This window comes from Aotus nancymaae, unplaced genomic scaffold (assembly GCF_030222135.1).
Source record: "Aotus nancymaae isolate 86718 unplaced genomic scaffold, 86718_ANA_hifiasm-v0.15.2.pri h1tg000041l, whole genome shotgun sequence".
NCBI classification, from domain to species: domain Eukaryota; kingdom Metazoa; phylum Chordata; class Mammalia; order Primates; family Aotidae; genus Aotus; species Aotus nancymaae.
In genome coordinates, this window is record NW_026988455.1 from 33,543,808 (window position 1) to 33,832,165 (window position 288,358).

General features: G+C 40.4%; 2 protein-coding genes and 1 pseudogene across 6 annotated transcripts; 2 read left to right on the forward strand and 1 right to left on the reverse strand.

Moving 5' to 3' along the window:
* Window positions 1-70,583: 70,583 nt before the first annotated feature.
* TLE4 (TLE family member 4, transcriptional corepressor) lies at window positions 70,584-219,319 on the reverse strand. 5 transcript variants are annotated; one of them, XM_012464245.3, is made up of 21 exons: window positions 219,226-219,319; window positions 218,258-218,355; window positions 217,112-217,175; window positions 215,901-215,945; window positions 183,190-183,252; window positions 168,685-168,759; window positions 142,985-143,186; window positions 141,374-141,390; window positions 91,992-92,111; window positions 90,957-91,010; window positions 90,073-90,225; window positions 89,754-89,849; window positions 88,706-88,838; window positions 88,167-88,360; window positions 87,282-87,358; window positions 78,107-78,356; window positions 76,809-77,056; window positions 75,183-75,330; window positions 74,738-74,888; window positions 74,307-74,383; window positions 70,584-72,315 (listed from the first exon to the last, which is right to left on the reverse strand). In XM_012464245.3, the coding sequence occupies exons 1-21, from the start codon at window positions 219,268-219,270 to the stop codon at window positions 72,208-72,210; spliced, it is 2,418 nt and encodes an 805-aa protein (XP_012319668.1). In that variant the 5' UTR covers window positions 219,271-219,319; the 3' UTR covers window positions 70,584-72,207. The 5 variants fall into 5 exon arrangements, with proteins under 5 accessions (XP_012319668.1, XP_012319665.1, XP_012319664.1 ...); XM_012464242.3 differs by lacking the exon at window positions 89,754-89,849; XM_012464241.3 differs by lacking the exon at window positions 89,754-89,849 and having other exon boundaries at window positions 142,985-143,189.
* Window positions 111,160-111,957, forward strand: LOC105725259 (small ribosomal subunit protein uS5-like; annotated as a pseudogene).
* A 53,674-nt stretch (window positions 219,320-272,993) lies between the features above and the next one.
* LOC105725256 (endothelin-converting enzyme 1) lies at window positions 272,994-275,800 on the forward strand. The gene has a single exon (XM_012464240.3). The coding sequence runs from the start codon at window positions 273,120-273,122 to the stop codon at window positions 275,382-275,384; it is 2,265 nt and encodes a 754-aa protein (XP_012319663.3). The 5' UTR covers window positions 272,994-273,119; the 3' UTR covers window positions 275,385-275,800.
* The last annotated feature ends 12,558 nt before the right edge of the window (window positions 275,801-288,358 follow it).

Below are 288,358 nucleotides of genomic sequence, written 5' to 3' on the forward strand. Positions count from 1 at the left end.
AAGTGAATTGCCCAAGTTACAGGGATCTCTGAGACATTCCTGAAGACAGCCAAAATTAGCCTTGTTCAAGGAAACTCCTAATCACGAACCAGGCGAGATGGAAAGCCTCTCCTACCCCCAGATATAACCAAAGACAGTGAGCTTGTTCAAATATAACTACAGTTAGTGATATTTCATTTCACTAAAGTCCTTTTCTTTCCAGCCTGCTATATTTCTTTTAATTATCCCTTAGTTCTCTTTTGTTGTTGATTTATTCCTTCATTGTGTTGTGGTTAAAGTATGTGGTCTGTAGAATAGCAGCTCTTTGAAATTTGTTGAGTTTTGTTTTCTGGTCCAGTACGTGGACAATTTTTGTAAATCTTGTATGCATGTTTAAAAAGATACCTTGGATTGCAGGAGTCTATATATTTCCATTAAATAAAACTTCTTAATGGCACTGCTTAAATCTTTTTTTTTTTTTTTTTTTTTTTTTTTGAGACAGAGTCTCGCTCTGTCACCCAGGTTGGAGTGCAGTGTGTGCAATCTTGACTCACTGCAACCTCTGCCTCCCGGGTTCAAGTGATTCTTATGCCTTAGTCTCCCAAGTAGCTGGGACTACAGGCACACACCACCCCACCCAGCTGATTTTCTTGGTATTATTAGTAGAGATGGGGTTTTACTATGTTGGCCAGGCTGGTCTCGAACTCCTGACCTCATGATCTGCCTGCCTCAGCTTCCCAAAGAGCTGGGATTACAGATGTGAGCCACCAAGTCCGGCCTGTTTAAATCTTTTGTACTTGAAATTTTGTCGACTTGATCAATCCATTAAAGGGAAATATATTACAATCCACACTATGACTGTTAAATTATCCCCTGCTCCTTGAAATTATATAATTTTCTTTATTAGGTATTCATTTCAAACTTTTAATTTTCTCACCCTCCTGCTATTTCTCTGCTGTTCCCCTTCTCAGTAACTGACAACTCTTGTTTTTCCGGTTCTCAAACTAGAATGCAAGAAGTTATTATCTGCATTCCTCTTTTTCTCTCACACCAAATCCCATGGACTCTGTTTTGAAATTTACCCAGAACTTGATTGATTCCTTCTCCTCGCCTCCAGTGGTCCAAGCCACAGTCGTCTCTCATCTGGACTACTGCAGTAGCACTCAGACGGGTCTTTCTGCTTATTTTCTTGCCCTCCTAACAGTCCAAACTCTGTAATGCAGCCCAAGTTAAGTCTTTTAAAACAAAACATACCTTTGCTCAAAAACTTTTCATCTCACTCCGAAACAAAATCCAAAATTGCTGCAATGGCCATCAAGATCTCCTTAATCCAACCACCTATGACCTTTCGGACGTTATTTCTTGCCACTTTCTGCATGATACACTCCACTCCTATCACACAGGCTTCCTCACTGCCCCATGAACACATTAGGCATACTCTTACCTCAAGGCCATTGCACTTGCTAATCCCTGTGCTGTGAAGATCTTCCCTCATAAGTTTACATTGCTTATTTCTCCCCTTCTTTTGGGCCTTAGCACAAATGTCATCATAATTTTAAAAGCTTTCTTTCACCACTCTATGAAAAGTAGTACACCTGTATTGTTTTTCTTTCTCTCCTCACACTATTTCATTATTTTTCATAGCACATATTACCTCCTGAAATTGTTTTCTTTGAGATGGGATCTTGATGTGTTAACCAAGTTAGAGTACAGCAACAAGATCATAGCTCACTGTAACCTTGAATTCCTGGGCTCAAGTGATCTTCCCACCTCTGCCTCCTAAGCAGCTAGGACCCCAGGTATGTGCCACAGCACCCAGCTAATTTATTATTATTATTATTGGAGATGGTGTCTCTTTGTGTTGCCCAGGCTGATCTCCAACTCCTGGCCTCAAGCAATCCTCTTGCCTCAGCTTCCCAAAGTGTTGGAATTATAGGCATGAGCCATTGCACCAGGCCTAGTAATCCTTTTATCCCTAAAGATGTTCTTGGCCTGAATTAAATATAGCTATATCGGCTTACTCAGGGTTAATGTTTCTGTTGTATATCTTATCCTCTTCCTTTCCATTCAGGCTTCCTCAATCCTACATTCCCCTACAAATCTTTTGTGTTTGCCTCTATCAGACCACCAACAGATCTTATCAGACACAGACTGATGTTGACCATAAATTCTTGACTTGCAGATTACAAAATTATCAAAGTAGTGTAACAAACTCATGTGCACGTAGAACCATGATTATGAAATCACACTTCTTCCCCCACCAAGAACACAAGTCAAAAAGACAAGATTTCTCCCCGCTCTCCTTGGTCTGGTAGGTAGTTTATAGTTTGGTATTCATTTCTTTATATTTGCTTGGTTGGCTTCCCCTACACCATTGTCATTTGGGTAATTCTTGTTAGCCTCCTATATGTAGAGAATTAAGATAAAGTTCATTTCTCTTCTAATTCCACTCCTATCATAGACCAGAGATTCAGCTCCTCATGTCATTCTGGTGGTCATTAAAATATATGCCCATAGCTTTCAGAACCAGCACTCTACCTCCATCTCAAGGCAGACAAAATTAACTCCCACATGCAACTCAGTTCCTCAGGCTCCTCTTCATCTTTGGTCCCTAGGACTCCTTTGACTTTCTTCAATGGTCAGATCTTCATTTAGAAATGCCTTTGTTATATTTTATCAAACAATTTCAGCTGTTTTATAACCCAAGAGTTTCTTGTCTTTGTTATTTTTATGCCACCTACTCTGCCATATATTGGCAGAAATTGAAATCCCAATCATCTGTCTTTAAAATATAATATTTTCTTTCCCTTTGTAATCTTTGCTACTGCAAACTCAAGCACACTTTCATGTGTAATTTATTTTTTATCTTATTTAAAATGTCTTCATTCTTTATGGTTGGAGTTGGCAGTCAGCCTCTGCCTCGATTTGGCTCTATGCCTGGTTGAGATTTTCTCCAACGCCATGTGTCCTGCAGTCTGAGGCTCTTTCAAAGTGATGTTCTTTTCCTCCCTTTCTCCTTTCATAGGTGTCAAACCATTATTATGGTCTGAAGGCTTTCTCCACCTATATCTGTTCCCTATCCTTATTATCATTCCAGACACTTTCCCCAATGTTTCTTAGTATATCTGTCTTGGCATCTGACCCATTCAACCCATTACACTCAGTGAAAATGAAGTTTGCTCCTTCTGCTTGTTCATCTTTGTCATATAAATTTCATGGTACTTCTGCTTAAATTGCAATAACCTCTCTCAGATTTCTATATTTCCCTGAAGATAGTCTTTGTTATTGTTACATTGTTATTACTCACTCACCAGAACTCATGTGCTCCAAACTGATTTGGAGAAACTGTAGATCATGAAATACTTATGGTCAGTGTTGTATTTGCAGGATAACCTTCCTAAATAGTTTTGAAAGCCCCTTACACAATTGCCATCCTATAGCTTGATAAACCAACAGTGATTTGGGTGGGACATGCTTCATAGTTTGTGCACGTAGGAAAGCTTTGTTCTAACGTACTTTCCATGGATTCTCCATGTAGCCACTGATGAGGGAGGTTTTGATAGAATAAAAATCCTTTGTCTCTCTCCCTGACACACTCCCTAGCTCCCTCACAAAACAGGCTGTTTATCAAATTATACTTCATCACAAAAGTTTGATTACAATTTTGGTATTTATATAGTATTACTTGTAACACTCAGATGGTCCAATTCTCCAATTAAATTGTGTTTTAAATAAATTAACATTTTATAAGTCCAGGTTTTGCCTCTTTCATTTTGATTATCCTTTGAATGCAGTGAGTTTACCTCGTATTTCTTTTTATTCTGCTCAACACAGATGATCATTACATATTTGATTAGATCTCAAATTAAAACCTAAATGTGGGCCGGGTGTGGTGGCTCATGCCTGTAATTCCAGCACTTTGGGAGACTGAGGTGGGTGGATCACGAGGTCAAGAGATTGAGACCATCCTGGTCAACATGGTGAAATCCCGTCTCTACTAAAAATGCAAAAAATTAGCTGGGCATGGTGGTGCGTGCCTGTAATCCCAGCTACTCAGGAGGTTGAGGCAGGAGAATTGCCTGAACCCAGGAGGCAGAGGTTGCGGTGAGCCGAGATCGCGCCATTGCACTCCAGCCTGGGTAACAAGAGCGAAACTCTGTCTCAAAAAAAACAAAAACAGAAAAACCTAAATGTGATTTACTTTTCTACTCTCTATATTTATTGACCAGGTTTCTCAAAAATCAAACTAAGTTTTATAAAGAAATATGCAGAGATTAAGCACTTTTACTAGAAGCATTAACGGGTATAAAAATTTTGAAGTAATAATTCCTTGTTATTTTATAGATGATTCAAAAGAGAATCTTAATTTATTTCTATTTTTACATAAATTGGTTCAGATTTTGAAATTACCCATCGGTGTAATCCTTTGGAGAAAAATTTAATATAATATCTTCCAGTTTGTAAGCAGTTCAGAAAATATATTCAAGAAAATAATCACATAATTAAGTTTATTTCTTCAAATTAACATTTCGCTACTAAACTGCCACATTAATGGACTAATTTTCAATTAGAAGAGCATATTTTTAATTTAATAAATAAGAAATTAAGTTTCACTAACATGTTCTATTTAATACTAACACAATACACAAATAGACAAGATGGAGGGGATAAGTATTCATTGACCTTTGGTATTATAATGAAACATATATTAATTGGATTATTTTTAATAACACAATACTGAAAATGCATTATATAGATTTTTAAATATCAATAATAAGAAAAAGATAAAAGAACTATGTGTTTGCAGAGCCTCTGTTTATTAGAAAACTTTTTTTTTGTTCTGTGATGGTATTCTAATCTAAAATTCAGAAAAACTACGTGCCAAGATGTTCAGAGCAGTCTTACATATAATAATTTAATTGACCAAAACCTAAATGTTAGCTATGATATGAAATGTTTAGCAAATTATTTAACATGGATGGAATGGTATATAATCTGAAACAAAAGATGTTAATAATATTCTAACATTGAAAATACTTATGATTACCATTATACTAGTAGGATAATCTTTCTGAATTTTCATGGAAACTCTTTTCAGAATTATCAGACTAGAGCAGCATTCCAGAAACTCCTATGGATTAATAAAATGAGAAATGATTTGGGCAGGTGCCCTTCATATGCTGTCATTGTAGGAAAGCTTTGTTCTATACATTCCTAGAGTAAGCAAGAAGAATGCAAAATGATCTCTCATTATATGATCAAAGTCAAGATTATTAGTTCCCATTGTATAAGGTAAAAATATTGAGAAAGAGAAAAGAAAAATTATCAAACAGACCATAAGGAAAGTAACAAAAATTAGATAAATTCTAACTACAGTTCAGAGTCAAAAGTTTGACTCCCCTTTTATCCTCTCACCCCTCCAGACCTCTGCGAGGCAGCAGAAATCAGGAGGTGGAGAAGCTTTGGCATTCATTGAGCAGATAGAGTGTAAAATTGGCAAAATGCAAAAGAGTTCTCTAAATATCGTTACTTCTGCATTGAGGAGTAGCCTATTCTGTAAAATGCAAGAGATGGGAAGGAAAGAGAATTGAGGTTGGGGAGAGGGTTCCTATAAAGGAGATAGCTATGGGTTTTGGAAAATGAAGGAGAGAAAGGACGAATGTCAGAGAAGAAAGGTAGTACAGAGAACAGTGGAATGCTTCTTCAGTTGTTGCCTTAATTTGACACTTTTGCTTTTTGGTGTTAGGACTGATGGCCAAGACCAGAGACCAGATGTTTATTGACTCTGGGTGACAAACGTAACTTGGAAGTTTCTTTTGAAGAAAGATCAAAATTTCCATGAAATTTACTTCTACAATGTTTAGAATCCCATCTCCTCACTGAATGCTTTGGTATGAGGTCTCCTGTGTTATACCAGGTAACCAGATTAGAATATAATACTTGATCCACCAACCCACCCTCATCCTACCCCACCCTATCTCCAACGGGCATTAACAATCACTACTTAAATCCCTTCATTCAGACAAATGCTGGTGAGGAATTATCTGGTCCGTGGAGAAGAATCGTTCCCTTTCTCCACAATTGTTGATAGATATTGACCACCTCCTTAGAGATGGTTAAGGATATCCATCTGTGAAAAGCTGTGGACCCCCAAGTGTTGAGAAGTCAGGACAAACTCACAGCAACTACAGTAAATTCAACATTTCTAAATGTCTTTTTACCACTCCTCCATATCCCAGAGTAGCGAAAAATAACCCTCAGGGACAAAAGAGGTGAGGGAACACATGCACTGAAAATACCAACAAAAACAAAATTCATGCTATGTTGAACAACATCATGCTATAATTAAATAGCAAAATGTTTACTTATAAGCATATTATTGTTTGTTAGTTTGTTTTTTATGAGAGAGTGTTTCATTCTGTTGCCCATGCTGGAGCGCAGTGGTGTGATCTTGGCTCACTGCAACCTCCACCTCCCAAGTTAAAGCAATTTTCCTGCCTCAGCCTCCTGAGTAGCTGGAACTACAGGCAAGCACCAACATGCCCGGCTAATTTTTATATTTTCAGTAGAGACAGGATTTCATCATGTTAGCCAGGCTGGTCTCAAACTTCTGACATCAAGTGATCCGCCTGCCTTGGCCTCCCAAAGTGCTGGGATGACAGGCATGAGCCACTGCACTCAGCCTACTCATAAGCATATTATGTCTTCCCATATAATACAGGTATTTTCACACCCTTTTTGAATCAATGTACAATTCCCTCTTTCCTTTCGTGTAGTGTCAGACATGTCAGTCTCAGGGTCCATGCCGCTATGCAAACAATAGGAGAGGGGCTAGAACAGGGAAGTCTTAATAGAATATGCATGTATCTTTGCTGGCTTATATAGAAAAGTGGTTAATCATGTCATGCCCCCTTAATTCCTCCTGAGTCTACAGGTTGGAGAATAGAAACACAATGACACAATTCAATGTGGTTTTCTAGCTAGTGAACTGCTACGTTGTCCTCTTAATTTCTCACTTAAGCCAGCAAGTGAACTGCTACCTTCTCCTCTTATTTTTTCAAGCCAGATAAGCAGCATAAGGTGAATGGCGCAGAATTACAGGGAATGCTTTGTAGAACTTTTTTGTAAGCATGGAATGCTATGTTGAAGTGAGCAAGAAGACGAAAAAAATTTTGAAAAAAAATGGCTCTATGTACATATTATTTCTTAATTCTTTACCTAGGACAAAAAAGACTAGAAGGAAATATTTTCAAATAACACTGAATTCCTTTGGGTTTCATAACTCTTTTTATCTTCTTTTCACTGTTCTGTTTGTTCCAAATTTCCCTTTCATGACAAGTATTGGTAAAACTTTTAATATATTAAATAACATTTTAAAAATACTTGTTTAAGAACCAATGTTCATGGTGATTTCAACAGATTTTAAAATCGTTATTTTAAAAATGTTCTCTTTTCTTAAAAAGTAATATAATTTTTATCTCAATTTTATACATTTTTCCTAAGCAAATGAGAAGAATTTTGCCTCTTGGAATAAATGTCTTTCTAGTTGAAGCTGGGCACCTGTGAGTGGAATATACTGCATTTCTTTTAGCATACTTGTTCTACTTACGCCCAACATTAGAAAGACCCCAGAGACCCTCTGGAACAGAGTTTTTTCAATGCTGTAGATCTACTTCCCCAAAGGCTAGAAAGAACTAACACGCACCCAGCAGTATCCAGAACAGTGATTTCAGCACTATGTCTTCATTGTGCAACATTCAGGAGGTGGAAATTACTTTAAATCATTTTGTATAATTTTTAGAAAACTGTCAAAACAGAAAGTATTAATGCAAAATCCAGGAAGGCATTTTTAAGCAGAGTCATAGAGGGAGCATCCTAAAACTAAACAGTCACTGAGAGATAAATATACAAATGGACAATGGCTAGACCACATGTAAAAGTAGAATGCTGACCCACAGCCTGAAGCAACCTGCCCAGGAAATCAACTCTTTATCTGTGATAAGCAGCCCAGGAAGCCAGCCTAATATAAATCAGACGTGTAGAAAGTCAGACTCCTATCTCTGGTAATAATCCAAGAAGCTTAATAATAACTTCTATAACAATCAGCACAAAATGGTGAGGACTTGGTTAACCTGACAGCTTCCCTCATTTTTGCCCCCATTTCTAACTTAAGACCAACCAGACAAAGTCAAATATACACCCCTAACCAATCACATAGGATGTCCCACTTCTAGTAGCCTGCCTACAGCTTCCCCATGCCAACAACCTTCAGTCAGAAAATACCTGAAACCTTCCCTTTTTTCCTCTATGGAGCTTTCCCACCCTTCTGCTTGCCTTTGAGTCTTTGCTAAAATGCAAGCAATGGTAGCTGACTCCCTTGCTATAACAACCTCTGAATAAACAGTCTCTGCTTTTGGTTTGTCTTCATATATTTCCACACCACGGAAGAAGAGAGAAAATCCCATGACCAACTTGTAGAAGAATTCATTGAAAGGCACAGGAATTTAGTAACTGCAAACTGTGTACATGAAATTTACACCTAAATATGACATATAAAGTAATAAACACAGGTACACCTTATAGAGCACTCCTGGAGGAATCACTACAGCATCTCTTTTTAAAACGCATTCTCACATACAGTGATCTTCAAGCATTTTTAATCCAGTATGCCATCAATAAATGTTTAGCAAGCATTCCAGAAATATGCTTATTTATACATCTTATATATGTAGCAAATTTAGAAAATTTAAAAGATGAAATAAAATGTGTGTTAGTTCACTTGTGTGTTGCTATAAATACCTGAGGCTGTGTAATTCATAAAGAAGAGAGATTTATTTGGCTCACCATTCCGCAGGCGGTACAAGAAGCATGGCACCTGCATCTGCTTCTCGTGAGGGTTTCAGGCTGCTTCCCTTCATGACAGAAAGCAAACAGGAGCAGGCCTGTGCAGAGATCACACAGCGAGAAAGAGGAAGCAAGAGAAGGGGGAGGTGTGGGGCTCTTTTTAACAACCAGCTCTCTGGGGAATTAATAGAGCAAGAACTTACTCATCAATCTCAAGGACAGCACCAAGCCATCAGTGAAAGATCCACCCTTTTGACCCAAACACATCACATTAGGCCCCACCTACAACACTGGGGATCAAATTTCAACATCAGATTTGCAGGACTGAAACAGAGCAAACTATAGCAAAGTTAAATGAAACTACTTATAAACATTCTGCAAATCACAATTACTTCATACTATCAGAAGCTAATAATTTTCTTATGGGTACAAATTCACAGGTCAGAAGGTCTTCTTGATAATTTTCAAGCTTTATGTCCAAGAATTAGATAATTAGATTGTCATTGCTTTTACTTCTGAGGTGACTAACTATGAACTCATATTGTAGGGAGTGGTAAAAATGTCAGCTCTGCCTTTTTTTTTTTTCCTGAAGCTTGCTTGTTGCTTACATCATTGTTATTAATATATTTTATCTTTGGTATCTCTGCAAGAATCTTTTAATCCACTTATCATCTAAAGGTTGAGATGGACACAAGATAACATTTTCTATAAAACCACATAAGGCCAGGAGAAGTGGCTCATACCTGTAATCCCAGAATTTTGGAAGTCCAAAGTAGGAGGATGGCTTGAGCCTAGGAGTTCAAGACCAGCCTGGACAAGATGGCAAGACCCCATCTCTACAAAATTAAAAAAAGAAAAAATTAGCCAAGCATGGTGGCACAAGCTGAAGCAAGAGGATCACTTGAGCCCAGGAGTTTGAGACTGCAGTAAGCTATGATTGCACCACTGCTGCCTAGCCTGGGCAACTGAGTGAGACCCTCCATTTCTAAAAATTAATTACTTACTTTTAAAAAATAGAACCACTTCACAGATTGGCTATAAAAGGTTGCAAGGTGCTGAAAGCAAGCAAATTATCAACTGTCCATCAACATTCCCTCTTTTGTGGAACACTGAAATAAATATATCCAAGCCAACCAATAAACTAAATTTCAATAAATTTAGTTTATTTCTCATTTTGGATAATATATTAATAGAAGATTAAGAGCTAAAGAGAAGCACTACTGTTTTTCCTCCCATATCTCAGTCGATCCCTCTGTGGAGACATGCTTTGAAGACTAGACAATCTTCCATATTATTTCCCTGAGTTTGATAAACTAACACAGTTTTATTTTTTTCCTTTTTTTGCAAATAAGAGTGAGAAGGGGCCGGGCATGGTGGTTCACGCCTGTAATCCCAGCACTTTGGGAGGTCAAGGTGGGCCGATAATGAGGTCAGGAGATCAAGACCATCCTGGCCAACATGGTGAAACCTCATCTCTACTAAAATACAAAAAATTAGCTGGGTGTGGTGGCAAGCATCTGTAGTCCTAGCTACTCAGGAGGCTGAGGCAGGAGAATCACTTGAACCTGAGAGGCCAATGTTGCAGGGAGCCAAGATCGCACACTGCACTCCAGCCAGGCCACAGAGCAAGACTCCTTCTCAAAAAGAAACAAAAAAGAGTGAGAAGGAAATGAGATGAAGAATGTGCCTACATTTTCTTAGCTTAAATTCACATCAGTTAAGGAATTATGCATAACCCTTTTCGACTACTGGCCTTCTGAACTAAAGTGGGGAGGGGTCGATTTAAGGAATAAAACCACAGAGCTGGTGCCCTGAAATATTTGTTACTTGAATTTCCCTCCTTTCTTTCTTTGAAAATTGGCAGCTCCAGAGTTCAATGCATTTAGATATTTAGTTCATGTTAAATCAGCACAATTATCTTATAAAAATTATGCATCACAAGTAGTTTGGTAAACACATTAGCTAATTCTTGTATTACCCAAGAGGTGGCATATCAACCAGATGTGCTGATATATCTGAGTTCCAAGTGCAGACTGTCACTTACCTGCATTTTTAGTAGCCATGTTTGCAATTTTCTTCAGTATTCATTAGTGCTCTAAACTCTCCTTCTTTATTTCTTTTCATAGTTACAGAATTTAAACCCTAGAAGCTCCAACATTTTCGAGTCATTCATGTTATGCCCATCTCTACTAATTATCGAACTTTTAAAAAATTTTTATCTATTTCTTCCTTGATATATTTACAAAAGTCCCATTATTATCTCCCTCTGCTAACAAACTCCATTTGCGTTTTGGCTATTATCTTTCCCTTGTCAGTCATAACTAATGGGGCAGAATCTTGTTTAATTTTTTTCCATCTATTCTATTCCTGTCATGCATTTATTTCCCCCTACATATAGATCTTAAAATAAGTCAAAGGAACCAGTTCATTTAAAAATTATTTGAATGCTTCCTACAGCACACAGACTTTCATTTTGGTGTCAGTTCAGATTTTTATCTCATTCTTATTTTCCCAATTGGATCTTTCTCTTACTGTAGAATACAAGGAAACTCTTTAAAATAATCTTTCTTAAAACCTGATAATGATATAATCGGTGAAACCAATCTGTGTGGTAGTCAGCTTTGAGTTAGCCATGGTAACTGGGAAACACTGGTCTGTCCTAATTAATGGAAAACTCTCAAAAGAAGCTGAAATTCAGGTACAGCATAGTTGTTTTTTTTTTAGATGGTGTCTCGCACTGTCACCCGGGCTGGACTGCAATGGTGCAATCTCAGCTCACTGCAACCTCTGCCTCTTGGGTTCAAGCAATTCTCCAGCCTCGGGCTCCTGAGTAGCTGGGATTACAAGGCGTCTGCCACCACATCCAGCTAATTTTTTTGTATTTTTAGTAGAGACAGGGTTTCACCATGTTGTCCAGGCTGGTCTTGAACTCCTGACCCTGTGATCCGCCTGCCTTGGCCTCTCAAAGTGCTGGGATTACAGGCATGAGGCACCATGCCCGGCCCAGTATAGCTCTTTATCCTCCACTGAATTTGCGCTAATATTCACATAAATATCTGCATTCAAGAGATATCATTCTAAATGTGTTCACCTATTTTCCGGTGGGCATGCTAATAAACATTCAATTAAGTAAAAAAAAAAAAAAAGGTCAAAAACAATAGCTGAAAAGGAAGTATGGACTACTGACACCAATTCTTAAAAGCAGTTACTTCCGGGAAAGAGTGTGTGACTGATGAGTGAAAGAGAAGATAAAAGGGGATGTTTAATTTCTAGTGTATCCCCTTCTACATCAATGTAACATTTTACAATAAGCATGTGTTTTCTATAATTTAAAATAATATAAAGAGAAAGAAGGGGGTATATGAAAAATAATTACCTGATTAAGTTAATTGCCTGTATAAACAATAACATTAGAATACATTATCAGTAATTTCCAAGTATATACGATTGTGTGGCCAGCCACCATCCTCTTTAAGGTAGTAGGACCGAGAAGACAGCAAGGCACCATGAACAGTTTGAAACACTTGGAACTGAGGTTGAGATTGGGTTTAGAAAAAAGCAAGCTAAAATAATCACCAAAATGTACCTGTGCCAAATGTTTGCAACTTGGATATTTTGCTAAAGGCCAACTCTATTGGAGACTTGCTGCTATATATGCTTCCACACAGTCGCCAGTCACCCAAATAGACATGTCATTTCCTAGACTTCCTCTCTGCCTCAAAGGAGACAGGCACATATTTGGATCAAGCCTGGTGGGAGATGTGCTATTGCTGGTGTCAGCGAGACTCTGCACATTCCAGGAATTAAGACAGGATGTGCATAGCTCCTCTGTAAGTGCTTCATGGGCAATCGGTATAATCACCAGTATCACAGAAGGAATTTTTTTCTTATTATTCCCCAAATGTGACTATTCTCTCTTCTGGAAAAAAAATTTACAAAGTAAATTCAGGTGGAAGAAACAATGGCAGAGGTGAGGGTGAGGAGAGACTCCCCTGCTGATGGTCGAGTTTTTGGAAAATGTTCTCAAGTCATACTTGGTCACAGTCCCCAGACAAAATCCTTTGTCGTACCCATCTCTCAGCAAGGTAAAAACACGAGAACAAAGCCTAAGTCAGAAGCACAGTGGAGCAAAGAGGGAGGCATCTCCTGCTTCACTCAGAAAAATTAAGTTCTGGCAATTCCTTAAATTCATCCTAAAAATGACATCTTCATTTTGATTGAGTGACAATTAACATCTTATGATTTTAAGCAGAAATTTATGTATATGCTCCCAGCAGTCAATTCCTCAGGGTAAAGCATTTGAGAATAAAAAATGTGCATTGCAGCCCCTTGCTCCTCATTAATACTGTTGCTAAGCTTGGCAGAAATGTGCCTTAATGTTCTTAGGTAACAAGGGGGAAATTACACAGAGGAGCATCAGGAGAAAATGATGGGGGAAGTGTTGGGCTACCCTGATGGAACAATACAGAAACAGAAACAATGTCATCCAAGCCACAATCAAAATATCCTATCCATTGAGTTACCTGAGAAAGGGACACTCATGAATAAGACAGTATTTAAAGCAAGAGAGTCTCTAAAGTTGGAAGGTGGCAACATTTGATGATGATCATTTGAGCTGCGATCACTCGAAGAGTAAAACTATCTGCCCAATGGAGTCTAATCATGAAGTTAAAAACAGCCACAGCCTGGGCGAGTACGTGCTTTCGTTCTCTCTTTTAGTGAATCAGTCAGGCAACCTCCACCACACCAAGCATCTGAATTCTGACAAATAAACTATAAGATAGGTTTGGTATTCCCACCTAAAAGACAAGAAAAATAAAACCAGAGACGTTAAAGAATTGCTGTAACTCGTTTCTCAAGTGGGACAAACTCAAGAAAGACCTCCTTAAATACCATCAGCTTCTCGTTCCTTATTCCTTGACAATACCTAAGGTAGATTCTACAGATTTTCAGTCATTTTTAGGAATTGAAAGAATTTCATTTTCAGGTACTGAAAAGTCCAGTCCAGTCCAAATCAAAACTTCAATCTCTTTAGCAATTAAGAACTTCTCCCGTCCTCTACCCCTAGTCTGAAGCCACAGTTTCTCAGACTGTGAGTGAACAGTAGAGGAGGCAGGGTCTCTTCTCTGCCTGTCCTTGATCCAACTCCTCACCTACTCATTCTGTTGGCTGTAGCTACTCCACGGTCAAGAGCAATAAGTGGAATGAGTAGTAAAGGAGCAAATGCTTTTTTTTCTTGGCTGATGCTTTTTATAGTTCTTTTTTACGTGACTAATAGCTCTTGCAAAGCAGTCATTCAAACTCTGCCTCTTCTGTGGGGTTCATTATAGATGTTTTCAACTCCTCTTCGGCGATCTCCCCACGACACCATTTCCCCAGGGTGAGGGGTGCAATTTCAAGCTCGTCTTTTTCACTCCACCTCAATCCCTACCCTCTATTTGTACACCATATTCATCTCTTTCTGTGGGAACCCCATCGTCACAGCAAACATTCTTTCTGGACAGCGTTTTCCAACAGAGTTCACTCTTGGCTGTCCTGCTTAGGGTCAGTTAGCCTCCAGGAAACACTATGAATCTTTGTTCCAACAAACAATTCAAGTGCAGGCCCCTTCGCCTGAGTTCCCTAAAAGTAGGGTCTGAACAGAGGCTTGCATGCAGGTATTTTACTTAGGATTATGATCCTAGGAAGAAGAGAGCAGGTGAGCTAGAAAAAAACAAAAGGAGGCAGAGCCACAGGAGGTATGCTTTATGAAGTTGACCCAGTGAAGGACAGGTCATCACAGTGAAGGCTGGTCATCCTGCCGTAGCCAAAAATGGACCTTTATGAAATGCACCTCAGAGCTGGGTGGATGGTGGCCGGGGGTAGGGGTGGGGGGTGGTAAGCTGAGGGAAGTGGAAAAAATGTATCTATTGTCTCTCATTCCTTGTTGACCAAGTGTGGCCCCACTGGTATTAACTCCCCACAATTCCAAGTTGGATATGAATGAGTTCAGGGTCACTATATCAGAGAAACCGAAGGCCAGGATGGGAAAGCTCTGCAGTGTGGGCCGGAGGCAAGGACCTGTCTCACTGCACCTGTAGGAAATGGCAGCAGTGACTGGAGTGAGAGGTAGGTGGCCAGGAAACCATTGAAGTGATGAACAAGAGATGCCCAATGCACTTAGTTTAATGTCCTCTCTCCTTTCCTGGCTGTTAAAGAATAATTGCTTTAAAAAGGAGGAAATTGTCAGGCACAGCGGCTTACACTTGATATCCCAGCACTTTGGGAGGCTGAGGTGGATGGATTGTTTGAGCCCAGGAGTTCAAGACCGGCATAGGTAACGTAGAGAGACCCCACTTCTACAAAAACTATTTAAAAAGTTAGCTGGGTGTGATGGTGTGCACCTGTTGGCCCAGCTACTTGGGAGACTGAGGTGAGAGGATAGCTTAAGCATGGAATGCAGAGGTTGCAGTGAGTCAAGATCATGCATTGCACTCCAGCCTGGGTGACAGAGTAAGACCCTGTCTCAAAAAAATTAAATGATAAATAAAATGATAAAATCATGACTCTCACATAAATATAAAATGAACATGCATAGGTTGGGCATGGTGGCTCACGCCTGTAATCCCAGCACTTTGGGAAGCTGAGGTGGGCGGATCACCTGAGGTCAGGAGTTCAAGACCAGCCTGGTTAATATGGTGAAACTCTGTCTCTACAAAAATACAAAACTTAGCCAGACATGATGGTGGGTTCCTGTAATCCCAGCTACTGAGGAGGCTGAGGTGGGAGAATCCCTTGAACCCGGGAGGTGGATGTTGCAGTGAACTGAGATTGCACCATTGCACTCCAGCCTGGGCAACAGAGCAAGACTCCATCTCAAAAAAAAAAAGAACAAGGATAAAGATTATCTGCAAGTCATTAATTAATGAGGGAACCAGTAAGATGTTAGAATCAGTTGAAAAAAGACTCTAAAATACAGACATACACTTAAGCCCTTAAGAATGTTGAAGTAAAAAGAATTTCCTTAAGAGATATAAAACTGGCTTCTTTGGAGAAGGGAGGGAAGTCAAGCACTCTCCATTAGGCAAAGTTCACTTGCATGTCTACGGACAGGAATAATTTGCATTACTCAGTTTTCTTTAAGTGATAGCATTGTAAAGTGACTCAAAGAAGGTGAAAGATAGAAACCCCAGGAAATCATACAACTGTGGAGAATGTTCTAGGAATGTCTAGCTTTCCATTCAAAGAGACCCAGTTATCTTTTTTGCTCCTTTCAGAGTCTTTTTATAATTTTTCCTGACAAGGTCATCGTAAGATACCCTAGTCTTTATTTTCTCATATGTCCTTCAGACATTTTTCCAGGAATTCATTTGTGATTCAACAAAAAGAACTAAAGGATAAATCTGTAAGGCAGGGGTCGGCAAACTATGACCCACAGGCCAAATCTGACCAGTTTATTTTTGAAGATAAAATTTTACTGGAATACAGCCATATTTATGTATTATCTATGACACCTTTCACTCTACAACAGCACAGATGAATAGTTGCAGTAAGGACCTAAGGCCCACAATACCTGAAATATTTACTATTTGGCTCTTTGAAAAAAAAAAAAAGTTTGCTGATCTCTGCTGTAGGCCATAAAGTAAACAACAGGATTGTGAAATGTCCATATTTCTTTCCATCAGACGGCCCTTGTCTCTAATGATGGTTTTCCAGAGATTGAAGCCAAGAAGGGAGTACAGGAGAAAAACTCCGGTATTTTCTAATCCTGTTATACCTTCAATGAATCCTCCTCTTCTCTACTGTATCACCTAACTTTTTCTTATGTTGAATGAAGCTGGGCAACTGGGGCAAATTGTGAAAAGATGAGTCTGATCGCTTCCCAAGGAAGTCTACATAGAAATGTCAGCACCTCTTCCTGAAAAGTACAAGCACCTACCACCCATTGTTTCGGTTTATGAGACTTAATTGAAATTCCTAGATCTCAGGAAGGGACTTACACTACATTGTGTTCCACAACTATGCAAAGGCAAAGCTGCTTAATTAAGGTATTAGAACTGAGATTCAAATCCAGGTCTGACCTAATTCAAAGCTTGCCCTGCTCTCAGTATAGGCGTGATTCACAAATAGAGAGCTGGTAGGGACCGACCTCAGGCTGACGTCATAGACTTTCAGAGCCATTTTGCTGCTATTTTAAAAGACATTGGATGTGGCAAGAGCACTGGGGTGAGAAAAAATGTTTTGGGTGGAAAGCTTGATATCTCCTCTCTGCTTCCTCCGATATTCAGAAGGGGGAGGAGACATGGGTCGGCTTCCACACCAGCCTGGCAGAGGAAACAGACATCTGTCTCAGGACGGTATTTCTTACTATCGATAGCAGCCAGGAGTGCTTTCTGATCCAAAAGAAAAAATGTGCCTCAGCTAAGAAATGTGAGATTAAAATTCAAGCATATTGAAACTAAACTTTGAATTAAGTTTCTTTCTTTCCTTTTTTTTTTTTAAGAACTGCTTAACAACAACAACAGAAAAAGAATCTTCACATTTCTAAAGCACCAGGTAGAGTGTTTCTAATTAAGACTTAGAGAAAAAGCATCCGGAAGCCAATTACTGTATGGTGAGGGGAGACCCACGCCATCAAAGTACAGCATTTTCACCATTCCTCTTATCTCTTTCTTTCAACACAGAAAAACCAACATAGTGATTCCCTTCTTAAATTATTCTTATTGTTAATAGTGTTGTTATTGTTATTATGGTTATAATAGGAGAATGAAAGACACAGGTTTTGAGGTGATTATTTTATGGTGCGGATAGGGACTCTCAATCTGAGTGTCAAGACTGTATCTTGAGCTGACATTCGGAGACCTTAATTTGCTTTCCTGGTTTTCTATGAGGGTGTTTCCTCTGTTTATTTTCACTTAGGGAGATCAAATGTCACATTTAAAGCACTTGTGGGGATGTCTTGACCTACTCTTTCTTGAGTCATCATGAAATAATCAGTAGATACCATATAAAGTATGGTGTTTATAGTGTAGGGGCAGAAAGGTATGGTGCCTTTCCTTACCCATGAAAAGGGTCGTAGCTGACTCACTCCTATAACGAAAAATAGATTAACACAAGAAAAGCATAACAAATGTATTTAATCCAAATATTATGTAGCATGGGAGCCTTTAGAAATGAAGATCCAAAGATCAAAGGAGGTGGTGGCAGAAGGTGAAGAATCTATCTGTTTTTAAGCTTAAATTGGATGAAGAATGTACAGCATGTAGAAATGTGATTGGACAGAGAGTATAAACTAATGAAAACAGACTGAGGATGGAAGTCTGGCCAGGCCTGTCTGTTCAGAGCCTTCTCGGCATTTCTGTGTAGCATTCCTTCCCCCAGGTATGGGGCAGATCCCCTCTGGAATGAGAGTCTTTAGGGGAGAGGAGAGAGAGTGACCTTTTAGGTTTTATGGCTTGCTTTGTGGGAGAGAGGTTCTATCCTCTATCACCTCCTTGGGGAAGAAGAATTTTGGTTTCTACGTCTTGTTTGCAGGGAGAAAGACAGAGGAAGACAGGAAGGCAAGAGAAGGTCCAAGAGAACTTTTCTTCTCACGCTGCTTCTGAGGCCTTACAATCTGCTTTCAAAGTACCTAGGATGCCAAAGCACCATACTATGGGGTATTGTATGCTGGAAAACAGTAAATAAACTGGAAAAAAGTTAAGCTTTTAGATTTGAATTTGGGGTCAGATCCTGGCTCTGCCATTGAATTGCTGTGTGATTTGACAGATTGTTTTACATTTTGAACTTGAGTTTTCTCATCCATGAGTTAGGGATAATAATAACTTCTTGGTTTTATTGTGAGATATAAACGAGACAAATTAGGAAAAACTTACCACAGAGACTGATACATGGTAGGTATTTCTTTTGTTTGTTTGTTTCTTTGTTTGTTTCTTTGTTTGTTGAGACAGGGTCTTACTCTGACACCCAGGCTAAAGTGCAGTGGTGTGATTACAGCTCACTGCAGCCTCAACCTCCCTGGGCTCAGGTAATCCTCCAACCTCAGTCTCCAAAGTAGCTGGGACTATAGGTGCACACCACCATGCCTGGCCAATTTTTGTATTTATTGTAGACACAGGGTTTTACCATGTTGGCCAGCTGGTCTCAAACTCCCAAGCTCAAGCTATCTACCTGCCTTGGCCTCCCAAAGTGCATGGTAGGTATTTCAATAAGAGTTTGCTCCCTCTCTCTCTTGCTACTCTGCTATACTCAGCAGTTATTATGCTTCAGAGAAATTTCATAAGTTTGCATATTGCCATTACCCAAAAATGCACTCCACTACATTATTAGTTTCTCCGACTTTCTGTACCATTTCTGATACAGATGCATCTATATTTCTTCTCAGTTTAGCTGGCAACTTCTTGACCAAGGAAGACAAAAGGGAACTCAAACTAATTGCCTATGACAAAACCCATCACTGGGGTCGGATCTAATTGAGAAATTTTTCTGTAGGTTTTTTTTTTTTTTTTTTGAGACGGAGTTTCGCTCTTGTTACACAGGCTGGAGTGCAATGGCGCGATCTCAGCTCACCGCAACCTCCACCTCCTGGGTTCAGGCAATTCTCCTGCCTCAGCCTCCTGAGTAGCTGGAATTACAGGCATGTGCCACCGTGCCAAGCTAATTTTTTGTATTTTTAGTAGAGACGGGGTTTCACCATGTTGACCAGGATGGTCTCGATCTCTTGACCTCATGATCCACCCGCCTTGGCCTCCCAAAGTGCTGGGATTACAGGTGTGAGCCACCACGCCTGGCCCTTTTCTGTAGGCTTTAATGCCAAAGGGTCCTCAAGAGACAGTGACACAGTTGAAGACAATGGGTAATGACTAGCATTTGAGATAGTGGAGAACATGGACTTAAGAAGAGGACGCTGAGCTTTGCAAAGTTAATGGCTCTTTGTGTGTGCAACAGACCACCAGCTGCTTTCATGGAGGGTAGTTTCAGAACAAAGTTTTTGGGTGTCTTGAATTCAAAAGGAAAAAGAGTCCCAAACAGCATGATAACAAAAAATATAAAATATGCAGAAAGTCTAGAAACAAACAGTCTATGAAAAGATGTTCGCTGTTTATTTTGGTTTAGATGGACTTTTCCAAAAGGATAAGTCACATAGTCAAAATAATAAATACATAGTACTTGTGGGGTATAGCTTTATGTTGATTTTTAAGTTCTTTGATGGATTGGAAATAAAAGCTACATAGCAATTTAAAATGTGACTTCCTGCATTTTTCCAAACCAAATAATTTTACAAATTACATTAGGGTTAGAATTTGCTAGAGGCCAAAAATGTCCTGGTACATAACCCAAAATAAGACATAGTATCTACTCAATATAAATAACACCAAAGATGTCTGCTTTCAAGTATGTGAATGGCTTCACGGTATTTTTTCTAGTTATTCCTCTAGAAATTCTCTATTAACATTACCAAATAACCCCAGACCAAGAAAGAAGTCTATCAAAATTAATCTAAAGTCCAGGAAACTGGCTCACAGTGATGCAGTTTAGTCAGCAATGCAGGTATGAGGGCCAAGTAGTCCCACCAAAGTAAGGTGATACTTCCTGGTTATTTGCTCTTGGCATCTGCTTCAAGCAGATTTTCTGCCATTCATAGCTGTCGTCATAGAGGACTTCCCAATTGCATCCTACTCAGTGCAATATGTGTCAAAAGGGAAAATTATTTTCTCACCAATCATGCTACCTTAATTCCAAGAACAATGAGCTATTCTCTCCAAGTCCAGAGAGGTGGGAAATGTCTGTGGCTCAAGCTGCTAATAGTTACTCGCTCTTTCCTAAACACTCGTCTTCAGAACACATATTTGATGTTAATATGAATTTATACAATAATACTTGAATTTCTCTAGTGCTACTGCCAGTTGAAAATAAAATTCACAAGCATAAAACCACTAAATAATTTAAGCTATAACTCTATCCCTAGCTCTTAGAAGAATGCCTGGAACACAGAAGGCATTCAATAAATGTTTGCAGAGTTAATGGCTGCCAGCAATAAATAGTAATTAAGCCAAAGGAAGGAATAAGCTCACCCTTGGAGAGTGTAGAAAAAGAGAAAGGAAGGGAAATATGGGAATAAAAAGGAAGACAAAGAAAGAGAAAGAGGGCCTTCAAAGTAACCATGGAAACCACCATAAAGTACGTTAGAACAAAAAGAGACTACCAAAAAAACTGAGTAAGGGAAGCCTAAGAGAGGGAGAAAACTCCGAAAATAACAAGAGGCTGTGGAAGAGTAACATTAGACTCTTCTAGGGCAGTGTACAGTATTTCCTCCCTTTTAACTAGCCTTTTCCTTTCTGTATCGTCTTCTAAATAAACAAATATACTTATTTTCAACTTCAACTTTTATTCTGATCCTTTGTAATAAAAAATTTTACATATCTATAATTTTACTGACAGTAAAACAAAAAATAGTAAAATAGAATTAATTGTGATAGAAACACTTTTCTCTCACATGAGAGAGAGATAGATGGATATGTAAACAAAATTAAAATTCTCAGTCCCCTCAGCTGGCTGAATGGACCTTTCTCTCAGCCAAAGGGATTCTAAAGACACCTGAAAAACTAGCTCAGCCATGACAGGACGGAGGGGTCAGACATGCCTCATTATACCCTCTCCCCTTTGGAGTCAGACACAACTGACCAGCATTAACATTAAAATAGAGACCCTAAGACTAACAGAACAGACTCTTGGTAGCAATAAGATACCAGCCCCAACCTTACTCTGGTACAACATCACATGACAAATAATAGTCCCTAAAGGAAATCAAAGTATTTTACCCCTAAAATCTATTTCTTTGACATATTTTGAAATGGCCTTGCAAAGCTATCTCTTGTCAGGGAAATCTACATTCTGTAGAGAATTTCCATCTTTTTCTTAGTCTTTTTTTCACCCAGGAGAGAATTAACTAAGAGTCTAACACCTTTTAAAGTTCAATAAGAGACATTCACCATCTATTCTCTCTGAAGCCTGCTACCTGGAGGCTTCATCTACCTGACAAGAACCTTGGTTTCCACAACCAATCCCACCCCTTACCTTAACTCAAGCTGACTTCAACTCTTCAGGCAGATCTCTTTCAACCAATTGCCAATTAGGAAAGCTTTGAATCCACTTATGACCTGAAAGTCCCATTTTGAGATGTCCCACCATTCTAGGCTTAACCAGTGTATTACATGTATTGATTTATGTCTTTGCGTGTAACTTCTGTCTCCCTAAAATGTATAAAATCAAACTGTAACCCAACCACTTTGGGCACATGTTCTCAGGATCTCCTGAGGCTGTGTCGTGGGCCATTGTCCTTAACCTTGGCAAAATCAAGCTCTAAATTGAGACTTGCCTCAGGAAATGTTGGTAAATAGATACATAGGCCCATAGATTATACTGATAGATGTGACATGTAAACGGTTTAGCTCATCCTTGATGGTATCCATTTAATTTTCATAGAAAGTACCCTGAACAAAACAAGAGTGTTCCAGCAACAGTGCAGAAGCTTCCTCACCTTTTATAACCAGCCTTTTGAAATCACACAGCATCCCTTCTGCATACTCCATCGGTTGAAGCAGTTACAAGTCCCCCCAGATTCAAGGAGAGGAGAATCAGTCTCAACCTCTTGGTAAGGGAGGAGAAGGTCACATGTAGAAGAGCATGTGAGGCAAAGGAGAGACAAAGAGATTGTAGTAGCTGTCTTTGGAAAAAACAATAGTGTTCCGAAACTCCAGGTGGGGTCAAAGATCTGGGTCCATCTTTTACTACAGGACTTAACCCTGCTGCCTTCTCTGGGAATGCCTAGTACTCTCAGACTAAGAATTCTTTAATTGCCACAGACTTTCTTGCTCAGCTGGAATTGTATTCAACACCATCAACTTAATTCCTCAATCACTCAGTCTCCTAACCACAGAAAGAAAAATTACTCTTACCAATTTTCTCATTATTAACATGGGGATATAAAAACTTGACCTGCGTGTATCACACAAGGTTATTTTGAGAATCAACTGAGATGATAAACTATGAAATTACAAAACAGTGTTTTCTAACATTAGTTTCTAAATGAATACAGATCTTTACCCTTTATTGCCAAAGCTTGTAAAATTTCACTACTTTGCAGTACATATTTTCTCTGCCCCATCAACCATACCAGACTTCATACACTGTTGACTTTAAGTATTTAGGGTCATAAATCTAAGCTGCACAGACTATAACTCTTAAATATGCATTTTAATTAACTAAATAGGGGTTTAAAACAGATATAGAAAGTAATTTCTCCATAGAGTATTTCATTTCAAAGCAGAAAAAAATCTCAAGTATATAAAGAAAGGATTCCTAAGAAGCACAGAGGAAATGGGAAGGGCATAATAGATGGCAATGAACTTACTAAAGCGATATGCGGATTGCTCTTCTAGGGATTTTGCTTGGCATTTTGCATTTAGAAACAGAGTTCTTGAAACCGTTTTTCCAAAAAAATACATCATCATCCTCAATCATTGTAAAGTATATTTTTTAGAGAAATAAAACACAATTCACTCTCAAGACAATGAATATTTGTTACCTCGATAGCAATAAAAATTAAGTCATGCTAATAGCTGCCCTCTCTTCTTCCAAATCTCAAATTTTATTTTCATAAAACAAATACTTATATATCATAAAACTTTTAAGGTTATTGCATTTAACAAAAGCAGAAACCAAATTCTGAATATCCATAGTAATACAGAATTGGCTTGATTTCTCTCTGTGGGAATTTGCAACTCAAAAATGTAAGAGAATATACGATGAATCAAATACAATGTTTTTATTCACTTTCTCTAATGTCAAGAAATGTTGGTTATAAAATTAAAATGCAATTGAGAAAAACAGATTAACTAATATTTATGTGCAATTAGTTCTCACACAGGAAAGTTTTCTAACCAATTTTCAGTGTATCAAGGGGAGCTATCCCACTCATACTAACATGCATCTAAACCTGCAAGGAACAAGCTAAGGAACTGGATTCTGTCTCTAAAGTTGATATGGACCAGAAGCTTCCCAATCCTCACCAGGAACTAAGGAACTTACAATATCACCAGGTGACAATCAAGCAGCCTTGGAAACCTTGGCCTGAGCTGCATTCCATTTCCCACCTCCTTCCTGACATTTCTTCTGTCTTCCCAACTCTCTAACACCCATTTCACAACCTGCCTCGTTATTCTAGCTCACCTTGTCACTCTCTCTCGTGTGAAATTTAGGTACCATAACATGCTGATGTTCTCAGAGTTAACATTTACAGTTTTGACTCTTCAGAATCATGAAGAGGTGGCCAAAAGGCAAAGAAATTGGTCATGTTGCCAAAGCAGGAATTTGAATCCCATGTATTGCAAAGCCACAGTGAGGGTAGAAGCCCATTTAACAGGGGATTGTGTTCACTTAGCTTCTCTGCATGGCTCTCAATGCATCCCGTAGGCAACAACTCTGGTCCTCAAAAGAAATCTAATGATTACTGCCAGTAACACAAGTGAAAAGAACATGACGAAGGTTCCTATGTATTGTGTAGGTCCTTAGCCAGAAAACAGATGCTCACAAAACAGTCCATGTAGTAGATTGGTCACATTACTATGTCTCTAGATCTTTGGCCTTTGTCATGTAACTTTGCATGGCCTCTCATGGTGAATAAGGTGATCTCCCTCACCCCTTCACTCTGAGCTCAGCCATGTGACTTCTTTCAGCCAGTAAAATGAAGTGTAGAGTTGCCAGATTTAGCAAATAAGAAAATACAGGACATCCAGGTAGAAATGAGGTATGTGTGTTCCAAGCCTAGACCTCAAGAGTCCTTGAGTATTTTCACTTACTTTTATGTCTCTATCTGCCTGAGCTACACTGTTATAAAAGACGTATATGAGACTGGGCACTGTGTCTCAAGCCTATCATCCAGCACTTTGGGAGGCTGAGGTGGGTGGATCACTTGAAACCAGGAGTTTGAAACCTGCCTGACCAACACAATGAAACTCCATCTCTACTAAAAATACAAAAATTAGCTGAGCATGATGGTGCATGCTCATAATGCCAGCTACTTGGGAGGCTGGGGCAGGAAATGGCTTGAACTCAGACAGCAGAGGTTGCAGCAAGCCAAGATCACACCACTGCACTCCAGACTGGGCAACATGGTGAGACTTGGTCTCAAATAACAATAATAAATAAATAAACAAATACAAGAAATCTATGGAACAGAGCCAAATCTCTACTGTCACTCCAGCTGAGGTCAGCCTCAATCAACCAACACCCATCTCATCTTCATTCAAATGAGTGAGCCCAGCCAGATCAGCAGAACCATCTGCTTGACCCCCAGTCGACCCCCTGAATCATGAGCAATACATATTGCTTGTTATGTGCCACCAAGCCTGTGGTCATTTGTATTGTAGGATGATTATATTAAGAGATCGCCAAATAGCCCATAGGGGAAATATGCAACAGTGGAAATTGTGAACTTATTTATTAGAGAAGGAATCTAATGATTTCACCCTAAATGCCAATGAATATGCTCTTCTCCCTTCCTACCGCATCCCATACATTGAAACACTTGGGGGGAAACATCCTCAAGTTTTCTGTCTCTCCCCTCACAACAATGAGCTGAAACCCTTCCTAAGTGCTCATTACCATCCCCACCTCTACCTCCAAGAATTGAGTGGAAATACTGGCATTGCCTTGTGCTCTTAATGAAAAGGATTGGTCACCTTAGGTGTATTCTTCTGTGGCATCTGAAATTGGCAGACCCAAATGGCTTGCCCAATATTGCTGGACAGGAGCAGAATAAAAGGTCTATCACTTTCTAGTCTGAGTTACTTTAGGTAACATGTGCAGCCGTATACAAGAAATGAATTCTTCCAGCCTCAGCTTTGACTGGGATAAAACAACAGATATTGTATATTAAAGTGAATAAAACAAGATCGTCACCTCTATATACAAATGGGAAAAGAACATGGCCTCAAAACCTTGTCCCATGAATCTTGAACCTTCAAGCCGGATCGAAATTATAAAAGGACATCAGAGACGGTGGAAGGAGAAAACTGGTAAGGGCTTTTTCATTGGTTTGCTGGAGGTTTTGCTATACTGTGAACCCCCATTCTTTCCTTTTTGGGAAATGATGAGGGGACAAACGTATAGGATGACAGGCTGGCGAAGGAGATTTCTAAAACCCCACAGTACATTTTGAAATACGTTCCCTGCAGTTGGTAGAGGACCGGTTCCTGACTCATGATGAGAAAGCCAAAGTGAAGCATTGTCTAAGGCCTGTCCCCCGGTGGGGAGCAAGGCACCGTGCCTGGAGAAAGGAGCTGTCTCACTCTTTCATGACGAAGCCAGGAGAGTGCTCCGTGTGGGGTCAGCCTGCATGCCCAGGACTTGTTTGGCAAAGGATCCTGGGGACTGGGGTGAGTCATGCCCCTGGAGAGAGACCCAGCTCATCTTGTCTTGGTTCCTGCCCAAAAGAGGGTGGGAAGACCTCAACGGGAGTTGGAAGGATACGGCTGGATCCTACAGGCTGAGGGGGAAGTTGCAAATGGCCACCTGAAAGAGAGAAATCTACACAGGCAAAGGAAGCCGCAGGAGGAGGAGCTCAGCGGGTACCTCAAAGACCCCAAAAAAGCACCCGTGGAGAAAGGGTCTGTTTTTTTGTTTTGTTTTGTTTTTTGAGACGGAGTTTCGCTCTTGTTACCCAGGCTGGAGTGCAATGGCGCGATCTCGGCTCACCGCAACCTCTGCCTCCCGGGTTCAGGCAATTCTCCTGCCTCAGCCTCCTGAGTAGCTGGGATTACAGGCACGCGCCAACGTGCCCAGCTAATTTTTTGTATTTTTAGTAGAGACAGAGTTTCACCATGTTGACCAGGATGGTCTCGATCTCTTGACCTCGTGATCCACTCGCTTCAGCCTCCCAAAGTGCTGGGATTACAGGCATGAGCCACCGCGCCCGGCCCGAAAGGGTCTGTTTTAATCATCTTCTTATCTACAACCTGCCTAGGGACAGCAGCCTTAGCTACCCAGACAGAGATACCCAGCCTTGTAAAAACCACAACGCGCCCTTGTCTCGCCTTCTCCCACCTTTGACCCTGGCAAGGAACCCAGAAGGAAGAAAAAATGTGCAGGAAGAAGAGGTGAGCAGGGAGAGGCAGTTGAGAAAGAGTCAACCAGAGGATGAAGCCTGATGCAGGTCAGCGCTGAAGAAACGGAAATGATTCAGTGCTATCACGTTCAAAGTCTTGATGAGCGTCTTTACCGTGACATTCTAATTACTGAATTGAGATTGTGTTTGCAACCTACAGTGACCTTGGAGTACCTTTTATATAGGAATGGAGGCAAAAGCGGTACGATCCACCAGAGCTGACATCCCAAACCAGGGGAAAATTAATCCCACTTAACTGAGCTTCGAGATGTGTGAAAGACCGTTATTCTGTGTTTTGCTTATGACCCACGTGATGCTTGTAAAACCCACTGGTTACATATGCGTGAAGCTGTCTTTTCTACTCCTGCTTTACACTCCTTGTTTTCCAGTGTCTTGCCAGAACTTAGGGACAGGTGAAATTCTTGTGCTTTCAGTCACTGAGTCCTGGTTGTGACCAGAAAGAGACTAAAGAGGATGAAAATTCTTAAAGATCAAAGAACACTGGGGCCTGAAATATCCAAGATGGATCAGAAGGACTAAGGGACAGTTCATATCTCCTTTATTGCCCCTATGGCCTGATTGAGCTGTGTCAGATCACTCCAGCCACCTGCTCCCAAACCCACGTCTTCCACAACCCAGACAGCCCAGCTGAGTCACCAGGAGCTGAGGAGAACTCCTGCCCTGAGCCCTCAGACTTCTTCGTGCGCGCTCTCTCTCTCTCTCTTTCCCTCTCTTCCCCTTCCCCAAATCCAGGCTCCACTTGAGAACGTAGAGATGGGAATTAGTAAGAAAGAAACTGTCTAATATTTCAGCTAGGGGGCCACTGCAGATTTAGAACATCCCCTGTTTTCAAACAAATGGCCCAAAACAAAATGAAAACATTAGCGTGGGAAGAGAAGAATTTCTGTATTAGCTTTTTGTTTGTGAACTGTTGGGCCCAGTCCTTAAGATATACAAAAGCAAGCATAGATTATTATTTTAAACAGCAACAGCCAGCTTTGCCTTGGGGCTGGTGAGGCTGATCCCCAACCAGCTGGTATTAAAGGAAACTTGTTGCTTACATTGTCTTATCTTCCCTGGCGCCACACAAGTCCAAGCCTGGTGGCCAGATGAGATTCTCCCTCACAGGGAAAGGAGGTCAGCGCTGCACTCCAGACTAAGAGAGAGGAGAGGGAGGAGAGCAGCCCTCCAGGAGCCCAGAGCCCTCCCCTCCACTGACAAAAGAAGCTCTGCTATAACACAAAGAGAATGCCAGAAAAAGGAATGCTGTTCAGTTAAACTCTGAAATAGCAAGAAGGACAAACAGACCATACAGGAGAAAACAATGAAAATGACAGATTGCTTAGAGAGGAAACAGATCTACACTGGGTTGGTGTAGAAATCAAACTTGCAAATTTGTCTACTTCCTGGGGGCCTCATCTATTTCTGCCTCAATCCACCACTCAAATCTACACATTTTCAAAAATATTTGATGTTCTCAGTTCAACCTGAACTATGGCAGATTTTTAACCTACTTCATTTCAACAAGAAGTCCTTAGCCATTCACTTTGTACAAGGCACTGTGAAGGGTGATACGGAGACAGTAAAGATAAGGAAAATATGAATCCTACCCTCAGGGAGCTTTCAGTCAAGGTAAGATGTCAGCACAAGTAATAAAGATAAATACAAGACAGCCTTTGGTGTGTGCTATAATACAGGAAGCACAAAGGAGAGAAAGATTAAATCCAGCTCCAGAGAGGAGGAAACAGAATGTTGGAGAAGCCTTGTAGACTAGCAGCCTCTGACACGCACCTTGAAGGCTATAAAGTGGTTCAAGGGTTAAGAGAAATTTTTCCTTTTTTTTTTTTTTTTTTTTTTTGAGATGAAGTCTTGCTCCATTGCCCAGGCTACAGTGCAGTGGCGCAATCTTGGCTCACTACAACCTCCACCTCCCAGCTTCAAGCAATTCTCCTGCCTCAGCCTCCCCAGTAGCTGGGATTACAGGTGCCTGCCACCGTGCCCCGCTAATTATTATTATTATTATTTGTATTTTTAGTAGAGACGAGCTTTCACCATTTGGCCAGGCTGGTCTCGAACCCCTAACCTCAAGATTCACCCGCCTTGGCCTCCCAAAGTGCTGGGATTACAGGCATGAGCCACCACACCTGGCCTACTCCAATTTTTCAATATTGTCTGCCAGCATCCTGACAAGAATTCTGGTTTACGATTCCACTACAGCAGATCACCTGCTTTGATCATGCCATCTCAGTTCAACCAGACTGCAGCTCTAAGCATCCTACCCTGGTCATGTTGGCAGTCAAATTCGAATCAGGTTTGCTGGGTTGGAAGACCAGGAGTGGATTCCAAATGCAGTGCAGGCGCTGTTACCAGGCTGCCCTAATTATTCCTGATTGCCTATGAAGTAAGTCGATGTTTAATTTCACTTTTTAAAATCTTCCTTTATTTTACAGTAATGGTGTGTCTTAGCCTGCTTCGTGTTGCTATAAAAGAATACCTGAGACTGAGTAATTCATAAAGAAAAGAGGTTTATGGGCCGGGCGCGGTGGCTCAAGCCTGTAATCCCAGCACTTTGGGAGGCCGAGGCAGGTGGATCACGAGGTCAAGAGATCGAGACCATCCTGGTCAACATGGTGAAACCCCGTCTCTACTATAAATACAAAAAATTAGCTGGGCACGGTGGCGCATGCCTGTAATCCCAGCTACTCAGGAGGCTGAGGCAGGAGAATTGCCTGAACCCAGGAGGCGGAGGTTGCGGTGAGTCGAGATCGCGCCATTGCACTCCAGCCTGGGTAACAAGAGCGAAACTCCGTCTCAAAAAAAAAAAAAGAAAAGAGGTTTATTTAGCTCACAGTTTTGTAAGCTGTACAAAAAGCATGACTCCTACATCTGCTTGGCTTGTGGTGAGGACTTTTGTGATGAGTCAAAACATGTCAGAGAAGGTCAAAGGAGAAGCAGATATGTGTGAAGACGGGACAAACTGGGGGCCCCAACCCTTCGTGAGGGATCCATTCTCATGATCCAAACACTCCCCACCGGGCTGCACCTCCAATATAGCCACTGCAGGGATCAAATTTCAGCATGAGATTTGCTGGGGACAAACAAACCATATCCAAACCATAGCATCATTCCAGAAGATGTAATATGCAGTTTTGGAATTTGCTTCACAAATGTATTCAAACTGAACAGACTATCAAGAGTGCTTTAAAAAGTCATTTGAGAAGAGATGCATGTTGGTGCCTTTGCTTTGGAAGGAAATGTGAGATGTTTTACAGAACCACAGGAATGAGGTCAGAGACTGAGAAAAGATCTTAAAATTACAGGTGTCCTCTATAAACACGACCATCCAGGCCATCTGCTCTATGACATACAGGATCTAATATCAGCGATGCCTCCCGGTGGTACTCTCCCCCACTGTTCAGATTGTCTGTCATTGTGTGAAACAAACATACTAATTGCTTAGTGAGCAAATGGTGCAGGCTAGATCATTTAGGAAAAATTTACTGGAAACTGAGACCTTCAAGTCAATAGCTGTTAAACATAAAGGATCCCTAGCAATAGAAGGGCGCTAAGAAAGCTTCGCCTCTCTCTGCCTCAGTTTCTTCCTTTGTGCAGTGGGGATAAAAATGGTGCCCACTTCATGGAGATCCTGTGAGGAATAAATGAGCTAAGACCTTCAGGGCCCTTGAAAAACAAAATGTGTCACATAATAAGTACTCAGTAAATGTGCACACAGGGCAAATGAATAAAAGGTCAGCCATCAATCTCTCCAAGGCAGCCGTATTATCGGAATTAATACCAAAGGCATTAATTTCAATAGTAAAAGTGCCCCATCTGAGTGACGTGGGAATGATGAAGGCTGAGCAGAATTCGATTCCCACCTCTTTTCTGCCCGAAAACCACACACGAAGAGAAATGAGAAGGCTTTCTAAAGAAAGAATTCCTCTTTATAATAGCCTCAGCTCTCCCCTTCACATCCAAACCGACGCCCTGCACTGTGACTGCCTCATCCACAAATGTGGTTTTTTAAATGACAGCACACCCCAGGAATCTCTTCCTTGGCTGGCCAGGCACCTTGGGCAAGCTCAGACTCTGCCACCGCCCATCACAATCAATAAAGACATGAGAAGTTTAGAGAAGCCTCACCTCGAGGCACTTACAAACCTTCGGCAATCACTCCTGGACAGAATCAGATAAATGCTACTGAACTTTACATTTCTGCTTTAAGAGAACACACACCAACAAGCTTGCACTGTGGAAGAAAACCTAACAATGCTGAATGTCTTGCAGTGAGGATATAATACTTTTTACCTCTGTAAGGTTTCTTCCTGGGTTCTTGCCGCTTTTAAAATGAAGAAACTGAGGCCAGCACGAAAATCATCCAATGCGAAGGAATTTATTCAGGCTCCCGGGTGAGGTCCTGCGCTCCGGACAGGAGGGGCCGGAGAAGTCGCGTGGACTCCGCTTAGACGTGGGGTTTTATAGGGAGTGGAGGCGTCTGATTGGTTGTGCCCAAGGTAAGTGGGACAAAATGGAGGGGAGTAGGGCCCGGATGGAACAAAATGGCAGGGAGTGGGGCCCAGATAGGACAAAATAGTAGACAGGGAATGGGGCCAGATGGGACAAAATAATATCAGGTAGGTCCTGGCAGGGCTTTTTTTTACCAGGCTCCCGGAGCGGGGTGGAGGGGTGGGTGTCCGAGCTCCCGGAGAGGGAAGCGGGTGTGTCCGAGCTCCCGGAGAGGGAAGGGGGTGTGTCTGAGCTCCCTGCGAGGGAGGGGGTGTGTCTGAGACCCTGCGATACAACCTCTTCTTCCTTGATTTCCTAGGGATTTCTGCCTGGCATCTAGAGTGAAAGCATATCCATCAGGTGCTGCAGGGTACTGCTGTAAAGGCAAAGAGAGCTAACCCTGTATATCAGACTCTGCTGAGCTTAATTTCTATCAATTAATAGTCTCTAGATTTGGATATTGGTTTCTATTTGTACTTTCTCAAGTGAGTCTGGCTTTTGGCTATTAAACTAAGCACGTGTGGTAAATCTTTAATCCTATGGAGATTAAGTCTGAGGGCGTGAGGAAGGTGCTTCAGGAATGAACCCCAGGGGATTCTCTCTGCTTTCTTTCTCCGAGTGGAGTGCACTAGAGTTCAGCAACCAACGTGGGGAACGTAGAAACAAGAAAAGCAAAACTCCAGATGCGGACACACCATTGGAGTCTTGGAAAAGTCCCAGGGGACTCCAGCCAGGTCAGAGCTCACTGCCCTCGTCACAGAGGGAACCCCTACACAAGGCAGGCTTGGATGAGGAGCCCTGGAAAGGGAGCATCCTGCTTTCCAGAGACAGAGAGTAAAGGTGGACCATAGAGCAGATATTCTGGGTGGAAACCATATGTTTGTAAAATCATGTATGGTCTGTATCTGTGCGTGCCTTTCCCTCTGCTAATTGAATTTTGTTCCACAAACTTGTACTTAGAATGCCAATAAAAGATTGGCCAATCACTGCCTATTGGAGCAGGCATTCCCGGGGAATGGAAGAGGAGATAATCAACCTAACCCAGGGCCCGGACGGCGGTTTACGGTAGCACGCTTGTGGCGGCATGATCCTGTAGAGATGGTCTTCAACGCTTCCCAAACTTTGGTTTTCTAGCCTGGTGTGTGGACTTGGCTGCCTGCCAGTGCCTCTCCTCCTGATCAAGTGGCAGTGTGAGCTGCAAATGGAACCAGGGCCGCAGAGCTGATGAGTGATTTAATCGACTGCTCATGAAAAGTGGACTTCTTCCTAGACTCATGGGTAAAGAAAGACGCTACCTCTAAACCCCGAAAATTTTCTGCCTGCCAAGAAAAGCAACAGAATAGATAATTAAAGCAGTCCTTTTTAAGAACTCAGAAGCAAAAGGCAGCCCAGATGAAAGGCTGGCTTCTCATCCCAGGCTCTTTTTCTACCCCTCTGTGTTATTAGAGGTTAAAGCTGTTAGGCATGAAGTCTGGCCCACTTCAAAAGCTGGAGGTCTTGCCTGAAGGAATCATGATTATTTTACTTCCAACCTTCTGTAGTATCAGCCATGGCATAAGAAGTGAAAATGCCTAGACTTGAGGTTTTTTTAATGACATTAAAAATATACAAGGTATAAAACTATAAAGTACACAAGACATGAACTCCAAAATGTGAAGGGAAAAAAAGGTGTGACGGAACTATGATAAAATGTAATGGAGAAGAAACATAGAAAGCTTGATCTTCTGTAAACACCTGAACATCATTTCAATTCCTTTTCTACTTCTCTAGAAAATATGTATTTACTATTCCTTCAGGTTATTCATACTGCCTACTTAATGTCCAAGCAGCAACACTGAAAAAAGTATTACATTGATAAAATTCCATCTATTTTATCCAGACCAAGGATGGGTGTTTGAGCTGGTCTATATGTAACAACAGATGGAGTAAGGGAACATTTTAAGTGAACGAAATTTGGGCACAGTACCATAAATTGCTAAGGAAATGCCCCTATTTAACAGTATTTAGGTTTTCAGCAAATCATTAGGTTTTCAGTAATTATTTTGTAATGGGATCCATACTTATGTAGAGGCATAATCATTCTAAATATATAAATTTTCACATACTGAGATTTCCTACAGTGAGGTAGGGCTGAGTTTTATCATCTTATTACTTCTGATTGGCTTGATTTTTGTGAGTCTTGCACAATTTGTACTGCTGGTATAAAATACGGGGCCTGACCCCATAAGTGAGAAGAGAATAAACTGGAGGCCACTGGGGTACAATTCGGTATATTAACTCACCCCTGATTTAAATTCCAGCCTAATGGAATGAAGTCACAGCTGGGTGGAGAGAAGAACAGTTTCCTGCCAGTACATGGGGCTGCCCGGGCAGGACGAAGAGGGATCAAGGCGTCCTGGGCAAAGGCTAAGGCTGAGCATGAGTGGAAGGGTTAAAGCACTCCAGGCTCACATAGAGCCACACAGGCACACATGTGCACCAGCCAGATTGCAGTGCTTAGGGCGGAAATTTAGCCGTGGGCAACTAAGATCCAAAAAGAATCGGAGTTTTCAGAAAGGAATTTATTTCTGACAATAAACGGGCAGTTCAAGACTGTCAGTGGCTCCTCAGTTATCTGGAACTCAGGCTGCTGCTTCTGTCCTCTCTGTGCTCCGTCACTGGGATGTGATTAACACCCTCATGGTCCAGAATGGGATGCCAGCAATCTTTCCCCTTTTGAAGCAGTGTTACAGAAGAAGGTCTATGGGTGGAAGTTTAGACCGTTACATCTGTTCTCCTTTCCCAAACTAATGGAAACTACGTGGCCACCTGGACTAAAAATCACATTCCTGATGCTGCAACTAGAACTTCTGGCCAAGAGGACACGCGGGAAGGATGTGAGCGCAGTTTCCTGGCTGTTTCATTAAAGGCAGTGTCTGCGGGTGGCTCTTTCTTCCCTTTCCTCCATCTTGCACAATGAGGTCAAAGACCCGTGGGACCTCCACTGGAGCCAGGACGCCAGCCCTGCTCTGCCTATAGTAAGGCTTTTACATGAGCATGAAATGAACTTCTATCTTTTTAGCCACTGTCCTTTGAGTCTCTGTTGAATGCTGGGGAACTAAATCTTATCCTACACACACATCTTAAGGGGAATTTCATGAGAGGAGAAAAATCAATATTTTAATTTACTAGAGTCCAGTGGTTAGCCCCATAATCTGACCACTGGCCCTTTTCATTTGTGGATTTAATATACATTTATCTAGTATCTGCAATATGCCAGGCCCTTAATGTGATGCAGAATGAGTGTCCCCTGATCCCTTCCCTCAAGGAACTTCGTATCAAATGGAAGACAGAAAGAAGGAATTAATGGATTGAATGCTAGTGATATGCCAGGTACTGCTGTCGTGGTTTTCACATGTTTGTTTGTTTGTTTGCTTTTGTCATTTGGATCTCACAAAACATCCCTGTGATTTTCGTCTGTTAGAAGTGGACATTGAAGCTCAAGGCATTATAGAATTTGTCCAGAGTTACACCTAGACTAAGGGACAGAGTCAAAATTTAAGTTTAGATTTCTGACTCATGAGTCGACAATTGTACCAGGCTGCTTCATAGAGATGCACACAAAAGGCAAGAATGCACGGCTCAATGGGACAAGTGCCCAACACATCAAACGCCTTAGCCAATGTGTAACTAGCTCCTCTGAGAGGCTACTCAGATATGATAGGCTTTCACTATGTGTCTTACATTAAGCAATTATAATCTTAATTCTACCCACTCTGTAGAGAAGAATAAACTCATGTAGGATTGCCACGCCTACATCATGGGCACAAAAGTGTCACATTACAGGTTCCATTACTATGACTACAATCTGCAATTTTATATACTTTTTAATGTCTGCCAAAAAAAATCATTGGAAACCTCCCTTCCTGACCATCATTTTTGCCTGCTCATTCACTCTGGTTTCTAGGCTTTTTCCCTTGGCGCATTTCTCGCCCCACATTCCACATACATAAAATAGCATGTGTGGCCTGTATTTCCCCTCAACCAATGGGTTTATTATGTGTAATCTACCCTGAAGCATAAAAAGTAGCCTGTCCAGACTTTTGCAGAATTATTATGCCATCTCCTAAATCATATCACACCTTCTGCTAAAAATACCCAGCAATTATTATACTGTTTGCAAAGGTAAACCAATGTTCAAAATTCCAGACACTCAAAAAAGTCTAAATGGGATCCATTATTTTAATGAAAGCATTTATGTGTGCCAAGTTATAATACAAATTCTGAATGATCACTCAACATGTAGGCAGAGCCTGGCTTGCCTAGCCACTTTAAAGGTAGTGAGAAAAGATGATAAGCCTCTTTTTTATACCAATCAGAAGGACTTGCCCTAGAGCATTATTTGAATTCAACCTACCAGAGTTCCTTGTCCGAAGTGTCTTTGAAGAAAGAAATTATGATCTTCCATATTTTCTGATGGTTACTAACACCAGCTCATGAAATAACCTACAAATCTCACTGGCTTCACAAAATAAAGCTTATTTCTTGCTCACATCATCATCCATTTGGGTTTTCAGTGGCCAGCCTTCAATGTGGTGATTTGGGAACACAGGCTCCTGATATCTGGTGGTTCCTCTGCATTTGGCTATAAGAAAGTTGAAATAGTGTGCTGCTGTTCTGTCATCAGGCTTGGACATCACATCTTGTGTAACATGGTCCATTATCCAGAACTTAGATCCCACAGCCCTAACCTAAGTAGTCTTGCAGTGTGCACTGGACAAGGAAATGGGGCTGGAGAGCAAAGAGCCAGTTTCTGCCCCAGCTTTGAGGACAAGACTGTAGAGGTTGGCTTCACCACCCTGGTCAGATGGCTGGCCTGTGTTTTCTCCCTCCTTCAATTGCCTGGATGCAGGCGTGTCCAACAAAGATGATTGGCCAGCATCCTCTGTGAGACACAAAGAGAGAGGGAGGTCCTGGTCATGAATCTGAAACCCGCAGTGGCGGTGTTTTCTAGTAAGCTTGGATTTCTGTTTCTATCCTTGCCAGTCATCCCCTACTCATCTTTAGTGCCACCCCAACATGACTTTCTACAGTTCTGGGAAGTACAACAGTGAGCCTTTCACTTCTGCAGATAACAGATAAAATCCATGAACCTCTATCCAGATAAGAGGCTTTTACTCCATGAGGATGACTTTTGTTTGGATTAAGAGTATCCTATCTTCAGAAGGAATTCTCTCCTAAGACCATCAAGATCATCAAGAAAGAAGCCTTTTTAATTCAGCACTTTGTATCTTTATTAGAGTTGCAATGGACTTGTCCTAGAGCATTATTTGAATTCAACCCACCAGAGTTGCACAAAGGTGTGTTCTAGAGCTTGGGATAGAAGCAGCAGCAATGAACTCAAAATTTGGCTATGGTTATATGGTAGTCATTATGGCCTTTAAGTCTGTCCACAAATACTCAGTTCCTCTTTCTACAGACATAGTACTTTTCAGACATCTTTGAAGTTAGCAGGGCCTTAGGCCAATGCAATGCAAGTGGAAGTGACATGTCATTTCCAGATAGAAACCTGAAGAGCCAGTACTTGACTCATCACATTTCTGTCCTCCATCTCCACCCCAACCCTGTCATGATCTGGAGATAACTTTTCCCACAGGCAGTAATCACAGAATCTCTTTGGCATAGAAAACCTTGAGTCTGGGTCCCAGAGTTACCACAATAATCAGAGGCCCCTGATGACTCTCATTGGACATGTAGCATGAGAGGAAAACATACTTTACTTCATTAAGCCACTGACAATTTGGAGAATAAGTCAATGAAACATATAGGTCCCAAGTGATATCTTTAGTCATACTCTTTTTTTCCATGTACTCTTTTTTTTTTTTAATTGCATTTTAGGTTTTGGGGTACATGTGAAGGACACACAAGATTGTTGCATAGGTACACACATGGCAGTGTGATTTGCTGCCTTCCTCCCCATCACCTATATCTGGCATTTCTCCCCATGCTATCTCTCCCCAACTCCCCACCCTCTGCTGTCCCTCCCTTATTTCCCCCACACAGACCCCACTGTGTGATGCTCCCCTCACTGTGTCCATGTGTTCTCATTGTTTAACACCCACCTATGAGTGAGAACATGCAGTGTTTGATTTTCTGTTCTTGTGTCAGTTTGCTGAGAATGATGATTTCCAGGTTCATCCATGTCCCTACAAAGGACACGAACTCATCGTTTTTGATGGCTTCATAATATTCCACAGTATATATGTGCCACATTTTCCCTGTCCAGTCTATCATTGATGGGCATTTCAGTTGGTTCCAGGTCTTTGCTATTATAAACTGTGCTGCAATGAACATTCGTGTGCATGTGTCCTTATAGTAGAATGATTCATAATCCTTTGGATATATACCCAGTAATGGGATTGCTAGGTCAAATGGAATTTCTATTTCTAGGTCCTTGAGGAATCACCACACTATCTTCCACAATGGTTGAACTAATTTACACTCCCACCAACAGTGTAAAAGTGTTCCTATTTCTCCACATCCTCTCCAGCATCTGTTGTCTCCAGATTTTTTAATGATCGCCATTCTAACTGGCGTGAGATGGTATCTCAATGTAGTTTTGATTTGCATTTCTCTAATGACCAGTGATGATGAGCATTTTTTCATATGTTTGTTGGCCTCATGTATGTCTTCTTTTGTAAAGTTTCTGTTCATATCCTTTGCCCACTTTTGAATGGGCTTGTTTGTTTTTTTCTTGTAAATCTGTTTTAGTTCTTTGTAGATTCTGGATATCAGCCCTTTGTCAGATGGGTAGACTGCAAAAATTTTTTCCCATTCTATTGATTGCCAATTCACTCTAATGACTGTTTCTTTTGCTGTGCAGAAGCTGTGGAGTTTGAGTAGGTCTCATTTGTCTATTTTGGCTTTTGTTGCCAATGCTTTTGGTGTTTTGGTCATGAAGTCCTTGCCTACGCCTATGTCCTGAATGGTTTTGCCTAGATTTTTCTGCTATGGTTTTTATGGTGTTAGGTTTTATGTTTAAGTCTTTAATCCATCTGGAGTTAATTTTAGTGTAAGGTGTCAGGAAGGGGTCTAGTTTCTGCTTTCTGCACATGGCTAGGCAGTTTCCCCAACACCATTTATTAAACAGGGGCTCCTTTCCCCATTGCTTGTTTCTGTCAGGTTTATCAAAGATCGGATAGTTGTAGATGTGTTGTATTGCCTCCGAGGCCTCTGTTCTGTTCCATTGGTCTATATCTCTGTATTGGTACCAGTACCATGCTGTTTTGATTACTGTAGCCTTGTAGTATAATTTGAAGTCTGGTAGTGTGATGCCTCCCGCTTTGTTCTTTTTGCTTAGAATTGACTTGGCTATGCAGGCTCTCTTTTGGTTCCATATGAAGTTTAAGTTGGTTTTTTCCAGTTCTGTGAAGAAGGTCATTGATAGCTTGATGGGGATAGCATTGAATCTATAAATTACTTTGGGCAGTATGGCCATTTTCACGATATTGATTCTTCCTAACCATGAACATAGAATGTTTCTCCATCTGTTCATGTCCTCTCTTATTTCGTTGAGCAGTGGTTTGTAGTTCTCCTTGAAGAGGTCCTTTAGGTTCCTTGTTAGTTGTATTCCTAGGTACTTTATTCTCTTTGTTGCAATTGTGAATAGCAGTTCGTTCTTGATTTGGCTCTCTTTAGGTCTGTTATTGGTGTACAGGAATGGTTGTGATTTTTGCACATTGATTTTGTATCCTGAGACATGGCTGAAGTTGCTTATCAGTTTCAGGAGAATTTGGGCTGAGACAATGGGGTCTTCTAGATATACAATCATGTCATCTGCAAATAGAGACAATTTGACTTCCTCCTTTCCTAAGAGCATCAACACAATGAAGAAACTGCGTGAACTAATGGGCAAAATAGCCAGCTAGCATCAAAATGGCAGGATCAAATTCACACACAACAATATTAACCCTAAATGTAAGTGGGCTAAATGCCCCAATCAAAAGACACAGACTGGCAAATTGGATAAAAAGCCAAAACCCATCAGTGTGCTGTATCCAGGAAACCCATCTCACATGCAAGGATACACAAAGGCTCAAAATAAAGGGATAGAGGAAGATCTATCAAGCAAATGGAGAGCAAAAAAAAGCAGGAGTTGCAATTCTCATCTCTGATAAAATAGACTTTAAAGCAACAAAGATCAAAAGAGACAAAGAAGGACATTACATAATGGTAAAAGGATCAATGCAACAAGAAGAGTTAACAATCCTAAATATATACGCACCCAATACAGGAGCACCCAGATACATAAGGCAAGTTCTTAATGACTTACAAAGAGACTTAGACTCCCACACAAAATAGTGGGAGACTTTAACACCCCATTGTCAATATTAGACAGATCAACAAGACAGAAAATTAACAATGATATCCAGGACTTGAACTCAGACCCGGACCAAGCAAATCTAATAGACATTTACAGAACTCTCCACCCCAAATCCACAGAATATACATTCTTCTCAGCACCACATCACACCTACTCTAAAATTGATTACATAATTGGAAGTAAATCACTCCTCAGCAAATGCAAAAGAATGGAAATCATAACAAACAGTCTCTCAGACCACAGTGCAATCAAGTTAGAACTCAGACTTCAGAAACTAACTCAGAACCACACAGCTTCATGGAAACTGAACAACTGGCTCTTGAATGTTGACTGGATAAACAAGGAAATGAAGGCAGAAATAAAGATGTTCTTCAAAACCAACGAGAATGAAGACAAAACATACCAGAATCTCTGGGACACATTTAAAGCAGTCTCTAGAGGAAAATATATAGCAATAAATGCCCACATGAGAAGAAAGGAGAGATCTAAAATTGACACCCTATCGTCAAAATTGGAAGAGCTAGAGGAGCAAGATGAAAAGTACTCTTATTTTATTATAAGAAGTTTCACACTTTCAAATTACATATAACATACCTGCCTAATTTTTAAAATGCACCCATGAACCTACCACCCACTTTCAGAAATAGAACATGATCAGTTCCTTGAAGCTCCACTGGTGATTCACCTCCATTGACTTCCCCCTTTTCCTCCCAAACGATGACCACTATCTCATTTCATATTAATAATTCACTTATATTTCTTAATCATTTTATCTCACATTTAGAATCTCTTTGTTTGATGCACTGTTTAACTTTATGCAAATGGAATCTTCTTGTATGCATTCTTCTCAAACTTGCTTTTTAATCTAATACTATGTTTTTAAGATTCATTCATGCGAATGCATGTAGCAGAATACTATATTGTATGAGCATAACAAAATGAATTTACTCTTTCTCTTATTAGATGGTCATTTGGACATTTGGATTTACTGTTTGGAATTTTTGCTATTAGAAACTACACTGATAAAAATATTCTTGCATACATTCTCGTGCACATATGCAATAATCTCCTTAAGGTGTATGCCCAGGAGGGGAATTGCTGAATTGTATAGTATTCAGATGCTGTACTTTATGAGATAAGATAAAATTGTTTTCCAAAGTGGCTGGTCCAATTCATGCTTTCATCAGCTTGTATTAGTGTCTTGGCAACACGTCCTCACCAACACTTGATTTTGTTGGCCTTTTTCTTTTTTTGCCACTGTGGTGGCTACAGAATGTTATCTCATTGTGGTTTTAATTTGTATTTTCTTTAGGGCATACTTTCATCATATATGAATTCAAGAAACCAAAATGAGAAACATTTGAAAAATTTTGCCATCTATACTTAAAAACTAGAAAAACTTCACAAATTAGGTTCCTTCTTAGAGGAGAGGCTGAATAATTGGAAAAAGCACAATTATTCATTTTTTGGACGTTAGAAAATTCCAAAAGGCTTATGCTACTGTTTGTGTTATAGGTTAAACTGCTGTTTCTTAAATGGCTCCTCATAGGGGTATTATCAAAAGCCATGGGAAAGCAAATACATTTCAGGGAAATTATAAACATTCCTTTTATCTTACCAAATAAAGAGATTTAGTATAAATCTTAATGCACCCACTTGGCTGTAGACAATTTATAGCAGAGGAAGAGTTTGAAACATTTTCATGTAAACAATCATAGATTTTTTCTCCCGAAGGTTGCTAAAAGGCTGTTTGACACTCTTTGTAAGTGGGGAACATCTCAGAATAAGAGCCAGTTCTGGTTAATATCAGAACTCATTTCCCACTAGCAAAGCAGCTCCATTAAGCACTGTTTTCATCTTCCCAGTCTTTACTTTTATGTAATGTTTACATCATTGACACCTTCTCTTAGTGAATCCCTAATATAAACAAGGGGTATATTTTAACAAGATTTAAATACATTAAGCCCTAATGTATTTTAACAAGATTTAAAAGCATGTGGCCTTGGGATAAGAATAGCCAAATGGAGTACAGATTAAAGTAAAAGTTGTATAACACTTTCATCTCCTATGACAAAGACAGCTCTATAATTTAAGTCTGGAAGAAAAATAATCTCCTGTGTTTATTCATCAATTAAAATTTGATGGCCTCCAAATGTCATCTGACCAGCCAAATTTTGCAACACAACCTTTTAGCAGAAAGTTATAAACTCTGCCCTATTTGGAAGAGAGACATGAAAATAAATTTTCTTTGCTCCATAATATCTACGTACTCATGGGAACTGTGAGTTTCATGAACCACAGCAGTAATACATGAAGAGCAAATCTTTGTAATTCATCATCCTAATTCAATAAGAGACAAACCATCCACCTGATCTATTTTGGCTGAAAAGGGTCATTTGAAAGTTTGTTTAGTAACTGCCTGACCAATCTAGATAGAAGAGGTAGCTTCTGATTAACTTGCATGTCCGTGTCTTTATTCTCTGAAAGGCTTGCGGTGTTCCCTGGCAAAGATCCATGAGTTCTGGGCAGCAACAGCGGCTACTCTGGATCACAAAGGCCAGCGAATTGGAGAAGTACGGTCTGGGTGTTCCATAGCCTGCTACCAGCCCAGGGACTCTTGTTACCAGTGTCCAATAAGAAAGGTACACATCTTTTAGAGTATGTTTTTTTAAAAAAAAATTGTAGCAGGCCAGTGAGTGATCACTGGATTTGTCTTGCTGAATAAGAAGTTTTCTAAAAGAATGGCTCAGTGACAAACTTAAAACAAAAACAAGAAATTTAGCTCTTTATCCACAGAGTTTGAGAAGCTCTGGTCTGACTCATCTAGGGAATCTTGTCAAAATGCAGATTCTTTACTTGACAAATAATAATTTTATATATTTATGGGGTTTTATGGGGTACAACGTGATGTTTTGATAAATGTTTACATTGTGGAATGATTAAATCAAGCTAGTTAGCATATCCATCACTTCACACACTTACTCGTTGTGATTTGAACATTTAAAATCTACTCTTTTAGCAATTTTGAAATATGCATTATTATAACTAAAGTCATCATGCTGTGATGACTCTAAAGTCATGACTCTAAGTTTAGATCTCTAAAACGTATTCCTCCTGTCTAACTGAATCACTTCTTTCCCTCTCTGCCCCCTTCCCTAGCCCACAAGTCTGGTAACTATCACTCTACTCTCTACTTTTACCAGCTTGACTTTTTTTGAATTCTGCATATAAGTAAGATCATGCAGTATTTGTCTTTCTGTGCCTGGTTCATTTCACTTAAATAATGTCTTCTAGGCTAATCCGCGTTGTTGCAAATGGCAGAAAAGAATTTCTTTCTTTTTTAGAGCTTAATAGTGTTCCATTGTGTATATAAACCACATACACATTTTCTTTACCCATTTATCTGTTGATGCACACTTAGCTTGATTTTGTATCTTGGCTATTGTGAAAAATGCTTAACATATATATCTCTTCAAACAGCAGATTTTTTGTGTGTCAACTCACTAACCCCAGTAATTCTGATTCAGTAGATTTGGAGGGGGCTCGTGAATTTGAATTTCTTTCTTTTTTTTTTTTTGAGACAAGAGTTTTGCTCTTGTTGCCCAGGCTGTAGTGCAATGGCGCAATCTCAGCTCACTGCAACCTCTGCCACCCGGGTTCAAGTAAGTCTCCTGCCTCAGCCTCCCAAATCACTGGGATTACAGGCATGCACCACTATGCCTGGCTAATTTTGTATTTTTTGTAGAGATGGGGCTTCACCATATTGGTCAGGTTGGTCGCAAACTCCTGACCCTCAGGTGATCCACTCACCTTGGCCTCCCAAAGTGCTGGGATTACCGGCATGAGCCATCATGCCAGGTTGTGAACTTGCATTTCTAGCAAGATCCCAGGGTATGCTTCTAGTCAGGACCGTGCTCTGAGCAGCACTGGTCTAGAGCAAACAAAATGCAAGGCGCTCTACATCATTTGTCACTGATGATTAACAAGCCTGGACGTTTTCATTTTGTGGTTTCAGAACTTAACACCTTTTAGATATTTATATTTGCCACCTTCTGTGCTTTTAGGAGAATGCACAGAATTAACATTTGTTACCCTCAGAGTGTTCTGCTCAGTAAGATTTTTCCATGTTATCACCTTCTACCCTCACAGAATTGACACTATGGTGGCACTTTCCTGCATTTATAAAGCTCCCTGTTTTATTATTAATATTTGAAAGATTTGCCAATGTGTTAGAAGCATAGAGCATACTGGGTCTAATGACCATGGTAGGCATTGCCTTCAGGAAATAGACATAGATTACAACTGGCATCAGCACTGACCTAAACTTTTAAGACATACTCATAAAAGATGGGCAGGGCTTGAGATCTCACAAAGAAAATCAACTGTGCTTTCCTATCCAGGATGCTCAGTAATTTTTTTTTTTTTTTGAGACAGAGTTTCACTCTGTCACCCAGGCTGGAGTGCAGTGCTGCAATCTTGGCTCACTGCAATCTCCTCCTCCCCAGCTCAAGTGATTTTCATGCCTCAGCCTCCCAAATAGCTGGGATTACAGGCATACACCACCAGGCCCAGCTAATTTGTGTATTTTTAGTAGATATGGGGTTTTGCTATATTGGCCAGGCTAGTCTCAAACTCCTGACCTCAAATAATCTGTCCACTTCGGCCTCCCAAAGTACTGGGATTACAAGTGAGAGCTGCCGTGCACAAACTTTTTTTAAAATTGAGAGGAAGTCTCACTCTGTTGCCCAGCCTGGAGTGCAGTGGCATGATCTCAGCTTACTGCAACCTCTGCCTCTTAGTTTCAAGCAATTCTCCTGCCTCAGCCTTCTGAGTAGCTGGGACTACAGGCATGTGCCACCATGCCCAGCTAATTATTGTGGTTTTTTTTTGGTAGAAATGGATTTCACCCATCTTGGCTAGGCTGGTCTTGAACTCCTGACCTCAAGAAATTGGCAGAAGAAATTTCTAAGTGGCAAAATGTTCAAGAGAAAGCAGAGCATAAAAGTTTGGAAAATTTGCAGGCTGACAATGCCATAGAAAAGAAAAACCCATTTTCTGGGGAGAAATTCAAGCCACCTGCAGAAATTTGCGTAAGCAATGGGGAACCAAAGTTAATCACCAAGACAATGGAGAAAATGTCTCCAGGACATGACAAAGACCTTCTCAGCAGCTCCTACCATCACAGGCCTGGAGGCCTAGAAAGGAAAAATAGTTTTGTGGGCCACACCCAGGGCCACCCTGTTCTATGTAGCCTCGGGACATGGTGTCCTGTGTCCCACCTGCTTCAAGTCCAGCCTTGGCTAAAAGGGGCCAACATACAGCCCAGGCCATTGCTGCAAAGGGTGTAAGCCCCAAGCCTCAGCAGCTACATGTGGTGTTGGGCCTATGAGTGCACAGAAATGAAGAACTGAGGTTTGGGGAACTTCTGCCTAGATTTCAGAGGATGTATAAAAATGCCTGGATGTCTAGGCAGAAGTTTGCTTCAAAGGCATGGCACTCATGGAGAACTTCTACAAGGGCAGTGCGAAGGGAAATGGGGGGTTGGAGACCCCACACAGAGTCCCTACTGGGGCACTGCCTAGTGGAGTTGTGAGAAGAGGTCCACTGTCCTCCAGACCCCAGAATGGCAGATCCACTGACGGCCTGCACCGTGCATCTGGAAAAGCCACAGACACTCAATGCCAGCCTGTGAAAGCAGCCAGGAGGGTGGCTGTATGCTGCAAAGCCATAGGGACAGAGCTGCACAAGGCCATGGGAGCTCACCTCCTGCATCAACACACCCTGGATGTGAGATGTGGTGTCAAAAGAGATCATTTGGGCCTTTAAGCTTTAATGACTGCCCTATTGGATATCAGACTTTCATGGGGCCTGTAGCCCCTTTGTTTGGGCCAATTTCTTCCATTTCGAGCAGGTATGTTTACCCAATTCCTGTACCCCCATTTTATATGGGAAGTAACTAACTTGAACTTGCTTTGATTTTACAGGCTCCTAGGCAGAAGGGACCTGCCTTGTCTCAGACCAGACTTTGGACTGTGGACTTCTGAATTAATGCTAAAATGATTTAAGACTTTGGGGGACTGTTGGGAAGGCATGATTGGTTTTGAAATGTGAGGACATGAGATTTGAGAGGGGTCAGAGACAGAATGATACGGTTTGGCTCTGTGTCCCCACCCAGATCTCACCTTGAATTGTAATAATCCCCAAGTGTTGAGGGTGGGGCCAGGTGGAGATAACTGAATCATGGGAGTGTTTCCCCAGTACTGTTCTCATGGTAGTGAATAAGTCTCACAAGATCTGATGGGAGCGCCTCTGAACACGCTCTCTTGCCTGCCACCATGTAAGACGTGGCTCTGGTCCTCATTTGCCTTCCACCATGATTGTGAAGTTTCCCCAACCATGTGAAACTGTGAGTCAATTAAACCTCTTTCTTTTATAAATTACGCAGTCTCTGGTATGTCTTTTATCAGCAGTGTGAGAACAGACTAATACAGTCACATATATAATGTTAAATTTTTTTATTTTTATTTTCTGAGATAGAGTCTCACTTTGTCACCCAGACTGGAGTGCACTGATGTGATCTAGGTTCACTGCAACCTCCGTCTCTCAGGTTCAAGCAATTCTCCTGCCTCAGCCACCCAAGTAGCTGGTATTACAGGTGCATGCCACCATGTCTGGCTAATTTTTTTGTATTTTTAATAGTGACAGTTTCACCATTTTGTCCAGTATGGTCTTGATCTTCTGACCACATGATCCACCTGTCTCAGCCTCCCAAAGTGCTAGGATTATAGGCATGATTTTTTTTTAAGTAAAAAGAGGTGAAACTAATTTCAATATTTAAAATTTTAACCCAATATACCCAAAATATATTATTTCAACATATCATCAATGTGAACATTATTAATTATATATTTTACTTTCTTTTTTTCACAATAAGTCTTCAAAATGTGTTTACGTTACATGTAAGACACATGATTTAGATACTAAGTTTTCATTAGAAATACTTGATGAGAGGCTGGATGCAGAGGACTCATGCCTGTAACTCAGCATTTTGGCTAAGGTAGGAGGATCCCTTGAACTCAGGAGTTCAAGATCATCTTGAACAATGTAGTGAGACTTCATCTCTATTTAAAAAAAAAATTAGCTGGGTGTGGTCGCATGTACCTAGAGTCCCAGCTACTTGGGAGGCTGAAGCAAGAGAATTGCTTGAGCCTGGGCAGTCAAGACTGCAGTGAGCTATGATCACACCTCTGCACTCCAGCTCGGGCAACAGAGTGAGACCATGTGTCAAAAAAAATTTTTTAAAGAAATACTTGATGAGGCCAGGTGCAGCAGTTCACACCTGTAATCCCAGCACTTTGGGAGGCCGAGGCTGGACGATGGCTAGAGCTCAGGAGTTTGGGACCAGCCTGGCCAACAAAGTGAGAACTTGTCTGACAAAAAAAGTTTGAAAATTAGCCAGGCTTGGTGGCATATACCTGTGGTCTCAGCTACACAGGAGGCTGAGGCAGGAGAATTGCTTGAACCCAAGAGGTGGAGGCTGCAGTGAGCCAAGATCATGCCATTGCACTCCAGCCTGGGCAACAGAGCAAGGCCTTGTATAAAAAAAAAAAAAAATTTGATCAGTACTTAGATTTCATAAAATTTAGCAATGAAAATGTAGATTCACTTATCCAAGTTGTTGCAAACATACTTGAAATTTTGCGGTAACTAAATTGAGTTTTCCAGTTACTGAATTAAATATTGGTTTTCTAATTAAAATTAAATCATAAATTCAGTTCCTCAGTCAAACAAGCCAGATTTAAGTGCTCAAGGACAACATGTGGCTGTGGGTACCATATTAGACAGCACAAGTGCAAACTCTGCAAACAGGCCTGCCATTTAGTCATATGGTCTTGAACATGTTCGTTGAATTGTCTTAGTCAAAATTTCCTAATTTACAATTTACAAATTTACTAATCCACAGAAAATATATATCCACCATGAATTATTCTCTTTAGTATGAGAGGTAATATATCAAGACTGCATAGCACAACAACTAACAGATTTTAGTAAGTCCTCAATAAGTAGAGACTACTTTTTACTTACTATTTTAAGAACAAAACAGAAACACCACTAAAGCTAAAGAATTATACAATGAATCCCCATACACTCATTTCCTAGATTCTACAATTGTTAATATTTGGTTATATTTGCCTTATTATTTATGTAGCTAAATATCCATTCATCAGTTCATCTTACTTTTTCATGTATTTCAGAGTAAATTGCAGGCATCAGTACACTTCACCCCTAAAACTCCAGGATGCATCTCATTAACTTATTGTTTGGTTTTGGTTTTTTCTCTTCATTTCTTCTTTCCTTCCTTACTTGTGTTTATCCTTTCTTTTCTTTTTTCTTCCTTCCTTCTCTCCCTTTGCTTCCTTCCTTCCTTCCCTCCTCATTTTTTCCTTATTTACTTTTAGATAAAATGTGTGTCTAGTGAAATGCAAGCATATTAAATGAACAACTGGCTATGTACTGCCAATGGGCATATCTGTGTGAGCCAAATCTCTATCAAGGTATAGAACATGCCCATTATCTAGAAAGTTCCCTCACTCACCTTCCTTGTTAATTCCAGCCCCACTGCACTGCCCCTCCCCATGCAATGATTGTCCCAGTTATCTCCCATTGATTAATTAAGCCTAATCTAGAGTTTCAAGTAAATGGAATCATACAATATGTAGCCTTTTGTATAAGGCATCTTTCACTCAGCGCTATGCTTTTGAGACTCATTCATGTTGCATATTTACTTTTTTTTTTTTTACTATTGAGCAGTAATTATGTCTGTTTTTAATCAAGAGAACTGATGATGACCTGACCCTCCCCGAACAACTCATCCCATTCTTTCACAGCACAAAAAGTTCTTCATGGGGTCAATCCAATGTGGATCTCCCTAAAACTTGCAGGTTTTAATGCTAGCTCCACTCCTTAGTATTAGTGAAGAATAAAAAGCACTTTTTTCATACAACATCCCTCGAAGTTTACACATAGGTAAGAACTTCTTCTGATACTTCTATGAAAAAGACAACAATCCTCCTAATTCCTTTAGTCTTTCTGTACACAATTGTGTTTTAGGTTCTTTCAGTTTCCTTCTCATTCTCTGTGTTCACTCCCTTAGCACAATTTGTAATTTATATTGTTTTCTTGTTTATTGGATATCTTTACCCACCAGACTGTAAGTTCCAAAGGAAAACCCCACGTCTATTTTAGGCACCAGTGTACACCCAGCACCCAGTACAGTGCCTGGCACTCAACAAATAATTTGTTGAATGAATAAGTGAATATATGAAGGAAGGAAGAAGCTCACCTGCGAACATGTTTAATTTTGTCAATATGTTAAGTGTGTCTGGAGCAGCAAGCAGGTCTTCCAGGGGCCTGAGGCTGGAGTTTGTAGGAAACACTAATTCCCAAGAGATGCACCTTAGGGATGCACCAACCCAATGCACCGACTTCATTCTTGGCCAGAAGAAGAACCTTGAGTCGCTATCTCTGTTGCTTTTTTACTGAGCTGAATGGATAGACTGGACCAAAACCTGAAACTTCACTTAAAATCTAAAATCAATCATAATTATCTGGGCCCCTGATTTCATGTTCCAACCCCCTCAGATCTCCAGAATTAAGCAGACACTGTTTAGGAGGGTTTCGCCCACATGCCCAAAGTCCAAATATATGAGATAATTTTCTAAAACATCTATTTGTTTTGCCCTTCTTGGAGTTTTCTTTCTCCTCTTCAAGAACATAGCCAGACCTTTGTGTTCACTTTCTTGTTTGTGATCCATAAAAGCAGAAATTACATTTAGACAATTTGACTCTCTGGTCTGTTTTTCCAGAATCACAGGACTCCTGAAGGAATTATCCTAGGGATAGGGAGGAAGGAAGGATTTTAAGGTAGCTAAAGGAAGCAGAGATATTTTTCCCAGACTGGGAAGGGGTTGGGGTTGTCAGATTCTTCAAACAGTGTGACCCACACCCACCTCCCCCTGCACTGTGGAGGGAGGGTAGCAGGACCTCAGGATGTTATGAATGTGGGGTCTGGGAGCATCTGGACTCCCACCACCAGGCTCCCAATACCAACAATGACAGATCAAGTCCCAGCTTCACAAAAAGGCTGCAGAACTGCTCACCTTCAGCTTGGGACCCAGGATTTCAGCGCTCAGCCTGATGTCCTGAGTGAAAGAGCCTTCTCCTGAATTTAGTGTAAGCTTTCTGATTTCTTATATGGCGCTAGAGAAAGAGAAAGAGGAAGAGAATCCCATCCTCATGCCCTCCTCCATGATGACTAAAGTTGACATATTTTTGCCACTTGAGAGAGATTGAAATTCTGAGATTAATTTAATTTGATTTTTAAAAATAAATAAATATTGCATTAATTAAGCACTTGAGATTATGGAGTAAGATTTATAAGGACAAAGAGGAGAGAAGAGGGGTATGCAAGGGAGAAATAGAGCCACATCTGAGGCAAGAGAAAAGAAAAGAAGGGAAAATGAGGGAAGAAAGAAGGCGGAATGTGGTGAGGGTACAAATGGATGCCATGTACTACAGAGCTAAATAATTATGAGCTGACAAACTGCCAAATAATGGCCATTCTATCCTTTTCTTGGCCAAACACGTATTCATAATGATAAAATGAAGAAAGAATTTTAAAGCTATGGTTTTTGCATGACTGAAAGTCAACAAACTCTCAAATACGACTGGATTTAATTACATTGTGTGTGTCTGGGCATTTTCTTGATAGGCCAGTAGTGTTTGATAAGTAATAAAATAGGTGTCATTAATTCACAAATACAATCCACAAAGTTTGGGTTTATTTTTTGCCTTTGTTTCAGCAAAACACTATGTTGTAATCGGCACTTTCACTTATTTTATATTCTATTGACAGTAATGCCAAAATAGATGCTTTTCTTAAAATATTATTGTCCTAAGGTAGTTTTTTTATTACTAATTTCTGTTTGGGGGAAATTTACTCTGCTAACACAGTAGCAACTGGACTTGTCAATAAAATTCCTTTATAGATCATGTCCAAACATCGTATTCGGATTGTCGGTCATAGATTATTTTTACCACAGACAATATTACCAAATATTTTCATTTTAATATATAGTCATATCACAATTTTCACCATCTCTTAAAGCAGCCTCTAGAGCCATATACGAAAAACAACTACTCACAAAATGTCTAGATGCGTAGTTATAACGATGTAAGAGTAATTCGGATGATTTCATTTCAGAATATGCTCCTCAGACTCCATGTGCTAGTGTTCTGAATGCTGTGCTAATTTGTAAATACCTGTGGAAACACAAAGAGAAGTAAGGAAGTAGATGCTCAGCACAACTGGGAAATGATACTTGATCACACAAGGCTCTATTGCCTTCATGCTATCAGAGAAAAATGATTTGACAAGCTAATTAATTTGTCTTTTCTCTTACCTAAGTGCTTCTGCCACTCAAAATCTTTTCACAGACTCTAAGGTAGTGTTCATCATTGGTGTGAGTAGCAGCCGGACAGCTCATAAGTCTTTAAGGCATTTGGATACAGGACAAGGATAGAGAAGTATTTGCCTGGGGCCTGAATGATGTGAGTCATGAGGGTGGGTATTTAGGGTCACACTGTCTCAGCACTGAAAACTGGATCCCAAGTGGCAGAGGTTCCCACATGTTCTTTAATCTGTGTCTCTATGTGATGTGTAGGGCTCTCTAAAGTATGGGGTTAGGGCTGAGCCCCTCTTGCCTGGCCTAGCTGAGTACTCAGAAGGAGAAGAGAGAATGAAGAGAGGGAAGGAGGAGAGAGAAAAAAGGAAAGTAGGTAAGAAAGGACCTGAAGGTACCTCCCACACCTCCAAAAAATTAAAACCTCTAACATTAATGATCTCATTAAAAAAAAAAAAAAAAACCCTCAGCACTGGTGCATCCATGAAACAGATTCAGCTCACCTGCATTCAGAGTGTCTACAAATGTACTTAAATATGGAAATATGATATATTTATTTCCTAAAATTCTTTAATACAATATATTGCTTAAATATATATATATATATATATATATATCCTCTTCTGCTTTTTTCTATTGCAAATGAGATCATTTTTTTTCTTCCCGATTCCTTTCCCTTCACTCTTCTTAGACTCTCTCCACGGATTAGTTGGGGTACAGGGGTAGGATGATAGGGACGATAAACATCATGTCTCACATTACTGGGTAACACATTCAGAATTTCAAGGAACAGTAGACATTTTTTATGATTTTGAGAATCCATGTGGAATTGACCATTTGCAGAAGGGAGAGGGCAAAATAGGTCATTGAAAACAAACATCAGCCATCTGAAATCTCCATCAATTCTTGAAAATGACATTTCTAATGCACATACAATCATGAAAATATATACTTAGACTAAAGACTATTTGAATGGACAGTTTTTTTTAAGAAAACTTACTTATTGTACTTATTTATTCATTTGTTTGTTTGTTCATCCATTTGTTGCCACAATCTGTTGAAAGTTTCATGAAAAACATGACCCTGTCTTTGGTTTATCTTTTGGAATCCAGTGCACAGTTGTGTCCACCCAAGCAGAGCCAATGAAGCTCTTACAAGTTCTCCACTGAACAACATGGCAAGGGCTTTGATACTGCAGAACACATTGTGTGTGTGTGCATGCGTGTGTGTGTGTGTGTGTGCAGTTGGTGAAGACTTTATTTCCGAAACTGATAGAAGTCTAGAAATCATTGAATATCACTCATCGTGTTGACTTTTAAAACATCCCCAAGATGGTGGCCCTGAACACATCAAGCCATCAAGATATTTTTTGTTTATTTAGACATTAAGCATAAGGAAAACAGTAATCTATACCTCTAAATTGAACCAGAGACTAGGAAAGAAGAGAGGGAGAAACACAGATGTCACTGTGAGAAATATGGTCGGATGAACAGCACAAACTCTTGCACTCTAAATGGCCAAATGACAGCTAGATGACGACAATCCTCGGAGGAATGAAGAAGGACTTTTTGCTCACCCAGAAAATTGAAGGGCTTACAGAGTGCTGACAAATGGCTGCTAATCCCCGCTGTAAAGCAGCCTGGTCCTGAACTATCACATGTCTCTCAACAGAACCGCCCGAGGGTGGTGGCTGCTGTTGCTCCCACCACTCCTCAGTAGAAGTGCAAAGACGTAAGTGACACCCAGGCTGCAGGTCAAGGACTCATTTTCCCCCTTGGATAATCAGGATCTTGGTACAATTCACAGGTGGGCTTTTCCCCCTTGGGAGGAAAAGGTGGAGCAGCTGATTATGGGTGATGAAGCTCCAGTTGAGTAAACTGATCACACCACTTACTGGTTATGGACTCTGGGGCCATCACTTTGCTTCCCAGAGCCTCCACTTCCATGCATTTAAGCAGGGCTAGGCCCACCTAATAATTGTGTTACTGTGGGGCTTTGATAAAATGTTGTAAATGGGTAACCTACTCAGCAAATAATCATCCCTTTTCTTTTTTTCTTTTCATAAAATTTATTTTTCAAATTGACAAATTTTTTTTCTATTTATGGTGTATAACATGTATTGCAGAATGGCTAAATTGACTTTATAATGTATGTATTGCCTCATACACATCGTTTTTTGTGGTGAGAACACTTAAAATCTGTTCTCTTAGCAATTTTCAAGTATACGATACTATTATTAATTATAGTCAGAATGTTGCATAATCAGTCTCTTGAACCTCTCCTTTCTAATTGAAATATTGTACCCTTTGGCCAATATCTCTCAATCCTAGCATCACCCCCAGTGCCTGGTAACCATCATTCTACTCTCTGCTTCTATGAGTTCAACTGTTTTAGATTCCCTGTAAGTGAGATCATGTATTTGCCTTTCTGTGTCTCGCTTATTTCATTTAGCAGAATATCTTCCAGGTTAATCCATGTTGTTGCAAATGACAGGATTTCCTTCTTTTTAGAGCTGAATGGTATTTTACATCTATCTATCTATATATATGAATAAATAAAATGTGGTATATATATATAAATTGTATATATATATTTCATTTTAAATTATATATAATTTATATATATATAAATATATATATAATTTATTATATATACCACATTTTCTTTATTCATTCATTGTTCATGGGCACATAGATTGGTACCATTTCCTGGCTATCATGACTTATGTTGCAATGAACATAGGAGTGCTGACATGTCTTTGACATAATGATTTCATTTCCTTTGGATATATACCCAGCAGTGGGGTTGCTGAATCCTATGGTAGTTGTATTTTTTTTTTAAGGATTTCTTTTAGAGACAAGATTTGGCTATGTTGTCCAGGCTGGACTCAAACTTCCTAAGCTCAAGTGATCTTGCCACTTCAGCCTCCTCAGTTGCTGAGACTACAGGAATACACTACCACATGGTATTTTAAAAGTTTTAAGGAAACTTTACATTGTTTTCCATAGTGATTGTACTGTTATCTCTTTTCAAATATTATTTTTCTATCTCAATATAAATATCCCATGAGCCTTTCAAAATTTCCATAGGCCTATCATCTTATAAAATGACTACCGCCATCAAATAGGGAGGAAGAGGAAGAGAATGCTTGTCACTGGGGAGGATGAGTCATTGCTGAATAGCTATGGGCATTACAGAATTCCCTAGGCCTCCCTGATAGAACCCTGAGCCACTTGCCAGTCCCCAAGTCCTTACCCAGGCATGAGGATTTCTGCTACAGGAAATATCCCAAATCCTCAAGGAGCACATTCAGAGAATGGCTATTTGCTGGGCCCCTTTCTTCTGTCACTACTTGCTGGCTCATGAGAGCTGAGCTGTCCTGTCAAATACACACTAGCTTCCTTCACACACATGCAAAATCTCCAATGGAAGCTCCCCCTCTACGGCATGAACCAGATTCCTTCTATTTATAAGCAGCAGCCCAACAGGCAGGTTTCGTTCTGTAACTTGCAGTTCTCAGCAAGCTGCACCAGAATAGAGATGTGTTCATACTTTCCAGTCACCCAGATTGCCACTTCAAAAAGAGAGTGATAGACAAATACGCTGCAACCCGTTTATAACATTTTCCCATGTTTAACTTCCAAATTGGAGAGTCTTAAGCACAGTTGCCAAAAGCAATTTTTTTTTTTTTTTGAAATGCAATACTTTTTTTTTCTTGGTTTCTTAGTAAATGGTAACTGAATTTTTTCCCCCTACTGTTTCTTTTCAGAGGCCAAGAGTTTTTCACTCTTGGTCTGCAATACCCTGCCTGGGCTATCACCCAAATGGCTTTCACACTTAAAGTGAGAAAGAATTAAGTGCTTCTGCAATTGAAAAATGGTTCTGTCTGCCTTGGAGCCACAAAGCTCTCTTTACTGAACTATTGCTTTTAAGACTCCAAAGCTAAGTGTACCAATGAGCCTACGATGGTGCCAAGAAAGAAACTAGAGAATGAAGAAAATCCCATCACTTTTCTGGAGCACATCTGGGTGTATTCACCTAGTTTTTACTCCCAGATGTTTTGGAGGAGGGAATTTCACAGCTGTTCTCCGGTTTTCATACAGCGAGCCTAGTACAACCTCAAAGGTTGCCGTCTTGATATAATTTCCACGCAATAACAGTCTAAATTGGTTGTGGACTACATTTTCAAATTCAGTTGCTCAGAAGGAGATTCTTCACCTGTGCTTCGAGTAGAATGCAATATTGAACTTACTCTAATGGCAGGAAAAAGCAGGTAAGCTCATCTCCATTGATGATTTATCCTCTTCAGAGGACTAAACAAATCTCTTTACATCCCGAAAGTATATATTATCCTGTAATCTGTGTATGTCTTTTACAAAGCAGGCTTGCTAAGGGGAAGACATATTTGAATCAATTTGCCCTAAACACTTTCAAGCATTTTGCTAAACATGTACTTACCGTTATGCCCCTAAACAGAATGGCAATCTTCCACCTTCTAGCTAGCATTTAAGTACAGCCTTAGCTCTGTGAATGGTGGCCTAGCAAATCCTCCGGGAGTTTACCAATTTGCAAGAAGCTCTATTACGATGCTTTATTATCACGTTTTCTTTTCTAAAATGAACTGTAGATGTTCCAGTCATCATTTCCTTTAAGTGTTTTTTCTTACCGAACTTTGAAGCAAGGCTAACAGTGTTTTTCAAAAGCAATTTAAAAAATTCGACAGGGATCAGCAAGGAGACTAAAAACCAGTAAAAAGTAGAGAGATCTATATTTGAAACAGAGAAAGGGACAGCCCTGAAAATCATAGAGCAGTCAGTTTAGTTTTCATACCTGGAAAACACTAGAACAAATTATCAAAAAATCAATTTGCAAACACCCATAAGATCACAGAATACTAGGTAATAATCAACATTGCTTTGTGAAGAACAGTCTTGTCAGAACCATCTAATTTCCTTCTAAAACAGAGTGACAGGCCTAGTAGATCAGAGGGATTAAATAGATGTAACAGAGCTTGAATTTTACAAAGCTCTTGATTCTCTCTTCCATGACATGCTCATCAACAGATGACTTCAGACCAGAAGAAATTTGCTGTAAAGGTTTACTAAAAAGCAGAGCTCTCAGTGTTTCAGCAATTAATTGGCAGGTGGGGATTTGGATAGGAGGATATTTGGTGCGATACTACTTGGCACAGCAATGAGTGGTTCCTGGACACTTTGACATGCCCATCAGCCCCAAACATAGTCCTGGCACATGCTATGTCCTCAATTAACACTTGTTCAATGAAAGAATGATTAATCAGATAGCAACTGTTTGCTGAACTATCATGACTCTAAAATGAATGGATAGGCCAGGTGTGATGACTCACGCCTGTAATGCCAGCACTTTGGGAGGCCAATGTAGGTGGATCACCCAAGGTCAAGAGTTCAAGACCAGCCTGGCCAACATAGTGAAACCCTGTCTTTACTAAAAATACAAAAATTAGCCAGGCATGGTGGCAGATGTCTGTAATCACAGCTACTCAGAAGGCTGAGACAGAAGAATTGCTTGAACCTGGGAGGCAGAGGTGGCAATGAACCGAGATTGCACCACTGCGCTCCAGCCTGGGCAACAGAGGGAGACTTCATCTCCAAAAAAATAATAATAAAATAAAATAAAATAAGTGTATAGACCAGCATTTTGTGGAGGAGTATTTGTCCTTCCTCTATTGAAGAGCCAGCTCGCTACAGGCACTGGAGACTCTATTGGGTAAGGGATTTACATTGTTTGGGAAAGATTTAATTACAGATTACTTTGATGGGTTTTACAAATATGCAGAAATAATGGTGTGAAATTTATATTGGAGAAAACCAAATGACATAAACTCAAGCTTTGTAAAATGAAAATGAATGGTATATGAAATGTTGGTTAATTGAAAGGTATGCCATATCTTTAAGACATCTTGGAGTGAAAATTTTGAGAAAGGTCAGAGGATACGAGGAGCCAGCACATCAAAGTCAGAATCTCAAAGGCTTGGACACTTACCAGTTGTGTGACTTTGGAAAAGTTATTTAACTTTTCTCAAGCTTCTGTGTCCTTGCATGTATAATGGGCCTCCAAAATCCCATAGAGTTGAAGTCAGAAATGAGAGAGAATTCAGAAATATATGAAATATATGTATTTAGGTAACTAGACAGGTACCTCCCCCAGAGTCAGACATATTCACGTAATAAATACCAGATTCTCCACTTCCATTCACACCCGCATGTGAATTGGGTGATATTTATTACATGCCTACCATATGCCAACTGAATTTGGCTAAATCTTCCTCAAGAAAGTGACTTATCAGTAGATTCAGTGACACAGCTACCAAGTTCCTGTCTTCTGCCATCATTCTAAAGTCACGGATGGCTGTCTGCTTCTCATCCCCCATCCCAGTTTCCATAATTTAAACACCATATTGCATCTAGTATATGGCTTACCATGTGAAACAGCTAATTTTTCCTGTGAGTATCCAGGGGGTTGCCTGCCCAGTTGCTAGACCCTTCCCCTCCTCCCAGATGCATGGCTAGGCAATTTCTGGTATCTTCGACATCTGGGTCGCAGTCAAGTCATCTGAAGAGGACACCTGAGACAATCTAGGCCAATCACCAGCATCACAATCGACTATTCCATGGGTGGCCATCTGATCCTCCACACTTGGCCTTCAGAGTCTCTTCATAGAATTGTTTTTGAACTTGAACTCAGAGAATTTAAGAGGAATCAGCCTTTCCTTTGTTGATACAGTCTGTTGAACCAGTGGTGATATTTCCCACCATGAGAAAAAGGCATTCTGTAGTAAATACAAAAGACTGCTCAAAGAGCAGCAGATGAGTGTAAAGAGCACAACCTGGAAACCTTGGAACCCTGATTCCAATTGTTCCCAAGGCCCACCTGCATTCTTGCTCTTCTGTAACTTGTCTCTTCAAACATTTCAATTTCCCTAGCCAATCAACTATTTGTTTTTGCTTAAGTCTTTTCACGTTTGGTTTCTGTTATTTGTAACTAGATTAAAAAAAAAAAAATTCAATTAAAACCCCTTTTTTAAAAAAATCTTTGAACATACCCTGAAATATTTAGAGTAAAATGATAGAAACTGCATTGAGTCAAAGCTTATGCACATTAGGATGATTGAAACACATCCTGGTCTTTCAGGCCAGGCATGGTGGCTCACTTCTGTAATCCCAGCACTTTGGGAGGTTGAGGTGGGTGGATCACTTGAGGCCAGGAGTTAGAGACCAGCCTGGCCAACATAGCGAAACCCCATCTGCACTGGAAAAAATAATGCAAAAATTAGCCGGGTGTGGTGGTGCACATTTGCAATCCCAACTATTGGGAGGCTTAGGCACACACAAGAATCACTTGACCAGGAGGCGGAGGGTGCAGATCGTGCTACTGCACATCAGCCTAGGCAATAAAGTGTGACTCTGTCTTAAAAAAAAAAGCCTTTCAGGAAAGTTTTACCAATTTCAACTCTCATCTACAATATATGAGAACTGAGAATGTCTGTTATCCACTCTTCTCTAACACTGGATTAAAAATAATTGATGTGGCCAGTTTGATAGGTGAAAAATGCTATCTTGAATTTGTACTCATTCAATTATAAATTCTAATAACAGGCTGGGCGCAGTGGCTCACACCTGCAATCTCAGCACTTTGGGAGGCCCAGGCAAGTAGATCACTTGAGGTCAGAAGTTTGAGACCAGCTTGACCTACATAGTGAAAACCTGTCTCTACTAAAACACAAAAATTAGCTGGGCATGGTGGCAGGTGCCTGTAATCCCAGCTACTTGGGAGGCTGAGGCTGGAAGATCACTTGAACCCGGGAGGTGGAGGTTGCAGTGACCTGAGATTGCACCACTGCACTCCAGCCTGGGTGACAGAGCAAGACTCCCTCTCAAAAATAAATAAATAGGCCGGGCGCGGTGGCTCAAGCCTGTAATCCTAGCACTTTGGGAGGCCGAGGCGGGTGGATCACGAGGTCAAGAGATCGAGACCATCCTGGTCAACATGGTGAAACCCCGTCTCTACTAAAAATACAAAAAATTAGCTGGGCATGGTGGCGCGTGCCTGTAATCCCAGCTACTCAGGAGGCTGAGGCAGGAGAATTGCCTGAATCCGGGAGGCGGAGGTTGCGGTGAGTCGAGATCGTGCCATTGCACTCCAGCCTGGGTAACGAGCGAAACTCCGTCTCAAAAAAAAATAAATAAATAAATAAATAAATAAATAAATAATAATAAACAAATAAATTATAAGAACAGAAGTATTCATTTTTAATCTTTGATGAATAGTCCATTTGTGTTATTTGGTACATTTTACTATTAGTTTGTAAAAGCCACTTATACATAAAAATATTAAAACTTTGGTTGTCATATATGTTGCAAATATTTCATGCAGTTTTGTTATCTGCATGGTTGCTGTGCTCTTCCACATAACAGTCAGTTGAAGGTCAAATAAAGAACTATAATTCCCATACCTTTTTTCAGAAATAGTACTACAATTATTCTTTTAGTGAATTCTCCAAACCAATAACACCCACTGATTCTTAAGTATCATTGAATTATTTGAATATAATCAGAACATAATCAACACCTTAAAGTTTTCTTAACTATTTAAAACCTTAGATTCATTTAACCTTCCAGGGAAAAATGTTGCCGTTGTCCTAATAGAGTTGACCATTTTCGCATGGAGGGAAAGCTCAGGTACTATTAGCAGCTCTGCTCAATCTTGACATCTCTCCATCTGTCAATTTTTCTTCCTTCCTTCTGGCAGGTCAATTTCCTTGGTCCTTTCTTTTCTCCACTATAACTTAAGAGAGTCTTTTTCGTATAATTTACTTCTTAGATGTTAAAAAATCTGGCTGGGCACAGTGGCCCAGCACATTGGGAGGTCAGAGTGGGAGGATCAGTTGAGCCCATGAGTTCAAGACTAGCCTGGGCAACATGGCAAAATCCTGTCCCTACAAAAAATAGAAAAATTAGCCGGGTGTAATCATGAACACCTACAGTCCTAACTGCTTGGGAGGCTGAGGTGAGAAGCTTGATTGAGCCCAGGAGGTTAAGGCTGCAGTGAGCTGAGATTGCACCACTGCACTCCACCTTGGGCAACAGAGCGAGACCCTGTCTCAAAAAAAACCCAAAAAGAAAATAACTATTTAATCAGTCCCAAGAAGTTATAGTTACAAGACTACTAAAGTAACAGAAAAAAAATCTAAAATCCCTGCATATGGCTAGAAATGATTATAAGTGACCCTGAAATTCATTGTTGGCTTAGTAACAACTTGGAGGGAGATCAGAACCAAACGTGACAAAAAGAGACCTAGATGATGGATTTCTCTTTTACTGTTAGGGAAAAACATGTCAATGCGACCTGAATTACAGGTAACCTGTGTATTAGTTATCTATTGCCATGAAACAAATTACTTCAACACTTAGTATCTTAAAACAGCAAAAATTATCTCATAGTTTCTGTGAGTGAGAAATCCAGAAGCAGTTTAGCCAGGTGGTTGTGGTTCAGTGTTTCCAGTGAACTTGCAGTGCGTGAGCTGAGGCTGGAGGCTCCACTTCCAAGCTCGCTCACAGGGCAGTTGGCCAAGCTGAAGTTCCTCATCACAAGAGACTCTCCCCAGGATGCTCACAACAGGGCAGGTGGCTTCCCCAGAGTGAGTGGTGGCGGGGGGAAAGAAAGAGACAGCAAAGCCGAAACCGCAGTGTCTTTTATAATCTGGTATAACCTAATATACCATCACTTTTGCCACATCCCACTGGTGAACCAGCTCAGTCCTGGTACAATGGAGGAGGGCTGCACACAGAGGGGAGTCCCGAGGCGGGTTCGTTGGCAGCCACCGTTTTTTTTTTTTGAGATGGAGGAGTCTCACTCTGTCGCCCAGGCTAAAGTACAGTAGCATGATCTCGGTTCACTGCAACCTCTGCCTCCTGGGTTCAAGTGATTCTTCTGCCTCAGCATCCCAAGTAGCTGGGATTAAGGTGCCACCATGCCCAGCTAATTTTTGCATTTTTAGTAGAGATGGGGTTTCACCATGTTGGCCAGGCTGGTCTAGAATTCCTGACCTCAGGTAATCTGCCCACCCACCTCGGCCTCCCAAAGTGCTGGAATTATAGGCATGAGCCACCACACCTGGCCTGGCAGCCATTTTATAGGCTGGCAATTTATTTTAGCCCTGTTTTCTTTTCTCTTGGATGTGCCTATCTTAATTCTCAGGATTCTGTCCAAGCCTCTCCTCCCTTCACTACTTGTGTGTGGCCATCTCCTCCATCCCCATGGCAGTGTTTCTATGGAAATACAACTATCACCTCGGCATAGACGTTCTTCTCATGCCTCTAGACTTATATTTTCACTTTCATCTGAGACCTCTTCATGTCTATTCTCATGGTAAATGCCATACCCAATCCCTCTCTTATCTCAGAGGATGACACTGCCGGCCACTCAGCTGCCCAAGCCAGACACCTGGACCTAATGCTTGACTTTAATACAGGTGGCCATACACACCTGATGGTTTCTGTATTTACTTAGACATTGAAATACGGTCTTTCTTAGAAAGCATTACAGTAAAAACAGAATTTGCCTTTTTAAAAAGTTTACCCACCCCCAATCTGCATTGTAAAAGCTGTGCAACTTTTCTAACCAATCTGCTTGATCATTGCCACGTTTTATATGACAACTTTTATTCATATTAGTCAAGTTAATAGTTCCAGGAACAAATAGTCACTAAGGATGCTGTCTTAGCTTAGGAGGAATGAATCGGGGGAAGACCTCACATTTATTACCACCTCTGTGCCTGCCACTAGCATCGCATGGGTTTGTTATGTCCAAAGCAAGGGTGGAGGGAGCGAGGGGTCAGCTTTCCATTCTGACATCCGTCATATCTCCCTGGATTGTGGAGGTCTCAGGAAAGATTTTTCAGGAACTACAGATGAGTGGGATTATAGTTTTGCAACATCCTGAAAAGATGATCCCACTTAAAAATACCCACAGCTGCCCAATTCTCCTCTAGGGAGCCAATTATGCACTCGTCTAAATAGCTATGAATCCTGCAGTAGCTCTGGCAGCCCTTGTTTTTCACAGAAAAGCAATTCAGACAGTAACTTAACTGGTCCAAGTTCTATGATGAGATCTTAATTAAAACTCTACAGTCATCTCTCTGAATTCCCTGAGTTCTTGGCAATGCGGGGAGAGTCAGCCTTCCTTCTTTAATGCAGGTGTGTGACACTGAGCCCTCAGGCCACATAATCAGACTGTCCTCAAACTTGGCCAACAGATTAAAATGGCTTTGTGTACCCAGAATTGTGGCAATCAGGATTTCAAGCAACCTGTGTCCTTTGCCTTGAAGCCCATCAATCTATCCTGTGAAGAGGGCCTCCTGTTATCTTAGTGTAATTTTAACAGGACTGTAAACAATTATTTAACCACCATGGTTGGGCCTTTATGAGCTCATGAATCAAAACACACAAAAGTAATCAAGGAAAAGCTTCCCTTGTGTCCCATCTATCATACAAGAATGTTGGACATATTACAAAGAACTTTTTAAAAAAAGAAATAAAAAAAGGAAAAAAACAAGGCCAGAACAAAATGCACCATTTTCTCAAAAAAAAATTAACACAAAGTTGTGTGTGTTTTAAAAAGCTAACTACATTTTGAAGCTGTAGGAGAAAAAATAAAACTTGATTGGGACATCACCAATCAAAACATTTTAAAGATATTTTTGACAATACGTTTTTTGTTGATGTTTTCATTACCATTAAAATATACAGCGGCTGGGTGCAGTGGCTCACACCTGTAATCCCAGCGCTTTGGAAGGCCGAGGTGGGCAGATCGCCTGAGGTCAGGAGTTTGAGACCAGCCAGGCCAACGTGGCAAAACCCCCTCTCTACTAAAAATACAAAAATTAGCCAGGCATGGTAGTACCTGCCTGCAGTCCCAGCTACTTGGGAGGCTGAGGCAGGAGAATCGCTTGAAACTGGGAGTTGGAGGTTGCGTGAACCAAGATGGTGTCACTGCACTCCAGCCTGAGTAACAGAGTGAGACTCCATCTCAAAAAACAAATAATTAAATAATTAAATGAATATATATATACACACACACACACATACACAGCTTTTTGTTTTCTTGAGACAGATTCTTGCTCTTATTGCCCAGGCTGGAGTGCAATGGCATGATCTCGGCTCACTGCAACCTCTGCCTCCTGGGTTCAAGCGATTCTCCTGCCTCAGCCTCCTGAGCAGCTGAGATTACAGGTACTCGCCAACCACGCCTGGCTAATTTTGTGTATGTTTAGTAGCAATAAGGTGTCACCATATTGGCCAGGCTGGTCTTGAACTCCTGACTTCAGGTGATCCACCCAACTTGGCCTCCCAAAGTGTTGAGATTACAGGCATGAGCCACCACGCCTGGCCACACCCAGCTTTTAACGATGTCTCTCATCTAAAGATTAGATGAGTCACATATAAAATAGCATCAAATTAAAAACCAAGCTTCTCAGGGCCAAGGACACACTGTAACAAAGCCCATGCCTTACTTTTTTTTAGCCGAGGTGGGCTGATCACGAGGTCAAGAGATCGAGACCATCCTCGCCAACATGGTGAAACCCTGTCTCTACTAAAAAAATACAAAAGTTAGCTGGGCATGGTGGCACGTGCCTGTAATCCCAGCTACTCAAGAGGCTGAGGCAGGAGAATTGCTTGAACCCGGGAGGCAGAGGTTGCAGTGAGCCAAGATCACGCCACTGCACTCCAGCCTGGTGCCTGGCAACAGAGCAAGACTCTGTCTCAAAAAAAAAAAAAAAAAAGAAGTATGGATTATTTTCTTGGGCATAGTGAAAAAGTAATTTTTAGTGACTGATTAGAAGAGATGCAGAGAACATATGGAAGTACTACGTGGGAGTGAGACAATACAAAACAGGGAACCAAAAGAACATTCTAGATAGCATCCTCCCAGTCCCTGAGGACAAGAACACGTGCTGACGGTGGGCAGATGCTGAGACACCAGCTCTGGCATCAGAGCAAGCTTCTGTTATTGCCCCTTGATCAAGTCACTTAACCTCTGTGAATCTGATTCCTTATCTGCAGAATGAGTTCAAAAACATCAGTCCACTAACCCTTTCAATTCCAAAATAAAAAATTTAGAGAAATCAAGAAGTTTTTTCTTGATGCATCTGGGGACAAAACCAACCTAAACGGAGCTGTAGATGTTTATGGCCATTACTTGTAATACTCGACTGAACATGAACATTCAGATGCTTTGTCCCAGAAATACGAATGTGCTTCATTATGGGGTGCTGCTAAATGGGACATAGTTGGTGCACACACAGTCTGCATTCTTTGGCTGAGCGAGGTGGCTCAGGCCTCTAATCCCAGATTTTCGGAGGCCAAGGTGGGCGATCACTTGGGGCTAGGAGTTTGAGACCAGTCTGGTCAACACAGTGAAGCCTTGTCTCTACTAAAAATAGAAAAAAATAGCTGGGCGTGGTGGCAGGTGCCTGTAATCCCAGCTACTTGGGAGGCTGAGGAAAGAGAATCCCTTGAGTCTGGGAGGTGGAGGTTGCAGTGAGCCGAAATTTGCCACTGCACTCCAGCCTGAGCGACAGAGTGAGACTCTGTCTTAAAAAAATAAACAATAAAAACAATCTGCCTTCCTAAATACATATGGGCTCAAATATTTCCAGTGAGTTTTGAGAACCCACACCTTTATTTCACAGGGTAGTTGTGAGGGCAAAAATGAGGTTATGTGAATAAAGCATTTAGCATTGCAGCTGGCATGTGGAAAGTGATGAATCCATTTGTTTTATTAATAATGAAAATACTAATGAAAGCATAGCTGTTACAGAGCACAACCAAAAAATTGTTACCTTGACTTTCTACCATCAGGAAAGTTTATGGCACCTTTTGAAGGGGATTAAAAGTAGAAGAGAGTTCAATACGTTTCAGCATTTTTCAGTCAAAAAGTTTGTTTCAGTTTTTCAAGGAGTAAATGTCAGTTATCTAAAAAATTAAATAACATGGAATTTTTCACTTCCTGAAAACGTCGGATGATGGAGGTAAATTATGATGCGACAAACCCTCCCCACGAAAATAAGAACATTTTTAAAAATTTAAATGAAGAAACTTTGCAAGCTTGGACAACACCAGATTGCCTTATCTTATTCTCTCCTGCAGGTCTGTGGTCAGATTATAAATTTAATGAGTTCTGGAAACCTACTGGTATGAAATATGAAAAAGACACCACAACGCTGTGCTCTGTCATTTGTGCACAAGCAAATCTTTGGCAAGAAAAGTGCACATTCAGACACACAGACACACACACTGTGCAAATGCCGTGTGCTGAAGCTGGAAGAGCTGAGCTGGAAGTCTTGTTGCGAAGTCTCCTGCTCAAAGTCTATGCTGCATACAAAGCAGGATGTCTGCAAAGCACAAGCCAATCACCTCACCCGGAGCCTCTCAAGGTAAAAGCAAAGGTGACTAAAAAATGTGTAAGTCTACCCCTCAGGGATTGCAGTTAAATCCTTTCACTTTTAGTCAGCTTGAGTCACCACTAACCTTCTCATTAGGGGCACTTAATGCTTTGTTTTAAAGACCATCACTCAGGAACAAGTGTCTGCAAACAAGGCCTTTGTTCTCAAAGTAACCTTTACAACCTTCTTGTGCCCAGGGGGCTGTTCTTGCCTACACTAAAACCTGGATGCCTAAAGCTGCACAGGTGGTGGTGGGATTACCTTCAGCGTGGAAACCATAACTTTGAATTTCCTGGCTCAGCCATAAAACCTGAAATCACGTATCATTAACACTGATTGCCTACTCACAGGAAACATGAAAGGGGCTATGAATCTCTGGCGGAGATTTAAGAACAAGGTTTCAGTTGACTTCTTCAATTACTCCAGAAACAAAGCGTTGTTTTCACTTATCTGGGAAGGACTGACTGACTTCTGAGAGGGATGTGTTATTCTTGGTAACAGGCTTCCCTGCACTTGGTACATTACTCAGAGTTGACCATAACAGGTGTTTAAGTGAACAGGTATTTGTTTAAACTCAATTCTTCTAGGGCAAGGGTGCCCAACTGAAGATCTTCAAGTAATGGGAAGGCTCACTGCTTCCTTGTGGTGCATCCTGCTAGTATGTCTTCCAGCCCCTGTACTGCTCACCCCTCGAGGAGGAAGGGCACAAGCTCGATCTGACAGTCTTCTTTCTTGGAGCCCTCATGATCACAATGCCTGCATTTCACCCTTGACTCAGTTTCCACCACTCACTCATTCTCCTGCAACTTCCTAGCAGCCTGGGAATAAAAATTTCCCTAGCTCAACTCATACTTTCTGCCACATAAGATAGAGCCAGGGTACCAAGTATGGTAATTCCTCTTAGAAGAGGCAGTGGAGGTGTCTAGTAAAGAATGGGCAATGGCCAACTGCTCCTTAGGTCTAGGAAGAAATACAGGGCCATCCAGAAACACTAGGACCTGAGTTTCGTTAGATCTGACCTAAACAGAGTCCCAGAATTTTGCTGCCTAAATTCTCAAAACTCAACTACTTCACAAGTACCTTCATGTGTTTATTTGGCTAGACCCAAGCCAAATAAAATGTGACATTTATGAGAGTTTAAATCTTCTTCCAAAATAACCTTCCCAAAGTTCTCATCACCCCACAGGGTGAAGTTAATGGGCTCCCTGCCTAAGGCAGTCAGATGCCAAGGGTCACACACACAGGGGACATCTATTCACACACGAGTGGGTATCTGCATTGTACGTACCACATTGAGTCCACAGTGGGCACACACAGCACAGGAACGAAGAACACAATTTGTGATTGATTTCAGGAGTTTCAAGAGGCTCTGTGATGCTGAAACCAGAAGCCAGTTAATTTGTGTGAAACTGAGGAACAGAGAGCAATGAAATGGAAGTGTCTTGAACCCTTCATTTCCATTTCTGTTCCAACCTGCCACGCTAGACATAGTATAGAATTCTGGACCACAAGCCAGAAGCCTTGAGCTTGTACCCCCAGGAGATACGGATTTGGGTAAACACCTTTCTCCTCTGATCCTTGGTGCTCTTGTGTGGAAATTCAGGATTCTAGTGTCCACCCTGGCCAGGCCTGCAGTGAGATCAAATGGGACAACTTTCATGAAAACACTTGTGCTCATCATTTTACTCTGGACTAAAGGCAACCCTGTGGGGAACTCTCTGCAGGCCAAATACCTGAAGTCTTAGCTGAGAATTTTCTTTCCCTGAAGACTGGTAAACTAGAGCCTCTCCTGTGAATTCCTATATGGGACCCACAAGATTCTGTCACCGGCTGCCAGATATTCAAACTCAACTAAAATGGAAATAGCTTATCAGGCAAGAGTTCTACCTTATGATAGCATCGCTCTTAAAATGCTCTAATACATGAGAGGTTTTCTAATGTGCTCGGGTCATCAAAAATAAGCAATTTCCATTGTTAGTTCTGAATGAAGTTGGAACCAAAAGACAAATAAATGCAGTTAGCTCAAAAGAATGGGGTGGTTACAAGCTGCTGCCCCAGTGAGAAATTGCTGGGCGCAGAACCCTAGAGCTTGTTGAATGCCTCTCTGCAATTTGCAGCAGCTAGGTAGCTTTGGATAGAACATGAGCGTCGAAGAATATCAAAGAGGTACTGACATCTTCATAATTTCATAATTGCTTACTCAATGCTAGTCACAAAATCTCAGAACAAATTTCCATGAAACTGTCAAAAATATCAATTGAAAAATACCTTAACTTGGACACTTTGCTTCTGGGACAGCACAACTGCAAAACTGTCCAGATTGAGGCACGTCCAGAAGTGGATGAGGTGACAGTTGAGGATATGTTCACGAGGCTATAGCATGCGCACAGCACCTCTATCCAGAATGCTACCTCTGGCTGAAGAACGTCAATTTCCCCTGCTTTTGGCTGCAGGAACCCAGAATTTCATGGCTGTGTGTGATGGTTTGAAACCAAGTTTCTGGATATCCCAAGGCTGTGTAATTCCAACCACCTGCAGGTATTCTGAGGCTGCAGCTAAGGTTCCAACATACACTGTTTAGGACAAGGCTGGATCATGTGCAGCTCAGTCTATGAAGCCATATTGCTGAAAAGTGGCCCAAAGTGTGGTGTGTATCCATAAGTACTCTAAGGTCTTAGAATCTGTCACTCTCCGTTTGATCCGCCAGTCTTAGGAAGGTCATGGTGGCTTCTTTACTCTGGGTTTCCCTGGAGTGTCTTTAGAGTTCTGCTCTCTTCTCTCATTGAGAATAGGCTTTCCCTGGTGCAGGGTGATTTCTATCTTTGTTGTTCTTCAGATTCTGCAAGACCACATTTGAAGCAAAACTATGGTAAACCTAAGAACCAAGTTTAAGCAAAAAACATTATAATTACGATATCAAGAACATCAAGACTCTGTGCACATCAAGCCAGGACTGAGATTTACATATAGACATAAATATTTAATCTGATATGTTAGCAATGACAGGAAATAGATGCCCACTTATTTCAAAAAGTTACATCTATGCTTTCATCTCAGTTTTTTATTCCATCCAACAGCCAACGTTTTGGATTTCTCTAAAGATAACTAAAGGCAACACAGACTTGACCCATCAGATACCCAACAGGAATTCCAACCCCTTGAGGCAGGCACTTGCTCCTTCTAGAGGTGTAAACACACTGTCCATACGTCACACTTTTTGTGCCAAAGTTATCTTACTCCAAAGCTCTCTCATCTTTTAAACATTTTAAATAAGGATACACATGACTTAGTGGAGGAATAGTTTAGGAAGAACTTCTATGCTCACTACCCTCCTAATCTGCCCAATTCAGCAAACATTACTACTATATAAATCTGGTACTAAGCTGGGCACTAGAGGAGAAAGCTGACACAACCCCTGCTGTGGGGAAGGGGATGCAGTGTTTCATGTGAGGAGGGGAATCCAAGCTCTCGGTGAAGGCCAGGTGATGCTGCTGTCCACACCCTGGGATTGCCACTCTATGAGGGATCGCCAGCTTCCCTCCAAGGCCACCCATAGCTCAGATGTTATTAGGACAATGTGTGGTCCACTGTGTCAGTCCACACGGCCAACTCTGCTCTGTGCCTTACCTGGTAACTACCTCCCTCTTTCTCCAGATGCTACGTCTTCCAGTGTGCACAGGCATACTCGATGCATTAGTACCTTCCTCAGACTCGCTTTTCCCTTAGGCTTTCTAAATCTTTGGACCATACAGGCACACAAGCTGTAAAAAACCTGAGATAACGTGTAGGTGGCTAATATTGTATGTATATATTATATATACATTATACATATGCCAGTACAGTGCTCTGTACATAGCAGATATTGAATATTATTCCTTCCCAGTCCAACATAAACTTCATCTTACCTAGGAACACACCTTTGAAGATGATCACTTACCCTGATTTTCTATGGTTTTAAAATTTTCAGCCAGCCTTGACTGACTTCTGCGTCATCGTTTGATGTTAACAACACATATAGCATCACACTGGCAGTGCGGCTTCCAGACTAATTGATGAATACTGATCTGTACTTAACTCAGTAACTGAAGAGTCAGTATCTTTTACAGATGACCCCTCCAGACTACTGTGGGGCTTCTAACCCTCCCACTTAATAGAACCTTAGAATATAGGATTTTTAAAGTCCCAGGACTTTAGAATTCTTAAACTCCTCCTTATACTGAATCTTCATACACCCAACCAGTAGCAGCCAAGAAGCCTGGTGTAAAGACATTAGTGTGTTATGCTAGAAATGCTTCCCAAACTCAAATGGCTGGCAATGGTCTATATGGGCTAACTTAAAGGTGGTGTTGATGTGTGCATTCCAATATGGTATAGCCATTAGCCACATGTGGCTACTTGACACTTGAAATTTAGTTTGTGTGGTAAATTGGATTTCTAGTTTTATTTAATTTTAATGAAGTTAAAAGAGCCACAAATGGCTAGGGTAACTGTATTGAACGGCATAGCTCTAAAGCATCAGGGGTTTGAGGGACATGATAACCTTTTGACAGGCAGTATTTTTATAAATCAAAGTAGTACTCAATTGGCACCAACTGGTCACTGTTAACTTCCATCACCTATCCTTTTTAGCTCCTCTCAAGAAAAAACCAAAACAAAAATAGCAACAATGAAAAAAACCCACATTACTTTAACAACAGTCTCCCTTGAAAAAAACTAGGCATTTTTAATATACAGGAGTGGCACAGCCAAATATAAAAAATAAACTAATGTCATCAAGACAAAGAATTAGAAAAATAAGCATACTAGAAGTTATTTATGTTTAATGCTTAAAAGTCTGAATGCACAAACAATCTACCATTATAGAAGTACTGTTGGTCAATACAATGCATTAGAACTATGTACAATGCACAGTTTAGTATCAAAATCTTTCTACACTGTAGAGTTTTACGAAACTGTTAATGACATCAAACACTAAGCACTTAAGACACCATTTTTTTTTCTGCTACCACATTAGGAACGTCAATGGACAGTCCATTTCAACTTGCAGCATCCATCCATTTCTAGTATGAAATTAAGTAATTTTCTACTTATACAATAAAGTATATCTACACGGTTCTTTTGATTTTGATCCATAGCAGCAAAGGCACTGTACATCAGCAGATCCACAGACTTAAAAGATTTTTAAAGCATTCAAACAAAAAATAATAATAAAAAAAGAAGTCACATATTATAGTTTAACAGCAACAACAACAACATAAAAGATAACACAATGTTTCTGGCACAATGGCACAGCCTGTGTCCATTTCAGGGACATCCAACTAAGACATGGAAAGAACCGGAGGTAAAGAAAGCAAGTCCTCATCCCAGGAGAGTCCGTTCTTTGTGTTTTTCAGAGGGAGGTCTCTGCAAACCCTCCTCTGCTGTCCTTGTTTTGTAAAAGACTTGACTTGCACAGCAGTGGGAGTCCTCCCCATAACTGTGCAGCTCCCAAAGAGCATGCCACAAAATAACCCATAATTTCTCATAACAAAACTGACTAAAGATATATATATATATGTATATATGTACATATATACATATATATATATATATATCCTTTTGCAAAGAAACGTGGCAAAAATATCCAGAAGGGATTAAGTTCTCTCTTTGAGGCCAAATTTAATTTGTTCATCTGTCTATAATACAATAAAAAAGGGAACTAAAAACATATTACAAAGATACTTGTCAACAAGTCAAAAAAAGAGTCCAATAACTTTGATTGAATATAATCTAAAGCTATAGATATATTGGTTAACGTTGTCTAAATAGACCCAAATGAGTATGAGTTGGCCTGTTGGGTTCTAATTGTTCAGCCAAATTTCCAAAGGTCTTTAAAAGATGTAGAAAACAAAAACAAAAAACCTAGTAACAACACAGCAACATATTGCTTCCATGTGTAATTATACATTTCACATCTCTATACAGTCATTAGTCTACACTTAGTGACATTTTAAATCAATTATTTTAAACCTTCCTTTCCCCCACTTTGCCAAAAAAAGCGGGGGAGGGGTATCAAATACAACGCACCTTCATTATCAATGCAGGAGCAGACAGCTTTATTTAGTCAGTCATTGTTAGAAAGCCTTCTTTAAACAAAATAAATATATTACAGATATAATACATAATTAAAGATTCTGTTCACTGTTAGGTATGCTTATTCCATGTTCTTCCAAGTAGACAGCTGAAGATTTGGTATCACAGGTTTTCAATGACTATTCACAATTCAATAGCAAGTGGGAAGTGAGGTTAAGAAAGGGGTTTAAACTCCACAACTGCAATGAGTATCTGAAATCCTTGGTTTTAGATGCGGGGATAGGGGGTGAACAAAAAGGATGACAGAGCAAAGTGCTACAAGGAGGAGGAGTCCAGTCTGCGTGAAGATTTGTCCTCAATAAATAACTTCATAAACTGTGGCCTTCTTATCCCCAGAGCCAGTGACAATGTATTTGTCATCCACAGAGATGTCACAGCTAAGCACCGATGAGGATTCTTTGGACTAGGAAAGAAACATATCATCAGAAATGTTAAATACTGAAAGAAAACCCCATGAGTATGGAGGACTTGGAATAAATGCAAATGCTTAATGTGCTCCTTGACCAAACAGGAGCCCCAGTCAAGGAAAGGTGGTCATGGACAGAGCTGCTTTTTTTTCTTTTTAAAATGAGATAGAGTCTCCCTCAGTCGCCCAGGCCAGAATGCAGTGGTGTGATCATGGCTCACTGCATGCAGCCTCAACCTTCTGAGCTTGAGCGATCCTCCCACCTTAGGACTACAACATTGGTGTGTCCCATCATACCTAATTTTTTTAACTTTTTTTGTAGAGACAGGGTCTCACTAAGTCGCCCAGGCTGGTCTTGAACTCCTGGGCTCAAGCGATCCTCCTGCCTTGGCCTCCCAAATTATGCCTCAGATTACAGGCATGAGCCACCATGGCACTTTCTCAAAATGGCAGAGCTGGATTGGATCCACCCTTGCTAACACCTCACCAGGTCAGTCAGGAGGCTTCTGCCCTGGGGACATCAGGTAAACAGGCAAGCCAATGGTATGAGCACCTCTGCAGGCAAAGCAAGACCTTATTTCAAATCCTATTCTACAGTTAAGAAGGAGGGTGTTACTGACATGAAAAACCCTCAACTTTAAACACATGGCTTGGAGGAGTTAGGTTGAGCTGTGGAACACTGTGCGGGTCACTTAACCGGTCGGTACCTCAGCTTCCTTAAAACAGCAAAACAGGTAGACGTTTTACCTGTCTACCACCTCAGAGGGATGCAGCAGAGTTCAGTGAGATCAGATAAGAGAAATGGCACTGAAAACACTACATTAAAAAAAAAAAACAAAGAATGTAAAAATATTCCTAGTAAAAAGCCTAATGTTCCCACTGTAAAAATGTATTTGCAAGAAGGGAGAGGTTCAACAGTTGCAAAAGAAAAAAACGTACCATAGAGTTTTGTATACCATATTCAACTATGGTATGAAGGATTCAATGTTAACTTTTAACTAAATTGTGCTCATTTAAAATGAAAACAACACAGGATTTTAACCAGGAGTCTGAATACTTGAAATACTTAAAGACATAGTACTAATGCTTACTATAAAAGATGTACTCTAATTTTTAAAAAATTTTTAAAAAAGTACAGTTGAGACTATCTAACAATTGGTAATCCATGATATGAAAAATGCTGTATTAAAGTATAAGCTTCTTGACTGTAGCAATGGGCTTTTTGTGTCCTACTGATTATCTTGCATAGTATTTTGGATTTGATGGAATTAATCTACTTTATGATGACTTAGTATCACTTGGTCAAGAAAACTGCAAGTCTATTATATTACTTCTAAAAAAGAATACTAGAAAATAACATCCTAAATATAGAAGGTTAATAAAGGCAAGTCTTTCAACTTGCCTATGAAATTCTCACATACCAGTAGGAGAGGAGGAGAGAGTGTGTGTGCACATGTGCATGTGTGTGTACTATGTCTATAATTTGGTCCTTCTACAAATAATTTCACAAGCTATACAAAGTTCCACTGAGTCAATAGGAAGAATAAAAGTTTATAAAACTGATCTTTTATCAAACTGTTCCATAACACTCCTCTTTGGAAAAAATAAAATCAAAAAACTAATACTACTTAACAAGAGTATATTTAAAAGCAAAATGTTTGACTTTAAAATTAAAAATTAAAAAAGACATACATGTACAAAATTCTCAGAATACATAAAACCTCTACTCCAAAAAGGGATTGAGGATGAAGAAACAGTGAGCAGTGAATCAGGCACAGTGCTGGCTCTGAGCTCAGAACACGGGGGACTATCCCCAGCTCCATGGCTTGTGCTGTGACACCCTCCCCTTGGACAGTTTCCTTCTCTGTACGATGTGAATAATACTAGCTCTGCCCTCCCAGGATACTTCTGCACATTATTAATCTGAGAGAATGTGCAGAGAGTTTGAGTAAACAAACATAAGTGGTAGTTAACAAGTTCCACGTTACCTGGAATATACTGGCCCCATAAGGTGTTCTCCAGGCATTCAGAAGGTTGTCCTTTCCAGTGCTTACAAACCATTTGCCTACAGGTAAAGGGTTTTGAAAAAGGCATGTTTGTGTTACTTTTTCAGACACCAAGATCTGCTTTACAGAACATCAAACTATTCACAGAAAACTCACCCATTTGTAAAAAAATAACTTTCTTTCATGTCAAAAATAAAGCCTGTCTTTTTGGATTTAATGAGTCATTAATCCTTAAGGCTAAAGTGGATTAATGCCAGAAAATTACACGATGTTGGAGAAGCAGGCATGTAACAAGAAGTAATAGAATTCTGAAGAGGGGCATAGTAATGAACTCAAGGGTCCAATTTGGAAATAAAAACATAGGAAGGGGGCAGAAGCAATTCTTGCTGAATGGACAAAAGGTGCTTGCTTACCACAGTGGGCAAACTTGAGCGACAGCACACAGCTCTCGTGAAGATGTAGTTGGTATTTGTCTGGCTTGGTTACATGCAAAACTTCCACATTGCTGTTCTCCATCCCCACTGCCAGCCACTCTCCAGTTGGGCAGTAGCCCAGAGAAAAGATCTAGAATTAAAACAGGTGATGGTGACAGTGGCCACAGCGGACATGCTTTTTCTTATCTGGAAGGTACTATCCCTTCTGCAGATACTACTTAAATTATGAAGAGAATCAAGATAATTTGAATTGTACAGGGGAAAACCAAAGTCAAATGGGTAATTTCAAAGTAATGAGTCCCCAAAGTGATTAATCCAGAGTCAAAAGTGACATCATCACATGCCAAGTGAACTGCCTCTTCTTTCAGCAGGTAATATGTTCCATAAAACCATACCTTTAAAATGCCTCAGCCACAGATTATACCTGGGAGGTGAAGTCGTGCTGCTGCAGCTGCCGCCCCTCGCGCAGGTCCCAGGACCTGACCGTGTTGTCCAAACCGCCCGTCCAGAGCTTGGTGCCATCATTAGAAATGTCAATACAGCTGGCTCCGTCTGTGTGGCCCTGGAATTGCCTGAAAATGTCAAAATGGAGGAAAAGGGCTTGAAAAGAGTTCAACTCAATTTAGAATTCCTTGATGATTTAATTTCAATGCAGGCCTTATTTATAGATTTCATTTTGTTTTATTATGGTTTCTAATTATTCAAAGTAATGACAAAACATATACAAAGAGATGAAAGTTTAACTAAAATGCCAAATCTCCTGTACTTTTTGCTCGGTTTTGAATACTTAGGAATTCGTCAAATTACTTTTACATGAAAACATGATTGATATTACCAATGGAAAAAAAAAATCTCTAACTGAAATTAACAAAAGAAAACATGCCTACACATCTATGAACTAATCAAAGATATATTCTGAGACCTACTCTATCACTATGATATGAAGGAAAGAGAGAATTTAATTTTCCCTTTTAGAAAGGACTGGAGATGGCACAGGGAGCCACAGAACTAGTCCTGCCAGTGAGCAGCAATGTGCCTGTGGGCAGCTGTGCAAGACAGAAAGCAAGGCTCTCCAGTCAGGCACCTGGCAAGACACTCAGTGTGAATGACTGGCCCCGGAGTCACTCATTGCAAAAACGTACCAAGGTCACTGGGAGAAAAAAGGGTTAGAAGCTGCTTCTCATAAGAGCCTGTCTGATAAGCAACAAAAGTGATGATTTACTTTGTTTTGGAATCTATAGGTTTCAGTCCTTTGAAGTAACAGATAGTAAAGCCCTGTTCTTTTTACACACCTGACTTGTAGTTACGTCTGATCACAACCTTTTCATACCCTTTAGCTGATCATTCTGCTTCCTTGCTAATATCTTAGGTATTGACATCTAGAGACTCGTTTCGGAGCTTTTCACATCTACTAACACCAAATCCCTCCCATCTCATTTGTAAAGTTATGTCTATCCAACCTCAAAGGTGGGACAATGGATCAACTAGACCGTTTCAGAGTGAGTTGCACCCAATATAGTGCATACGCCCATGGGAGTTGCTAAATAGCTGCTGAAGGAATGAACCTGTTAGATGTCTATGGCACTCAAGACAGTACCATACACTGTGAATCTTCTCAATGAGGCTCTATCAGCAACAATGGTTTGTTAGCAAGCACAGATGGCAAATTACAGATGTCTAATGAGCTCATGAGGTCATGGAAACCTTATGTACATTAATTATGTCAAACTGACCTTATTTTGTTAAAACAAATTGGTGATGCTTTAGTATAATGTCAAACAAAAAAACCTCATTTTATGAAGCTCAAGTAGTACAGAAAACAAGATTTTTACACTGATACTTTGTTTTAATATCTTAAAATGGACCTGTTCTGAACAATTTTTGGTAAGATAACTGTATCTCATCTCTTCTCTCTCTCTCTCTCTCACACACACACATACACATACACGCGCGCACACACACACACACACACACACCCATACCTACATACACAGCACATTGGCACAATCGGCTCCTTCTCACAGCCTGGTAATGGATCCTGCTAACCTACCTCACCAAGGTCTGGTTGTGCAGATCCCACACAGCAATGTTGCCGTCGCTGCAGCATGAGAAGCAGACCTTGGAATCAGGGCTGATGGCCAGAGCGTAGCAGGCAGGGGCCGAGGACGTCAGCTCCGCCTTGATGCGTGGGGTTGGAGCTGCCAGGTCCCAAATGGACAAAGTACTGGCTTCTCCTCCAACAATTAGGGTGCGACCATCAGGGAGCAATCTGCAGGAACGGATGTAGTTATCCCTGTTCTGTAGAGACAAAAACCATCAAGAGATTACTCATGAGGAAAGGAAAACAGCATTAACATGAGAGCAGAAATCCATAAAAGTATTGTGTTCCCTCCTGGTTTAATGAGCCATTTATACTTATGACAATGATAAAGTGTATTAATGCTAGAAAATTACATGAAATTAGGGAAGTACTTAAACTTGATCTACAAAATTTAGTATTGAGATATTTAATCTTAATTAGCATCAAAATGCAAAGCTCTAGACCCACTCCCACCACCACCAAATTAACCAACTGCTTCTATCATTTGCAATACAGATACACAGATACACACATACACTAATGCAGGAGCTCTCACAGTCTTGGAGTATGCAAACTTGGAACCTTGGTAGACTTAGGCTCAGTTTTGCTGTTGAAAGGTCCTGCTACTGAAGCCAAGAAAGTTTTAGGGGTAGATCCCTGGCGGTGTATTCCTTTTGCCTGGCCCTGAATTACATGACTGAAGGGCATCACGCATTTGATGATGCTGCACCAGAGGCAAGACTTGATCAAGTACTATTAAGTAACAGGAAAAAAAGTTCCTCCCAACTCATGAGGTTACGGGAATCTTATATTATGTTCAATTGATTAAGGCTCATGCTATAGCAAAAATTCTACTAAACTGATGTTTCCTAAGTAACTCAAGGGCAGAGGCCAGTGAAGCAGCTGAGGGACTATCTAGTATTTGCCACATGAGGTGGTAAGTTACTCTTTACATGTGACAGAGGATGATATTTAGGTGCATGCTCATATCACTGTATAGGCTCTTAGTTTGCTTAACCATCAGAGAGGAAAACAAGTGGTTTGCCTTTTCCCATGGGAGGCAGAGTTAATGATCAGTGTGGTGCACGTGCCACACGGTGCCTCTAGGAAGCAAAAGACACACCTTCAAGTGAGACTGCAGTCCACTGAAGAGCAACCATCCACCTGGGATCAACACCGTGTGGTGCTGCTCACACATGCAGTTCTCTCATCATCTCCTCCTGTTTTCTGAATGAAAGTCTAAGTCTTGTTCATCCATGTTCACTCACCAGACAGTCGAGCTGGGAGACAGGACTCTTATTGCCAGGGTGGCTGATGTCCCAGACCTTGACGCAGCCCTTCCCGCCCGTGTACACGTGTCTCGTGGGGTTGCTGATGGTCACTGCGCACACCACCTCCCCGTGGTTGAGGGTGTTGATCTGGCGGGCGTGCCGGGGGATTCCGGGTCCGATGAGGGCGTCGGGGGGAAAAGGGACAGGCTGCATCTGACCGTCTGCGCTAACATGGAAGGAGTATGCCCTAATGCAATGAAGAGGAACAAACAAAGAGGGGAATGTAAAAAAGTCACTTAACTGTTTAGTGTAATGAGATGAGAAATAAAACACCTTCAGTGCCACCGTGATTTACAAACAAATCAAATTTATGCATACGGTGTAAAGAACATAATTTCAGAATCATACAGCTAGGCTGCTACAGGGCCAGATCTCAGGCTGACTCTGTACAAGCTGCTGTGGGACATAGGTAGTCACTCAGAATCACTCAACTGCAGTTCTAATCTCTAAAATAAAGAGAACGCTACCTATACCTCACAGAATTAAATGAGATAACCAACATCAAGTGCAGTATCCACCTTTCAGGCATGCTCTATAAACCTGCACTGCCTTTTCTTGTGGATAAATCAGAGGCCTGTGATGAGACCTTGCCTATAGATCAATTCATTCCAGGCAAGGGACTTACTAAGGGAGATGAGCAGGTCAAAGTCATGAAGCTTTAAGGAGTTAAGAGCCTCTAGGCTTAGATGTTGAAATGACAGATGTGGCAAAAAAAAAAAAAAAAAAGGGAGATAAAGCCCTATTTTAAAACCTTGATCAGACTTGACAATCACAAATCCTAGTAAATCCAAATGGAATGAGAACCTAAAAATGCGTCCTGACAGACCTGAAGGCCCACCTGTGAGTATCTCTGGGCAGTTCCATCTCTAGCTCATTTCCAGGGAAAGCTCTCGGGTGGTGAAAGCATCTGGTTCTAAAATGCAACTTAAGTTACAGCAACAACAGACTCATTTTTATTTTTAGGGCAGTGAAGTCAGGAAGGGACAAGTGAGGCTGCTGTGATGCATGTTAGGTTTCTGAAGCAGAAGACGCCAGGGGCAGGCAGGAGGCAGCTAGGCCTATCATGATAGGCAACAGCCCGTTTTGGAAAAGATGCTATTCTATTTGAGCACAGAGCTTGGGAATCTGCTCTGCTTATGGAAAGTAGTTTACCAAAGACACAAGGGAAAGCACTTGTGGGTAGGATAGGGAGCTGGACCAAACTGTGGGGAGTTGTAGAATTACTACAGTTTATCATTCCTTAATGCAAAAATTTATAGGCCGGCCACATTCATCACAATTCAGTCCATTATCGAAGAGGCCTCAACTACCTGAATGTTCCAAGAAAAAATGAAGCATGCATTATGGCTGTGGAAGATAAGAGCACCAGACAGTGACCGGCTTTTACTTTCTCTGCATACTAGGGAGTGTTGTAGAACATAGTATGTGAGACTTGCTGGAGTGGAAGGAGGTGGGAAGCTAGGAAGCCAATCTTGCATCGAATCAACAGGACTTGGAGATACACTGGATGTGTGACCTGAGAGAGAGATGCTGAAGAAAACTCTAGGGCTTAGAACCTGGGTGACTAGGTAGACCGCACTACCTTATGAAGATGACAGGGAAGCATAACTCAAGGGTACACCTCTAGGGAGGTAAAGGATTTGGTTTTCTTGAACTTCAGGGCAGAAATCCAAGCAGCTGTGATTCAGGAGAGAGGTCAGGTTAGAATCATCCATGAAGAAGTGATGGCTGAAGGTAAGGGGGCAGAAAGAATCCCAGAGCAGATTCTGTAGTGAGAAGCAGACTAAATACAGAATCCCAAAGAATGTGGACATTTAAGGAATCTCCAGCCAGAGCAGTCAGGGAAGTAAATTGTTAGCAGAGATAATAAAGTAGAAAGGGAGAGAAGATGTTCAGTCACAGGACAATTTACTAAGATTCATTCACTTAACACATATTTCTTCAGTATCCCACTATGCCAAGCATTATGGTAAGAATGAAGTAAGAAAGAAACCCACATACCTTCTTCCCCTGAAATTATAGCCTAAGGGTCACATTCACTAGTGAGATATGCACATAAATAACTATCAAAATGTCAGATGGTCAGTGTGATGGTCAATGCAAGTCCCATGGTAGTCTAGGAACTTGACGGAGTGAAAAGGAGAGGGAAAATGGCAATGGGGCTGCAATATAAAGAATGGGTACGAATTGTCTGAAGACGTATGATGATTAGGAGTATGGCAAATATGAAGGCCAGAGCAAGAGAACATGCTAATTATTCATTTATTCAGCAAATGTTTCCTAAATGCCTCGTATGTTCTAGGTACTCTCAGGTGCAGGGGAATCAGACGTGAATGATACTGACAAAGTACCTATCCTTACACTCGTCTACATCCTAGAGGGGAAAACAGGTAACAGATAAATAAGTAACCTCAAACAGTGGAAAACCATTAAATATACAGACACAGTTTCAGATAAAAGAGAGTCTGATGGTGCAGACTCGGTGGCCCTCTCTGAAGAGGCAGTTGGTGGCCCTCAGCATATGGGCTGAGAGCTAGAAGGAAGGACATAGGCCTTGCAAATAAGTAATGGGGAATGTGCCAAGCAAAGGGAACAGCAAATGCAAAGGCCTTGACCAGAACTGAGCAAAGAGACCAGAATGCATTCAGTGGAGAGCATATAGGATGTCAGGGTGAAGGGCCAGGCATGGCCAAACTAAAAAGGGCCATGTAGACTGTGAGGAGTACAGATATGACTGAGTAGATCAGGAAGCCGCTGGAGACTTGTGCAAGAACACTGACATGACTCCGTTAACGTTTGCAAATGATCTGGTTGCTGGGTGAAAAATGAACTGTAGGGGGCAAAATGAAAGACAGCTAGTCAGGGGACTACGTCGGAATCTAGGGAAGAAGCAGTGGCTCGAGCCTGAGAGACAGTGGCAAGTTGGAAACAGGATGTGGAGCACTCGGGCTGAGTGGAGGCACAGAGGGTGGTACTGGATGGGATGCTTAGAATCTGGAAGTGACACAGGGGTAATGACAAGCTCTTGTGAACCTGTAAATACAGGTGAAGAGGGCAGATGTTCACTAGAGATGAGGGGGTCCAAGAATCACCATGAAGATACTGGGGGGCCGTCTTTGTAGATACCAGAGTCAGCCAGGATTATGGCAGCCTCCAGGTGGTGGAAGACTCTTGGCCATGTGTCAAGTCTTTAATATACTGGGAAATATTCCCAACAAGGTGGTGGAGCGGGCAGTCCAAAGGCACAAGCCTGAAAGGAGTAAGGTTTTCACAATCAGGTAGAGAAGTTCCGTTCTTGGAGAGGCTGGGGAAGTGGTGGCAACCATAGCCGTTATTAACCCCATCGCTGGTGCTGAGGTCAGTGAATAAAATGGAAAGGTCACCCCTTAGAGGGCTGCGAGTGAAGGGATGACCTCAGGAGATGACCAGATTTCAGTTCAGATAAGGAGAACGAAGCAGTAATGCTCACGAAAGGCAGAGGTTCTGAGGGATGACGACCAAGAAAAAGGCTAATTGATTTAGCGATTAAGAGGTCATAAAGACTAAATCTTAAAGGAAGATTATTCCAAGTTTAGACAATGTTATACATTCTTAATAATAATTTATTAGAAAAGTCATCCCATTCTCTAGAATCACTATACGGTTTCTAAAGAGCACTGAGATTTTAAATAGTTAAGAAATCAGGCACACAATTTCCTTCAAAGTCTTCAACAGGACAGTCTTCACCTCAACCACAACCACTCTGTGAGCACCTACTATGTTCCTGGAAAGAGTCCTTTCAAAGAGTCCAAATGAATTTCAACAGCCTGCTTTCACTAAGGACATTAATGTGGCCCTCTCTTTGCTATTAGTATACATAGAAGGCACTCAGAACTGGAAAAAATAAAGCTGTAGTACATGCTTATTATCAGATTTCAGTAAACTCTTTGACTGTAACTAACAAAGAGTCCTGGAATGTATGAGGGAAGTCAACATTGCCAGGAATCAGAGAAACTCAGGCCAAAGGACTATTCTTTTTTATCTAATTTAACTCACTAATGTGTTAAGTGCCTCCTATCCCTATACTCTGATGTGAACGTCATGCTCAGGATACAAAATTAGGTAATGCACCTGGTGTTGCCTGCAAGTGACTAACAATCTAGTTAGCCGAATGACAGAAAAGTACAGAAGTGAATACAGTATCAGGTCGCATTCTAACGGAAAGTATTCTGAAATGTTTTGAAAAGGAAGAATAAAACTTATGTTTTATTAGAGGGAGACGTGGTACTAGAGATGAGTTTTTAAAGAATGAAAAGATAACCTCAAGTAAAGAGAAAGATGGAAAAAAATTTTCTGCAAGAATAGCAGAGAACAAGGGGTCCAAAAGGATGAGCTGAAATGATCTGGGAAATCCTTGAATTGGTTTTAATCCAGGAATTCATTCATTCAACAATAACCCCACAGTAGGTAGAGAGAGAAACTGGCCAAGCACAGTCTGATAAAACATACCAGATCTATATCTCTATATAACTGAATCAATGTAATGCTGTAAAAGGGAAGGACCAGAATGCCAGCCTGAGACCTTCCCAGAATTGACTGAAGGGTTTTTTGAGGGATAGAGGATGTGTGCCATTATTGGGCAAAGCCATTCATAAAATAAACTTGGTAGTAAGGAGTAGGATGGACAGGAGGAATTAAAATCAATTATTCCTGCTGGGTATGGTAGCTCAGGCTTATAATCCCAGCACTTTGGGAGGTGGAGGGTGATGGAGCACTTGAGGCCAGGAGTTCAAGACCAGTCTGGCCAATATGGTGAAACCTTGTGTCTACTAAAAATAAAAAAAAATTAGCCAGGTGTGGTGGCACATGTGCCTGTAAGCCCAGCTACTCAGGAGGCTGAGGCATGTGAATTGTTTGAACCCAGGGGGTGGAGGTCGCAGTGAGCCAAGATCGTGCCACTGCACTCCAGACTGAGACTCTGTCTCAAACAAACAAACAACAATAACAACAACTACAACAATTATTCCAACAATTTCAGAAAGAGGTACTGCGGGGCCTGAACTAGGAAAGGGCAAGGATGACAAGTTAGAAGGTACAGTGGATATAAAATCCCGTAGGACTGAATTGATGAGATGTGAGGAGGGAGCTAGAGTAACTGAGTTTTTAGCTCAGAAAAAAAGAAACACTGTATTTGTAGTTACCAAGGAGGACCTAATTTACAGAAGTACTTTCTGAATATAATGAATTTATGATGCAAGTAACATACACTCAAGATCCCTAGCTAAGATGCCTAACAAATAACTAGAAACGCAGGGCTGGAGGAGCAGGTGCAGAGAGTCAGAGAAACAGAGTGAGCTGAACTCCCCTCAACATGTACACACACACACACACACACACACACACACACGCACACACCCCACAGGTCAAGCTGCTACGTGCAAAGAGTGGCTCTCCAACAAACATGGCGATGAGAACAAGAGACAGTTGAAGAAAATGCTAGGCCTGGACTTTCTGACATAACTACACTTTAAACAATCCAAATACTTGCAATTTGCTTTGTTAAAAACGTGTGTCAAAGTTGTTATATATGGATTATCATCTTGATAAAGACCCAGCATATTTAAAGAAGGCTTTCCCACCTTGTGCTCATTTCCTCTCTGAGGCCCAGTTCTGCTATTCTCATCTCTCACGCGCATAATACCCTCTCCACATTTCCAATGTGTCACAAGATGGCATTTGAACTTGAGGTCACAATTAGAGGTCTGGCTATTGTATTTTACATTGACGTATGACAGAAAGCTCGGTTCTAAGTAGCATACAAACAGACCAGTGAGTTCGCCGACAAATACTCATTGAAGGTTTCTACTATGCATCAGGTATTATTCTCATTTGAAAATCTTGCTTTATAAAAATAAGCCAATGTAAGAGTCAGTTTTCTGAATTGTGAGCAGCCTTTAATCCACTAACCTGAGATCTTCTATTTTTGCTGTGTTCACATGTCATATCCCATACAATCAGTACTATGATTTTAATCAAATAGTTATACACTAGCCACAGAAGTCTCCATTTGAGTAGCAGGTGGAGAAGAAAGTATATTTTGGCTTATGTTGAAATTAAACTATGCTGTCATTCCAACTACATATGGAGTGCAACCTCTGCTAATTCACCTGAACAGACAAGAGGACTCAATGTGAATTATCCAATAAATACTACTTTATTCATTAACTTGGAACATGCATTTAATTATAATTTCTGATAATATCTAGCAATTCATTTTGTGAAATAATTAGAAGAGAGACTCACGTCTTGTATAAGTCTTTATGGAGAAAGGTAGTTACATTGTGGGTATGTGTGGTGGAGGAGGACTTGAGGTGATTTTTTTATTTTCTAGCACACTTAAAAATGTCTTGTCTTGAAAAATATGCACAAGACAACGTTGCACAGTATCTTATGACCTGGACAACCACATAACTGTTATATTCATTTCTGCTGTAAAAATCTAGAATAAAAGTATATTATCTCTATATGCATATAGTGAATGTATATGCTCTGTTACATAAAGACACACTAATGACCCATCTTCTTGGGTCACTTCTGCCCCTAAAACACACTGTACCTCCTACTATGTAAGTAGCTGAGAAATGGATAATATGCTGCAACAAAGCTAAAAGGGAAATAATGCTGGGGTTGACCAAAGAGCCACCATGTAACAAACGTGGCCCTGAATGAATGCACAACGTATTATCTTACTTCGTATCTTCACATCCTTCTTGCTGAGGAGGTGCCATTCCTGATTCATGGATGAACTGACTGAAGCTCACAAAGCAATTATGCATAAAGTCACTCTTCCCAGTGGTCAACTGGCAGAGTCTAAACTCAAACTTGGATCTGTCGCACTCCCAAACCCATACTCTGTTGACAGCACCACATGCTTCCTGGTAAAGTGTCATTTGTCAACTGCAGTAGATGTGACTCCGTCACTCACATAAACAAAAATTCTCAAGACTCCTCCAATCCATTAACCCGCTCAAAAGGATTTTAAACATTTAAACATTTTATAAAATCAAAAGTCAAGATTGGAGGAAGGGAAGTCAGCTCAAGACTCAGAAGCACCACCTGAGTCACAGCAGCTGTGATTCCACAGTGGTTTAACTGGTCCAAATCCCCTAGCCAAGGTGTTTCCTTAAATACACCCACCAACACACTTACTTATATCCCTTCTGCCTCAAAGCAGCAGCTGAGGCAAGAAGCATCGTCTCATTCGCTCTAGTGGTTAAGCTACAGCTCTGGGTACAGCTGTTGGTTACCTAAGAAGTAACTATAAAACAAGGAATAGTACTTCTTCCCTAAAGGAACCCTTCCACTTCCTCCACAAGTTATATGGAACTTGTAGGTATCTGGGTCGTTACTTGATTAATCACATAACCTTGTTATTTAGCATTGCTTGAAATAGACCCAACTTTCACCTTCAAATATATCATAGTTCTTGGTCAATAAGACTTGTCAATCAGTCAACAACTATTTGCAACACACACACAGGTACATAGAATGTTATGGTAATTGGTATTTATACCTTCAACTCTCAAGGAACTCTAATTTGTCTTTTCTCTCCTATTAATAAATCAAGTATTTATCAAGCAACTAGGCTATGGAGCCAGCACTATGTTCGATGCAACAAGGATGGTTAAGGTAGCATCTGTAGAAAAGTATTAATACGTTACAAAAAGAAGAACCAAGATTCAGATTCCTCGGATGAAAAGTAAAGAAAGGGTCTAGGTTAGGCAACGTCAAATTTTGACGGGGGAGAAGAGAGCACACAATTAACACCAGGGTGAAAACGAAGTGCCTGAGTGTGTGGGAGTGAATAAACAAGCAATGGGAAGTCAGAAGAAACAGACCAGCACATACTAATTCCCTGAACAAACCTATGTTGTGAGCACCACTATGAACCAGGTCCATTCTAGGCAGTGAGGCTACAACTCAGCAGCAAAAAGTTCTGCTCTGTTTTCATGGAACTTACAGTCAAGTCAGGGAGAGGCAGATAATGGCTATACATAAGCATTCAAAAGGTAGTAGAACAGGACAGAACAATAGGGAGGAAGGGAGAGAAGGATAATAGGGTTGTCAGGGCAGAATGCTCTGACATAACTAAATGAGACAGTAAGCCACAGAAAGTTTTGCAGGAAGGACAGTAAGCGCAAAATGCCTCAAGGCAGGCAAGCTACTAGGGAAGCCTCTGGGAAAATGGGCCTTGAGCTGCTACTGAGGGTCAGATCTGGATAGCCCTGGAGACTGGGAAGACAGCACGTATATGGCATGTGTAGTGACAGAGGGGATGCTCAGGGAGTGACAAGAATAAATGCACACACACAGGTGATTAACAAGGCAAGGAGGATCTGCAGGGGAGGCTTCCCAAAGGAGAGGAGAGAGAAAGCCAGCTGGGATTTTAAAGGAAGAGCCACTGCTACTTTATAGTAAAGTCTTTGCTTCTGGGAAGATGAAGCCAATTAGCAGAGAGAACTGTGATTAGGTAGTACTAAAAAGGTGCATTAGATTAAAATAAAGTATTTGGAATGAGATACCATGAGAGATCAGAATGCACAAAGGGAGGCTAGAACAACTGGTGTGTTGTGTTTTGTCTTTCATAACTCAAGGAATCTGAATACAGAGGCTCCAGATGCCCAGAGCACGGTATAAGAAGTCAACTGAGCAAATCACCTTTTCTGAAAACAGAATTTAGCATAAGAGCGCCCTTATTTCCTTTCAGCCTTTGATGTTTGACATGTCCTTTCCCAACATAGTCAAATTTTGAACATCCAGGTTTGTACATAATAATCAGACTTTTTGAACAAAGAATTTCCTTGAAATCTGTAACAGATGTAGAGACGACCTGACTACTGGAGATGTCTCTGCAATTTGCATTTACATATTAAAGCACAAAATGTTAAAGTACAAAACCTCACTTCATTACTTCTTTTCTTGTTCTAAGAGAAAATGAAAAATATCTTGCAAGGTAAAAAAATACAAGTCATGGGAACCCCCCTAACACTGTCTTGTGGTACTTAAAGTCTAAGGGGCCAGCAAGGGACCCAAGTTTGACACACAATGCGTACAGAGGCAAAAAGGTACTCACGGTTTTCCTCCTGGAATGCCTGTCAGGTTTGGAGGTATTGCTGGCACACGCATGTGATGGTGTGGATCAAATCCCACCTATAATTTTTCCCAAGCAAACAATAAAAACAGCACAGTTAATTTGGCTTGTTTTTATACTTCTCAAAATCTATTCTAAAACCTGGGAGAATAGACCCTTTAAAAATAAGGTTTTAGAGATGAAATGATAAAATGTTTAGGATTTAATGATAACCTACTTGGAGGTGGAACATAGATTAAAAAACTATACTAATTATTGAAGCTCACAGTAGAACCAAAGTGTTCATTACATTCATTATACTATGTAATCTAATTCTGTAGGTTTGAAATTTCCAAAATTAGTATTATTTTGGAAAATTTAAAATTAGTATTTTTTTAAAAAGACACACAAATTAAAAAGAAACTTCCTCACTTTACAAAAGAAAATGGATCTCAGATACAATTACATGTAGCTTAATGTATAAATACCCACAGATCTCCAAATACCTCAGGTTATAGAAATTACACTAAAAAATACATAGACCAGGCACCGTGGCTTATGCCTGTAATCCTAGCAATTTGGGAGGCTGAGGTGGGCAGGTCACATGAGGCCAGAAGTTTGAGACCAGACTGGGAAACATGGTGAAACCCTGTCTCTACATAAAATTAAAAAATTAGCTGGGCATGGTTGCATATGCTGTAGTCTACTTGGGAGGCTGAGGTGAGAGGATCACTTAAGCATGGGAGGTAGAGGCTGCAGTGAGCTGAGATTGTGCCACTGCACTCCAGCCTGGGTGACAAAGTGAGACCCTGTCTCAATCAATCAATCAATCAAGCAAGACAATCCTCTGTGTGCTAGAATATTACTTTGTGAAGCTCACAAACGCACCACTGGTGATCTCCCGTAGGCAGCAGCAGCGGCAGCGGCAGCGGCGGCTGCGCTCATCTGAGGGGAGATGTTGTGGAGCCCAGCATAGGCAGCTCCGGGGCTGGTCAGCTCTCCATTCATCCCAGCATGGGGCACGATCCCAAATGGAGTTGGATATGGACAAGGGACTGCCATTGGGGTCCTTAGGCTTGAGGCTGCAAACCAAAATGGAAGGAAGAAAAATGAAGAATGCAGGCAACAATATTGAAGACATTGGTAAACATGCCAAAAAACAGAATTTATGGTTCAAATGAGCTTACTTTAATATTCTCAAAAGTCATTCAAGCCTCAGAGAAGTTCACTCATTCATTTTACTCTATTAAACTTTTACCATGTGCCAGACAAGGTTGGTCCCAGGTGTTTGGTTCAGGTTAAATAATTTTGTCTAGTAGCCATTCGATGCTGGTCATTAGCACTTTTAATGTACTATACTCTTTAAATTGCTTTAAATTCTTTAAAAACAAGCATAAAAATATAGAAAAGACTTTTTTCTTACTAACCCAAGGGGTCAACTCCTGGTGGTTTTCCAGGTACTGGCCTCAATCCGGGAGTGGAGTTGCTGCCCGGGGTGGGCGCATCGGTTCGTGGAGTAGGGGTATTGGACTTTGAAACTGGAGTTGTAGATTTTTCATTCTAACAAGATGAAACGACACGTACCAGCAATTAGAACATGGTTTTAACAATGACGTTAAACATTAAAAAGGTAAAGAAAAGGAAAGGAGGAAAAGAAATGGAAGAGGTTCTTCAGCTTGGGCCTTGACTTTCATCATTTAAAAAGGTAACAAAGAAATAAGAGAGTTCCTTGAGACCACAGAACTAGTATTTGGAAAGACATAAACTGAAGCTGAATTTACAGGAGAGAAGCTCATTTCTAGGAAATTGGTCTGAGTCGGATGAGGCTCACAAACCAGGATGTCCTAACTGTGACTGACCATTTGCTGGTGGCTTTGGTAAAGACTGGGGTAACTCTGAGCCCCTGGTAGATTGTTCGTGTCACAAGAAGCTTCCTGGTGCACTGAACAGGTCACATTAGAAAACAGATTCAAGTTTGAACCGTCATAGAGACAGACTAAACAGAGAGTAGGTGCCATTAAAAGAAGGCCAGAAGGCCAAGAGAAAACAAAAGAAAAAAAAAAAGCCCCAACAATCTAGGCCTCTGTCGGACATATACTCCCTAATTTGCAGACCAACTAAGGAATCTCCTTTCCTTTAGCTGTGAATTCCAAAGGTTATTTGAAAACTAAATTTGTCTTTTTATTCTTTTTAAAAATGTTATGTTACAAGGAAATAACTGGTGAGGAAAAAAGACACACCGCACAAAATTGCAATTAACTACACAGCCACATAAGAATAGGGTACAGAGAGATTATCCTGATGGGTGAGTAGTTCATTTTTGCATTTGTGATTTGTGATGTGAGTCAAGGTACATTTTTGCAAATGACAGATTACTTTTTAGATAGAAAGGGAAAATTATTGCAGTCATATGTAGCTTGGTAATTCAAACAAAGCTAGCAACAAAATCACATTCAAGCCCCAAACTAAATTTACCATAAACCACAGGCAACAAAACCATCTCTGTAACCCCAGTGTGCATTTTTCATCTTTGCTAAGACGTGTTTCACTCAATTTCCCCATATCCCTCTTCTATCCTTGCAAAGAGAATCACAAAATAAACACTCATCACCAACAAGTCAGTAAACTTTTTCTGCTCCACATACTTTTGTCAATTAAACTTAAACACTGAACATACATATGGACTTGGAAATAAAAGTCCTATAAAAAAATGTGAGAAACATAAAGATAAAAAAATCAAATTGAAACATATAACACAGGGCCACAGTCAGAGAGATGGTAAGGAGCTGCTTACAAGGCTAAGTTCTTTGGATTTGGAGGAAGGAGTACTGCTGGAAGATGCAATAGAAGCTGGACTAATCGGAGCATCTTTCTTGAGCAGGCGTGTCTTGTCCAGGCCATTCTCTCTCGGGGAATGTGCTGGGCTCCCTCGAGGGGAAGATGGATCCTACAAAGGAACATCATGGATAGTAACACAAGCACAGCACATTTACAATGCTGGAGGTGTTGGGTGTGGACATTTCTAGCCAAAAGCATTTAATGAATGTTTAGAAGCACAAATGTTCTAGAACAGATAACAATACTCACTGAAACAACTAACGAAAATATTCAGTATTGAGGCCAAAAAAAGATAGTATTTATAGTACTTATTTCTGGTGTGTCTTTACTGCAGTAGAGAAAGACACTTTACTCTCAATAGAAAAGAACAGTGACAAAAAAGGATCAATAATATATAGAAAATCAGTAGTATATAATTTTTATGTAAATAAAATGTGGGTCCCTTTAGAAATCAAGAACATGTTTTGGGCCAGGTGCAGTGGCGCACACCTGTAATCCTAGCCCAGGAGTTTGAGACCAGCCTAGGTAACATAATGAGACCCTATCTCCACAAAAAAATTAAAAAATTAGCCAGGCGTGGTGGTGCATGCCTGTAGTTCCAGCTACTCCGGAAGCTGAGCAGGGTGGATCACTTGAGTGTAGTTCAAGGCTACAGTGAACTGTGGTCACAATACTGTACTCTAGCCTGGGTTACAGAACAAGACTTTGCCTCAAAAAACAACAACGGTAACAACAAAAAAACTGACAAACCTCAAAATACTTTGGATACTAATTGTTTGGACAATTAAGTCTTTGATATGGCTGGGCAAGAACAGAAAATTAAAGTAGCCACAAACATACCTCATTGGAAACGTCAACCACCAAGTTATCGTCACTTTTCTCACCATCACTGTCCTGCATTGACAAGTGAGAATGAGAAGCGTTATCTTCTCCCCCCGGAAAAAATACCACATTTACCCTATAGAAGTCCAGACTAATTCCTCCTATCTTATAACAATGAGCTGTACCAAACCATGTTAAACACTTGACAATGTCCTATTTTCTTTAATCCTCGTGATGATGCTATGGAGGTGGGTAATATGATTATATTTTTCAGATTATGAGACTGATGCACTGCCCACTGCACCATGAGGGCGACCTGATTATATTTTTCAGTTTACACAATTGAAGCTGATGGTTTGTTTATTACTCTAGAGTAGAGGTTGCAAACTGACATGCCCAGGCTAAATCCAGCCTATAGACAGGTGTGGTCTGGTTTGTCAGTATTTTAAAAAACTGCGTATTGGGAGGTAAAAATCCAGATTTTCAGCTTTTGTGTAGCCCTGTAGGACACCACCAGCGAAGCCGAGCAGGGGCCGCCTGCCTCCACACTGCCCCATTAGCTTGCTCCCTTCCAACTCCTGTGACCTGCCCAGCCACTAGAGGAAAACGAGCTTCCATCCAGGCTAGGGATGTCTCTGTATGTTTTATTCTATAACACTGGGTATATCTTTCAGCACATGAATCCATCTAGGCGTTTAAACACATTTTTTTTATTTTATATATTTTTGTCCTTAAAAATTCTAGCTAACCACAGAAAATCCAACCACTCTGAAATAAATGGGGGAAGCAAATACGCCCATAGAAACAATCATATGGATCACCCAGGTCTTCTGTTAGCTGTCCAGTGAAGCATTCTATCCTCACCTGCACCTATACACACACAGGACTTCAGCTAGCCAATTACCACAGAGCTGTAAATGCAATAAATGTTTTTTTGTCTCTTAAAGGGTGTTATCCTGTGTTCCTGTGTTGGCTGGTAATAGTCAAAGGGTAAAACGGCTGCAGATAAAAAGGCAAGCTGGCCTCCCCTAAAGCAAAGGTGAATGAACTTACATAACGAGCTGCAATTTCCTTTTCTTCCGTTTTCTGTTTTTTGCTCTCAGAGGAGTAGTCTGTGGAGTTTCTGTGCTTCTCAGCACCTCGGAAACTGGCTGATGGAGATACCGAAGAGCTCTGGAATTAAAAGGAGAGGAAGCATAGTTGAGAAATTATCACCTATTTAGCAGAGTGATTTTTTGAGTCATTTGAGACTTTTCTTTTCTTTTTGTTCTTTATTAGTACATACTTGCAAAGCTGTTAAGAGGAGACAGGAGACAGTGGAGGAGAGGAAAGAAGAAAACAGGGATATAGGAAAGACAAGTAGCAAAAAAGACAAAGGGGAAAGGAATGGGAAAGAAAGAACAAGCGAGAAGAAGCAGAGAGATGGGACAGACGAAGGAGAGGAATTAAAAAGGATGACAGGAGTTAGTGTAAACTCAAAACAGAATGGGTTTGGTTTGAAGGATATATTGTACTGCTAAAGTGCCTTTAGAAAGTTGGGAAAGGAAGCAGACATGAGAGAAAAGGGAAGGAAAAAAAGCTAGGCTTTTTTTTTTTTAATTTGCTGGATAAGGGGAAGCCAGCATTTCAAGCTTCTAGAGAAACTATAAAGTAGAGCTTAAGAGATAATTAGTAATTCAATTTTAAAGAAAGGGGATGGGAGAAGTAATTTTTGGGGATTTGAGCAACCAAAGACAGCAGTCATGTGACACATAGGTCATATTTATAAAATTTTGCTCAGCACCATATATTAAGGGCCTGGAAGATGCAGAGTGGCAGGAAAAACACCACCTGCAAAAATGCCAGTATTCCTTTCTCACTCCTACAGTTTCCATGAACCTGCTCCTTTTAATCTATGGAAACCTAGGAATGCCGCTGGGGCCAGGGAATGGAGAAAGATGCTCCATTCCTCTTGGGATCACATTTAGGCTCAGTCTGTATGCTTCACCTCAGCTTTCCAGGAGCTCTCAACTGGAGCAGTCTCCCATACACACAAGAGACATGGGTGACAAGGCCTGAAGCACAGATAGACCTGACTCTATCTGCCAAAAAGGTCAGGTGGTTATTGGGCAAGAGCTTAAAATCATGGATGAAGAAGTGAAAAAAGTGCCAATGAAAACTGGGACTAATCTTTACAATTGCCTAGTGACTATGCTTCAGACAGACCAGAGAAAATATCTAAATGCAGGCAAGGTGGGAGAGCGGGAGCTGGGTTGGGGGCCATGCTATCCTGCTGAGCGGTGAATGGCAAAAACCTGAGTAGCACAGTCCCTTGGCAGGGTACCAGGGCAGGGCTCCCAAGTGTGAATTAGCCTAGCCCAGGGTAAGAACGGGCTGATCTTGGAGGGTAGTAGAAAGAATATCTGAAAATCCCTATGGAAAAAAGTTATAGGACGAACAAAGCATCACCACTGGAACATCTCTGTCTGGAATGCAAATCAATTCAGAAAACTGGTCAGTAAAGCTCTTCCTCATTCATAAATTTATCTTTTGAATTTTTTTTTTGCTCTATCTTAGTCTGTTGGTAATAAATGACATTTATAAAAATGTACAACATTTACAAGGGCCTATTAATTAACTATGGGAGAAAGTGTGTTATGCAGAACTTTTGGGTCTGTGTTTCATTTTATTTCTACTGAACCATAATGTCACAATCTCTTTTGTGGCATTTCTAAACTTCCAAAGCACCTTGTTAGAAGATTGATAGGATTTCTTCACATCTGTGATGATGGCAACTCTACCACGAGCTCCAAAGGTATACAGGTAGGAGTTCGGTAGGGGAAGAGAGATGGGCCCAGTGAGTGGGTGCCCAGTGCGAGGGGCTGGGGATCTCTAAACCCTTCCCTGCTGTGCTAGCCCCTCTTGAGGTTTTATATGAATACTCCATCCCTTTCAAACATTCAACTTTAAGCTTAGTGGCTGAAAAGACTGCAGGCATTATTCAGTAAGGCTGAAGACTGATGCAAAACATTACAAGCCAAACGATTTTTTTAAGTGGACTACTTCTTGACTTTCGTTTATCTCCGCTGAGTTCCAAACATTATTCCCAAGTCATGAGACTTGGGTCAACGCTTCTGCTTTGCTTTCACACAACCCAATGCACTCAGCAGGTTTTCACGACCACTGAAAACATGCATGCAGTCATCATCTGCGGATTACTATCTACCACACTTCATGCCTCAATCCCATTTCTGGTTTTCACCCTCTCCAGTCTAACCACCTCACTTTTGGAATTCATATTTCCCAAAGAAAGGTTGAGTTTATTCTTACTCCTCTTTTGAAAGGACAGTTTCCTCCTGTTCACAGGGGGAAAAAATTCCAAATTTATGAGTATGGCTATTTTCCAAAGTCTTCACTCCACGCTCCAATCCAGAGTCCTGGCCTTGTAGCCTACATCAGCACTATGAGCCAGTGTTCCCCTGGGTTCTGTACTTTCATTGCATCTGTAGCCTTTTTTCCCCTGGCTTAAGGCAATGCCTATTTTCTCAAGATCTTTTGAAATCCCCCACTATCCTTAAGAATCAGCTCTAATGTCACCTTTCAAAGCTTCCTCAGAGGCTGTCAGGTGAAATTAATCATTCATTCCTCTTTGTTCCCTTAACATTTTGCTCCTCCAATGAGTAAAGCACTCACAGTAAATTTATTGCTGTGTTTACGAGGCCACTTCCCACTTGAGGCTGTGGGCTCCCTGAGGGTGGGGGCACCTCACATCATGAGCAGAAGAGAACTGTCCAGAAATATTCCTGAACACAAATGGCTGAACATCCCCTCTGTACTCCTCAATCTCACTCCAAATCTCTCATGAAATATTTCTCTTCAGAGTGTAACTAGGATGAACAATTCCATGAGATACCAGTCACTAGAGTAAGATTTATGTGGTAGTATCCTTGGAATCGGTTATATGGCAGTTCAGCCCTTTCTCACCTTTGCTCCAGTTACCTACCCTTAGATGCCCTCATCCGGCTAATCTGACACTTCACGCACACACAAAAATAACAATGGAGTGCATGTATCTTTTATTAACAATTTTCTGAGCATTCCAACCCTGATATATTCTATTGAAAGTTATTTCCACATTGCTTAAGAGGAAAAATTTCTAAACAAAACAACTTCTTAAAAATACTAAAAGGCAATGCCTAGTCAGATTTTTATGTTTATTTATTGGCTCTTAGGTACAACCAAATACTCTATTTTTCTTAACCTAGCTGTTTCTGGGTGTGCAGGCAGCATTATATTTTTGAATTTGACTGTAGAACAGAGTTACATGTTGGAGCTTCCTGGTAGAATGATAAAGTAGTTAATTATCACTAGCATTTAAAGGTTAAGCTGCACAATGGGCACTGGGGCAATCAGCAATGTTCTAATAACATAATTACTCTAGAATCAAATTGGACTTGGCACAGACTCTCATCGTGAATCTTGTAAGTCCATCATTCTGCCACAGGAATGCCACTTGGATCTTTGCTGGGCACATGAATAAGAGGAATTAAATAAATACTGATAAAGTCATGCGTTTACTAGAAAAGCTTTTTTATTTCTCTATTATGATTTTAAAAGCTCAATTTAGAGTAAATATTTCTCAAGCTTACTTCATAAGAGACTTACTGAAGCTGTATTGTGACCCTACAAATCTACAAATTTGGAAGGATTAAACACAAATCTTTCTCACTACAGTTTGATTTTGTGTGTGTGTGTGTGTGTGTGTGTGTGTGTGTGTGTATCTCAGCACATCTGTTAAGATTGGAGAGTCACAGTCAGAAGCAATGGCTGATCCAGAGAAAGCAGAATACCCTGAATGTGAATGTTTAGTAAAGCTCTAGATTTTAAAAGTAAACATTTATACTGGGATATTTAAAAAGAACAGGCTAGATTTGTTTAAGAAAAAGAGAGGAAAACAAGAAGAAAACAATAAAAAATAATAATAAAAGTTTAAGTCTTATTACATGGAAACCTCAATTGCTTTGGTAGCAAAAGGTAAGTTTTAAAAAGTAATTTCCAACATCATAAATCAGGTTCTAATTTCACTATGAGAAGATTCTAGTTTCTAGTTTAAAGTCCACCCCAAACTTTACTAAGGCTGTTGACCAAGTCAGATGGAAAACTGATATCTCCAGCAACTTGAAAGGGATGGCCCCACCCCTCCACCTTTACTCCTCTGCCACTTCAAGATCAAAGATGGTAATGTATGTGAAAGACTTCTATAAAGTAGCTCCCCGCTAAAAGAAGATGCCATTGTTATAATTAGCTAATTTTAATAACAGGGAGCACAGATTTTAATAGCAGGCAAGAGCATCTCTCTGGAGTCAGACTGCCTGGTGTGAGTCTAGAGTCTTCACTTAATAGCTGTGTAGCCGTAAGGGATGTGCTTAAGTCTCAACCTCTCTTTAGTCTGGGGTAACAACACACTATCCTGAGCTCCACAGGGGTGCTTTGAGGACCAAGAAAAATAATCCACATAATGTTAAATGGACAATTACAGGCACATAGCCTAGCCCCTCGACAGTGCAACTTAGTCCTATCACTGTACCCTGCACTCTAGTTGATTCTACTTACTTTGGAGATTGGGATGGTGAGCTACTGTGGATCTTCTATTTTAAATCTTATCTAGGTCTTTTCTAGCCCCTAGCACAGATCTTCTGATGGCCCATAATTACAGGGTTTTAATATGCTGCTATTTACCAAAACTCTTCTTTCAACAATCACAATAAAGTTTTAGTTCCATACTGCACCAAGGCAAGAGGGCAAATACCATCTCCACAATGGATTTTCTAATTTGATTTCAAATGTACACCATGTTAATTTTGGTTTCCATTCATGTAGGTGCAGCACTTAGACTTTCCTGCCCAGAGAAGATAACAACCAGAAAGAACATGCTAAAGGTCGCATGGACAACCACGATCGAGAAGCCTAAAACTCATTTGTAATGGCTTGTTTGCTCATCAGCTATGGCCCTCAAAAATCCTATCTACATGGTACCAAAGGGTAGATCAGCTTTCAAACAGATAAACGGAATAATGAGGAGTCAGAAGGCGCCATTAAGATCTGCCAAGGGTAATTGCAAGTCCTCGTTTGCCCTTTCTACACCTGTTGTCCAGGCTTCCCTTCACTCTCAAAAACAGCCGCGTTTAGATGATAAATTATAGTTACTCTAACTATAGTTCAGTCACTATGGAATTCTCAAACATTAATCAGGGCCAGGGACAATTCAGGTTGAGTTTGTTTTTGGGGATGGGAATGGGGGGGACACCGAGACAGAAAGCTGAAGAAGGTCCCTGTAGATCCTTTACTGATGCCATACCAAAGTCCTCAATCATAATTTCCACTGCAACCCCTTAGAAAAGCAAAAGACCCATGTAAAAATAGAAATAAACACTGCTGACTCTACAGTCGTGAATCATCCAAAGAGTTGATCATGTTCACTAGACCTCAAAGCACTGTATTTCTATATTTTAGAAATACTTTAAGTTTGGAAAATATCCTGAATAAATCTATGTACATCAAACTACATAGTACCATAACCCATCTAGTTTCTAATTGGATTTTATTGTACGGAATTATACAAAATGTTTATTTTCCCATTCATTGAGCTTTTTATAACTGATAAAACATTTTAACACATTATTAGCTCATTTACAGGGAAACAACCAGGATATATAGAGAAAATAATCTTTACTTGGGAAAAAATATAAAACCTTTAAAATGAAAATTATTTGGTCAAAATGCACAAGTCTCACATACTGACACATAACACATGTAAAGTTATGTAAATGAACTTAAAATTTATAGCATGCTGGTGGTAAAAAAAACCTTGAATATAGTAGAGCTCTGACTGAGCAAGTCACTGGTGTCAGTTTACTGCTCATTACAGTAAGAGGTTTTTTTTTTTTTTTAAATAACCTGCTTGATTAAGGAAGTCATTAAAAGCACAATCTCTATAAAACTCCCACAGAACTTGCTTTTTTCAAATTAACATAAATCAAAACTCACCTTCAAAAATGACTGGGACTTTCTGAAGACCTGCCTTTGTTAAAAGAAGATTTAATATAATCTCCATATAAAGTAATGAGTCTATTCTTTTTTTTTTTTTTTTTTTGGAGACGGAGTTTCGCTCTTGTTACCCAGGCTGGAGTGCAATGGCGCGATCTCCGCTCACCGCAACCTCCGCCTCCCAGGTTCAGGCAATTCTCCTGCCTCAGCGTCCTGAGTAGCTGGGATTACAGGCACGCGCCACCATGCCCAGCTAATTTTTTGTATATTTAGTAGAGACGGGGTTTCACCATGTTGACCAGGATGGTCTCGATCTCTTGACCTCGTGATCCGCCCGCCTCGGCCTCCCAAAGTGCTGGGATTACAGGCGATGAGTCTATTCTTAACAAATGTTTCACCTTCTATAACATTTCACGAACAATATACTCTTTAAAATGTTCTATTATTGTTTTTGTCTCTGCTTCTCTCCTGGTAAGAGAAACTTGGGGATCAAGATAAATTTCTTTTGCAAGTAATCAAAATATTATCAAACCAGAGGAATCAACTGTCAGAATAATAACTGAGTAGAGAGGCAGTGTCTACGTTATGCTAGAGGTATAAAAGTCAGACAGCCTTGGGTTCAAGACCAGGCTGTATAACACTTGCTATGTGACCCTGAAAAAACTAACGAACCTCTTTAAGCTTCCATTTTTCCAGTGGGTAAGATGATGGTGATATCGCAGCACTTCCCTGCAAGTTGCCATAAGGATAAAGAAGAGTTCACAACGTGAAGTATGTACCTAGCATCTAGTAAGCCCTCACAGAGAGCGCTATACCTTTTCAGAAAATGTGAAAACAACTGCATAATTTTTGTCTACTTAAGGACTCATTCAACAAGTATTCAACCCATTAAGTACAGAAACACATGAAATGTCTTGAATAAAATATTAATATATACCCTGAAGAATGAAATATACACCTTGTTTTTCAGTAGGGCTCCTCAAGTCAAAATACTTAGGATACAAAAGTTTTATGTATTTTTTTCTTCACGTGTGGTAGAAAACACAGCACTTCAATATTCAGTCATTCATGTTCTGTTTTCATGGTTCAGCATTATGTATTACTTGGTCAGTATAAAATGCCCTAATAATTTATAAGGTATCAATAAAATTGATTTTAAATTAGAACATTATCTTAATGTCCTCTTGGGGTTTCTTGACTGTTGCTTCCTTTTCCTGGAATAAAGCTGTTGGCTCCACCCCAGAAATTTCATTAAACAGTTACTTTAGCTGGCAAAAGTACTTTAAAACAGTTACTTTAGCTGAGCTGCTGGGACATGATACTTTGACACCGAAGACATAGGGTTGATTCTGATGTAGGGAGCTTAGCTTAGCTGCCCTCTATTGAAAGCTAGTCTGCATATGGTGCAAGCATTGGGCCACACAAGGAAGCAAGTGGATGAATGAGATGGAACAAGTGTAAGCACAAGCTGAATTAATCAAGCAATCCCATTCCTGATCATTATAGACGGCACAGTATTGTCTACCAGAAATTGTAATAAAAATTGCCAAGTGCACACAACTTTGTATTGCCTTCATTGTTTAAACTACCTATCGCCCCAAAGTCATTTCACGCTTTTCAATCCAATGGACCTCCTCAAAGTCTGCAAAGCCTAACATTCCTGTGTGCGTTTGTTCTCCAGCAAGAATTATCTGCTCTCCTTGATACAGATTCTATAACCCTTGTATGCCAACTCCATGTAAATTACAGTCACATGCACTGGCCACTTTCTTCTGGGATTTTTTTTTCAGTATATGACCTATAAAACATATCCTAAACCACTTATTCACCTATTGCCTTAAAACCAACCTTATTAAGTCTCACTGGCAAACCTCATGTGGTACATGAGTTTGACTGCCATAAAAACAAAAGTGGGGAAGGGTTGGCAAAAATTTCTTTCCTGAATTTTCAGGGAAGGTACACTGGCTGTATACCTATTCCTGCACTGAGCTCTGTTTTTGAATGAAAATATCAACACAATCACAACAGCTGCTTTGAAAGAAGCTGAAGTAGGGTAGCAGCTCAGAGAAATAAGGACTAAACTTTATTTATTTATTTTGACTAAACTTTAGGACTTGGCAAGCTATATCTCAAGGGACCAGAATCTTCATTTTAATAACTATTAAAATGTATTAGAAAAGAATGCCTTTGTGTGTTGCCGTTTTTTTCCAGTAAACTGTTTCAATCTATTTGAAAGGCGAAACATTTTTTTTTCCAAAGATTATTAATTCGACAGTGTCTCATATGTATTATTCTTATGTATTATGCATGCAAATATACTCTATACAATGTCTGAGAGTAATATGACAGGAAGAAAGAAAGAAATGACACTATATCAATTTAAAGGGATGTTGTCTAATAGTTTTAACGTCGCTAATCAAGAACTCCTGGTCTTCTTCATATCACCACAAAATGGCTAAACAGTTTTCAATGATCGCTTAACTGACTGGTCTTAAGGGCTTTCATTAAAATATTTAAGTTATTCTTTAGAATGGCACTGCCAGAGATATAATGTGAGCCACCTACGTATTTTACATTTTTCTGATAGTCAGAGTTTTAAAAATGTATAACAGTAAAATTAATTTTGATATATTTAATCCAATACTTCAAAAATCCAACACACACAATAATATCAAAATTATTTGTGAGGCATTTTACATTCTTTTTTTAGTACTAAGTCTTCAAAATCTGATATGCATGTTATACTGACAGTACATCTCAATTTGGACCAGCCACATTGCTGGTGCTGAAAAGCCACATGTGGCTTGTGGTTACCATGTCAGACAACACAGGTCTAAAAGTTTTCAAAGTCAAAACAGAAATCAATACTCATTAAGACAAACATCTCGCACTTGATATAAGTAACAGGTGTGATCTAGCCCCTGCCCACCTTCTCCAATCTGATCTGAAAATTTCCTTCCTAGAGCACCGGAAAACCCCAATTTTTTTCATCCTTCAGAGCCTTTGTGCAGACTTCTGCCAAGAACTCTCTTTCCCAGCCTGAGTGGCTAGCATCTTTTTATCTTTTATGTCTCAGCTTAAACGTCACATCCTCAGAAAGGTCTTATCTGTAATGCTATCCCAGAAGCTCCCTCCAGTCAATCTCTAGCACAGCCCGTGGTGTGCTTTCTTGCTAGCACTGTGGCTGTGGCTATTCTTTTGATTATTTATCTCATCTACCTGACTAGAAGTTCAATGAAGGTGAGGACCATGCCCATTTTGATCACTACGAAAATCCAGGACTTCGGTGTTTTAACTGACAGCTACTGGACAAATGAATGGGCACAAACTTGGGTCTGCTCATGTAGGCTTCATGTTATCATGTTATTTTCATTATATTAAGATAGGAGATTATGCATTTCTAAAGGTCATGCACTGTTGTGTCTTATTTCTTTGTATCCTTAGTGCTTAATGCCTGTAATAGAAGAACAGCGGCTGTGTGTGTGTGTGCGCACACACACGTGAGTGTGTTATATGCATGTATGTGCAGGCACACCAAAAGAGGGAGGCAGCCTCAAAAATAGTAATTTTGAAAGTAACAAGGTGACAAGGCAATTCTCAGAACTATGCTGAAAAGACAGTCCAAGCTGGTGCCTTTTCACTGTTGCTGTCCTCACCAATCAAGGATGCAGGCCCTTCCCTCAAGGTCAGTGCCAGGCTTGGCCTCTGGGTGGGTATGCAATGAATATCCACTGTTGGATGAATGTATGAAGGCCACCTTTTTAAAAATTCTAATATAAATAAATCTTTCCCATTATCCCCTTCCTTGTCTCTCATCACACACTCCTCAGCTGTCTGTGACCACAGGGAAACAAATCTTACTGAAGTCTGACCATTGAAAAGACAGGATTTAAAGGAATCCTGCCTGAGAGACCCAGGGAAGAATGCAGGCATCAGCACTTTTTCTGTGCTGCTCATTTAGAGAATAGTGACCCTGGGGATCTCCTTGAAATGTTTATTCCCAAGGAGGTATGTGGTAAAAGGAAAAACATCCTTAGTACACCCCCTACTATTTTTTCTGGGTAGTAAGTCACTACACACAGATGATGAAAGAAAATGGCCAATATAAGGCAGACAGATATAATACTTGTTTTTTAAGGAAGAGGTTTACATTGGTTGACTTTTAAGTCACAGATGACTACCTGCCGCTTTATGTAAATTTTTACTATGTAAAGCAACATAAAGCATTATTATTATCAGTTGTGACTGATAGTGACTTCAGTATGCTGAGGAATGAAAACAAATGAGATACAGATATTAAGAGATACAATTTCAGTTCATTCTACAGAAATAATTTCAAGCTTTCATATGACAACAAGATCTAAAGACACAGGAGACTTTGAAATAACATATAAAACACTGAAAGAACAGGTTGATTCATCAAGCATGGGCCAAAATTACTCTGGTCTACCCAGGCAAGAGCACTCCACTAACCAGTGCTGAAATGTTGAAAGACAAGTCAAGATGTGATCTAATCTCTTATCCCTCCCACCCTGCCCCCCCACCAGCAAAAGATCATAGGTCAGAGAGCTAAATTATAAGGGACTGATGAAAAACAGCTTAGCCCCATTCTACTTGCTGTCTCAAACAACTGTGAGTCCCGGTCTATCACTCCTGCTTCTCTGACCTTTCCCTCTCCCTTTTCCTCCTTCCATTTGCTTCTCTCTTTTCCATTCTCCACACCCACCTCCCCCTCCACCCTTGCCCTGCCAGCAATACCTCTGTCAATACTCTGTCATGCTGGTGGCACTGTGGGCTAAAGAGGTTGTTGACCTTTATTCTAACATGTCCTTTTAGGTTAATTACTTTTGTATACTCGGTGTACCCAGTGACATTTAATCACTACAGCGCTATTCAGTAAACAGAAATGAATGGAGCCAACTGCAATTTGGCATCAAGCTAAATGGTGCAGTAATAGCAGCATGCTGTAAATGGACTGCAAGAAAATAGTCTCACTCACCACACAGAGAAATGAGGTGAATGCCAATCAATCAATCACTATTTTATTAAAAACAAAGAATGCTAGCTCAGTGGTGTGCTTTCGTTATTTAATACTAAGTATGGCTCAAAGGACACGATAAACTTTAACGCAAGGACAATTCACAAATGTGTGCTAAACCAATGAAGGAAGATTAAAAGAACTCAAAGCAGAGGTACAACTTTCGTGGTCCAGTCCATGTCTCTCTCTCTTTACATGCATGCACATGTGTGCACGTAAGTCCCACCAGAGGACAGCTCTCTGCCAACACAGCCAACAGTCTGTTATCTTATGGTTTGTAAGCTTCCAGGGTACACTAATCGAAATGCAGAAGATCCCACAACCTAATGTGTACAAGAAAGTATCTAGGAGCATGGGATTAATCAAATGTCATGTCACAAACATGTGAGCCACTGACATCGTTTCTCAAACAGACACCCACTGACCCTCCTCCACTGAGCAGAGAGAGTAGATTGGAGAGGTTATTAGCAGCCTTGGCAGGGCCAGCTAGACCACAGAGGTTGGGTGGGGGAGATTCTGCCTAAGGGTTTTCAACGCTAGCTGGTAGATGGAAAAATGAATCTTTATTCTTCTATCTGAAGAATAACAAGTTCGCAAGCAGAGATTCATGTTGTAATACCAGACGAACCCTGTAACATAAGTTGAATAGCTATTCTGTGTTGGTAATGTTCTAGACATTAGAAACACAACGGTGTAAAAGGCACCAGTTTTACAGCCAGCATTGAGAGTAGAATCTAAGGAGAAGGGAAGGGAATACACATGTGCTCATGAGGTTTCAATCCTGAGCTCCAGCATTTATCAGCTATGTGACTTGTAGCAAGTTAACCCCTTGGGACCTTAATTTTCTTACCTGTAAAATGGAGATAAGGATATTTTGCCTATAGGATTGTCACTGCTGTAGTCAGTCTGTGTCCCATCAAAAGTCATATGATGAAACAACCCCCGAGGTGATGGCATCTGGAGGTTGTGCCTTTAAGTGATTGGGTCAGGAGAGCAGAGTCTCAAGAATAGGATTAGGACCCTTATAAAAGAGGCCCAGAGAAACTCCTCTGCCCTTTTCGCCATATAAGGACAGCGAGAAGGCATCATCTATGAATCAGGTACTCATCAAGCATCTAATGGAGGCTCCTTGTTTTTAGACTTCTCAGCCCCCAGACCTATGAGAAATAAATTTCTATTTAAGCCACCCAGTTCATGGTAGTTTAACACAGCAACCCGAACAAACTAAGACAGTCATGACAATTAAATGAGGTAACTACCTGAAGTAGAGGCATACCACCCTTCCTTTCATGTTTGTTTCTGGAAACTAGAGCTACTATGACTGTCTCCTCTAAGCCTTTGAAAGAGGGTAATGAACACTTTTTCAAGCCTCAAGACTCTGGGGAAAAGCCAGTCCACTTCTTCACAGTCAAAAGTTCAGACAGCACATTCTCAAGTCTGGGCATCTTCCTGCCCTCTTGGGTTGGTGTTCCCTTCCTCCACCTTGCAGAATTCATGTCAAATGTGACTTCTAGGGCAACCCTGAGTTATGGTGGCATGTGAAGGTTAGGTTTGCATCCTTGACTTCACTGGAATTTGACAAGTAACTCTAAAGTGCTCTTGAGTGGGGCCTCAAGACTAATATGGGGGAGGGGGACATGCAGACACATAATCTCTTATTAATAACAAAGCACGAGGGTTATTATATTGAGTCCCCACTAGTTGCCAGGCATTCTGCTGGGCCCTAAGGCACTAGAAATACAATTAAAAGGGTGAATGGGGACCTGTTCTCACAGAGCACTGGTTCTAGTTAAGGGACACGAAAATAAAGTAAAACAAGCTGCTAATGACATTAATAAGAATAAAACAAATGTGAGTGCAATGTGTTGCAAAGGACATAAGATGCTGAGACTGAGAATAACTAGCAGCCAGGTGGCCAGGAAAGGCTTCCGCTAAAAGATGACATTCTGACTGACACCTGAAGCAAAAGCTGGAGCCAACCCTGCTGACAGCCAAAAGACTATACTAGAAAGAGGGAACACCACATGCATAGTACCGAACAAGGGGAAAGTTGGCAGTGGCACTGGAGCACACAGGAGGGCTGGGTGCTGACGTGGAGGGAGCAGGTGAGAGAGCACAGAGGGACAATAATGGCGGAAAGGAGGCCCAGTCCACGGTGAGGTCTGTGTTTCATTCTAAGGGCCACCGAAGGGAACTGAAGAGACGACACACGCATCCTAAAAATCATTCAGAGAGGAGGCTAGAATCATAGGACGAATTTTTAAAGCCCTTGAAAGATTACATTGCCTACCTCCATCCTTTGCAATTAAAATCAACTGTAAGTGTACAATATAAACCTTCCATGTATGCTAATATTAAATAGTGGAATTCTGGTTGCAAAATTCTGAATCAGATCATCAGAGCTGAGCTTTTACCACTTTTGGTGCCTCTACTTTACTCATGCTGTTGGTGTGGGCTTAAGTGGACCTAGCAGGTAATAGAGCCTTGGAAGAGAAATGGGGGGGACCAGTAAGCAGCTGTTGCTGTGGTCCAGGGGGAAACACTGTTGGTTTAGACTGGAGGGGTACTGGGCAAGAAGGAAGAAGATGGATCTGAGATGTTAGGGTATAAATGAGTGACTTCACACAAATGTGTGTTTCTATGTGAATACATACAAAATTAGAATGAAATCAAGTTTGTCAATATAATAATGCCATGTTCATGCATCTGCAATAAAATACAAGTTCTTAGTTTAAAAAATGGCAGGAATTAGTCATGTGCGGTGTCTCACACCTGTAATCCCAGCACTTTGGGAAGCCGAGATAGGTGGATCACCTGAGGTGGGTAGTTCAAGACCAGCCTGACCAACATGAAGAAACCCCATCTCTACTAAAAACACAAAATTAGTCAGGCATGGTGATGCATGCCTGTAATTCCAGCTACTTGGGAGGCTGAGGCAAGAGAATCGCTTGAACCCGGGAGGTGGAGGTTGTGGTGAGCCAAGATTGCGCCACTGCACCCCAGCCTGGGCAACAAGAGCAAAACTCCATCTCAAAAAAAAAAAATAAAAGGCAGGAATCACCAGGCATGGTGGCTCACACATGTAGTCTCAGTGCTTTGGGAGGCTGAGGCAGGTGGACCGCTTAAGTCAAGGAGTTCGAGACCAGCCTGGGCAGCATGTCTCAAAATATTAAATTAAATTAAATTAAAAAAAGCCAGAAGTGGTAGCACATTCCTATAGTCTCAACTACTCTGTGGGGAGGGTTAAGGTGGGAAGATCTCTTGAGAGTGGGAGGTAAGCAGAGACAGCACCACTGAACCCTGGCCTGAGTGACAGAGTGAGATCCAGTCTCAAAAAAAAAAAAAAAAAAAAAAAGCTAGAGGTCTTAGGTACCCTACAAGAATGTTCCTATCCTTACGGGAATCAAGGGACTGCAAGATGCATGTGAACAGCATCCTCCAGGTTTATTACAGAAGGGAGAAAAACAACTAGGAACTTGATAACTACTGATCTAATCAACCAGAATTAAATTTCCACAAAGTTGTATCCAGTATGTAAGACAGATGCGAAAGAACAAATTCTGATCCTTACTCAAAAGACTTAGATAAAAGGTAAGCCATATTTCACAATCAAGAGAAAACTGAATCGTAAGAGCATAATGAGGCACTGGTTAAAAATTACGCTTCAGGTTTGTGAAGGGGTGAAATTTACCCACTGAGACTTCCTATGAGAGAGGTAGACCTGGAACTGCTTGGGAAGAATAAGCATTACCAGGACCCAAACCTGCACTGAGACTATTACAAGCATGTGCATGTGGCTAGGCTGAGTCTGGAAAGAAAGAGGGGAAGAGTAAGGCATACAGCAACAAGCACCCCCAAAAGGAGTCCTATAATCTGTGACGGGGTCATGGCTGGGATGAGACAAATTGGCAGGGAGTAAACAATTCAAAGGACCAGGCAATGGTTCAAAGGTCTGGCAGGGCATCAGAATCACCTGTGGAGCTTTTAAAACGCCCCATCTGGACCCCACCCCAGAACAATTAAATCAGACTCTCTCCAAGTGAATGGCCTGGATACAGGCTATCTTAAAAAGCACCCAGGTGATTCTAAAGTTGACAACCTCTGACCTAAGGCATATTCAGATAATCAACAAGCCACTGTGATTGCTATCATTTACCACTCCTAATCAACTAGACCTGCATACCTATCAGCACCAAGTCACCTTCATCCTTTCTGAGAGCACAATTAGCTCAGCAACAACAAATCCCAGACTTTCTCTCCCTGCAGCTGATCACGTCAGGATGAACCACATTTCAAAACCACAGCTGGGGGTTGGGAAGAGAAAAAACGCAATCATAACCATGTCGTAAGATGAGGCAAGATGCTCTTTACACATTTCTGAATACTGAATGCAGTGCCTCCATGCTTGACTCTACAATGCTGACAAAGTGATGTATTTTGAGTGCCATAATTAAAACAATAAGCTCAACAAAGTGGGCATTATGAGATAATTGGCCATCCTCAGGTATTAAGCAAACTGTGGTAAAAGCCAAGGATACTCATCGCCAAGGTCAATTACAATAATTGCTTATTTGAATTACATTATTGCTACTGTAAACCCTGCCTGATTAAGGGAAAAAAAACAATAAAAATTGATGTAACACATACCACGGGGAAATGACCTGAGAAGAAGTTCTTGTTCAACTACTGGTCATTTAAAAATTCGTATCAACTTTGTGAAGCCCCCACTTATATACGCCTGATGCCTTTAAATATACACACACGCTTCCTTGGTTTTGCAGAATGAATTTGGCAAGGAAATATGCCTATCAGAAATTAAAGAAGTGGCTTAGAAGAGCAACATATGGAAACACATGGGAAAATGGAGTAGTGGGTCAAACTAATAATAAAATTAAAGGGTAGAGAAATAAACTACTCTGTGAGTTGCATTCATTTTTCATCAATACATTAAAGGAGAAGTCATCACTGCCTTTTACAGTAACTGAGTCTCTCAGTTATGCTGGTTTATAGCTTGTGGGAAGATACGCTGTTCGCCACAGGCCACTGTCAGCTTGTCTAGATTAATACTCAGGCAGCTCAAGTAACCAGTGGTCAACCAGAAAAGCTCTGAAGACGAGATGGGGGAAAACAGAATTTTTGACCTTCCTTCAGCTAACTGGAATGTATTTGGCAATCAAAGAGTATAAAACTTCTTTTTAAGTTGTGATTAAACATCGAGACTTTGATGTTTTATACAGCATTCTTCCCCACAATTAACTTCATTAGTGCAGTTAATTAGTGGGGAAGAATACCATATAAAACATCAAAGCCTCAGTGTTTAGTGTCACCATCAGTTCAGCTAAACAGTAATAAAGAAATAATTTCTTAAAACACATTTATGCATGCTCAGCACTTCTATTTACAAGTTTAAAGTGTATGATAGAAACATTTTTAAAAATATCCAAAGACGCTATCCATGCTGCAATCCAACTGCACTGACAGCAACAAGACACCATTTTATGTAGTATAATTAAGTGGCCAAGAACGCGACATAAAGCAAAAGAATTGAGACATTTAATCAGTTATGAGGACTGTTATAAATCTACCAATACTATGAAATGAAGGAATGGGGGATACCCAAGGGAAACAGTCACAAGAACTATGTAACCTGAAGGCTAATTCTAATTAGGTATTAGACAGTGGGTTTAGCTTCAATCTTTTGGGGGTAGATGGGGAGGCCAAGCTATAAAATAAGAATTGCAGATGGAAGTCCTTATAAGCACTATTGGACAGCACCAAGTATACTGTGACCCTTCCTTTGGTACACAGTGTGCAGAGATGGTGAGACTATTAAAATGTAAAGATCAGCAAGGTGGGATTTCTCAATGTGAAGCTCATAGCTACTGACTCTACTGAACAAGGAAAGGAAGTTCTCATCTTTAGGTGGGAGGGACCAGAGATGTCATCTAGCCCCTTGCTACTTCAAGTGTGGTCTACTGTCCAGCAGCATCTCCTGAGGGCTTGTTAGAAATGCAGAATCCCAGCCTCAGCCCCAGACCTACTGAATCAGAATCTACATTGTAACCAACGTGACCTTTTCATGCTCACTAAAAAGTTTGAGAAGCACTTGTCTACCTTAACCTCTTCATTCTGTACAGGAGGAAACCTGAATCCTAGGGGATGAAGTAACTCATGCAAGGTCACAAAGGGCTGAAACTTGAAGACAGGCCACTGATTTTAAGGACTACTTCTTACAGGAGGCTCAGCAAACGACACCTATGTATTGTGTAAAGAAATCAGCCTGTACAAAGAGCATCGAGGCAACACCAAGAAAAAAGGGCAAGGAAGGGGCCAAGGAATGACAAGAGGCTTGCTTCATTAGGGCTGACAATTCTGGATTCAAATATATTTGATGTAGGCTGAGAACTCTACCAAACAAATAAGAAGTGAAAACTTGTAAGTTCTATAAAAATGAAAGAAGAAAAAATAATGTTACAATGTTTTATTTTGTTTTGTTTTTTTGAAAAGATCAGAGAAGGAAGAGTTCTGAGGCCTCCACTTGAGAGATTTTTTTGAAGGGAGAGACAAGGAAGAAAATTTGGCACCCGTGGGGCCAGCACATATGATCGCACAGGATGTAGACGATACAACTCCGGGACACACCAGAACATCATAGATTCACGTGCATTGTGCTGCTGCATAACTTGTATGTGGCCATGGCAACACTAACCAAAGCCCACGAGCGAGTGAGGAGCATGGTGAGCTCGATGCATCACCCACGGATGGATCCAAAGGTCAATTAGGATTTGGGGGAAGAGAAGAATGTAGGCTACATAATGCAGACTGAAGCAATACTATCATTATTGTTAATCTATAATTAATGTGTGTCTTCCCAGTGAAATGTGAGCTCCATGTGGGCAGAAATTTCTTCATGGTTTTTACCACGGTATCCCCAGAGCCTAAGTGCAGTGCCTGCACCTGACTAGATGATACCAAATGACAAAATTTTAAAAGCTTTTAGTATGTATGGTTTTGGGGGCTTATTAAATATAGACACTCACTGGATTTAGCACCATGCAGCAAGTACTTCACTAACGATGAAACACAACTGACAGATAAACTTCACTCTTGGGAGCCATTATTAGTTTCCTGGGGCTGCCACAACAAACCACCACAAACTAGGTGGCTTAAAGCAACACACATTTATTTCTTGAGGTTCTGGAGCCTGTAAGTCTGAAATCAAGGCATTGGCAGGACCAAGCTCCCTCCAAAGGCTCCAGGGGAAGAATCCTTCTTTGCCTCTTCCAGCTTCTGGTGGTTGCTGGCAATCCTTGGCATTCCTTGGTTTGTGGCAGCACAACTCCAGTCTTTCTTCTTTGCTTTCTCGTGGCCTTCCTTTCTGTGCCTCCTCTGTATTGTCAAACCTCTCTCTCCTTATAAGGACATGAGTCACTAGATGCAAGGCCAACTTTATTCCCGGATGACCTCATTTTAACTTGACATCTGCCAAGACCCTATTTCTAAATAAAGGCACATTCACAGGTACCGGGGATCAGAATTGTATTACATCTTTATGAGACACAATTCAACCCAGAAGAGGAATCAATATTAGAGATGTTTTGATAATGTTTAGAAACTGATTGTCTCAAAGCTTTTAAAAACAGTTTAAAAAGATAAATGATACACCTAAATAATGTGACTATATGTAAACTTTCTAAATTATAGTCATTCTTAGGTTATCCATGGGGATATGGTTCCAGGACACTCCTCCCTCTCCCTTGCAGATACCACAATCAGAGGGCACACAAGTCCCTGATATAAAATGGTGTACTATCTGCATATAACCTAGACACATCCTCCTGTATATTTTAAATCACCTGTAAGTTGCTTATAATAACTATTTATAATGTTATTTATAATACCTAAATCATCTCCCTATATTATTTATAATACAATGTAAATGCTGTGTAAATAATTGTTATGCTATTATTTTTTATTTGTACATTTTACTGTATTTTTTTCCCCCAAATACTTTCCATCTGTGGTTAGCTGAATCTGAGGATGAGGAACCCTGGAATATAGAGGGCCGAACTGCACTTGGGAGTCAGTTTCTGAAATCAGCTTCCTCTCTGGTAAAACACCAAATGGCGGATGACACCGGTGCAGTGTCGGGGCCCCGGGATGGGGAACCGAGGTGGCTTCCGCGGAGGTTTCAGCAGCGGCATCCGGGGCCGGGGTCGCGGCCGAGGCCGCAGAGCTCGCAGAGGCAAGGCCGAGGATAAGGAGTGGATGACTGTCACCAAGTTGGGCCGCCTGGTCAAGGACATGAACATCAAGTCTCTGGAGGAGATCTATCTCTTCTCTCTGCCCATCAAGGAATCTGAGATCATTGACTTTTTCCTGGGGGCCTCTCTCAAGGATGAGGTTTTGAAGATTATGCCGGTGCAGAAGCAGACCCATGCTGGCCAGCGCACCAGGTTCAAGGCGTTTATTGCTATTGGGGACTACAATGGTCACGTCGGTCTTGGTGTTAAGTGCTCCAAGGAGGTGGCCACTGCCATCTGTGGGGCCATTATCCTGGCCAAGCTCTCCATTGTCCCCGTGCGCAGAGGCTACTGGGGGAACAAAGATCGGCAAGCCCCACACCCATACCGTCCCTTGCAAGGTGACAGGCCACTGTGGCTCTGTGCTGGTGTGCCTCATTTCCACGACCAGAGGCACTGGCATCGTCTCAGCACCTGTGCCCAAGAAGCTGCTCATGATGGCTGGTATCAATGACTGCCACACCTCAGCCAGGGGCTGCACTGCCACCTTGGGCAACTTCACCAAGGCCACCTTTGATGCCATCTCTAAGACTTACAGCTACCTGACCCCCGACCCAAGTCTCCCTATCAGGAATTCACTGACCACCTCGTCATGAACCACACCAGAGTCTCCGTGCAGAGGACCCAAGCTCCAGCTGTGGCTACAACATAGGGTTTTTATACAAGAAAAATAAAGTGAATTAACACCGCAAAAAAAAAAAAAAAAAATTCTGAAATCAGTAATGTCTCAATTATGAAGTTACTTCTGACTTGAAAATATTTTTGGGTAAGTAATAAGCAAACTCAAGACATTTTTAATTCAAGCCAAAGTAGCTAAAAAACAAAAATCATGCTCTCTTACATACTAATATTCTGGCAAGTAGGTAAGTGTGATAAGCAATGTCCAGACACATGACCTTCTGTTCAATCCAAATGAATTATCTTTAGATATTTTGTGATGACTATTCTTGTGATTTAAGCACTTCATAATAAAATCCATGTTTCATTTTGCTTTGTTTTAGGAAAGGCTTGAACAATCCCCCTACAGTAGCATTCTGGCAAACATTCTTAAATTATATAATTCACCAGGTTCAACTCTGTTGCTACAATCAAAGAAGATGGTTATAATACATTATCATTACAGCTATACAATCCAAGCTGAATTTTCCTTGGCTGAATTCCTAACATTTTAATGCTGAAATTGATCTGTTTTAAAAACATCATGTGAAGGGTTTTTAAATACCATACATGCCCAAGCTCTTTATTTTAAATGCTTTAGAAATGAGCTTGCATAAACAGAAAAAAAAATCTGTTCTCTAATCTAGCATTAAGCATATTTTAAAGAACAACAGGCATGTTTCCAAACAAACTACTGCAGTATACAAATTACCCAGCAGGAATGAGGATAACAATGCTTCTTAAATGGGTTTAGAACCCAGAGAAAGCTGATGTTTCATCAAAGTTGTCTTGGAAACAATACTCTTTGTGTTATTTCAAACACAAGAGGTGTGTATTTGGGCGTGGGCTATTTCTTGTGAAGCAGTCAGATGGTAAGGCTGCCAAGGTTCTAGTGCAGTGATGAGAAATGAGAAGGGAAGCACTGAAATTACACAAGCCGTTCACATGCACACGGGCCTAACCGTGACACACATGCCAGGCTCCAAGCCAATTCCCACTTGGGCAGACATTCCCTTACCTCTAAAACTACTGTGTTAGACTGACTCCAATAGTGGCTGCAATTTTTCACACCTCCCTGTAGCCACATTTGGTAGGGCTCTGTCACACTGATTAGACTCAGCCATATTACTTGCTTTGGCCAGTGGCAGACCACCCACCTGACAGTAGCCATATAAGCAAATTCAAGCCTGGCTAGCAGCCAACACAGAGACTAATGAAATGCAACAAATGCTTTCCATTTCTTACCAGTATGTTTTGGAACACATGATGCAAAGACAGGCTCCTAGACTCTGCACTAGTGTCAAAAGAACAAGTATTGGCTAGCCCGCTAGAAGGATACCATAGATGCATAAAGGGAGAGCCAGGTCAGTTGAGCTAAAGACTTTCTAGATCAGCAGTCCTCAATCTTTTTGGCATCAAGGACTGGTTTTGTGGAAGGCAATTTTTCCATGGATAGAGTGGGGGGTGGTGGTGGTGGTGGTTCTGGGATGAAACTTTTCCACTTCAGATCATCAAGCAACAGATTCTCATAAAGAGTGTACAACCTAGATCCCTGGCATGCACAGTTCACAATAGGGTTCGCACACCTATGAGAATCTAATGCCACTGCTGATGTGACAGGAGGTGGCGCTCAGGCGGTAATACCCACTCACCCGCCACTCACCTCCTGCTGTGCAGCCTGGTTTCCAGCAGGCCACAGCCCAGTACCAGTCTGTGGCCTGGGGTTTGGAGATCCCTGTTCTAGACCTCCCAGCTGACTGTAGACATATAAGCAAATTCAAACCCGGCTAGAGAGAACAGCTTCTGCCGCAGCTAACACAGAGACTAATGAGATGTAACAAATGCTTTCTATTTCTTACTAGTATATTTTGGAAAAAGTTCTTAGATGGTAATTGCTAACCAATATAACCACTTAATTGAGGATGTGCGTTATAGGAATAAATACTCCCTCCCATTTTTAAGACATCCGTATTAGGAGTAGATGAAAAACATACAAATTAACAAACAACCTCATTTCTTTTTTGGTTCTCACCTTTCTATGGAATATGATTTCTGATATCTTAAGAAACGAGTCAGTTTATGTATAAATGATAGGCTGTCATAACAAGTTCATTACAGCTTCACCAACACCATGTCCACATGTATCATCATTGTATATGCCCTCCACAGTACTTTATTTGGATAGTATTATTACTACCATGTTAGTGATGAGCAAACAGAACTCTTCTGAGAGTAGGTGACTGCTTAAGGTCACAAAGCTAGAAAGGAGTGAAGCTACTATCAGAATATAATATTTCTGATTCTAGGTCTCAACTGATTTTTACTAATATCCTAATACAAACATATGGAGAATATTTCAAGATCAGTGAGATTACCCATATTTTATCAGTTCATAGATTAAAAGGCAAGATATAAAAAGCTATGTGCAGATGTAAAACTTACATAATTTAGAAAAAAATAGAATGGCTCACGGTATGATTCCTAAATTATACTGATATTCCAGAATTACATAACTTAGACATAATCAACAATGATCAAGGGACCAGAATAATGGTGCCTTCATAATACTTGCACAGGTACTACATAAACTCTGTAATAGGTTCTCTCTATATTTGAATATCAAAATGTTTCAACTTCATGTTTATGCTCAACTTAATTCTACCTAAGAGTTTCCTCCTGTGTACATTTCAAAAAGGAGATGTACACCATCTTTTAGAATTCTCACTTCATGTAAAAAAGTAACTATAAGCCTTATAAGAATGACCACAGGGTCAGCTGACTCTTGAAGACAAAGGAGAATAGGAATGGAGAAGGAAAGAATCCATCTTAAAGATAAGAGCAGTAAGGCTGGGAGTTAAACTGATGGTCTATATCAAAGGTTGACACATTTTTTTTCTGTAAAGGGCTTGACAACAATCATTTTAGGCTCTGCAACCCACTTAAGGTCTTGTTGTGCATTTTTTTACTTGTTTATGCCTTGTCAAAAATGTAAAAACCATTCTTCCCTCACAGGCCACACAAAAACAAACTGGGAAGTAGATTTGGCCTGTGGGCCATAGTTTACTCATCCCTTTGTCTATGCAAGAGCACGAGAATGTGGGGTATTTCTACATTTTTGGTTTTATAATCTGAAGACTGTCACCACAATAATCATAACAAGTTTCTGGCATTCTCTCCTTAGGATGCTTCTCAATAGGTTCCGGAAGGCGAGATAAAGGCTGTAGGCACAGCGTAATCTGCAGCCCTAACCAAGAGTCGTTTTACTACCCTGAGATGCTTGAGCACTTTGATTCTCATGATTTTAAATGCAGGGGAAAGGTCCTAAGTTGTTACTTGACAACTTCAGTTATCAGGCAACTGAGTTTCATGGCTTAATTTATGCATAGGACACTGGACAGGAAATTGCTGGCTGACTGGTTTGGAACAGCTGCCTGAACATTCCTCCCTCCCTTCACTGATTTATTCAAGAGTGTAACAAATGACTACTACAACACAGGCCCCTTGCAGGAATGCAGGAAGGCTCAAAGCTGAAAAGGACAAGGTTTTTTACCCTTTGCCTCTTTTCAATGACAGAGTTAGAGATAAGGTAAGTACACAAGTTCCAAGGCTGGACTTGGAAAAGGCCTGTCTGGAAATCCTTGAGGGCCAGATGTGCTTTAGAATTCAGTATTTGGGGAATTTCATAAAGGCAGTATGATACATACTGTAATAGGGACAGGAATAACAGTCCATAATCAAACATTAATATATTTTTATATCACTTCAGGCCAGGTTCAGTTTTGTTACTGCATGAGATGCCAAGAAAAAAAACCTTTCAGTTTTTAGAGCTTTCTGGATTTCAGAATAGTGGATAAGAGACTGTGGGCCTGCCTGATCTTAAAAGAGCCTGTATATTTATTTTCTCTTTTAAAATAAAGTTTTATCTTAAGAAAACCACAAAATAGGATGCTCCCAGATCCAAACTCCAACCAACTGCCAACTGTGCTGAATCTGAGTAGCCTTCTTTATGGCACCAGATCTTAACAATAAAAACAAGTTACCTGAGACACCAGTGAGGTAAGTTCAAACTAATCAAGATTGCACTTTTGGTAACATCTTCTTATGCTACCCAAGAGTCATTAAAAAAAATCAAATTATATATAACTACATTCTATACCAAATTACACACACACCCTCTTTCTTTCTCTCTCTCCCCTTCCCCCCGCTAGGAAGCAGTTAAGGAATCCTTGGAAAATACGTAGCATATTTTTCTTAAAAAGTTATCCTTGGAATCGCTGAACAAACCTGTATCTATGTGGCTAGAAAAGTCAATGTATCCTTAGAATAAGGGCTTAGAATGTCCTTAACGTGGACATTAGATCTTCAATTCCTGAGAGAAACATCCTAACACCCAGTCACATGAAAGCTGGAGATCTTCCAACTTTCTGGGTATGTATGCTTGTCACTCTATGAGGAAAGAGCCTATATCCAATTGACCTTTGCTTCTGCTACAACATTGTATATGAAGAGCTCTTTGCCATATGAAGCAAGCTCTTTATCAAAATCCAACAAATATATAACAGCTATTTTTATTTATACATCTAAACATAAAGAACAAAATAACATTACTGGGTTGGCTGATGAGTGGTGATCTTTAACCACAGTAGATTAAGGATATCCAAGACTCATTCTAATTCATCAATACATAATTTCTCCCAGAGTGAATCTTATTTTTTGGATGTAATCACAAAATTAAAGAACTCCTAGTCCAAATATTTTGGTGTTAAATACTGAGTATTAATAAAAATACAGGCGAAGGGTGTTGTCCAAGGTCCTGCAGCTAGTAAGAGTTAGGATTAGGAAAGACTGCATGTGGTTTCCAATTCAAGCTTGCAATGAAAGTTAGCTGATAAACAAGGACACTTACTCAAATACAATGCACATAGATTAATGCCTACACATTTTTTTCTTTTGGCCTTACAGTGTAAGGTTCATCATAAAGTCAGGATTATGATGAAAAAAAGGTACTAATTACTGAACAGGCAGATTCACTGTACATACCTTGATGAAGATCATTATCTGTGGACCTATGCATCTAGATGCTTGATGAGGCTGTGCATGATTTTTTTTCTGCCTCATTTTATATATTTACAGTTCACATATCTATTAATTTCTTTTAACAGACACAGAGACTGCATACATAAGACAGTGCGTTGAGTTTCTTTAGCAATTACATCACTCACTAGTTGCTTTGTTCACAGCTACTGAATTTGATATTCATCTTTATATATAAACAAGCATTCAAAATATAAGAGAGAAATTATGCCAAAAGTACCTGGTAAGGTTAACCTTTCAGTAATCTTCCTTCTAAGGTTCCATAGTTCGATAAATGTGAGGAACCTCTTACACTACCCACTTCTGATTCTATAAGTAAAAGAGCACCCACAAATGGACCACATTTTTATAGATGTGAAAACAATGAGAAGCCTACAAAATTTACAAACAGGATGGTTGTGAGGATGCCACATCTTAAAGCGTCTGGAATAGTACAAGCTCAATTAAGTTTGTTTCCACAAAAGAAAAAAAAATGAATCCATCTCTGATTAAATGTTAATTCAAAACAAGAATTGCTGTTTTACAAATGATTAACGGAGACACAACTATAACAAGTTATCAGGACCCATGATTACCAATTTAGAAAGATAAAAAGTTTCTACCACAGCATCTTGTTTCTGCTGTTATCACAGTCCAGTACTTGCAGGTAAACAGAGTTAACGTTTTGAATAAAAAGGAAAGGAAATCTTAGAATGAGACAACATAAATAAAGCATACAGCCCAATGTCTGGCCCATGGCACATACTCAAGATGCTCTAGCAGTCTGGTTATTATTACTTCTGTCATGGACACATCTTCAAAAGGACAGAAAATCATAAAGAGGCCACAAACTAAATTAATACTAGGCACTAAAACTCTTAGCATGCAAATAAGTGCTTTTGAATTAGCCAGAATTACTATTTTGAATACATGATACATCTACTGAGAACTGAGTAAAATGCCAGTCACTTTGCAATTATACACAGTCTCATTTAATCTTTTAATAACCCAGTAAGATAGATATTATTGCTGCTATTGTTACTGTTAAAAAGAATCTAGTTGGGGGAAACTGAGTAACTTGCTAAGTCATCTATCTCTAGTCTGCGATTTGAGCCCAGATCTAATCTTCCGGATTTTATACTATTATACCTTCCATAATACCACGTTTTATTCATGGCTAAAACCATGGATTGGTGGGAAATGCACCTTCAAAAATATGGAATAAATTAAAATATTGAACAAATCTTTGCTTTACATGTCTGAGGCATCTCCAACATTTCACTGAGAATATCTATACAGAGTAACATTTAGCTCAAACTAATAATTTGAGGGTTTTTGAAAATAATAAAACAGTGCTATCAAATATCAAATAAACAAAATAAATCACAGGATTCATCATATATCATTAACTTTAGGTTCAGAAGAACCTAAGTGGTTATGCAGTCTGAACTCCTCAGATGAGGAAACCGAGGCTCAGAGAGATAGATGGCATAGACAAGACCAGACAATGGCCATGCCTCCCCTGAATCTAGTCCAGTGCTCTTTCTACCATACTCCTGGTTGGCTTTTCTCTCTTTCCACATATTTTATTTAAAACATAAAATACACTCAGTAAGTTAGAGTACTGAACCAAAATAGTTTCAGTGGTAACAAAAGCAGTCATTTGTTTGCTCTATCTGTTGTGCCCTTTGCCAGAAAGGCCTGGGGGAGGCACAGTGAGGAATCCCATCAACCAGACTATCTAAACAAACATGACTGGCAATTAACAGATCGTCAAATACGGCAGGAATATAAAATGAGTGTAAAGCAGTTAGCCCTTATAGTCACTCCACCAGGGCAATCTAGCTTCAAGTATCTTATGTGATATCTGTTACCCAGTCAGTTCAAAATGGTCAGTACAGGCTGAACAGCCCATACCTGAAAATCTGAAATCCAAAATCCAAAATTTTTGGAGCACCAATCTGACGCTCAAGGGAAATGCTCATTGGCACATTTAAAATTTCATACTTTTATATTTGGGATGCTCAACCAGTAAGTATAATGCAAACATTCCCAAATCTGAAAAAAACCCAAATTGAAAACACTTCTGGTCCCAAGCATTTCGGATAAGGGATACTGAATTGGTATAGGATGCTAAGACACCATCTCTCACCTCACTTTAGCTCCCTAATATAAAGCTGAGGATTGTGTTTAAAAGAGAACCAAAATGACCAACCACAGTGGCAGTAACAGTGCTTAGTGAATCAAAGAAGAATCTTGAAAATGATTAAGCTACCAGTCACAAATAGCTGTTAATGACTACACGCTCTGGATTTTAAGGATATCCTGATTTCAGGATTTTATGTTTGTTTTAAAGTGGTTGGTTAAATGAAGAATAAATGAAATTTAATTTCAATATCTTGTTTTCATGTAGATTCACAAATTAATACAAGAAAATGCCTTTGTGAAGACATGGGCCCCAATTTGGTATTCTTAAAGTATAAATCACTATCATATGCACTATCATATGCAGCCCTCAACTTAATTCCTTAGGCTGCCCCCAACAATTTGATATAGCACTGGAAATCAAGTATTTTTCTGCAACTGCCATCCAACTAAGGTACTAAGATGGCCTTGTTTTGGAGAAGCAGGAGGAGATGGCAGTGAAAAAGGGGAATGGAAGACTGGAAAGGAAAACAAAGAAAAGTAGGATACACAAGTGGCCCTATTCAGTCCATGTCACAAATCTCCAGAAGTCAGATGATAGGAAACAAGAGCCAAAACACTGCAAGCAGAAGTGCTTGTTCATCAATTAGGGACGAGCAGAAAGGACAATGAGACTTAAAAATTATAGACACTTAAGTTACAAAGTATTATCATTACATGTAGCTAGTGGTTATATAAAAAAACAAACAAACAAACAGAAACTACCTTTATTTCTTCATGAAATAAAAATGGCATCAAGCTAGAAAACCCAAATTGAGGAATTCTACTCCTGCAAGAGTATTCCTATTAACCTCCAGCAAACTGACGAGGCTACAAGTTAAAATCTTCATCAGATTTTCTGTCTGCATACATTTTAATTAATCAGATACCAGATTCTGAGCTGGTAGAAGAGGAGGACACATCTGCTGGATATGAGAAATTTAACACAAAAACACGCACGGGACTATGTGATGACATTCCAAAATGCTCCAAAGTAAAATGGCTTTGAACCACCATTTTGAAGCTCCACAAAAATGTGAAGTATTAAAACATCCCAGCCCACGTGCTAAGTTTATACTCTAAGGGCCTATGGCAGACAAGTCACATGAAAAGAACACATTACAACAGCACTATTACGAATACACATACACAAAAGTGTTACTTTGGACTTTTGCTGATCTGACAGGAAAAGGAGGAAGCTCCTACAATCTTGATTATTTTCCTAAGTGGCAGGCCTGTTGCTGGGGCTCCTTCTATCTCTAATGTCTGCATTTTGCCTACACCAAGTAAGGTACATCCAGATGAGGGTTTAAAACTGCCCCTAGCTAGAGTAGAGATAACGAGCATGGGCTCTGAAAACTAATGGCACTCTAGTCAGCTCATCACTTATGTTCTGGGTGAACCATAGGCAACTTACTTAGTCTCACTGTGTCTCACTTTCCTCATCTGCAACACGGAGATAATAACAAACTCCACCTTAATGGCCTGTTCTGATGACAGCACAGAGTATATGCACCCACAGTGTTAATTATTCATTTCAAGACTATAAAGTTAGCAGGAGCAGAGCTATTTTCAGAGCCCATGGCAATGGCTAAAAAGCACATGCTTCTCACTCTATACTAAGCAGGCTTCTAGTGATTTTCCTTACAACACTGAGAAAAGCAGTACACCACACCTCTCAATTCTCTTATCTGGGAAGGGATCCCCATGGCGGGGTGGGGAAGCCTGAGGCATGTCACCTGGGGAGAATAAAGAGGGTAAAGGTAATTAGGAGGAAGAAGATCCCTGGGTTCTGAACCCAGGGACAGGCAGAGTCAAGAAACACCAAGCAGAATGGCCCAACAAAGTCACCCCTGAGGAAGGCACGCACAGGCATGACTGGAAACAAATGCCACTAGGGGTCGGCGTAAAAATCACCCACATGTAGCAATGGCCATCCACTTTATTTTAGCCTGTGTTTTGTTTCATATTTACTATATTTGATCAAGTTGTGGCCTGTGGTTTTGCTGGCTGACAATGAGTAAAATGTAAATTATGCTACTACTTCAATATTTTTTAGGGGGAAATTATTCTGTTAAATACATGAAAAAACTTTCTAGATATAAAAATATGAGAAACTAAAATATGCAAAAAGGAAACCAATCAGAAACCAGAATTTCATTTGGAGTAGTCTCTTCCCACAAAAGCAAATACTGCAATATGGAACTAGGCAGAAAATGATTTGAAAGGCAAACTACACTTTTAAAATCATATAGTATATTCCAAAGGTAAATAAACATTTTTGGAATCACTGCTGATTGCCTATATGAATTCCAAGAGGTAAGGAACTCAGGAAAGAAAAATTTCCAAGACTAACATTATTTTGCCTTAATGGCATTGGGTTACATTCAATATTGTTTTAAGTAAGTGGACCACTGGTTGGGTCTAGAAATTGTTTGGTTAGATGGATATTTCTGTTATAATATTTTTTATAATCAGATTTGATTTGTACATCTCCCAAAACAAATGTTGTGACACCATAAAAAAAATTTCAGGATCTTAGGCCAAACACAACTAGCTCTTTAAAAATTTCATTCCTTGTAGAATGAAAAGACTGGTACAATTCTCTCTGATATTTATTCTGAATATTTCAGTGATGTATCCTCCACGTTCCTGAAAGCCAAAGGCACATAATTTATAGCAGGGTTTCTAAAACCGTGCCCTTTTCACTGGTTGCTGGCATTTAAAGCATGTTTTCACACATCTTGCAATGTTCTAAGACTATCCACATAGATTGGAATCACATTTTAAAAGCATTTTTAATTGAGTCCCTGGGCTGAGAGTTTTCTATGCTCCACCTGTCCTCACTCGCACTTGTTTCTTTAACAGAACTCTGATTGTCGTTGCAGGAAGTTTCAACTTAATCTAGTCCCTCCCCTTAGGGTTTCCTGAGCTACAGAAATACATGGTCCTTTCCCTTATCTTTAAAGTAAAATATATCTCTACAAAGAAACACAACTGATGCTAAGTTTTGATAACCAGAGAAATGTGAATCCCTCTAAATCAAATTCCAAACCTGAGCTAAGCAAGCAAAAGTGGCATCTCAGGTAGGTGAGAAAGTAAAGAGTAACAACGATTCAAGAATTCTCAAGCACAGCTGACCCCACAAAGGCTTCTTGGGCCTTCTGTGAAGATTCCACTTTTCTAAAAACAAAGGTCTGGTGGTTGGTAAGAATGAGCTGCCTCAAATACGGTCTCATGGTTCCCAGGTCCTCTGTCTCACAAAAACAGATCATGCAGGAAGATGACTTTATACATCCAGAGGTAGAAAACATCTAGAAAACAGATCCACTTGAAAGACGTCTCCTAAACCTTCGCCAGACCCACCCTGGCTCACGTGGGAAGCTGAAATCCTGTCTGCTCAGGTTCCCCTCACTGGTTGCCCAAAGTGGGAAACTTGGCCATGTTGGCTGGTTATTCTGGATTCTTCTATGGGAAAAACCACACTCTCCCCATGAGGGCAAGCACCACCTGATGCCCAGTGTGTATCCTGCTTTCCAGGACTCTGGCCCCTTTGTCATTCTTAAGAAAATATGGAATCTGTTACAGCCCTGTTGGTATGACTCTTTGAGCAACTTGAATTTCCATTCTGGGCACCCTCTCCCCCCAGGACAGCAGGTTCCTTCACTTTGTAGCTCTGAAAGACAACTATGTAGAGGGCACTAATCACTGAAAGGGTACTCCCTCGCCCCCACCACCCCTACAAAAAAAAGTGTTATTTCAATGGCCTAAAAAGCATAGGCCATATAAATCTTCCAGGCTGACTTTTTATGGAGAAACTGAGGCTAATCTTCACTGAAAACACAGCAATCGGGGACGACACGGTTCACGTCTGGAATAGCGGTGGGAGTATAGTACTTAAACTCCCCTGTTGGACCAGGCCTGCAGTTCCCCAGCACCCTGAATACTGCAATCACTCCTTTCCCTTCAGACATACCTTGCCAAAGTCCATACCAGGACTGACTCACTGCCTCGTGAGATTCATTTAACTCAGTCTGAAGAAAAGAAGCTGCAAATAAATCAGTATTATAGTGAAGGGACGTGTGTTCTTTCCCCAAACAGCCAACCTTATTGACAGGGATTAGGTGTATGAGTAGTAAAATAATGAAAAGGAGCAAGAGTCTCTCCTGCTCGACAAGCGTCTGTTGGGTATATTCCCTCTCCCCACACAATTAGAGGAAAGCCAGAATTGTTATGGTTTACAACACTGGAGGGAGAAGTCCATTTTACAGATAATCTGACATGAAAATAAAAGAGGCTCTCTGCAAAACGGTAAACTGTGAGATCACAGTCCTCGGGCCACTCGTTCAGCTCGTCAGGGTAGTTATTAGCTTTTCCTACCAGCAGAAGCACACAGCACTAGCACAGCAGGTGAATGTCTTTTAAAACCAGGATTTAGACTGACAGGAACCCACAAGGTTCTCTCTCTTTGGTCTCCAATTTCATCCATTACAAGCAGCAAGTAGTTTTGCTGTAAAATACATGAAAGTCACATTCTCAGCCAAGGTTGAACTATCCCTAAATACAAAATCCCCAATGGAATTAAATATGTGCTAGGATCAGCTAAAGTTAATTCTCAACCATCTGCACGTACAAGATCCATTTTGTAGACTTTTTTTTTTTAGGCAAAATTTAAGCTCAGAATAATTTCCCCATGGCCTGGCACATTTCTAGTTTGCTTCTTTCTGCTGTTAGTTTAGTGTTGGTTTGTGGAATGCAAGTTAATTTAAATATTAATCCCCCAAAGAAAAAACAGAACCAGGTCATTTTCAAATTATTCATATTGTACACTAAAAAACAAAAAAGTAACAATAAGGACCTACTGTGTTGGGCACCTTTACCACCCCATGTTACATACACGAAGAAGGAGCTTGTCCAAAATCACAAGGCTGGTAAACGGCAGAAGGCAGGATCTGAACCCACGCCATCTGTTTCCAGAGGATGAGTGTCTAGCTGGTATTCCTGCACTGTTTTCTGCCTACCAGCTCTCTAGAGTTCACAGTATGTCACATGCACAGAAGTAGACAGGTCCCAACACACACCAACTTCCCAACCTTAAGAAACGCAGTTTGAACAGTGTGTGTAAAGAGTCACCTTGAATCACCATTTACAAGGGTGCTATTTTAGCTTTAAAAGCATAGCAAACACGAATACCTGCTTCAGCAGTGGGAAAAGAGGGGGAGGAAAGACTGAGGCATATCTGTCTGTAAAACAGTTCTTTTCCAAAATATGCTTACTCTTGCATCTCTGGCCACTGCCTGAGGGTGCAGTGTACCAATCTTTTTGACGTGGCCTAAGTAAATTTCTCTTGAACTCGTTCTTTTCATTTGTGAGCCTTCTGTTGTGCTTTTGCTCAGGGTCCCATAATTTTACAGTCATGCTGAGTCAAGTCAGTGCAGTCTCAGTCTTTCTTTCTTCTGGCTTGTTAATGGTGAAAAACTTCTTGCCTCATTGTCTTCTCAAGTTTTCTCTTCTTTTTTTTTTTTCCTATTTAACTATTACGTATTTTATTCTTTAGATATCCCCTCTAAGGTGAGTCTTTTCAAGTATTCTACTTGCATGATTTCCCTATCTCCTCTCTTGAGTACTAAACCCTGGAAGAACTACCAACTGCTTAATCACATAGATGCATTTATCCCCATTCAGTGTCGGTCATTTCAGGGGTTTCTTCCTCATGAACTTCAGATCTAGACCTTTACACTTGACCATCTAGTACTGAAAAAAGCAAAATATCTTCTAAGAGCTGAAACCTGGGGAGCATTCATGTTACATTTTTTAGTGGAGCACAGTCATGTAACGCATGCCCCCATTTCTGATAAAGTCCTGACCTCTTCTCACTGGTTACTGCTCTCTAGGATTAAGATGCTGCAAAGACGAAAATAGTCGGTCATTCCCACTTTTAACAAACTCAGTAAATTCCTGCTCTTTCCTAGATTTGGTCACATCAAGTATTGGAACAAGCACAATTACACAAAGGTATAATCCATGCTTTTCGTCACCAGTAGAGGAGGGGAATCCAATAAATAAGGTTGGAGAACAGAACGTTGAGAGGAACCCCTAGCCTCCTCCTTGTTGAGACACTGTGGGTGAAATAATACCAACAAAACAAAGTCTGAGGGATGGTGCCCAGAGTGCCTTAGACCAAAACTGGAGACCAAACAAAAAGACAGAGCTTAATTTTCTTGACCATTCAAATATATTTTTAGTAACTCTTCAATTATCGTATCACTGAAACACAATCTCTCAGAAGGCATTTTAATTTCCTTAATACAGTTTCTGCCTATTCTTGCCCATGTTTTTTAAACATTTTCCTGGCCTCACTACTTACTCCAAATCTTCTACCTGTCAGAGAAGGTATATTTCGTGACAATTTCCATCTATCAAATTGTAGTGAGTTCTGTTGCTTTTAGACAACTGCCATAGACCTATTTAGATAAACTGTTCAGAGGACCTATCTCTGAAGCCTAACCACCTCCACTGACCATCTGTGCACTGAAAACAAACACCTCAGCTTCTGAGTCAATGCAAAGGGAACTTTCATTTGGAGACATTTTAAAGGGAGAAATATGCATACAATCCTAAGCCAAGAAGACTTTACATTTTGGTTTGTGATAGGGAAAATACATGCACAAATGAAGCCTGGGGAAGCCGAAATGCAAAATGGAATAATCGAGCGGAAGGACAACGGGCTTCTCCAACACTCAATCATTTTCAGTCACACTGTGTTGTCCAGTAACCTGCACTGATAATTCCTCATGAATAAAATGCCAGCATTATCATCTGCAGCTACATTGTTGACATGCTTTTGCTATTTCACTAAAAATACCATTAATTTTCTGGCTTCACAACAGCTGAGCTACTCCCCATTTGAATATACAAAAGAGTATTTTGTTTAAACCAAATTAAAAGCGTTCCAGTAAATGACTTCCATTTTGCTAGTTATACTATTTTAGCATATACTGTTCTTAATTCTCCCCACCTCAACGTCATGCCTGTCATCTCTCCAGTCCAAAATACTTCTATTATTAAAATTTCTTTAAGTTGAGGAGAGGGAATCTGGAAACCAACTATTTCTGTTGTAATATTCTTGGCCTGTAAGTCACCTGATTGGCATGATAAAGAGTGTAGCTTTTTGAGGGTTACAAGATACGGTGGCCTCCTTGATTCTCTCACCTCTGTGAGCCAAGGTACATAAGCAACAAAATTTTCCAGTATGGTATCAGAAGGGAAAACTGCTATATACACACAGAATACACCTTCCATTTTCCATCTAGATAAGTTCCGACATCCTCCACTTAAGTCAGAAAGAAAACCACTACTCCTGCCAAGCCCTCCTGGCATCTCACCACTTTATTTGTTCCCATTTGTATCTAATGCTTTTGTCAACAGTTCAACAAAAGTCAAAGCAAACAACCCACTGCAAACACTGGGGGTAACAGCAACAAGCATGAATCCTTCACAATTATCCAGCCCAGCTGCTCACAGCTCGTCTGGGCTGCCTTCATTAACAACAGTGTCAACAAAAGACTGAAACCCACCCAATAACTAGATGGGTCAATACCGCCACTGTATACCCGCTGTAGGAGGAAACGCTGTTCTCCTTTGTTGCTTGGGCAAACATGTAGAATAATTCAGTCAGATGGACAAGTGCTTGTCTCATCATTTGTTATGTGAATTATTCAACGACTTTTCACGTAAACTACTAAACAGGGCTCTTCAAATATTTCTGTGGCACTTCCAGCTGTCCAACTGCAGAAGTGCATAAAAGGAGCAAAGGCAGATGAAAAGAGAAATCATGACCTGAGTCAGTTCCCAGTGATCATCTTTAGTTTAAGAATCTCGAATCTTCATGACTAATCCCTTTAGGACTAACCCTTGCCAGGCATTTTCACTAGCATCCAATCTTTACAATGTGGACCAGATTGAGGGTGGGGTCGTGTAGAAAGTCTGACTTTGAAGCTCCACTATCTTTACCTTGCTCAACTTTAAAGGCACCTCCCCACCTCCCTTTCACAAGCACTTGCAATAGGTATGATATGCATTTAGGTTTTTTAATGGAGTATTTTAAAAACAGAAGTATGTAAACAGACTACAAAGCACAGTGTCAAGGCAGCTGTTCCTAAAGATTATCTTTTATATTTCATATATATATTTTAGAATTTCCTGGATAAATTTTGATTAAAATGTTAATATTTTAACAAAGAATTATCTTAAGACAAAACAGTTCTACCTTCCCCTTCTTTCCTCTTAAATGTATAGCTTGTGAAATCAAATACAAACCAAGCAGCCTGGTGAGAAGGGTCCCTGACTTGGGCCCTGGCCCTCAGCTGGGTGAGACTCACCCTGTAAGACAAGGGGACATGCCCACACGCAGCACTTGTCCATGGCCTCTACACCAAGAGCTGGGTACCCAGGACCTGAAATTCCCTGCCCAGACACCCCAGACCCACTTCCAGAGTTTACTCAGTCCTCTTCCTGAGGCCTCCAAGGGTTAGATCAAGCTGCTGGTTTGAGTGTGTCTAGATCTGAGGGCAGCCATGGGGGTTTGATGAAGCTTTGAAGTGAGAACTAGGGTGTGTACAAGAAAAGATGTGAGGGCCCACATGGTTAAAGCAATGAACTCCAAAAGTGCCTGAGAATTTTAAATTCCAACCTGACCTTTCAGGTCATCTCTAAGGTGTATTTATTTACTGGATTTATAACTTTTAAATACTTTGGTATGGTATGAGAGCCTCCATTTGGACGCTTTCACTGACGGTTTTTGGTAGTCCAGTCTTAAAATGCTAAAGCCACTGCAATCACCAAATGTTTCCATGTGATACTGTGGGTCTAAGAAAACAAGCAACATTTTTTTTCCCCTAAACATTTTCACTTTTATAGATCCACATATCTACAACAGTAATTAAAATGTTGATTTTATTTCTATTACTGCTTTTAAAACACAGTTAACAGTTTAAAAATTAAAAACAAAATTCAATAATCATTGCTATTTACCAGCTTCGTACATAGGGATATGATAGAGATTTTAACAAACTGTCAAACACAGATGAGGGGGTTGGGCACGATGGTTCATCCCTGTAATCTTAACACTCTGGGAGGCCAAGGCAGGTGGATCACTTGAGGCCAGAAGTTCGAGACGAGCCTGGCCAACAAGGTAAAACCCCATCTCTACCAAAAAATACCCCAAAAAATTAGCCAGGCATGGTAGCTCGCGCCTGTAATCCCAGCTACTTGGGAGGCTGAGGCAGAAGAATCACTTGAACCCAGGAGGCAGAGGGTGCAGTGAACCGAGATTGTGCCTCTACATTCCAGCAGCTTGGGTGACAGAGCAAGACTCTGTCTCAAAAAAAAAAAAAAAAACAACAACCGAACAAAGACAAACCAAAATAAAACACCATAGATATGAAGGAAACAGCAGAGATTCATGCTCATTCTACCTCATTTCTGCTTCTGACTACAGCCAGTTTCCTCTGCCACCTGTAACTGTAGAATTTTCACTTTTTACCACCAGTGTCTACAGATTTTTAGTTCTTGGCACAATAAAATATTATGCTTTCAAAAACCAACTACTACTCCAGGACATCGAAAACAAAATTTGAGAAACTTTCTTCCTTCTGAAGGTCTCTAATAATCCCGGAAGTACACTGACGCAGAAATACACTATGTGAAGGTACTTCTGAAGCTGGCTTTAAGGAACAACTAGAAAGTTGGCAATTTTTTAAAATACTCCTGAAAGAAGAAAATACCATCAGAGCTACATGGGAGCAGCAAAACATAAATAAAATCATTTACTTATTTTGAAATCAGAGAAATCACCTGAAAAGCAAGTTAGGGTATTCAAATGCCAAAAAGTCAGATGACAAATATTTTAGCTGTATTGTCCGATTGTTTTGCTGATTCCTACAAAACGCTTTCCGAATTCAAGTAAAAGGCCCATATCCAGATTGGGAGTTGACAGAATGTTGCCACTGGCATTACTGTCAGTGTTTGCTGAAGGTTCATGTTTGCATGTATTTGCACATCAGCCCTGGCAGCTTCCTAGGAAGACTGCCTTCAGAGCTAGCCCTCCAATCATCATAAACTGGTTTTATATGCACATTTTAAAGAATTCAGGACTCACCAGAAGCTGTGAGAAATGAAGAGGAACAATCCATTAATATATTTTATTCTACTCAGAAGGCAGCATATCGCAGTTCCATATTTTAATAGGAAAATGATTTGAAGGAAGGGATTGTATCTAATCTTTACTATGCACCCCCAATACAGTACAGGGCTGTTTGCCCTCCAGCTGCTGAATCAATAGCTACTGACTAACTTTAAATATTTTATTTAGACTGCAAGTTCATCTATCAATACCAACAGGTTTCAAAGTCAGAAATCATTAAATAAATTTGAGTTAAAAATCAGAAAAATCTCTCAGCCACAGTGTATGTATAGCTGGGCCTTTTTAATATTCAAAGGAAAACACATACAGAATGACAAGGAGTTCTTTCCACTCAAATATCTTTCAGTACTAATGCAATTGAACAAATAAAATGGACTACTATGTAGCAGAGACTTTTGTCTTAATACATTTGTTAAAGAAAATTTTCACCCTATTAACCAAATAGACAACATCCATCGTGAAACATTTCATATGTAATATTCTTCTTTCATTTCTCTCCAGGAAAGAGGGTTGACCCATAAGGAAGAATGGAGAGAAAGAAAAAAAAAAAGAGGCAAAAAGAGAAAAAAAGGAAGAAAAGAGAAGGGAATTGAAAATGACAAGGGTGAGCAAAACAGTTTACAAGTGAGCATCTGGTACTGACAGGAGGAACTGAACACAGTCTGTATAGTCATGCTGAAGTCTAGAAGGAAGATGGCAATTTGAAAAAAGGGAGAGAAGAAGTGGCAGGGGGAGGGAGGCAGGAGGGAAAGAACAGAAGAGGTCAGGGGCCAGGGAATAACTAACCAACCTAAGTATTGCTCCTGGATGCTAACCTATTTAGTCATAATTTGCTCTTACTCCCAAAGGCAAAAATGTCACCAGCTTAGTTTAAAATTTTCCTAAATAAGATCAGACTAGGTTACTACCAGATTTTATCATCAAAACAGATTCCAGCCTATGCATCCAATTCAGGAGTCTCATTCAGAGCAGTGACAGTCCAATATGGTTTGGTTATAATCCCTGAGACCGGGGCTAGGCCAAGGATGTGGAATAACTCAGCTTTCAAGTCCTGATAACTGTGGTACAAACACAAGTGATTATTTCAATTTTTTCTGCAGATTATTTTTTCAGGGCAACCCAATAAACCCAATAATGCCTAGATTTACTAGAAAATTTTTTATTCATTTCCCCATGCACCAGAAAGTAAGCTAATAACATCCCGCCGAGAGTGCTGTCAGGCTAAATCCCTGCACTGCTGAATGCACTGCCAGGATAAATCTCCCTTCACTCTCCATTCCACCATCCACTTTAGGGCAAGGCCCTGGGGACTGCTCCAGATTACCCCGCTGAACGCAGTGTCACAGGCACAAGCCCGAGTGGTCCAATCAGTGCCAAGAAAAGAACAAACTAAAAAAGATTAATTCACAGATGTTCATGCATTTCACATACACTGTGCCCCATGGCCTGTTGCTAGGGCAACGGGAGACCACCAGTGCGCGCTTTATTGGCTTTATGAAGTGCGTCTTGGGGACTATAGTCCGAGAAACGCTGCATAATAATAGTGTGGCTTTTCTGAAGCCTTGTTTTGTGTTTATCCACATTTAACCTTCTGAGTATTATAAAGAGCACCCTTATGCACAGCTTTCAAGCACTCTTCCCTTCCCCCCAAAACTGCCACAACTTTCTATCTAGAAACATTGAACTGCATCTCTTAGGGGTTCCTTTTGGGAAGACCCATGTTTAAACTGCTCTACCAGTTCTGTGACAAAAAAAAAAAAAATCTACAACCATTTAAAGATCAGTACTGTATTAGTGAAGCTAACCATATCAACCACCCAAAACTGAATACATACATGTCTTGTTTTCATGAAACCAGGGGAACCTAGGTTTTGAATATCAGGAGTCAGTTTTAGCCAGAAGGAAAGTCAAAACCATCAAGCCACATCAGGGTCTGTCAGAGAAGCAGCATCATCCAATAGAACTCTCTGCAGCAGTGGGAAGGTTCTGTATCTCTGCTGTTTTGGCAGTTTCTACAGCCATGTGTGGCTACTGAGCACTCAATATGTGGCTAATGCAACTGGGAAAATGGGTTTCAAAATTCTATTTCACTTTAACTAATTTAACTTTATTTAAATGGCTTTATGTCACTAGTGGCTATACCCATATTGGCCAGGGCAGCCTCAGAAGCTTACCAAACAACTATGTACGTTTTTAAAAGTTCCTAAAACACTGTCTCTTCAAGCTTTCGGTTTCTGTTTAATTCATAAAAATATAACTTCAAGTAAACGTACACAGAATGGTCTTCATGATTGCTGCTGCCACTAGCTGTGCCATTTCCAATCAGCCAGAAACTTTGTGAAAAAGGCCAAGGGAACAAGACTAACTTTCCCCTCCTTCTCCACCCCCACCCCCCACCCAGGTTGGGAGGTTAAAATCACAAATGTCACAACTCTCAGAGCAGTAGCACAGATCAAGTGTTAATCTAAAGGGAAGGGGTGGTTGAGGGGGAGAACACAGGCTCATGGGGGCCAGGGAGGATCTGGAATGAAGAGGAGAAAAATAAAGCCACTGAACAGATCAATAGAAGCAACAGCTTACATTCAGATTCACAGGAGAAAGAACACACGGAGACAATCATTTCCTGGGAAAAGCTCAAGCCTAATGAGAATTTACTCTGCTCCTTTATGCGACAACCAGCCCTTTTGTGGCACGGGCTTCCTGACTGACAGGAACCCGGGGCCCCTTAATAGGATTTCCATATTATTTCTAACACCTGCCCAGAAGTTATTTGTTTACATTGAAGGAGGCAAGATTCTCAAATCAGACATCTGCTTCTAGTTCAGGCATATCTTAGGAAACCATCTAGAAAGCAGCTTTGTTACCATGGTGACATTTTTATTTTCCTCCTTTAGTTGGCTCAAAACATTAGCATTTCCAATTTTATTTTGTTGTTCAAAAGGCCAAATGTCGCTCAAGAAAACAGAAGTTTAAAAAAAGATAAATGAATAGAATTCTCAAAATTCTCCAGAATAATTAAAATGACTATAAGGAGCAATAAATAAAAAGGAGATCTTATTATATAGCCTACTGGCTTCTCTCACTGGGTGGCATCACTAACTTGTTTACCTCCCCTCCCCCTGCCCTCTTCTCTTATCAAATTTGAAGTCAGCGCTTGAAAGTAGCCATTTAAAAAGAAGATTCAAGAATCCTTCAGGATATGATACAATTAAATAATGAGTCCATATCCATGAAAAAGAATTGCTCATGCTCACCCTTATCCCCATATCTTAGAAAGTTCACTTACAACAAGAATACTTAAGAGATTTTAACTTCCACCTCACTGCCTGCATTTCAGTAAAAGGGGAGGGAGGTGAGGAAAAGAGTAAGATTTTCATGAACATTTAGTGGTTGCAGAGGGGATGGAATATTAAACAGTGTCAGCGAAGAAAGGTGGAACACACGTAAATGGATTACATGTATGTGTTGTTCTCCAGTTTCTAGTGAAGAGGCAAAACTGAACCCAGGGGTGGGAGGAGGAAGGCACTTACCCGCCAACTGCAGCTATCACAAATAAGTGGGAATTTCTTACTTTTTTTTTTTGAGATGGAGTCTTGCTCTGTCACCCAAGCTGGAGTGCAGTGGAGCGATCTCAGCTCACTGCAACCTCCGCTTCCTGGGTTCAAGCAATTCTCCTGCCTCAGCATCCCAGTTAGCTGGCACCCACCACCACGCCCAGCTAATTTTTTGTATTTTTAGTAGAAACGGGGTTTCACCGTGTTAGCCAAGATGGTCTTGATCTCCGGACCTTGTGATCCGCCTGCCTCGGCCTCCCAAAGTGCTGGGATTACGTGAGCCACTGTGCCCGGCCATAAGTGGGAATTTCTTAAGTTACAATACTACTACTCTCAGCTTAAAATGTTTTTTGAAGCAGTATAATTTATTACATACAAAAATAATTGGATTGGTTCTAAATAATGAATAATCTGGTAAAGTTAAAGCAACGTGACTTACCTTATTCAACATTTAGATTCAAAGAAAAACAAATAAGTATTCAACTCTAACATTTCAAGTTTTGACTTGCCAAGTCTAAGCAGCATTACTGAGTTTTGAAATAACTATATGATCTTCATTTAACAGCAAGCTTATTTAAAACAATCAAAAACTCTTTCAGAAAGTACTACTCAGCCCCTCAGCAAGCTTCCTTTCTATTACTCTTTGGTGAAGCCTGAATTCTCTTCAACCCTGTCACAAGGCAGTTGTCATTGTAGTAATCAGATATGACTATGTAAGTCCAAAATTACAGCTCTTGTAAGTGGTGGCTCCCAAGTGTAGAGAGTCTTTCACCCAGAAGATAGCTGAGCTACTTCAAATCACCATAGAACAAAATACATTAGTTGGACAGAGGAAAGTGTTGCAGAAATAATTTAAGAAAACAAGAAGTAAGAGTATTAAACTACCCTATCCCACGGGTGATTTTATAATTTTTCCAGAGTGGGTTAGTGTTACTTAAGAATACTGAAAGAGGAAGGAAGGAAGGATGGAAGAAAGGAAGGGAGGGAGGGAGGGAGGAAGAAAGGAAGGGAGGGAGGGAGGGATGGAGGAAGAAAGGAAGGGAGGGAGGGAGGGAGGGAGGGAGGGAGAAAGGGAGAAAGGGAGGAAGGGAAATGATAGAGAACAATTCTTTGAAATAATTCCATTGGAAGAAGTATCTACATTTTGAGAAACAAATGCTTTTGAAATTCAAGCGCCAACTATTAACACTTAAATAAATCTTGGGCTCCTCTGAATTTTTAAAAATGTTAACTATAAACTTTATAACATTTTCCCAAGAGATGAATGCATCCTAATTAAGAAAATTAGAAATACTAAACATCAGGATGAAAATGTCTAATAACTAAGAGGGCTGGTTTACAGAGGGAAAGGATTAAACCATTTTGCCAAATCAGCTGGAGAAAGCCAACCTGCCACCCAGCCCGCCCTGTTAATTAGTTATTTGTTCTGCTTCAGCAATCGGTGGAGGAGGGTGCTGCAAAACAAGCGTGTCTCCCAGAGTCACATCATTTATGCTCACCACCTGAGGACCAGCTATGCCCTAAAGATATTTATTCATCTGTTTGACAAACAAACAATTACCACATATTTTTTGGAATTAGGACACCTGTTACATTTCACGCAGTTTACATGCCTAAAGGCAGGTGTCAATTAATACTGAACAAATTACTGCATCATAGATCCACAGAACAAAACTTCTTGATTGTTACTTGATAACTGCAAATAGTTATGGTAAAAATAAATATCTAAAAGTATTATAAACAAAGAATTAAAAAGCAACAGTAATGCCAAAACACTTAATTTCAAATTACCATATTATTTTGGGAAACTGAAAGAGTTATAACCTTAAATACTTGAAAGGCATAATTTATCACCCTACCACTCAACCCCTCAAATGAATTCTGCACTTCTAACCACTGTGTTTATTTTTTTATTTTTTATTTTTTTTGAGACAGAGTCTCGCTCAGTCGCCAGGTGCCAGGCTGGAGTGCAGTGGCACGATCTCGGCTCACTGCAACCTCTGCCTCCCGGATTCAAGCAATTCTCCTGCCTCAGCCTCCCGAGTAGCTGGGATTACAAGGCATGCGCCACCATGCCCGGCTAACCACTGTGTTTATCTGGCTAATGGTATGGCCAACTTTACTGCTTAAACATAACCTATGGTATAATATTTTTATTTCAAAATTTGCTTCTAGGACAGGACTAAATAACACATAAGAAAATAGCTATATTCCAAATACTTAGAAGAATGCCTTGAGTTACAGCCTTGAGATCCATGGAGGTTAAATGACTTGTTGATACAGAGCTTGCCTAGTGGTAGAGAGGATTGTTGAAGAACCTGGCATAGCCTTCCTACAGAATGGCTCCTATTCTAAATGATTCTATGTGCTTCCTTGTGGTTTCAAGAATACTTCATGCTGAATTACACCAGGAAAAGCCTTTTCCTTATAATGGGAAAATGGGATAGGAGAATGAAGTCTAGCTTTGCCTGTACACATTGGTGATGAACAACGAAATAGATTTTACCAATAATCAAGGGAGTAAGATACCTAAAAATGTATGCTCAACATAAAAAGGTAGAATTCTATTTCTATTCTTTAACCTTGAAACACAGACTATCATGTACTTGAAATACAAATCCACTATCCAAATAAGTATTGCTCAAGTTTGGCTTTTTAAAACATATTTTAAAATACAATTTTAAAAATATATTAAGTACTTCTATTTCCTTATTAGGTGGTATCCCTGATTCCCCATGCCCCAAATGAGTAAAGTTATCTCCCCCTAAATTTGATCTTCTTGAGGGGAAGAATCTTAATCTTCTTTGTGGAATTGTATAAGAGGACAAATCAAAGATTAGTTTGAGAAGGAAATTATGAGTTAGGCAGTGGTGTAAAACAAAAATGTTCTTAATGAGAAAAATTTAGATTAAAAGAGACCTAACAGAGATCACAACAAAATAAAATGGATCCTATTCGAATCCCATTTTAAGCAAACCAATTATTTGAAATAATCAAAGAAGTTTGATGATAAGCTGGGTATCAGAAGATATCAAAGAATTATTTTACTAAGGGATTAAAAGCATTATGGTTATCTAAAAAAAAGGATCACTATTTAGAGAATGTGTTCATTTTGCATATTGAAGTAGATAGGAACAAAAGGTATACTATCTGGGATTTGTTTTCAAATACTTCAGCAAAGAAAAAAGAATAAAAACATGGATACATATTGACAGCTCTTATGCCTAGTTGCTGGGTGTATAGGGGGTTCTCTGTACTTTGTAGTATGTTTCAAATTTTTAATAACTTAGAATGAAACTGGGTCACCCAAAGAGCTTCCCTTTGAGGATGGCACTGGCTACGTGACCTCTGACAGGCCTTCACACCTCTAAACCTTTCCTCAGGTATGAAATAAGGGTAAGCATAACGACACCTACCTTCACTGGTCAAATCTAACCTATGAGCTATACATGCGGTGGGGCCTGCTCAGAGATCAGTAGAACTGAGTGGGCACTGGATCCACCTTATTTTTCCCTAGGTTAGAGTAGAAAGCTGAAGTGCTACAGCCCTCAATTAGTCAATGTCTCTTCTCAGATTACTGATTACTGAGGAGAAAGAGATCAAAAGTCCATGACTGTTTTGTTTGCTTCAACATTCTTTAGTGTTTTGTGGAGTTCATCGATTCCCCCCCTTTTCAATCTAGCTATTATTTTATGCCTTTGCCTTTTTACAATACGTACTTCTAAAGTCTGAAGTAATACAAATTTATCCCACAAAGTTATTTCCCAAATGGTAACATTCCTACTTAAAGGGGCGTATGAAGTAATCATTCTGTTAATTCAGGCTAAAAACCCACTTTCACCTGTAACACCCAACTAATGAGGCAAAAGTGCTTTCTTGGCCTGAATCATGCCCTTCAATTTGAACATAAAAGTAACCTTTTTCTAATTTTCCACTGATAAACCTTTATGGTCAACAGAACAACTGGGAGATAGAAAAAAGCAACATATGATGTTTTAGTCATCTATGCCCCAAAATATAGACGTGGCAGAATAAAAAGGCATTTCCTTAAACACAAATAATGAATGAATCACCATAAAAATCTTTAAACAAAATCAAGGACTTTGCATAGGAAAAAGTATATATACCCACAGAAAAGCAATTAGGTAAAAAATAATTATAAGTAAATTAAAAAAACAAAGTGCACCACCCATACTCATTATGCCAACAAAAATTACAAAAACTATAAAGTTCAATATTGGCGGATTGTGTGGCAACATATTCAATCACTGCATTTGGCATTTTAAATTAGTACAGAGTTTTAGGATATCAATTTGGCACTGCACAAGTCACTAAAAATGATCATACTTTTTGATGATGCATCCAGCACTCCAGGCTTGAAGACATTCCAATGAAATAACAAAAATAAAAACACCACCACTCAGAAGGAAAAAATGTTTGTACTGGGTAAGCATAGGCACAGAGAAAAAAATATTTGTACTTCTGCTATATTTTGCAGATAAAAAAGGCAAATCCCTCATAATCTGACTTGAGAAGGTTATTGCACTCAGGATAAAACACAGGAGAACCAGGAAGACACATAAAAAGTACTTACAAAACATAATAAAGAATGCACAATAGCAACTTCGGTGAGGTCATGGAGCTATCAGCATTTGGTGATAGTGAATTTTGGGATTTATATTTAAGCTGGTCTTGATTTTGGTGCCTACTTTTTGCTACCTGGAATTATGTAGACATTTGGGATGGAGTGGGAAATAACACTAATTTCTGAACCTCAGATTCTTACCAAGTTTTAGGCAATTTTGGCCTTCACAGCTCTGTATCATTAGCCTTGTTTCAGTCACTCAGACAAAAACTGGAGAGTGCTATGAGAAACCTAATAACTCGGGGCAGCTGACTCCTCTTAATGAACTGGAACCTCCATAAATGGGAAGCTCCTGGCAGCATGTGGGAATGTCCCCTCTGACACCATTTTAGAGCCAATTACTTTTACCCCTTGGCTCTCAATGAGAGGAGGTGGGCAATGGAAGATTCCATCACCTCAGAAAACATGTCTTTAGTGTCACTTATGCCTTTTCTAGGGATGACAGAAATCGTTCTCAATACTGAAAAGATGGTGAGAACACTCCCACTTAACCTACTTTGGATTCCTTTGGAGAGATAAATTTGCGTTTTCTGCCCTACCATTAAGGGTGAGAGTAAATCATAGTCTGTGTTTCTTGCCATTTTCAGGCCTCAAATGTGGGACTTACTGTTAGGCACATGGAGTCACTGGATAGCCAAGTGACAAGCAAGGAAGGCTGCAGGTGCCATGGCTCCTGACTTCAACAGCCCTACAACACACACTGGTCTAGTTTTTCATCACCAAGGAAATTGATTCTTGGGCTCCTACAGTGCTTTCTCCTTTAGATCCATATTTACATTCTCCACCTTTGTTGAAAAACTTCAGATACAGGTCTGCAAATAACAGGCTTAGGAATGAACTTGGCTACAGGAGCTATAGAAAACGAGCTCAGTAAAGCCAACAGTATGCGATTTAGTGGCCACAGAACTTCCGAGAAGAGAAAGACAGAGGAGAAAAAAGGACCAACATGTTAACAAGTGAATTTCTTTCATATTACTTGGCATCCAAAGGTAAAGTATCTTAATTGCTTGAATCTTTAAATTTACAGTATATAAGCTTTTCTGAAATCTGCCGTTTAACAATCTGTAACGTCAAGAAAACATCTTAAAGCGTCTCTCACAATTAAACCCATCTACAACCTTGTATAAATCAAAATTTTGCTACCATATCAAAATGTTCCACTGGGGCTGTATGAGATTGCCCACATTCTCATTACATGCAACACTAATTACTACCAGCAGATTCAGAATTTTCTGCACATTAGAGGCTTTTAGAGGAGCTATAAAAAATTTCAGGCACCATTAATTTAAATTTGTATTGAAATTTCCTTTTGACAGATGGCCAAAAATTACTTATTATTTAGAGTACCAGAGCTGCCTGTTTGCACATTAGAAAAGGAAAGGGAAAAATTAAAAGCAAGAAGGAAATTTATGTCACATTCATTACCTGTTAAATGTTAAGGAGCATTATCTTGCATAAATAAATTATTTCATACAAGCTCAACTCCAGCTGCAGGCAGTTGGCATGCTCTGGCTGATAAAAACCATCTAGAGTCACACAGCAGACAGTTGTAAAAAGCCCCTCTTAACCAGGAACCACTTATGGGAGGATGATCGATGGAACAAGCAACTAAAACTGCTTCTCTGAGCATCACCGAACACATTCAGAAAAATTAGCAAACTATTTCACCTTGTACAACTATAGGATAGCCCCACACCTGGCATAATACAACTTCACATTTGAGAATGGTACCCAACCAAAACATCTATTAATAGCTGCCATTCCATAATAAATCAAGGCAAAATCATCAGCCTTTCTTTTTTGTTTTTCCCCTGGCTTCGAGCTATATAGATACTCATTTCCAGGCTCACCCTGAATGATTATAGATGATTTCGTAACACATCCTACTCTTGCATGAGGGAATAAGAAAATGTAATTGACACAAAAGTGTGCACTGAAGTATAAATATTTTCACAGTCTTCTGGGAATGGAGGCTTTTGTTTAGTTCACTGGACTGCCTAAAGGTATATATTTATAATAAAAAGCCAGGGAATGTTTATATTATGACCTCAGGCTTTCAAAGGCTGATATCAGTTAATCCTAGTCACTGCATTTACTTACTACTTCCTAAGTACACAGGTGTGAAACACTTAATATACTTTGAATAAGAATGCTTTTTTAATCTAGGTATTGATACGAATATGATACAACAAAATACACAACTGTAAATACATAATTAAATAATTCAGTGTGTGTAGTTATAATAGTAAATGTTGACATTTATATGGGAGTGCAGACACCCTTCCAAATTACAAAGATTCTTGAAGGGTAAAACAGATAGACTCAAGTTTTATTTTCCATTATTTAAGGGCTCTAAAAAAAAAATTCCTTTTCATTGTAAAACAAGGAGTAAAAAGGCGTTCAAAGTGCTAGCACAGTGGTTTGGGGGGAAGATTTAATCTTCATATATATAACTCCATTAAAAACTGCAAGATAGGCCAGGCGCGGTGGCTCAAGCCTGTAATCCCAGCACTTTGGGAGGCCGAGGCGGGTGGATCACGAGGTCGAGAGATCGAGAGCATCCTGGTCAACATTGTGAAACCCTGTCTCTACTAATACAAAAAAATTAGCTGGGCATGGTGGCGCGTGCCTGTAATCCCAGCTACTCAGGAGGCTGAGGCAGGAGAATTGCCTGAACCCAGGAGGCGGAGGTTGCGGTGAGCCGAGATCGCGCCATTGCACTCCAGCCTGGGTAACGAGAGTGAAACTCTGTCTCAAAAAAAAAAAAAAAAAAAAAAAACTGCAAGATATAACTACCTACACCCCAAAACATTCAACTGTTGTAAAATATAAAGAAATTGGTAAATCTGTACCTCGGCCAATGCTTGAGAAATATCCTTTCCTTCTCACCAGTAAGTAACACAAAGGCATGTAATATATATGTAATACAATTATGCATGATACAATGGTGTATTTATATTGTATTTGGTTCATAAGTGATCACATCAATTTTCATGTTTTACTCATTTCCTGCCATGGCAGTCTGATTTTCTTGTTTGCTTACTAAATAAACACAGGTATCCTTAGCACATCTCATTCTGGAGGTATAGAAGCATATCCAAATCATTAGGCTCTAAATACTTTTCCTCTTTCCCCACAACTTTTCTAAAAAGGGATACAAAAGGCAGATAAGACAGATACAAAACCTAAGAGAATTAGCTTGTTATACTGGAAACCAAAATGTTAATTTAAAGGAAAAAAAAATATGGTGAAAAAAATTCACTTAAATTTAAAAGAGAAAATTATTTCTAGTGATAAAAAAAATTACACCGTTCACTTAAACAAGTGTTTCAATAAAGAGTTTTGTAGGTTGGAACTGTTTCCTCAAATATGAAACTCGTATGTATTTGTTTACAAACCAATGTATTTACTTCATTTCATTGTTATCTTACAGCCAGAGCCTAAGTGAAGAAAAGCAGTTGTTTTTTTTCACATAGCAAATAATAAAAGGAGCAATCCAAGCCAGATCTTGCAGTTTAACCTTGGTCTACAAATCTCTGATTCTGAGAGAGAAATGGGACCTTAAAAAAAAAAAAAAAAAAAAAAAAAATCAACCACACACCTGAAGGTTATTTTAAAAAGTGCAGTTAACCACTACTTAGTAAAGCAAAAGAAATCATTCTCTAAATCTCAAAGAATTCTTTACTAGATTCATTCAAATCATTTACAGCCCTTTTAAGCCATTCCTCAGTCTGTAAATGTTGAGTCCTACCTTGATGGAGTCTCTGTCTATATGCAAAACAGCAGCAACACAAGCACATAAAGCGGTGGGAAGAAGAAAAAAAGAAAAGTACTAGTTAGTTTACATAAAATCATACTAATCTATCAAACTTGATCTCTGCTAAATAATAAATTACACAGATGTCAACTGTGCTGTAAAGTTAATTATTAACACCGTTCAACCAAATTCACAAAGTACCAATCTACCTTTGACACAATTTTAGAAGAACCAAAGCTAGACATTCTTATTATCTGCACTCCTTATAGACTTTTCCACTGAAGAATGTATTTACAGGCCAGGCGCAGTGGCTCACGCCTGTAATCCCAGTACTTTGGGAAGCCAAGACGGGTAGATCACGAGGTCAGGAGTTCGAGACCAGCCTGACCAACATGGTGAAAATTACTAAAAATACAAAATTACTAAAAATACAAAAATTATCTGGGCGTGGTAGCACACGCCTATAATCCCAGCTACTCAGGAGGCTGAGGCAGGAGAATTGCCTGAACCTGGGAGGCGGAGGTTGCAGTGAGCCAAGATCATGCCACTGCACTCCAGCCTGGGCGACAGAGTAAGACTTTGTTTCAAAAAAAAAAAAAGAAAGTATTTATAATCATGCATCAACTCTGTACCATAGCATTAAGATAACTGGATAACAAATTACAGTGTTTCTAACGTCAGAGATGGAAATTATGCTTATGTGATAAAAATCACTGACTAATATTATAATTCATATTAAGGATGCTGAAACGGGGATATGAGTTTTTAATTATGAACTACACCTTTCAAGCCAATGAACCAACCATGTGTGCTAAGTAAGTAAATTCCCAGAAAGGAATGCTAGGAGAGACTTTTTAATCTTCATTTCTGTCATTAACTAATAAGAATTTTCAGTAAGCATCATAGAAAAACAGCAGTCACATCAAAATGATTCTGCTCCATCATCTACCTTAGTGGAAAAAGGAAATCAACCTAGAAGGAGCACAACTGGCCTTTAAATCAATTAATTGCATAAACAATTATGTTGGTCTTATAGGAAGAAATTAGTTAATTTCATGCTTCTAAACAGACTGGGTAAGAGAGACAGTTAAACCAACAGATTTCATTAATTTGGTCTGTACCTTCTTAATTACTAAGACTACTGAAATTGTTTTCTTACCTGCGAGATTTTTACTGCTCTATATAGGCTCATTTGTTTATAAATAATAATTGATTTGGTCAAATATCAAGTGAGCATTTATCAGCAAGACAATCCCCAAAATAAATTCCATCAAAATTAACTATTAATGCAACACGCTACTTCAAACAGAGCATCATGGGATTTCATTGCTGATGTAGACCTGGGGAACATAGGAGGTAGCAAGAAATCAAAGGCAATAACCAGAAACAGGCCCCTCTGCCTCTGGGGCGTATGTTAGCTCTTGCCAACCACTAGAATATCATTTGGCAACTGACTACTTGTAGTAATTAATTTACCTTTCCGTGGAAATCCTTTGTTTAGTCATTGGTAAAACTAAATTCAGAAAGAATAAACAATGGCATCCAGAACCTACCCTCAGCAGCAGGCAGGTAATCACAGATTGGCATCCCAAGAGAGTCACTCACCTCTTTGGTGATCATTGTCATGATGCTTCTTCTCATCTTTAATTGGAAGATGGGACTGACCTCCCAGAGCACTGGAAAGAGCCAGAAGCCCGGCACTGCTACCGATAGGTGGAATGGCAGGGGGCTGGAGTCCTGAAGGGTGTGGAGTCAGAGGTACGGGGAGACCATGTCCATGTGATAAATGCTGGGCCTGGAGTTGTTGCTGCTGTGAAAAATTAAACACAGATATTGAATTTGCCCCCCCATATCCAAGCCCTGACCAACAGAAACAGAAAGGGAGGCACAAATAGGCAATAAAAAAATCGAACACCTATGAAAGATTTATCATTAACATAAATATTTTTAAAAGGGGGAGGGAGGAAAGAAGCTGCATAGTCAATAAATGCTAACTTTCTTATACTTGGAGGTTTTGCACACGGACTATAAATAATTTTTAAGTGGTGAAATTATATAAGTAACTTTTAATGGTTGATATTCAAACATATTTCTTTAACAAACCTCATAAAAGGCTTTATCTCAAAAAATAAGGTCTCACTATCATACATTTCTAATCAAAACATACACGTGAATAACTGTTAAAGCAGTTATGTTGAACAAAAAAAGCTGAAAATTGAGAAAATTAGTGTTAAACAGTTCTCCCAGAACCACTGCACAGCATGCAGGGAGAGTTAATTTGAAAGAGAAAACCTGAATTAACAACCCAGAAAAGGAAACCGGTTGCAGCCACCGTTTTAAGCCCTTTAAGTGTCCTCAGTGGTACTTGAGCAAATTACTAAAGAAAATCTAATGTAGCAAGGCTTGGGTCCTCCTGTAGGCTTGCTCAATAATGCTGAAATAATTGGGCACTCTGTGCACGTTTAGTGATGCTCGAATGAAAAGCTAGAGGCCTGCCCTTGTACTCTTCTCTAGCGACCGACTCTGTGTTGTGACAGGTTTATTTGAGTGGGACTGTGATGCATGCACCAGTAACCGCGCTGACAAGAGTTTAAAGTCATTTTTACCAGCACACTGGCAACACACAGAGAAAGCCCTCAAGAGGCTGGAATGGGAGTGCTTGACCTCAGCCGAGGCTGGATCAAGCTCTGCTACAGGAACCGCTGTGGGCAAGCCTTGTTGCCTCTTCCGAGTGGGAGGTGGGGGAGAGAAGGAGTTCGTGGTAAAGGAAGGATATTAAATATATCCCTCAATAGGAATCCCTTCAACTCAAACCCTGCTTAACAATACTGTGAGAGCAAGTATTGAGTAATTCTCAGATTAACTTTTGGAGTGACTGAATTTTAGTTATTGCCTGTAAAGAAATCACTTTCCAGGCCTACTCTATGATAGCCAAATAGTCCCTTCTATAATTTTCTTTCCAACCAAAATTTCACAAAATATCTAGAGACAGGGACAGAGAGGGAGAAAATCATTCTATCAAGAAAAATCTTGAAATGATATTTTTAATATCTCAGAGAAAAAAAGTGGGTCTTTTTTTCCTTTCTAAATTAGGTTTATTTTCTTCCCCTCCTACCTACATGTCTTCCTATGTTTGACTACAAAAGTCAAAGCAGAGTATTAATTAACTCTTTTCTCTTATTGACCTGCACCTATTTTCTGGTTACATGCACTTAAAATATAGCCAATAAAATAAAGTATGAACACCTTGAAAGCAAGTTTACAAGCAGAAAATGGAAAATGCAAGCCACATCCAGATACTCCACCAACCAAGCCCCACCCACGCTCCAAGTCCTGCCTCCAACAACCAAGCCCCACCCACGCTCCAAATCCTGCCTCCACCAACCAAGCCCCACCCACGCTCCAAGTCCTGCCTTCACCAACCAAGCCCCATCCACGCTCCAAGTCCTGCCTCCACCAACCAAGCCCTACCCACGCTCCAAGTCCTGCCTCCAGCATCCAAGCCCCACCCACGCTCCAAGTCCTGCAGAACCTTTTCCTAACTCCGTCTCAAAAAAAAAAAAAAAAAAAAAAAGAGGCGATTCTTTTCATTTAAGTGGCCAAAATCATGTTCATAATTCATACTGTTATCAGTGGGGACCAAAAAGTATGAGCACACAATTATATTTCCTAACTGTGTAGAAAATAATGTCTATGAAAAAAACAAAATAGGGACTTGAAATAAATATATGGCAAATTTGTTTCAAAATCTTGTTCAACTGAAATTGCTCCAATTCTTTTCCTCTAAATTCCCCTAATACTCCACGTGTATGGTGTGAGCACTAAACTTTCTACCTCCCATCAGAGGTCAACGGGCAGGCATTTATTAAGATCCTGCATGTTCGTCTTCCTTACCTCCCTTCTTAGACTCTAAGCTCTATGAGTCTACATCTCACAAATCCTAGCTAACTGCAGACACTGAAATAGTCACACATTATCTTATAGTTTTAAAAATATAGGCATTACATTAGACATTAAAAAAAAAAAAAAAGCCAGGTGCAGTGGCTCATGCCTGTAATCCCAGCACTTTGGGAAGCTGAGGTGGACAGATCACTTGAGCCCAGGAGTTTGAGACCAGCCTGGGCAACATGGAGAAATCCCATGTCTACTAAAAATACAAAAATTAGTTGGGTATGGTGGCACACTCCTGTAGTCCCAGCTACTCAGGTTGCAGAGGTGGGAGGAACACCTGACCCAGGGAGGTCGTGGCTGCAGTAAGCCACCATTGCATGACTGCATTCCAGCCTGTGTGACAGAGTCAGACTCTGTCTCAAAACAACAACAACAACAACAACAACAACAACACCTCAGTCAAAACCCAGTATCTTTAATGATCCAGGTGTGTCACTTTTATTCTTTTTCTCCTAAAGGATAAAAAATAAGCACCGACTGATTCATTGTTCCATTGCACTAGAACTTTTCAAAGGCAGAACTCATAGCCCCAGACTGTGTGTTATACATGACATTCACAGTAAACACTTCCTGGCGTCCTTATTCTAGCTCAGAACAGGTCTAAAATGACCTCCTTCTCTTCCTTCGTTATGCTTATCTTAGAGAAAGTCCTTTCCTTTTGAAGGCCAGTCTCTTCACCTGCACATCATGTTTTCTTCCATTCTTTTTCACTACTCCTTCAATTCACCAGCTCTCCCTCATCTTCAGTGGTCTGTCACTGATTTTGTCATTCCATGCTTAATATCAGAGTCCAACATTATATTTAAGAAGAATTGCCCATCTAAAGTCAAAAGAACTTGAGGCAGCACTTTTTCAGGGGGACAAAAATCCCACTATATTTTAATCACCTTTTGTGTCCTCCACTGCCCCTCACTTACTGCCTTGCACAAAACTGGCGCTTGATGCTTGATAAATTTAACTAAAATACCCTTCTTTTACCCTCTTCAGCTACTGTCTTGTCATGTATTTATGTATGTATATCCACCCCTGTCTTCACACATCCCAACTTCTTCAAATGCTGGGGTAAACCTGCTGCCTCCACTTCAACAATCCCCTCCTATATACACACACACTTATTCCTTACATCTGATCATCTGGACTACAGGCCCACCACTCTCATAAAACTGAGGATCACTCACATCTGACTAACTGAGCATTTCCCAGTTTTCTTTTTCTGATGTGTATGCAGTCATAGATGGCATATCCTCCAACTGCTTCAAGAACACTGAAATAATCACCATGGTCAGCCTTTCTTTGGCTCTATGAATGCAGCAGTTGTAAGGCTGGTTGCGTCGCGGGGAGCTCGGACACACCCCTCTCCCTCTCGGGGACCTCGGACACTCCCCCTACCCTCGCCAGGAGCTCGGACACGCCTCCTTCCCTCGCCGGTAGCTCGGACACCACCCCCCTTCCCCCCAGGAGCCCGGGAAAAAAAGCCACGTGAGGACCTACCTGATAGCGTTTTGTCCCATCCAGGCCCCACTCCCTACCTACCATTTTGTCCTATCCAGGCCCCACTCCGTGCCTGCCATTTTGTCTTCCTGCTTACCATTTTGTCCCATCCAGGCCCCACTCCCTACCTACCATTTTGTCCTATCCAGGCCCCACTCCGTGCCTGCCATTTTGTCTTCCTGCTTACCATTTTGTCCCATCCAGGCCCCACTCCCTACCTACCATTTTGTCCTATCCAGGCCCCACTCCGTGCCTGCCATTTTGTCTTCCTGCTTATCATTTTGTCCCATCCAGGACCCACTCCCTACCTACCATTTTGTCCTGTCCAGGCCCCACTCCATGCCTGCCATTTTGTCTTCCTGCTTACCATTTTGTCCCATCCAGGCCCCACTCCCTATCTACCATTTTGTCCTATCTGGCCCCCACTCCCTGCCATTTTGTTCCATCCAGGCCCCACTCCCCACCATTTTGTCTCACTCACCTTGGGCACAGCCAATCAAATGCCTCCACTCCCTATAAAACCCCATGCCTGGGGGGGGAGTCCACGTGACTTCTCTGGCCCCTCCTGTTGGACCGCAGAACCTCACCCAGGAGCCTGAATAAATTCCCTTGCATTGGATTATTTTCGTGCTGGCCTCAGTTTCTTCATTTTATCCTCGGCGAGAACAGACCTTACAGCAGTTTTATGTCCTTCTTGGCTTTTTCTCCTTTTGCTCCTTTGCTTCTCTTTGGTGTCACCCATTTTTATGCACTTTTAACCCACATTTGTCTTCCAGGTTTTGGTACCCCTGCTCTAACTTTTTGTCAGACAATTGTACTTGGCAGTCCAGCATTACCTGGAAATGAAAATGTGTGACACAAAACAACCTCTACTGGCTCAAGTTACTGGTCACCACCAATTTGTTTTCCTTCTGTGCTCCTATATTGATCATTGCCAAGTCCTGACAATTCTCAAATAATCTTGTTTCTACCATCACATACTTAATAGACTCATCACCCCACATGCTGATTACTATAAGTTTCCATCAGCTCATTTTAGTTACAATGAAGCCATATTGCTTTCTCCACTATAGTTTTTTTCCTAAATTTATATCCTTCTGCAGCTTTTAGAACAACCTCCACATTACTTATCTAAGTTGTACTCACCCATCTAAGCTCAGCTTATGTTTCACCTGTTCCCTAAAGGCTTCTCCAAACAATTTAAGTATCTAATGTCTTATAGGGCTCCCTGTATTATTCACTGGCATATATTGCCTCATAAAGGTATTGTTATTCATCTTTTTACAAATAAGAAGATCCTGACTTGACAGAGACTGTAAGACTTTGGAAAGAAGAGACCAGTCTCAGGCCTCTTGGTACCCCGGCACCTAACTCAGTTCCCTACACATAGCGAGAACTCAACACAAAACTCTGATACTACTGAAAATAAAAACTTCTTTGATAGTTACTCTCTGGTTCCAAAAGCAACAGACCCATTTTATCTAAAACCAAAAGTTCCAATTTCTTAGCATTCAAGACCGTCCACAAACTAGCATATGCCTAACTCCACCCTACTGTGCACCACCATCCAGGGAACTCTCTGCCCGTAACACTAGTCTATTTAGTGAGACATCTAAACCCCTGGGGCTCAGCTTTACTACTAATCAACACACACCCACAGAGTACTCTCTCATCTGTCTGTACATATATAAAGTCTACTCATCCTTCTAAGCTAAACTCCTGCCTACTTTCTTGGTGAAGACATCCCTCATCACCCCGGCTCAAAGTAATTTCTACCACTGTCTCTCAATTCTGATACCACTTAAGCTCAATACCATTTACAACACTTAACAACCCAAGACAAAAAAAGACTGTTTAAATATATATATATATATATATGTACTACGTGTGTGTGTGTGTACATTTGTGCATGCCACACCTTTTAATTAGAGCTATTTAAAAAATATTTCCCACAGTACCTACATATTTCTCACACTTAGTAGGTATGCAAACAGATTACCAACTAATATCAGCACTGATTTTATAAACTGACGAATTTTGACTCTATTTTCTTCCATATGATGTTTCAATCTTTTGAATTTAAAATTAAACAAGAAATAAAAAAAAAGCAAGCTGCTTGTACTGTAAGCCTTCATATGGGTGCTTTAAAATAAGCGGCAATAATCTAAAATGAGTAAAATTGGTATTTTTAGTGATCAAACACACAGAACTTGGTGACCTCATATGAAAAGTGCATTTATTTTTTATTGATGGTCTTTTAATTTTTAAATTCTTAATTATGAATTATAAATGGGCTTAAATATAACTACCACTAAACTTTCCCTAAACTACTTAATAAATCCAAACTATGGTCATATGTCTATATACAGTCAAAGCTTTTAATGAGTTAAGTTTCTACTACATACAGAGTTCTCATATATTCTTTACCACCTTTCATTAATGTTAACATTTTATATAACCAAAGAATTTATCAAAGTTAGGAAATTAACATCAGTTCATTGCTATTAACCAAACTAGAGACTTTATGCAGACTTCCAGTTGTTCCACAATGTCATTTTTCTGTCTCAGAATCCAAACCAGCATACAACATTGCATTTAGAGAGGCTTTTTCATTTGTTACTATACCAAAATTATAAAGTCCTTTTAAAGATTTTTATGAATGTTAACAACCAAACTACAAGCATATATATGCCTTGAACTTAAGGAAGAATAAATGAGAAGCAGCTACCATAAATTCATGTGTATTTATATACAAAATATCAAACAGAAAAATTATACTCGGGCATCCTGTAGAAAGGAGCAATTTTTATCAAGTGTTTTAAAAATATTAAACTATAAGATAAAATGAAATTAAGTCACCAAAAGGCATATGACAAAAATGTAAGAAAGATATTAAAATATTACAGTAGGTATTAAAATATATAAATTAATAAAAGAGACTCCTTTGTGTACTTAGTGGTCACTTTTAGGCTTCTTTGCAAATTTCCACCTTAGGAACTAGCCTAGAACTAGAGTGACAGACATTTTATAACTAATAAGGATTAGTCAATAAAACATATTAGAAACCATCTTCTTTAAATAAAAGCAGTAAGTCACCAATGGTTAAGTTGAACTTTATCTTTTTCTCTACTAAAATAAAAGGCCTTAATTTATCAAATTTCATGAATTCATTAAAATCATATTTCTATTAAGGTTTCTTATCAACAGAGGAACTCAGGATTTCCTGGAAAAGGAGTAAGGTTTCTCTGGATAGTATTCAAGGAGCTGACAGTACCATAATCTAATGGATTGCCCTACAATAAAGTGAAAGCTTGCTGATGTTTCCCAATAGTTTTAAGTCAAAACTGTCCTCTGCCCTCTGCCCCATCTGTGTTCATTACAGAGCAATTAACCTGCAAAGATTTACTACTTTATCTTATAGTCCCACTAGGAAACATAAAACCTCTTGCTTTTTAAAGACCAAAAGGAAGGGAAATGTATAATAAGAGTACACAGTATAACACAGATTTGTTACTGATGTAATTTAAAATACATATATATTGGCTTTAGAAGAAAAAAAAAATAAGCATATACTATGTAACCACCACTGAGGAAGACTAACTGAGAAAAATATCTATCATGACAAAATTCTTCTCTCTATCCTTCCTAGGCCTTTATTATCTTTGGGTGCCTTACTTAAAATTTAAAATAAAACCCTCTCTTATCTCAAACCACAATACAAAATAAACTACTACTTTCTGTTTCCTTGATGGGCCATTCAAAAAAATAAACATTAAAATGAAGTGAACTTTAAACTTAAGCAAGTAAGTACTCCATTAAGATAATTTAATTCTAAGAAATAGCAATGACGTCTGAAAATACACAGCAATGAAGTGAAAGACAAAGCCTCAATGCTGTTAATAGCTTTTTACTGGATTCTCTGTAACAAAGATTTCCCTGCAGTTTTTAGTTTGGCACAAAGGGCAGAAAAGGACCACTGGAGAATCGAATTCACAAGAAATATCCTTTGAAATGTCGTCTTTCTGTCAGCAAAAAAGGGAGTTCTTTTTAATCGAAGGACCCCAACTGCTTGACAACAAGGGACTGACAAGTCATTAACCAAGCAGGAGCTAGCAAGGACAGAGCTGCAGTCACTGACATGAATTTTGGGCATTTCTAATTGAAGGCCAGGCAGCTGTTTTCTTGTTCACCCTCCACTCCAGCTCTACTAGGCTATCAATAGCAGAATAATTCTCACAAAACATGCATCATCCTTAGAAGCAACAACATCTCAGTAGCAATGAGCACACTTTGTGCTCATATTTTGGTTTCTAAAAAAAAAAAGAAAGTGCAAGTGAAAGGTGAACCTGCTATATCTTGTGCCAGAAATCAAGAAAGCTATCTAGACCAATGGATATTGTGTCAAAAGGACAATGAGCCAACTTGAAGAGATCTCCACCGGCAAAACTTGAGATAATTTCAGCATCATTAATAATAATGACTTTATGGGTTATAATACATTTTTTAAAAATGTTTTCAGAAATGGAGTTTTTGGTACTCCAAGAAAATAGCTGAAGCTGTGGGCACTGTGGGGCCAAGAACTAGACAGAGAATGAGTCTCAAGCCAGTGCCTGCTCTTAAGTTCAGGGCTGGCTGGCTCTCAAGCCCACAACCATACTATTCTTCCACCAGGAGCTAGCCAAGTTGTGAGCTGCATGCTCTGATCATGTGTGCCTCAATCCAACCAGGAGACACTGTACCATTCTAGGAGAGAACGGAAGACTCAGCAGACCTTGAAAGGAGCTAAAAAAGAAGAGGCAACAGACTCTGAAATAGAGCAGCAAGCACAGGGAACGGCCCAGGACTGGGCTAGTATCCATACTTCTTGGCTTGTGAAAACACTGTTTACTATGGACAGTTGTTCTGCTGGCCTCGCTCCTGTCTGTAAGTCTGGCTGGGTGTGAGAAAGGATAGTGTGGCTGACATTTGGGAAGCATCACAATGAAGTGGCATCAGAGCCACTGGAATCCTTATCATCTGTGTGAACAAGTCATTAAATATTTCTGATGCTCCATTTCTTCGTGTAAAAATTCATAACAGTTAAAAATCAACCTCCCGAGGTTGCTGGGAGAACAGTATGACACAATATATATAAAACCCTTAGCACAGTGTATTAGTCCATTCTCACACTGCTAATAAAGACATACCCAAGACTGGGTAATTTATAAAGGAAAGAGGTTTAATTGACTCACAGTTAAGCATGGCTGGGGAGGCCTCAGGAAGCTTACAATCATGGTGGAAGGGGAAGCAAACATATCCTTTTTTACATGGCAGCAGGAAGGAGAAGCATGAAAGCCGAGTGAAGGAGGAAGCCCCTTATAAAACCAACAGATCTCAAGAGAACTAACCATCGCAAGAATAGCACGGGGGATACTGCCCCTCCCCTGATTCAATTATCTCCCACCCACCAGGTCCCTCCCACTACATGTGGGGTTTGTGGAAACTATAATTCAAGATGAGATTTGGTGGGGACACAGCCAAACCATATCACACAGTGCTTGGCAAATAATAAACAATAAATGGTGACTGCTAGTATTAAGGAAAGGTACCAGAAGTCCACATTCTTATTTGCACAGAGAGTGAGGGAGAAAGGAGAAGAGAAAACAGGAAAAGCTTTTCTTTACAGAATATTAATTTGAAAGGAAAGAAATAACTTAAAATTTATCATTTCACCATGTCAAATGTATTAACTAATGCAGGATGGACTCAACCATCAATATTACAACCACTAGTTAAAAAGTTGCAGGGGAACAGGTTACTCATAGTGTCCGAGTATCACCCCACAGATCACCTAGCTTTACCAGTATGTGATACAACTGGTAATACACATCACCTAGTTAGTAGTCCTACTAAAAACACTTAACCTAAATCTAAACTTGAGAAAACAATCAGAAACAATCAGACAAATCTAGATTGTGGAAGATGCCACAAAATTGGCCTGGAATCTTCAAAATGCCAACATCTTAAAGCAAAATAGTTTGGGGTATTGTGATTTAAAAAAGAGTAAAAAGACAGGACAGCAAACAGAATTTTTATATTGAATCCTGGATTGAAAAAAAAATGCTACTAAGAAAAAAGTACTATTAAGGACATTTTGTGGACAACTGGAGAAATATGATTGTAAACTGTACCACTGGTATAGGAATGTGTTAAGGGTATTGTGCTTATAACAGGAAGATGTCCTTGTTCATAGTGGAAGCACATCGAAGTATTAGGAGGTGAAATATGATGATTGCCTTTTACTTTCAATCAGTTCAGCACATTCAAAAAGTGCACATGTATTTGTATGAGTATATAAACAGAGACAGAAAACAAAAGTGACAACATGTTAACTGGTAAACCTAGGTGATGAGTACATTCATCATCAAAGTAAAGTAAATATGCTTTAAGATTCATTCAACTTCCCTGTAGTTGTAGAGGCTGGGGAAATAAGACGTGCCCTTCTTTCCAAAAGATGAGAATTCTTGCTTCAACAAATATCTCCAGAAAAAGCTAAACGTTAAGTGAATATACGGAAAGGAGCAAGAATAAAAAGAACAAAGGAAGAAACTTTTCAAGCTAAGCTTAACCGTAACTCATTTCTGATGACTTACATGAGATTTACTACAGGGAGAAGACATGCATTTAGAGCAATCCAAGTAAGATTATAACTGAAAGGATGAGTTTCTCAAGCTAAACAAACCACAGATCTCCGTAGTCCTCCAAATCCCTGGGCTTGGTTTCAGAGTATGGCAAGTAACAAGCAAAGCAAGCAAATCATGAGATCTGTGCCAGTGGCTCCACTGTCCTAACTTGTAGTTTAACTCATGAAGTAATAATGGCAAGAAAGGAAGGGGAAAAATACAAAAACCCTGATTTATTAACTTTCCCATTAGTGATCCTGTTAGCACAATTTATGAATTGACCCAAAGTTTACTAGTAGATTCTGTTATTAATATCTAAGCAAATTAATAACGGAAATACAATTTCCCGGAAGCTTGTTTAAGCTACTTAAGGAAAATTTTTAGAGTCTTTATCATCTTACTGGTACCAATGGTTCCGTTTTGTGAGTTTTAGTCTTTAAAGTCACCAAGCTAAGGACTGTACTCAGAAAAACTTTCTTTAGTTAGTACGGAGTTCTTAAAAAAAAAGTAAAGCTGAGCCAGGCACAGTGGCATGTATGTGCCTGTAATCCCAGGTACTCAGGAGGCTGAGGCAGTAGTGTCGCTTGAGCTCAGGCATTTGGGGTTGTAGTACACTTTGGTTACACCTATGAACAGCCACTATACTCCAGCCTGGGTAACACAGTCGGACTCCATCTCTCTCTCTCTCTTTTTTTTTTTTTTTTTTAAGTAAAGCAGCATTTAAAAAGCCTATCTACTTTAGGTTGTTCAGTAATCCTACATTTGATCTTAGAACATTAGAGGTGGAATGAACCTCAGATGTTATCTAGGAGGCCTATTTTCCAAAATTTTGATCACAGTTTATATGTGTGTGTCTATGTGCATAGGTGTATGTGTCTGCATAGAATATACACGTGAATGAACAAAGTTTACCAAACACTACTATGTACAACATACTCTATATTCTCTATTGTCTTCTATACCCTTTGTAATTAAAAAAAAATTCCACTATGACCCACTGAATGGACTTCACTGTACACTTATGAGTCTCTGGAGCTACAACCTAAAGGACATTAATACAGCCAACACTCACATGTGTGATCTCCTAGGTGAGAGAGTCAGTGGGAGATGGTATTACCATCAAGAAATGGAGCACAAGCCTCTACCATTTAGTCCAGTGATGTACCTGCTACCCCATTAGGACCCTTTCTCAACTAGGGAGGAAAGAGTAAACAATCATTCATTCATAAAAATAAATGGACACAGATCCTCTGGGGAAATAACCTTTGAATTGAGACCTGCAGGATGCCAATGACAGCACCTTGCAGAGAGCTGGGAGAATCAGAAGCAAGAAAAAAGCAGCTGAGAAGATCCAGAACAAGACAGGCACTTGCTGTGACCAGTGAAGAAAAAGGAAGCCTAGTGAGAATCCAGTTAGCAATGGGGAAGTCGGGTAGAGTATGAATATATTCTGAGAAAGACTGTGCACACTAAGGGTTTTTGACCTTCATTTAAGAATAATGAGGGCTCTAGGCTATGATGGGGTTTTGGGTTTTGGTTTTGTTTTTTAAGCTGAACTTTTAGTTGCTCTTTAACTGGTATAAATCTGGATCATAATCACTTTTTGGTTACATGTGTTGCAAGTAACTTCTCCCAGTTTCTGGCTTGTCTTCTCATTTTCTTTAAAGTATCTTTCGATGAACAGATGTTTTTCATTTCAACTGAGTAATAAATACTATCAATCTTTTTCTTACAGGTTGAGATTTCTGTGACCCTTTTAAGAAATCCTACTCCAAGAAAAAAAAAAGATTTCTCCTGTTATTTTTTTAAACTTTGAAAGTTCTATCTTTTTACTAGCTTCCATCTCTCTCCCCACTGATCTGCTTGTCCATTCTGACAGATACAAGTGAATCTATTTCTTAGTATTTTATTCTATTTCACTGACCTATATAAATAGGACTAACAAGTATTTTAAGCTTGAGTGTGTAAACCAGCTTAAACTGGCCTGTATAAAGACTAATAAGTATTTTAACCTGGAATATTAAAAAATGATAATTTTTCTGAATCTGAGAGTGGCAAAAATGAAAGGCAGGAGACCAGCTAGTAGGTAATGCAGAGGGATCAAACAAGAAAATAATGAATGAGAGTTGTGGCAGTACAAGGTGCAAAGCACAGAAGGAGATGAGAAAAAGACCTGGTTATGGAAGAAGGCGGAGTGAGACTAAGGGGAGGAATTCAGGATATCCTGGAAAGCTGGAACATAAGTAACAAGGTAGATAGTCATACCCTTTATTCAGATGGGCAGAAGAGAGAAGGAATGGCCATATGAATAGAATTTTATCTTCTAACTTTTTTTCAGATTAGAAACTTACATGTTAAATGAAGATCAGCAGAGTGAAAAAAAAAACAATTAAAAGCCACACATAATCCTACCAGCCAAAGAAAACTACTAATATCATGGTGAGTCCACCCAGTATTTTTTTAATCCATGTTAGCATTTTTAACAAAAATAACATCAAACTATCTTGTAATTTAACCTGTTTCTTCTTTTCCTATGTACCACGTACCAAGAACATTTTCCCTAAGCAGTACCTTGACTACATCATTTCTAACAGCTACATAGTATGCCATTGTACAGATACCTGAGTTCACTTAAGAGTTCACTTAAGTATTAAATCCCCCAGTATTGGATGTTCAGGTTCTTGCCAATATTTTGATATATATAAGTCATGACATTAACATAGAAATATATATACATATAGAAATATATATATATAGTCATACACCACAGAAATATATATAGAGAGAGTCATATACCACTTAATAGGGATATTCTGAGAAATGAGTCTTTAGGCAATTTCATTATTGTACAATTACAGAGTATATCTGATGATGGTATAGCTTACTATACACATAAGCTATGCAATATGGCCTATTAACTGTAGGCTACAAACCTGTAAGCATGTTCCTGGACTGAATATTATAGGCAACTGTGTCACAATAGTATTTGTGTAACTAAACACATCTAAACACAGAAGAGGTACAGTAAAAATACAGTATAAAAGATAAAAAATGGTACACCTATATAAAGCACTTATCATAAATGAAGCTGGCAAGACTGGAATTTGCTCTGAATGAGTCTGTGGCGAGTAAATGTGAAGGCCTAGGACATGAATGAACACCACTACAGACTTTACAATTACTCTGCATTGCTACACAAAATTTATTTAAAAAGTAATTTGCTATGGTGTTATGACAGCTACACTGTCAGTAGGGAATAAAATATTTTCAGCTCTATTATAATCTTATGAGAGCATTGTCATATATGTGGTCTGCCTTGACTGAAATATCATCATATGGTATCTAACTGTATATCTGAGTTAAGGTAGTTCTCTGCAAGGAACAGAATACCCAAAAATTGCCTGAATATTTTTTAAAGGGAATTTTATTTCTCACACTACAAGTCCAGGATTGGATGGATGAGTTAACATTATCAAAGCTCTGGGTCCCTGATTCATGTAGGCTCCCTCATATTCCATCCTCACCCATCACAAGATGGCTGCCACAGCTCCGCAAATTACCTCATGTCTTCATACAACCATATTAAAATGCAGAAAGCAGGATTAATTCTCTCTCCATGGGTTTCTGTTAAGAAGTAAACCACATCTCTTTATATCTCACTGACCTGGATAGGGTCACATGCCCACAGTTCATCTGTAAGGAAGGCTAGAAAGAGCACCTGGAATGCTCTGGCTTTCATAGCAGAAGGTAGCCTCCACCTGCAAGGAGAACCAACAAACAACAAAGCCTGCCTCGACATCTATCTTTGCTCAGAGGTCATTCTGAAGCAATTACCTGAAAGAAACCCAAGAACAACCTCTGAGCTTTCAATCCAAGTAGATCGCAACTTAAACTGTTTTTTCCTCTCAACAGTTTCTTCTCCCAGATATTAATTTGTGCAGAGCTGTGTCTACAAATCGCTTTGAGTCAACCCAGAAACACTCTAGGGAAATAAAGAAAAAAAATAACATTACTTCCACTTTGCTTTGGGACCATAGTGGCACTGCCCCTGATGGTCACAGAAGACAACCTGAGCAAAGATAAACACTCACCATTTTTATGAATCTACCAAAAGAAAAAGCATGACACTCACAAGCAGCAGACTAGCCATGGAGCTGCCTTAAAAAGGATTCAAGAATGTACATACCATTTTGAGTTTTTCTTAAGAGGTTGAGGTCAAAGGCACGGTTACCTCTAACTAGTTAAAATCATTTTTTTAAGTTGGCAGTATTACTATATCCCATGAAATATTTGTTTTTCACAAGTCAGCAGACAAGCTTCTCTCAAGATGTAGAAATGGAAGCAGAGAAGAAGTACACAGCTTATCATAAAGGAATGAAGCAAATTCAAAGATAGGCCTCCCCACAAAATAATGGCAATCCCATGAGTTCTAAATTGCTTACCGCTTTGTGGCCTTCACCACCAGTCATGTCCCCTGCCTCATCTACTACTGCCTGCGATTAGAGTAACAACAACAGTTCTTAATCAAGAAACCCTCCCATGTAAACTCCTGATTTCCAAGTTTCTGAACAACCACCTTACAATGTGTCCTTACGCTGCTACGAGCAAACACGTTTTTTGTCTATATGCACCTCACGTGATATTTTACTATTTCATATAAGGATCTTGCACAGCCCTATTATAATAAGGCATGGGTTCAAACTTGTTCATGTCACAGACCCTTTGTGGACACTATTTTCCAAAAACTATACATACTCCACTCCTACATGCCCCCACCCACACACACACAATTCTGCAAACATTTGAGGCAGCTAATTGACAGCCCAATGCCCAAACATGAAATTCCAGAAGATCCAAGGACATTGGGTTAAAACACTGCCTTAATAGATGTGTTTATAACAACTTTCAATTCTTGTACATAGGAGTAAAATAAAACAGACAGGAAGCAACATTGTATGAATCAAGAGTATCCAACTGATCTGTGGAATTAATATAAATCAGACAGTTTAGGCTAACCACTTGGTATGTGCACCCGGCATACGCAGTTTCCATTTTCCTTCCAACACTAAGCTCTGGTTAGACAATCCTATCAGTGGATCTCAAGATAAAGAGATTATTGATCCCAGTGTGAAAGAAAGAACAGAGTCAAGAGAACAAATAAGAGACAAGTGTGGCATAATGGTTAAACGTGTGAGCTCGGAAGTCAGGTTGAGTTTGGATCCCAGTTCTGCAACTCCTCTTTGTGTGGCCTTCAGAAAACAACTCACCTCTTCAAAGCCCTGGTTTCATATTTGTAAAGCTGGAACAGTATTTCCTTCCACGTGCGGTTGAAGTGAAGATTAGACAAAATAATGCATGTAAATGCTTAGCACAGTACCTGACATAGAGCGAATATTCTGTAACTTTTACTATATTTAGTTACCTTTTTTAGGAAAAAAATACAAGCCTAGGGAGGCAATGAACCTAGAAAAATAACTGTGATACAAAAGGACCCCAAGTTTTAAAATAAAAGTCCATAATCATCAAAACAAATAGGCTTATACAATCATTCAACATCAGACTAGACAGCACTTTAAATGGCTATCAGCTCCAGCCTTGCATTTTACCGATGAGAAAACATCAATGAAATTCCTAATATCAGACAATAAGTGAAACCCAGAACTGTGAATTTTCTACCAGTCCATGTGCTTCCTTCTCCATCTTGGCTCAAAACTGTAGGAGGAATATCCAAATGAGAAACTATCCCAGAGTACAGTATTTAACAAACATCTACTGAAATTTATTATGAACAAATTACTGCATATTTATTAAACAAACAGTTACTGAATATATATCATACAACTATCTATTGAAAACTAGGAGATACCTATCGTTCTAGGCTTCATGGCTATAAAAGTGAATCAGATTTCAGCAGCTAGTCAAAGGAAAGTGACGCAGAGCAAATGGTAAGTGCTATGAGGAAAATAAAACAGGCTAATGGGACAGAGAATGAATTAGAAGCAGCCCTATGTAAAAAGAGTGCCAGCCAAGGAAGTCCTTCCTCAGGAGATAACATCTGAGCTGACACACTGAAAAGGGGCATAAGGAAGATCACTCTAGGATCTAGAGGATGGGCAGTCCACAGGACAGAGGAGCTGGTGCACAAACCCTCAGTTGAGATCGCATTTAGAGTGACCCAGGGACAGAAGAAAAGGGCCAATGTGACTCAAGCATAGCTGAATGAAGAACATGAGTGGTATGTGACAGTAGAAAGGCCGGTGAAAGAGGGGTCAGCTCATGAAGAATCTTGTAGGCTGTGGTCAGAAATTCAGACTTTTTTCTAAATAAAAGGAGCAGCCATCAGGTTTTGCGGAATTTTTCATTTGCTTTTTTTTTTTAAATATATTTTTTAGAAATGAAGTCCTGTGCCCAGGCTAGTCTTGAACTCTTGTGCTCAAGTGATCCTGTAATCTCAGCCTTCCGAGTATATGAGACTATATATAGGCAGTGCCACCACACTCATTGTGGTTTTAAGCAGAAGACCAATAGATCCTATTTCTATTTTATAAGAAGGTCACTCGGGCTGTTGTGTGTAGAATGAAATATACAAAGACAAATGCAGAAACAAGGTACCCTATCAGGAGGAGCTGGAAGAGTCTCGCTAAAGGCATTATTTGGACTAGGAGGAAACAGAAATGCACTCAACCTTGAGAGAAATGTTAGGAGGCAGAGTAGACACCATTTCTGATGACAGAAAGTGTTTATATTGAGCATAGATCCTTTCCCTTCATCCATCAGCCAGTCTTTAGGATACTGATGATAAAGACCTGAAGTGCTGAAGAATACTGCAAAGGGCAAGTAAGAACAGAAAGAACAAGCACAAAATGGAATGGAGAATATCAATTATGAAAGCTATAGTCATCAAGACATATGGCACTAGCAAAAGAGACAGCCAACAGTTGATTGGAGCAGTCCAGAAATGGACCAATACATATACAGTTAATTGATCTTCAACAATGGTGCAAAGACAAATCAATGGAGAAAGGATAGTCGTTTTCAACAAATAGTGCTAGAAAAGCTGAATCCCTGTCCATGTAGAAAAAAAATAACCCTCAACTTAACGCATATATCATACCATAAACAAAAATTAAACTTAATAGGGGCCTAAATATAAAACTTCTACAAGAAAACCTAGAAGAACATGTCTGTGGTCTTGAGTTAAGAAAGATTACTTACAGACAACACCAAAATTAAGTCCATAAAGGAAAAAAGTGCCTATGTTGAACTTTGACAATATTAAACTATAAACTGGGAGAATTACAAAATACATAAAAAACATATCCAGAAAACTGAAGAACTCTTAAAACTCAGTAATAAAACTGACTCATGAAAAAAAGAGGCAAAGATTTGAATAGATATTGTATCAGAAAAGATTGTGATAACAAATAAGTATACAAAAAGACACTTAACATCATTGTTATGAAAATGCATAAAAAATGCAGTAAGTACTACTATGCACCTATTAGGATAGCTAAAAGAACCCCAGAAAAACCTATAATTCCAAGTGCAGACAAAGATGTAGAGGAAACATTTTCTCATGTATATTATATTAGTGAAACTGCAAAATAGTAGAATCACTTTGAAAAACAGTATGTCAGTTACTTGGAAAGTTAAACATACACTTATCATATAACTCAGCAATCCAACTTCTAGGCAATACACTCAAAAGATATAACTTACATTCACTTATTTAAAATATCCATATAAGAATGTTTCTTGGGGCTTTATTCACCCACCTGTCCTTTAAGGAGTGAGCAGATAAACTGGTATATCCATATAATAGAACATGATTCTGCAATACAAAAGCACTAAATACTGATATGAGCAACCACATGGACAAATCACAAATGCCTTATGCTAAGTGAAGAAGAAAACTCAGAAGGCCACATGACATATAATTCCATATATATGACATTGTCAAAAAGGCTCACTTTGGGAAAAGAAACATTTTCAGTTGTTTTCAGGGGCTGGGATAGAAAAAAATGACTACAAAGAGTAACAAGGGATTGGGTGGGGGAATTATCCTGTATCTTCATTGTGGTGGCAGTTACACAACTGTATTCGGTTGTCAAAACTCAAAGACCTATACCCTGGAAAGGGCAAATTTTACTTTTTGTAGATTATATCTCAATAAACCTGATATAAAGGAATAGAGAATATCAATAATGAATCTCTGAATTCCTAATCCCAAATATCTGAAACAGTATCTGCAAATATTTAAAAAAATACGGATTTGTAAAGGGATGCAGCCTCATTCTTATGTTTTTCTATTAACTGTTTCTCTTTACTCTGTTATCCATGGAAACTAGTTTTATTGAAATTTAAATGTGTTAATGAAAAGTTAATTATGTATAGTACAATGCAATACCAGAAAGCTTACAACTACCAAAATTTTAATAGAATGATTTAAATGTAACTTGAGGATCATTTCAGAATACATTTCAGAAGACAACTTAAAATATCATTCAAAATGAAAATAAAATATGCCCCTTTAATAGGATATTGGTGAAAGTATTCAAATATTTACTGAATGAATGAATGAGTAGATATAATCACTAAATAACTCTTAGTTACTATTCACTAAAGAGTTCTAACCTTTTGAAAAAAGTCTTAAGGACAACACTTAAGGCCACAAATGCATTTTGGGGTAGTAGGATCCCCAAACTGGTTTCTTAGGGAGCTTTGAGAATAGGCAACAAAAGTCCTTAAAAACCTCACCTAAGTGCTTGACATTCAGCCACAGTCATTAACCCTTTAGTTGCTTGTTTGGTGTGAGACTGCCTCTCACAGCCCATGCCTCCTCCCTCCCTCTCAACTTTGAGGGGCACAAAGCAGTCCGCCACCACAGGAAAAAGGTCTCTGACTATATGAAAGTTGGTGATGCTGTGTGTAGAAACACTGCTGGCAGGAAATCATCAGAGAATTACAAAAGGAGATGCAAAACCAAATGAAAACAACCTATAAAAAGAGGTAACACTCTGGAACTGCAAGCTTGCAGGTTGCCTTATTCTCTGTTTCAGTCTGTTTTCCTCAGACCTCTGCACAAGCTCAGCCTGCTAAGCTCTGTGGATCTGGGAAAGCCACTTTCTTCTCAGTGGAAGCCAATGCCCGCATCCCTCCTCAGATACATCTACCCAGACACATTCTGCAACTCTTCTAACACTGTACTCAACTCTACAGCATGGAAGTGCATTCAGTGGGGGAGAAGGAAAGGATGGCTCAGCTCCAAACAGAAAGAAAAAACTGTAGCACTGCTGGCTAGTACCAATTTTGGCGATGAGAGGATAGACTGGCTTCTAGAAATTTCTCCCAGAGAAGCTTTGTTATAGAAAATAACTGAGAGAACATCACAAGCACAAATCAGAAATCCTATTCTTTACCTAGTGTTTTTTTGGGCGTCTCTGAAGTGCAGGCAGAATTTTAAAATTACTTAAATATATGAGAGTCTTTGTTATGAGAGAAGGGAAATTACTGCCTCTTAGAGCCTCATCAAACTGTAGCAGAAAGATTAGATTATGAATACATCATTCAATAATGTAGTCCCCTGCTCCATGGTAAATGAACCAGTTTAGAAAAGAAAAAGGGTGACGGGCAAGCATACTCCCAGAAGATAAAGAAGAATGTGATGTAAAACTGCTTTGGTTTTCCTGCCATCATTTGATGAGAGCAGGTGAGTAAAGCCCTCCAAGTACAAAAACCAGAGTATATCTTCAAGCCAGCCCCTTTCCTCATTGTGCAAGCTGTGTGTGTACATGATGCAGCCAGTCAGCATATTTTATAAAGCCTTTAAGCTCCAGGCACACTGTTCAGTAAAGACAGTAACAAAGCTGAAATAACAATCTCTGATAAATCTATTTTATAGCTCATTCTTAATTTCATTCTGTATTACATACATCTAGAAAATACCAAAAGTAATCAGCTGCAAGAAGCAGAACAAGACAGCAGCTTACCTGTAAGTTTACTAAAAAATATTTTTAAAGTAACATGAAAGCTGAGTTGTACAGCTGAGCTGTTAAAGAATATGTTTTACGCACAGAACTCACATCAGAAAAGGAGCCGTGATTCTAGTACACAACTACAATTACCTACCTACCTACACTGTAAAGCCCCCTTAAGTAGCTTGAGGCCTATGAAATCAAATCCTAAGTGTCTGTGGGGAAAGTGGAGGGACAGGGCTTGGCTGCAGGTAATTTTGAAACGATCACACAATAGGAGTAGGGGCCTACGAAAAGTGTACCACGGAAAGAGGGAAAACTCCAAATAAACATGTATTCTCTAGCCTATCACTACTGTGGGCAACTGAAGCTCCATCCTACTGCAACCTTTTGTGTAGTAGTATAGAAGGCATCTAACAGGTGTCCCCCCAGGAGAGTGCAGGGAGCATTCCACTCACTCTGTTTCCCTGTGGGGTTTAGGGTTACCCAATGCGGCTGTAATTCCTGCACTCTTCCAGGATGTGCATGTAGAAGTGAAAGGTGGAGTCCCACAAAGGTCTCCCACAAAGCACTGTGGGGAAGCAAGCACTTCGCAGTGTGGCTGACTGGAGGTGCTGTCAAGCTGTGGGATGCATGTTGTAGTGACAAGGGCTAAACAGAAAAAAACTGAGGGCTACAAGGTGGGCTTACGAAGGAGAATACCTTGGTAAAAAACGTGAGGTCATATTTTTCCACTTAATTTCAAATTATGTGTTATTGGAGGCCATGTGTCCACAGGGGTATACTTCCTACACTTGTGATGTAATGGAGGGAAGCACACACACACATTTTTATATATACCTGCATATTTATATCTTTCCCTTTCCACCTAATGGCTAAATTGTTTAAAAAGAATACAAGGAAAATGACCACGGTGGCTCATCCAAATGCCTTTGAAAGGTAAAATAGCAGTTTTGATATCTATAACGGAAAAGGAGAAACATACATTTTTAAACAGTTATACTGCAAGACCCTCTTGCCAGGATTTCAGTGTAGAATACACACACACAGACACACACACACACGCACTCACACACGCACACACATACATTTAAGGTTCAATCATATGACAAGGACAAGAAAACAAAATGCTAAGGTGGGGAGGACCCCAAAGGTATTGTCTTTCTTTTTTTAAACTAACTCAAACACATAGGATGGTAAAGGCAATGTCATTTAAATCATTTCCTTAGTAATACAAGTAATATTTAAATAGATTTAATAGTGCTGCTCCAAACCAATGAATTATGGGTTTAAAACCTATTAAAATGTAATGTTTTTTTCCTGAGCTGAGAGGAAAGAGATTTAAATCCACTGAATTTTAATATTTCAGCTTGAGCTGCAGGAGGTAGAGAAAGTCCAAATGAACTATTCCATCAGCACCATTCAAGCATGAACATTTTAATCAGTTTTACTTCCTTGGAGTTCTCTAACACAGTTTACGCTGTCATTCTGAAAGCACTTAACACAGAGAGTGTGAAAAACCACCAAGGCTTGTTATTGCCTTCACAATTGATGGCAAATAATTTTGCAGACTTCCTATCATTAAAATGTCACTGCTAAAAATTGAGGTTCAGCATTTCTTGTGCTAAACTGCAATTCCTACAACACCATGGCATACCTGTTTCTTAAGGGTTTTTCAGGGGTGAGGGGTGCTTTTTTCCAAATGCATACATTTCTATCATTTTTTTTCCCTCAGAGTTAGGTTTAAAAAGTGGGTTGGGGGTTTCCAAAGGAACCACATTGTCTATTTTTATAAGCTAAACATTTTCTTTTCCACTATTCACACTGACTAAACTTTTTTTCTTAATGGTAGTTTCTTTGGTGAAATTCTTATGAGGTTCCAAGTCAGCCTCCTTTATTAAGCATAACCACATTCACACAGCATGTACTGATTATATAGCATAATGGATTTAAAAAGCATTTTAAGATAGTCAGATGACTCAATTTAATAATACAGGAAATGAAAACATCATTTCTAATTAGATCATATTACTGATTTAAAGCTACAATTTGTGTGTTGTTCCAACAGTGTGATCTCGCAGAGATTCTAATTTAAAAACACAGTGGCTAGCAAGACACATGACAAAATCAAATGAGATCCATAACATTCCCCTGGCCCATCTGGGGGAACTTGGGGAAGGCCTGAAGGAAATGTGCAATACCACCAATTCAAAACAAAACACAAAATAGCAACTACAGAAAACAATACAGGAATTTTCCTGGTTTTCTTCCTTATAAATAAAAGATAAATGATATTTAACTTATTTCAGTCTATCAACAGTTTTAAACTGAACATGACCTGTGAAAGAAATCATTATAACTGTGTTTCATTCCATTAAACACAACTAGCTTATTGTCAAGAGAACAGTCGCCTCTCCAGGTTTCAGGCTCACTTCAGCATTTTGCATTTAAACTGCATGGATCACTGGTTTGGCTCATTTACCAATGAAGGTAGAATAATATTGCAGAGTTAAAAAGGTGCTTCATCAGATTTCATTAAATCTGGGAATATTTGCTCTTGTCTGGATGGTGTGCATACATATAAAATAGGCACATATGTAGTAATAAATAAATGAGGGTCTGCAGGGGCTTAGATCGGTCTTTGCCTCTCAGAGGAAAACTGTCATTCCTTCAGTGTAGAAAATCACTGCTGACTACATTCGAAAAACCAAGTAACAAAAATCTAAAACTGGCTCCTCATTGTTTTTGGTAGTGGGTCAAAATACCACCACCTTATCCAGCCATCTATGCTCAAAGCACAGAGAACAGCAAGTGCCTTTAAAATACTGCAATGTTCCAACTCCAAAAACTGATGGATGCAAGGCACTACCATGGCTAAAAAGACGAAGAGAACCTCAGCGGCAAAAATTCATCAAGTGAGTTTGTAACTGAGCTCTTTTCTTCTCACTTGGTTTGTGGTTCCCTAAAACTGTTGGGTTTGTTTTCCTATTTCTGTAATCTGTTCTCCAGAATAGTCAGATTATGTGATTTCTGACTCCATTTTCTGTTCGGATAACAAGAGTTTGGAACTCCCATCAGATCCTACTATAGTATATGCTGCTCTGATAGCACACAGTGCCGCTTTGACAACATGTATTGCTGAGTTAGTCCTCTGAATAAGTTTTAAGTCACAAAATTTAATTAGCTTTAATTTGATAATTAAATCCATATAAACACAATATGTCAGTAACCTGGCTGCAGTCTAATAAATCCTCATTCCCCCAACAAAAGGCAATCTGCCATTCCATTCCAAATAAAATATATAAAAATGAAATAAATATATAACAATATTAAAAATATTCTTGATGTGATGTAGGGAAGGGAACTTGTTATGATTTTATATCTTCCCTCATATTAAGCAACATTCAACACAAAAACAATGTGTTTTTTATTTAGCTTAATCTCTCCACTGTACAGTCACTAAAAGACTCAAAAAAGAAAACATAATATAATAACCCATTCTGTTTTCCTAGAAAAGGCTGTAAATCAGATGTAAGGCAGGATGGCTATCTGTATTTTAGCCATTCATACAAACAGTAAACACTAAGCTAGAAATGATCCAGCAACCTCTCCTATCAGGGATTACTCTGCACATTCTCTCCATGTTAAACAGTATAGACAGCAGAGAAATGTAGGTTCTATCCCTTCTGACTCCTGGAAGATTTGGTAACAAAAATATCCACAGTGAGTACAACACCTGCACTTGTGCACAAACTTCAAGTGGGCACAGCTGGTTTTAAATAAATAAATAAATACACACACTTAACTTTAAAATTAAAGCTCTCTCAAATTCAAAAAAACTTAATATACTGCTGTTCCCTGGAGTTTTTGGAAACAAAAACCAATTGTGAAATATACTCATCTCTACTATCCGTCCCTACTCCCACCCAGCACAGAAAATGTATGATAAACGTTATTCATGATTCTACATGGCTTCTTCTGATTCAGCCTCTTCTTTCCAAGGCGCACTTCGGAGGAGATAAGGGTCACTCTTTTCCATTCATTAGGTCTGCTAATTTCCTACCAGTTTTTTTTTTTTTTTTTTTTTTTTTGGTCAGAGGGACACAAAATTGAGCATCAAACAGCCCATTAAAAAACAAGCTACAATCAAACTACTGTGCCCTCAACATCAGCAGCAATGATCCCAGAGTTCTGATTTCCTTGTTAAAAGACAGAGGAATAATTGAAGCAATATCTTCACTTCAGATTGATTATCAGGTGACCCTTATCCACATCTTCACTCAGCAATTTGAATTTTAATGAAAGTAAATGAAATAATTAGCATTTCAAAGTGTGTTTGATACACTGACAGAAAAAAAAAAAGACTTTTGTGTATAATCTATACACAAAAGAAAGTATTTGGGAGGGGACAGAAAGAGGAAAATACAGTTGTAGTGTCTCCATTAGAATAACCCAAGGAACTACTTGTACAATAGGCATTAATAGAGAGGTGAATATGATGCTCCTTACAGCTACAATTTCTCACCTTTATTATTATTTCTAAGTTTCAGCACATGATTTTATTTCCTGTTACATTAATCTGAGAAAATATATATATACATAAGCAGAGTTGAAGTGACTGCCCAAACCCTTGAATTCCAGCACAATTTCTATGCAACGTTAATGCCACTATTGCCAAGAAGTATTTTCTAAATGGGCCACTGATTTTTTTAAAAAGTGTAATTCATCTATTATTTCTACTTCAAATGAACACTAACCCGGAAGAGCCACTCATGACAGGGGAAGGAAGAGTAAGTAGAAGGGGAGATGTGAAAACATACATCTCACTGAAAATGTCAGTAAGATACTCTACGTGATTATTTGAGGAAAGAGAAAAGAAACCAGGTCATTTTAACATCAGTGCAATCTATGTCTCTTTTTTTTGGCCTAGGTTAGCTACAGAAGCTGATTGCAAAGAAAAGAAATATTATGAAAAAGAGCTATCCAGTCTCCTTGGAGGAGAGTTTTCATGAACACATCAACTTAAATTGGTGAGAATGTGATCCAACGTTTCTGAGGCAGCCATCAAATTTCACAGGAGATTGAAGGCAAAGTGCATAATTTCATTTTGTAGTCATCTATTGCTTTTTGCCCCTTTGGCAGAACAAAATGTAAAAAGAAAGAGTGAGACAGCTGATGACAAACACTAAGTTCAGAAGTTCAGAGCTAAAATGGAAAGGCCACGTACCCCAATGATGGCGTTCAGTTCTGCCATGGTCACCTGCTTGGCCCGTTCCACAGCCTGCACCACTTGTTGCTGGTGCTATAAATGAAGATCAGAAACAGAATACAATTATTTGTTTTCTACTCAGTCAAGAACAGCTTTTCCTAACATGTCCTCTAACTTCAATTACATGCAAAACAGCATTTGGGGGATCTCCAGATTTCCAATACAAGTTTGAGGTGAGGGATGACTAGATGTCTAGGGTACATCTGGGTCTACAAAACTGAGGAGTCACTGGGCATCCAACTGCAGGTACCATCTCTGTGACCCCATGAAGAATGCTCCTTTACAACAGCTTAAATTTCACTTTCAAGTTATGGCACACTTTGACCACACATCTGCTATTAGTACTAACAAACAAAACACAACCCATCCCACTTGCTTTCTTTGTACCCACTCCCTTTTCTCTTTGCCATCTACATTAAAATTTTTAAAAATTACTTCCTGGAGGTAATTATTTTTAATTTTTCTCCTGATTATTTGTTAGCGTAGACACCGGAAGGACATACAGAATACAACATACATGTTTCTTCTGAAAATGTGCAAATTGTTCGTGTTTTAACTCCTATCATGAAGCGGTGCATATTTGAAAGAGATCAAAAATGTGGAATTCAAATTTAAGAACTTCAGGTATTCCAACAGAAAAACTAAAGCCCACAAAAGTTTAAGATACTTTTTTATTTTTTAAAGAAAAACTAGGATGGACAGTGCAGGAAAATCCCTCCATCCAAATTCAGTTCCAGTGAGAATAAGAACTGATGTTAGCAATTTTTGTAACAGAAAAAGTAACACAGAAGTCTCTATATGGGGGCACTCATTTATATCTAGACACAGAAGTACTTACAAGAATTACCCCCCTTCCAAATAGTAAATAAATATTATTTCCCATTAAATACATTTGACTACTCTAGTATCTACAGTCAATTTTGGTTTAAAATCAGTCTTACTGGGTTCCTTTCAACTCAGTTTAGTGAATGAAGAACCAAAGGAACTCCACTGTGAAACAGGCGCTCCTCTGTATGCCTGAAGAGTTTTATTTTGGTTAATCTCAGTTGAGAAATTTAGCTAACTTTTTTCACTTATTTGAGGAAAATATGAAGCTCAACTACTACACTGCTTAATACATACAAAGAGCTATCAGTTCAATGTGGAATTCTCTGTGAACCACCTGGTCCCCATTCCAAAACCCTCAAATAAACAGTTACTGAGATTACCCAGGGTGACCACTATTTCCACCTCTGAGCTGTGTAAGGGAAGTGGGGAGGCCACCTGGAAAAGGAAACTTCTTTACATTAGTTATCTACAATGTGATGTTTTTACTCTTGGTTTCCTAATAGAAATGTATATTTTGTGTCTATGACTAATGGAAAGAAAAATTCCAAATAATAGACCATCGAATCTTAAGCTTTTAATAGACTCTGACTATTAAACTATATACTTTTTCATTTTTTTAATTGTAGGCGTTTCAGTTTCAAAGCAGGGGCTTAAGAAGCAATCCCAAAGTCTATTTACAGATATGTCCATTCCATTCTCTTACTCCTTATAATACTTGCCAATGTGGAAGAAAATGTTTCTTTCTCTCAAGCAAGTAAAACTCTTAAGGGATTGTGAAAGTAATAGAAGGAATAGAAGGGCATAGTCAATAAAATGGCCAGTAACTGTGACTTCAGGTTCGCCTAAAGCCAACCTGACCATGTATGTATACTGAGCACTTACTGTGTGCCAAACACAGAGCTCATGTCACATTTTAGACAATTTGATTGTCTGGGTGGTGAGAAATGGCAGTACTTGGAAGACAGGAAAAAAAAAAAGTAGGATAGAAATGCTTATGGCATTTTCCACCGTTTTACTCAACCATGGCTGATTAAAACTTCAAAACAACTGAAACAAAGGACCACACTTAGTCACATGCACCAGGTATCATTCATTCTACTCACGCATTCATTCATTCAACAAGTTTTAAAGCTCTTACTCTGCCATTTCTCTATATTATTGAAATATTATCTGTAACTATTCAAAGAACAGTTCCATGAGACAGAGATATGGAAAATACATTCAGTTAGTGCCATTCTACCATGAAGACTTTAAGATACTTTTTTTTCACCACTTGTTTCATAAGCTAGATTCCAATTGCTAAAATAGGGCAAAATGCCTTAGGCAGCAGGGGATATCTTTCTGCATTGGCATTAAAATCAAGCACATTTTTTGAGAAAACCGGAAGCATACACCAGTGAGCCATAACTCTTGACAGCCTAAAGAAACTCCTGCTATAAAGCTAAAATGACAATGGAAGTCATGATTCAGCTTCTCCTTTTTGATGGCAATGGCCATGGGCTGATACAGTATCTGAACTTTACCTGCAGTTTGGAATTCTACTTCTCTATTTCTGCTTACAACCCATGAATCATTCACTGTTTAAGGACCTTTTGAATAGAAGCTCCCTAAGGCAAACAATGCCTCCTCCCCTATGTGCTCTGAAAGCTCCAGAAACACCCTAATATATTAGCTCACTCAGCCACACCATGTAACATTACACCACAGCCTGAGGAAGCACCCACCAGGGAAGGTGAGAAAATTAAAACTCAAACAGAAAGAAGGGGCAAAACATTACATATGAAAGAGAAAAATGAACACACAAGGAAGCCCAAAGTGCTCCTGTAAACTGGCGCAGGTGGCATTTTTTTTTTCTGTTTTCGAGTTTTAACAAATAAGCTCTCACTCAGAAAATACAGCAAGTTTTTCACATCTTCCTAGAACTACAAGGGCTGTCCCATTATGTCTGCCTTGTCTTCCACTTTCCCTCCCCTCCCCAATCTGTCCTCTCTTCCCACTCCGCACACATCTCATTTCCTCTTCTACTTCCCGCTTGTTCCCTCTGCCACCAAGCCAGCACTAGCACCAGAGTGGTGGGTCCAGCCAATCTGCATAAAGCAACAGAGTTGTCATCTTTCTTATTGCTCAGGCTGCTCACTCAGATGCAAGTGTCCTGTTTGACTGTGCCACCAGTACCACCAAATGAAATGCCACTAAGAACATATTAATAAGCCAAGGGTAAGAGAGGGGGCTTCTAACTGGGATTTTGAAGAGACCAAAAAATGCCCAATTATTTAATCTTTAAAATACTGTAATTTACCATTTAAAAAAAATTATAAAAGAAAAACAAACCCTTAGATTGTGGTGATGGTTATATGACTCTGTAAAGTTACTGAAAAGTATTGAGCCACACACTTAAAATGAGTGAATTTTATGATGTGTAAATTATACCTCAGTAAAAAATAATTTTTTAAAAATACAGTGATTTAAGTAATACAAACATGGTTGCAGGGGGAAAGGGCCAGTACAATGAAATTCTGTACATTAAATCACTTGCCTTACTTCCATCATCACAAAATTATTTTTGGCATTTGTTCAGAAAAAGTATTAAAATATTTTTTTCTATAAGAGACTAAAATAATACAAGCTCATAAGTCCAACAAAGCCTGCTAAAAAAAATGGACCTTAACAAACCAGCAATATGTGTATAGTAAGTGTTTGATGTATATTTCTTAGAAGGTATTATGATGAGCATACCTGCCATGCCAGTGTTTTAGGGCACAGCGACAGATGCGGTACTGCTAATAAAAAACAGGACACCTTAGAATTAAAAAAACAAAGATAAAAAAAACTCACCGTAAGGAATAAACCAAACAAAAAGACAAAATGTTGATTACTGTTGATGTTTTTTATGGGTACTTGTACGTTCACTACATTCTCCCTCTACTTTTAAAATATGCTTCAAAATTTATAAATTAAAATGTTTTTAAAAAAATTTAAAAAATACTCCCCCTATTGATAGGGGTAGTGAAGGAGTATAAGGGTAGACATAGGTATAAAATGAACTAGGATTCTCATAATGAACAACATTAATTAAAGTCTCCAACATGTGGAGATATGAAAGTAGGACCAATGGCCCTGCTTCTCACCGAACTCAGATACAGAGCACATCTTGTAACAGAGGAATACAGGACATAAAATACTGAGAGAAGTTTTAGGAGGAAATGGCCAGCACACTTCTAGGGGCATCAGGGAAGCCTTTGTTTTTTTTTTTTCATTCATTCATTCATTCAAATATTTATTAAGCACCTACTGTGCACCAGGCACTGTGGTAGAAAGATACTGAGGTTAGAGTAAGGAACAAGAACCACAGTCCTTGATCTCATAGAATTTAAACTCTACCGAGGAAAACAGTCAGTGAATTAATACTCAAAAGGCTCTATAATTACAACTGGAGGATAATTTCCATAAGTAAATTACAGAATGCTATGCAATCATTTATCAGGGAAATATCTTTTTTTTTTTGAGACGAAGTTTTGCTCTTGTTACCCAGGCTGGAGTGCAATGGCGCGATCTCGGCTCACCGCAACCTCCGCCTCCTGGGTTCAGGCAATTCTCCTGCCTCAGCCTCCTGAGTAGCTGGGATTACAGGCACGTGCCACCATGCCCAGCTGATTTTTTGTATTTTCAGTAGAGACAGGGTTTTACCATGTTGACCAGGATGGTCTCGATCTCTTGACCTCGTGATCCACCCGCCTCGGCCTCCCAAAGTGCTGGTATTACAGGCGTGAGCCACCGCGCCCGGCCTAGGGAAATATCTTAATGTAATCTTGAGACTAGGGGAAGATTCCCTAAGGAAGTTGACCTGACAACTGAGACCTGAATGATCTGCAGGAATTCTATAGATGAAGAATGAGAAGAAAAGAATTTCAGGCAGAGGGAAGAGAACTGGGTAGGAGCCTTAAATGAAAAGGAGCTTGCCTCTATATTTCTATAGAAATAAGAGCAAGAATGTCTGTGTGGCTGAAAGAGGAGAACAGGTAGGGGACACAGCTGCAGACAAGCCTAGTACAATTTTGTGGGGTCTTCTTGGTATGACATGACACATAAGCAAAAACACTTTAAAGTGGCAAGAGTGTGCACATAAAGAAAAACAAAGGCAAACAGATGAAGACACAAGTGTAGCCTGGGAATGGTTCAAAGAACCAAGTATTAATGGGAAATGAATTCTGGCAAGACAGAAGTAGGCCAAACAGTGAAGGGCTTTGCATGACATGCAAAAAAGTTGGACTTTATCCTGGTAGGAAATGAGACATTATTAAAAAAATTTTAAGCAGCTGCCTGCTATCAGTTCTGCATTTGAGTAAGATGGATCTGGAAACAGTAAAGAAGGTGGATGGCAGAGAGGTAAAGCAGATTGAAGGATGAACCGTTAGAGGGCTACAATATTCTAGGGTGAAAGATACTTAGGCCCAAACTTGGATCAAATGCCCTTTGGTTAACAGGAGCCATTAGCCACATGTACTTAAGAAGCCACTCAGAAATTCAGAATTGGAAAAGGCCTTTAGAGATCATGAGACCCAGGTACCAGAAGTACCCAAGGCACTATTAACAACCAACCAACCAGCAAAAGATTCTCCGCATCTCCAAAAGCATGCAGATTTCTAAACACTCTCTGGGCTGCGGGGATTGGGTACTGTAGTTCCACTACAGTACCAACTACAGGCCAAAGGCCACTACTCTATCCAATGAATGAATCTCCTATGTCACACCCTAATTAATCTCTCCTTGATCACCTCCTGTGAAAAGGAACTCACTACCTCATGGACAAGCTTTTTCCATTCTGGGATAATGAGCCCTAATATTAAGTTGAAATCCACCCTGTCATAAATTCTTTCCCACTGGATCCAGTTTTGTCTCTAAATTCTCCTCCACTGACTGACATATTTGAAAATGGCATAATGCATGTTCTCAATTTTATCTCTTCCAGGTTAACCATCCTCAGGTCACTCAACAATTTCTCTGTGTCATGGGCTCTAGCTCACTTATCCATCCTTCCGGCTAGTCTCCTTGCAATGCACAATGTGTCTAGAACACAATACTCCAGGTATGGCCAAGCAGATCAAATTCAAGTGAAAGTATCACTCCATGTCTGGTAAGTCAGGGTAAAAAATCCTACTAAGCCTTTTCAGTAACTCTATTACATTTATTAGTACAAATCAACTTTAAATTTAATCCAATCTCCCCAAGTCAGCCTTTCCTATACAGTATTCAAAGAAATGTCAATCTGATACGTTTGCATATTTGTCCCTGCTCAAATCTCACACTGAATTGTAATTCTCAGTGCTGGAGGTGGGTTCTGGTGGGAGGTGTTTGGGTCATGGAGATGGATCTCTCATGGCCTGATGTTGTCTTCGCAATAGAGAGTGAGTTCTCAAAAGATCTGGTCCTTAAAAAATGTATGACACCTCCCCCGCTCAATCTCTCCTCTCTCTCTTCTGCTTTCGCCATGTGATATGCCTGCTCCCACTTTGCCTTCCACCATGAGTAAAAAAGCTCTCCGAGTCCTCCCCAGAAGCCAACCAATGTTGGTGCCATGCTTGTGCAGACTACAGACCCATGAGCCAATAAACCCTTTTCTTTATAAATTACCCACTCTCAGGTTATCTCTTTAGAGCAATACAAGAACAGCCTAACACAGTCACACAAAGAAATATACACACATATACAAACAGAGGTTTAATTTGGCAAATACCTGGTAAACTACAGGTTGTCTCAGCACCACAAAGCTTAGAGAGGGTAAATATGTAAACCTGACTTCCCAAACAATTTTTACTGTGGAACATGGGATTAAAGTTCTTAGGTGCACTACTGACTATCTGGCCTTGTCTTCTCCACTCTCACTCACATGGAGACCGGGCATTCTTCATGGATAGGTAAGCTCTACAAATTCAGTGCTGTCCAACAGAACTTTGAGCAATGTTGGAAATTTTCTGTATCTGTGCTAATAATATGACAGCCACTAGCCACATATGGGTGGATACCGAGCACTTGAAATGTTGCTAGAGTAACTAAGAAACTGAACTGTTAATTTTATTTAACTTTACGCAGTCACTACTGTATTGGACAATGCAACTCTACTCAAAGTGCTTTCACACTTAGCTCCAGTAATAATAATCTAATCACTACCTAACTAAATCAAAGAAATGAGTCAGTTCTCAAACACTCATTAATTTTTTTGACGTACAGATAAAGGTTGGCATTGCTGCCTTTGGATGAAGGCCCACATTTAAATCACAGGAAAAAAAGTTCTACCTCCTGAGAATCATCTTTCACTTCTGGAAGTCAAACAGGACATGATGCCACCAGATGAATCTTACCAAACATCCAATTGTCACCAAAATACTTGGTCACATATAGCAAGCCAATCAGTCAACCACGAAACATGGACAGAATTATGCTGATGGCTCATTATTATGAAAAACTATATATATATAATTTTTTTTAAATGAAAAGTTACCAATGCCCACAACCTAATATAAAAATCAGAAAACTGGACCAAATACCTGGAAGCCCCAATCCACATCAAGAGAAGAATTTTCTATTGACATGGATTGGGGCTTCCAGGTATTTGGTCCATAAAATAAAACATATATTTTAGAACATTCTTCCGATATATGTCACTCATAACATATTACCAAGACCAACAAAATGGCCCTGACTAGGAAGTAAACATGACCCTGTGCAGGCTGCTGGCACTTACATGAGCACTCTATGAAGATGGTCTTAGGGGTGTCACTGCATGCTTACCAGGGGATCTCTGTGATTTTAACCATGCTTTCCTATATCAAACCTGTTATTACAAGCCGTTGATTCCTTACAAAGTTAACAAGCAACAAGACGAGTTAATCTGGTATGATTGTAAGGCGATAACTGCCACCAGCGCATATAACCACTGTGTTTTCTTCATTTCCTCCCTAAGGCACAATATGAAAGTGACTGATCACATTTTTCAACTTCCATTTCACAATTATTCTATACATGGAAAATCTGGTTCCAAGTAATTCAGTACCATATTAACCCAGGTGCCCAAGTAAACAGCATCTGAGATATACCCGTATATCATAATGTATTGGAAGGGGTCTGTTTTCCATCAAATTACATGGACCAAATTTATGGCATGTCCAAAAGAGGAGTTTATGTCTTGTTTGATATGACTATCTTTTCTAGCTACTGGAACTGTAATTCAAATAAACTCATATTATCACTATTATGTAACTGAATATTATTTTCTACCATTTAAATGCAATGGAGAGTGCCCAACTACTACTTGGTACTATGTGTTAGAAAAGCTAACAGAGCAATACAAACCAAGTTTTAAGTTAAAATTAAATTTGTACCAGAAAGCATTCAGGCTAGTATGTTCCCTTTTCCCCAGGTAAACATAAGAATAAAAACAGAAGGTTTCCATTTTTCACTCCTAATTTCCCTTTTATATTCTAATGATCAGAGAAATATTATTAAATAATGTACAAAGAAGAATTTGTCTCATTTCATTTGTTAAACCAGTATTTTCTTAAAATAACTGATGCAAGGGAAAAACAGCTCCATTCACAGGTAAGCCCAGGTGTGCTTCTCATCATCGCCGTGAGGACTAGCCTACAAGACTCCTCCATCAGCCTCTAAGCAGCTTGGCTTCTGTTTTAACTCAAAGAACGACAACAACAAACAGTCATGGAATTACAGGAGTGGAGAAGGGGGGAAATATCCATCCTCCTTCGCACCCAATGACTAGAAACTAGTCTGCTAATAACAAGGTTAAAAATGAATGCCATTTCTCTAAAGGCAGCAATGACCATGAGTTTAATAAATGAAAATTGGGAAGCCACTGGTCATAAGAAACACAAATATAGACAGCCCACAGAGGCCATATTGTTCATATAGGTTCTTTTCCATCCCCTGTGAATGTATAAATGATAAATAATATCTGATGAGTGATTCTTCTCAAACATTTGAATGGTAAGAAAGAGACTACTATTAACAAGAACTATGCATTATTTTATACCTTATATAACTGAAAACATGAGATGTGCTAATTACATAGAGCTAGAGTTTGTTATGTAAAGATAAACCATTAGCAGTAACAATAATAATACCCATAATTTTTATTTTGTGCATAGTATTATGTCTGGAAGCAAGTGACCGTTGTCCCCCAGTATTCCTTCTCTAACATGGCTCTTCCAATGAATGTGCTCCTTGTTACTGAAGCCACTCAGTTAAGGCTACATTTCTTTATCTCCCTTACACTATCCGCCAGCAGGTTAACTAAGTGCTAGCCATTGCAAAGAGACAAATATGTGAGCATTTTCCTCATCGTTCCCTTAAAAGGAAATAATTTGCCCATTCCTTTCTCTTTCCTGCCGGCTGCCGCTGGGGCAAGACATGACAGTGTTAGGATGATGAACATCAATATAAAAGGAACCCAAATTCACAATATCGTGGAGTCATCAAATGAGCTACAGATGGCTTCGCTGCCAACTATTACTATTACGTGAGAAACAAGCTTTTTTTCTTGAACAAACCACTGTTCCTTTGATCTCTGTTAAAGCAGCCAAACATTCAGCGAGGTCCTTTTACACTATCACAAATCCTCATATAACAATCCCTGTACTGTAGAGTACAGGTATCCCATTATACTGATAAGCAAACTGCAGCCCAGAAAAGCTAAGTGTTTTGCTCAACACTAAAGAAAGCAAGTGGCCGAGCCAAAATTTGGTCCTGGGTCTGGCTGACCTCTGGCTTTTATCACACTGCCTCTTGCCTAACATGGCTCTTCCAATGAATATGCTCCTTGTTACTAAAGCAACAATTCTGAAAAAAACAACTGTACCTTGGAGGAATGATTTTCAACTATAATGTAATAAACTTTTCACCTACTGACCTACTGCCTTTCAAGAGTTTGAGGTTCTCAAAGAGCTTAAGAACACCTTGTAGATTTACTGTGAAACATACCCTGTCTATCTTAAAAGTGATCCTTACAGGGAAACAAGAGTACAAAAAACACAACAATCCTCCAACAGGTCCCCAACTAAGTGCACAGTATTTCCTGCTTCATCTAATAGGTTAAGACAAATAACTACTGGTTTACTAAAAAAAAAAAACATTCCCTTCCTCCTGAAAGACAATCTGTGTGGAGCTAAATGTCCACTGTTAGAAGCAGCTACTGGAACTGCAAGGCCTAGCTAACTCCACAGAAAGACTGCCAGCCAGCTCGTTTTGAAATACTACCTTGAACTCTTCCCAGTTTTTACTAAGTCATTCTTTCCCAAATGTTGTAGGACCCAAAATAACCAGAAATAGAATCCATTTCCTGGAAGTAGAACAGGAAAAGAGCGGGTGGGAAATGGTATTCCCTATGCCAAGTCTGTTACATTTTGATCACATAATGCACATTGCAAAGATGAACTTACTCTCCTTATTCTATAGGAATACTAAGGCTTAAAGAGAATCAGCTTTGCAACACAAAGCTAGTGAAGAGAGAGAGCTAGTCCAATTCTAAATTAACAGAAATGCTGCCCCTTACTGCCTGGGTGTAACAGTGATGCATAATTTTCAGTCCACTTAGACTCTCCTGTACGAAGATGCATTCCTGGAATTGTGGGGTGGAGCTGTTACTGGGACACTGGAGGCAATACAATATTTATTGGCAATCTTAAGTTTTACTGAGGACCCACTCGGGTCTAAGGGTCTACAAACCATATCCCAAAATTGCCAATGGAAACAAAGAAAAACACAGATTTTTAGCTAGCTCAGGGCCCTGGGTTCACTTTTAATTTTCGCTTTTTCTTCTATAAGGAAATTAGAGAGAAAGATAATCAACTCACATGCTTCCCAAATGCAATGATTAGCAAAGGGAGGGAAAGCTGGTTCCAGGTCCTCCCAAGGGTAAACAGAGCTCCACTGCCACTACCATGGCTAATACTAACAGTCAGTGGCAGTAGGTGCTTACTATGTGCTAAGCTACCCAGATATAATTCCGAGTAATGTTCACAGACATTGGATGTGATTCATGTTATGATTAACTGCATCATACAGATGAGGAAACTGAGGCTTAGAGAGGCAAATCACTTGCTAAAGGTCACCCAGCTTAGCCTGGTTAGAGTAAACCACACGATTTGTAATAGGGAGGCCAGGACCCAGATCCAACTGTCATCGTCCTGGCATCTCTTGTTTATGGAACTGCCAACTCAGAGTTGGTATTTATAGTTCTTCCTCTGCAAATGAGACCCAAATAGGGAAAGAAAAGAGCTTCCCGTTTACCATCTTGAGATTGCTTTTTGAAGAAGAAATTTGAGTTTTACCCACTCCTAAAAGCGATAAAATGAGAGAGAAGAATAGCTTGGGACAGATGAGAGTTCACAAGGTTTTTCTAAATTCTGATATTGAGAATCCTGTGAAATTCTATTAACTCCAAGTGATGGATACTCACTTTTAATGACAAGAGTTGGCAAATATCTTTGTCAAATCCCTGTAACACTGGAAGTAGCTGTACGTGAGTGGACCAGCACATCATTAAAGTATATAAGGCTATAATATTTTTTAATGTTTTAGTAAACTCTAATAGTAAAATATTTTTCTGTGATTTTTACATACAAACACACTTCAGGTACTTCTGAACTACAATTAATACAACTCATTTCTAAAAAAAAGTCTTGAAGTTAAAACTAAATTTATTTAATAGTTATTCAGTACTATATAATTTTTTAAGTTTAAAAAAATGTGGTAAACTAGACGCAAGCAATATTAAGCAGGTATATTAATCAACACGTGAGGACTAAATTAAAGAGAGACTTCATCTAACAGTATGTAAAAATACCTCTTGCTCCTGTCAAACTCCAAAAAGCCTGACTTCAGATGCTCACAATCACTCCCAGCCACTGTTCTGTTAGCTTATACACTACTCTTCAGGAATTGTTCTTCTTTTTTCTAAATATGATCATTTAATTTTTAAATAAAAACATTTTAAAATAAATTCTAATGCAGCAGCTGCCGTTCTGGCAGCGAGACTGTCACACAGAGAGCCGGTGTTAAAAGATCAGATTAAGAGCCTTCAGTCCTGGCACAGAGTGACGCTCACAGCCATGCAAGAGTGATTTTCCATGCCTCTGAAGAGACAGGAAATAGAATTCATCTTCCTCTAATAACCTGCTCCTCCCCTCCCTCCAGATTATGGTCCATCTGGCTTCAGGGCAGAAGTAAGGAGAGTCTGATGCTCACAGAATGCCCAGAAGAGGAAAGAAGGTGAACGATGCTCAGATAAAAACATCAGAGATGCCTTGATTTAAAGGAAGCAAACATGTTTGTGTCTCACACAGTAATAGATATACACACACCTTAGGAAACTAGAAAAAGAAGAGTAAATTAAATCTAAAGTAAGCAAAAGAAAATATATACACAGAATTAACATTTCCATGGCGTAGATCAAGGGTGTCCAATCTACTGGCTTCCCTGGGCCACACTGGAAGAAGAAGAATTGTCTTGGGCTACACATAAAATATACTATGATAACTGATGAGCTTAAAAAAAAGGCAAAAAAAAAAAAATCTCATAATGTTTTAGCAAAATTTACAAATTTGTGTTGGACCACATTCAAAGTTGTCCTGGGCCACATGTGGCCTGAGGGTCCTGTGGTTGGACAAGCTTGGCATAAATCATTATACATGAATCAAGGATTTCAACCAAGAAATATCAAAGTATTTGGGAAATAAATAGTTAAGTGGCATGACAACAGTTAAGTATGACAAGTATCCTCCCAGACTAGAGCAAATGAGTTGCCAGTATCTCCCCATGGCTTTCATCTACAGGTACAACTTCCTTAGACAACTAATTTCAGTCTAGTCTTGCTCAGCACCACTACTATTAAACATTCTGTTCCCACTGGGCCTGCTCACACAAACAACATAATTCATGTGGGAAAACAACTCATTGGCAAATCAGCTTCATTGACATCCCCAAAACAACCTTCGGCTTCTGAACACAATCCACAGAAATGTGATGAGACCAAAGCCGTGCCAGTGATCACATACAGGGGTCTGTGCCTATAGAGGCCCAAAGTCTAATGCTACCCCAGGGACAATTCAAACTTCTTCCTGTCACCTTAGAATATGACACCCCAGCCTGGTTACAGCTCTGTGGGTCACACATTCTTCCCATTCTCCATCTCCATAAAGCAGAGCTGCTTAAAGTAAAAAGTACACACTAATCTGGATCAGGCAGGGGGCAGTCAGGTTTCCAAAAGAAATGCAAATACACCCCTTGACCCTCATTCACCAAGCCATCTAATCTAGTCATAAGCAAATCCTAAGTAAAAACAGGCAAATGCGGATATGACTAGTGGTAGGTTTTGTAGTCACAGCTAAAGGAGGAGAAAAGACAACATATCCTTTGTTTATGGAGACCCAGAAAAGCATGTTAATTCAGTGTTAGGATTTGTGAATATGAGCGCCCCCTCCCCAGTATATACTTATGAAGGGTACCCATAGTTACTCAAGTCTAACCCAGTTCAGACCAAAGAAAAAAATCATCTATAGCAACCTGTATATCTCTAAACCACATGCATGCTCAAATACTGGCCACATAACATAAGCACATGCCTGCTGGCAGGCAGGCAGATAAACCTCTCTCCTGAAAAGCAGTGACACAACACACTTATAGAACAACTGGGTAGGAGAAAAGTGCCTCTGTGCCTTCTCAGCCCATAGCACAAAGTATTGCAGCTACAAGACATGCAGATATTTCATTAGCTCCTTCCTTCTTAAATTGGATCTTACCTGAGCAAATGAAGGCATTCGGTAATCCAGAAGCAAAAAATTATCTTTTTCCAGTATTCTCACTTAAACTTTGTGACTGCCGAAAACAAGCAAGGAGAGAAGGAAAGCCACAAAGGAAGCCAACAAGCACTAGAAATGCAACGCTTTATTCCAACTTGTGCCCATTTGCTGACAGCATGCTCTTCCCCCGGCGGTGAGCAAGAGAACTAGCGAGCCACATGCCAGACCTTAGCAATGTACTGAGCCTACCATCACCAAAACCTAATTTTGAGAAAAGTGACACTTAGAAAAAGGAGTTCACTGAGTTCATCTTGCAGATCTTTTCCCAAATGAATAATAATATAAAGACTTAATCAGGTAACAAGAAGTAAATTTTTTAAAGCAACTAGACAAAAGTTTCATTAGTTTGTTTACTATGTAAAGTCTTTGCATTTGAGATGTCTTCTGCCAATTCTTAACACCCAATCACAATAGTACAGAGTAAGCTCCTGTTTTCCTGGCAGTTTTTCAATCTACCCTATTAGGTACCATTATGACAAACAAGCATAATTCCGAGCAACACTACAAAGATAGCAAAATATTTTAATGACTGAATTCTGCTTAGCCCAAGTAGAAAATATTCCATTACATAAATGCATTTAAATTATATTCCACAGAAAGTTATTAAGGTGTAAAAGTTGGAATGAGAACACTGTTTCTTAGAAATGTAAATAAAATACAAACACCAAGAGACTGGCAAGGCCAGAGAGTCAGTTCTACAATCCCTTTTCTGCAAAACCACTAAAATGGCAACTTTTAGCCCAGTGCCTAAAATCAACTATCTTACCTCTTGGGACAGGAAAGGAATGACTTGTGCACAGATAGCATTCAGCCTCTTGACAATCTCTGCCTGCAAAAAATAAGGAACAGAAAAGCAATAAAGAAAACAGTCAGCTGGTTATAGATTCCCGAAATATTAACAGGATGATATTAAAACACACTTTATAATTTAGCTGGCTTATTTCCTAAGGAAGAGGAAAACTATCTCATCAGCAAGCCCATTAAAAAGCAGCAGTGACAACAGTGCCACATCAACAGCACAATTTATTAACCAGCATTCATCTTAAAAAGTTAACCTTCAAGGATCAGGGCAATATAAAATGGAATTTAATTTCTATGACTGGAAATCAGTTTTCAAAAGTCTTCACCAGGATCCTTGCCCATACTAATGTTTTTTATAAAACCTGCAGTCAGTTCTAAGTGTTTAAGAATTTAAATAAGTAAAGATACATCCTTTCCTACATCTCAACTCCTTTAGTTAGTAACTCATTGGATTTTTGTGTTTGTGACCTTTGCTTTAAAAACACTGGTGCTGTGATTTTAAACCCAAGACCCTGAAATTCTGAAATAGTAGTACCCAAGCAACCCAAAAAAGTTGTTTAATTCAGATTCTTATAAATTCTTGGAGAATGGGATGTTTTCTTCAACCATAAAAATTTCCAAATGTGTCCTACCAGAGTTTTCAGTGCACAGAGGTTGAGATAGGCTAAAATCTTACTACACTTAGCAGAAAGCAATCTGTATGTATCTGGAGACTATCCTTGGGAACATTTTTAATTTTTTTACTGTAGATATGCAAAAGTCCCAACAGTATCAGAGAACAGTCTATTCTCCAATAATTTTTGGAAGTACAGACATTTTTAACCAATAAGATGCTACAGAAAGTTAAAAAATACATCACCACTATATGTTTTGTTTAAAAAGTTACCCACAGATTTACCAGTTTATCTTAATTTGTGTTTTCAGATGGTGCCCTGTATACCTGTGATGTATAAACACATAGTTTTTTTAGTACACATACATACAAAATAGTTTATAGTTTAATGATGGAATGAAGGAAAGAGAGCTAAGAAGTACTGAAAGGCAGAAAATGTAAAGAAATTAGTATTCCTAAGACATTCTTAAATTCCATCCAGGGTCAGTTCCTCATTTTATGAGAGGCCCAAAATGCTTTTTCTTGCCAAGTCATTACCAGAATGACAGTGACACTCTACTCGTGCAATCTAGCCTTCCTTCTTTCATCAGCAACCCTTCTAACTTTGTAGCTATGCAATCTTTTAAATGCCAGCACCTTAAAAACTTTGCCAGCCAAAAGAAAACACAAATTCACCATGAAGTTTCAAACCTAAGCTTTCCATTCCAGCCTGCATTCCTAACAGGATGGACAAAAACCCAGCACCAATAAGCGGCAGTGAATAAGGACCCAACTGTGCTGACCTGATTTAATTTACTGCACTGGCCCCATGGAGCATTTAACCATCCTTTAAGAATGCTTAAGCCACCATGAAGAGCTGCAATGGGAATCACCAAACCACTCTCCACCTGGACGAACATACCACAGTGGTTATGGGGTGAAATTCCAGGGTGAGCTAAGAAAATAGTGTAGCATTCACCAGACTGAAAGTACTGCGTCTCAAAGGCATTTGGTTGTTAAGCTTTTCGCAAGGAGAGGTGGAGGGGGAGAGAATAAAAGATAATGAGACACTTTGGGGCAGACCAAACTGATGATTCTAATGCTTAGAACCATCTGCCAAGCATATTTTCCTCATTATGTTGTTTACATAAATAAAATAGTCCCTTGCTAGGAGGGCTGAAAAATGTGTGGGCACATAAGAAAACTGAGTTCTTTAGTTTGCCTACATAATCTAGGCAATAAAAACTACTCTAAGAAAACTTATTCATCTGGTGAAAATAACAAAATTTTGGACCTAGGCCGTATTAAGACTGAGCAACTTTTTTAAAAAAAAATTCTACATATTTTTACAAATAAATGTAAAAAGAAGAGGCTTTTTTACTCAATCATGTACGTTAACACACACGCAACAGAAAAGGGAGATTAGAAACCTCCCAAACTTTCGTTAAAGGTCTCCTTTTGTTTAATAGACTTCTTAATTTCTTTAAGTTGTCATGCCAATGGATTTTCATGGTCAGGCTAATTGGCAGCGGGGGTGGGGGTTGGATGTGTGTGTGATTTCATAAAATTAAGCAGGTCATTCTTCACTTTGAAAGCTAAAGTTGCCTCGGAAACACGGCTGCTTCCATGGTCATCTAATTTTGCCTCTTTTGTCCCATAGGACCCAGCTTTAGGGAGGCATCATTTATTTACAGGCCTTTCCACTGGGCTTCAGCGATCAGCCAATAACACTGTGGACACACACTTCTAATGGCCTATGTTTTGAAACTGAGTCTAATATAATGGCGTGGGGCCCAAACTCCTTTCCAGCACAGCCATTAAAGGATGTAGGTTATTGCTGTTGTCACCATTGATATTTGTCATTGTAATGTAATTAGGGCCCTAAAATGATGCATTACAGCCCTTGGCACAGCTTCTATTAAAATCTTTTCTTCTGCTCACTGAACTGCGACCTGCTTTCTGATGAATAACAGACAGACAGCTTTAGGGTAAGGAGCAGATTCATCAAAGAAGTATTTTTCAGCTTTGGGGAAAGAAGGAAAAAAAGGCAACCTAAGAGGAAAAGCAATAGGGGAGGAAAAGCCACAATACACATTTGAATTTCATCTGACCACTTGAAATTCTGATTGCATCTGATGAATCTTGCTTAGACAATATATTCCCAGTCTTTGAATCACATGGTTAATCAGGGCTCTAATCTGCTATCCATCAGGCTACGCCAGTACTGTAGCTTCCAATCAAATTTATAGGTGATGTGAGTCATGCATCCCTGAGCAAGTACATTCACAGATAGCCCATTTAAACAGGCAGGGATTCTGAAATACTGTTGTTAGGTTTACTAGATATTATAACGGCATTTGATGCTTTATGGACACTACTAAACTATTGCCTTTAGATGCCCATGATATTCCAAAATAGCATTAAACAGCCCCAATAAAAGGACAATTGTTCATGTCAAAATGTAACAAAAAGGTCATACTGGCAACCACACTTTGTCAAACACATTAACAATTTTTGACAATTCTATTATATCTTCCATCTGAAGATATCCATTTAAAAAATCTAAAAGTTGCACACATATTTTCCTATCTGCAACTCACTACCATTCTATTTCCTCTCCTTTACACCATTCTCCAATAAATAAATAAATAAAATAAAAATGAGCACCATCACTACTAAAGAAAAAAACTTTGTTTGGGTAAAATATCTTAGAAAAATGTAATGACAAGAAAGGCATTCTATGAAAATCCCCTGGCTATGTACGCGACATCTGACATGTGAATGTCAACAGGCTAACTCTACAGTACTGATGGACAGTGGACTAGGAGCATGACCACATAGTAATGAAACAGGGAAACACAGACAAGAATCTTTTATCCTTTATCTGTTCATACTCTAACACACAAAAATCACTGGAAAATTTATTAACTATATTACATCATGGGAAAGTGATATCGTGCATTGAAAAGAAAGCTGTAACTCAATCACTATGTTAAAAAGTAACAAATACTAATGCACACAATACCAAATACGTATTTCCTTTATCACATAACAAGTTTCACAAATCATTTAAAAGACAAAAACTTAGTTAACCGTATACCGGAATGTAACTACATTCCCTCAAAGACAATAAAAATCTGATTTTTATTTAGATTATTTCTGCCTATATGATTTTCTTAAAAAGACACAAATTTTATTTTAAAAATATAACGAACTTGGGTAAAAGTACCAATAGCTTTATTTTAAAAATCAAAGGGATATATCAAAAGCAACTGTTGATTTTAAAAACTGTTTCATGGGTTTGTCTCTCATCAAAATAGGAACAATATTACTACATATGTATTGTTGAAATAAAACAGAATAACAAAGCGTTATTAGGAAACCATTTCAGCAGCCAACTTAAAGCAATTAACAGTTTTAGGAACCATTCCTGAAGAATAACTTTTTACCATTAGTTTTCTATATAGTAGTTTCTTGCCAAATATTTTTTAAAAGATGAACCTATTTATTTTATTAAATGTTTATCAAGTGGATGAACATACATTCATCCACTTTTTTTTTTTTTTTTAAGATGAATTCTCACTCTGTCACCCAGGCTGGAGTGCAGTGGCACCATCTCGGCTCAGCAACCTCAGCCTCCTGGGTTGAAGCAATTGCCTGCCTAAGCCTAGCGTCTGAGTTGCTGGGATTATAGGCAGCCGATATGATGTCCAGCTAGTTTTTGTATTTTTACTAGATAGGGGGGTTTCACCATCTTGGCCAGGCTGGTCTTGAACTCCTGACCTCGTGATCCACCCGCCTCAGCCTCTCAAAGTGCTGGGATTACAGGCATGAGCCACCGTGCCTGACCTCATTCACTTTTATAGAAACATTTTTTAAAAGGTGACAAGTCTTACTTATTCTGCCTGAAATAGTTTTTAGAATAAACACAAATCTTGCAGCCTTAACACTTTACTTCACCACTTCAGAACAAAGACTGCAATTCTTTAAAATTTCAATCAGAAAATATCTTGATTTGTTCCAAATTTTCTAAAGTAACAGTTAGAGGACTAATGAGAAATTCTTTCTGACTTAAAATCCAGACTAAACGTTATGGGAAAATATTCAAGTAGTACTATTTCTCTAAACTGACAACTCAGTTTTTGCCTTATCAAAAATCAATTTTACAAAAGAGTCAAGAACACATAACACATAAAACTAATCGTATGTATTTTTTTTAAGCCTGACTGGAATAAAGCTTAAAGACTTAGACCAAGGTACTGTCAGTATTGTTAGCAAGGTGGTAAACCAAACACCTAAGCTTTATTTCAGTTCACATGCTTACTTTGTACAAAAAAAAAAAAAAATTACTACTGCTTAATAAAGCAATAAAACAAAGTGATAACATTATAAGAGTTGATTTAATATGTCATCTATCAGTTTCCTAAAGGACTGATTAAAACTAAGACTTGCTATTTTTAAAAGCTCTGCCCATCTCACTTACTCCAATGAGAAAAAGACACTGTCTGTAACAGGGTAGTCAATTTGTATTATGTTAAAGGGTAAACAATGTGAAAGTGTCAACATTCAACCTTTTTTCACACACCCCCATACCTCCCCTTCCACTGCTTCATCAGGGAGTTTAACCAAAACAATGATTCCACTAATGATGATACCACAAGCAATGCCAATTTGGTTTGTGTTTTGAACTCCTATTTTTGCTACTTTACTGCATGTTAAGTGTGCTTTAAAGTACTCAACGAGCAGCTCAGTTAACTGCATACTCTCAGGGGTCCCATTTCTTTGTCCTAACAAGATACATGGGGCTACTGTTTGTGGTGCTCACGTGGGAAAATGCAGAACAATGTCCTTCTTGAAGAGAGAGGGTCACGGTATACCTACATTTCATGGAACTATTCCAATCTACCCCCAGAGGTAAAGCTGTATTTTACTGAAGCATTTTTACAATGGTTAAAAAAAAAAAAAAAAAAAAAAAAAAAAAGAGCATCCTCTATTTTCTCCTACCATGTGAGCTTTCTAGAGGTATATCTTTAAGAGAAATCCTAGATTGGTGCCTATTCACCTACATGCAGCTTCTGCGCTCTAGTTATTGTGTTTAAATACTGCTCCAATGTTAAGAGTGATCGAGAGAGATATATTATCAAGGTTGAGAATGACGATCATTGTGCCAGACGTCCAATTACTTGTACAAGGTCAAATCATTTCAGTTCTCAAGTCTGGAAACACTGTAACCAATGTTATCATGGTTCTACTCAGCTCCACCAGAGGGGAGAGGCAGGAAAAATGGGGGAAAAAAAAAAAAAGATGGGAGGGAAAAGTAGGATGTCAGTTGGAGTAGAGAAAGAAAATTACTTTCTCTAGAGACCTTAACGTCAGCCTGCACAGAACAAGGTAGAGCCAGTCAGAGAATCCTGATTACTCTGATTACTAAGATATCTAAGTTCTACGAATAGATCTTTACTCAGCTGGTATGTCAGAGCAAGCCTTGACAACTGCCTGCTTTACATTTTATTTCTCTTCTCTTCTCTCTCCTTCCCCTCCTCCTCCTCTCTCATACACCTTTCTGTTTCCTACTAACATAAATAAATGTACAGTTCCCTTTGAATGCTGATTTACAATTAAGCTTTTTCATACTTAGCCACAGAAGAGGGAAGAAAATATCCCTTGTGCCCATAGTAAATGGAGATGATTCATCTTGATTTTTCCCAATATGATTTGTATGATCAAAATGATGTGAGAAATATCTAAAGACAAAGGAATTTTGGATATAGGAATAAAACAAAACGAAACAGACTAGTGGTCCTTACTCTGTTCTCATCAAGGATGCCTATCTCCAGGAAACAAGCCACCTTTTAAACAGAGAGCCATGCTCTATTTTTCAGTCTTTCCTCTCAGGTGAGGCTAAAGCTTCCTTGTGTGTTTACTTCTTACTTTTCTCTGTTTTTCAAGAAATCTCCATCTATCTTGCATTTCTCAGTATTTCCTTTCCTCTTCTTCCAATTCTAGCATGGCCTCTAGTGATTCTTTTCCCTCCTCCCAATTATATAAAATTCCAATTCTTTGAAGCTGTCACCGCCAAAACATCCTTACAATACATTTGATTATTTTCTCACTATAAATGGCTGCTTATAGTGAGAAACCTAAGTTTTGGCCTTTTCCCGTTTACTGAGATACCGCTCTGCCATTACACTTCCACTGCACTTACAGGTGCAGGCACAGTCAGCAAGTGAATTCATGGGTCCAGGCCCGGCTAGAGCAGACGGCATAGCAGGAGATGGAGGAGGCAGTCCCTCTTCCTAGTATTTGCACTTGCTGTTCCCTCTACCTGGAACCACCTTCCCCAGATCTTCCCATGGGTCATCCCCACCCATCATTTAAGTCTCAGCCCACAGGAAACTCCCTCAGATGCCTTCACTTACCATCCTCAATTACTCCTCCTCCTCCCACTCTCTGGCCCATTACAGTTTTATCTTTTCTTGACAGCATTTTTAATCATCTGAAATTATCTCATATATATTTTTGTTTACATGGACTAGACTAGTGCTTCTCAAACTGTAATGTGCATACTAATCACCTGGAAATGTTAAAATTCAGATTGGAAAAGGACCTCAGAGTCTACACTTCTAACAAACTTCAAGCTGTTGCTGAAAATGCTGGTCCAGAGACCAGACCCCTAGTAGTAAGGTTCTAGAGAATGTAGGCTCCATTGCAGATATCTTTAGCCCCAGTGGCTGGTATGTGAAAGACACTCAATATGCTTTTGTTGAAGAAACTACAGTTTAGGTGGTTGGAATCTCATTAATTCTTTTGCAGGTATGCTAAAATTGCTCAGAAATAGAAGCGTACATCAGAGATATTGTAGGTTCAGTTCCAGACCACGTCAATGAAGTGAATGTTACAATAGAGAGAATCACACAACTTTTTTGGTTTCCCAGTACATGTGTGCACTACAGTATAGTACAAACATAAAAGTTATCTTTGTACTATAGTCGAAGTGTACAGTAGCATTACATCTAAAAAAAATCAGCACATATAATACACCTTAATTTAAAAACACTTTATTGCTAGAAAATGCTAACCATCATCTGAGCCTTCAGTGAGCCATGATCTTTTTGCTGACAGAGGGTTTAGGCTCAATATTGATGGCTAATCAGGGTTGTGGTTGCAGAGAGTTGGAGGGCTACAGCATTTTCTCGAAAACAGACAATAATTAAGCTTATTAGCACTGACTGTCTCTTCCTTTCCAAAGAACTTCTCTGTAGCATGTGATGCTGTTCGATAATATTTTACTCACAGAATTTCTTTGAAATTTCCTAAGAGTCAATCCTCTCAAACTCTGCCCCTGCTTTATCAACTAAGCTGATGTGATAAATTATTTGTGATCATTTCAACAATGTTCACAGTACCTTCACCAGAAGTATATTCCATCTCAAGAAACTACCTTCTTTGCTCATCCATAAGCAGAAACTCCTCATTCACTGAAGTTTTATCATGAGATTGCAGCAATTCAGTCACATCTTCAAGGTCCACCTCCCAAAGACCATTCTCAGGGCCTTGAACACCTCAAAGTCATCCATGAGGGTTGGAGTCAATGTCTTCCAAATTCGTATTAATGTTGATATTTTGACCTCCTCCCATGAATCACAAATGTTCTTAACGGCATCTAGAATAGCTAATCCTTTCTAGAAGGTTTTCAATTTACCTTGCTCAGATTCACCAGAAGAATCATTCTCTATGGCAGCTATAGCCTTACGAAATGTATTTCTTTAAGTCTTAAAAGTTGAAATTACTCCTTGATCATGGGCTACAGAATGGATGCTGTGTGTGTTCTGATTGCTTCATGCTATTCCTCTTTCTTTTCCTCTCCTCAGGCTTCCCCATTCTCTGAGACAACGGTATTGAAATTAGGCAAATTAATAACCCTACAGGGGAGGGCCACTAAGTGTTCAAGGGAGAGGAAGAGTCTCACATCTCTCACTTTAAATCGAAATCTGGAAATGATTAACCTTAAGAGTGGAAGGCATGTCGAAAGCCGATGAGCCAAAAGGCTAGGTGTGTTGGGACAAACAGCCAAGTTATAAATGCAAATGAAAAGGAGTTGAAGGAAATGAAAAGTGCTACTCCAGAGGTAAGAAAATGAAACAGCCTTATTGCTGACATAAGATAGATAATTTAAGAACACAGGCTGTTGCTACAGCCTTCATTTTGTGAAAAACAAAGTCTCTGTGAAGCACAATAAAGCAAGGCCCAGTAAAACAAGGTATGCCTGTAACTAAAGCACATTAATGTATCAACCATAAAGGAATATCCATCCAGAAAACCTGCTTAAATTCTGATTTGGTTTATTTAGCTTCCCATCACACATCTTTTCTGGCATTTAGGATACCATGCTATTCAAAAGAATAATAAATTATCACAGTGTTCAACAAAAGGAAATGCAAATTCATTCCAGACAATTCCTGACAATAAATGATTAAAGCCTCCATTCTGAAACCTTGGCAAAATACGTGTTTTAAAGATTATTTTAAAATGTAATAAAGGAAATGCAGCTCAACCTCCTTCTCGAGATTATTTATATCAGACTGCCGATCATCTGACCCACTGGACTGAGGGATTTGTTAGACAGCATATTGGGAGAGTACCTTGTATACAGCGTTCATGGTAAATCTCTACAATCTTATCTCCAGTGAACCAACTTGATGATTTTAATAGCCCAAGGAAAGGGTCTAGTCATGCAACGGCATCCCTAGGTTCACAGGAAGTAAAAGGACAGTTCCTAATATTTCAAGGTGTAGTGGAGGAGCTCAGGAATTGTACACACTACAATATGTAGACCAGTTCATATTATTAACCCCACTCAAAACAAGACAGAGTCAGGCTTGGGGAGGCATGGGCACAGCTGCAGCAGGAGGACCCCTAGAGAACAGGCTATTCAAATCCCCTCAGAACAAGGTCCAAGAGTTGCTGCAACATCACTTGCTGAGCAGCAGGCAACCAAACTTGGGATTCCACATATGGATTCTGATACACAAATTGCCTCTCCACTATCCCTGATAAACCTGTTTGAATACTCTCACTATAAGAGGGTTTTAATCATTAGGAAGTTTTTACTTAAACTAACTCCTTGCCTGTTTTTGTGTGTTTTGTTGTTGCGGACTGGTGTACTGCACACAAAGTCCACTGTTATTCATTGAGTCCTCACTCAGGCTCCTTCACTGGCTCACACAAATGGAATCTCCAAATGCTGGGGGAAGCTACCTGGGACAGGCTAAGAAATTAGAAAAAAGAAGTCCCCTACCACAGACTGAAAACCCTCTATAAACAGAAAATTAATAGCATTTTCCCTGTAATCAGGCTCACATCTACTTTTGTTTGTTTTCTTCTTGTTTAATACTTGACTAGGCAGGTTGAGAAAATTAAAGGTAAAGTTAGCTATTGTGTTCCTATATTCCTTGTCACTTTTAAAATGTACTTCAGGTTGCTTTTAAATTAAATTCTGTAGGCAGTTTAAAATATTTAAATAAATGTACCTTAGAAAAAGTCTAAACCACGAGTGTATTACTGCCTTTTTGTCCATTCAACAAATACTTATTAAATACCTACTCAGTACTTGTCAGGACTTTGTAGCTGCTGAATGGAGACAGAGGGGTGAACAGGACAAGTAAGTTCCTGCTGTCATGGAGCTCGCATCATAGGCAGAGGAAGACAGAAGCAAACATACAAGTTTATGAAGAAGAATTTTAGATACCAAGAAGTGCTATGAAGACAAAATAGGGGGGTCTAAGAGAGAGCCCTGGGGCGGGAGGTGGATCTGGTTTGAATGACATGATCAGGGAAGGACAAATAAAGAAGTGACTTGAAAGTTGAGATGTAGCTAAAAACAAAATTTTCTACACCACATATCGCAGACGTTATTAACAAGTATTATATACATAAAGCAGTCCCTGATCAGATGACCTCACACACTATGAAAAAAGTTAAACACTTTTCTTTACTGTTGGGTATCTCAGAGCCTTCCATTTGACAGTGTTCGTTCTACAACTTTGCAAAGTAGCACATTAAAAGCAATTACTACTCAAACTTCTTTGACTTCCGGCCCCTTTCACCTCAAAATTCTGAGAGGAAATGATATTCTGTGGGAAACACTGGGCTCGTCAGTAGTTTCCAGTCTGGGCCTTACATCAGCATCACTAGTGGACCTTTCACAAACAACCACACCCAGGCCTCACTCCAGACCAATTAACTCACAATCTCTAAAGGCAGGACACTGGCGTCACTATTTTATTTTAAAGCTCCCCAGGTGATTCTAATGTGCAGGCAGGATTGAAAACCATTAAGCTAGAGCACAGGATGCATGTAATAAAAAATAGAGTGGAAAATAAGGACAGAAGGGGTTGTTCACTGGGGTCAGACTACAGAAGGTCTTAAATGCCACACTAAGGAGTTTGAACTTTATTTAGAAGGCGGTAAGGGCTCATCAAGGTCAATTTCTAGGAAAGCTATGGTAAGTCCCAGACAGGTCAAGACACCACAGTGCATTTCTGTCCTTCACCCACTTCTTGCCACTGATTATATTTAAATGGTTGTGGACGGAAAGAAGAGATTTATAACCACAAAACATACCACAAGAGGAAAGATGGAGGATGAAAGATAATTTCAGAATAGGAACAAAATGAATTTCTAAAGCACCTCAGACTTAGGAAATTCAAAAAGATGTTTTTAGTTACTGGCTCCTACTCTAAGCTAGAAGCTGTGGTAGAAACAGCAGTTCTCAATGCAGAACTGATCTGAACTATTGAGGTGTTTATAATCTTAGCAGGAGAGAAGATCAAACATAAATAAACACAATACGAATGCCATGTGTTAAGGGCCCTAGGTAGTACACAGAGGAGCCCTGGAAATCTAAGAGTGAAGAGGGGAAAAAAACCCTTCTGGCTTTGGGGAGAGAGTAAAATGTGAGCTATATTATTTCATAACTTTTGATTATTGTCTGCTACTCTGTCATATACTGTGTTATAGTCTGAAAAAACGGTAGAGGAACAAGATAGGACTTGCAGAGCCCATAATCTAGCAAATGAGACAGACACCGAAACAAATACAGAATGCAAGGTATTTTAAAATGCTTAATAGAGGACTATTTCCCTGAGGGTGAACTGAGTCTCACACACAAAGGAGAAGGGGGCAGAGAAAAAGGCAAGGCCATTCCCCAAAAAGCCTGCTATACCAGCAAGGGACACTGACATTCAAAGGCAAAAGTGAAAGGGGTAGTATCAGCACAAGGAGAAGCCAGAGAAGTAGATCCAAAAAAGTCTAGTGGACCAGGCTTATCTCTATCCAGGCAGACCAGTTAGGAGGCTATTGCATTACTCATAATGAGTCCTTTTAAATATGGTGGCCAAGGGTGTTCCCCATCCTAACATTCATGGGAAGCTTGCTCTGTGCCACATATTTCACTTAATGCTCAGAATAATTTTGAGAGGATTATTCTCGTCCCCATTTTACAAATAACGCCAAAGAAGAGTAAAGTTATTAATTCGCCATGATCATATAGCTGGAGAAAAGTAAACAAATGCAGGAGTAACTGGGAGTCAATACCAGAAGACCTCGTTTGACTGAGTATGGCTAATGAATAAGAGGGAAGGACAATAATCAGCTCCCTCTCTGGGTTTCTGGCCTGAGAAATTGGGTGGATGGTGCTGGCATTTCCTCAGATGAAAATCACTAAGCAGCCTTGTGGGGGACTATGTCATTTTGGGATCTGCTGAATTTAAGTATCAGGGACATGAGGATACACAATGGTCTCAGAGGAAAGGTCTGGGATAGTAGGAAAAAAAACCCTGAGATTCATCTACTCAGAGTAAATAAAATTATCTAAATAAAAGGGCAAAGTGAGCAGAGAAGAGGACAGCGCCATAATGGGAATACTGGTAGGATTTTCCAGGGGCAGAGAAGGGCCCCTAAAAAATGACCGAACACCAAAAGATAGATACAGAAGTACACCAGGAGCTCCAGCAAGCCCAGATAAGGGAATGGAGAAGGCAAAGGCTGTAGGCAAAAAGCATGGAGGCCACCACAGCCTCTAGTATGACAACAGGTCTGATGGTCAGTGATAGCGACCGTGGTGATAACAAGGAATGGAGGCAGGCTGCACATGGAGAACTAGCAGACTATGTGCCTTCACTAGATTAGATAACCAGAGGAGTATACAGAGCCCATGATTCCAGTGCATAAAACCTGGATGATATGGTGCTACCTACCGTTCATTAAAATAGGAAAATCACAGGCTTGTGTTAAGGTTTGTTTAGGGGACAGTTATGGAGAAACATGGGAAGAATTCAGAACCAAGTGACAAAACATCCTGAAAAGAACACCAAATATTATGACTGATACAGCTGTGCAGTCCCAAATCCTAGTGTGACTCTAATTTCTAGTCTAGCTAAACCATGACTTTAAACAAACCCAAAAATGACTGGGGACTCCATTTCTATAATCGTGAAATGGGAAGAATAGCTGCCCCATATCTGGTTGGCAAAAATATTTATGAGGGTAGGCTTACAAATAAAATTCCTTAAGGTAAGTAGTTCTGTTTTAGACAGAATTGAGATTAGATAGTGCTACAAATTGAGTGGCTGTATTGTTAGGTATCGATTCAAGCTTTGGGCTCTTTACTGTCTCTCAATTAAGAATGCATCCCTCACTAATTTATACTACACAGGGGAAGGGCTGCAAGGACCATGAGGCGGCTAGAGAACAGATCTAAAGTGGGATGGGGATGCCAGACTCACGGGCACAGTAGCAGAAGACAAGTGCCTCCTCATTGATTGGAAGGAGTGAGCTCACAGACCTAGCCCCAGAAAATTTGCTGTTTTTCTACTTTTCTTGCACTTTGACCCAAAAAAGACATTCTCAGTATTTACATTTTGCTCCTGGTGAAGGATCTCTCTTCCTCTTTTCTTGGTGAACAGCGAGGATGCAGTGAATTTTATATACAGTACTAAAGAATAAAGATCATCAGGCAGAGGGAGGGGAGGCAAGCTTAATTTTAAAGCTTCTCAGACAATAACATGGTTCTGAAATTTAAGGCTACAAAATAAAAATTCTTTGTGACTAACAGAAATAAGTTCTCTTAGATTAAGTGGATGGTAAAAAATGAAAAACAAAAATTATCTCAGAGAATTCAGAAGCACTAAGAAGAATCTAAATAAGTTTTGCACTAACCAAGCACAAACTGCAGTGCTTCTTGCAGCCTCTGTAAGAAGCTACTTACTACTTGTGAACCTGTGTTAACTGCCTTGGACTTAACTATGTTACACATAACCATACCACTTGAATTCGATTCTTACCTTTAACCTAACTTGCCTTTAAATTTACTTTTTTATTTTTTAGGTTACACTTTACTTTATGAGCTTCCACTTCAGTCTATTCTTAAATTATAAAACAATCTGATACAACTTTTGACTGATTAAGTATTCTAAAGCAGCAAGTAGCTAGTTCACAGATTGTTACCAATTAGCAAAAAGATAATGGTTAACTACCGTTTAGTTCCATGGAGTTTTCTGTTTTGTTTTTTAAAGATAAAGACATTCTCTATGAAGAAAACACTGAGTCTCAATTTTTGTACAAGTAACAAGTTACCTTATCTCATTCACCCATCTTTAAGAAATAGTTCACAGACCTGAACCAGTCCATGTACCACACTCTGAGTGTCACTGCTCCGAAGGAACATTCTTCAATCGCAAACTGTAATTTCTTACTGTCTTAGACTTTAGGTGACAGGTATGTTCCTCCAAGGCAACCAACACAGCCCTAAGAAATGGAGCATTCCTTAATCTCCTCTCTGGTTTAGCTACAGAACCTAAGTGCCTACAGTTGTAAAAACTACTTAAGGGTGGGTGAAGCCTTAGAATATCAGTTCTTCAGATACCACCATTCAGGGGTCTTCCCACTAGGTCATGATGCCTGATAATGTGAGGCTGGGCTGCAGCAAACAAAAATAAAAACCATGAACTATAAACAGTATTTTCTTATTTCTAAAAACAACTGCCAAGTGATAGGGTTAAAGTATAGGATTAAACAAATGTTACAGCTTAAGTATGTTTGAGCTTTTTCCACAAGAAAATGTACTTCTAGGTTGGAGTTTTGCTCCCTTAAACTTATGTTTAATAAATTTTCTGTAAAATTTATTAAATGTGTGTACAGAGAATGTACATGCATGGGAAAAAAATTAAAATGATTATTTTTGCCCATTTACCCCAAACTTTTAGAGGGCAATATGGGGAGGGTACCTGTTGAAGAGACAAAAGGAGACAATATAAAGGTGTAAGTATGTGTTGGAGTGGAGTGAACAAAGAAGGGAGAAAGGAAAACCCTCTTCTCTACAGCAAATGTAACAACCCACCAGCCACCAGCTAGAGGTGTCAGGGTGTCTAAAGCAAGCTACTATTAAAATGACTTTAATATGAGGAATCGTTTCAAAGATGCATGAATCTCTCAAAAAAATACAAAAAAAAAAAGATGCATGAGTCTGGATGGAGCTTAAGCAATGAGAGGTTATGCAGATAATACACTATCAATCTTAACATTGTAAACTGGGATCTCACTCAAGCAGCAAGCATATGGGCTCCCATGAACTACATAAACTATACCATGGAGTTATCATGTAGAAATGGAAGACGTTTTGGAGATGTTTTGGCTCCTTGATACTCAAAATGTGGTCAGTGGACAAGCAGTAGCAGTACCGCCAGATCTTTTCATTAGAAATAGAGAGTATCATGCATCAAACCCAGACCTACAGAAACAGAATCTGATTTCAACATGATCCCAGTGATTTGTATGCACACTGAAGTTTGAGCAGCACTGCTCTAGTTCACTGGTCCTCAACCTTGCTGTACATCAAAATCACCTCTGTAGCTTTTAGAAAAATGCTGATGCCTAAGACCCAGATTAGGGGCCTGGGAACAAACATGTTATAGAAAGTACAAATCCAGTCCTAGACCTTTGTTTTATGGATGAGGAAGTGAGGCTCAGAAAAGTTAAATAATTTACCAATATCACAGAAAGTTACTGGCTGAATTAGGACTCAAATATTTAGGATTACGTCTCCTACAACGAGTTGAAGAAACTATAAAGTTACCAATAAGTCAAAACTAATTTTAAAGATCTAAGGTTTCATTTTATCATTAATTTTTTGTGCTATGTATTTTATGTATCACCCTTTGAACCCTGACTAGTATTTTTTCATGAGGAGGATATGAACTCCATCAGACACAGCATATATGATGGAGACACAGGGATGCCTCTGCCTGGTCAGCAGTTAAGGCACAGCTGTAGGAACATAAATGAGTTTCTTTCTTTTGCTTTCTAAAATTCACTGAATATTGTTCAATTTTCTTCAATACTATGTTTTCGGCAAAAATACAAAGCACTTCAAAACCACCTTTTAAAGGCCTCAATCTAACTTAGACTGAAAAGTCCAAGAACAAGGACAATCACTGTGTTCTGACTGTTAAGAGTTTCCAAGAGTGCAGAACTGATAATTAGCACACCAAGAAAGACAGTTTTGCCACAAGTGCTGACCCTTTTGCTTGCTGATGATTATGTCATTGCATTCAAATTGCCTATAAATTAGTACTAGATACATGAGTGTGCGGTAGGAGGTGTGGGTGGAATGAAGGAAATTAAAAGCTGTGGTCAGACTTGAAAAAAACATCCCATAAAGCAACGTATGTTTCTGACAGTTGAAACAGACTGCATGACAGACAGCAAAACCACATTTCGGTTTTTTTTCTTTTTTTTGAAATGGATCTGTGGCTTTATGCCACCAAGCAATATTTTGGTTTACCAAAAATGTACTCTACGGCCTTTTTAATTTCATCTCTACTTAACTTTCCTTAGTACCACTGCTGCTCTCATTCAACCAAGGCAGCTTAAGACAAGTGTCTAAAAGGGGTAAAGGCTTAAAATACAGAATATGCCTCACATTAGCGAGAAAAAAAGAAGAAAATTAACCACATGCAAATAATTCACATTGACTAAAGCATCTATTGTAATTTCAGTGTTTAGCTCATCAGGAACATAATGAACAATGGGAATAATTATTTCTTTTGAAACACAGTAGCTGCCCAAGACAATTATTGACTCAGCCTTATGTCTACATGATATTTCTCAACTTAAAAAGGATATAGGATCACTGATATCCAGAGTTGTTGGCCAAGACACAAAAGAAACAAAAATCAGAAGGAAGAAAAGAACGACTGCAGCAAAGAGTTTGAATGATAGATGAATAATTTAGAGGATGCTGGACTTGCTTCTGTTAAAAATGCTTTATAGAGGAAAAAGTTTAATTTACAAGTTCCATTATGTCTATATAAAGGTAATGATAGTAACCGAGCAAAATGACAGAAACTCTCTACCTTTGGCTGGGCATTGTGGCTTACCCCTGTAATCCCAACACTTTGGGAGGCTGAGGTGGGCGGATCACTTGAGCTCAGAAGTTGAAGACCAGCCTAGGCAACAGGGCAAAACAGTCTCTATCAAAACTGACAAAACTTAGCAGGGAATGGTGATGAGGACCTTTAGTCCCAGCTACTCAGGAGGCTGAGATGGGAGGACTGCTTGAGCCCAGGAGGCTGAAGCTGCAGTGAGCCATGATCACGCCAATGCGCTCCAGCCTGGGCAACAGAGCAAGACCCTGTCTCAAAAAAAAACAAAAAAAACACCTCTCTCCTACAGTCCTACAAAGGGCAAATAGTTCCTAAAACAAACGCTCACAAAGGACTACCTGGCATAGTCCACTGTGGTATACAGAAGATGTGGGACAAATCCTTGAGGTTCTTGGAAGGATTACAAATTTAGCAGGAGGGATGAAAGTAAGGTGATGATATGAAAGCAAAAGAAGCAACAAACTCATTCATTCCCTCCTCTTCCTTCTTTCACTCCCTCCTTCCTAGGCACCACAACTGGCAGCATTATCAACACCAAGTTCTCCCCTTCTAAAGTATGTTTTTCTATCATGAATGATACCATGATTTTGTCCCTTTGCAGATGTCAATATCTTAGAGTCTTTTCTCCTATGCATTTCCACACTCCTCATCCAATGAAATATGCAAGGTCATAAAGATTCCTCCTTTCCAGTTCTACTGCTGTTTTCCTAGTTCAGACTTCACCTCCTCCATCCACCCTCTCCCTCTCCAGTTACACCCCTCTCCACTCAAATTGTTTCAGCCAACATTCATTGAACATTTGTTCTCAGGCCTCACGCTAGCTGCCGAGCAAATCAGCAAGACAGATATGGTCTCTTGACCAACTAACTGATTAATCTTCCCTTTGCTTTCTTTGTATAGCCGAAGCACTACCACCAGCATTCAAGGCCTTCCATAATGCATTCCAAACCTATCTTCCCAACTATTCTCTCCTCTACCACTAAAAAAGCTGGAAACGCTGAACACAGCCTGACTACGCACAGCAGTTTCCTGTGCCTGTGGCTTCCACTTCCTACCCTTTCCTTTCATCCTGCCTAAGTGCCCCCGCCACTGAGAATTCACTAAAATGTGCCCACCTCTTCTATAACAGCATCGTTAATCACTCAGGAGCCAGAAAGACCACCTTCTCTTCCACCTATGTCACAAGTGTGTGTCCACTGCACTGCTTCGTATTGTTCACAGTGGTCCAAATGACATAAAAAGACTAGATTCTCCATGGAGGCAAGCCTTCTACCTTTCCTAACCTGCTAAGCCCTCAAAGCAATCTGCACATAGTATGAGCTTAATTAACATTTGCTGGATGAAAGACTAAAAGCCACACAGCCTTTGCATTCCCTCTGAGGTGACCAGGACTACTGGCTCTTAACCAAGTAACCCTCCCAATGAAGAAAGAATAAAACAATCTCATGAAGATTAAGTTATTTTTCAAGTTTAAGTATTTAGGTTATAATCTTCTTAACCTTTATAATACATCCAGTTCCAGGTATTTCAATTTGAGCAGCTAAATATTTCAGTTTAGAAAGTTAATTTGTAGTGTGAGCCTCAAACAGGAAGAAAGTGGCAGAAAAAGCATGACTCAAAATGTAAAATCAAGTATCTAAGAAAGTAGGATTTATAAATCTAATCTGGAAAGAAGGCATAAATACCACTTCACAAGTATGCATCCTAAACTGATGCAAAAAAACTTAAAAATTTTGCTTGGATTATAAGAAAACCCTCCTATCAGCTCTGCTTACATCTAAAGCGGGTCTTTACTATGAGATTCCTGAGCTAGCCATATCAAGCCTTTGAAAATGAGTTCCCATATTACAAAAGGAAGGTTTTTGTACATAATGTACTTTGCCTGACCAGCCTCTCCTAAATCTGACACCTCTGACATGTAAGGAGAAGACTTACAAGCAAGTAGGGTTGCCAAAGTTTTACCTCCATATTCCCAGAACCCAGAAATGGGTGAAGGCTTAAGAAGCACACACTGGAATTTTGGGGACACAGTTTCTCCATTAAGAAGCCCAAATAAGTGTTTTGTCTTCCCCTAGCTCACCCAAAAAATGTTCAAGCAAACGAGCAACCACAGAACTGCCACTGTTTCTTATTAGCCACTTTAGGATGACTATATTTTTGGGAAGGTTAACCAAGGTAGACACACTTACGGTAAAACCACATTCTCAAACAGTTCTATGTCCCCCAAAAATCAGCCTTTAAAATAGTCTCCCACATTCATAGCACAGTGTAGTGGAATTTGTGGGTGGAAAAGAAGTCCAAGTAAAACAGGGTCACTGATCAGTGCCCACAGATTTAAAAATAAAAACAAACCCATGTTGTGGACTCAGGTTACTCAGAAAACTCAAGGTTCCATTTTGTTCATTACAGTGTGATCAGGACATGACAAAGACAAGTATAATGCATTTTGCCCTAAAGAGAAAGAGCAGAAGGGCTATTTTGCAAAAAGATCTGCCCTAATCCCTCAGTTGGGTAGCATCAGGCCAGAAGGGTCATACTGAATTCTCAGACAGCCAGGTCTATCATATACATCTTGGTACCAACCAGACTGGTGTCCCAGGAGAATAGCTGAAATGACTGAGAATCCCCAGCATGGACAAAGGAAAGCTATTAAAGGGCAACACCTCTGAAAAACCTAGACAAGGGGTAAGACTAATTCTAGTGACTTCAATGGGGAGACAGGACAAATGGGCCTCACATAAAGAAATTTCTGCCGGTCCAATACCTCCACTGAAAAAGTCATCTGCCTTGCACAGTAGTAGCACCACAAAGATCTGGATGTTTTCCATGGAAATCAAGCTGATTTCCAATGAGAAGCTGAACTCAAGTGTGAAAAGTCCCTCCTTCCTGGAAGGTTTATCATGGTCCCTTCTTTAGGAAAAGGAAGATTACAAAGGACCATGTAATATCTCCATTCAGAACTTCACTACCACCAACCCCGCTCTGCTTATCCTCATGGGAAAGGGAGGGAAAAACCTGAAAAGGTAAGTATGGTTTGAAGGATTCTCTCAAATTGACTGAACTAGAGAAGCCAGACAACGCTCATTCTTAGCATTTTTATACTCAAAGAGGTCATTATGCCCCAAACCTGTAACTCTCCAGGCCATAAAAAAAGCAAAAGGATTTAATAATGTTTTCCTCTCTCTGGAGCAGAGTTTCTGAATCTCAGCACTACTGAGATTCTAGGCCAGCTAACTCTTTGTTGCACAGGGCTGTCCTGTACATGGAGATTTAGCAGCATCCCAGCCTCTACCCACTAGATGCCAGTAGCACCTCCAAGTTGTGACAACCGCAAATATTATCACATTGCCAGATGTCAAAGGAACTGCTCCAGTTTGCAACCACTGCTCTAGCACAGTACCTCCTAGACTCTTTTGTTTGGGTTCCAGTTTCCTCACTGAGCCAGTAAGGGCTACAGATTGTGCCCCCACAAAAAAAGGCACACAATTATGCATAGAAACTCCAGAACTATATAGAAGCTTTCAAACCCAGCCAAGAACCTCCATCTCTTCTCCAACCCAGGAAGGCACTCAAAAGTTTATAGTTCCCTCAACATTCCCATGTGATGTGTGGTTATAAAAGAAGGTATCATGCCTGTTTTAAAATCTCACAGTCAGAGGTACAAAAATATCTAGAGGCCTGTGTTTATCCAGCCAGGGACAAACAGTAGAATCTGTGATAAAAGATGAACCAATGAATGAGTCCACTAATTTAGTGTGTTAATTTGCATAACAAAAACAAAACGAAATACCCAAATGAGACCAGCTATTATTTTTAAAATTTAAGCACACTGTGTACAGAACACAGCAGCAAATGATCTGTTTTGTCATTTAAAAAACAAGGACAGGCCAGATGCAGTGGCTCATGCCTGTAATCCTAGCACTTTGGGAGGCCAAGACGGGCAGATCACAAGGTCAAGAGATCGAGACCATCCTGGCCAACATGGTGAAACCCTGTCTTTACTAAAAATACAAAAAATTAGCAGCTGTAGTCCCAGCTACTCAGCAGGCTGAGACAGGAGTCGCTTGAACCCGGGAGGTGGAGGTTGCAGTGAGCTGAGATCATGCCACTGCACTTCAGCCTGGTGACAGATCAAGACTGTCACAAAAAAAAAAACCCACAAGGACAAATAAACAAAAAAGTTTACCCTAATGAAACAGTCACGTATGAGGCATTTATTGCCAGTGGTTCAGAACCAGAATTGTAGGCTCTCAAGCCAGAATGCCTGGGCTTGACACCACTACTACTCTGTAACCTACCAGCTGTATAACCCTGGGCAAATTTCGCAGCTTCTCTTTACCTTAGTTTCCTCATACACAATAAAGATAATCAGATCCCTTCCTGAAAGGATTACAAATTAAACAAATTAATAAATCTGAAGCATTTAGTGCTTTACCTGGTATCCAGCAGGCACCTGATAAATTTTAACTGCTCTTACTAACATTTACCCAAAATATACATCTGGAAAATCTGTTAACTATATGTAGTTACTGATGTGCTCTTAGCCTATAGAAGGACCAGTAAGATGCAGCTACAACTGTGAAAAAAAAGCAAGACAGCAGATAGTTCTAGGCTGTGAAACACTGGGAATATTAGGATTATTTTAGCTGTCCACACAAGAGCCTCACATGGCTCAAAGCAAGATTCTACAAAAATAAAAAAAAAAAACAAAAAAAAAACCAGCTGTATTAACTTACTGAAATGGCATGCCTACAGTACCAAGCAATGAAAGTAGGGATGGATTTTTAAGCTGGTTATTTAAACATCACATTAAGAGCTGAAAGGTATCTTAGAAATAAATCATCTGGCATTGAATCCCATTCTAAATTTTAAAAATGCCAATCATCAGCTCAAGGACCTGTAGTAGACTGAGATAAGAACTCCCATTCTCTGATTGCCTATCTAGGCCTTTTTCGCTCATCATAAAGCCAGGCCCACCCTAAGAGTTCAGAAACAAAGACAGCTTATATAGAGGTGGCTGATACTCAGAATATGTGATGCTACATGAAATGCAATAAAATGAAAAAATTAAACCATTCCTTTAGCTGTTCCATCACTCACTCATTCATTTCTATTATATTTTAGGAATTATTTTAGGTGCTAGTGGTGTAGCAGTGAATAAAACATATTCTTCTGTGTACAAAAATATAGTCAGAATGAATAAGGTCTAGTATTTGAAAGCACAACAAAGTGACTACAGTCAACAATTAATTTATTGTACGTTTATAAATAACTAGAAGAGTATAACCAAGAAGTTTCTAACACACACACAAAAGGATAAATGCTTGAGTTCATGGATACTCTATTTAACCTGATGGGATTATTATGCGTTATATGCCTGTATTGATATATTTCATTTACCCCATAAATACATACACCTACCATGTACTCATAAAAATTAAAAATTAAAAAAAATTTTTTAAACCAAAACCACATTCTTCCTTCTTGGAACTACATTTTAATGAAGAACCTGATCTCTACTATGTCTTTGATTCATAAACTCAAAAAGGCCAAGACTAAACATTTCTTCCTTCCTCTATTTATGATTAAGCCATTTATTTACAATGTATCTATCTTCCCTAAGGAAAGCAAGAAAGTCCTGAGGCTTTGAGATGTCAAGCTCACTCACTGTAAGCCACAGTTTACAGACATGCTTTACCTCAAGCATATACATTAGACTCTGGAAGAGTAACCCCCAGAGCTAATTACATAACAGGTAATAAACTACTACATCGCCCCTTTACACATCTTTGGAAGAAAATTATTGGATCACATTATAATTCACATAATTTCAGAAGTCATACAATTAAGTTTTCTAATATATGTCAAAGGAAAAGTAAGAAAACTAATCACTTTAAAGACATACTGATATATTTTATATTTATTTTTATATTACATGGTTTACGAAAATTGCTCTACTTCTGTGTCAACATGACTTTAGCCTGAACGCTGGCCATAAGAGACTCAGTGAATTTTAAACCACCTACTAATTAAGGGTAAAACTTTTGTCATCTAGCATCTGCGTCTCACTGTGTTCATCCACAGGAGGGGGGAATGTTTTATTAATATTATTGGGGCTTACATGAAAAAAATTGATAAAAAAATCACCTTATAAAAAAATAAAGTATTAATATTATATAAATATACATTTCTACTCCTAGGCCCATTCAGTAATTTTGGATTTTAAAAATTCTAAAAATAAATGCTAAAAGAGACTTTCTGAGACAGAAAAAAACGACAGTCTCAATTTCTGTTCACTGGGTCACAGCAAGCAACAAATCAAACCCAAATGATCATTTTAACCAAAGGAGCTAAAAGAGATCTGGGCATTCACTTACACCCTAATTAAGAGCTAAGAAAAGCGTGGGCCTTAAAGGTACGGTACTCAGCAATATCACATAGCTGGTTACTAGTGAGGCCAGAACTAGAAATTGAGGCTCCGGAATCAGTCAAGCACTTGAGGGGAGGTAGTAAGTATGCTAATGATGGAGTATTCCAAACATGTCAATTGGAATAAGGCAGAAATATCTATCAAACCAGTGTTCTGATCTTGAGTCAAACCCAAGATCTATTTTACCGGCTAGCTGATTTCAACTAAGCTATTGAAGCTCTCTGTGTCTCAGCCTCCACATACGTAAAATGGAAATACTACTACTACTGTAATCTCATAAGATTGTTGTATGAATAAGTAAAATATTATCAACACGATAAACAATCTAAAATTGTTTACTATTATGATTACTACTCTTTAACATTATATTATCTCTACTAGTTAAAAAAAAAAAACTAAGACATTTTCAAAGTTCCTTATCCCTTGAAAAGAACTAGAAGCTTGCATTTTTTATAGCTTTGCAGGGAAGTTAGCTAAATACAACACAATACAGTTAAGATCAATATCGCCCTACATTCATTCAAACCACAGGTACACAGACCTATCAATAGTAAAAGAATTCTTCAGTTAAACACTGCCTAGTGATAGAATGATGTTCAAACTGAATTTTAAATTCTGTTCAGAAGGATTCATGTTTTCATATTTAAAAAGGTAGACTCATCATACTAAAATACATATATTCTACTTTAACTATACTAACTTGTTCCTAAAAGTCATAGTAAGTTCGGTTGCTTTTGCTTCCTCTTCCTGAGTGTCACTTTCCCACACTAGCAGACAACACAGACCTAAGTATGCTTGTAGATTCGAGATTTTTTACGTATCTTGCAACCTAAATACACCCTTAAAAATATTAAATTACACATATTCTTGGCTAACTCTAACTTCTATTCTCTCATTCACCAAATACTTTACTGGGCACTAGCATCTACTATGTAATGGGCACAGTTCTCAACACCCGGTACACAGCAGGAAACAAAAGCTCCTATTTTCATGGAGCTTACAATCTAGCACGAGAGAAACAGGCAATAAACAGGTATGTTTCTAATATAGTGTGTTTGCATGGTACAGTTTAGGAATGCAAGACAGCCAGTTTTATGAAGCACTTTGCTAAAAGTGGACCTTGGCTTTCTATTTCAATTTGCTCACCCTAGACTCCCTTTAGGCAGGGCACAGGCAATAGGAGGGTAGAGGGGAGGAGAGGGAGGAGCTGTACTCAAACACAAATACAGATCAGATCTCGCACTAGAGATGACTGTGTAACACTCTTAGACCGCCAGTAGCATCACCATGCTCCTCGTGTTGCAGAAAGCCAAACGCGTCACAGAAACAAGCACATTATTTGCTATTTGGAAACAGCATGGTCAGCGAAGGGAGCCCTGGAAGGGAAGTCAAGAAACCTACTATTTCCTCTTCTGCCAGTGACTCTCACTATGCAACCTCAGGCACATTTGCTGACCTGCGTGAACTCTGGTATCCCCACCCGAGTGCTGATCCTCCCTGACTGTGACACTGGGCTAGTCTCTTAAGCCCTTAAGCCTCAGTGTCATCTGTTAAAGGAGGCCAGTGGAATGACACTGCTTGGCAAACTGTTGGGTACTCCACTGACAGAAGCTATTTAAATAAATACATGGATCCAAGCTTGCTACCTGCTTTACAGAACATGAGGAAGATTAAGGAGAACATATAAAATGCCTTAAGCTCTCTGTAAAGAAAGGGTGTTACAGAGTACTAGTGCTTATAATTTCTACTATGACTATTCTTTCAGTTATATTTTCTTGCATTTTCAAATTCTATAAGCAAAATCATCCACAGACCTTCAGAAACAGAATAGTTAGAAAATGAGGACAGAACCCTAATTACAATAATAACAATAATGAGTTAAATAAGCCTGCTAAGAAATCAAAAAGCCAATATCCCTCCTCCTCCTTCCCCAACCTCTCACTTTGCCTAAGTTGCTGCAAGCAATAGGGCCCTGCAGAGGTTGCAGCACACCACAGCCAAACCAGGTGTGCATAGAGTATCGTCTTGTGCCGGAAGAGCAGTTATCCTTGTCATTCCATGAAATGCAGAAGCTGCCTCCACCATACAATTCTTGACGTACGTGTGGGAAAATCCTCAAAAGAGATGACAATGTGATCCACTCACCAGAGGGCAAAGTACCTAAGGGGTATCCCAGAGTATTTCTCTTCAGTTTCTTTGACGAACCAGCTAAGAAAATCCACACCCTGCCCATGTATCACCCGTGGATGGAACAAGGGTTACAGAGTGCAGCTCTCCAGGGGTAAGTTTTGGCTCAATGACATAGAAATAGCAAGAGCCTGGCATAAACGCTGGGTCAGTTCCAATGAAAACAGAGAGGGTATATAGATCTGTGGTGATGAATGCCAGCTAAATCTCTCTTCACAGACAGAAAACAACTAGCACCAACAGCTGTTACTAAGGCAAAGACAAAACAGATCTAACTTTTGCTTTCGACTAAAACTTCTGAGGCCCTTTCCCTTTAGAGTGATAATTTCATAAACCCTGTTTGTAGGGTGCTTACTTTGAATAAGTCCTAAGCCGTGCAAACTGTCATTACCAGAGTCAATACTCCATTGCCCATGTCTAAATGTGCGGCCTCCTGCTTCTCTCCAAAAGCCTAGCTTACAAAAATGACAATAACTTAGCCAATATAAAACCACTGAATCTGCCACCATTGCTAGAATACTGGAGTCATTTTAAGAGGGTGTGTAAAGGGATCAAGAAAGTGCCTTCTAAAACTCACATCCCTGTCCCTCTTTTCTCTAGCCACCAAATACAGTATTGCTGTCCAGAAGTGGTAAACCAAACCATCATATTACACCAAAGGCAAAAAAAAAAAAGGCCAAATTCAAAACACAAAAAACTTATAAATGCATTTTTTAAACATTTAATTCCCAACTGGCTTCCTCTACCTATCTTACAGCATAAGAAGAAAAAGAAGAAAGAAAAACAGATATATTCCAGGAAAGCAAAGATTGAATGAAGAACATGAAGAACAATGGGCTGATGCCTATACTGTCTCCTTCACCAATGCCGCAACAGCACCTAGAGATGTAGCTCATTAGCCCGGTCCATTAATTGTACACAGCTCAAAGTGATATATACCTAGATACAGAGAACTTTGCCCATCAAAATAAATAAAAATAATATCCAGCAGGGATTAAGGGGCAGTGAAAAGGAAAGATCCTTTTGTTTGAATGCTGCAAAGAAATTCTTTTAACAGTAAAAGCAAAACATCTGCCTTCATTTAAAACTGAGTTGTGTGTGATTTCCTGCATCTACGAACCTCTTTCTAAACTACAAAGAGGCTACAAAACATCACATTTTCCCCTCCCAGCTTCCCCTTTCAAAAGCCCACAAGATGGTGATTAACAAACAGCCCCTGGTCTGTAGGCCCTCTCATAAGCCACAGGAAAACATAAAAGTTAAAGAGAAGAGCAAGTTTGTAAACAAATGAGAAATAGGTTGCCTAGGGAGGAAGCAATTCCATCTTGATAAGCAAGCAGCTCTCCTAGCCCACATGTGGGAGATTCCAAGCGAAAGCAGCCCTCACCCTCTCTCCCTCTGAAAGCAGTCTGGACACAGAGGCCAGGCTGAGCCACGCATGGACTCTGGGCAGTTGCAGAGAATCCCCCAACTCAAGAGGTTCTGCGTATGAGCCTACAGTTCAAGGACTCTCTATTCCAATTAACTGGGGTCTGAATCTTTCACCCATGGCAAACCCATCTCCCAGGAGATATCCTCCCAGGTAAATTTATTTGAAGTCTTGAATCCACCAACTATTAGCTGTATCACCTTGTGCACAGCTGACCCTGTTTAATCAACTTTTGATTGGACATAATCCCTGTCTTAGGATCATTATGAGAACTAAAGATAAGAATTTTGGCAGTGTGCCCAGATCAGTGGTAAGTGCAAGCCACATATATAATAAATTCCAATTTATAAGGAAATTCCAATTCCACTCAAGAATGACTGCCTTAGGTGAAAAAAATCTACAGATATCCTCCTATGATATCCCTAGAAAGACAAAAGAATCCATCATGGGAGAAGGAAAAAGCAAACTCCCCACAGTATTCAGAAAACAACCTAAAACACACACATATCTTACCAGGTTAAATTTCATCCTCCACATCTGCTTCCCTTGCAGGTGCTATGACAAGTAAAAGGACAGCTCACTGGGTCCTGCCCAAGGGGCTTCTGCTTACTTATCAACTGCCCTAATGCTAGACCCTCTGAAGTGTTTTGGGAAAAAAACTGAATTTAAAACCTACACTCATTTAGATTTACTAAACAGGAGTAAATGAAGTTGGCCTTCTATTTTTAAATGCTCAAATGAGAGTCAAGAAGATAAAACACCAGCAATACCCTTCACTCCGTTAACATTAATTGTGGAATATTATCAGAGTCCAAATAATCTTAAATTAGAAAAAGTGGCTTTAAACCTTAATGAAAACCAAAAACACAAGAACTGCCCCAGCTCCCCTGCACTCCCCCAACACATGTAATCCTATAAATGTATCTGAAGCTTCTGCAGGCATCAAAATTTCACTTGCCATCTTTGAGATTTTATAGTCCAGTAGTATCCACCCACTACCCAGGCCCTCTAGATTGTTATTTCCTAATGTTTATAAAGCAAAAGAAAGTTCTGTCAGCAAAACTTTCCTTGGTTATTAGTTACTTTCAGCTAGCATCTTCGATAATAGTCCACTCTCATTAATATACAAGAGTTCAATGATACCCATCTCTGGAAAAAAAAAAAAAAGGCACTGGCTAAGAATACAACAGACACATTTGTGCCTACATACTAAAACACCTACTCCTCCACCTACGCTTCTAAATCTAAGCATACACAATAAGACAGATGTGCAAGAAGTTGGCAAGGTTCAAAAAAAAAGTTATCATAAGGGAAATTTGGTCTAAACCGAACTTTCAACAAACTCCACAGCAAGCAGTGTCCCCAAATAAATTTATCGCACCCTAGAATCAAGTACACTCAAGGCTAGACTGTCACGCCAGTCATATATTACTTCAATCCCAATAAATCTCTTCTAACTCTCCAAATCCTAGCTGCTTTCTAAAATAGTTCACTAAAAAGCACCAACCTAATTAACAACAGCTTCCTCTGCAGTGGCCTTGATTTCACTTATTTACACATTAACTGCAGCCAGCTTTTCACCAATCCAGTCTATTCTCTGTACCATGCCGAGCCTTTTATCTGCCCTGGACAGCATTTTCTCCAGCAGATGAAGTAGATGCCGATTGATTTGCTGTCGAGCATGGTAAATTAATAGCAACAAATTGCTGAGGGCCCGTCTCGCTGCTCCACCATGCTTCGGCAGTTTTGCTTTATTTGCTCCATGATGGGCAGCAGTCGGCCTCTTCAAGTCAATTTCTTCTTAACAACCTGCAATACTTTTCAATGGTGAAAATAGAGCTGTTCCTTGTAAGTCAGAAATCAATATCTTATTGCCCTTAGAAAATGCTAAACAAGCAGTATTGGCAATCCACTTGGTACTAGAGGGTATCAGATATAATGCAAATCCATACTGCTTCCCTCCTTGTAGTTATTACAGTTTGCTAAAAGGTTCCTAATGTCATTTATCATCATTTACCATCGACCAAAGAGGCTATGATTATGATATCCTATCAGTTGGCAAGGCCCTTTCATTTCTATTCAATTAATATTTTAGCAGCACTCAAATGGTTGTGGCCTAAGTCTCATAATAAAATTTACATGGCTTTGAGTGAAACAGGAGTTTTCTTGCTTTGATTAATATATACACACACACATATACACACACACACAAATACACATAAAGCATACGTAAATGTGTAGTACTTTTAGATTTCATGTGTTTCAGATTTCTAAAATTTCCTAATGATTTCTAAAATTCAAATAAAGAGGCTTTGACGTTATAGAATATTAACTATAAGGAAGTCATAAATGTTCTCATTCTCCCTTTTTCAAAAGGTGGTATGTTCATCTCCATTTATAGTTCCTATAGGTTGAATTCGCATACCTATTGTTCCTAATCTATATCCAATATTCGCGGTTTAGAATGGGAACCACTGCTGTCAGAGTCCATCAGTGAGGACTTCCTTAACTACAGCATTACAGGTGAAAGATGGGAACAAGGAGCATTTAGTAATGCTATCAACTCCATGCATCGCCCCACTGTGCCCACCACCACCAACCCATTTAGAAGCCGCACTGTATTTACAAAGAAGAACAATCAGCAAAAAAAATTAACAACTAAACCCTGGGTCAGCTATCTGGTACAAAACAAAAAACAAAAACCACACACTTAGGGAAATCCTTAGGGAATAAAGGCCTATGTTCTTTCATTTTTAAAAATTCCATTTTGAAGACATCACACTAAAACATGTGCCATTTCTAACCACGTCCTATTTGTCATCTTCACTTTTATGCTAGAACTTCAGACAGTGGCAAAGCATTAATTCCCATTATAGCCTAGAATACTCCATCCTAACTATTGTTTTTTTTTTTTCAGCTTCATCTGCTCCTCTATCAATCCTAAAAATTACCAGGAATTTAGATTTATATTTCATGCTTCAATTCCATGCCATGTCACCAAGTTCCCCTTTTAAAAAAAAGTCCACTAATTCTACCAGACTAATGCTATTTACTCAGTTACCAAAATTTAAATTAATTATGTTCTCAAACATAATTGTTAAAAATTGGCAACATTATGCAGGCTTAATTAAGATTAAATCCAATTTACTAAATGTACTTTAATTGGTACTAATTACATTAGCTTTCATTTCGGAATGACAAATTCCCCATAGGTTTCATTTTATAGTTCTCTATCAGAATCAACACAGGGTGACTGATGATGAGCATCACATAGAAAGGGGAGGAGGGAGAATACCGACCTCCACCCTGTTTGTCTTTGCTTCATACTTTTATCCTTTTATCAGTTTGCTAAGTCACAGAGTCATGACTCCATCACAACCATCATTTTCTGTTCCAATGAAAAATGTCTCTAAAAATAAATATTCTGTGGCTAGCAGCAGCCAAGAAGAACAGGAACGTTAACCAAAAAATACACAAAGGTTTCAAATATCAGGGCCACCAATTACTAGGGTACTTCCAAGGACTCCCGGGACTCCTACTCTTGAACCCTTCGAGACACAAATCTAATAAGTGAATAAACCTAACTCGATCTTGAGAACTAGGCCCAATTACGCCGCAGGGCAACTTCCCTGCATTATTACTGCTTTCCATTACAAGGGTATCCAGTGAGTGCATCTGGAAGAGAGGCTAAGAGGAACTAAGGCTGTCTGCCTAGGAAAACAAATAAAGACAGATATGCCTCTATGCTTAAGGGGGAGAAAGAAAGAAAATATAATAAGTAGGTGGTTTGCAGGGCTGTCTGTATTTCATAATGTGATAAAACTGCCCTCAGGATTCTTGATATGATTGAATTTAAAAGCAAAAGAAAAAAAGAGAAAATGTACTGTTCTCAATTTTAAATGGACGGCATTTGAGGCCAGCTGGACAAGAAGATGACAGAATTATAGTGGGATAAAATGTGTAAAATTAAGGGATCTCACATACCCCTCAAAAAAGAAATACATACAGCCAAATACAAGCTATGTGCTTTTCAGAAATGTAGATACAAGGAGACCTGGAAACTAAGTGGTTAGGGTAAACAAGATACAGAAGGAGGAGAAATAAAGGGACCCCTATTAATCATCTGGTCCAATCTTTAAAAAGACACTAATTAATTTTGGGGGGTGGGGTGAGGACAAAAAAAAGAGACATATACAAGATCCAAACCTCAACGGAAATGTAATAATTAACAAACTACATGGCTCATGTAATTTATTCCTGTAAGGTGGAGCTAAGGAAAGTCCATCCTTAAGACTGAACGGATTTTGTTTAAGCGGAAGATATTTACATTACTAATCTAAACAGAAATGGTAAAGATGCCAAAATAAGAATTTAATTTCAATAGGCGGCATTCAAACTATACTATAATGCTAATATTGACATAACCAAATAGCATACAAAGTAAAACAGTATGTGAAATTAAAAGTCCTCAGTGTAAGCAACATCTCATTTTTTTCCAACTTTTTGTTTTCAAATACTATTCATCGGATTGCCTTTATTGTCTAACAGACATCTTTAAACTATATCCGAAAAGAAATCCATAAATAGTGAAGGCCTAATGGTATCTGCTCATTTCATATTTTCTCAACTTAGAAAGCAATGACATCCACCTTGACCATAAATAAGAAATGAAAAGAATAAGTTTTCCCTTGTCTTTTTCCCAGCAGGCAAACACATACACACCTATTCTGAAATGGCTGATGAGACCTGAAGCACTTCCACTAGGAGATCACTAAAAATAAATGCTTCCTAGAGGAATTATTATTGTCAAACAATATTTTATATATGTGTGTATCTGTTTATATATATGTGCTATTATTATTCTGTCTAGGAAATTTAAGCCAAACCATTTTACTCAGTCTCCTGCACAAAAAGAAGGCTGTTTGAGTCATATCTCTTAGTGCTTTCTGACTAATCTTTTTTTTTTTTTTTTTTTTGGCTACTGAACTAATTGCTACATTTCAAGACCCAATGTTGAACCTTATCACATCCTCCTATAAGGCTCATTTACTCTGTACAAATTTTGGAAGTAACAGTTACAGTTCTTGGTAAGACCCAACTAAGTAGCCTCAGGGGACCAGTACAAGGATTTTACATCAATTTCTTTTGTAGCTCTACAGATTTCATTTCATCCTCCCAGCTCACCCTCTATCCATTTTTTCAAATCAAGCCAACGAAGGTACCACACAATTTAATTTTACTTTTTAATATTTTGCAAGAAAAGCTCTTTCACAAGTTTACAATGCCCAAAATAAAGCAATTCTTTCAGAAAAAAACAAGACATTTTAAAACTTAGCATCCTGCTTTTGAAAGCATACAAAGTTTATAATACGTATTCAGACTTTTTAAAACAACATTTTTAAATTATAAAAATTAGGATAACATGAAAGAAAGATGGGGAGCCACACGTGTAAAAACAGCATTTTCGTCACTACCCAGTCTTTTAAATACAAGTAGCCACAACGGCTTACAGAATAAAACTGTAAAACATACAATTTTCTTTTCAAAGTGTAATAGTATTACTGTCATTTAAAATGGTTATAAAGAAATAACTTACCTGTTTGTGCATTTCTATATTCAACCCATAGGACATTTCATAATACTGTCAAAGAAGGAAAAGCAATTAAATGTTTGACTTTCATCAAACAATCTCCCTGGTTTGTTCAAAATGCCCCAAGTAAATCTGAAACAAACATAAAAGCCTCACCTAAACCAGTATATTCATATAACCTATGCCAATAAATCAAGAGCCCATCACTATCCTTAGCCAACTTAAGATACAGATTCTAAGAGAATACTCACAAAAACTAAGAAAAATTAAATTCAAACTCAGCATTCTTAACATCTCCAGTTATCTTTATACATCCCAAGCAGATGCATCCAAAAGAGTCTGATGAAAATTTGGAATCCCACGGACTCTTAATTCCTAGGCACAGCAGGCAAGTTAACAGCAAAGAATGTCTGTATAAGACGCTGATGTTTTGAAAGGAAGGTTGGAAAAGGTGATGCTACTTAAGAGTTTGATTTCTGATTTGTTAGTGTACTGCTCATATTCACATATTCAAAGCAAAAAAAGCTAGATAGAAAAATAAATGAGTGGGTTATTCTGGAGCTTTCTTGGACAATCACAAAAATATGCTTCATAATACTGTAAAAACAAATCTGGTTTTTTGAACATGTAGTATAACTGGCATTATAGAAATTCTGGCAGAACAAATCAGTTATACAGAAGACTACAACATTCTTCAAACCAATATAACACTATAGAAATTGAAAACACACAAATATGAATGTAATATTAACATAAAAAGTGAGAAAAAAATTTGAAAAATAGTCTGCTGTCTTTTCTTATCCATCACTCCTTTGAAAAGAAATAAGACATTAAAATTTTAACAACATACAGAAAACTGCTTAAAATTGTTTGGAGCAGGAGCAATAAAACAACAAAGAAAACCACTAACAAAAATATTTTTGCTTGTGACTAAACAAAACAAATGAGGTTTTGTTTTGTTTTTTCTGTAAAAACAAAGCACAGAAAATTATATGCCATGTGGCTGAACTTTCTGAAGATTCCAATCAAAGCTAGTTGTCAAAGGCAGGTTATAACATCCTAAAATTACAGGTTGCTAATAGACACATTCCCACAACCTCAACTGCACTGGCAGGGTGACTGTGATCTATCTTGAAGCCTCCAGCAATTTAAACGTATTCTTGTTGTTGGTATTCCAAACTAATAAGCACTCGGAATCTGTGACATGGTTTTCTTACCATGACATAATGCCGCTGCATCTCTGTCTTCTCACTGGCGAGTTTCTCACATTCCAGCTTCAGACTGTTCAAGACATAAGATACTCTAAGTACAGTGATCTTAACTTACATCCTTCAACTCTAAACGCACATTCTAAATCTCACCTACAAACAATTAAATCAACAATCTTAAATAAATACCTCCATCATCAAAGGAAGGGAAGGGGAAAGGGGTGATTGGAACCAGCCTGGACTTGTCCCTTCAATAAGGATCATTTATGTGTGGGTTTTTTTTTTTTATTTTTAGGGTTTTTTTTTTTAATTAAAAGGAAACAAATCCTCTAGTCCGTTTAATTCAGAAACTTCACCCAGAATTTAATATTCATCTAATAAAACAGAAAAATAAACCTCAATAATGACTGCACATACAAGCACAAATAAGTCCTCCAAAATGTCACAAGGGAGTATTTTTAATGTTCTACAAAGAGATTAATGAAAATATGAATTAAGCATGTCTTAAGAATGATGTCTTGCTTTTTTCCCTCCAAAACACACAGACAAGTTGAATACCACCACCCAGGGGCAAAGTGTCAATCGGGTTCAGCAGCTTGTTTTGGTTCTTGCATTTATGAAATAAGAATTAGGCATCATTAAAAAGCCAGCCAAAGAAAAATGTTTCAAAGGCACCGAAGTCTAAAAATCATCTATAAGATATAGCATTTTTTCAGCATAAAAGTAATGAAATCGCTCACACTCCGACTTCCCTGGTCTCTCAGCTCTTATGGAATGGCAGAAAGAAGTGAGAAGGAACCAAGCCCGGAGTAATAAAGAACCAAGGATGTCAAAAGGCCCCAGAATCCTCCCAACCTTTCATTCTCCTGGCCCCAATAAATCAATACCGAAAGTTTGGCCTCAGCGTTTTCCAAGTCTCCCCAGTTTCGATTGTTCTGCCTCCTTTTTATTTACGGGAGAAGAAAGAAATGCTTAATTTATTTACACCTGCCTACGGAAAAGAGGCCTTGATTTGCCCTTTCTGCCCCTGGGGGAAAAAAAAATAATACCTTTATGACGCCCCCCCAAAAAGGAGGAGGGTAAGTGTTTGTGTATATTTGTGGGGGAGACAAGAGCTAAGCAAACAGGAGGATCAGCTAAAGTCAATATCGTTACCTGTGGTATTGAGCCTGTAAAAACTGAAACTCTTCCTTAATCCGATCACAGGATTCGGAAATTGTAAATTTAAAGGGTTGAGCAGGCTGATGCGGTGCCTAAAGAACAACAATAAAATATTTAATTAGCCCACATCAAAGCGAAGCAGGGAGACGGAGCAAGAAAACACACCACGCGGCGTTAGCGTGGGGGTGACGGGGGGTCATCGCTCACGCAGGCAAAGAGCGATTAAAACTCTCCTCCCGCGCCCCTCCTCGCTCCCAACAGCCCAAGCAGGGGCTGGTTGCCAGGTGGCCCCGGGCCCCCGCGTGCTCCCGCCTGCAGACCAGCGCGCCCCGGACCCCGAGGATTCGAGCCCCAGCTCCCCTCCCCGGCCAAAGAGGGGCGCCCAGGGACCGGCGCGGCGCGCCGCGCCCACTCCCTCCTCACCCGGAATCGAAACTGGCCCGTCGGGGGGACCCGCGCCATGGCGTCGGGCTGCGGTCAGGCCGGGGGGACGGGGGCGCGGCTGCCACCCTCCAGGCTCGTTCGTTCGTGTGCTCCTCGCCCCGGGGGCCCGCGACGCGAGGGGCTGGCGCCCCGCACTTCCGAGCCGCTGCCAGCCCAGCAGCGCCGCCGCTGAGGGCGCCCTCCCCGCCCGGGCGCGGAGTCGCGCCTCCTTCATCGCTCGCCACCCCCCCTCGAGGAGTCGCGGCGCGGGGACCGCAAACGGCTCGGCGCGGCTTCCAGGAGCTTCAAAGACAACAATAAGAAAATGGCTACAACTCAATTGCCTGTCCGCACCCCCTCCGAGGGCCACCGCGCCGGGGGGTGGGGGTGATGGCGGGCGGGCGGCTCCCAGCGCGGGGAGCCGATTTCGGGCGGCTCTCTACGCCCCTGCGGCCGAAAGACACAACTCGGTGCGCAGGGGGCGACGCGGGGAATCCCCCAGCGCCCGGCGAGCCCGCGACCCCGCCGCCTGCACTCACCGGGTGTCTGGTCTGCGGGTACATCTTGCTCAGGTCGCGAATCATCCAAGCCGATTTAGTTGGCTGCGCTCGGCAGAGGCGCGCGGCTCATTGGCTTTAATGGCCCCGAGGAGGAGGCGGCCGCGGCGGCGGAGGCGGCCGGCCGGGTCTGAGGGGCGGCTCGGGCGGTCCCGGCCCCCGCCGGGTCTCGCGTGACACGGGCGGCAGGAACGCGCGGCGGCGGCGGCGGCTGGGTGCCGGCGGCGGGGCAGCTCTGCATTCCCCGCGGGTGTCACTGGCCCGCCGCGGGCATTGTCCGGCGCGCGTCTCCCGAGGCAACGCTCCGACGTTCGCTTCGCCGAGGCGCACCCGCCGAGCCCAGCGCCGCGGCCGCCGCTCACCCGGCCGGTGAAGTGCGAGCTCCGCGCCCCACCGCCCGCCGGCAGCGCTGCTCGCTCGCTCTGCGTCCCACTCCAAACTTTTTTTTATTTGTCTTTTAATTGGTTGTTATTCCTCCGAATGAATGATCTTTCTTCTTCCCTAAAAGCAAACACAAACTCCTTTGGTTCGGAAGAGGTCTCGGCGGTGCTTTTTGGTTTCTCTGGAGATTTTTTTCACTTCACAGCAACGATCTTTTAAAAGGCACCTTTTAGCTTCTTTTACCACATCTCATTTCCTTATTTTTCTTCCTTCCTGTTTTCTTGTCTTTTTTTTAACCCCAAATTGAAGGGGATTATAAAAATAAAAGAGTGAAACGCTTGCGGCTTTTTTTTTAATTCTCTCTCCTTTCAAACTCTGCGAACACCACCTCAAAATAATATACAAGTGTGTGAGAAAGGGGGAAGAAAGCAGCCAACAACCCAAACACCCGCTCAGAACAGCTCTAACAACACGCTCTGTGTAGGTGACTTCTTTGACCAAATTTAGCAGCAGCTAATCATTAACATTCTGATACATATTCACAATCTTCCGCGGGGGGGCCGCGGAGCATCCCGGGAGATGTAGTCCGCCCCGGGCGACCCTGCCTGAGAATACGGCCAGATTGACTACAATCACCGGCCCACCACGCGAGCGCTCTGGGGCGCTCTCCAAGTACCCCGCCCGCCCCCGTTGCGGTAGGCGTCTCCAGCAACCAATCAGAGATGGCTGAACATTAATCGCCGTTCTGTGTTAGTGCCCATCATTTCACTGCTGACAAATGGCAAGCCGGCGGGGAGGAGCCAACCTGGCTGAAACCCACGTGGGGGCCGGGCGTCGCCTGTAGCTCCGACCAATTAACGAAGAGGAATGAGGTTGGCGGAGGCGGGGCGGAGATGGCCCGCCCAAGGCGGAGCTTCGCCATGGCTGACGTTCCTTAGCGCGAGCGTTCGAACCAGGGAAACATTTGTTCAGCTGTCAATCAAAGTAACGTGGGGCTGGGAGCATTGGCGACTGCTGCTGTTGCTGCTGCCCTGGCTGCATCTTCAGAATTAGGTGTTGGTGGCGGTGGTGGCGGCAAAGTAAAGAGGGTGGAGGGGGCGGTGAGCCTGGAGGCTGGTCAAAAGATCTCCTTCCGAGTCTCGTCCTCCCGCCCACCGATCTCCCAACCCAGACACCCTCGGCCCCTCGCTCGGCGGCCGCGCCAGGAATGCGGACTAATTAGGGTCCAATGTCTCCTTAAAGAGACAAGCTCGGCCTTGTGTAACGCGCCGAAACCCCTGTTGAGACAAGAGAGGGAGGATCACTCTGATCCCACTTCGTTCGGTTCACATCAATTTTACGCGCCGCTGGAGCCAGCATAATTTTCCGTGTGAACGCGGACTCGGGCCCCTGTTCTTGTTTAGAGCCAGAATTGGAGCTGCGAGATGCCGGCTGGGGCCGGGGCCGCGGGGTGAGCGGGGAACTCGTTCCGCCGAGCCCCGCGGGGGCTGTGATTGCCATTTAGCCCCGAGGCAAGTCTCCCTCCCTCCACCCCCGGGGTCACTAGGGGAGAAAGCGCATCCCGCCGCTCCATCAGGGGGTCGCAGGGCAGTAACCCTGGGGTCTTCGGGTGGAGCTGAATATCCGGGGAGCAGCATCGCTGGATCTCCAAAGAAACTTTCCCGAGGTGAACCCCGCAGACAGTCGGTACTGAACAGAGCAGGCCGACGGGGCACGAGTAGAACTACGCCCCTGCGCGCCCTGGGACGTTCCCTCCCCCAGATCGGTGCCAAGACTGCGCATCTTTTTCCCGCTCTTTGGAGAAGCAAGTCAAGTTTGTCCTCGTTGAAACAGCAGGGTGCCACGCGGGCCCGAGAGATGTCCGAAAGGTGGGGGTGGCCCCAGGGGCAGATGCTAGGGGAAGGAAGAAAGGGGAAGCCTGGCTGAAGAGGGGCACCCCTAGGGAGGGGCCTGGGAAATGGGGGCGGCCCCGATCAGTGCGCCCTTCAATCCTTAGTCCGTGTCCAGCTGGAGGCAGCTCCACAGTTCGAGGGAAGGCCGCTGAGGCTCGCAGTCTTTACTGGCAAGCATCTAATCTTGGGAAAGGGGAAAAAATTCTGAAAAAGTCAAGACGAGTGTTGGCTAATGTAACAGGCTGGGTTTTAGACGTTTATTTCTAAGCGTGCTTGCTATCTGTTGGCTGAGATGGTACCGCCGGCTTGGCGTTAGCGGAAAACTATTCTGAATGATATCCCTTTCCTCAGTGGACTGCTCAGTGACTTAATGTCCAAACTAGCACATTCTGTGAACTTCCTTCCGTTCTGGCCACTGTAGTGAGCTGATGCAAAGGAAGGCTATGGTGATCTTCACCTGCCTCTGATTTCATACTAAACACCCGGAGCCAAAGTTCACAGAATGTTTCAATTCGGCAAATATTTTCTCCTCCGTCCCCAATATAAGAGGACAGAGAATGCCGTTGCCGGTGTTCTGAACCTCTGCTGTTTCATACCTAGCCACATGTGGCTGTTAAGCACTTGAAATGTGCCCGATTCTAAATGAGATGACTGTAAGTACACATATACGTGAGACTTTGAAAAAATTAATGTGAAGAAATGCAGTTCAATAATTTATCGTGATTATGTCAAAATTGTGATTTTCTAATAAATCAGTTAAAATATTAGCAAAATTAATTTAATCTATTTGTTTCTATTTATTTATTTATTGTATTGATGAGGTCTTCCTATGTTGCCCAGGCTGGCCTGAAACGCTGAAGCTCAAGCTATCCTCCTGCCTCAGCCTCCAGTGTACCTGGAACTACAGGCACACACTACTGTACCCAACTTCCTTTTACTTTTTAAACTTTGTTCCTAGAAAAATCTAAATGATGTGGTTCACATATTACCATTAGACAGTACTGCTCTGAAACCTTCTCAAGAATCAAAAGTTAGAAGACTTGAGTGATACAATTTGTACACAAGGACAGTGAAGTTTCTAAGAACACCAGCAACAGCTATGTTTTATTTTAAGGTTCGTTATTTGCTTGCTCCAACTAGAGCATTCCAATGATTTGTTAAATCACCCACAGTGCCTCTCTAGGAAGTTCCATGTTCTCTATTTTAGCCAGAATGTTAGCAAGTTCCATGAGAACAGGGACCTTGTTGTGTTCACAGTTGCACTCCAAACGCCCAGAATTATGTCTGCCATCACTGTCTGGTAGTTGGTGCTCAGTAAATATTTATTGATAGTATTAATGAATGAACACCACATTGCATCCTTATAGAGAGCTTCCACATAATTTGGGTAATATTTATTGAAATTCTGTGCAGTTTTTTCCCAGGACAGGAAATGAGAATTCTAAGAATAGAACCTGAAGAGCTATTGAAAGGGTCAGTGGACAAAGAGGAAAGTTTGCTCTGTTAGGAAATATCAAATAGCTTGTAGCAGGGATCTTTCGCCTAATCTCTCTCGATGGTTTGTGTCAACAGAAAAGTGGCTAGAGAAATCAAGATGTTTCTTTATTTTTTAAGTTACGTTTTAAAATACAGCCCTTGGATGTGTTTCACATTTTGGCCATATGGCAGAGCTATATAACTCACCTCAATGTGTCAGAAAGATGACAAATGTAGCAACTGGTGGCCCAGCCCTAGCCCTAACACAGACTGTAAGTGGGGCTCATGGCCGCTTTTGTCTCCTTTTCTCTGCTTGTGCTTCACTCATTGCACTTCTCACTAACTGTTGAGCCAAGCTCTGATGTTATCTGGGGGCTTCTCTTATCCTTACCACAGAGTTGGGGGAGACAGGCGGCGGGGGTTCCAGAGTTTTCATGCAGGAGGCATTTGGCAGAAACTTTAATGTCAAAAGCTAGGCCTGGAAGCTCCAATCTTAAAGTGACATATGCCAAGCAAGCATACTTTTCACTTAGGTTAGATGCAAATCATTTATGACCACCAAATATTTGTTAAACTTACTGTGTGCCAGAATGCAGGGATTTAGCCTCTTAGCTCCAAATTCACCCTCTTTGCCTGCTCAGCGAAACTGAATCTGAGCCCTTTAAATATTTTCCATCTGTTACAAAAGCTTTGTCAATAGAGACGTTGCAGGAGGAAAGCGTTTGGCTTTCCGACTCTGGTGTGCATACTGGACAGGTTCCTGCAGCACAGGGAGCAAGCAGCAGCACCCAACAGCCAGCAGCTTCCTCCAGAAGCCCCGTAGGTGGCTTCGGAGCAAGTGCTTCTAATGAGACGTCTCCCTCAAGAGCTTTCCCTGGAACCACAGAGAATGGATTTCCAACAAGTTCTGGAGTGTGGATTTCTGGCAAGTTCTAGAAGGAAGAAATCTAGCAGGACTCTTCTGCTATTCAGAAAGCTACAGCTGCGCCCACTCCAGCAAAGTCTGGATCTCAGCCATTCCTAAGAGTGTGTCTGGGTCTTAGAGTAGCTCTTTGTGAGATGCTGCATCTCAGCCCTAGGTTAGTAAGTAGCTGTTCCTTAAATCTCTATTTCTGTATTATTTAGAGTACTCTTTACCTCTTACCAATCCCTCTTTTCTCCAGTTCCCTGTTATAGGTAATAATTTTTTATGTCAAACTTTCCTTGTTGAAATCCTGTTTTTCTCTCTTGATCAGACCCACATTGATACAAAAAAACAACATAAGCAAAGTTTCTTTCTTGCTGGGCCCTACATTCTGATGGAAGAGATAGAAAACAGTTAAATATGAAAGTGACAGGAGTAGTAGAACTAGTTCAGATGGGAGTTCACAGAAGGCTTCTTGGAGGAGATGACATTTAAGCAGGAGCCTGAAAGTGTAGAAAGAGTCAGCCAAAGCAAAAATCACTAAGAAGCTAATTTCAGGTGGATTCAAAAGCCTCATTTTGAGGAACTATTGGTGAATGGGAGCATTTTTTAAAGACTGGTACATGCTAGAGTCAGAGTAACATAAGATTAGGTCATGGCTACATCACTGGGTTCTGGTCACATTGAACTTCTTATGCCTGATAAAAGCATTCATTTTCTAATCTGATTATAATAGAAAGCCATTGTGGTGGGAGAAAGGCTCGTAAGCAGGAAGTGACAAGATCATTACAAATATCAACTTGGTATAAGGTGCCTACATTCACACTTGACCTAAGATTAAGAAAGTACCCTTTGTCCTATTAAAGAATAATCAGATTGTTTTTAATTGGGGGCAGCTGACAAAGAGTGCAGACGCACACACCCTGCCCTTCCCACACACACATATCCTCTGGTACTGCCACCACCTCACCCCCACCAGGGAGTAATGGGTCAATTTTAATTTGGTTAGAGGCTGCCTAGGCACGTCAGAATGTCAAGCTCTGCTTTGAATATACACCTAGAACAGCAATGATCACAGAAAATCAAGAACATGCACATCCAGTTCTAGATCTGCAACTGACTGGCTCAGTAGCCACCCTCCCATCTATGTGAAGTTACAGATAACTGGACAGAAAACTCATGATTGAAAAAGATTCAGGACATTGATGCTAAAGAGAGTGACAAATTTCTTAACTTGTCTGGTTAGGCAGAGCTTTGTCTCCAGCTGCCTCTGTGTTTAGTGGTGGAGGCTGCCAAGCTATCTTTGTGTTGGGATGTCCCTTCTTATCTTGATGGATAAAAGGCATAGGTACCCATTGCCTTTTTGTGGGGAGGGAACTTGGCTTGGGAGTGGAGTGGACAAATTTGCATAGGTACTAAGGAGGCTTCTGGGACAAAATAACTTTCCTTACTGAAACGCTCCATTATTTGCATGCTTAATGCAAATAATGGTCCCTAATTAAGTCTGCAGGCAAGAAGGAGCACAAACGCTTTCTCTACACTCCCAGAGATTATAGCGCAGACACAGTGGTGTATGTGGCAGGGGGCTATCTAGCACTCAACTAAGTCAACAAGAGAATGGAGCAGTGACCCAAATTCACTAGCTGCAATACAGGGGCAGGAAGTATAGGTCTTTCTCATTCTGATATTACTTTTCACTAAAGATATGAATCTCCATTTGGCTTAGACATCCTGGCATTAATGGGGTGCTCTGGTATAAATGGCTGAGTGTGTGAGGAAGATAAGTCTTCATAGGACTCTTATAGTCTCACCTATGTCAACAATGGAGCTAAGGGAGACCCTAGACTTCTTGCTAGTCTGAACAATTGTTTTGAATAGTTAAAAAGAGCTGTGAACTTATTTATACTCGATGACACTGATCATATCTAAGAAATACACTACTAAAAATGACTCCTTTACTTGAGGAAATCTCACATTATCTTTACTTTTCTAGAGTCTAGAAGGGATCTTTAAGAGCTGTTTCTGTTTAATTCTCCTGCCTTTAAGTGAACAAGGTATCATTATCCCCACTTTAAAGATGGATCAACTGAGCCTTAGAAAGAAGTTATTTGCCCAAGGTTATATGGCGGGTAAGTACTGAAGCAGAGATCAGAACTCTTGTCTCCTACCCCCTGATTTCATACCTTACATAAACCTGAGTTCCACAAGTGAGTATTCAATTAAAGTATGTAATTTGAGCACTATCCAACTCACCTGCCTGGTTCATGCCTCTCAAGCAGATGTTTTATTGTGAAAATGGGGGCAGAGGGTGAGTGGGGGAGATGACTGTGTTGCAGCTGCCATTGTGCAAAAGCTGAAACAGAATTACCACGATTGCAGGAAGCAAGGCTCACTCCCTTCAGCCTCCAACCACAGAGTGTCTGAAGGTTCGGTAAGGAAGTTCCAGAGAGATGAACAGTGCTGAAGCCCTGGTCCTTTTACTTTCAACGATCAGCAGGGTTCACACCTATGCAGCTGCTTTTGCCGTGCCTACAGGCTCCCACTCCTGCTAACTACCACAACAGCCTACGGGGCAGAAATTACAGGAGAAGATCTATGCATTTACTTTCTGAAATGAGTGGTGCGGGAATGGTGTAGGTGTAGGAAAGTGTAAATATCTTACTGCTTTGTACGAGAAAATAATTTATGAAAGTCAAGTATTATTTTTATTTATTTTTTGAGATGGGGTCTCACTCTATTTGCTCAGGCTGGTGCCCAGTGGCACGATCTCACCTCACTGCAATCTCCACCTCCCCGGCTTAGGAGATCTTCCCACCTCAGCCTCCCAACTAGCTGGGACTATAGGCACAGGCCACCATACCTGGCTAATTTTTTGTATTTTTGGTAGAGATGAGATTTCACCATGTTGCCCAGACTGGTCTCCAACTCCTGAGCTCAAGCCATCCAACCGCCTCGGCCTCCCAAAGCTCTGGGATTACAGATGTGAGCTACCGAGCTTGGCCAGAAAGCCCAGTATTATCTTCATTAGAACTGGGGGTTAATTCACGTTCTACCACAATCTGGTTAACTTTGGTTAATCTCTCTAGCCTTTCCGGTCTCATCTACATTGTGTTTTATCCTTAAAGGAGGTAAGTGTGCTCTCTAAACCTCTTTCCTCTAAATGCAAACATTTGCTGCTCTAAAAAAATGTTTTATTATCTCAGAGTTGGTCATATGGGATGGATTTTGAATTAGGATTATCTAATAAGGTTGATTATATTTTCCTTACCCATTTTTAATACTTCTGAAGAAATAAACTCCTGGAATGAAGACTATTTGGGGGAAAGTGACTGCAGACACATTTTGTTGAAAATTGATTAGTTGTCTTATAAAGTGATCTAAACTGTAAGGAACTATATTCTTAATGCTACTGTGTGGGCTCCTACTGCTATAATTCAATTCAGGACTTGTCCTCAATATTATGTAGCCTGGAACAATTCTGGTAAATCACATGACTTCCTTTAATAGCAATCCTTCTAAAATAGTGTGAGTGAGCCATCATTCACAGTGTAATATCTAGTCTAGTGCACTACTACTTTTAGAAAAGACTGATATTCTGAGAAATTTTCATTCATGGAGACACCCTCTGCCTCTGCTCCTTGCTTTTATGTAGAATGAAATTTGAATGCTTTTATTATAGATTTTTATTAAATATGTCTGCAAGAGAGACCATTTGATACCTTATTTTTTATGAACCCAGAGTGTTTACATAGTGCTGTTACATATTATTACCTCAGGTACTATGTAAAGGCACCAGCAGAGAAGCAGGATGGGTATTATAATTCCTATTTTACAGACTAGGAAACTAGGTTCACAGAAACCAATGGCCTCTTGAAGATTATACAACTAGTAAAGCAAACAAGTTGGGAATCAAACTTTTCAAATTCTACTTTTTTTCATTCTACTAGAGCTGCCTTTTTTTTCTTTTTCTTTTTCTTTTCTTTTCTTTTTTTTTTTTTTTTTAAGACAGAGCCTCCCTTTGTCACCCAGGCTAGCGTGCAGTGGTGAGATCTTGGCTGACTACAACCTCTGCCTCCCAGGTTCAAGCAATTCTCGTGGCTCAGCCACCTAAATAGCTGGGATTACAGGTGTGACCACCCGGCCTGGCTAACTTTTGTATTTTTAGTAGAGACAGGGTTTTACCATGTTGACCAGGCCAGTCTAGAACTCCTGACCTCAAGTGATCCACCTGCCTCAGCCTCCCAAAGTGCTGGGAGCCACAGCGCCCAGCCTAGAGCTGCATTTTAATGCCTTACAATGATTATCATGCTTTGCGCTCTACAAAGTGCTTCCACATGCCTCTTCCTTCCTTATAAAACCCTGTTCGATTGGGAGAGCAGGTATTGTTGTGGCCATCTTAAAAATGTGAAAACTGTAACTGGGAGAAAAGTAACTGGCCTGGGTCAGAGTTGATGTGTATGTATCAACATAGGTACACACCAACTCTACAGTCTAAATGTGTATGTATAGAAAGGCATTATCAGTATAACCCATATGCCAGGGAATGGATGTCCTCATCTCCAGTCTCTGCTGGAATTTTTGTTTTCATAACTTTAGACAAGAATGACTCACCATCAACCTACATACAATAAGAAACTCAACATCCCTCTCAGCAGCTCCAGGGATTGCTGCAGGAGTATCTCTGTTTCTCTGTCATTTCTTGGTTCTGATGAACTTGATCTCCATTCTATGCCTCCCGCTCATCTGTCCATTTCCCGCAACAGACTACCCTTTGGGACATCCTGTACTCTTCTGAAGTACCTTGACACAAGCCATGTGTGAACGATTTTACTGAAGTTTTGGGGGAAAGAGGGAGTTAATGAGTCAGAAGGGCACACACTGAAAGTGGAATATCAACCATCGATTGGTTATATCTCTCCTTTGAAATGCTCAGTAGCAGAGGCCACTCAGTCACTGTGCAGTCTAGCAATTCTCCTTCCCTCATCTACTCTCACCTCAAAGAAAATCTATGATTAGCATGACTGGCATACTTTTCCCCAGGACAGCTGCTACTGTGCAGTGTTTTTATAGCTTAGGGTAGATTTCTGAATCTGACTAATTTTTGCAACATCTATATGAAAGAGAGAAATGCAAAAATAACTCTCCATTCCCAATTTGTAATCCAAACTGAGGCACCTTTTATAATTTCTCCAGTGAGAAATTAAAGAGAAATTAAGTTTCTTAAAAGGAAAGTCATTCTGACAATAATCTTATAATCTCCAGGAATGACTTTCATCAAGGACTTAAAAAGCAATAAAGAACTCTTTTTCCTTTATAAGGTTAAGAAATCTGGTTCTTATGCTTTCTTGAAAGGAAACAGTTTATTTTTAAATTCTTGGAGGAACTTATATTCTTTGAAATTTTTAACATATCATCATTCAGAAAATTATTTATTATGATTGCAATTTTCATGTACAAATATATTTTCATAAGATTGAAAATGTGACAGAATTGTCAGATATTTATTGCAAATTAGAAACATTTTTAATAACATTTACATTGCTGGCCAGCAATCCTTCTCTAAAACCTTGCCCTAAAAACCATAAACATGTGAATCATGTTGTAAAAAATTAGTCAGATTCAGAGATGTCCTCTAACCTACAAAAACCGTAATAACAACTTTACTGAGCAAAAGCTATGGTTAACTGTACAGTTTCTACCCATTCTAGAACAGGATGTTTAAAATACCCTAACATAACCACATTTAAGACTTAGCTTTTGAAAATTTGAGAGAACTTTAGATTTTTGCGAATGAAGGATGTTAGTCACATACATTTTTGAATTATTTATGCAATGCTTAGGAAAATTTATAATCAAAGTTGCATCAAAGTAAGTTTAATTAAATTTTTATTATCTGTAAAGTTACTGCATACACAACTCGAACTTTACTAATTATTAAAACCAAATATATACAAAGTCATAGCTTAGGGAGGAAGAACTGGCAAATAAGAGTACTAACTAGTAATTCAACTGAATATTTAAATCTATAAAGGGATGTGTCATTTTGTTTTTGATATCATAAAGATTTAGAGTGCTGGAAAGGCTCTACTATGAATCTTGCCTTTCTAAGCTCTGTTATATCCTGGAAAGGACTTATATTTATTCCACAGCTAGCTTCTGTAATCAACCCCATTGGTAGCTAACATTTATTGAGTGTGCCACACATCCTAATATAAATGATTGAATACAATCCCTTAATCTCCATCTCATCTTCTTTTCAAAGGTGAGTCCATGGAGCCTCAGGTTCCCTAACTTGTGTAAGTTCAGCCAAGCAGCAAATTCAAACCCAGGACTTTTCTTTCTCTGGAAGGTTTTTTGTTTTGTTTGTTGTTTTCCAAGATGCCTTCACATCAGAAAGAAATAAGATGTTTAGATACATAATTGTGATATGAAATGTGTTTTGTTTCCTTCATTTTATTTTCAGGGAACAAGTTGTGGTTAATAACACATTTTATATATTTATGTTGTGAGATCTTTTCTGATATGAATCAGTAAGTCAACAAAATGGTTGCTAAATTTATATTTCCTCCATTGAGCAAGGTTAAATTCTAATTCATTTGGAATTGTTTTCATGTTCTGATAAATAATCAAATGGCCCATTCTTTAAGCCCATCTTTTTATTTTTTAATTCTCAGCAGAGAAATAATCACTAAAATTAGTGTTTAAATTATAGAACTAGGAAACATACTTAAATAACTATCCAAAGCCTATAGTTATTATGATACCCTGGGAACTTGGAATTAGTTTAAGTTTCAGGCACAGTAACACGCAAAAAAATTCAATTATAAAGGAAGTTATCTCGAATAGCGGACACATTCACACCCAAAGAGCCCTGTGTGTGTTAGCAATTGATTTCATAGATAGTTTCCTGTCCACTGATGACTGCCCCCAAATCTTTCTTTAATTACAGGGGAAAACTGAGAGTACTTAATAATATAGCTTAATTAGCTGTATTTCTTATATTTACACTAATAGACTGTGTTCTGATATACTTGTTTTGATAAGATTAGAAAACAAGCAAAGCTAGAACAAGGCACTGTATTGTTTGAGAAGATCTTTGATACATTTTAGTTTCACTGTTTCATAAAGATTATTTTTTCTTAGTAGAGTTGCTGAGATAGTAGTCTAATATAAAAAAGAATATAATATTCATAACTTTCTTTTTGCTAACAAACTTAAATTTGTGAGAGACAAACATTAGAGATATCAAAATTTCATGTCAGAGTTGAGAACAGAAATAAGCCGAATTCAACTGTTTGTTTTCTGAAGCCCTGCTGAATACATTGTCTGGATTGTACCACAGAAGGCTGAAAGCAAAACACGGGTGGGTCTATCAAACAATCCCTGACTCTGTTTATAACAACTGAAGCTGTGCCTTTCATATCAGAGTCCCATCAGAAAGGGGAGGGGGGAGGAAGAGATAAGCTCATCAGTGAAATAGTATCCTTTAACAACAACCAGTCACTTCCTGCAATCAAAACCATGCTAGCATGTGGCTTGTTCAAATAAAAATTACTGGACTGGAACCAAACAAGGAAAAAGTAATTGATAATGTGGTTTTTCAGAAACCATCCATCCATCAAATGTGTCAGTCCTTCATAATACTTTATTTCCCTTCTGAACAAAGATCTTTAAAATTCATTGTGTGCACTTAAAAACAAAGTGTCCTTGTGCTGGTTTATAAAGATTCTCTTTTAGTTTGGGTTTGTTTTGTTATTTGATTACATTCCCTCCCATCCTGCATTTTTTTCTCCCAGATAGTTGCTGGAAATTTCTGCCATTCTTAAACAAAGCATCTTTGTGCTGTATCAGCTTGCATTTTCCTTGGATTGTGTTTGGATGATGCCTTTTCACTGACTTCAGCACTGGAGTATTGTAGCCATAGCCTTAGTAAGTAGACTGTAACAAACAGATTCGCTAGCCCTTTTTGTGTGTTGCATTCTTTAATCGGCTGGTGAGAAACACTTCTTGGAGTAAGGCATAGGACCTATTACAAACAGAAGAAAAAACCGATGAGGAAATATTGGATCATACTTGCAACTAGAGAAATCCATTAACAGTTACCATAAAAAGAAATGTTCCCCTTCTACTAATTCCTCCAATACATATGAAAATCTGAGAACTAAAACTTTTCATTTATTATAGGATTGGAAAGATCAGTTTGCAAAACTGATAGTATGTTAGCTCACCAGCAGCTTCCAAAAGCAACAGCTACAAAGTAAATTTCAGCAACATTCAATCATTTCCCCTCTTTATGACTTCCATATTAAAGCTGGGCTTACTAGAGATTTGCTGCTACACACACACACACACACACACACACACACGAACACACACACACACAATCCTGCCCAAATATGGTAAAGATCACACCTCAAAATTCATGGAGATAATAGTTTTCCAAAAATTATATTTTAAATTATTGTTCTATGATTGAAATACTGAAAATATGAAAAATAATGAAGTTTTGGGCTAAGAAAATCTCCCATGTGATTTTGAAAGTTTTTTCACTTCTTTCAGCTACCTATTTTATGTCAACACAATCATGTCATGATTTCTTTTGAATACTTCTAGTACTATCAACTATTGACCTGCCAAATACTTTAGAATTATATTTAGATTTTGTCTTCAGTGTCTTGGCACTTGCTACCAAGGAGCCAGGCCCTTAGGAGGTAGTTACTCCCTGTGCAGGCAGCTAAATCCTGGACAGAGAAGCCACTCGTGTTACCTCACCAGGCATTGTTTCTTTTTAAAGAATGGCAGGGAGAAAAAGTTCAGTAACAGCAAAAAACCTCTCTACTACAAGTCTTGCTCCTGAAATTTCTCTTTTGGCCTGCCCCAAATTAATACTGAAAAGTTACATTCATATCAAGATAATAATAACAATTTTTATGTGTACCTCATTTTTGCCTATGAGATGTTACTACTGGAATATCAAAAAGAAGCAAATGTTCATTCCTTATCCCAAGACTGCAACACAAAGAAATACAAAGTATGTAGGGCGTCAGGGTTATTTTCGGTGGTACAGATATTATTAATTTAGAAATGGCAAAGATGTCAACTACTATGTCAGTATTTCTGGTGAGTTCCTTGAAAAAAAGACCTGATTTAGCTTTTTTTTGTGTGTGAGAAATTGCAAGACAGTCAATGATACAAATTCTGTTTTCAAAGTTACTCACAAAAAAGAATGCAAAGAACAAATAGAAATATTTTTATCCTTTGTTTTTCAGCTAGAATTTGTCTTATGTCAAGTTTGCCCATTGTTTCACACTAGGTCTTATGAGAGGATAAAAATGAAACAATAACTTTTTTTGTAATATTTTAATGTGCTTTGACTTTTTGTTTGGTTTGTATTTTCTTAAACTGAACTTTTCCCTATTCTGCCAGAGGCATCTAAAAAACATGCTTCAGAGAATTTTAGGATTATTATAGAAATGGTTCAAAATAAAAAAAAAAGCTAATATTCAATTTCTGATATTCAAAAGGAGATATGTCACAAGTCAATGTAGTCTTGAAAGCCAGGCTTTGTCAAAGCAGAAAGAACTTTCCAGAATCATCATATCATGACATCAAGAGCTAGGCACGAGGCCAGGCATGGTGGCTTACGCCTGTAATCCCAGCACTTTGGGAGGCTGAGGTGGGTGGATCACCTGAGGTCAGGAGTTCTAGACCACCCTGGACAACATGGTGAAACCCCATCTCTTCTAAAAATACAAACAATTATCTGGGTGTGGTGGTGGGTGCCTGTGATCCCAGCTACTCTGGAGACTGAGGTAGGATAATCACTTGAACTCAGGAGGCAGAGGTTGCAGTTAGCCAAGGTCGTACCATTGCACCGGACCCTTGACAACATGAGTGAAACTCAGTCTCAAAAAAGAAAAAGAAAAGAGCCATGAGTGATTAGATGATTTCTTTTATGGAGAGGAGAAGCTAGGCAGTGAAACTTGCTACCCTGGAATAGCAGGAGGATATAATGACAGGAAATAAAAAAGCCCAGACTTATTCCTCTTGGTCTGAGGGATCGTGGGGGGGAAGTAAGAGGAAGGCCAGTAGTGATGAGGCTACCATCTTTTCTCTTGGGGCCAATGTTCTTTGAGTAGTAATGTATATTCGACACATAAATCATTTCACTGATTTAATATATATGTTTTCACACTTTGGATGCATGAGGATGTGTAGCAGCTTTCTGGACATTATTATTAGGTTATTATTATGTTATATTAGTAGTAGCAGTAGTACACAGAACAATGGTACATCTTAGCACCAATGGCATCTTAGAGTGAACAAAATGTGTTAGGTTGAGGAGAAAGAAGAAGAGTGCAGCCTCTGTCCTGCTTTTTACCTGGGGCTCTGTCCTCACAGACTGCTCTCAGCAATCAGGAATGGCCATATGAAAGTAAACCCACATATCCCCCAGGGTGAGGTACAAGGTGGACCTCCTCCACCGTTATCTGCTTCTCTATAGCATGAATGAGGTCTAGAATATCAAAGGAGGGTCTGGAAAGCTAAAGGAGAGTTGAGTAAGAACCTTCCAGCAGGAGGGCAGTCACTGTGTTAGGGGCAGCAATTGAGGACTGCTGGCAGACTGGCTGGGCCTGGATCTAATGGGATTCCTTGGCATCAGCAAAGGCGAACATGGGACTAAGTCACCAGGAAGGTGATTGGCTGTAGATCAAGCTGAAAGAGAAAACTGACATCACCTACATCCCAGGCTGTAGGACCAGGTCCCAGCAGAACCTCCTGGAAGGAAAGCCGCCTTCTGTGGTCATTAGTTTCCCAGCCCAGAGATCTTCTGCAGTAGACTTCACGAGGGTCCAGGGTGGACTCTGCTGTTCTGAGGACCCTGTTTCCCCACTACTGCACAGAACCACCCAAGCCCCACCTCTTCAAATAGACCCAGGGGCTGCTTTGGGGAAAAACAGGGAGGAAAAGCACAAATCTAAAAGACTGAGCATTTCTTCCAAAATAGGCTGAGTATTAGGTAGAAAAACTGCAAAAATTAATGAAGAAGATAAAATTTCCTGGAGTGTTAAAGCAAATTTAGTTGTTTCTTTTTTTGCTGCCCAGTTAGGTGTTTATCAATTAATAGAAAAATGAAAGAAACTATAGTTTCTATCAATACATGATTGGTAATATACATGAATGTGTAATGAAGACACTGCCCTCAAGAAGTCTAGAATCTAGAGCGACAATATGAGAACCTACATAAATATAAGTTACCTTTAACATAAACGTCTATGAGAGATAGACCAACTATCTATGTCTATGAGAGACAGACCAATTATGCTTAAATTAGCAAATTGCGATTCTATGATCTGTATTGTAATATTAATGGTGTTTTATTAGAACCAAAGGATACTGTCATTATTAGGATGATTACTACATCTTTATAATATTCCTTGATCCTGGTTTATAAAGAAGGCAGATCCTATGGGTGTATTATGTGCATTTCATGGTAACAATCAAATACACGTGAAAATAGAAGTATCAGCATCGGAACAAATTATTGTCTGCTTGTTGATGGGCATTTTCAAGAAATAATATAAACTAATACAGGGAAAAAAAGAGTAAAAGTCAGGAATGTATGGACAAGTGCATTTTGAGGACCTGACAAGACCAGCACAGACGGACACTATGGGAGGACATAAATGGTATTGCAAGAGGGACAGAAATGGCACTGAGATTCCTTTTTGGACACGTCAGTTCAGCGATCTACCCCATCATCTTAAGTCCCCACCTGGGTCCTCTGTCACATCTGTGCTTTGAGGAAAGGTAGGCAGTGGTACCATGGCCTCCCAGTCTTCATCTGGAGTTGAATGTCAGGGTTTCCCCATCATTGACAAGGTCTCATCTGCTGCTGGGAGATGCTCCCTTGGGCACCGAATGTGGTCTGCATTATTCTCCTTCAGCCCAGGTCTCAAGATTTCTACAGTCCTCCTCCCACCCCAAAATAAATGTACGTAGAGGAGTGTGCTAGGTGAACAGAGTAGATGTCACCAAGTAGATGGACCATTGCATCATAATGACATAAAGCACATTGGACCATCCCTTTTAATTCAAATGAATCCCCTCTTTATAAAGCTGGCCTTATTGACTAAAGACCATTATTATGTAAAGACTGAATGAGAGGAAGCCGTTAAACTTGCTCTTTCACCTCTTTTGTGTTTATAGCTACCCAGAAATGAACATCAATATTTAACTGTCTGGATTATTTTAGGCTTGTAAAAAACCAATTAGCTATGACTCGGTCCAGTGTATGGAGCCTTGGTGGAGCAGAGTATGGGAGTGTTTAGTTCTTGTGGTCAGAAGCAGAGAGCTTGGAGAAAGGTTAGAGTGGCAAGGGTCATTGCTGGGTTAGTGGGGTCTCGTGGGATGTTCCATCTTGAAGGAGAAGGCCGGAGCCAGGTTAGTATGCAGCGGCCCTTGTAAGGCAGTCAGAGAAGGATTCAGCAGGATTGTTGGCAGCACACAGAACCCTTGGCTGGGAGAGCTGCATCACTGAAAATATATCACAGACTTGAGCTTTTCATTCCAGGCAGTTTAGGACCATCCCTGCCTTCAGATAGAAACCTCCAGGCTTATAAGGTCTTGGTCAGCTAGAGTAATTCCGATTCCTCCTAATAAATGAGTCCTCCTCACCAATCAGACCTTACATATTTTGTATGAAAATAAGGCCCCATCCTCAGACTTAACAGGTCTTCTGTAGGGACATCTATATTTGGCCTGGGGCAGACAGAGTGGATTCTGGGGACCTGGACTTATTAGGAAGTTTCCTTAGTGGTCCAGATTCCCATGGTTTCTGTCTTAGTCCATTTTGTATTGCTGTGAAAGAATACCTGCCAGGCACGGTGGCTCACGCCTGCAATCCTAGCACTTTGGGAGGCCGAGGCGGGTGGATCACGAGGTCAGGAGTTTGAGGCCAGTCTGACCAACATGGTGAAAACCCGTCTCTATTAAAAATACAAAAATTAGTTAGGTGTGATGGTGCACGCCTGTAATTCCAGCTACTCAGGAAGCTGAGGCAGGAGAATTGCTTGAATCTGGGAGGTGGAGGTTGCAATGAACTGAGATCGCACCACTGCAGTCCAGTCTGGACGACAGAGCAAGACTCCATTCAAAAAAAAAAAAAGAAAGGAAGGGATGGAGGGAGGGAGGGAGGAATGAAGGAAGGAAGGAAGGAAGGAAGGGAAAGAAAGAAGGAGAAAGAAAGAAAAACAAGAAAGAAAAAGAAAGGGAGGGAGGCAGGGAGAGAGACAGAAAGAAAGAGAAAGAAAGAAAAAGAAAGAAAGAGAGAGAGAAAGAAAAAGAAAGAAGGAAGGAAAGAGAGAGAAAGAAAGAAATAAAAAGAAAGAAAGAAAGAAAGAAAGAAAGAATACCCAAGACAAGGTCATCTAGAAAGAAAAGGAGTTACATCGTTCATGGTTTTGCTGGCTGAATAATTCAAGGCATGGCCGTGGCCTCTGACGAGGGCTTTCATGCTATGTCATAACATGGCAGAGAAGGTCAAAGAGGAGGGGAGTAGACACATGGGAAGAGGGGGATGCCCTGAGGGGGATCCTGGTTTTACAACAGTTCACTCTCATGAGAACTAATCCAGTCTCCCGAGAGTGAGCACTCACGTGCTACAGCAAAAATAGCACCAAGCCTCTCGTGAGGGTTCCACCCCAGCCAATACACCTCTTGGTTAGCAGGTGCCACCTCCCAAAACCACTACTTCGGGGATCAAATTTAAACATGAGTTTTGGTGGGGACTAATAAACCATATCCAAGTCATAGTTGTCTCTGATGCTCAGAGGGCCGGGGTAATTGTCGTTTTTAATTAATTCTTTTCTCTCTCAGACATCATTAGTTGTCTATCCAATATCTATTTATCCATATCTTCCTTACTTATGGACCCTCATATCTGTCTGTGGCAAGAAAGGAACCAGCCCCAGGTAAGACATGTGATTTCCCAAACTTCACAGGAGCTGGAGGTCGTCAAAGAGGAATAAGCGAAAGTTTTCTGGGTGATGGTTTTGGGGAGGGATTTTACTCCTCTCATCAGAGGACAGATTCAGCTGGCATGGCCTTTCTGCCTTAAACTCAGACACATTGCCTGGACCTGCATTGGGATCCCTATGTGGCTAATTAGAGCAGAGAGTCCAGAATGTGGAATACCACATTTGCATTTATTCAGCTATCATTTATTGAGCACCTGCTACATTTCAGACACACTGTACAAAATAGAGACACAGAGTTCACGTTATCACTCCTGTCAATGACTGCATCCCTGAAGGCTTCTGATTGTAACAGAAATTACTCATTGTTTAAGCAATAAATACATTAAAATATAAATCCAAGAAGGAAGGGGATTCATAGAAGACACTGGATATGAAGAGTTTCACTGTAAGACTTAAACATGTGATTTGAGAAACACATGGAAGACAAGGAGGCCAGGCACCAGGAGGCACACCATGCTCACTCCCAGGAATGGTCAAGTCAGAATCAGAACACTGCCACCATCACAGCCCTCAAGCAAGGCTGTGATCACACGTGCTCTGCCGCTGCTGACTTTTGCCCATATTCAAGAGCCAGTATCTTCGGAGACGGCATCAAATTCTGCTGAGCTTTCTCACATGTCTAGACACTAGCGATCTCAGAAAATGAGTGGATGCTTTCCTTTTCAGAAAAGGAAAATGATGCCTCCACCATTGCCCTATTTTTTCGTGGGTGGGGATGAGGAGACCACCATTATGCCAAGGCCACAGTGTTGTGCCAAACACTTATAGACTCCAAAGGGATGTCACCATGTTCATGAGGTCAAAGAAGAGACCTAGAGCCAGCAAACAAGACATGGGGTTTTACAGGGGACTTAAATGCATGGGAGAGAGTCCAGTGGTGATGGGGTGGGTAGGAGAACCACAACTACTTGCCAAAGGCATGCAGTTCATATAGCATTTTCACTTGTCATCCTCTCTCCAGCAACCTCCACTTGGCAGCCTTTATTTAAACCAAAATAAAAGGCCTCAATTCCCTGTATGGCCTGCATTCTACAGGGCAGGGCTCAGATGTTCCTCACAGATGAAGAACAGATCTCTAGGTTGACTACTCCTGGATTCCTTAGCTTGGGACTCTGAACGCATATTTCAGGTGCTTCTCTCATACAAGGTCATTCTCGGGGGATTCTCAAGTCAAGTTACCACTGTCAGGTGCGTCTACCATGGACACACTCACAGTTGAAGGTAACCCCAAAGGAGATTGGAACAACCCCAAAGGACATTGGGAGATCATTCCCCCAAAGGAAGAAGGATCAGTAATAAGGAGCAAGTAATAAAAAAAAAAGTCCATGACGGCAAAAATTAGTTACATAGAGTATTAGAGTCTTCAAGGTGGAAAGCAATAAAAATAACTTTGTACAGATTTTAACATATTCAAAGTGCATCTGATCTTCACAGGACTGAGATGCAGGCAAAACAAGTATTATATCTGAGCCTTAAAAACTCAGGATTATTTTTATAGGATATAAAGTGTTCCATTATTATCTGACTTTTTATTTAAGAGGAAAAAGGTGTGTAACTTAAGCATGCAACAATTTCAACTAGGAATGCCTTGTAACTTTTGGAGTACAAACAAAATCTTCTGTGGACAATGTTTATTTATATAAACAAGTGAACTAGCCATCTGAAAAGTGAGGGTATTCTACTGAGAAGTTAAGGTAATTATTTTTCATTAGACTCTTCCCAAATTTTATCTCAAATGCTAATCATATTATGAAATTCTTATTTGCAAAAGAAAAATCTATGTAACAGGCCTGATCTTAAGCCTAATTGATATAAAATAAGGATGGCAAACATGACATATATCTTGTTACTCTCCTGTCTCTTGACCTTGGTAGACATAACTAATTAATCATGGCATTCTTTCCCACAGAATCCAGACGGCCTCAGAATCCCTCTCAATACAGCACTGTACGCAGCCCCTACTAATCAATCAGAGTTGGCAATTCTAGAGCAGTGTTTAATATAAAGTGGTAACAGTTAGGGATTTGTTTTGTTTGTCCAGAATGTTGATGTTCTGGGTAGAGGATTCTTCTTCTGGAAACGGTCTTCCAAGCTTATGGCTCAAATCCTGGCAGATTTGACACTGTTGGTTAAACTGTAGCCTATGGTTTCTTGGGTTCAAACCACATGTCTATCAAGGCTGAAGTTTTAGAGAATGTGGTAGAAAAATAGGATAGTGAAGTTTGGGGGCTTCCTCTTAGGGCATTCAGTATGGTGCTTCAAGAGGAAGCCACACTTTGCCCTTGCTGAATGCATACTGGCAGGGGAGAGAAATAGCTTTGTTAAGCAAATTCATTTCTGTCCTTTGGGAGCAGTCCTATATTGCTGAATGTCTGGTATTCATGCACTGGCAAATTAGAAAAGTCCATTTCTCAGCTCAAGTTTGAAGTGGAATACTGGGAAAATCCAGGCGAATTAGGAAGTCTGATCTCCAAGCCCCCCAAGCATTACCTGGCGTTTAAAGGGAGATTCATTTTGCCTTCCTTCTCTATCCATCCTCCCAACCACAAGACGGAGGCAGAGAGCCGATTCTTTAAACTCCTAAGCAGATACAAGCTAGAAAAAAAGTGAGGATGATGTTTAGTTCAAATATCAGGTTGGACCACATTTCTGATGCTGGTGACTAGGTGGCTGTGATGTTGCAGAAGAAATCCCAAACCTGAATACAGGAGTCAGTAACTGCTTAAGCCCCAAGGAAATCCTTAGCCCTTTGGGATTTCCTGCACCAAATTGTAGGTGAACTGGATGGATGAATTTTCCAAACTTTTCAAAGCCTCTTTCCCTTCCCTCAGGGTTGTTGCAGAAGAAAATTGAGGAGGAAAATCACCCAGCTAGCAGAACCTGAGCTACCAGCTTGACCAATTAAAGAACTTAATATATTGCCAGGGCAACGATTCAACACATAGATGCCAGTGAGACCCACTAAAGCTATCATTTATCTTATTAGCCCTGTCCAGAAGGATAATTTTTGTGTTTTTTTCTGTGAAGCTGGAATTATCTTGCTACTAAAGCCACACACGCAGTCCCTAGTGATGACTCCCAAAGGAAATTGGAACCCTTGGGGGCAAGGATCAATAGCATGGATCAATGCCAGGTGGCATTTGCCCCTTCATGTAGCTCTTGCTCTTGTTTTCTCCATGTTTAAGTGGGAAGTTTTGATCGGTGTTATTCTACTTTTCTGCCATCATTAAATATTAGTGTCAGAATAGTCACATTTGACTATTCTGGACAGGAACAGACAGTATCCTGTGATACTGGACATCAAGCAACTGGCATTTAGGTGGATTGCTTATATCTATGATTTTATGTGGGATTATTATATTTTGTAAACTGGTGGCTATATTGGTTATCTATTTCCACAAAAATTCTGCTAACATGCAACCACAAAATGTAGTAGCCTAAAACAACAACCATTTATTCAGCTCATGAGTTTGTGGCTTGGTTGGGTAGTTCTTCTAGTCTTGGCTAGGCTTGGCTGATCTTGGCTTACTGATGCGTCTGTGACTCAGCTTGTGGTTTGGCTGGTGGTTGGCTGGTCTAGAATAGACTCACCTAAAACAATCTGGTTCTGCCTACAGGGTCTTCCCTCCATCAGATTAACCTAGGCCTGCACTAGTGTTGGTGGCAGGGTTTTAAAAGAGTAGATGTACGTAAGGACCCTTGAAGCCTGGGCTCAGAACTAGCTGCCAGCCATTCTGTCTCATTTTATTGGCCATAGCAAGTCACAAGGCCAGCTCAGATTCAAGGAATAGGGAAACAGACTCCACCTTTTGATGGATGTTGCTGCTGTCACCCACAGAAGCATGTGGGAAATTATTTAAATGGTAAGACGATATTATTGAGAGAGCTAGGTGGCCATGAAATGGACAGTGGTGATTTATCTCTAAGATCTGCCCAACACTTTTCCAAGCAGCACTCACCTTGTCTCTTCTAAGAAAGGCTTATTTTAACCACAAGACCTACTTGAATGGAAGTTGAACTTCCCATAGACTCTACTTCCTTGGCCATAGTGATTGCCAGAGATAGACACTTGAATCAAACTAGGTTAATCAGAGTACTCCATATCTTGCTTTCATGATTGGCCTAGAAGTTAACAAGGCCTAATTCAGGCCATTCAAAATGCTTTTATAAGTAGGACAGGTAAGAATATATGAATCCAGAAACTGACATCAGCCATAGAAGCACAGACAAACGAGCCTGTGGCAATGAAATTGACATCCAAAGAATGGAAGGAGGAGAATAGAACCTTGGGGGCATTCCATTCCAGGTATAGTTATCCCTGAACCCTGTCATACCCATCCTTTCTATGAGCTGGTTTTGGAAGGCAACTCTTTCTCTCTTAAAAACAAAACAAAACTGAATCTGGGAGCTGGTTCATTGTAACCAAAGTAGTCTGATACAGGTGTGATTTGGGAAATAGACCTCCTGCTTCAAAACTTCCTCTCAATGTGTTTGTAATTCCCTCTATTAGCAATCGATCATTTGTGTTAGGAAGGTATATGAATAGGAAGGAGCCACATGTGTTGACACCTCTGTATATGGCCTGGAAAGCCTTCTGACTCAGACCTTGCAAACCTGTTGTCACCTTTCAACACTCAGTTCATCCACATTTTGAAGATTGTTTCTCTCTCCTTTTACTGCCACCTCAAAATTAGCAGGCTTTTCCTCTTTGTGCTGCTAAAATATTTTTGACACATTGCTAGGGTACAACTCATATATACATATTCTTTGCTCACAGCTCTATATGCATCTCCCTAGTTAAACTGTGATTTCTTCCTTTAGGCTAAACGTTTAAAAAAAAATCTAGTTTGCTTTTGTATTCTTGGAGCATAGTATTGCCCTGCTTTTAATAAAAACACAAGTATTCTAAAGGTTAGTCTATTAGAACTTTAAGCCATTAATACCTTATCTTGAATTCAGTGATAAACATTATTTAAGAACATATTCATGCAACCATGAGTAGTTCTAAATTTTGGCTGCACAGTGAAATTACCTGGGGAGCTTTTTAAACAAATTGATGCTTGAGCCTCACCCCAGACCAATTAAATCAAAACTTCTGGCATTGAGGCCTGGGCATCAATATTTTTAATAGATTTTCAAATGGTTCAAATATGCAGCCAAGATTAAGAACTACTGCCGTATATACGGTTTCTGCCCGTTACGAAGAACTAGAGCTGAAGAAAAGATTCCATCTAATTGGGAGGAAGGCTTCATGAAAGTGGTGATTTTTGAATTAAATCCTAATGGGTGGGTAGAATTTCAGTAGGGCAATGTAGGAGGAGAAAACAAAATGTGTAACAATAGGAGAAGCAGCTATGTACAGAGAAAATGGAATGTCCAGGTAATCTACAGTGTAGAGATGTCCTGAGAAATAGCATTTACTGAATATCTACTCTGTGCTAAGCATTGTATACACATTTCTCACTTAATCATCATCATTACTTTCTGAAAAAATAACTATTTTGTGGATAAAAACACTGAGGCATAGGTAATTTAAACACTTGCTTAAGGTTGTACAACTAGCTGGTGGTGCATCTGGGACTTAAGCCCAAGTCTAGGCTGGTCTCCAAACCAATGGATGGAGCTGGAAGGTGGGTTGCACCTGTTGGCAGCTACCTTGGTTTCCTGCCTCTGTCTTCTCTAACTGAAGCTATCAATGGCTCATAGGAGCAAGCTCAGGACCATCTGACTTCTTGGGTAAATATCAACAGGGTTAGTACATTTGGCAGTGGCCTGAATTCCCCCTGCAGGTGGGGCTTCGCATGGTTCTCTCCAGAATGAGCTCTGGTGGCCCAACCACATGGCTGGCTGGCTGCCTGCCTCCACTCAGGTCCAAGCACCTAAGGACAGAGGGAAACTTACCTCTCCCTTGAGCTGCAGGATCCCGACTCCTTTTGATGACCCAGATTTCCCAGAATTATGTCTCAAATATTTGTTCTATGTCTCCAATCTTCCATATTTATTTTACTCCTGATTTTAGAAATGACCACGGGGCACTATTCCCAGACACCACAAATGCCCTCTTCCAAGGAGGCCACAGCACCCTGACCACTTCCCATCCAAGTCCTACTTTTTCTCCCTTCCAACTGGCTTCATGCTGCTAAGCCACAAGCCTGAGCCGGCCAAGTTAAGGGAGAGGCCAGATTGTGCCTGTCAAGCTAAGCACTGAAGATTTATTGCTAAATGTTCTTTAACAGGAGAGTGCTAGATCGAAAGGGAGATCAATAGGGAGATTTTTCTAGGAGAACTGGAAAGTGAGACTAACTAGTTCAGAAATATATTGTTTAGAACTCTCTTACTGCATGTGACAGGAAACCCAATTTAAACTCATTTAAGCAAATAGAAGGAGAAATTGGCTGATAAAACTGAAAGTTCAGTACTCATATCTTCAGGCGAGGTTTGATCCAGGGGCTCAAACAATGTTATCAGGAATCAGTTTCTTGGCTTTCTCTGTCTTGCATTCATGGGCTTCCTTCTTAAACTCTATATATGGGTGCTCTAAATCTCTGAAATTATTTCACTGTTAGCGCTAGTCATCCCAGCAGAAAAGACAATTTTATTAGTGCACCTTCCCAGGATTCAGAATTAACTATGCTTGAATTAACTTGGGCTTCTGCCGATTTCTAAACCATTCAGCGTGCGCAAAGGGATGGAATTCTGATGGTAGGGCAGGCCAGGCTCATGTGCCCACCTCTGAAAAAGCAATATGGCGAAGGAAATTCAGGGCTTTGGTAGCCTAAGTATGGCTCACAAGATCTGTCTCAAACCACATGTTCTGAAATTAGGAGTGGGGGCTCACGCCTGTAATCCCAGCACTTTGGGAGGCCGAGGCGGGTGGATCACGAGGTCAAGAGATCGAGACCATACTGGTCAACATGGTGAAACCCCGTCTCTACTAAAGATACAAAAAATTAGCTGGGCATGGTGGCGCGCACCTGTAATCCCAGCTACTCGGGAGGCTGAGGCAGGAGAATTGCCTGAACCCGGGAGGCGGAGGTTGCGGTGAGCCGAGATCGCGCCATTGCACTCCAGCCTGGGTAACGAGCGAAACTCTGTCTCAAAAAAAAAAAAAGAAAAAAAGAAATGAAATTAGGAGTGGGGCTAACTTCAAGTTTGAAGTATTGTAACCTGGAGAAGAAGAGAATAAATATCAAAAAGACAAAAACAACAGATGACCACTACAGAAAGCTATTTTGGAAATCCAGACCTTGCCCAGATAAAGTCTCTTCTAACATGTGGCAAAGCAAGGAATATAACGGAGTTGTCTTCCGCCGCCTACAATTCTGACATCTGCACCAGCACAGACCGGTGCATGGCCGCCAGACAAATCAGACCAGTTAGGAGCCAATGAATTCGTTCTCATCTCTTCTGCTAAATATGGGTTAAGTTACAGGGCAGTTCAAGCTTCAGGAAATTTATAGCACCTTCTCAGCATTCATGTTAATAGATATTATGAATAATTGAATCCCACAAGTAAACTCATATGTCACTTTATATAATCATTTTACTTTTGTCATCAACCTTTTTGTCAAAGCTGTTAACAAGTCATTAAATTAACTTATTGAAAGGTTCTGTTTCTACGTAGTATAAACTATCATCTGATAAACAGAAAAATAGGCCCACCAGCCTAGAGGTGGAGAAACATCAAGCCTGAGTAATCTACAGTTGGCTATTTATCTTTTGATGTTCCAAAGTTGAGTGAGAATTACTGTTTATTGATGTTAAGTAATATAGATGACCCCCAGGTTTGGTTGATTGGTGTGTTTTACAAAAATCAGCTTGACACGTTAGTATAGCAGTTCCACGCTGACAGATGCAATGTGGTCATATGCTCAGTTCCATCATATTTCTTAGAATTTCATTGAACAAAACTGACATGGGATATATTTAAGGCCTCTGGCATACAATACTATTACGGCTTCATATGTGGGACTTAAATACAGAGTTGACAAAATGATCCAACTTAGCTCCCACGTGTTCATGACACTCATTTAGGAAAAGAAAGGACAGCTATCAGTTCAGACGGAAAGACACAGAGAACATTTGTGAATGGCAGGAGCCAACAACTAGACTGAAATCAGCTTAGAACTTGCCAAGTCCTCCATCTCCCCTCAGTTCATGCCCTCTCTGTTATCTTTTCTCTTGTTCTTTCTCCATCTTTGGCAGTTTTGTATTTAATTTAATTAGCTATTAAGCAAAAGTTTTAAAGATTATCAATCAACTTTCTCAAAATTAAAATAAAAGATATAATGTACTGTTTTCAGAGAGAAAGGCAATAAACTGCTTAAAATGGAGGGCTCTGTACTGTGACTGCCTCCAAAAGCCGCAGTCATTTCTGGTGATATGATTTTAATAAGTTAATGGATTTCCTTTAGCCTCAGTTTTTTACCCATGTGAAAAGGAGACAATAATACTACCTACCTCTTAGGTACTTTGGCATGTAGAGTAAGCATTCAGTAAGTGATAGCGTCATCATCACCACCATCACCACCAACACTATCATCAACGATTTATACTTCTAGAAAAAAACCATTTTTTTAGGAAATTTAGAAGTCAAGAAAGTCTCCATGAGGGTGTAAGGGGATTTATTAATTATGTATATGATATATAAAATCTGCTACAAAAGATATGATCAGGAGAGGTTTTTTTCTTTTTACTTTAAGTAAAATAAGAACTTAAATTGTGGGATACATGTGCAGAATGAGCAGGTTTGTTACACAGGTATACATCTGCCATGGTGGTTTGCTGCACTTACCAACCCATCATGCATTAGGTACTTGTCCCAACACTCTCCTTGCCCCTCACCCCCCAACAGGCACTGGTGTGTGATGTTCCCCTCCCTGTGTCCATGTGTTCTTATTGTTTAACTCCCACTTATGAGTGAGAACATGCAGTGTTTGGTTTTCTGTTCTTGTGTTAGTTTGCTGAGAATGATGGCTTCCAGCTTCAGCCATTAAAAAGGACATAAACTCATTCCTTTTTAATGGCTACATAGTAATCAATGGTGTATATGTGCCACATTTTCTTTATCCAGTCTATCATTGATGGGCATTTGGGTTGGTTCCAAGTCTTTGCTTTCATAAATAGTGCTGCAATAAACATACATATATATGTGTCTTTATTGTAGAATGATTTATAATCCTTTGGTAACTAGTAATAGGATTTCTGGGTCAAATGGTATTTCTGGTTCTAGATCCTTGAGGAATCACCACAGTGTCTTCCACAATGGTTGAGCTAATTTACACTCCCATGACTAAAATTTTACACTTTTAGTGTAAAAGCGTTCCATATTTCCACAGCTTCACCTGCATCTGTTGTTTCCTGAATTTTTAATAACCTCCATTCTAGCTGGCATGAAATGGAATCTCATTGTGGTTTTGATTAGCATTTCTCTAATGACCAGTGATGATGAGCTTTCTTTCATATGTTTGTCAGCCACATAAATATTTTCTTTTAAGAAGTGTCTGTTCATATCCTTTGCCCACTTTTTGATGGGGTTGTTTTTTCTTGTAACTTTGTTAATCTCCTTGTAGATTCTGGATATTAAACCTTTGTAAGATGGGTAGATTGCAAAATTTTCTTTCATTCTACAGGAGAGATTTTTAAACACAGGCTTGATAAGATTCTTCTGTTTTAAGATCCATTAGCTCTTGCTATTAATGCAAAGGAATGTTCAGGATGTCTTGGAGTATTTTATTTCAGCCAAGCAAGCACAGCATGGGCACTTTTGCATATAAGGAGAAATAAGCATGTTTATGCAATGCTCCAGGTTTTCAAAGTGCTTTAGTTACATTTTTCTTCATTAGCCTGAAGCCCTTAGCATGAGCCCTGTGTGAACCCATGTGTAAATGCTCAGATCCCCTTCCTGCATTCCTGTATAACCCCTTGTTCTGCTTATTGTCCACACATCTCTCCATATCCCCATGGGTCTGTTCTGTCTCTACCCCTGGAGGGCTGACCTGCACCAACCAGCTCCTTTGTTCTTTGGCTTCATTGGGATTTATGATTAGGATGCATCAGGAATGTGAGGTTGGGGTATCTATTCCTTAGGCTCACGCTGTCAGTATTCTGTCCGTCAGCTGCTTCCCTAAGGTAGCCATTCCATTAAGCAATGCAACCCAGCTTCCATTGACTGCTCCATTCTTTTCCCTTTGGTCCCAAGAGTGACAACAGCTTCCTGTTTGTGAGCCCCGCACCGCCCCCAGACCTAGAACTGCATGATTCCTTGCTGATTTCCCTAAGTCCTTGCCCACACATTTGTAAAGAGGCTGTTAAACTCCCCTCAGTGGTTTACTTTGGATGTGCTGTTTTCTGCTGAGTTTCTTATCTATTCCCTATGTATAGCTTTGTCTTATAGACTACAGACAAAATTGACAGAAAATTCTGATAGATAAACATTTCTTCTACTCCAACACATTAAAAAACACCAGCAAAACAAAAAGGCATTTTTTCTAAGTCCTATTGCCATAATTAGTAACTGTTTTTCTACTTATTTTAAATAACATACACCAATAGTAGAGATGCAGTATTAACAGAAATCTATGTGAAAGGAAATTTTAGTCATGATTTTATGACCCCACATACTAAACTTCTTTTATTTTATTTTTTTGGTTGTGTACTTATTATAGGAAAGACACATTTTCTTTTATTTTTTTTTCACATTATGTTATATCATGAATTTTCCCTAGATGCTTACAATTTTAAATGTTTTTTGTTTTTTCATTAAGAGTATACAGTGTACCTTTGACATTTTTTTCTCATGTATCATTAAGGTTGCAAATTATTTTTATTTAGGGATTGTTATAAAATTTTATAGAGAGCTAAACATGTTTCTTTGGAAACAGTTTCAAAGAATTCATTATTGGATTCAGATCTCATAATTGGAAACAAATTCACACATATCAGATTCTTTAATTAGCACATGCCAAACTTTCTCTCTTTTTATTGTTGGAAGTAACTTTTTTGGTATTATGTTTTTATGCTCCTGGAAACGGATCTCCTTATAACCTTTCTACCTGATCTCATGTGGCTTTAGATTTTGTTGAAACAATTCTACTATAGAATTATAAGTGTGAAGTGGGGAAAATGGTCTCTGAAACATAGCCCAAAAAAGTTCAAATGTGAACTGGGAGAAAACAAAAGAAAAAAAGCATTTTTTGGAGAGAATAATTTTCAGTAATTTTTAGTATAGATCACTGTATTAGTCTGTTCTCATGCTGCTAATAAAGACAGCCTTGAGGCTGGGTTTTTTATAAAGAAAAGAGGTTTAATGGACTCACAGTTTCACATGGCTGGGGAGGCCTCACAATCATGGCAGAGGGTGAAAGAGCAAAGGCATGTCTTACATTGTGGCAGGCAAGAGAGTACGTGCAGTGGAACCGCCCTTTATAAAACCATCAGGTCTTGTGAGATTTATTCACTATCATGAGAACAGCAGGGGGGAAAACCCACCCCCATGATTCAATTACCTCCCATAGGGTCCTTCCTATGACACATGGGGATTATGAGAGCTACAATTCAAGATGGGATTTGGGTGGGGACACAGCCAAACCATATCAAGCACATAGGTAAAAATATGGCCAGATTAATTTCCTCTGCTGGGTTGAATCACAAGCTATTTGTGTCTTTGTAGAAGACCCTGTCTCTGTGCAAACTTTTAAATGAGAAGAGGCTTCACAATGGTGCAGAATCCAAAATTGATTCCCATACATTTATCTACTAAGTAAACATATTTCTGAATTTATCGGGAATAAATACATTTTCTAAGTAAACATATTCCTGAATTTCTGAGAAATTCTGAAATCACCCCCAAGTTGTCTAAAATGAAACAAAAAATTGGGACCATGTTTCTTTAAATATATAGTTAAAACTTATTTGCGGCTGGGTGTGGTAACTCATATCTGTAATCTCAGCACTTTGGAAAGCTGAGGTGGGAGGATCGCCCATGTTCAAGAGTTCAAGACAAGCTTGGGCAACATAGTGAAACCGCATCTCTCCAAATATTTAAGAATATTAGACAGGAGTGGTGGTGTGTGCCTATAGTTTCAGTTACTTAGGAGGCTGAGGTGGGAAGATTGTTTGAGCCCAAGAGTTGGAGCCTGAAGTGAGCTGTAATTGTTCCACAGCACTCCAGCCTGGGTGAGTGACCCCATTTAAAAAAAAAAAAAGCAAAACAAAACTTATTTGTAACAACATATTCTTATCTATTCATTTGCTACATGTCTTAAAACAATAATCACAAATGTGACTATTATTTTTTAGATTTTATATTGTCTAGATTATTGCTACTCAAGGAATGGTCTGTAGACCAGCAGCATTGACATCATGTGAGAACTCATTAGAAATGCAGAATATCGGCCGGACATGGTGGCTCACACCTGTAATCCCAGAACTTTGGGAGGTAGTGTGGGGTGGATCACGTGGTCAGGAGTTCAAGATCAGCCTGGCCAACATGGTGGAACCCTGTCTCTACTAAAAATACAAAAATTAGCCAGGTGTGGTGGCAGGCATCTGTAATCCCAGTTACTTGAGAGGCTGAGGCAAGAGAATCATTTGAACCTGGGAGGCGGAAGTTGCAGTAAGCTGAGACTGCACCATTGCACTCTAGCCTGGGCAACAGAGCAAGAATTCATCTCAAAAAAAGAAAAAAAAGAGAGAGAGAGAAATGCATAATATCAGGCCCTACACAGATTTCTAAATTAAAATATGCATTTTAACTCGATTCCCAGGTGATTTGTTTGCACATTAAAATTTAAGGAGAACTGAGTGTACTCATATTTGTCTAATAAATGTGTTTCCTACTTATTTTCAGACATTTAGATCATAGATGCATAAAGGATTCTAGAAATGATCTAACCCTGCATTTACCCATGTGTATTCCATGGACAATCATTACATAGTTTATCAGTAGGGGTTTTGCTGAAAACGTGCAGGAAATACTACTGGTTAAATGCTGCAAATAGTTTTCTTTACTACAGGTTTCTCAGAATCTTTAATAAGCTAATGTGCATTGTGACTCTCCAGGGAAGGGGGATGAAATATAACAGAGTGAGTGTGTTGCAAAACATCTAAATATGGGATATTATTTTCACCAGACCTTACAGGACGTGTGTACCTATCTGAGTCTGTTTGGGCTGCTACAATACAACACCTTAGACTGGGTCACTTACAAGTCATAGAAATTTATTTCTCACAGTTCTAGAGGTTGGAACGTCCAAGAGGCACCAGCAGATTTGGTGTCTGGTGAGGGACCTCTGCTTCCAAGAGGCACCTTGCTGCTTGTCCTCACATGGCAGAAGGATGGAAGGACAAAAGGTCAAAAAAGATCAAACAGGATCCCTTAAGTGCTTTTATAAGGGCTCTAGTTTCATTAATGAGAGTGTAACCCTTGTGAATTAATTACCTTCTAAAGTCCCCACCTTATGATACTATTGCACTGGGGATTAAGTTTCAACGTATGAATTTTGAAGGCACATATACATTTAAACCATAGCAGTACCCTTTGATATATTTTGAAAAATACTCTAATATGAATATCTCATGTAACAGACTCATATTTTTTATTTTTACCTTATTGTTTGACAAATATAAGGTAATCTACTCTAATTTCTTATAGATTTTTAGTAGAAATTGTGACTGCTGCTGTACTGGTTATAAAAACAGACCCCAACTGTAATGGGTTGTTCATATGAGTCCAGGGGTTTTCTAGGGTGAGAAAGTAAGTGGGTGTCAAGTACTATGAATGTCTGGAATCTTATTGAACTTGCAACCCTTCTACAAGTTAGCCCACAATAGTTTCATGGAAGTTGGCAGAAGACATGAAATTCTTGGATCAGAGACAAATGACTATTACTCATGCCACAGCAAGCAACATAAGCTTCATGTTTATGTCACTTCCCTATGTTTCCCAAGTCCTGCATGAGCAGTATCGATTGTCCTTGGTGAGGGCTGCTCATGGAGTGAGTTTATGCCAAACTAAGGATCCTGGAGCTTAGAGAACTCACAACATTTTTAATGAGCTGCAAGCATATCTGCCTTTTGCTCCATAGGGAGATATCATCTTTATTACACAGTACAATAAACAAATATGTCCTTTGCTTCCAAGGGAGAGTCTATCTTTCAAGGTTGTTCACTATATAAACTTCCTTGAAAAGACAGCCCAGAACAAAGGGATTCAATGCCTTTTTTTTTAATAGCCTTGATTCAAGAATTGCAGAGATTGAGTGCTTTTGCTCATAGGATGTGCAAAACAGCAGCAGCAGCAGCAACAACAACAACAACAAAAAACTGAGAGACCCATGGAGAACTGTATCCCAAATTTTCTAGGGTGAGAAAGGGGGTAGATGTTCTACTGCACAAAGTTTTTCAGGAATTCAGACTGATAGTGAGTCTACGATGTTCAACATGGCTTTTTTGTTTGTTTGTTTGTTTGTTTTCTGAGACAATCTTGCTCTGTCACCCAGGCTGGAGTGCAGCGATGCCATCTCAGCTCACTGCAACCTCTGCCTCCTGGGTTCAAGCGATTCTCCTGCCTCTGCCTCCTGAGTAGCTGGGATTACAGCCATGCACCACCACGCCCAGCTAATGTTTGTATTTTCAGTATCTACTGGGTTTCACCATGTTGGTCAGGCTGGTCTCAAACTACTGACCTCCTGATCCACCCACCTCGACCTCCCAAAGTGCTGGGATTATAGGCGTGAGCCACCACGCCTGACCAACACATAGCTTCTAAAGTCACTCTGGGTGTGTGTGTGTTGAGGTGGGGGTGGAGCTCATCATTCCCGACAGTTGGAAGGGCAAGAGTTTGGCAGTGACTACATGTGAGGTTTTATGAGCCAGGTTTGGAAGTGGTGCATACCACTTGCTAACACTCTATTCCCTAGAACATGGTCACATGGCCACACCTCCCTGCACAGGAAAAGGAGATACGTAGCTTAGCACTGTGCACGGGACGAAGGGGGAGAACAGGTTTTGAAGGTCACTCAACAGTCTCTACAACATTGGCAATTTTGGGTGACTTAGCTATTAGTTTTTCTATTTTCATCTCAGGTAAAAATGTGTAAACATACACATAAATGCCTTGTGGTGGGGCTTTATAGCTCACAGTGTCACAAAATTTTGGGACTAGAAGGGCCCTTAGAATCATTAGTTCCAGACATCCTTCCCTCCTTATACCTCCAGTCATTTTAGAGGAGAAAAAGAAACTGGAACTCAGAGAAGTTAAATGGCATGGTTTACTAGACAGAGCTGGTTAGGCAGCTGAGTTGAGATTTTCAGATCTCTGTTCCACTACATTTTGACCTAGATCAAACTTGTGAGCCCACAGAACCATTTTTCATTTTAAATTATAATTCCCAAACTATCTGTTTTTTCTTTTTGGATTTTTTCTTTTTTCTTTTTTCTTTTTTTTTTTTTTTTTGAGATAGGGTCTTATTTTGTCACCCAGGCTGGAGTGCAGTGGCACAGACATGGTTCATAGCAACCTCAACTCCTGGTCTCAAGCGATTCTTTTTCTTCAGCCCCCAAGTAGCTGGGACTACAGGCATGTACCACCATAGCTGGCTAATTTTTTTTTTTCTTTTTTTTTTGTAGAGACAGGGTTTTACCATGTTGCCCAGGTGGTGTCCAACTCCTGGGCTCAAGTGATCCCAAAGTGCTGAGATTACAGGTGTGAGCCACTGCTCTGGGCCTATATTTGAAATTTTGATTATCAAGATTTCTTAAATCATCAAAAATCTATGTATAATGTTTATTTATTTATGATTTATAGTACCCTGCTATGGCAGACACTATTCTAGTTGCTAGGAATACAGCTGTGGATGGGCAAGTCAAGGTCTCTGATCTCATGGAGTTAGCACCGAGGTGAGATTCCAGGACCTGTAGAATATGATTGACTTTTCAACCTGAGAGATATGATGGCTAGTTTATGATATAAATGGTTAAGTATGGGTTCCAAAAATTTATACTTATTGTCAGCTTAAGTCAGATAGCATAGATCTTAACAGCTTTTATGTTTCTTTACAATTAGTTTATAGCAAGATTCCCTTTGTATTTAACATAACTAACCTTTCAAAATAAGCCCTATGCATTACTTCTATAAGAAATGAGTTATTATTATTATTTTGTTGTTGCCTTTAGGTTAACAGGTTTTATTATGTAAAAGACAACTTTATTTCAAGTCTCAAAACAGATTGGAACATTTTTAACGGAAATCTCATTCACATGTTTTGATTTATCAAAGCATTTTATGTTTACTTAAAAAATTCTTTCTGTTCCCTAGAGAAGTCCGTAATGTACTCAGTACAAATTGAACATCAGAAATATAATGTAGTCAAACGACAGAATAAAATTCAAGAGAAACTGCTGAAGCTTTGCTCTTTAAAAGAAAAATCTGTGTTTCTATGTTACATTATGTGTATATATTATGGAAATATCTGAAAGATACACGGCACCCATGCACAAAAATATGGTTTATGAACAAGTATATGTAATGCAGTTTATTGAAAAAGAGTTCAATTTAAAGTAATAGTGCATAAAATAAGCATAGTGTGGCATATTGCAAAGTGAATTGCGAGTCTCAGGAATCAGGATCTAATCGTGATGGTGCTTAAAAAATTACACAATATAAATATTCACATAGCATTTTGTGCTGTAAAAAGCTTTTTTTTTTTTCATTTAACAATAGTTAGCATTTACTGAGCACTTACCATGTGCCAGACGTGGTGATGTTATTAATTCCTACAATACCTCTATGAGGTAAGAGTCTACTCCCTCTTCAACACTCCGCTTCCCAACCCGACCCTTCCTGACCCTCCCAAGAGCATCAAGACTCCCCTCATCCCAAACAGGGATACTAAACAGTGCCACTGTCTCCAATCCATACATGACTCCCTCCTTCCAGTCCTCAGTTCTGGTATAGAGTGCTGACTAGTTGGTGGATAATGAAGGCAATCTAGGTACACAGCCATACTATTAATTATTATTATTCACATTAAAACTTTTTGTTTGAAGACAGAGTCTTGCTCTGTCACTAGGCTGGAGTGCAGAGACGTGATCTCAGCTCACTGCAAACTCTGCCTCTGGGTTCAAGCGATTCCCCTGCCTCAGCCTCCTGAGCAGCTGGGACCACAGGTGCGCACCACCACACTCGACTAGTTTTTTGTATTTTAGTGGAGACGGAGTTTCATCATGTTGGCCAGGATGGTCTCAATCTCCTAAGTTCGTGATCTACCTGCTTCAGCTTCCCAAAGTGCTGGGATTACAGGTGTGAGCAACCATGCCCAGCCAATATTTTTTTTAATGTAGGAGTATTGCTACGTTGCCCAGTCTGGTCTTTAACTCCTAGGATCAAGTGATCCATCCACCTGGGCCTCCCAAAGTGCTGGGATTTGAGCCACTGCCTTGGTTACATTATTGACAACAGTGCTACCTTTCCTGGGAGGTAACCCCAATTCTCTTTTGTTTATATTTTTTGTTTACTTACAAGTACGTACAAACTGTTTATGTTTTCTTGATCAAAATTGTGCAAAGATTGAAGTGTTTACCTCCCATTATATCTTCACTTTCCCTTTTCTCCCATTGGTAATGTTTATTGGATGCTAGCCTGATTTTCTTCACTTCTGTCCACTTACGTCTCAATTACCATTGAATCTCTTTTTATGTTATATTTTTCCCTTTGGTAAATGTGATCATACTATATTGATTCTAAGATGCATGTTTTTCACGTTTTAATGTAACTGGAAACTGCATTTCACAGTGCTCGACATCTTACAATAAATCCTAGCACTTAAAAAAGTTGTTAGTAGAACGTAAAATAATTGTGCATTTTAAACAGCCCAGGGCTTCTCAGGTTTGATGGAATAAAGCTAATGCAATCATAACAAAGTCTGAAATTTAGAAAGGCCAGTTGACTTGCCCAAGATCATGCACTGGGATCAGGTGACGCTGAACAAGACTCATCCTCAAGCGGGCTGACTTCAGAGCCCTTGCTTCGTACTCTATACCGTAGTGGGAGAAAGCGACGTTCAGAGAGGCAAGGGCACTGTGCTGCCATGTGACAGCATCAGAATTTGAATCTAGAGCCCTTTCTCACCACTGTATTTGGTTCTGTGACCTCAAGGATACAGGAATTTGGTCTAGAAAATCTCTAAGGTTTCTAATTGGAAATAAAGCCAGTTTTACATTTTTTCATGCATAAATATTTAAAAAATACATTTTCTAGTACAGATAATGTACATGGCACAATTTAAATTAAAAATTTTTAAATTTAAACTTAAAAAATAAATTAAATTGACATTAAAACTTTTAAAAGTAGCAAAGGAAAATAAGGAAATGTAATTTTTACATCTTGTGCCCCAGCCACTCAGTCCTACTCCCTAGAAGTAAACACTGCTACAACTCTTGTGTATATTCTGGAGGCATTCTATGCATATGAAGCAAATATGTACACATGGCATCCTCAAGTTATCAACCACATGTTCACACCGGTATCTCTAAGCTCAGTCAGTCCCATAACATGTCTCATCTAGTTTTCCCCCACTCCAAGTTTGTGACTCCCGTCTTCAAAACGTTCCTCAGTGTATTTTCTTATTTGATCAATTCCCATATGCATAAGCAATCTCTTGGGCCCTTGTCCCTCTCTTTTTGGGATGTCCCTGGCACCTTGCTTGGCTCTGGCACACCACGTTAAGCTGCTGCCCTCTCTTCTCCTTACCCATGTGAATGCCCTTCTCATCTACAAGGGCTCAAACACAGAGTTGTTAGATAAAATGTAGGACAACCAGTTAAATTTGAATTTCAAATAAATGGTAATTTTTTAATATAAGTATTCTTAAATATTGCATGGGTATACTTGTACTGAAAATGATTTATTCTTTCTCTGAAATTCAAATTTAACAGGGCTACCCATATTTTTATTTGCTAAATTTGGCAACCTTACATACTGGGCCACCCATCGCCGCCATACCTTAGCGCAGAACCCCCTTCATCTCACTGGAGTTTTAACTTGGGAAACTGAGCAACCTTCCTCCCCACTGTGTCTTGCTTAGCCCTGCTGAATAACTTTTGGGCTGAAGTGTTAGGGAAGGGAATGAAAGGGCAGGGAAAGGGAGAAGGGTAAGAAGGAAAGAGGGAAGGAGACAAGAAGAAAAGTGAGAGGAAGAGGAAGAATGCATTACATTTTAAATATCTACGTTGATGAAAATGTAGTTTTTTACTTACCTAAACTATATACAGTGTAATGATTTAATAAATCCCACACAGCCAGGCAGATCCCTTGAGCTCAGGAGTTTGAGACCAGGCAGGTCAACGTGATAAAACCTTGTCTCTACAAAAAGTACAAAAATTCACCATGCGTAGTGGCTCATGCCTCTAGTCCCAGCTACTTGGGGGACTGAGGCAGGATTTCTTGGGTCTGGGAGGTGGAGACTGTAGTGAGTAATGATCTAATGATCTTACCACTGTACTCCAGTCTGGGTAACCAAGTGAGACCCTGTCTAAAAATAAATCATCATAATAAATTAATTAAACCCCACATGGCCAAAAATGCCACCTAAAGTCAAGGAATACGAATCTACAGCAAGTCTAAGTCAATTGATGGTACGTTAACTAAGTCAATAGGAACTATACTGGTAAGGTAAGTTTGAAAATTTGAGAGGATTGTGAGGCTCTGCTTTGCGCAAAATTTATAATTGATGTTACTACCTCCCCATTCAGAAAAACTAACAACAACAACAACAACAAAAAAAAAAACAAAAAAAAACAACTTCTTATGTAGGAAAAAAAATATTTGGGGGAACTAGCCGCCTTCTGATGATTGTAATGTGGATACATATGCAGTATAAATAACACAGAAAGACTTTAAAGACTCCTCATGCAAACCTTGCCCACCTTGTAAGTTGAATATTACCTTTCAGAAAGGAGCAAAATGAAACATTGGGTTTAAATGATTCCTTTGGTCAAAAGCAGACATCCTGGCTTTTTACATATTTATTACCTATAGAGAAAATAATTAATTTCAAAGCACAGCAATATTCAAAGTAAATGCTTTTCCAGGGTGATTTTGTTTTTGATTTTTAATTTTTGGTTTTGTTTGTTTTCTTTTTGTTCTAGCCCAAAGTGGACAAAAGCAAGTGAAGGCATTCAAACAAATCGTTCAAAGTTGAAAACCGGGTGTGATGGGACATCTATAGCACGCAGAAATATTTATGAAAAATGGGGAAAGGTCTGCAGAGAGCACAGTAGGGTGATTTATTATAAAACCACCTGGAAGTGCTGGGGTAGGGGGTGACGGGGGGGAAGTGATGTAAGCATCAGGGAGGCTGGAACTCACTGGAAAAGGCATCCAAGGCAAGATGCATGTGGGCAGATCACACGCTTCTAGGCATTATGTTGCATGTAGAAAAATGGGATGCTCATTCTGTGCCTCCCTCAGAGGAGATATTATCTGAGCACATGCAAATATCCGGATATCACCTTTTGGGCCACAGTGAGGAAATACAACTCAGGGAGTTGAAATGGTTTCTGGGGAAAAAGAAATGCCCAGAGGTACAAGGTCTTCCTTTAAATTCCACCCTCGTATTTCTGTGCTGTGGGTACTTTGGACCCTGATGGGAAGGAAATAGCTTGGAGCTTCCTCTGCCCGGTCCTCTGTCTCAAGACATCAATGGAGGAAAGAGGAGTGTGAGGTGAAAACGTGTAGATTTTCGAGCTCGACAGAATCTGACTCCCAAGTTTTGTTTCCTACTAACTAGTTGACCCAGGGCAGAGGGCAGATTGCTTAATCCTTCAATAAGTTTTGTTAATACCACTCTGCTATGTTATCGAGGTGTTCAAGAGGGAAAATAGGACAGTGTTTCTGAAAGTGTGGTTCCTGTACCAGCAGCATGGGCATATCAAGGGATCTTGTTAGAAATGCAAATTATTAGCTCCACTTTAAACCTACAGAATCAGAATCTATGGTTTAATGAGCCCTCCAGATGATTCCAGTGCATTCTAAAATTTGAGGAACATTGTAAAAGGAAAAGCCAATGGTGTAGAGTTGATGAACAAAAATGGTAACTGCCCTTCTAAGCATGCTGCTTCTTCATTTGCTGTCTTGCCCGGTTTATATGATTTTCCTTCTATTTTTTATTATTAGAATATATTAGTGTTGCCCTCTGTCTTCTGTTATAAGGAGAGAGGAGCTGAGAGCAGACCCTGGGGAGAGGCCAGGCTGCCACAATTAGACTCGTACCTTAGGGATCAAGACACTCACTTCATGATGCTTTGTAAGTCTCCAGGATTCCTGTTAGGTACCACCCTCACTGGGTCCATGCACAAACCCACCAACTTCTGGAAACTCCAAAGGAGAGGAGAACATTTTTCTTTGTCTAATAGGCCCCATTTGGATTTGTGATATTTTCTTTCTCTCCAATGTATCCTCCTCACTACAGCCAGATCATATTCCTGAATAAAAAATATCTGATCCTCTCATTACTAAAATACTGTAACATCCCTAAAATTTCACCCATTATGTTAGGTAAAACTCCTTACTGTGACACATAAAGCCCTCTCAATCTGGTCTTGAAAGACCTCTTCAGCCTTGTTTTACTTGTCTGTTTACTGCTGCTATCACAGAATACCACAGACTAGGTAATTTATACAAATGAAAGTTTATTTGGCTCGTGGTACTGGAGGCTGGGAAGTCTAAGAGCGTGGCACTGACATCTGGTGAGGGTCTTCTTGCTGCATTATCCCATGGCAGAGAGCAAGCAAGCATGTAGGACAGAAAGAAGTAGGGCCAAACTTACTGTTTTATCAAGAGCCCACTCCCTCAATAACTAACCAACTCCCAAGATAACAGTATCACTCCATTCACAAGGATATAGTCCTCATGGCCTAATCACCTCTTAAAGGCTCCACATCTTAATACTGTTATAATGGCAACTAAGTCTCTAACACATGAACTTTGCGGTGACAAACTCAAACCACAACAAGCTTCATTGTCCATTTCCTGCCGTCTTTCCTCTTCCCATTCCCAACATACATGGATACGCAGCACATGCATGACTTGGCCCTGTGGGAAATCCAGCGGTGAGCAAAACACCACTGGTGGATGTTACCCTTGAGCTGATCATGAGGAAAAGAGAGAAAGTATTCCAGGCAAGAGGAACAGAGATGTGAAACAGTGTTGGGACCTACAATATGGCATTATGGGGATTTCTGTTTCCTAAAGTGCAATTTATGAGTTAAGGTGTAAAGACAGGTGGGGCTGGAAAAGAAGCCTCAGGTCAGATCTGGGAAAGTCTTTAGTGATATGCTAACCAAGGTGCCCAGCAAAAACCAAACAACATACTCATAGGCAAGTTTCAGCACATTGCAGATTGTCTAATAGTTACATTGTATTCTTTTGTTTAGGTCTTGAATAAAAGTAGGCATATTATCTTTGTCAAATAGCTGAAGAAACTGAGACTCAGAAGGTAAATCATTGACTCACGTGGATCTTATCCACAGCATCGGATCCTCGGCCGTCACATGTTCTCAATCACACCATTCTGAAGCCAGGGCTTTCCCTGGCCCTAGAAAAACTAGCAATTAACTTCAAACTTGGACTACTGCTCTAGATCCGACTCAAACCCTTTTCACAGAGGTCCTCAATTTAGAGGAATTACTTTTTTAACCTTAAGAGATTTGTTGCCTTATTCTTGGTGTCTTAATTGTTTGTTATTATTTATTCCTTAACAACACTGGCTAGGAACATTCTGAGATTTGCCCGATTAGTTTTTCTGTTGGCCCCCTTGATAGATGCTTGGTGGAGAGTCTCCTCTGTCTGCATAGCTGGTATCAATATCCACAAAAGGCCATTTATGTAATTTGTCAGCCCTGTAAGTGTCCATTTCATAGAGTGGGTGTCTTTAGTGGCCTCCACTTATGTTTGAAAAAATTTTAATGAATGCCTTTACTTCTGAAGTCTTTTCTGAAAATTTGTGGAAAAAATAACCTTGAAAATAATATTTTGCTCTTTAAGAGTTGGACGATTGTTCCCTCTCTTTCAGGAGCTGGTTTACAAAACATATATCCAGGGAAGCACAGTGAAACCTTAAAGTGTAGAAAAAAACCCAGAGGAATCAGTGTGTCAAACTGCAAACTAGACTTATTTGAAGTCACCATAACAATGACAAAATTAATATATTAATAGCAACCCTAAGGCTGATGAGTAATTTTACTAAGATGTCTAAAAGTTTTTAAGGATTTATTTTCCATGTTGAAAAAATGATTATATATACCTTAGGAGAAAAGGTCTATTAATTGCCTCCATTTGAAAATTATCAATATTAAGACATACATTAAATTAGAAAAAGTTTTAAATTAATTAACTTCAGCCTGCTAAATTCTCAAACTTTTATGTTCTTTGAAGGCAAAGATTATTTGTTGTATTTCTTGAAATTATACAGAGCTTTCTCTACAGTAGTGAATCTAAAAATAATTGTTGAATCAATGAATGAAACATTATTAAATCAGCTCAATCAACCTAAAAATAATGTTCATAAACATGTCATCATATGTCATTGTGCACTATGTATTTTGGAACATTGTTTCCATTTAAAATTGGTTAAAATGATTCTTACTTCTAGATATTTATTTTTCAAATAAAGTACCACTTGTGCAAAACAGCATAATTCCAGAAATAGTCATTGCAGCATAGCTTGTAATAGTGTAAGACTGAAAGCAATTCAAATCCATCAATGGAGAACCAGTTATTTCTGTACAATGGAATACTATGCAACAATTACAAAAAATTGGCAACCCTATGTATCATCCCTAAGGCTGATTGGTTTATACGGCTAAGGTAATTTTATTCCTCTTGGCCTGTGATTGATCTAAGAGTGTGCATGTGACTCAGCTTTTGCCAGTGAAGTGTAATGGGCAGGCTAGCAGGGAGGGCTTTCTTTCCTGAACAATAATGCAAACTTGCTTGAGGAGGGGGCCTCTTAGCCACCTCTCTGCATCCATGTAGATAATGCCTGAAGGTGCAAGCAAGAAGATAAAAGCCAACTTTCAAGAACGGTAGCATGAGAAAACAAGATCTAGGTCCCTGACTCATCCCTGAACTGCTGACTCAATGTCAGCAACCACCGACTTCGGGGATTCTGTTATAGGAGAAGAATAAAACGTCTGTTTGTTTGAATCTCTGTAAATCAGGCTTTCTGTTAACTGTAGTCAACCTGCAGCCTTTCTCACTGAAATCTTGATTAAAGAACTCTGTTCCAAAGTCTCAATCTCTGCTAAGAAAACATCATTGCTAGTATTATATGCTTCATTGCAAGATAGTACCTGTAGAATTTAAGGAAATAGGTAAGGAATTTCATTTAAAAGACAACTAAGTAGATGAAAGTATAGAACAGTATCTACATGTTATTTTTGTGTTTGCAAGTGAATAATAATATATTCATATTTTGTTTCTGCATAAACACCTTAAAAGACACACAGACACACACACACACACACACACACACACACACAAACAACTGAGTAAGAAGCAGAGCAGGGGGAAACAGGATGAATTGGTAATAAAATTCCATAATTGTGTGGGAATTAGGAATAAAAAGTAAACAGGAAATAGAAAGGTAAACTTACAAAAAAAATTGAAATTTGTGCTTATAAAAAAGACTTTTTTGATAAAACTACATTTTAGTTCTTTTTATGCTATTTACCGGCTGAGTGATTTTGGACAAACCACCTAAACTCTCAGGGTCTAGTTTTTTTACCTATGGCATGAGAGGTCACTGGCTTTCTGATTAGACCTTTGCATTTCGAAAACTATAAAACTCTATGGTGTATCACTCAGTTACGTCATCCTATACAATGTTAAATAGTTATATTTAATAATTTGAATTATTTCAGTTAAATAATTCCAATTTGAAGTTCCTATCTGGACAACTTCATAATGAGTTTGTGGTGGTGCATTTGGAGACAGCCTGGGCATGGGTCACATTAAATAATGTCGTGCTGACCTTCTCTGCAGAGGCCTGGGGCTGCACTTAAAGAGGATGAGGTCTCCCTGGATCTCCAAGGCACTGAATGTGGATGATGCTTCCCTATGGCTACGGGGCCCTTTTCTTGTCCCCCTGTCCCTGGGTCTCTACGTGATGCTCCTGCACCACAGTTTTGGGCTCTTCTTCGGCCCTCCCCTCGGTCTCCTTCGGGAGCCTTGCTGGGACCTGCTCAGGTGGCGAAGGCAGTGGGAGGGCGACCTTGCGGCCCGGAGGGGAGAGTCCTTAGGGAGTCTGGGTGCAGCAGCCTCCGGGAGTTCCCAACAGATGGCTCTGAGGCCACAGCCTGCAGGAACCTGAGAGGGACGCTCTGGTCTTGCGGGAGAGGACACAGGCGCCACACAAGCTGCCTGGAGAGGAGGAGGGTCTAGGAGGCGGCCGTGGGTTGAACAGGAATCGGAAAGGGCCCGGATGTCCTGGACAGGTGCGGAGGCCTTGAGGGCGAGGGGCGGGCACTGACCCAGGGGCCTGTATCGAGACCAGGGAAGAAATGTGTGAAATAAATTTCTTGTTTTGAGCGTGTTGTGCACCTGTGATACTGAGAAGAGGGACAGAAGCAGATGAGACACTCCTCTGTCACCTGCTCCTCAGTGGCCAGGCGCCCCCTGGCAGCTGAGACTCCTGATGTATCCATGCGGCTCCTAACAGAGGAGGGCACCAGGGAGCGTGGGCCCAGCCAGGGCGCCTAAAACAGCGTCAGCTGAGGAAGGGCGAGGCCCACTGCCAGGCCCATCAGGACTCTCTAGCCCCGGGAACCCAGGGACGCTGCTGCTGGGGAGGGTGCATTGTTTCAGATGGGCCCCTCTGTGGGGCTCGGGGGGATGAGAGGCCTGATTTGTCAGTATCTTTCTCAGCTGTCATCTGGCCCAGCTGCCGGCTTGGCATCCAGTGTCCCTGTCTTGGCCGGCCCTGTCCCCCAGGTCACAAGGGCAGAGCCTGCTGGAAGCCGAGCACGAGGCCACCCAGATCCTGCCAGCCTCCCCCGCGGCCTCTCCAGTGCTTCTGCACCCCCTAGAGCCAGGCCCTCCTCCTCCATGGCCGCCCTGGCCTTGAGGGCCGCCAGCGCCGCTGCACAGGTTTTCACAGAGAGGAGGCAGTGTACTGAACTGACTGGATGCCGCCCCTATCATATCCCTGCCTGGCAGGCCAGGTCTTCTCACGTCTTTTTACAAATTGCTGAAACAACATTTCTGGCTCACTGATTCGTCCCACCATCACTCCACCCCCTACCCTGTAGATCAAAGGGATTGTAACCAATAAACAGTGTGGATGACCAGAGCTTGTGGTCTTCACTGCCTCCTCCAGAGTAGTAAGTGATGGTCCCCTGGTCCCACTACCTCTCTTAATCTGTCTTTTTCCTCATTCCTTTGTCTCACCTAACTCAGGATACCCACAGGTGATGTATGGCTGGCTCCCTACACTTTCCTAACTTCTCAGTGCTATTGCTTTGACCTGGAAGTAGTCCTTCTCCACTTTACTGTCCCCTTCTCCTCCTTGAAGGTGCAGTTCATGTTTTGTTTCCCCCAGAAGTAGTTAATGTTCTTCTTACCTGCTCCCATTATCTCAGCACCTACCTATCCAGTTAAATATTTGGTCTGGTCTTCTGTCTCCCCGAATACATTGTAAATTTTCTGAGACAAGAGATGTCTCAACTCTGCATCTCCAGGGCCTAGCACAGAGTTGATTGTAAAGTCATCACTAGCAAATGTTTAATATGCTAGAAGCTGAGGGAAATGCTTGCACTTTTCTCCTTTCCCCATCTTGAGATGGTTCTCCTGGGTTGTGAAATACCTTAGAAAAGATTGTATTTTCAGCAATTCAGTCTAGTGGAGACCTAGCAGAATGCTAGGGTCAGCCAGATCTGGGTGTAATTGTAACTCTTGTGATTTGATGTCTTGGTGGTTTAGACTAGAGCCAGAGCAGTTATTCAAAAGAAGATTTTCTGATCGTTTTAAGCAGCATGATAAATTCTAAGTAAACATAAATTTTTATTAATTACAGAGTGGGCATGAGTGCTTCCTTTCTTGGTTCCTCTACATGCAAGAAGCTGGATGCCAAGCCCAACCTCTCTGGGTGAAGCGGGAATCTATAAGGATGACCTGCCTAAGTCTAAATTAAACAAAAAGACACACACAAAAGACATTTAAACATTTTTTAAGTGAAAATGAGAAAGTGCATGTTCCTAACACACATCAGGGATTATATTGCCTCCAAGAGGTAGGAGTGGTTGGAGAAAAGAACAGAGGGAAGAGGCAAGGGCGGGCCACCTGGTCTCTCCACAGTCTGAACCTCATGTCTCACTAGGTTGTCATCCCTGATGCTCCAACCTCACACAGAGGCTTCAGGACTCAGCCTGTGAAGTCAGAAAGGGTTGCTGCTTCCACATCCTATTCCCTGGGACACAGAAAGTTTTGGGTAAAAATCTATCTCAACACATCATTCCTCATACGTGTCAATTCTTCCTCCACAGTTGAGTCCGAGAGCCAAGACACATGAGCAGAGGCACATTAGCAAGAATAAGGTTTTAATACACACAATCTGGAAAGATAAGGGCCCACTAAGGAAAACAGGCAAGGGGAGAAGTACCACCTGCAAATAGCAGTGGGTATCCATCCTGTCAGTTCAAAGATTGAACTGGCTGAGGACTTGGGGCAGCCAGGTTAACAGTCAAGCCAGGGAGACCACAGCTGACACGTGCTGGTTTCTTCCATCTTCCACCACAAGGGAGTGTCTCAAATACTCTGTTGTTCTCACTGGGCTTATCAGCCTCTTCATGACCTCCAACACACGCACACACACACACACACACACACACACACACACACCCCCATTGAGGTTTGGGGCCTCTGATTCCTAAAGGGAGAGAGCAGCTTAAGTTTAATTTAAAGGGACTGAGCCCCTTCCTCCAGGGGAAACATTTGTTGATGGAGATCACATGTGGAAGGAGACTTGCTCTTATTTGTCCTGCATCACACCATCTGTGTGTACCAGCTGGGCCTCAGGTGCTCTTTGTGTATGGGAACCCCATAAGTGTGTCCAGTCACAGCATTTGTGGTGCTGTCCCCCATCACACCATCTGTTCTTTATCCAGGTGGCCCTGGCTGCTGTGCTTGGTTGCTGTGCCAGCACATCTTGGTCTCTCATTCACTGTAGATGCACCATTTGTGTTTTGTCCAGGTGGGTCAACCAAGGACTGATGGAGAAAGGAAGCACAAGGGCCTCTGACAGTGGGAATGTGGTTACCTCCTCTTGGTGCAACACCGGGGTTCTGGAGCAGTGCATGTCAGGTACTTGGCATGAAGATGGAACAAGTAGGGACGGTGCTGGTGTTTTTGGCCACAACCAATGTGATGTGGACAGATGAGCCCCAGGCTACCTGACCAGATGGGGGAACAGACTGGCGCTGGCTGTTCCCCTCTTTTCTAGTACAGCTTTTGGCATTCCTGATGTGGAACTGGGGCCTCAGACAGACGTGCTAACCCCAGTGTTCTCACCATGTGTAGGGGCCCCAGGTCTCATTATCCCCCGTGGCCTAGAGTAGAATTGCCAACCAACGTAGTACTGTCCCCAGGGCCAGGCATCCCGGTGGTAACTCTAAATGTAGATGACTTGGCTGTGCCAATGAAAAGCACGTGGGTTTTTAATCATATCAGACTGCTCACTGATAGGCAGGCCAAATCCAAAATATGGTGTCACACTGGTAAGGTCTGCTGCCATGATGCTACCACTGGGTGGCTGAGATGCAAGGAGACCTTAGGCCTATAACTGGTGCTGGGGTTGCTAGGTTTCCCAGAGTAAAAGAATGGCCTGACTTCTCCTGCCCACGAGAAGCCCCAGATATGGATCATGGATTGACAGCATGGTGGGAAGTTGGGATCGGTCCCATGACTGACTGTGCAGGCAAACTGGTGAAGATAACGGGCTGAGACAATGTTGCCAATGGGTTCTGTGTTACCAGGACCATGAAACACCAGATAAGATGGGGTGCGCTTCTTCCTTGAGATAGCAGCAGACTGAAAGATGACAGCTTTTGAATAAGGAGTCACATCCACAGTGCTGCTGCCGGTGGTAGGTATGATGATAATGATGCAGAAGCTCTACTCCCTAAACTGGAGGTGTCTGGAGGAGCCATCAGGGGAAGGCTTAGAAAAACAGGGGTACTGGGGAGATGGGCTTTCCAATGTTGCCCATCAGGGGCTCCCAGTGTGAGCTGAGCAGTGGCTCCCGCATTTATGTGGTTAGAAGTTAATGGTTGGTCTTACGGCTGACTGTGCAGGCAAACTGGTGGAGATGTGAACGGAGGCAATGTTTCTATTGAGCTGTTTGTTTGTAGAAGCAAGAAGCCCCAAATAAGATGGGGTGCACTTCTTCCTTGATACGGTCGCAGAGTGGAAGATGGCAGCTTTTGAAAAATAGGTGGTAGCCGTAGCCTTGCTGTCAATGGTAGGAAGAAATGATGATGTTGCAGAGGTGCCGCTTCCTAAATTGGAGGTGTCCGGGAGCTTCTGGGAAGTCTCAGAAAACCACTGAGGAGAGAGGCTTTCCACTGCTGCCCAACAGGGGCCCACAGTGTGAGCTGATAAGTGGCTCCCTGATTTATGGTGTGGTTAGAAGTTACAGTTTGTCCTACAACTGACTGTGCAGGCAAACTGGTAGAGACATGAACTGAGGCAACATTGCCACTGGGTTGTGTGTTCCCAGAACCAGGGAGCACCAGATGCAAGGAAGAGACAAGGATGCACTTCTTCCATGAGAAAGTGGCAGCCTGGAAGATGACAGCTTTTGAATAAGGGGTGGTAACCACAGCATTGCTGTCAATGGTAGGAAGGGATGATGATGTTGCAGAGCTGATGTTCCCTAAACTGCAGAGGTCTGAGGGAGTCATAACAGCAAGGCTCAGGAGAACAGGGGTACTGGGGAGACATGCTTTCCACTGCTGCCCATTAGAGGCCCCCAGTGTGAGTGGAGCACTGGCTCCCAGATTTACAGTATGGTTAGAAGTTGCCATTGATCCCATGACTAGCTGTACAGGCAAACTGGTGGAGACTTGGGCTGAGGCAATTCCCAAGTCGGGGTGGGAGGGGGAGCTGGGACCTGGGAAGTGTAGGTGGCCAGGCACAGGGAATATGAAGACTCTGCAGGTGAGGAGGCAGCAGGGGCAGGCTGGGGGGTGCTGTAGTTTGCCTTGGCCAAATCAGGGGCCCCACATTTGGGCTGAGGGGTGGGACTGGGGAATAAAATGTAGCTGGGTGGATGTAGGTTGAGTCTTACCAGGGGGCCCCTGCTGTGCACTGCCATCAACTTGGAAAACTAGTAGAGTGCTCATCCTGGAGTTTGAAAAAGTTCTGAACATAACAGTCTTAGGTGGGAAAGTGGTATCCCTGTCCAGGACCTGAGGGTCTGAAAGAGGCTGCAAGGTCTAGTGGGCAGATGTGTTTGCTGTGATGGTGGAAATGACTGCTGTGGAATTCATCTGCTTGCTGATGACAACAGAGATCCTGGTGGAAGGTCCTGGAAAAAGGGTGGGAGAGGAAAGAAGGGGTGAGGGGAATGCACACACACAGCTGTAGGGGTCTCCCTTCTGAAGGGATGCTGGAAGGAGAAAGGTGTGGGGCTAGAAGGTGTTGGGGGGTCAGAAGTGGGAGGTGCTGGAGTTACTCCAGAATGAGAAGAGCCTCCTTCCTCATTAGGTGGAACCAAAAAATGGGAAAAAGGTCAGTGGAAGAGACAGTGGACAGTCAGGGATTTGGGATATTCTTAGTGTGATGGACAAGCAGGATTTGGGGGTCTGGCAGCCAGCTCAGCCAAGTCAAGGGTGGAAGGAGGAGCTGGGAACTGCAAAGCGTAGGTGGCAGGGAGTCTGAAGTTTCCACGGGTGGGGAGACAGCAGGGGCAGTCTGGGTGGCACTGCACTTTGCCTTGGCCTCTGTTTTATCCTCCAAAGTTTCTGTTCTAGCCTCCAAGATTTTGCTGTTCTACTTAGACCCCATGCTGTTCTCCATGTTGCCAGGTATCCCTCAACAGATAGGCAAGGAAGTTTAGCAGGTTTGGGCAGCTCACCTCTATCCCACATCAATTGCAGGGTAGGACCAGTGGTAGCAGCGGTGGAATCCACATTTTCCTTTTGCGTGGCCTTTTGCTAGCAGCTGTGGGCTGAGAAGAGCCGCATGCTGAAAGAGCTGAAGGTTTCTTGCCCTGCATCTCCTTCCCCAACAAGCCTGGAGATCCTGGGCAAGTGGTCTTCATCAAGCACCTTCTGGGCCTCCTCCTCTGGCAGCGGGGAGCATCCCAGGGCCAGGTCAGGGAGCCAGGTCAGACTTCCCAAAGGGAAGGCCACCTCCACTAGGGCTGTGTGAGCTGGGGATGTCATGGTCCTCCCAGAAGGAGCCACTCACTGGAGATACGTGTGCCTTCCGACCCAGTTACCTGGGTTTTCTGAGAACTAGGAGTGGGCATTTCCCTGCAGAGGGCTGGGGCTGCACCTAAAGAAGGTGAGGTCTCCCTGGATCTCCAAGGCACTGAATGTGGATGACACTTACCTATGGCTACGGGGCCCTTTTCTTGTCCCCCTGTCCCTGGGTCTCTACGTGATGCTCCTGCACCACAGTTTTGGGCTCTTCTTCAGCCCTCCCCTCGGTCTCCTTCGGGAGCCTGGCTGGGACCTGCTCAGGTGGCGAATGCAGTGGGAGGGCGACCTTGCAGCCGGGAGGGGAGAGTCCTTAGGGAGTCTGGGTGCAGCAGCCTCTGGGAGTTCCCAACAGATGGCTCTGAGGCCACAGCCTGCAGTAACCTCAAAGGGACACCCTGGTCTTGCCGGAGAGGACACAGGAGCCACACAAGCTGCCTGGAGAGGAGGAGGGTCTAGGAGGCGGCCGCGGGTTGAACGGGAATCGGAAAGGGCCCAGATGTCCTGGACAAGTGCGGAGGCCTTGAGGGCGAGGCGTGGGCACTGACCTGGGTGTCTGTAGTGAGACCAGGGAAGAAATGTGTGAAGTAAATTTCTTGTTTTGAGCGAGTTGTGCACCTGTGATACTGAGAAGAGGGACAGAAGCAGATGAGACACTCCTCTGTCACCTGCTCCTCAGTGGCCAGGGGCCACCTGGCAGCTGAGACTCCTGATGTCCCCATGCGGCTCCTAACAGAGGAGGGTGCCAGGGAGCGCGGGCCTACTGCCATGCCCATCAGGACTCTAGCCCCGGGAACCCAGGGACGCTGCTGCTGGGGAGGGTGTGTTGTTTCAGAAATTGAAATTGGAATCGAAACAAACAGACTTTAAGCAACCTTCTCTTCATAAAGGTTGTTTAGCTGATTTTTGCTAAATGGTGGGTGGACCCGTAGTTAAAAGGGTGCTCATTGTGGGGCTAGTTTATGTCACCTTTTAAATAGACAGACATGTATCTAAGCAGACAATAGAGATTGGTTTGATATCTTTTTATAAAAACTGAGTCATTAAATAAGAGCTAACAGTGCTGTATTAGTTTGGTAGGGCTGACGTAACAAAGTACCATAGTCTGGGTAACTTAAGAAACAGAAATTTATTTTCTCATAATTCTGGAGACTGGAAGTCTGAGAACAAGATGTCAGCAGGGTTCATTTCACTGGAACCCCTTTTCCTGGCTTGTGGATGACCCTCTCCTTCCTCTCTTTCTACTTGGCCTTCCCCCTGTGCAAGTCTATGTCCTAATCACCTATCGAGAAAGCAGTCATACTGCGTCAGGGCCCAGTGATAAGGTCTCATTTTACCTTAATTATCTCTTTAATTGTCCTGTCTCCAAATACAGTCACGTTCTGAGATACTGGAGATTAGGACGTCAGCATATCAATTTTAGGGAACACAGTTCAGCCCATAACAAACGCCTAAATAGGAGATCATGTGGCTGAACATAGAGGTAGGTTCAGGAGTGAACACACATTCCTCAAAGTCACCACCAAGATTCTGTTTCTCTGGGGAAAATGAGGTTCTCTTTATCCATGGGGATTATCAGCTGTGGGAATGTAGCCAGCAGTCAGTCAAATGCCCATTCCCATGCCTGGGGTTGGCTGGAGCCCTTCCACCTGAAACACATGAACTATGTGGGGAGGTATGGCACACAGTCGAGCATGTTCATGGCACAAAGGTACCAGCAGAATGTTCAGATGGGAGAATGGAGCTAGGCTCTGCTTCAGGTGGAGCTAGGCTCCAGGCCAGGTGCCCCAATCTAGAGCATCTTCCTGGAGGGCTCAGCCTTTGTAAATTCACAGAGAATGACTGTATGCATTAACAGCCCTGGTATTCTTGTCAGGAGGCGGGGGATGTTTGCTAGGCAGGCAAAACTACCAGAAGTCCACTACTCCTTTCCAGAATGCTTCTATCGCAGTCCCATACTCCTTTCTACATTTTCTTATATGCATTTTCTATGTTTTGCATGGACCCCAGGTCCATAAACTTTGGTTCACTAATTGCACATGTGTAAGGCTCTATCTATATTAAACTCTCCAGAGCCCTTGTGTCTGAAATTGTGTCCCATGTTCCAGGCCCATGGGGTCATTCCCCATGAAGCCTTAGGCTGCTCCCATCATTTCTCTCACATCTTTCACTCTCAGACGTCTCTCACACACAAGCTCCCTATACTAAAGAGTCTTCCAATCTCTACCCCAATCCTATCCTTCAGTGCCTGAGGAGGCCTAGCTGCTATGTGCATCTACCTTTCAGGTTCAATGTGTGTGCTTGTATGTGTATGAGTACTTCTTCTTTTTTTGATTATTGTAACAGAATTTGATCAAAGAAGTAGAAGTGGTATGAGTGGTCTCAGATAAGGAATTTACTGTAGTGGTTACACTGTAGGTAATTGTGAGAGCTGAAGAAGCAGTCTGCATGATTTCCAAAGGTCAGCCAGATTGCAGTAGGGAAGGAAGCTGGATGAAAAGAAGAGCAAGGACAAACTGGAACCTGGAAGAACACACTGGAACTTGCGTCTGCTTTGCACCACTTCCAACCACGTTGCCACGGATGATCTGCAGGAAGAGCTGCACCCTTCCTTATGCAGCAATATGCACCTGGGACCACAGTTCACAGAACCTGAGGGAACAGGTCTGGTGGGAGGTGGAGGTGGATGGGTGTGGATGCCGCCCCACAACAACGAGGCAAGGCCCTGTGCTGTGCAAAAGAGCCTTGTAAAAGGCCAAGCAGTAGGGATTATGGGAAGAAGGACACAACTCCAAGAGGCCCATAGGACACCCACGTACCCAGACGCCTGAGGGAGGAGGCAGGAGAAGCCCCCAGCTCCTGCCAAGGCACCTCTACTCTGTGTGGAGGGATACAGGCCTGGCCACATGGAAACGGTGAAGTGAGACAAAGTCTCCTTCCCCAGCACTGAGGAGAGGAGGGTGGATCACCTGAGGTCGGGAGATCGAGGCCCCAGCAGTCATCACCGGTCACATTCTGGTCGCTGAGCCATGTAACATCCTCCCCAAACCCCACGGTACCCTAGGTTCCCACCTACCTACTATTCTTGACAGATACATATGTATTTTCTTTCTCTTTCTTTCCTTCTCTTTCCTCTCTCTCTCTCTCTTTCAGTCTCGCTCCATCGCAAGACTAAAAGAGTCTTTTTTTTTTTTTTTGAGTATCTCTCTGTACTTTATTGTCCCTGCTGTAACAATGCTCATCATTCCTGAAAACGTCTCCTGAGGGGGCCTTGGCCGAGGCTGACTGGAGAAAGGGGGCCAGTGACCCCTAGCAGGCTCTGCTGCCTGAGGCCTGGGTCTTCCCCCGGGGTCCCTGAATCTGGAGATGGCAGAGAGGAGGCATGCCAGCTCCTTCCCTGGTCCTCCTAGGATTGCGGCTTCTGCCCATTCTCCCACTGGTGAAATGGAGGCAGAAGAAGCGGCTCAGCAGGGGGAAGGCAAGTTTAACCTTTCTGAATGGGGTCCAGGGACACTCCATATCTGCCACATAGCTTCTTGGGCGGGACTCGGCGCCGAAGCCACGAGCTCTCCCGCAGGAACTGAGCGCGCCGCCTGGGCCGGACCGCCGAGCTGTACGAGCAGCGGGGCTGGCAGCCGAGAGCCCGGAGCTGGGAATCTGGAGCTGGGCGCTGGGAACGGCGCGGGGCTGTGGCGGAGCACGCGAGCTATGATGTCGACCTACAAGCGGGCCACGCTGGACGAGGAGGACCTGGTGGACTCGCTGTCCGAGGGCGATGCTTACCCCAACGGCCTGCAGGTGAATTTCCACAGCCCCCAGAGTGGCCAGAGGTGCTGGGCTGCACGGACCCAGGTGGAGAAGCGGCTGGTGGTGCTGGTGGCACTTCTGGCGGCAGGACTGGTGGCCTGCTTGGCAGCACTGGGCATCCAGTACCAGACAAGATCCCCCTCTGTGTGCCTGAGCGAAGCCTGTGTCTCAGTGACCAGCTCCATCTTGAGCTCCATGGACCCCACAGTGGACCCCTGCCAGGACTTCTTTAGCTATGCCTGTGGGGGCTGGATCAAGGCCAACCCAGTCCCTGATGGCCATTCATGCTGGGGGACCTTCAGCACCCTCTGGGAACACAACCAGGTGATCATCAAGCACCTCCTCGAAAACTCCACGGCCAGCGTGAGCGAGGCAGAGAAAAAGGCGCAAGTGTACTGCTGTGCGTGCATGAACGACACCACGATCGAGGAGCTCAGGGCCAAATCTCTAATGGAGCTGATTGAGAGGCTCGGGGGCTGGAACATCACAGGTCCCTGGGCCAAGGACAACTTCCAGGATACCCTGCAGGTGGTCACCGCCCACTACCGCACCTCACCCTTCTTCTCTGTCTACGTCAGTGCCGACTCCAAGAACTCCAACAGCAATGTGATCCAGGTGGACCAGTCCGGCCCGGGCTTGCCCTCAAGAGACTGTTACCTGAACAAAACTGAAAACGAGAAGGTGCTGACCGGATACCTGAACTACATGGTCCAGCTGGGGAAGCTGCTGGGCGTGGGGGACGAGGATGCCATCCGGCCCCAGATGCAGCAGATCCTGGACTTTGAGATGGCACTGGCCAACATCACCATCCCACAGGAGAAGCGCCGAGACGAGGAGCTCATCTACCACAAAGTGACAGCAACCGAGCTGCAGACCTTGGCACCCGCCATCAACTGGTTGCCTTTTCTCAACACCATCTTCTACCCTGTGGAGATCAATGAATCCGAGCCTATTGTGGTCTGTGACAAAGAATACCTTGAGCAGGTCTCCATGCTCATCAGCAACACCGACAAATGCCTGCTCAACAACTACATGATATGGAACCTGGTGCGGAAAACCAGCTCCTTCCTCGACCAGCGCTTTCAGGATGCCGATGAGAACTTCATGGAAGTCATGTATGGTACCAAGAAGACCTGTCTTCCTCGCTGCAAGTTTTGCGTGAGTGACACAGAAAACAACCTGGGCTTTGCGTTGGGCCCCATGTTCGTCAAAGCGACCTTCACCGAGGACAGCAGGAGCATAGCCACCGAGATTATCCTGGAGATCAAGAAGGCGTTTGAGGAAAGCCTGAGCACCCTGAAGTGGATGGATGAGGAAACCCGAAAATCAGCCAAGGAAAAGGTGGATGCCATCTACAACATGATAGGTTACCCCAACTTCATCATGGACCCCAAGGAGCTGGACAAAGTGTTCAATGATTACACCGCAGTTCCACACCTCTATTTTGAGAACGCCATGCGGTTTTTCAACTTCTCATGGAGGGTCACTGCCGACCAGCTCAGGAAAGCCCCCAACAGAGATCAGTGGAGCATGACCCCACCCATGGTGAACGCCTACTACACGCCCACCAAGAATGAGATTGTGTTTACGGCTGGGATCCTGCAGGCACCGTTCTACACCCGCTCCTCACCCAAGGCTTTAAACTTTCATGGCATTGGTGTCGTCGTGGTCCACGAGCTGACTCATGCTTTGGATGATCAAGGACGGGAGTATGACAAGGACGGGAACCTCCGGCCGTGGTGGAAGAATGCATCAGTGGAGGCCTTCAAGCGTCAGATGGAGTGCATGGTGGAGCAGTACAGCAACTACAGCGTGAACGGGGAGCCGGTGAACGGGCGGCACACCCTGGGGCAGAACATCGCCGACAGCGGGGGCCTCAAGGCAGCCTATCGGACCTACCAGAACTGGGTGAAGAAGAACGGGGCTGAGCAGATGCTGCCCACCCTGGGCCTCACCAATAACCAGCTCTTCTTCCTGGGCTTTGCACAGGTCTGGTGCTCCGTCCGCACACCCGAGAGCTCCCACGAAGGCCTCATCACCGATCCCCACAGCCCCTCTCGCTTCCGGGTCATCAGCTCCCTCTCCAATTCTGAGGAGTTCTCAGAACACTTCCGCTGGCCATCTGGCTCACCCATGAACCCTCCTCACAAATGCGAAGTCTGGTAAGGATGAAGCAGAGACAGCCAAGATGGAGGGGCTGAGGATGAGTCCCCCGTCCAGCCTCCAGGGCATCACTCAGCCTACTTGGCCACGCAGGGCCCCGCTTCCCTGCACTGGAGGGTTTTCAGCCAGAATGGAGCCCATAGTGTTGGCTCTCAACATGACCCTCGATCTGATCCCCTTTGAAGACACGGACATCCCAGGCACACACGTGCGCCACCTTCAGCGGGCATTAGGGTGTCAGGCTGGTGGCTCGTCAGGCCTGGGCCCCATGCTGACAAGCACCAGATACACCACAAATACCACTGTGTCAAAGCTTTCAAGATATATTTTTGGGGAAACTATTTTTTAAACATTGTGGAATACACTGGAAATCTTCAGGGAAAAATGCATTTAAAACACTTTTTTTTTTAAGGAAAAAAAAAAAACTCTTCTTGCAGAAGAGTTACAGTGTGCATGAGCTGCCTCTGTGCCTGGCACCTTATGCCAACCTTCCAAAAATAAGGAGATGGCTGTGGCTTGGCTTTGGCCTTCCAAAATGTGCGAATTTTTCTAGTGGCCAACTTTAACCGGACACCAAATAAGAAAGAATATTCTGGGACGTGTAGTTCCAGGTAGCTACTCTCCCACAATACAGGTCACCACACTTAATACATCTAAAAATATTAATTCACTTATAAAGCTGTTGTCCACTTTTTAAACTGCGCTATATGTAACTCCATATTAAGACTCTTCTAAGAAAGATGCACCCCACATGAAACTGTATAAACTTTGGCTGATAATTTAATATAGGTCAATGTCTTCAGCAGGAAATGATCATGGAAGGATTATGTGGGAAGATGGTCATTTCTGAGCTTTAATATGTCATATTTAGTGCATTTGCCAGCTTATACGATGATTTTACATAAATTATTACTCAAGGATCCAGTCCTCTCCCATGTTTTGTAGGGTACAAGCCTTGCTGCCCGCTGTGTAATGCCTCCGAGCCCTACTCTCTTGGGTCTCCCATCGGTTTTATTTTTACTAAAAGCTTTGAGAACGTTCAAAGGTCAAATTGAAGCTTTTTCTACATTGTAAGTCACCAACAGTGGAGATTCCTAAAATATAAATATAGGGGATTAAGTATATTTTCATTTCATCTATATAATGGAGAACTATTTTGCTATTACAGCTGATATTGTAGAAAAGCATATTTAATTACTCAGTAGTATGTTAATTAAAATAAAGCAAGTTACATAAGGAGATAGTCTCATTTTTGGAATCCATTGCCCATATATGTGATAGAATTGTCCACGTGGAGATAAGCCAACTCTAGGTGCTTGGCTGTAATATTTGTTACTGGCAGCCGGGATTCACGTGAAGGAGAGACACTAAGTACATATAGGATATGAACTAACTTAGGAACTTGGTGTCTTTTATCCTTCCACTTTATTTGGCTTTAGAAACTTCAAGTGCTGCAAGATGCGTAAAGTTTATCTGGATTATCTTGTCATTTGGAGCACTCAAGTGTCTGCTTCAATATGCCTTCGAATCACGATTGCCAAATGAGAGCGATACTTTGTGCTTCTCACATAGCTTCTTACCAAGGATCCCAAAGCACCAGCAAAACGTTAGTTTTGCCTCCCATCGCTTCTCTGAAGAAACTCAAGAAAACGTCTGGGACGATTTGATTCATAAAACTTACCAATTAATCCAAAGATAAACCACCAAGGGCATGCTTTTACAAGTAGATGTGATTATTTCCAGAGTCCATTCTCCCAAAAGATATGAATCCCACAGAGTCATAAAAGGAATACAGAAATCAATAAAAATTGCACCCTCAGTCTAAATAATACATATATACTTAGAAAAATTACATGTATCTGAAAAAGTACCAAACTTCTTGGCCTCCTAAGGAAGACATAGGGCTTTTTTTTCTTTCTGCATCTTTGTGCTGGCCTTTCAACTTTTAAAATCAAATAACAATTTGTTACTATGTAAACTGATCATAGGAATGCAAATAGAGATAAAGAATTTTCTTAAATATAGGTCTGTAGACATGTGATGCTGATTTATATCAGCTTTAGTGGTTTCTGGGTGGAAGCCACTCTTTTTAGCCCCCATCTTCCTTTTACCAGCATGAGGCATCCATGCGGTACACACCTTACCCAAACATGTTCCAGAATCAGTGTCAGCAACTGATACAAAGACCTTGGTCTCCTCACCCTCACTTCACACTGCTATATACCAAGTTATTTTTTCTCCATTATGTTAATTCCAATCTTATGATGAGGTCACACAGGTCTCATAAATATAAACTTATTTTATGTCAAAATCCAGGATGTTTTGAAAGAATGAATCATCTTCATTAACAGGCCAATATTTTAAAACCGTTTATTCAGTAATTGCTGAAATGTATCTATTTTTGGTTGATTTTGGATTCCATAAAAACATTTCTCATTCAATGCTTGTTTATTCATATACACAATTTTAAGAGCCCAGGAGTTCTAAAAAGCCAAGAGTGACTAACTGTGCTCTGGACACAGTTAAGAGACTACCCACTAATTTAGCGAAATAAATTAGAATCGGATTTATACATACATGAATGAACGTGGATTATATTTTAAAAACTGGGATTTTTGCCCCCAAGAATGTGGAATTTTTGGTTTTATTTTATACCACACATTTAACTTTGAAATAAATAGGTTGCTACATACCATAGTAATTGTGGATGGACAGGGGTCACCAGGAAACAATAAAACTGTCAACACAAACTAATGACAACTGAGCACAGGGTAGCAAATAGGACATGAGTGTTTTATGAGAAAAGGTCAGGAGGTTCGAGTCACAAGGAAGAAAGATGGGTTTTGCCATCCAAACCGAACGCACTTTACAAGCTAATTAGGCTTCTAGAACTTGTTCCAGATGGCGAAGAAATAGTGTGGGAGACAGATATAAGCCAGCAATAGAGGAGTCAGGGATGAAACACAAAGCAAAGTCTGGTGCTGAGACTGGGGAACAAGTAGAAAATTAGGAACAGAAGAAGACAAAGATATGGGACTTGGAACGGTAAGAAGAGATCAGGGCAACATAAAGCCAGAGGTGAGCGGCTAAGCGATCACGAAGTGGGAAAGTAACAGTGGACTCAGGGCAAGGCATGTAGCTACAGGACACACAGTCAGCAGTCTTCACTGGATCTTTTTCTTTTTCATTTTATTTTATTTTGTTTGTTTGTCTGTTTGTTTGAGACAGGGTCTCACTCTGTTACCCAGGCTAGAATGCAGTGGCACAATTATGGTTCTTTGCAGCCTCAAACTCCCAGGCTCAGGTGACCCTCCCACCTAAGCCTCCTGAGTAGCTGGAACTATAGGCATGGACCACCAGGCCCAGTGCCTTTTTGTATCTTTGGTAGAGACAGGGTTTCGCCACGTTGACCAGGCTGGTCTCCAACTCCTGAGATCAAGTGGCACCGCCACCTCGGCCTCCCAAAGTGCCGGGATTACAGGTATGAGCCACTGTGCCCGGCCTCCACCGGCTCTTTATGACCACTCAGGACAGATGTAGACAACAACTAATCCTCAGAACCGGATGTAGAACTGTGCAGCAGGATTTCCCGACTAAACTAAGAGGCATTGAGTCAAAAAATGATGCATGTACATTCTCTCTGTGTCTCAATCTGCTGACCCTTAAACATTTACTGTAAATTCTTTAATTTGAAGTCAAATTGTTACACACACACACACACACAAAATCCCAAATATTTATAACAATATGCATTTTATGTACACTAAATTATAAAATGATCCATTGCAAACATTTCTAAACCGTGTGCTGTGACTTGTCACTGCAGTGAGGCAGAGATACTAACTGTGTAATAGTTCCAGATTTAAGTCCTGAAATGGAATCTTATTGTTCAGGGCTCTGTCATATGTGCATTCTTGAGTCAGTCATTGTGAGCATGGAACATACTGATTGGCCAGCCATGAGTAACATGCTCACTGGAGCTGGAGCCAAAGATCCCTTCTGTCTGAACTGTGAGAAGTGAATGTGAAGAGTGAGTGTTTTCTCAGAGTAAAGTCAGGTTGCAGTTAGCAAAGACTATGAAATGGAGTGGTTTAAATAAACATACATACAAGAACTGAACCCCATTGCAATGGGAAGGCTAAGCGATATGCCCAAGGTCAAATAGAATTCAGGAGTGATAGAAACAAGATAAAACCCTGTATTTCTTTATTTCCAATCCAGGTAAGTATATGAGTTTGTTAGGACTGCCATAACAAAGTACTACAGATGGTGAGGCTTAAATAACAGAAATGTATTTTCCCACAGTTCTGGAGGCCACAAATCTGACATGATGGTGTTTGCCTGGCTGGGTTCTTCAGGAGCCTCTCTCCTTGGCTTGCACTTGGCCATCTTCTCCCTGTGTCTTCGCATGGTCTTCCGTCTGTGTCTCTATCCTAATTTCTTCTTCGATGGACACCAGTCACATTGGATTAGAGCCCAACCCCATGGCCTAATTTTAACTTAATCACCTTTTTAAAGGCCCTCTCTTCAAATGTGATCACATTCTGAAGAACTAGGAGTTAGAATTTCAGCATATGAATTTGAGAGGAACACAATTCAACACATAGTGGTAGATTTTATTACACCAAGAGGGTAGTTTAAGTAAAGGAGTGAACATAAACACACAGGAAGAGGAGATGCATACAGATAAGGGTACAAATGCATACACTGCCCTGCCAATATGTGCACGAGGAACATACACGTGCCGTCTAGATACTTCAGTGCATACACGTACGCCAAAGATAACCAAAATGGGTCAACTGCCTTTCTCCCTCACAAATTTCACAAATTAAAGATTACATGAACCCAACTTGCAACAAAGCTAACATTTTTTTTCTAAGATAACTATGTTACAAAGTAGCAAGTTCTTATATTAAATTTTTATTAAATGAGATAAATTTTTATACCATTTATACCAATGTCACTTTCAACGTTATCTTTTTCCCACTCCTTATGTGCAGGGCAATAAGGAATGGAAAGTACCGAGATTAATTTAGGTAACAATTACCATAATTCACAATTGCATTAGCACCTATTAAGGTTCATTGTTCTGTGGAAATTTTAATGATACATTCCTGAGTGAATAAAAGCAGAAGATGATTGGAAATAAAATTGTTTCTGTGTATGCTGACAGGACTGCTGAGTGTAATTATACATTTTGGAGGCGACCTGTTTGGAGTTTACTCCATAATTTTATGTAAATGTTAAATAACTTCACGTGTTCTTCCTCCCGGGTTAAATGCTAATTTGTGTTATTTCAACAAGGGGAGTGCTTCAGGGTTATTAACGAACTTTCTGCCAACGAAGCCAAAGTAGCTCCAAATTCTTTGAAACGACAGAGCTATCTTTTATTTTTTCTTCATTTTACATCTTAGTAGTGGGCTGGTAAACTTTTAGTTCTGAAAACAGCTCCTCATTCTTAAAATTTGTAGCAAAAACCCAAAAAGTGATCAAGCTCATTCATAATGGTGGTTTGCATGGAATGCTTCCATCCAAAAGAAAACGGTAGATAGAAGACCTTGAACTACTCTTAGGTACAATAATTTTAATATAGGTAGATACAGATGGTTCAATATGTCTCCCAGTTCCCAGAGACTAAAATGAAGCCAGCACGTAGTAGGTGTTCTTAAGTATGCATTGACTATATATAGGAAAACCCCCAACCTTTCCAAACCCTCATTAAAAGAATGAGAGTTAAGCCTGCTGAAGCATAGTAGACCTGCTTTGTTTCCACAGAAATGTTCACCCTTATTACCCACATGTATATTCCCCCAAGTCAAGGAACCAGAACAGACATAAATGGAGAAGGAAGAGGACAGAAAAACAACACAACCATTTAAGAGAGATGAAAAACTAATTACAATTTCCCCTAAAATTTCATTATCACATTATCACTGAAATTTCATTATCATCATCAGTGCATTGTAGATGTTGCACTGATGCCTTTTCCAGCATTATGTGTAAACATAACTATATGGTTTAACATTGGGATAATCTAGACTATGAATTTTTTTATTCATTTGCACAAGGTTTAGTCACAAATCTCTGGAGATCAATATCCTACACTTCGCTACTGCTTGGTCATATCAATTATTTTTCTTTTGGATATCTGTCAATACCTAAGGTGTCAGTCAGAGAGTGTTGATTTTTCTATCAGTATAACAGTTTGTCAGGTCAGCGCCCCACTTTGAAAAACATTCCCTAAATAGAATATCATCATGAATGTCATCATCAAAATCACAGTCAATAAACATTAACTGACTTCTTCCATGAGGCAAAGGCTTTATTCCAAAAGTAGCTTAAATCTAGTTGGTAGAAACCATAAGCCATAGTAGGTCTATAGTTGCCCAAATTGCAAAGGTTGTTGCCTAAATTGTGTTTAAGTTCTCTACGTGCATTCTACTTTCCTTTGTGAGATGCTATTTCTCCAATATCGCCTTCTCTGTTCTTTCTATTCCAAATGTGCTTATGCCTCCTGTTCTACTAATGTAAAACATGTTTCATAGATAGTTTCCTCTATCTCAAGTTTTGCCAACTTTATCCCAGTTTCACAAACACATATACAGAGATGTCACATGTAGTGATAACATGGCCTAGAGTAAGATAAAACATAAGCCAATCGTGGATAAATTTTAAAACAAGGCACTATTTTGGTGATCCAGATAACAGATGTCAACTCAGAATATATAGTGACACATATCAGGAGGCAACTGCTGCTGAGAATTTAGAAACTACAAATAACTATTGAATCATTTCCCAAACAACTCACCATGCTAAGGGAAAAATCAAAAAATAGAAGTACATTCAGTACTTCAGTTTGTCTCCAAAGTTAGGGGTATTGATATATTTTTATTCTTAAACACTCTTTTACTAATAGCAGTTAAGTCTATTCCTCCTTACCACAAGAACTAAAAGTGTCTTTCTTGTCAATATCTGTCTTCTTACACAGTTTTAGTTTCCAATAAAGTACTTAAATTCTTGAAAATGTAATGTCAAGTTATTTTTTAATTTATCCGTCTTTCTCACTAGAATCAAGCTGAATGGCAGCAGGAACTGTCTTTATCTTATTCCTATATCTTCAGGACTAGAAGAGTCTCTGGCATGGGGTAGTTGCTTGATAATTTCTTTGAAAGAGTAACTGAAGTGTTTGTGGTATTTGGTGGCAAAAGGGTTGCTAAGATGATTACCTGCAGGCATCTGGAATCACCAGCCTGTAGAAGACAGAGGTTTTTGGGATCAAGTAGTGATACCATAGAACATTTTAGTAGAAATGAGGAGCATAATGGGATTGGTTAGTTGCTTCTAAGTAAACTAGAGAATTTAAGGAAAGAAAACGATGAAGCCTGAGCTTTGACTTCCCAGCTCAAGGTTTGCATAAGGGAGCAGAATGCTTCAATGAATACCTTTTTCTCCTGTAGACATAGGGCCAAGATTCCTGAAAAACAAATTCAAAATCCAACCTTTCTGGTGGCTGAATTACAAAGCAAATTGAACTCAAGTTGAAGTTGGTACACTGACTAAGAGTGGGACTCTTTAACAGTTAAGACACATGGACAAATTCCAGTGAAGCTGGAGACCATGATGAATCTCTAAATTCTTCAGAGCCCCTTTTGCAGATGGAAACTCTTCCTCCCAAACTAAGGTTAGCATTCCTTTGCCTAAAGATTGTAATAACTTCTTCCAAGGTAATTGCCTTGCAAAGGATTGCTAACCTTCCCGAAACTCCTCAGTGCCTCTTGTTTCTACGTTTGCAACCAGATTCAAGTCTCACCAGGCCCCAGAGTGTGAGTTACAAAGTGTGAACCATGAGAGGATGCAAGTTACACCAAAATATTGCCAAGAGTTTGTCAACTTATACAGACAGAAACTCAAGGAACATGCATGGAAATGGATCCTAAGGGTCTAATCAGGAAGAAAGGAATATAATGTTGGACAAGGATGAAATCATTGATATAGAAGCTTTAAGCCAAGATTCTGGATTCAGTGTGCCAGTTTCAATGGCTCTAAGTGTCTGCTTGGTTAATTGACTAAAATCTGGTGGCCTAGACTAAATCAAGGTGAAATGCCAGAACTCTGCTGGTATGTTGTAGAAGGTCTACAGGGCCCAGGAAAATTGAAATGCTAGTGGTTCTCATCTAAGAACCACTCACCCACCCACTAAACTATATCCAAATAGAGTCCAAAAGACCCTTTATCAAGGCAGTGAGGAAAAAAAATTATAAAAGGAGCCACGGCAGGGCGCGGTGGCTCACGCCTGTAATCCCAGCACTTTGGGAGGCCGAGGCGGGTGGATCACGAGGTCAAGAGAGCGAGACCATCCTGGTCAACATGGTGAAACCCCGTCTCTATTAAAAATACAAAAAATCAGCTGGGCACGGTGGCGCGTGCCTGTAATCCCAGCTACTCAGGAGGCTGAGGCAGGAGAATTGCCTGAACCCAGGAGGCGGAGGTTGCGGTGAGCCGAGATCGCGCCATTGCACTCCAGCTTGGGTAACAAGAGCGAAACTCCGTCTCAAAAAAAAAAAAAAAAAAAAAAAAAAAAAAGGAGCCACAGCACCCAGAAAGGGATCCTCAGTGGTTCTTCCCTATAACGCCAGTAATGACAGTTACAACAGTTGTAACAGAACCAAAGTTCCCAGAATCCATTGCGAATGCTGGGTCGCAGGGTGGTGAGAGCTACAGGCAGCGAGCTGAGGCAGTAACAGGATGGCTTTCCCCATGGAGCTGAGGCAGTAACAGGATGGTTTTATCCATGAAGATTTTTGTTACTGGCTGATTTATTATACAGTCTTAGAATTGGTTTAAGAAAAAAAGCTGTTGATGTGGTGACTGGAAGTCTAACAATCGCCACAATAGGCATCTGCAACCCCTGAACCGATTTTCAGTCTTGAATCTCTTTCACTATTCTTCTTTCTTCTTTCTTTCTTATTTTGTATCTCCAAGTCCTGAATCTACTGGGTTCTGCAGAAAAAAGTTTTAAACATTCTTTGGGGGAAATAATTGGAAAGTTACAGCTATATTATAAGAAAAAAAAAGAAGAGTCCTATACCTTTTTACCCAGGTTCTCAAATTTTTAACATTTTGTCAGATTTGTTTTCTATATACACATATAATTATCAATATTTGTTCTTAAGCTTTGAGAATAAGTTGTATACCACATGGGCCTTTACTTCTCTAAGTATTTCAGAGTATATTCATTCACAAAGTAGATACTTCTGTAGGTACAGAGGTTATCAGCTTCAGCAAATTTAACATAAGAAATGTTATCGAATCTTCTTTCTGCATGTCAGTTCTGTCAGTTTATCCAGTAATGTTCTTTACAGCACTATCTTTTTTGGACTACTGGTCTACCATATACCATACAATACTGCATATCGTAGTCAGATAGTATGACTCTGTAGTTTCCTTTAATATTTGAAATTTTCCAGCAACTTTTTGTCTTTTAGAATACTGATTTGTTTTTTAGAAATATCCTTCAGGCCATTTGTAGAGCCTATTTTCTCACCTGAAACTTCTCCCTCTAGATCTTCCCTATATTCAAACTTTGAAGGGTATTTCTAGATCCAAGAGACCTGGGTCTTTCAAGTCAGTCCGGGCCAGAATCAGGCTGCAAATGCCGAAGTGAGAGATGTCAGGAATGTGTTGTGGGTCTTTGCCAATCAGAGTATCATCTGGCAGAGAAAGGAGAGCAGAGAAGGATTGTGAAGTCTAAGTCCTTTGATGGGGAGGGATTATGAACAAGCTGTCTTGCCAGAAAAAAACAAACAAAAAGGGAGCTGTCAACTCTTCTGAGGTTTCATCACATGGAAGGAAAAAGTTTTGACCATGGTTGATTTATTAGAATATCACAGGACTTGAGGAAATTAAAGAGGAAATGATACAATGCTTGCTCCCACTGGGGTATGATCTTAATAATGTAGCAGTGAGCATCACAACTCTATAACAGTGGGAGGATCTTTTTAAAAAGTAGTCCTTGTACCATTTGCTGGTATTCCATGGTGTAAATACTCCACCACTCTTATCATTTCAAGATACCAGCACTGCTACAGAGAACTGGGATGATATGCACAATGGCTTTCAGGAGCCAGTACACCAATGAATCACAATGCTTTTTATGCTGAGCTAATCGAATCTATTAACACGAGGATATAAAATATGAGAGCGGCTGAGCGCAGTGGCTCACGCCTGTAATCCCAGCACTTTGGGAGGCTGAGGCAGGTGGATCACCTAAAGTAAGGAGATGGAGACCAGCCCGGCCAAGGTGGTGAAACCCCGTCTCTATTGAAAAGACAAAAATTAGCCGGGTTTGATGGTGGGCGGCTATAATCCCAGCTACTTAGGAAGCTGAGGCAGGGAGAATCACTTGAACCTGGGAGATGGAGGTTGCAGTGAGCCGACATGGTGCCACTGCACTCCAGCCTGGGCGATAGGGCAAGACTTCATCTCATAAATAAACTAATTAATTAATTAATAAAATATGGGAGCATGTGTGTGTGTATGGCATATGTATGTGTGTATGCGTACGTATGTGTGTAAATATGTACACTCACTCCTGGGAGCTGGCTTGCTCTGTATAAAAATGGGAAAATATTTTAGACTGTTGCGAGAGAGGGAGGAGGAGGCTGGCAGGTTGGAGCTTTGGTTTTAAAGGATTTCTGAAACCAATACAATGACTGCCACTTTTCCCCATGTTCATCCAGGGAATAAACACCTAGACACCTGGCAGCAAGAGGTCTTTCCTTCCCCAGAGACCCTCTCTTCTATTACTTGAAGGGAAAATGTTACTGCTCATCACTGAAGTCACATTATTCTCTTCCTTCATACCCTATTTCCAATACATTTCAACCAACCCATCTTTCTGAACTTTAAGGAGAACAGAGTCTTGTCTTGGGGGACTTAGGTGCCACCCCAAGTTAATATTCCAGCCATGTCTCATGCCCCCTCCCAGGTTTCATTCCTGAGAACTTCTGAACTTAAATTCTCTCCAGGTTCCAGCATCACTGACTTTCTCATTTCCCTTTCCTGCCTTTCATTCAGATTCTTGTCAATTTAGTCCTTTCCCTACACACGGTTGATAATAAGGTAGTACAGTCAAGTGACAAAAGTTCAGATGGTCTGGTTATAAATCCTGGGTTTTTGCAATCTACTAACTGTGTGACACTGAACAAGGTATTTAACCTCTCTGGGCCTCAGTGTCCTTAAAAAATAAAAAAGTGGGATTATAAATGATACCTATCGATAGAGTTATTATTAAGATTAAATGAATCGGAATTTGCTAATGACTTACAATAGTGCTTGGCATAGAGTAAACACTATTTGTTAATAATAAATGCAAATCCCAAGCTTATCACTTACTCTAGTTTCTGTCATAAGTTTTGATATCCATCAAGGTTAGGCTCACAAATATTGCAGCATTTTAAAGGCCCATATTTTCTGTGCATAAATAAAATATATATTTGATAAAATCATAAAACTTTAAGGGAAACAGAAAAATAGTTTTTAGTGATTGTCCATGCGGCTAACTTAGGCATTTCACTAGTTAATGCTTCTAAATTTCAATACAACAGCTTAGGTTAGTCCAATGTCAAATTAGAAATTGACCTGGTATGTGTTTTGAACCCTTAACTTCAATGCATTCTTCCCACAAACCCCTATCTTTTTGCTCATAAATGTTCATTTTTCCCTCCATCCTGTGAGACCTACTTCCAGGAATGCCTTTGATACTAGTCATTAACAAAAGAGAAAGAGTTTAAAGAAAAGGTGCTATTTACCTAAGACAAACCCTTTTTTAGCAGAGGTTCTGTTTGGTTTTGTTTTTCTGGTCTCTCACACACCCCTCTCTCCCTGCTTTCAGTAAAGCTGGGAACTAGATCATGGCTCTAACATTTAGCAGCTGTTTGATGCCAGGATCCTCAGTTTTCCCATCCAGAAGGCACACCTGAAGATGACACGCCTGTCCTGGGACTTCTGAGAGAGTCATTCCCAGCTCTATCTCAGGAAGAGAATGAGCCGTTGTTCAGGAGGCCCTCACTGCATCACATCGCCCTGGAGTTACAGCAGTGACTGGGTCAGGGAGGGCCTGGGCAGGCTCCTTATAGCCAGGCGCAGTTTCTAGATCTCTAAAATGAAAATACTTAGAGCCAGAAAGACATGTATCCACATTTCTGAAATTCTAAAATTTCCTATAAGACATTTTCTAGTTCCTGAGAAGTAGATGTATACTAATAAACAGGTGAATACTCTACTTATTAGTAACTAGTGTTTTAACCCCAATTCCTATATAAAATTGTTTATCTGATGAGATGAACAGGCCCTTGGTGAGCCTTCGCCTAAGGCCTGAAGCAGAATTTGGGGGATATGAAATGCAGACTGTCTGCCTCATACGTACCTGGGGTGCTGACTGAAGTCCAGATTCTTGGCTCCACCACAGAGCTAAAAAATTAGGACAACAAGGCCAGAATTAGACATTTTTTGTAATGAGTGACTAGTGAGCACTTCTGGCCTAACCTAATGGCAGTTTCAGTGGCCCCTTTGACCCTCTTTCTTCTGAGACTATGTCCTTACTTTGGCCTTAGAGCTTCCAAATGGAGTTGGGGAGGCACAAGCTTTCTCGAAAAGAAAGTAATCCAGTCACATAAACAATATTGACCTTGAAAATACAAAATACTTTCTTGTGGCAAAGAATGCAAGGATTTAAAAAGAAAAGACAAGTCAAATTGTAGGAAAAGCAATGAAATCTATATGGAAAGATAATAATTGAAGTAAAATGCAAACTGAAATATAGCAACAGTTGATGGAAAAGACCTAAGTTGGGGCACTCTACCTACAAAGAAGAAAATATAATCCTACCCCACTATTTTCCCCTTGATTCAGCAATACTTAGTCAATACAATTTGTTAGTCTTCACCCCTAAGAGTCAACCTATGAATAAAAAATGG

Bases quoted from the DNA above. Each gene is read 5' to 3' on its own strand.
- TLE4 (XM_012464245.3), bottom strand. From the start codon at position 219,270: ATGATTCGCGACCTGAGCAAGATGTACCCGCAGACCAGACACCCG. The intron at 143,187-168,684 runs GTACGTGGCCTT...TTTTCACAGCAG, and splicing joins AACTGAACGCCATCATTGGG to CAACAACTCCAGGCCCAGCA. The intron at 88,839-89,753 runs GTAAATTTAGTT...TCATCTTGTTAG, and splicing joins TTTGTTGCCTGTGGTTTATG to AATGAAAAATCTACAACTCC.
- LOC105725256 (XM_012464240.3), top strand. From the start codon at position 273,120: ATGATGTCGACCTACAAGCGGGCCACGCTGGACGAGGAGGACCTGGTG.